General features: G+C 42.2%; 5 protein-coding genes and 1 long non-coding RNA gene across 21 annotated transcripts; 1 reads left to right on the forward strand and 5 right to left on the reverse strand.

Annotated features, from left to right (window-relative positions):
* Positions 1–6889: 6889 nt before the first annotated feature.
* LOC139542313 (F-actin-monooxygenase mical1-like) lies at positions 6890–26580 on the reverse strand. 7 transcript variants are annotated; one of them, XM_071347582.1, is made up of 27 exons: positions 26451–26580; positions 26140–26208; positions 25902–25975; positions 23554–23855; positions 22974–23181; positions 21520–21627; positions 21250–21345; positions 20855–21010; positions 20253–20353; positions 19161–19418; positions 18802–18917; positions 18345–18471; positions 17511–17598; positions 16205–16352; positions 15745–15941; positions 14404–14504; positions 13795–13857; positions 13199–13412; positions 12541–12611; positions 11636–12281; positions 11237–11449; positions 8664–8785; positions 8471–8584; positions 8076–8169; positions 7766–7859; positions 7412–7485; positions 6890–7236 (listed from the first exon to the last, which is right to left on the reverse strand). In XM_071347582.1, the coding sequence occupies exons 4-27, from the start codon at positions 23809–23811 to the stop codon at positions 7028–7030; spliced, it is 3876 nt and encodes a 1291-aa protein (XP_071203683.1). In that variant the 5' UTR covers positions 23812–23855; positions 25902–25975; positions 26140–26208; positions 26451–26580; the 3' UTR covers positions 6890–7027. The 7 variants fall into 7 exon arrangements, with proteins under 7 accessions (XP_071203683.1, XP_071203682.1, XP_071203677.1 ...); XM_071347581.1 differs by having other exon boundaries at positions 8664–8782; positions 11237–11455; XM_071347576.1 differs by having other exon boundaries at positions 11237–11455.
* A 2653-nt stretch (positions 26581–29233) lies between these two features.
* LOC139542316 (proto-oncogene tyrosine-protein kinase Src-like) lies at positions 29234–82250 on the reverse strand. Of its 3 annotated transcripts, XM_071347587.1 has the most exons (13): positions 81830–82250; positions 41895–42159; positions 41480–41579; positions 38575–38592; positions 37867–37965; positions 37594–37620; positions 37329–37432; positions 35548–35697; positions 35233–35388; positions 34451–34707; positions 34198–34351; positions 33848–33979; positions 29234–33599 (listed from the first exon to the last, which is right to left on the reverse strand). In XM_071347587.1, the coding sequence occupies exons 2-13, from the start codon at positions 42148–42150 to the stop codon at positions 33391–33393; spliced, it is 1662 nt and encodes a 553-aa protein (XP_071203688.1). In that variant the 5' UTR covers positions 42151–42159; positions 81830–82250; the 3' UTR covers positions 29234–33390. The 3 variants fall into 3 exon arrangements, with proteins under 3 accessions (XP_071203688.1, XP_071203689.1, XP_071203690.1); XM_071347588.1 differs by lacking the exon at positions 37594–37620 and having other exon boundaries at positions 81830–82248; XM_071347589.1 differs by lacking the exons at positions 37594–37620; positions 38575–38592 and having other exon boundaries at positions 81830–82248.
* Positions 82251–82812: 562 nt separating this feature from the next.
* Positions 82813–86669, forward strand: LOC139542305 (putative nuclease HARBI1). Of its 6 annotated transcripts, XM_071347568.1 has the most exons (10): positions 82813–83685; positions 83773–83949; positions 84040–84101; positions 84184–84270; positions 84358–84399; positions 84468–84641; positions 84721–84756; positions 84855–85409; positions 85691–85802; positions 85897–86669. In XM_071347568.1, exons 1-7 carry the CDS (start codon positions 83622–83624, stop codon positions 84754–84756), a joined length of 642 nt encoding a protein of 213 aa, XP_071203669.1. In that variant the 5' UTR covers positions 82813–83621; the 3' UTR covers positions 84855–85409; positions 85691–85802; positions 85897–86669. The 6 variants fall into 6 exon arrangements, with proteins under 6 accessions (XP_071203669.1, XP_071203668.1, XP_071203667.1 ...); XM_071347567.1 differs by having other exon boundaries at positions 84468–84756; XM_071347566.1 differs by having other exon boundaries at positions 84468–85409.
* Positions 86670–93677: 7008 nt separating this feature from the next.
* Positions 93678–105403, reverse strand: LOC139542317 (uncharacterized). Of its 2 annotated transcripts, none has more exons than XR_011668488.1 (6): positions 105309–105403; positions 104539–104618; positions 103437–103558; positions 103246–103335; positions 95595–95726; positions 93678–95485 (listed from the first exon to the last, which is right to left on the reverse strand). It is a non-coding gene; the product is annotated as an uncharacterized lncRNA (long non-coding RNA). The 2 variants fall into 2 exon arrangements; XR_011668489.1 differs by having other exon boundaries at positions 94975–95485; positions 105324–105385.
* Positions 105404–115052: 9649 nt separating this feature from the next.
* Positions 115053–136735, reverse strand: LOC139542320 (voltage-gated potassium channel regulatory subunit KCNG1-like). The gene is made up of 3 exons (XM_071347594.1): positions 136596–136735; positions 118274–119167; positions 115053–116949 (listed from the first exon to the last, which is right to left on the reverse strand). Exons 2-3 carry the CDS (start codon positions 119084–119086, stop codon positions 116224–116226), a joined length of 1539 nt encoding a protein of 512 aa, XP_071203695.1. The 5' UTR covers positions 119087–119167; positions 136596–136735; the 3' UTR covers positions 115053–116223.
* A 48115-nt stretch (positions 136736–184850) lies between these two features.
* LOC139542321 (nuclear factor of activated T-cells, cytoplasmic 2-like) lies at positions 184851–233727 on the reverse strand. 2 transcript variants are annotated; one of them, XM_071347597.1, is made up of 10 exons: positions 233238–233727; positions 229124–230051; positions 228769–228937; positions 223812–224014; positions 222849–223021; positions 209895–210035; positions 202529–202584; positions 202156–202288; positions 201157–201897; positions 184851–186054 (listed from the first exon to the last, which is right to left on the reverse strand). In XM_071347597.1, the coding sequence occupies exons 1-10, from the start codon at positions 233380–233382 to the stop codon at positions 185999–186001; spliced, it is 2745 nt and encodes a 914-aa protein (XP_071203698.1). In that variant the 5' UTR covers positions 233383–233727; the 3' UTR covers positions 184851–185998. The 2 variants fall into 2 exon arrangements, with proteins under 2 accessions (XP_071203698.1, XP_071203697.1); XM_071347596.1 differs by having other exon boundaries at positions 201151–201897; positions 233238–233521.
* Positions 233728–242659: the final 8932 nt, after the last annotated feature.

Below are 242659 nucleotides of genomic sequence, written 5' to 3' on the forward strand. Positions count from 1 at the left end.
GCAATCGTTTGATCTGTTGGGCCCATACGTCACCCTCCTCTGGTCATCCTGGCATCGGTCGAACAGTGCGCTGTCTTGCTGGGAAGTACTGGTGGCCCACTTTAGCTAAGGACGTGAGGGTTTATGTTTCCTCCTGCTCGGTGTGCGCCCAGTGCAAGGCACCTAGACACCTGCCCAGAGGGAAATTACAGCCTCTTCCCATTCCACAACAACCGTGGTCACACCTATCGGTGGATTTTGTGACGGATCTTCCCCCGTCATGGGGTAATACCACGATCCTGGTCGTTGTGGATCGGTTTTCTAAGTCCTGCCGTCTTCTTCCTTTGCCCGGTCTCCCTACGGCTCTACAGACTGCGGAGGCCCTGTTCACCCACGTATTCCGGCACTACGGGGTGCCTGAGGATATAGATTCTGATCCGGGTCCCCAATTCACGTCTAAAGTCTGGAGGGCGTTTATGGAACGTATGGGGGTCTCGGTCAGCCTCACATCAGGTTTTCACCCCGAGAGTAACGGGCAGGTGGAGAGAGTCAACCAGGATGTGGGTAGGTTTCTGCGGTCCTATTGCCAGGACCGGCCGGGGGAGTGGTCGGTTTTCATCCCCTGGGCGGAGATGGCCCAAAACTCCCTTCACCACTCTTCCACTAACCTATCTCCTTTCCAGTGTGTGTTAGGTTATCAGTCGGTCCTGGCACCGTGGCATCAGAGCCAGATCGAGGCTCCTGCGGTGGATGAATGGTTTCAGCACTTGGAGGCGACATGGGACGCTGCTCATGTGCGTCTACATAGGGGCCATCAGGCGGCAGAAGGCGAGTGCCGACCGCCACCGCAGTCTGTCGGACTATACTCATCACTGTGTCCTGCGCCTGACTCCACCTTTCTCCATTCACCAACACCCTCACACTGAAGGTCTCACTTGAACTATTATTATATTATAGAAACCACTTGACCTACAATTCTAGATAAAATACACCCAAACTGTTTGACCTAATAAAAAGGGCAACTCTTCAGATGCTGCAACCTGGTCTCAGAGCATTAAGTAACCATCTATCTTATGTAACCATACCAACCGTAACATATGTTAATTTGAGTGTCATGGATTTACATTTTACATGTAGTCTATGAGACCAGGCTGGATAAATGGGTACACTGGGATTGGAGAGACATGTCAATGAGGTAATCTAACTCATTTTATAATTATCTCCTATTTATAATCCAGATTCTAACCCCCGTAGCAATTAAAACAATTGAGGTTATGAGGTTATCTATAATTTAACCCTAATTGATTGCAGTGATCCTCACAGAAAACAATCAACAAAACTTCACAAGGCTTCACTTGACACGTAAAGCAATGGCCATACCTGTGTAGTAACAATGTAATTCCTCATCCACAACATTGTATTAACATGTTGTTACAAAGAACTTTGGTAAATTGCATTGTTGCAATCATCACCACAATCTGACAACAATGGTGACCCAACCAACCTATGTCAATGGTCAAGTAAGATTAGCTCAGGCCGGGCTGCAGGCAAGTCAATACCTTATAAAACTGTCCGTATTCTAGTATGAGCGAGGTGTCTTAATTAGTTACAAGAGGACAATTGACCTGAGGAGAGCGTTGTGCGATTGCGTAAATCATAGTAGTAAACATCGCAAAACATTTCAACTGAATTAAACCTCAAGTGATTTATTTTGAGCTGCTGTGTTATATGATGATGCCACAGTGCAGTATGATGATTGTGTAACATGCGTAAAGCTACAATATGTAAATGTATGGGCGACCCAACCAAATTCACATAGACGTGCATTAAAGATCTGTCATTCTCATTGAAAGCAAGTCTAAGAAGCGGTATATCTGTTGAATGTGCGCTCTTTCTATGCTTTCCATTCTTAAGTTTCGTTTTTGCGTCTATTACTTTTTTTTAATTACTTTTGTACACCAGCGTCAAACAGCTGAAAATATTTTGGGTTTTGGAAAGGTACACTACCAGAAGTATCTTATTCCATGCTCTTATTCCAAAATCATGGCCATTAATATGGAGTTGGTCCCCCCTTTGCTGCTATAACAGCCTCCACTCTTCTGGGAAGGCTTTCCACTAGATGTTGGAACAATGCTGCGGGGGCTTGCTGCGGGGGTCAGGGCTCTGTGCAGGCCAGGCAAGTTCTTCCACACCGATCTCGACAAACCGTTTTTATATGGACCTCGCTTTGTGCACAGGGGCGGCAGGTAGCCTAGTGGTTAGAGCGTTGGACTAGTAACCGAAAGGTTGCAAGATCGAATCCCCGAGCTGACAAGGTAAAAATCTGTCGTTCTGCCCCTGAATAAGGTAGTTAACTGACTTGCCTAGTTAATACAAAAATTGTCATGCTGAAACAGGAAAGGGCCTTCCCAACTTTTGCAACAAAGTTGGAAGCACAGAATCATCTAGAACGTCATTGTATGATGTAGCGTTAAGATTTCCCTTCACTGGAACTAAGGGACTTAGCACAAACCATGAAAAACAGCCCCAGACCATTATTCCTCCTCCACCAAACAGCACCCACCAAACCCAGATTCGTCCGTTGGACTGCCAGATGGTGAAGCGCGATTCATCACTCCAGAGAACACGTTTCCACTGCTCCAGAGTCCAATAGCGGCGAGCTTGACACCACTCCAGCCTACGCTTGGCATTGCGCAATGGGATCTTAGGCTTGTGTGCGCTTGCTCTGCCATGGAAACCCATTTCATGGTCCTGACGAACAGTTTGTGTGCTGACGTTGCCTTTTTGGAACTCGGTAGTAAGTGTTGCAACCGAGGACAGACGATTTTTATGCGCTTCAGTGGCTGAGCCGTTGTTGCTCCTAGACGTTTCCACTTCACATTAACTGTACTTACAGTTGACCGGGGCAGCTCTAGCAGGGCAGACATTTGACAAACTCACTTATTGTAAAGGTTGCATCCTATGACAGTGCCACGTTTAATGTAACTGAGCTCTTCAGTAAGGCAATTCTACTGCCAATCTTTGTCTATGGAGATTGCATGGCTGAGAGTTCGAAGTTATGCACCTGTCAGCAACGGGTCTGGATGAAATAGCCAAATCCAATCATTTGAAGGCGTGTCCACTTCCTTTTGTATATATAGTGTATTCCATATCCGCCGCCATTGTTGCAACCTCTATTACCAGTCTGTTCAACCTCACTTTCGTATCGTCCGAGATTCCTAAAGATTGGAAAGCTGCCGCGGTCATCCCCCTCTTCAAAGGGGGTGACACTTTAGACCCAAACTGTTGCAGACCTATATCCATTCTGCCCTGCCTTTCTAAAGTCTTCAATAGCCAAGTTAAGAAACAGATCACTGTCCATTTCGAATCCCATCGTACCTTCTCCACTGTGCAATCCGGTTTCCGAGCTGGTCACGGGTGCACCTCAGCCACGCTCAAGGTACTAAACGATATCATAACCGCCATTAATTAAAGACAGACGGCTGCACATATCACGACTCCCACCGAAGATGCTCCCCTGCCTGTTCGGGCGGTGCTCGGTGGTCGTCGTCGCCGGTCTACTAGCCGCCACCGAGCCCTTTTTCCTTTTCTGTTTGGTCTTATTAGTTGCACCTGTTCCTTATTGTGTTTCTTGTTTTTGTCTATTTAAGCATGTTAGGCCCGCCAAAGTTTGTGCAGGATTGTTATTCTGTTAGTTTGTGGATGTTCGATGGTATTTTGTTTTTCCGTTTTTTTGGGGTCCTGTGTATGGGCCGTTCAGTTTATGCTCCTTGTGTTTATTGGCGTGACCGTTTTTCCCGGGAATAAATATACATTTATTCGAACCCTCTGCTCTCTGCGCCTGACTCCAACCCACTGTTCTTTAACGACTCTGACAGCACAGTACTTCATCTACCTGGCCAAGTCTTTCGACTCTTTTAATCACCGTATTCTCATTGGCAGACTCAACAGCCTTGGTTTCTCAAATGACTGCCTCGCCTGGTTCACCAACTACTTCTCAGATAGAGTTCAGTGTCAAATCGGAGGGCCAGTTGTCCAGACCTCTGGCAGTCTCTATGGGGGTACCTATGGTACCTCTATGGGGGTACCACAGGGTTCAATTCTCGGGCGGACTCTCTTCTCTGTACATATCAACGATGTCGCTCTTGCTGCGGGTGACACCTTGATCCACCTCTACGCAGACGACACCATTCTGTACACATCTGGCCCGTCTATGGACACTGTGTTAACAAACCTCCAAACGAGCTTCAATGCCATACCACACTCCTTCCGTGGTCTCCAACTGCTCTTAAACGCTAGTAAAACTAAATGCATGCTCTTCAACCGATCGCTGCTCGCACCTGTGCATCACTACTCTGGATGGTTCTGACTTAGAATATGTGGACAACTACAAATACCTAGTTGTCTGGCTAGACTGTAAACTCTCCTTCCAGACTCATATTAAACATCTCCAATCCATCGGCTTCCTATTTCGCAACAAAGCCTCCTTCACTCACGCTGCCAAACAAAACGGACTATCCTACCGATCCTCGACTTCGGTGATGTCATTTACAAAATAGCTTCCAACACTCTACTCATCAAACTGGATGCAATCTATCACAGTGCCATCCGTTGTCACCAAAGCCCCACCACCACCAAAACCCACCACTGCAACCTGCATGCTCTGGTTGCCAGACCCACTGGCTCCCGGTCATCTATAAGTCTCTGCTAGGTAACCTCCGCCTTATCTCAGCTCACTGGTCACCATAACAACACCCACCCGTAGCCTGCGCTCCAGCAGGTATATCTTACTGGTCATCCCCAAAGCCAACACCTCTTTTGGCCGCCTTTCCTTCCAGTTCTCTGCTGCCAATGGCTGGAACGAATTGCAAAAATCGCTGAAGTAGGAGACTTATATCTCCCTCACTAACTTTAAACATCAGCTATCTGTGCAGCTAACTGATCGCTGCAGCTGTACACACCCCATCTGTAAATAGCCCATCCAATCACGTGAATCATGTGTCTATAAACTCTGTCAAACAGGGGCTGTATCACATTAGTGGAAACCAAGACTATTCTTAGGCCAGATCTGTCGGTTTTGACTAGCAGAAGCAACTTTTCGTAACAGGTTAGGAGAATGAGGTTAAGGTTAGGAAGTGGGTTAGCTAAAATTGTCCCGGTCGCAACTAACATGTAACTACAATCAGGTCTGCCCTGACCAAAGTCTTGGTTTCCACTAATGCAATGCAGCCAAACAGGGTAGGTATGCTCTCTAGTGGTAACCATTAGGAACAGCATCAAAACAACATGGGATAAGACTTACACCAAAAAAATCCAATACGTACATATGATGTACTTAAACGTCATAAAATTAGATGACAGTGCAGGGTCTTTATTTTATATTCTGCAAAGTACTGTCCCGGCAGCACAACATGAGGGCATTCAACACTGGAGGATACATAAGGCTGGGTGTGACTAACAACATTTTCCCTTGGCTATACTATTACCATATACTTAGAGATTAGCAAATGACAAATGATGGATATAGTGTAAGAAAATAGCCTGTCACTTCAGAATGCATTTCACCCATACGCTAAATGCTGCATTTAGACAGGCCGCCCAATTTTGATCTTATTCTTCACTAATTGGTCTTTTGAACAATCAGATCTGCTGTGACTGGTCAAAAGAACAATTCAAATTGAGCTGCCTGTGTATTGCAGCCTTAGTACCACACATCCAATTAGTGACCAATATATAAAAAGGTAATTTAGTGACTTCCATCAAACAACGATTCCTAGAGGAGTACACTGGTTAACCCCTGAGACTAAACATGAACTTTAAATGTAACATGCAAAACAATCCACAACATGATTCACTGAAAGTGCCCCCCCCAAAAAGTAATAACTTAATTTTTTTAAATACTAGTAAATAATAATCTAATATTTAACATCTTTAATACTATTGAATTGTTATGGACCACGCAATTCTCAAACAACAAATTTTGTTGTAATATATCTAATTTTGTCAATTTATACAGTATACAAAAGTAGAATTGTGACATTACCGTGGTGCTTAGCAGAACTTACTCATCCAGGGTTACACAAAAAAAAGGCATTTTACACAACACTGTCCAACCACAGAATATATTAACCCTGTGTTAAGAACCTGTGACAGTTCTCAACTCCTTGGCTTTGTACTGTCAGCAGTTAGTCATGTTGGTGCGAGTTCAGCTGAATGTGGGGGTCTCTATTCTGGGGCTGCTGCTGGAGCAGAACTGCCTTCACTGGAGATGGATGGCCAGGGAGGCCTGGATGCATCCAGATTGTAAGCCACATATCTAACCAGTTTCTGTGTTATACCTCTGGAGTCGGACAGTACACTGCGGCTCAACACAGAGCACAACACTTCTGGAGAAATACCTTCACCAATACATCTTTGGCTTTGCAAATGTAAGATCATGCATGTTCGTCTGTAAGCAGCAATATTCTCTTTAAATACATTTAAGTGTGTATGTATACCTGTACATATGTATTAATGTAGGCATGTACTGCCAAAATAAAGGAAACACCATCATAAGTGTCTTAATATGGCGTTGGGCCACCACGAGCCAGAACAACTTCAATGCGCCTTGGCATAGATTCTACAAGTGTCTGGAATTATTGGAGGGATGGGACACCATTCTTCCACGAGAAATTCCATAATTTGGTGTTTTGTTGATGGATAACAGTCTCAGGCACCGCTCCAGAAGTGTTCAACTGGGTTGAGATCTGGTGACAGACACACACTTTAAACCCCCTAGGCTCCTTTGAGACTCCTCTATCAAAGTCACGGAGATCTCTTCTAGCCATGGTAGCCAAAATAATGGGGAACTGGGCATTTTTATACATGACCCTAAGCATGATGGGATGTTAATTGCTTAATTAACTAAAGAACCACACACGTGTGGAAGCACCTGCTTTCAATATACTTTGCATCCCTCATTTACTCAAGTGTTTCCTTCATTTTAGCAGTTATATATATATAGATATATGTATATAAATATATATATATATGTGTGTGTGTGTCACCCTCACGCCCAGTGCACCTGTGCCCCTGCTGAGGCTGTGGAGTGTCTCTTGGCCTCTAGCAGCGAGATGGCCTGCTGCTTGTCACTCTCGATCTCCTTGAGTCGCTTCTCGTCCAGGAAGGACACCAGAGAGTTCCTCATGTCAACCACCTCCAGCATCTCCTGTAGCACACGGTCCTCTTCTCCCTGCTGCTCTGCCGTCTTCTCAGAGTCTGGGGTGGACACGGACACGATAAAAGAGGATTTTACAGACATACGTCAAACTTCGCACAGGAGCTGAACAAAAAGCCTATCCGCTCCCTCTTTGCCCCTCCCAATAAGTGAGCTTTTAACAACGCTATCAGTGAGACAAATGCAACGATCCAGTCTTTTTGTAGAGAAACATACCATCCAGCTCCATGTATTGTCTGAGCTCCATCTCCAGCATGCTCTGTTTATCCTCCAACTCCAGCTGTCGAGACCTGAGGAGCAGAGGAAACAGAAAACAGTTGAATAGAAGTGGCTGGTTTCATTCAATAGGGCCTTAGTTGCAGTTAAGGGACCCCCCCCCCCACCCACAGCTCACACTCAGCTCATGAGTCAACATGGCAAAACAAGGGTGCAGCTATGTTGAACACAATAACAACTCTGTCAGGAGTGTGAAGTCTGCTTCTCTGTCTACTTCAGCGAGGGACTCTCACCACACAAGAATACCACACTCTGTATAATGTATGGAAATGTATTGAAAAGTTCTACACTCACGCCACCATGAGGTCTGACTCCTCAGAGACCAAGGCGTTCTTCTGATGGACCAGATGGATCCACTGGTCGATCATCTCAGGGGAACCTCCACTGCCTGTGGGAGAATGAGAAGATATGGTGGGGGGAGGGCGAAAGAGACTCAAGGAGTTCCTGCTCCATATTCCTTGATCCCTAAAGTTTGCCAAATGCCAATGTTTCGCTCTACGGACCTCCATCCGAGCATCACAGGATAAGTTCAAGACAAGCGATGTTCAAAGTACTGTGTTATGGTTCGCTAGATCAAATGAAAGCGTTGGGGTGGGGGTCGCACCTTCCTCTCCTCGGAGTACCTGCTCCAACACCACACCTTTATCCTCCAGCTCTTTAAACGTCACCTCAATCTCCTCCAGGCGTCTCTGAATAGACTGGGTGGAGGGAGGGAGGGGGGGGGGGGGGTCACAAGCATACAATAAGATGAGCTTTAAAGCAGAAAACACTGGACAAGCAGCAAGACTCAATACTGGCAGGTCCAGTGTTAAGACTAACCATCCCAATGTAGAGCTGTTCTGATCTGGCATCAGCAGACTGTCCTGTTCAGACAGTGAACTGACCTGTGCAGTATTCAGTAGGGTGCACCAGAGCAAAACCTTTTGCAACAATAAATGTTCTCTCTCTAGTAAACACAATCCTGTGCTTTACTGGCAAATCTCAGTATAGTGAACCGACCTGTGCTTTGTGGAAGCGCTGCATCTCACACGTCTTGGCCCGTCGATCCAATGTCCTCATCTTCAACAGCTCCAGTTTCTCAGCCTCCACAGGGTCTGAAGGGATGGTCTGGAACTAGAGACAAGGGAGAGTGTGTGTGTGAGTGCAATGTCTATGGACTTAATATGCCAGCCAGGCAAGTCCCACTCCTTACCTTATCATCATATAAATCCAAGCCATCTGGTGCAAACATATCCAACTCATCCTCCTCCTCCTCCTCATCATCATCATCATCAGCACCATCTTCCTCAGATACACTGTGGCCATGGTGTACTTCTTTGAAGTTAAAGAAATACAATTATTAATTAATACAATTATGAAGAACATGGCTATTAACAACTGCTGTTTGCCATATAAATAAATAATTGATAGGTATAAAGATGTGGTCATACTGACACCATATAATTAGGAATCAGAATACTAAAATGGACATGAACCTTCTTATGATGGGATAAAGGTCAGCCATTTTGATCAGGGAGTTGGTTAACTACGGTTTGCCAGTGCTGTGATATGATAGTGTAAAATAATGAATTTGAATCATTTATCTGCACTGTATGTTTGTTGGCTAGCTAGCCAGACAGTTTTAGAGGAATGATTATATCATCATCATATATATATATATTTATTTTTATTTTTATTAAACTGCCAATATGCCAACATTCTATTCGAACAATGCAGTCAATCCACAGCCATATACACTGGCTCAAATCAGTTGATGATAGGACTTAGACAAGTTGTAAATGCAACAAGTACTGATATTGTATCACGTAGAATAGCCCTCGCTGCTTTCCAAGAAAACATAATTATACAGAAAATGTGTATGAAATCCATTTGAACTACAGTGAGGGAAAAAAGTATTTGATCCCCTGCTGATTTTGTACGTTTGCCCACTGACAAAGAAATGATCAGTCTATAATTTTAATGGTAGGTTTATTTGAACAGTGAGAGACAGAATATCAACAAAAAAATCCAGAAAAACGCATGTCAAAAAATGTTATGAATTGATTTGCATTTTAATGAGGGAAATAAGTATTTGACCCCTCTGCAAAACATGACTTAGTACTTGGTGGCAAAACCCTTGTTGGCAATCACAGAGGTCAGACGTTTCTTGTAGTTGGCCACCAGGTTTGCACACATCTCAGGAGGGATTTTGTCCCACTCCTCTTTGCAGATCTTCTTCAAGTCATTAAGGTTTCGAGGCTGACGTTTGGCAACTCGAACCTTCAGCTCCCTCCACAGATTTTCTATGGGATTAAGGTCTGGAGACTGGCTAGGCCACTCCAGGACCTTAATGTGCTTCTTCTTGAGCCACTCCTTTGTTGCCTTGGCCGTGTGTTTTGGGTCATTGTCATGCTGGAATACCCATCCACGACCCATTTTCAATACCCTGGCTGAGGGAAGGAGGTTTTCACCCAAGATTTGACGGTACATGGCCCCGTCCATCGTCCCTTTGATGCGGTGAAGTTGTCCTGTCCCTTTAGCAGAAAAACACCCCCAAAGCATAATGTTTCCACCTCCATGTTTGACGGTGGGGATGGTTTCTTGGGGTCATAGGCAGCATTCCTCCTCCTCCAAACACGGCAAGTTGGGTTGATGCCAAAGAACTCCATTTTGGTCTCATCTGACCACAACACGTTCACCCAGTTGTCCTCTGAATCATTCAGATGTTCATTGGCAAACTTCAGACGGGCATGTATATGTGCTTTCTTGAGCAGGGGGACCTTGCGGGCGCTGCAGGATTTCAGTCCTTCACGGCATAGTGTGTTACCAATTGTTTTCTTGATGACTATGGTCCCAGCTGCCTTGAGATCATTGACAAGATCCTCCTGTGTAGTTCTGGGCTGATTCCTCACCGTTCTCATGATCATTGCAACTCCACGAGGTGAGATCTTGCATGGAGCCCCAGGCTGAGGGAGATTGACAGTTCTTTTGTGTTTCTTCCATTTGCGAATAATCACAGAAACTGTTGTCACCTTCTCACCAAGCTGCTTGGCGATGGTCTTGTAGCCCATTCCAGCCTTGTGTAGGTCTACAATCTTGTCCCTGACATCCTTGGAGAGCTCTTTGGTCTTGGCCATGGTGGAGAGTTTGGAATCTGATTGATTGATTGCTTCTGTGGACAGGTATCTTTTATACAGGTAAGAAACTGAGATTAGGAGCACTCCCTTTAAGAGTGTGCTCCTAATCTCCGTTCGTTACCTGTATGAAAGACACCTGGGAGCCAGAAATCTTTTTGATTGAGAAGGGGTCAAATACTTATTTCCCTCATTAAAATACAAATCAATTTATAACATTTTTGACATGCATTTTTCTGGATATTTTTGTTGTTATTCTGTCTCTCACTGTTCAAATAAACCTACCATTAAAATTATAGACTGATAATTTCTTTGTCAGTGGGCAAACGTACAAAATCAGCAGGGGATCAAATACTTTTTTCCCTCACTGTATTTATATTATTATGACAATATTTTAGGATGACAGTAATTGTCCTTCACAACTTCTGATATAATCACATGCCTTACTTTATTTTCCTGCATAATTAAAATCAGGATTATGCCTCTACTGCCATTCTTTCTAATTAGACTGGTTTGGATTACTCCCTGACCAAAGTGGCTGCCATTTTCACCCCATTCTGGAACTTTGAGGGTTTATGACATAGCCCCTCTAGTAATTTAATAGGATCTCTATGGCCGAGACAGTAAATTCACACCACACTAGGGTCTTTACCTGGGTGGCTGTTGAGGACGCTGAAGCGTTGGTCCCTCCCCAGCCGAGGGGAGGACAAGTTCCAGGGGGAGAACTTGGAGCGGACCCTGGCGTGCTGACCCTGGCCCTCCGCTGGTTCCTCTTTCCTCCTGAAGCAGCGGCGGTTCCTGTGCTCCCGTATGTGTCCCCCCGCGCCAGGGCCCCCACTCCAGTAGCCCTCCTCCTCCTGGCCGTCTGCACCTCAAATCAAACTTTATTAAACCCTTCAAGCTTTCGACTGGGTCATTTTAAACATGATTTCTTTTATCATACCTCAAAAAGGTGGTATAGTTCACACTCCCATTTAAAAATCGCAACATTTTTACAGGTAAAGCAATAGAAGAGACAAAACAAAGAAAAGGTCATGAAAGAGAAAGATACCTGGGGGTTTGGGTGGGCAGGGACCCCCTGCTGTGGCTGAGGAAGAGGAGCAGGAGGAAGAACCGGGTGTCTCCGAGTCAGAGTCCAGGCTGAAGCTCAAGTTGACTAGGTGGTTCTTCTCCTCGTCGGTCAGCTGCAGCTTCCGCAGGGATGGCTTCGGCCTGGAGTCAGGGGCTGCCTTGGGGGTCCCTTTCTCTCCTGCTGCCCTGGAGGACCCCTTCTCCCCTACATGGGCTGGTGACGTGTCCCTTTTTGGGGTGAGGAGGACGGTGCGTGGTTTGGGTACAGGAGGGGAGGTCTGAGGGTTTGGGATGGCCGAGCGAGCTTGGCGAGGTTTTGGGACAGGGGTCAGAGGATCCGAGGGGGCATCCTCACCCCCCTCCTTCCCCTCTTCCTCCACCTCACAGTCCTCAAACCCTTTCTTTATGAAAATGTCTATGGGTGGATTTGGTGAGACAGGGGGCTCCTCTACAGGGTTAGGTTGTTTGCTACTGGGGTCTTCCTGACTCGGAGGATGCAGAGGCTCCATGGGTTTAGGAGGACCCGAGTCTAGATAGTACTCATCGTCCTCAGAGGGACAAGGTGAGGGGTCTTCACTGGTGATCGAATTCACACCTTTCTCCTCCTCGTGATCTCCGATGTTATCCTAGAAGGGGGAAAAAATGAAAGAAGCATTGTAGCATTAGCATTGTTGTGATTAAACATTCCTCTGTAAATGAATGGTTATGGTACACTGCCCTGTTGGAAATGAACAGGTCTTGTGACTCAACGCTAATGTACTACTTCTACCCACTAGCTGTCCTTAACTGTTCTTTACAGACAAGTTGAGCCACAAGCTGGCAACATGGTATGCAACAGAACGGTTTAATTTCCCATCTGCTCAAACTCAGAACAGAGAGACCCACCTTAACGGATGGGGATTGTTCCCTGTTCTCTATCTCTAGCTGTTCAGAGTGCAGATCACAGTAGAACTTCCCTGAGGGCACAAGAGGGAAAACAACAGCTTGCACAGACTCTGGATCTTGTACATGTTAGAGATGCTACTTGACAACCCTTTCTCCCGTTCTCCTTTTCACATGAACCACAAAACACGTAAAAGGGTATCTTTCATTCATTTTTCATATGGTGCATAAATAAATTAAACTGTGCTGTATTTATCATCCGGATGTAGGTTCCTTGCCTTGGAGGATTTAACTTACTACAGGTATGGAAGTTGTTGCACACAAACTATATTCTGTTTCTGTATTGTCTAAAGAGGGAGTAGCTTGCTGCATCTTTGTGAGCAGACAACATTTCAGAAGATAGAACACAACATGTCACTGAGAATATTTTCCATACTTGAGTACATAACGACCATGGAAGTCCTATTTGCATAGTAACATGATGTTGCGCTTGTAAAAAATTCAAAGGCTCATTAGGATCCAGCAGATATCCCACGAGACTGAGTGCCAGTCTACGCTATCAGGTCACCTCCTTGGCATTCGACAGCATGCTAAGGAATTAACATGATTAGCACAAACAGACTGGCACTCAGCAGTAGAAGAAGTTGTAATGCTCACTCACCCGTGTGCTGGCTAAAGGTATAACTGCCAAGTCTGAGGGTGGTGCCACACTGCTGGCAGGTGAAGCAGCTACGGTGGAAGAACTTGCCCTCAGTACTGATCCTTTCCAGCACATAGACCCGCTGGCCGCAGAAGTAACACTCCTCGTTGTTCATTGACGTCGGGCTTAGTTCAGGGTCAGGGGTCACCTCAGGGGCTGCGAGAGGGGCTACAGGCTGAGAGCAAAGAAATTGAGACCAACAATCATATTTGAACAGTACTTCAATAACTTAGCACAAAAACATGTGCTTATGATGTAACAATAGCAACTAGTCCTGAAGGCCAAAGAAAGAGGAACGACTCAAAATGACAAATCTGGCGTGTTCAACAATTATTACAAAGGTCTGTACCCTAGGTGTTATACCCCAGTAGTAACCAAAGAGAGGAACAACCACCAGTGATGTCAGTAGTTCAATAACATAGCACGGAAACATTGTATAGAATAGCAGTTGGAGTAGTCCTTAAGTCTGCAGATACATCCATCACACAGCAAAAGGTTAGCGCTGCATGGGAGTCTATGGTAATGAGGATAGCATTTGTATTCTAGACACTACTCACATCTTCCTCATCTCCCATCCTCATCCTTTTATCTTTTTCTTCTGTCTCGGCTGCCAGTCTCTCCTGTGTAAAAGATAAAACAGTCACATGGCCGTTTATGGTTTAAAATATGCAAATAAATAATGGATGATGTCAAAATGAACAATGCTTTAGATATTATCTTACATGCTTGAAAGGTGTCTTTGCTATTACAGTTGATTTTGGAAAAGGCCAACAAAGGTAAACATCTACTGCAAGTGTTCTGTAGTATGGTATTAGTTATAATAACGAACTAAAACAATCAAATGATGACTAAAACACATTGTTTAACTGTTGACAATGAATGTACAATGAATGAATCAAAGTATAATTACAAGAACCAAAACCAAAATGGCTGGGCATGTGAATTCAAGGTTCTTATCTAGAGAACTCTGATATTACTGTAAGTAAATAGTTAACGACAGCGGGGAGTTGCATGAAAAAGATTGACAGTCGATGTGAACTTGAGGTTAGCCTACTCTCCATTTTACCCAACAGACAAATGTTTTTAGCGCGCTATCCCTGATACTGTATTGAGTAAATAGCTGACTAGTCGCAGTGACAACATGCAGCTGATTGCCTGAGCCTTACCTTGCGTCTTTGCAGAGAGTTGTGCTTGAGCTTGTTGAGGAAGAACACAGCCTGAAAAGACAGGGTCTTGGACGGTGTCAGGAGAAGGCTCGGGGGTTCTGCTGCAGAGACACAAACGCACTCCAGCTTTAGTTTCATACTGTCCCTGTTCTGCCAGAACAACACACACGTTTCACAGGCACCAACCTAACAGCAGAGAACCTCCCTACAGCAGAGAACCTGCATTTTAAAATGTGCACATCTTCTTGTACATAAACAATGTGTTCTGGCTTTTTCTCTACCAATCTCCCGTATGTAAAAATCCTGTCAGTCATTTTTTATTACAGATCCAGCTTCTCCACACTGCTGTTGAAAATAAGGCTTTGTGGAAGATGTAATTAAATTCAACTTGTCAATCCCCCTGAGAGATCTCGTGTGTAAGCGCCCCGTGACAGACAGGACATGTCCCTCGTGCATGCGCATCTGTGTGCAAGCCAGACAGCCGATCCCCCTACAGAGAGCTACTGTATGCTACCTACGGCATCACAGCGACAAGGCAAGCGGAGCAAGTCACACCCTCTATCCAAGCCTGCTTCCAAATGCTGGATCACCACTGAAAATATCTCTGCTACACACTCTGCTAGTATTTACCAGAAATAACCCCGGCAGCAAAAACAGACCGGGAAAATCCTTCTTCCTCACAGCAGGAATATTAGATATAATTTAGATGACGCTGAGGCTAGTCCCACCCAAGCCTGATAAGCCATTTCCTCACGGGCTGCTGTGCCGTTTGCTTTGACTGCTGCCTGGCTTACCGACTGAGCGCAAGGAGCAGCACAACCCTGACAGTCAATCAGGGCTGGTTATGAGCACAGACCCAGCTACTCTAACCAGAGGAATGCTGGGTAATGCTCTTAAAGGGACAATGACAGCCCTCTCCCTCCTTATCAACACAAAACACATTTCATAGAGAAAAAACACCTGGGCCCAAGGTTGTACAAATGGGGGTTACATAAGCTATGCACTGTCTAAACAGCAGAGGTAGGGCCAGATTCAATCGCTTTCACTAATAGTAGGCTATGTGATATGGTTAATATTGAAAACTGCTGAAATTTGGTCCAGCATTTTTAGAAATGAAGCACACTAAAAACACCTTTACGTAATGAATACAACTACGCATAATGTTGAGATAACAATGCAACAGTAACATTCTACAAATATACATAATCTAGTCTCGTGATAGCAGACCTCAACAACAATTTCTTGTTCAAGATGGCTGGCGTCAAGGCTACAAGTAATCAAACAATCACGGTGCTAATTACTGTATGTAACATGTCTGACAGCCATTGCCCTGATGCTTACCTCTAGTGGGCGTCCTTTCGTTGAAGGCATCGTGGATCTGTGTGAGGTAGAGCACCATGGAGAGCTTATCTATCTGTTCCTTGGTGGCCATGTCACTGGCTGATATGATGGGAGGGATGCCCAGCTCTTCCTCCAGGAGGCTGAAGGCCAGCTGATTGTTGTGGACCGAATCAGACTCCTTCAGAGAGGACATGTCACTGTGGAGGGACAGGTAAGGGATAGTTACTATGTTGACCAGGGCCATGTTCAGTAGGGCACACCATAGAAAATGGACATTTGCTTTCTTATTGGACAGGTAGTAGCATGGAATTAGAATAATTTGAACAGGAAAAGCCTCTCAGACCAATGACATTTTACTGTAGCCTCATGGGTAGTTTTTCCTTCTGTGGTACTACTTGTGCATTTGCTAAATTTGTGGTGTATAAGTTGAATTGTCCCCTTATAAAGCCCACAGACTCACATAAGATGGGGTCTGAAGGTGTTGATGAGGGCACACAAGGCCAGGCCAGACCTCCAGGACTGGGTCAGATCCTTCACCTTCACCCTGTCGTACCCTGCCGTGTGCTGCTGGCACCACTTCAACAGCTCCTCAAAAGCTCCAACTGAATCTTGGCCATGAACACACATAGGAACACTGCATTAGGATTTAGAATGCATGCCTAATAGGCCTACACTACGCAGGAATCGCTCCTCCATTTCCTGGTTGTTAAAATTCTAATAGTTCGCCTAATTTCAGTTTAGTGACAAAACATGCAGAGAATCATTGTACCATCTAAACCACTGTGAAATATCTTTCCATAACCAAAAATATTGTATTTTCAGATGTTTGAAGCGGGTGTACAAAACTTGAAAGTAAAAGACTGCAAAAACTAAACTTAAGAACGCAATAACGCACATAGAACAGATCTACCGCTTCTTAAACTTGCTTTCAATGAGAATGACAGATCTATAACTCACATGTCTATGTGTATTTGGTCAGGTCTCCCAATAAGTTACATATTGCAGCTTTAAAACTTGTAATTCCATTACAGAATTACCCCCCAAATCTGTAACGGAATTACTGCAACTGAATGGGAAATCATAATAGTCACAAACCTGTCCTCCCTTCCACTGGCATAGTGTTATGTTCAGCTCAGAACTGTTTTCTTTGTCTTTCTGTTATCTGGTCTGGAGTGTTAAAACAGTCCGAGTCTGGACAGTGCTCTGCTATGCTGCACTGTGATTTCCAAACTTGCGAAACATGAAAATTACTACATTCAGATCCATAATTATGCATCTCTGTACAGTACAGATCAGTTACCCATGATGTAATTCCGTTACCGTAATTCCATTACCAGATGTAAATCCACTTGTAGTTCAATAACCAAAATATATATTTTTCAAACTCAAGGTGTCATGTCATAGCTGACACCCCATTCTTTCTGCAGACATCTTTGAATCTTAATTTAGAGCACATATTTAACAACGTTTTTGGAAAATGTAAATCTGTTACCAAAATGTGCATCTGCACAGTTCTTCCACTACGTTCTTTTTTGTAAATTCTCCAGTGGAAATTGTTAAAAGTAGTCCTTGTGCATAGAGTTGTATGGTTTGTAAAACATTAAGATCAAAGGTTTTTGTTTAGCATACATTTAAAGTGGAAAAAACTGAGTCAGTGTATTTCCGTTACCGTGGAATTGCCCAGCACAGTCGTGCCCAAACAAAAATGAATCATGCCCATGCTCCCATCATGCATTACTGCTTTAGTAAAGTGAAGCTAGACAAACCTTGTCGCAGGTGAGACAACCTGCCTTTCTGCTTCTTGGTTAGTTGGCCCAAATCAATATGGTCTTCAACATCATACAGATGTTGCAACTTTGGAATGCATGCAAAGAGAGAGAATCATGTTAAACAACATAGCACTTGATTTGAGTTGAATTTTATAATAGAGCCAGAACACAGTAGCCTGGTCCCAGATATGCTTGTGCTGTCTTGCCAACTCCTACGGTCATTGTCAAGCAACGGCAATAGGCGTTGGATATACAGCACAAACAGATCTAGGACCAGGCTAAGAACACAGTAAGCTTCATAAAGCTGGTACTCAAATGCAGAAGCTGGGGTTTGGTTTGATGCAGTGTAATTGATCTGGTAGTTTGTGAAAACTAAAGCCTTTCAGATCAATACTCCTCTAGTGGGGGAAATCAAAAAGCATTTCCTAGCCAGCTCAACACTTCATACACAAACAGAGCAGTTTCCTGGCAACGCATGTATACTCTAGGAAATATCAACCCAAAATGGCAGAGCAGCACTGATATAATTCACAATGTGTTAACAATGTTACTCAGCACAATATCTATTCACTTTGCTAGCACTGATACAGTGAGACAGTTATACCCTTTTCACACCATCGAACCAACCTGAACCAAACTTTACTGAGCTGGCCTGGTTACGCATCCACTATAGTTGCTGGAACCGTGTTGAAAAGAAAAGATCCAAGCCAGCACAGTGTCTTTCAGGTTGGCCCAATAGTGTGAATCAGGCATCAATGGAGCTTTGAGTCTGTGCTGACCATAGAAATAGAAGGACTATAATGTAATAGATAATATTTGTGTGTTTCTGACCTGGTTGGTCTTGATGGAGTTGAGGTTGACGTGCTGGTAGCGTGTAGTCGGGTCTATGCTAAAGGCACTGTAGTTTTTACTGATGTTCTCTGGCGTGGTCTGGGACAGGAGCTGGTAGATACTCTCCCTATTTCAGTCAGAGGGAAAGACATCTCCTAGAAACACTTATACCTCAGAAGCTCAGTGTAGAACTGAAGAAGAAGCAGCTCCAAAGGAACAGAAGATTGATGGGTTTGTTCAGGAATATTTTTTTTTAAAGCAGCTGCTTGTGAAGTAATGGATGTTCAAAGAATGTTGTGAGGAAAAACAGTTAAAGGCCTAGAGTGCTATTACCAGTTGGAGAGTTTTCTCTGTAAGGCCCGGCCAGGGTGACCCCTTCTATACAGTAACAACGAAGAGGGATGGGCACATGATTTTTGAGGTGATGTTTATGATCATATAGAAAAAGCTTTGTTACCGTTCAGCAATGACCTCCAGGTGGGGTTTTCCCTTGCCCCAGCTCCTGACCATCCACGCTGTGTCGAAGGCAGCCAGAAACCCACGGGCAATACCTGTTCCCAGAGGCCAGAATGGCTGTGGACACATACACTTTCAGAATAGTGCTGTATGACAACAGGAAATTGTATGTAGACACTGTTATGCCCTTAGGAAATGGAGTATAAAATCGTCTAAGTGATGACCGTGTATAAAGTACAATCAGTGTACCATTGTGTGTATAACTGAATGTATATACAGTATGTGAGAATATAGAAACCATGAACATGTTAGACATTTTACAACAAGATCATCATCCATCACATGTACATGACCTCTCACCTCCACCAGGCAGTCTCCGACCAGGCCCATGAGTAGTTTCTTTCCTTTCCTCTCCCTGACTAGCGAGGCGTTCTCAGCACGGTGCATACAGGTGAAGTCAAACATGGCCACGTCAGGCTGGCCAGCGTGGTTCAGGGCAAACTGCATGTTGGGCAGGCGGTGGCCTGTGGAGAAGTGGGCAGCGCCGTGGGCGTAACGCAACAAGGCGTCCTGGTCCACGTTGGCCTGGCCCAGGAGCTGATTGGCGTCGCTGAAGTCCTGGAGACAATAGGGAACATTTTTGATGTGGTCACAGAGGGGACACCATATAATTAAATAGAACAAAAATACAAAATGGGGGGTACCGATACTCAAGCAGTAGAAAATTGGAGAAGCTGATAGTCTGTACTACTGATGCAGACCAGCATAATTAAAGCACTGGGGTGGTGGTGACACACATCAGAGAGCTGTCTATCACGGACTAGAATCTAGATGCTGCTTTATGTGAAAACAATGGATATAATCCTCCCACGTAGTCTAGCCAAGCATTATATGCTCCACATAAAGAAGCAAGCCGACACTGAGTCAGCATCTTTAAACAAAGTGGAACAGTGACAAGAATTACACAAATACCAACCCTCCATAATCATGCGCAAATATATAGAATGATTACAGCTTCAGTGCAACAGAAATACTAAACAGTTACTCAGCAGAACATCTCCCATCTTGGCAACTGAACTATAACAGATGAGACAGAGGAAAGTCTCTATTTTGATAACAGGCAGAGTGGACTCTAATCACTTGAAGACAAAACAAGAAGATCTGGCTTTGTCGTTCCAGACTACTAGTGTGACAAGAGGGAGCGAGAGTGAGCAGTGTACACAGTAGCATGGCTGGGGAGACCTAGTGCTGACCCTGTGCTGCATAGACATCAATTACATTAACACAGTTTATTAGCGGCTAATCCCAAAGAGCAGGAAAAGCCCCCAGCTTGTTTGGGGAGGACAATGTTGGGATCCAGGCTTGGGCCAGTTTGTCTCAGTGTTGTGAAACGCCCTCTAGAGGCCTAGTGTGGAGCTGCTGCTGCTGGTTGTAATGATGTGGTTCCCTCACCTGTTTAATGACCCCCATCTTTAACAGGCTCTTCTTCTTGGCAGTCATGACAAAGTAGTGGGTGGCGTCTTTATAGTAGACTATGTTCTCCAGATCAATACCTGGAGGGAGGGTGGGAGAGATAGAGAGGAGAGAGAAAGAAAGAAAAGAGAGGAGATAGAGGGCGAGAGAGGGTGATGGAGATATGGAAAGGGAGAGAGAAAGTGAGAGAGCGAGAGAGGGAGATCAAGAACGAAATGAATGAATGAGAGAGAGAGAGAGAGAGAGAGAGAGAGAGAGAATGAAATGAATGAGTGAGAAACTAAGAACAAGACAATGACAGGACAAGTGAAACAGCACTAGAGCACAAGAGAAGAAGAACAGGAGGATTGCATCACAGATGATAGCATCAATTCAAATGACATTGACAAGAGGAAGAGGGACACAGATTAAAAAGACAGCACTCTCCACTGTCCACTCCTTCTCTGTCGCCATAATTGTCACCATGCCCAGATTGTGCAATATTCTTTATCACGATCCGCGGTCGCTGAAACCTTAGTGTCCAACAATAGAAGTGTTTGCACTCACTAGACCCAAACCAGGGGCATAGAATAGAATCCTACCTTTCTCTGTGAGCAGGTCCTGGAAGAACTTCTGGTTGTAGATGCGGGCCACACCACTGATCTCTGCCACTTGGGCCTCGGCTGCTGAGTGATGGTTGATGAAGTTACATGTGATGCCGATGGCCAGCTTTCCTCGCAGCTCCTTCCACCTGAAGCCTGGGGAGAAAGACATGCATATCAAGGAGAAGCACATGCAGCCTGAATTCAGGTGCATATAATTGAGTGTTTCCGTTTAATAAATCAATTGTATCTGAGCTTGAGTGTCCGGCTACATTCTTTATTTTCTAAGTGTGTCCTCACCATCAGGGATAAGGTCCTATTAAAATATGCTGGTCTAAAGTGCGTACAGTATGTGCAGCAGGATGACAGCGTGTGAGTGTGTCCTCACTCCTCACCATCAGGGACAAAGCGTCCTCCTCCTGCAGAGATGAAGACATCAAACTGGAACTTCCCAGCAGGGTGATCGTCAGGATACAGCTTGGCCATCCAGCCTGATGGAGGGAGCCATAGGGAACCACAGAGAGAGCATAGCATTAAGGTCTATTATCACACACAGGACTCTGGGCAGATTATTTCAACTGCCCTACAAGCTTTTACAGCCATGCAAATAGCTATTATTTTATTTCTCTAATACAGGGAGGGAACAGAGGGGAGTCTAGAAGTACCTGTGGCTTCTGAGGGCTCCACAAAGCCTTTGAATTCCACCCCAGTGTTAACATCCACCCCCAGGAGGAGAGACACCTTCAGTAGTATCAGCTGGAGCTGACGGATGCCTGAAGGATACAGACACATAGAAAGATGTATGATATTGTCACACAGGGAATTTAAACAATCCTCTTCAATTCAAACAGTTGACTGATGCCTGATGATACGGACACACACTACCAGTCAAAAGTTTTAGAACACCTGCTCATTCAAGGGTTTTTCTTTATTTTTACTATTTTATACATTGTAGAATAATAGTGAAGATATCACAACTATGAAATAACACATATGGAATCACGTAGTAACCAAACAAGTGTTAAACAAATTCTTCAAATAGCCACCCTTTGCCTTGATGACAGCTTTGCACACTCTTGGCATTCTCTCAACCAGCTTCACCTGGAATGCTTTTCCAACAGTCTTGAATGAGTTCCCACATATGCTGAGCACTTGTTGGATGCTTTTCCTTCACTCTGCGGTCCAACTCATCCCAAACCATCTCAATTGTGTTGAGGTCGGGTGACTGTGGAGGCCAGGTTATCTGATGCAGCACTCCATCACTCTCCTTCATGGTCAAATTACTGCAGTCTCGTCTGAACAGTTGATGTTGAGATGTGTCTGTTAATTGAATTCTGTGAAACATTTATTTGGGCTGCAATTTCTGAGGCTGGTAACTCTAATGAACTTATCCTCTGCAGCAGAGGTAACTCTGGGTCTTTCTTTCCTGTGGCGGTCCTCATGAGAGCCAGTTTCATCATAGCGCTTGATGGTTTTTGGACTGCACTTGAATAAAAAAAAGATGTATCCGTATTGACTGACCTTCATGTCTTAAAGTAATGATGGACTGTCATTTTTCTTCGCTTATTTGAGCTGTTCATGCCATAATATGGAATTGGTCTTTTACCAAATAGGGCTATCCCCTGCCTTGTCAGAACACAACTGATTGGCTCAAACGCATTAAGGAAAGAAATTCCACAAATGTACTTTTAACAAGGCACACCTGTTAATTGAAATGCATTCCAGGTGACTACCTCATGAAGCTGGTTGAGAGAATCCCAAGAGTGTGCAAAGCTGTCATCAAGGCAAAGGGTGGCTATTTGAAGATTCTCAAATATAAAATACATTTTGATTTGTTTAACACTTTTTTGGTTACTACATGATTCCATATGTTATTTAATAGTTTTGATGTCTTCACTATTATTCTACAACGTAGAAAATGGTAAAAATAAATAAAAACCCTTAAATGAGTAGGTGTTCTAAAACTTTTGACTGGTAGTGTACACAGGCACTGTATGTGAAAAAATAACAGTAATAGATTCAACTAAATAAGGTTTGATTTAGTCATGCATAAAGATATATGATTGGCATTATTACATCAGTAAATCTAGTTGATATAGTATGGCAGTGGTAGACATACTGATGTGATCCAGAGCCCCAGTGCAGAATTTGCCGTAGAACTTCTTGGCAGCCAGCCCACGCAGGTCATAGATGGTGTAAGGCCAGAGGTGCAGTACGTTATTCCGGGAAAAAGAGTCCCTCTTCTCCAGTACCACCACCTGAGCCCCCAGCAGAGCCAGCTCTATGGCTGTCCTCAGCCCGCACGGCCCTGCACCCAGCACCAGGCACTGAGGAGAGAGAGGGAGATACAGAGGTGGGTAGAGGGGGGAGAAAGAGAGAGCGAGACAGAGGGAAAGGGTGCGTGAGAGAGAAGAGGGGAGAGAGTGGGGGGGAGGAAGAGAGAAGGAATAAATATAGAGAGGAAGGAAATAGGATAAAGCTCTGCAGTTGCTGAATGCACCTTGATAGTATCAAAAGCACTGACAGTACTCTGCCACTGTAGAGACACAATGCTGATGTTGAAACCTTTAACACAACTAGAGATCCAATACTAACAGAGCACCACACAGCCACCCTCCTTGTACAAATGTATTTTACTTTAGATAACTTCTTGAGTATTCCTCTTCTTCGTTTAAATGAGAAGAAATAAATACACATACCTTGGTTTTGGCACAGACTTTGCCCTGCTGGTAATCTTGGTGTTGGGCTCGCTTGTCCAGCTTGATCCAGAGAGCTTTGGCCTTCCAGTAGTTGAGCCTCTCCTTGAGCTTGGTGTAGAATCTCTGGTAGTCCCGGGGGTCCAATTGTAGGTGGTGGCAGAGCTCTGAGAAGGTACGCTGCACCTCCTTACAGGTCTGGGTCTGGACAAACTGGTCAAAGAGGGCATGGGAGGGGTTGGTGGGGTCTTGGTTCACCATGGTAGTGGATGCTGAACCTGTGCCTCCAGATTCTTGGATGTTCACTGTGGATAAAGTAAACACCAACACCATGAGAAAACAAAAATATATAAGATATATTATTAAAGTTGTCCTCTAAATGGGCACACATTTTTAAAAATTTTAAATAAACTGCCTAAAAATAACTGAGCTCAATTACAGAAGTTATTATAATATAAAGACTAAATAACAAAGTGATGCATTTTTGCCGTTGGGCTTTGGAAATATATGGAGGTGGTCTAGAGGTCTGACTAACAGACAACAACTGGGGACAATTCCCTCTGTCTGAAAATAAAACCCTAAAATTAGATGGTTTTAAAGCCACCCGAGTCATAGTCATCCCTAACTTCCCCAACCATGTGTTCTGTGTAGGTTCGTTATCTTTATGACAGCTCCCTAAGATTGAATGCTATGATGGGTGTTTACCATTGAACTTAGTGACGCTATATTACACACAAATAAGACAGTCTACTCTTAATAAAAACACTTCCTGTATCTTTGGTCCAGTGTTTCTCTTTCAGAGGGAAGAGAGACAGAAGTGGTTGGCCACATCACACTGAACAGATGGGATAATCTTAGCTTCACACTGACCACAAATAATACAGTCGCTATCCTCTTTACTTAAACTGGTTAGATAATAATCACTTAGTCAGCATTGGCTCTGGGCGCGGTAATACTAATAGATCTGAAAAGGGCTTACTTGGATCACATAGGCAGCTAGCATCAAGATAAACCACTGTTCAAGTCACATAGCTGAGCATTACAATGACTAAAACAGACTGCTACTAGAACTCCTTCCATACACCTATACTACTACTACCACTACATGTCAGTCAAAAAAAGCAGTAAATATACATACAGATATGGACAGAAGAATCATTAAACTCCAGTTTAAATGTGCAGGCAAATGTAGACCAACCTAAAATGTTTAAAAGCAGTGACAACAACTAGGTGACAAACTCTACTCAAGCTACTGTATGTGTCAAGCATTTAGTGCATTGTGGTTGGCAAGTCATTTCCTGGAACTAATGTTTTGTTCACACATGACTTCCTGAGATGACATTTACAAATGCTGTAACTTGCTGGTTATATTCAGCATCTTCTGCTAGACACCTGAGGCAGACAGACACAAACCCTATTGGACAGATTGGGTGAGGGCTTTTTATGGCCATAGAGCTATACAAATAGATGTGTTTGTGGGAGAAATATAGGCTACTGTACAGTACAACCTAACATAACTGTATGAAGAGCTATTCATTCAATGGGCCGAGATTGTCCAGGTCTTTGTGTGGATGTTAAGAATGAGGTCATAAAACAGGCTCTAGTCTACAGTGTACATTATGCATGAGGAACCCTCACGCTCTCAGTAGCTCTCCCTCTATGTACTTGTAGCATTTCCTTGGAGTTCTCTTTGGCCCTCATATAGTTGCTCTGTAACAACTCAAATGTTATACTGGACATTGATATAACATTGCAGCTGAGAGTTGAACCTCTCCGTCACTGCATCAGGCAGAGCTAGAAATCAGACACAGCCTTGACAGTTGGAACACTTCAGCTGTCAAATCTAGCAGTATCATATCAACTCAGGCCCAACAGTCACACTGTAGCTATGCAAGGGAATCATATCTGTCAAAATACACAGGATATTGCTTCACTGGAGACAAAATGACTAAACATGTTCCTCAAAACCATATCATTAAAATCATAACTGCGCCGCTCTCCAGTCATGCATGCTCTTGAACTCAGCTTTACAGTGACGTGAAGTGGCTGCCATGGTATAAACCAGAGGCACACAACCACACTAAAATGTGGGCACAAATTTCTGCCTTGTAATGATTAATCCTTTATCAAATACAATAACAGCTTGCATGTGGGCACAAAGGTCAGGGTAAAAGTCCTTCTCTCAATAGACCTCAAGGAAACAAATAAAAGTGTGTCCAATACATGTAAGCAGGAGGCCACTTTCAGTATCAGTGGTGTGCAACTTGAATGTCCTACTATCCTACTGTCCCCAGCATCTCATCTTCTTCGGGTCATCTTATGCCAGTCGTTCATTCAAGTCTGTCACACACCTACGACTCTTTGTTCAGCTTCATTTTAGATGTGATATTTCTGGTATCCTTCTTCTTTGTTAAGCAACAGACATCTGCAAACAGAAAGTTGTCATTCATCTTCATGCGCAACATCCTGAGTATTTCATCTAAGAGAGAGACAAGAGCAACGGTATTTGTTCATAGTGTCGAAAGACAGTTGACAGCCTCAATGAAGTGTTGGCTGCTGTGGTGGAGAAAGAAAGTAGACAGTTCTTGCCTGTTCTTGACTCTTGTGATGATGTATGTGGTTAAGAATGCTGCACCCTGCAAAGCACACAACATCTGCCTGGTACAAACACACACCATTTAGAGTCTGTTTCTTTCCTGAGGTTCTACTCAAACAAGTCTTGTCATGACAAATATGGAAATGGTCAGGAGCAAAACCTTGAAGAGTGAGGAAGAACCTTTCCTTATGAAGTAGACTGCTCTGCTTGAGCAATGATCAAGTTATTGCTATACTTTCGACAGACAAGGCAGATGTTACATTTACGTGAGGAGAACAACAGTGGATAAGGGTTTTTGTCTTACCCCGTCACGTGTCGGCTGAGGACAAAGGGTCTGCCACAATGACTGGTCTGCCACAATGACTGGTCTGCAAACGCTGCGGTGTATATTATCAAGCTGCTGAATGCCTCTAACATGACAGAGCAGCCAAAAGTTGGGGCCAGGAAAGGGGCGGGACAGCAGAACAGTAGACACAGCACAAATGAGGTAGAAAGAAAGAAAGGTGAGTGAATTGGGTATGAGATGCTAACCGTATTTCCCTGAAGGTAACTAACGTGTTTTTGCTAATTTGCCAAAAAACAAAACAACTACGATACCAAGGTTGTACTTGAGAATTCTCAACTCCACGTTACAATGGAGTTGAGTGGCAATGCGTTTTGGCGAAGTGTACCTCCGACTACATGAAGTCGGTATCACATCGATACATGTAAAAATGTACATTCTTTAATGTGTACCTTGTGCCCATTTGTCTTGTGTAAAGGTGTTATTTTCTTTGGGTGCTGCAATTTGTAATTTTTGATAAAAATAGCATTTTATTCGACCTCCACCAAGGGAGGTTGATGTGTGCAATTTAGATTTTCGGGTGTAGTTACCCTTCAATTCAAGTGCTAGAACAGTGTGTTGTGAACAACATTAGCATGAGCAAAAAACAAGTGGAATTGGTGGGTCACCTTCAAAATAAAAGTCCACGCCACTCAACTCCATTGAGATGTGATGTACATATTGTGGTGTTGAAAATTCTCTGCTACCAAGGTTGATTGCTATACAACAACGGGAAATTGATAAATGAAATAACAGGAAAAAAAGGGGTTGCTGAATAATATGGTGTGTGCCAATCCTGCCCTGCAGAACGTTCTTTCTGGTTTCAATTACAAAGTAGGCCTAGTATCTGTAATATTACTGGACTTTCAGAATAAAACTTTATTGTGCCATTATCCCAACTGTTACACCGAGAAGATTGAATGACTGCTAATTTTAGCTGTCATTCAATCTTCTCTGTGTACTCTGAATGATCCCATTATACCAACTGTTACAACGCAACCCGGACAGGAAGCTCATGTCATTGACTCAACCCACTCAAGTGACGCACCCCTCCTAGGGACGGCATACCATCATCTTTGAAATGCAAGAGAAAGGCCATAATGTATTATTCCAGCCCAGGCACAATTTCGATTTTGGCCACTAGATGGCAGCAGTGTATGTGCAAAGTTTTAGACTGATCCAATGAACCATTGCATTTCTGTTCAACATTTGCCCAAATGTGCCTAATTGGTTTATTAATAACTTTAAGTTCATAACTGTGCACTCTCCTCAAACAATAGCATGGTCTTCTCTCACTGTAATAGCTACTGTAAATTGGACAGCACAGTTAGATTAACAAGAATTTAAGATTTCTGCCAATATCGGATATGTCTATGTCCTGGGAATTATTTTGTTACTTTACAACCTCATGTTAATCGCATTAGTCTAGGTTAGCTCAAACATCCCGTGGGGGACCCACCGATCCTGTAGAGGTTATTAATTTAAGGTTAGAGTTAAGCACAATGTTAGCAGTGTGGTTAGGGTTAAGGTCAGGTTTACAATCAGATTTTATGAAGAGAAATTGTAGAAAAATGTGGGTTTAGCCATAATTATGACTTTGTGGCTGTGGTAACTAATGATGACCATTAATAAAGGAGAGAGTTTCTGCATATTATGCAACAAGGACAGTGGTGTGAAGTACTTTTAAGTAAAAATACTTTAAAGTACTCAACCAGTTGTTTGTGGTATCTGTACTTTATCATTTATATTTTTGACAACTTTTACTTCACTACATTCCTAAAGAAAATAATGTACTTTTTACTCCATACTGACACCCAAAAGTACTAGTTACATTTTGAATGCTTAGCAGGACAGGAAGATGGTCCAATTCTCACACTTTTTAAGAGAACGTCCCTGGCATCTCTACTGCCTCACTAAACAGAAGTGCTTCCTTTGTAAATGATGTCTGAGTGTTTGAGTATGCCCCTGACCACCCATAAAAAAAAATTTAAGAAAGAAAATGGTGCCGTCTGGTTTGCATAACATAAGGAATTTAATTATTTATACTTTTACTTTTGAATTTTAAGTATATTTGAGCAATTACATTTACTTTTGATACTTAAGTATATTTAAAAACAAATACTTTTAGACTTTTACTCAAGTAGTATTTTACCTTTCTATTAAAAGGTATTTTTACTTTTACTCAAGTACGACAATTGGGTACTTTTTCCACCACTGAACAAGGGTATCACTTCACTTTAAGTAATATAACACAAATGTTTACTTCTTTGTTTTGTTCTCAATCATATCTTAGATCGAATGATTTGACAACCACAAACAGGCCTACAGTAGCCTATAACATGTAGCCTAGGTCTACTGCCTCATAACATACAATATGGATTTGGCATATTATTTGTTTACCAAACTATAATGTTTAAAAACACCTCTAAAAAAGACATTGGGTTAGTATCTCAAGGATATGCAATTATCTAGACCAACCCTAGCTCACAGTACCTTGAACTACAGGAGGCTTCTGGATAAAATGACATTTTGACACTGCATCTTACCTCCACCCTGTATAAACTCATTGAAAGGAAGCCATCACTTCAGAATGAAATGAAAGGTATAAAGTTCTAGTCTGTTAGGGATCATGACCTTATGTGAGGTAAAACACTATTTACTGTAAACTGATAGACATCAACTGACTCACTGCCTGGTTGCTCAACCAATGTTGTTATAGTCAATATAAGAAACATCATTTAATGCACTTTACAACATTTGCCAGATTAGTTTGCAATGTACACATTTTATTCCAACATTGTCATTTGAATTTTAAACAATATACAATAGTATTTAGACAATAGCAAAAAATATTGCCTGAAATTCTTACATTTTCCACAGAATGCAGTAAAAAAGATTATATAAAGGAATATCACAGATCCAAAAACTGCATAGGTTGAGGAGAAAAAGAGCCAAAGAACCCAATGGAGACGTCCTTGTTTTATCAATATGATCATACAATGAGGATTAGGATTAAGACGACAGACTAGTCAGTCTGCTGCTCCATATATTCACAGGACCGAAAACATAACTCAGATTAATAATCTATGCCAATGTCTGAGAATTCAATGAAAACAGTGTAGAATTTCTAGTGGTTTATGAAATCTTAGCACTCAAGAAGCTCTACAGTACCACAATACCCAGTTCATATTCTTGATGCAAGTCTTCTTGCCACAGTAACATAGAAACCATGCTGTACCACAGCACTGTACATCAGCTGTCTTCTATAAAAACACTGACCTTCAGTTCGCAAGCCAGTCTCCCCGCCTTAAGAGTAGGAAAGACTTCGACATGTTAACGTATGATTGATTAATGCAATTTTTCATAGCAGAAATAGAATCAGTGGCACCTTTAGAGGCTATATAAAAAGGTGCTCTCTTATTCTGAAATGAGGAAGATGAAACCTGAGGTGCGTTCAGTTTACTTAAACGTTTGCGGAACAGTTTGTACTGAACTACACGTTTCCCCAAAATGTTCTTGTACCTTCTTGAACAGATATTGAGGTACGTTTGCTGCGTGTGGCTTGACGCAATGAGTGACGTATTTAAAAGGGCAGTGGCCATGCTAATAGCGTTCCCCAACCCAACCCCACCACGTTTTTCAACTGGACGTTCAGTACCGTTTCCATTCAATTGAACGTTCCAGAAAGTAAAAAACGTACTGAACGCACCACAAACAAAGCTTGTTTTCAACCATGTTCCTCTGGCAGTTCCTCAGTCAGATGTAGTACCAATAAGCATGGTTTCGTAAAAAGATGGAAACAAAGTAAAAGTGGTACAAAGACAGGCGTATAAAGAAAGATGTAATACAAAAGAAAAATAAAAAAACCTGTTTCTTCACTTGTCACTGATGAGCTCCCAATATAATAGTGGGATGTACCGTAGACATGGCAACAGGCAGAATGATGCTGAAAATAAATAGACAAAACAAAAGGACCTTTAATAATATGAATAAATTAGAAACAGGATATATACAAAAATATTAGCATTGAGGATATTTATGTACAATTGCCCAATGACAGTGGATGTTCAAAATGCCAATTCAGCATCTCAGGCCACTGGGAAGCTCTGTCGTCTCATGCAGGTTGACGTTTATTGTCGTGAGTCTTGTCCTGGAGGCACAACTGAGCGATTTTGCCTTAGATAAGCCAGCTGCAAAGTCAAAATTGTCTATAATGTAAAAATTCATGAAAACACAAATTTGCTTTTTTGTCATAATTGAAGGTTAGGCATACGTGTTGACAGTGTAGTTACGGTTAAGGTTAGGTTTAAAATCAGATTTTATGATTTTGTGGCTGTGCCAGCTAGACCACTCTGCAGAGCTGTCTCCAGAACAAGGTTCATGATGAAAAATGCTAACCTGCTCCTCTCATATCTTCAGAATCATTTCTCCATCATTCAATGAAAACAAAACCACTAAATACACTATATATACACACATATGTAGACACCCCTTCAAATGAGTGGATTCAGCTATTTCAGCCACACCCGTTGCTGACGGATGTATAAAATCAAGCACAGAGCCATGCAATCTCTATAGTCAAACATTGGCAGTAGAATGGCCTTACTGAAGAGCTAAGTGACTTTCAATGTGGCACCTTTCCAACAAGTCAGTCCCCGGTTGCAACACTCACTACAGAGTTCCAAACTGCCTCTGGAAGCAACGTCAGCACAATAACTGTTCGTTGTGCGCTTCATGAAATGGGTTGATGGCCGAGCAGCTGCACACCAGCCTAAGATCACCATGCACAATGCCAAGCGTCGGCTGGAGGGGCCATTGGACTCTGGAGGAGTGGAAACGCATTCTCTGGAGTGATGAATCATGCTTCACCATCTGGCAGTCCGACAGACGAATTGGGTTAGGCGGATGCCAGGAGAACTATGCCCGAATGCATAATGCTAACTGTAAAGTTTGGTGGAGGAATAATGGTCTGGGGCTGTTTTTCATGGTTCGGGTTAGGCCCCTTAGTTCCAGTGAAGGGAAATCTTAACGCTACAGCATACAATGACATTCTAGACAATTCTGTGCTTCCAACTTTGTGGCAACAATTTGGGGGAAGGCTCTTTCCTGTTTCAGCATGACAATGCCCCCGTGCACAAAGTGAGGTCCATACTGAAATGGTTTGTCGAGATCGGTGTGTAAGCACTTGACTGGCCTGCACAGAGCCCTGACCTCAACCGCATCAAAAATCTTTGAGATGAATTGGAACGCCGACTGCGAGCCAGGCCTAATCACCCAATATCAGTGCCCGACCTCACTAATGCTCATGGCTGAATGGAAGCAAATCCCCACAGCAATTTTCCAACATCTAGTGGAAAGCCATCCCAGAAGAGTAGAGGCTGTCACAGCAGCAAGGGGGGGGACGACCAACTCCATATTGATGCCCATGATTTTGGAATGAGATGTTCGACGAGCAGATGTCCACTTACTTTTGGAAGGTAGACTCAGCGATATGACATAGATGCAGAAATTAACAGCACAGTGGATTCATTTGGCAAGGCTCAACTTCGCCTGGCTACCACGCTGTAACAGCGTGAAGCAAACCCGTGCACATGCGCAGATACTGGGTGTGACTATGTGAGTGAAGTCTTGCATCTCGCTCATCTCAATATCTGCAGTGCTGCTCGTGGCAACATCATTTCGCTGAGTCTACCTTTAACCAGCGGCTGCACTGATACCACTTCTCAAATAATAGATTGTGAAAGGTCTAATGGTTACTCCTTTCCTGAAAATAACTAAAAACCATTGCAGAACATTGACGGAGTTTTAATCTGAATGTTTGTACAACCAAAGACTTAAAATACATGCCTTAGATATTTGATGGAATATGGATGGTATTATTCCGATGCAGTAAACACACGTTTGGGAATGATTCACAAATAGTGTGTATAATTACAGGGCAACGCTTATTGAACTTTGTAGTAAGAAAGAAATAAACTTTAAACAATGAAGAGAGTAGAAAATAGTACTTTACAGCATTGGCACAAAAACATTGCAGCAGGATTCATGGTCCCCTTCCTGAGAGGAGACTGAGTGATCGTCAGTAGCCTTTTTTGTCTTCTTCTAGAAAAGCTGTGAATATAAAATGAAAAATAACAAACAATATTCTCCTCTCATCTTCTTTAAGAGTGCCTGGGGAGGGGTGTTCCATGCATAGCAATTCTAATTTGTTTCATGGAAGTGTCTGCGTAGTGAAAGTTCCGCCCACCTCGGTCAACTACAAACAACACCTCAAGCTGCCAAGAATGGCCACAATGTAGAGGGAAAATGTTCACCTGAAATAACTGTGGCCTGATAATACCAAATATTCCAGGTTTTATAACAAATTTTATCAAAAACATAAGTGATATCCGGACAACAGTACCCCTCAGAGTTGCTTCTCAAGCAGTCTGTGGGAATAGATTGGAAGACATACCATAACAAGAACCCATCCTTAAACATGGAATCTCATTGTAGAGAGGAACCAATAGGGATATGAGAACTCTGTTATTTCTTTAGCCCTCCAAAGGTGTATCTCTAAAGAGATGGATTGAATTGGTGCATACAGTTGGTTGCTGCTCATGTCCAATGATGAATGACGGGGGGGGTGGAGCTACCGCACAATGTCAATAGGAGCACATAGTAACTGACAGGTATGAATGTAGATTAACTCAAAATAAACCAGTAAATTAGTGCTGTCCTTTTCAAATCAGAAGGATATCAACATCAATCAAGTAACAAAATAACGATATCGTCACATTGAATAATTATAATATAGTCAGGAGTAGGTGTGTGGTCATTGGGAGTTCAGTTCCAGGTGCAACAGAGGTCAGTCTGGTTGTATCCAGAGCACCGTTCCCCTCTCCCCTTCCAACATGAGCCCTATAGTACCTCAGGTTCTCGACTAAAGGTTCTCCCCGGGCTGGTACTGTGGCTCAGTGGAGGTAAAGTAGTCTTCCAGGAAGCCCTGCAGGTACTCGAATGTGGGCCTCTCCTCAGCGTCCTTCCTCCAGCAGGTGAGCATGAGGTCATGGAGGGAGTCAGGGCACTCAGCAGGACAAGGCATCCTGTAACCACGCTCCACCTGGTCCAACACCTCACGATTCACCATGCCTGGGGGAGAGAGAGGAAAGGGATGGGGAGAACACAAACATCATTATACAGGGGCCGAATGACAGGAGAGATAAATGCTGCATTGACCTTCATGGTTTCAAAAGGTTAACGGCCAACAGTGTCTTAACATAGGCAGTCCTGCTTGCCAGCAGTGTGCGTCTTTGGGATGTGCTCACAGTGGTAAGCAACTCAATCACACAAGGGATCCTTTCACCAAAGCAACATCTTTGAAGATTCACAGTTGCTACCTGGATATGGTACTCTCCCCTTGGTGGCCAGTTCTGTCAGTAAGACCCCGAACGACCAGACGTCTGATTTGATGGTGAAGCGGCCATACAGTGCAGCTTCAGGAGCCGTCCACTTGATGGGGAACTTTGCTCCTGCAAGGTAGGAGACACATGTTAGACAAGACTCTGTAATTCAAGTTGTGGTGTGAAAACCTAAGAATAAAAACGATGCCAATAATGTCTGATGAGCGATGGCTTCAACGCATGACAATTTGTCTGGCGGGCCAAAACATTGAGAGGAGAGAGAGAGAGAAAAAAAAGAGGGCAGACAAAAGGAAGAGATGGTAATCAGCCCCCTCTAGTGGTCTTACCCTGCCTGGCAGTGTACTCATTGTCCTCTATGAGACGGGCCAGTCCAAAGTCAGCCACTTTACAAACCAAGTTGTCTCCCACTAGAATGTTGGCAGCCCTGAGGTCTCTGTGGACGTAGTTCATCCTCTCTACATACGCCATTCCTGAGGCAATCTGACGAGAAGACACATGTTTAGGTTTGACTAAAACAGCCAGTGTCTGTGTGTGTAATACTAGACAGTATTTACACTGACCATCTCTAAACTTGCTTACCTGTGAGGCCATGTCAACCAGCTGAGGAAGGCGGAGCATCTTGCCCATGTCTCCCTTCAGGAAGTCCAACAAGCTTCCTTGTCCCATGTACTCCGTGACAATATAGATAGGTTCTTCAGACACCACGGCATACAGCTGAACCAGTTTTTCATGTCTCAGCTTCTTCATGACCTGGGCCTCCATAAGGAATGCCTCGGGGGACATGGTACCTGTCTTCAGGGTCTTGACCGCTACCCGCGTTGTCCCGTTCCACGTGCCTACATAAAGGTTACACAGCTAGTTGTGTTGTTGTAGTAACAATTTTTATCATCAGATTCTGTTTTCAAAACTGTCAAATAGGTGCCAGCTGCCAAGGAATGTGTTGATGCAATGACAAATGCACTCTAGACATTTTAGTTCCTCTACATGGCAATGCCCTCTGCTTTGTTTGAGAGGATCAGCTGGTTTAGGGAGTAGGCTGAAGATCAGAAGGATCCCACTGATTAACTGATTCCTAAAGTAGCTGATTAAATCACAACATAGCAGAGTTTTGTTTTTTAGGATTCCCATTAGCTACTGCACATGCAGCAGCTACTCTCTCTGGGGTCCACATAAAAACATACAAATTCATGACAAAGTACAGTTATAGACAGTTACATTATTTTTAAATATATAATAATAAAAAATACAAAAATAAGAGATATATATTGGAAAGACACCAAGAGACAACAAATATACTATTTACACACTATTCATACTCTTATATACAGTTCAATTAGCTCAGTGGAGAGAGGCTGTCTTACCCATCCAGACCTCTCCGAAGCATCCCTGTCCCAGTTTGAGGTCAAGGCATAGGGAGTCCCTGGGGATCTCCCAGGCATCGCGGGCCAGGCCCTGGGTCTGTGGCTTTAGTACGGGACATACCTCCGTCAGACAGTGGCACAGTCCATCTGCATGCTCTGAGAGAACAGGGAAGAAAACACGTGAGCTCTAATATCACCTTCTGGTAGTGTTATTTGTTCATCACACATAGTCTCTTCTTAGAGGTATTTGCTGAGAAGTAATTGGTTGAGATGTTTACACTTGTACACAGTGTTGCCAATGTGTGTGTGACTCACTGTGGTAGTGTGTGACCAGCTGCTGTATGTTGTTAAACTGAGTGCGTGAGGTGATGTAGAACCCTCCACTGTCCAGCTTTCTAATCTTGTAGTGTTTCACATTCAGCCCTTTAGTGTTGTCATAGTCCAGGACTGACAGACAGTAGGCACCTAGGGAGAGGTACATTAGAGACAGGAAATCAGTAAAGAAAGCAAGATAACCTTGGACTAGAAATATTGTCTAATCCTTTATTCACATTTCCATTAGATGATGCCTTTAGCGACTCCTAGTCTTCCTGGGGCCCAAAGGAAGAGTAGTTTGAAAGAAATTGCTTTATTAGTGTAATTTTATGTTCACAAGTTCCTTTCCCTTGTGGTCCCACAAAAACAAAATACATCCAGTCTGCCACCAGAGGGAGGCACCAGCCCAGTGAGCCAACCTGACGAGTGAACTCAAAGAACCTCTGGGCAATTCCCCCTCCTTCCCTCTCTGTTTAAACTGGGTGATATGCCTCTGGTTGTCGAACGTTGCAGATAGAGATTTCACGAATAGAGCCGACATGATTCCTTATTCTATATGTTATCTAGAGGCATGTTTACATAACATACACAGTGCCCTGCTGCCCAATGACCTATTTCTGTCTTACTCACTCACCCGAGGGCTCCCCACTGCTCCCACTCAGTTCCCGGCCACGCCCCCCACCCCCTCCCTCCACCTCTATTTACCCTCTCTCTTTCTCCGCTGAGCTCGGCCCATGGGGAGCATGTGTGCGCGACACTACTGTGGCTGTGCTGTAGTGCAGCAGCTGACGATCAGAGGCATCGAACTCCGCTGTGCCCCAGGGGCGTCACATCAAATCCACAAATCAAATTTTATTTGTCACATGCTTGGTAAACAACAGGCGTAAACTAACAGTGAAACGCTTACTTACGGGCCCTTCCCAACAATGCAGAGAGAAAGAAAATAGATAAATAGTAACACGTTATAATACACAATGACTAGGTACTGGGGTACCAGTACCTAGTCGATGTGCAGGGGTACGATGTAATTGAGGTGGATACACTGAGTAAACCAAACATTAGATCCAGGCTGTATCACATCAGGCCGAGATTAGGAGTCCCATAGGGCGGCGCACAATTGGCCCAGCGTCGTCCGGGTTTGGCCGGGGTAGACCGTCATTGTAAATAAGAATTTGTTCTTAACTGACTTGCCTAGTTAAATAAAAAATTATTAGGAACACCTTCCTAATATTGAGTTGCACCCCCCTTTTTGCCCTCAGAACAGCCTCAATTTGTCGGGGCATGGACTCTACAAGGTGTCGCAAGCGTCCCACAGGGATGCTGGCCCATGTTGACTCCAATGCTTCCCACAGTTGTGTCAAGTTGGCTGAATGTCCGTTGGGTGGTGGACCATTCTTGATACACACAGGAAACTGTTGAGCGTGAAAAGCCCAACAGCGTTGCAGTTCTTGACACAAGCCGGTGCACCTGACGGGTATTTCTATACCCCCTTCAAAAGGACCTCACATTTTTTGTCTTGCACATGTACCCTCTGAATGGCACACATACAGAATCCCTGTCTCAATTCTTATTTTAGAAAATCAGAGGTTAGCTTTTTCTACATAAAAGGGTTGCGAAACAGCTATTTAAAAAGAACATGGTTACACAGCTACACGGCTTGATCCCCAGAAAAGGACAATTCCCATCGACCAGCACTTCAATGTAGTTTTAATTGTCAGTGGAGATGCTTTGGTGTAATCTGTGAGGGGTTTCCACTGGAGATGCTAGCCTCAGACACTCACCTTTGGTGGTCTCACTCTCTCTCACCAGGAACATCCCTCTCCTGTTGTCCAAACTCAAGAGGAGCCTCTCCGAGTCGCGACGTGTGATCTTGCCAAAATACCACCTAGGGAAGAGAGGGAAGAGAGCACGGGACACAGGGACCAGGTTGAGAGGAAGGGAAAAAAAGTGTGGCTGTGTGTGAGAGAGAGAGAGAGCGCGCGAGAGAACTGCCTTCTGTGCATGCCCCAATCAAAGAAGTATTGCATTCTGATTACTGCCCCTTACCTGGAAGCCATAGGCAATCTGAGATGACTGGTAGGATAAAGGTAAGAAATGGAATCATTACACAGGTTAGTTTGTGTGTTATTATCACGTGTGTCTATGCATGTCAGCTTGTGGAGTATGTATGCCTTCAAGGTGCATAGAGGGATACTGTAGTTGGAGTTTCTTTGAATTCCATCAGTTTTATTTTCAACTATTGATTAAATGAAATACATGAGAGAGAAGAAAAGGTGGGAAGGATAATAGATAAAAGAGAGAAGGGAGGGAGGGATTTACTCTTCTGCCTGGATGGAGTCGGAAGGAGCCACATAATTGCTGGGGATGTAACCACTTTCTCCAGTGGTCAGAGAGCGAGCCAGCCACCAGTCCCCTTCTCTGCGGAGACAAGAACGGAACAGTTTCACAGATGGTCTCCTTTGCAAGTCTGGTTTACATGGGGTGATTTTGATTCTACTTCATATGGTGGGATTCTTAAGACAGGACTCTGAGTGAAGAAACACTTTACACACAGTACATTCACATTGGGAGACAAATATTGAATATAGTCTCACAGAGGCTCTTCTTCACATGGAGTTTTCTATTTCGCATAGACAGGACGATGGTGAAACAGTAACACACACTCATACAGGGTCGACTCAACGGGAGGAAATGATTTACAATATCCGTAGACTACAGGGCGGTTTCGTGAACACAGATTAAAACTCCTGGACTAAGAAGATGCATCAATGAAGATTCTCCATTAAACTCCAATAAATTCTCTAGGATTAGGCTTAATCTATGTCCAGGAAATCAACCCTTCAACTACGAGGAATACTAATGGAATGGATGCACGGGGGATTCAAACACAACGTGTATTATGACACCATTAACCAAATGCTGGGAAGTTATCATGTGAACCAGCAACTATGATGTATTAGTGACATGAACACACACAGCACATTCATTCACATGAAGGACACAAAAGACAAGAGAAGCTTCACTGACCTGCTGTTCAACTTTCTCCTAAATACAATTACAAAAGGTACGGAGAAATAGTTTGGGGAGATGGAGAGAGAGAATAGATGCGAAGGGTGTGGATGGGGTTAAAAAAAAGAGACAGAAAGCATGTTAGCAAAGCAGATTTGTAGCTAGAGATACAGCATACAGAACCATTACAACAACAGTTATCCACCAGCCCCTCATCCCAACACTACAGCGGAACCTAGCTCACTTTGCAAAGACATACAGTACAACCATTAAACCCAAAGTCTGTCTAAAGATCATACTGTATGCACATGGAAACAGGGTTATTGACTGATTGCATAGAAAGAAGAGACATTAAGCAGCATACCTAAAACAGAGGACAGATAATATAATTGGTGCAGAGACCTAATATTAACATCAAGAAAGCTTCAGAACATTCTATCAAGTGCATGGTGCAGAAATAAAGCTAAGAACGGGTTGGCTCATAACATAGGAAATAGTGAAACATTATCTTGTGGTTATCATATCTCGGTGAGTTCACAGAGTTGATGTATTTGACCTGGTAACCCTAAGGGAATAGCTGTAGCAGCTTCGGGGGCAGATGCACTAATCACAATAATCCACTATAGTTCTATTGTCCTCAGCTCAGGCCTTCTAGGTCAACACTTTGTTATAGCTACAGTATTGGGGGCTCGGCTCACTAGAATAATATGGTCCACTGCACTTCTATTGATTAGAGAAAGACTCAAATTTGTAAAAGCAGCACAGACTGACATTATTAGAATGAATGGTCATTTCTGTCATTTTAACATGTACATTTAAATGAGAATTATTTCACAGACAATTATATAGCAAGACTTCAACTAAGGTAGAGACAGCAGGAAGGGGCTAGTCGCAGCAGGAAGGGGCTATTCACAAACAGGAAGGGGCTAGTCACAAACAGGAAGAGAGTAGAAACATATCAGCCTCCAAGTGTGCGCACCAGTGAGATGAACAGCTGTACTTTTGTGAATGAGCAGGAGAAAATAGGAAATCTACAACAAAAACGTGTCAGCTCACACAAAACAGATACTGGTAAAGGGAGACTGTTTCTATGGTTACGGGCTTTACAAAGAGCGGGTGACTGACACAGGGTTTGGGGGCAAAAGAGCCAGCCAGCGCAGCAAGAGACCAGACATGCAGACTACAGTGTGTGTGTGTGAGAACGCGGGGGGTATGTCTGTGTCTATCCCTGGGGATATGTCCCCATCCTCATCTTATGCTGATATGTTTATTCTACTGGGCCATTTAGTTTATGTTCGTATTCTTATCTTTTATTTCTTCTTATTGTTGCATTGTTTCGAAGGAAGCTGCAAGTAAGTATTTCGTTGGACGATGTACAGTTGAAGTCGGAAGTTTACATACACCTTAGCCAAATACATTTAAACTCAGTTTTCACTATTCCTGACATTTAATCCCAGTAGAAATTCCATGTCTTAGATTAGTTAGGATCACCACTTTATTTTGAGAATGTGAAATGTCAGAATAATAGTAGAGAGAATGATTTATTTCAGCTTTTATTTCTTTCATCACATTCCCAGTGAGTCAGACGTTTACATACACTCAATTAGTATTTGGTAGCATTGCCTTTAAATTGGGTCAAACATTTCAGGTAGCCTTCCACAAGCTTCCCACAATAAATTGGGTGAATTTTGGCCCATTCCTCCTGACAGAGGGGTGTAACTGAGTCAGGTTTGTAGGCCAGGGCTTTGTGATGGCCACTCCAATACCTTGACTTTGTTGTCCTTAAGCCATTTTGCCAAAACTTTGGAAGTATGCTGGGGTCAATGTCCATTTGGAAGACCCATTTGCAACCAAGCTTTAACTTCCTGTCTGATGTCTTGAGATGCACCAGTCCCTCATGCAGCAAAGCACCCACACAACATGGATGCTGCCACCCCGTGCTTCATGGTTGGGATGGTGTTCTTCGGCTTGCAAGTCTCCCCCTTTTTCCCCCAAACATAATGATGGTCATTATGAACAAACAGTTCTATTTTTGTTTCATCAGACCAGAGGACATTTCCCCCAAAAGTATGTGCAGTTGCAAACTGTAGTCTGGCTTTTTTATGGCGGTTTTGAAGCAGTGGCTTCTTCCTTCCTCCTTTCAGGTTATGTCGATATAGGCCTCGTTTTACTGTGGATATAGATACTTTTGTACCCATTTCCTCCAGCATCTTCGCAAGGTCCTTTGCTGTTGTTCTGGGATTGATTTGCACTTTTTGCACCAAAGTACGTTCATCTCTAGGAGACAGAACGCGTCTCCTTCCTGAGTGGTATGACGGCTGCGTGGTCCCATGGTGTTTATACTTTTGTTTGTACTATTGTTTGTACAAATGAAAGTGGTACCTTCAGGCGTTTGGAAACTGCTCCCAAGGATGAACCAGACTTGCGGAGGTCTACAATTTTTTTTCTGAGGTCTTGGCTGATTTCTTTTGATTTTCCCATGATGTCAAGCAAAGAGGTACTGAGTTTGAAGGTAGGCCTTGAAATACATCCACAGGTACACCTCCAATTGACTCAAACGATGTCAATTAGCCTATCAGAAGCTTCTAAAGCCATGACATCATTTTCTGGAATTTTCCAAGCTGTTTAAAGGCACAGTCAACTTAGTGTATGTAAACTTCTGACCCACTGGAATACAGTGAATTATAAGTGAAATAATCTGTCTGTAAAAAATTGTTGGAAAAACTACTTGTGTCATGTACAAAGTAGATGTCCTAACCGACTTGCCAAAACTATAGTTTGTGGAGTGGTTGAAAAACGAGTTTTAATGACTAAGTGTATGTAAACTTCCGACTTCAACTGTATACCGTACGTACGCCGTACATACGACTAATAAAACGTGAAACTTGAAAAACTCATCACAGTGTGTGTGGTGTTGCCTCACATGTTGTTTACTATTTGTAGCCGCTCCCCCTTCCTGAAAGACAGATCGGAGGCAGTGCGAGACTCGTAGTCATACAGCGCCACGAACGTCGTCACACCTCCTGTGGGGGAGAGAGCAGACAGACACTCATATCTCAGAGGATGGGGCCATCAAATATTAAGTGATATTGCAATACCATGTTTAAAAATACAGTACTGTGTAGCTTTTCCATAAAGGGTATCAAACATACATTGCACTGAATAAGATTTGCATGTACTACAGTAGTCAGTAGCATCAAATAAGTGGCATTCAAAACACCTCTGGCTGTTTTAGATAACACTCTTACCTTTAGTGAAATTAATCACTATAGTGATTTAATCATTTATTTATATTCCATTCTAGGTATTAGTGGGGTATCTGGGCCCTATAGTCTTACCTGCAAGTGTCCCTCTGTTAGGAGACGTGACGCTATTGGCGGACTCCACTCCCCCAAACAGTGCCAGCTCAGGGGTATTAATCAACGGCTGAGTGGACCGGCGTGTTCCGCCCACTGCTGGACTCAGATTGGGCGTGAGGGTGTGCTGGGCGGGGCTGATGTTGTAGCCGCCACCCCCTCCTCCTAAACTGATGTTACCATCAAGACTCCGTGTCCGAAGGCCTGCGTCTTTGGGCTTGCTCTTGCTTCCCCCCATGGCCTAAGCCTGTAAGACAAACAGAGAGACTTATGAGCTTTTGCACTTTAAGCAATAAAATGCTGGGAGTTTGGATTAATTAAACAGCTCAATAAGATATTGCACAGTTCAGACTTCTCCTTTCTACATGATGGTATAGTCTTAGAATAGCTACATTATCTTCCGCCAAACACCATTGTATATCTAGACACTGTATATTTATTAGGGCTGACCTCATTTAGTCGATTGTTTGGTCAATAGGCTGTTGGTCGACCAAGATTTCCTTAGTCGAGCAGTAGCAAATATATATGGCACATGAGACATGTCTGATTCACGCCTGTCTGCGTGGACTGATCCATTGCGGAGGCCGCGGGGTTGGCACACCAGTAGTACATTTACCATTCATTTCCATAATTTATTTTTATATATATATATAAATAAAATAATACCCCCTTTTCTCCCCAATTGGTAGTTACAGTCTTGTCTCATCGCTGCAACCCCCCGTACGGACTCAGGAGAGTCGAAGGTCGAGAGCCGTGCGTCCACCGAAACACAACCCAACCAAGCCGCACTGCTTCTTGACACAATGCCCACTAACCCGGAAGCCAGCCGCACCAATGTGTCGGAGGAAACACCGTACACCTGGCGACTGTGTCAGCGTGCACTGCGCCCGGCCCGCAACAGGAGTCGCAAGTGCGTGATGGGACAAGGACATCCCTGCCGGCCAAACCCTCCCCTAACCCGGACAACGCTGGGCCAATTGTGAGCCGCCCCATGGGTCTCCCAGTCATGGCCGGCTGCGATAGAGCCTGGACTTGAACCCAGAATCTCTAGTGGCGAATCTCTAGTGGCACAGCTAGCAGTGATGCAGTGCCTTAGACCACTGCCCCACTTGGGAGGCCAATTCACATAATTTGTAATCTACAATGCTTGTTTGGTTACGGTAATTTCTGTCAATGTATTCAATGTAAACTCATCAAAAAAAGAAACGCCCTCTCACTGTCAACTGCGCTTATTTTCAGCAAACTTAACATGTGTAAATATGTGTATGAACATAACAAGATTCAACAACAGACATACACTGAACAAGTTCTACAGACATGTGACTAACGGAAATTGAATAATGTGTCCCTGAACAAAGGGGGGGTCAAAATCAAAAGTAACAGTCAGTATCTGGTGTGGCCACGAGCTGCATTAAGTACTGCAGTGCATCTCCTCCTCATGGACTGCACCAGATTTGCCAGTTCTTGCTGTGAGATGTTACCCCACTCTTCCAACAAGGCACCTGCAAGTTCCCAGATATTTCTGGGGTGAATGACCCTAGCCCTCACCCTCCGATTCAACAGGTCCCAGACGTGCTCAATGGGATTGAGATCCGGGCTCTTCACTGGCCATGGCAGAAGACTGACATTCCTGTCTTGCAGGAAATCATGCACAGAACGAGCAGTATGGCTGGTGGCATTGTCATGCTGCAGGATGAACCTGCAGGAACAGTACCACATGAGGGAGGAGGATGTCTTCCCTGTAACGCACAGCATTGAGATTGCTGCAATGACAACAAGCTCAGTCCGATGATGCTGTGACACAGCGCCCCAGACCATAACGGACCCTCCACCTCGATCCCGCTACAGAGTACAGGCCTCGGTGTAACGCTCATTCCTTCGACGATAAACGCGAATCCGACCATCACCCCTGGTGAGACAAAACCGCGACTCGTTAGTGAAGAGCACTTTTTGGCAGTCCTGTCTGGTCCAGCGACGGTGGGTTTGTGGCCATAGGCGACGTTGTTGCCGGTGAGGACCTACCTTACAACAGGCCTACAAGCCCTCAGTCCAGCCTCTCTCAGCCTATTGCGGACAGTCTGAGCACTGATGGAGGGATTGTGCGTTCCAGGTGTAACTTGGGCAGTTGTTGCCAGCCTGTACCTGTCCCGCAGGTGTGATGTTCGGATGTACCGATCATCCTGTGCAGGTGTTGTTACACTTGCGAGAACGATCAGCTGTCCATCCTGTCTCTCTGTAGCGCTGTCTTAGGTGTCTCACAGTACAGACATTGCAATTTATTGCCCTGGCCTCATCTGCAGTCCTCATACCTCCTTGCAGCATGCCTAAGGCACGTTCACGCAGATGAGCAGGGACCCTGGGCATCTTTCTTTTGGTGTTTTTCAGAGTCAGTAGAGTTTTTCAGAGTCAGGCCTCTTTAGTGTCCTAAGTTTTTATAACTGACCTTAATTGCCTATCGTCTGTAAGCTGTTAGTGTCTTAATGACCGTTCCACAGGTGCATGTTCCTTAATTGTTTATGGCATGGGAAACAGCAAGCATGGGAAACAGTGTTTAAACCCTTTACAATGAAAATCTGTGAAGTTATTCCGATTTTTTGCTAATTATCTTTGAAAGACAGACAGGGTCCTGAAAAAGGGCCGTTTCTTTTTTTTTGAGTTTATTATTATTATTAATACTACAGTCTTACCATTATCATTGTAGGAGTGGACACACAACCTAGGCTACACTGGTGAGAAAAAAGGTTTATTTCATTCCATTTATGAGTTGTCAATTACTCACTGTCTTTTGTTCGGAGCGCTCCAGACTTGTCTACCTGGCCTGCGTGCAAATGTAGGCCTAAAAGTGTGCCAATTTGGGGATCTGATTCTATTTCTGATATTCTTAACTCTCCATCACTGTGGAGCTTATCAATTTTTGTTGTTGCTTCGCCTCAAACAGCAAGTGAACGAAGTCTGTTTTTACATCCATTGAGAATGACAATAGTTCCTCAACGTAGCCTATTGTAAAAACCTTTCCAGCTCTCTCGCTTTCGATTAGCACGCAGCATGACAGAGAAAACAAATGTGATGCGCTGATCCGGTGGAAACGTCATAAAAATAGGCCTACCTGATTACTTCTTATCCCTTGCACAAAATAGCCTACAGCTGTGTCTGTTTGTCTGGAGTGCACTGGTGTGGGAAACCCTGAGGACCAAGAATATTCTATACAATGCTTGCTAGCATGAGCTTCAGGCCGGACCAAGTTAATACTATAGTTTATACAATGTTTCAAGTTCCTTGTTGGCTTTATGTAGGCTATTTTTACATATTCGCAATGACATTTACATTTACATTTAAGTCATTTAGCAGACGCTCTTATCCAGAGCGACTTACAAATTGGTGCATTCACCTTATGATATCCAGTGGAACAACCACTTTACAATAGTGCATCTAACTCTTTTAAGGGGGAGGGGGGGGGGTTAGGAGGATTACTTTATCCTATCCTAGGTATTCCTTAAAGAGGTGGGGTTTCAGGTGTCTCCGGAAGGTGGTGATTGACTCCGCTGACCTGGCGTCGTGAGGGAGTTTGTTCCACCATTGGGGTGCCAGAGCAGCGAACAGTTTTGACTGGGCTGAGCGGGAACTGTACTTCCTCAGAGGTAGGGAGGCGAGCAGGCCAGAGGTGGATGAACGCAGTGCCCTTGTTTGGGTGTAGGGCCTGATCAGAGCCTGAAGGTACGGAGGTGCCGTTCCCCTCACAGCTCCGTAGGCAAGCACCATGGTCTTGTAGCGGATGCGAGCTTCAACTGGAAGCCAGTGGAGAGAGCGGAGGAGCGGGGTGACGTGAGAGAACTTGGGAAGGTTGAACACCAGACGGGCTGCGGCGTTCTGGATGAGTTGTAGGGGTTTAATGGCACAGGCAGGGAGCCCAGCCAACAGCGAGTTGCAGTAATCCAGACGGGAGATGACAAGTGCCTGGATTAGGACCTGCGCCGCTTCCTGTGTGAGGCAGGGTCGTACTCTGCGAATGTTGTAGAGCATGAACCTACAGGAACGGGTCACCGCCTTGATGTGAGTTGAGAACGACAGGGTGTTGTCCAGGATCACGCCAAGGTTCTTAGCGCTCTGGGAGGAGGACACAATGGAGTTGTCAACCGTGATGGCGAGATCATGGAACGGGCAGTCCTTCCCCGGGAGGAAGAGCAGCTCCGTCTTGCCGAGGTTCAGCTTGAGGTGGTGATCCGTCATCCACACTGATATGTCTGCCAGACATGCAGAGATGCGATTCGCCACCTGGTTATCAGAGGGGGGAAAGGAGAAGATTAATTGTGTGTCGTCTGCATAGCAATGATAGGAGAGGCCATGTGAGGATATGACAGAGCCAAGTGACTTGGTGTATAGCGAGAATAGGAGAGGGCCTAGAACAGAGCCCTGGGGGACACCAGTGGTGAGAGCACGTGGTGCGGAGACAGATTCTCGCCACGCCACCTGGTAGGAGCGACCTGTCAGGTAGGACGCAATCCAAGCGTGGGCCGCGCCGGAGATGCCCAGCTCGGAGAGGGTGGAGAGGAGGATCTGATGGTTCACAGTATCAAAGGCAGCCGATAGGTCTAGAAGGATGAGAGCAGAGGAGAGAGAGTTAGCTTTAGCAGTGCGGAGCGCCTCCGTGACACAGAGAAGAGCAGTCTCAGTTGAATGACTAGTCTTGAAACCTGACTGATTTGGATCAAGAAGGTCATTCTGAGAGAGATAGCAGGAGAGCTGGCCAAGGACGGCACGTTCAAGAGTTTTGGAGAGAAAAGAAAGAAGGGATACTGGTCTGTAGTTGTTGACATCGGAGGGATCGAGTGTAGGTTTTTTCAGAAGGGGTGCAACTCTCGCTCTCTTGAAGACGGAAGGGACGTAGCCAGCGGTCAAGGATGAGTTGATGAGCGAGGTGAGGTAAGGGAGAAGGTCTCCGGAAATGGTCTGGAGAAGAGAGGAGGGGATAGGGTCAAGCGGGCAGGTTGTTGGGCGGCCGGCCGTCACAAGACGCGAGATTTCATCTGGAGAGAGAGGGGAGAAAGAGGTCAAAGCACAGGGTAGGGCAGTGTGAGCAGAACCAGCGGTGTCGTTTGACTTAGCAAACGAGGATCGGATGTCGTCGACCTTCTTTTCAAAATGGTTGACGAAGTCATCCGCAGAGAGGGAGGAGGGGGGAGGAGGGGGAGGAGGATTCAGGAGGGAGGAGAAGGTGGCAAAGAGCTTCCTAGGGTTAGAGGCAGATGCTTGGAATTTAGAGTGGTAGAAAGTGGCTTTAGCAGCAGAGACAGAAGAGGAGAATGTAGAGAGGAGGGAGTGAAAGGATGCCAGGTCCGCAGGGAGGCGAGTTTTCCTCCATTTCCGCTCGGCTGACCGGAGCCCTGTTCTGTGAGCTCGCAGTGAGTCGTCGAGCCACGGAGCAGGAGGGGAGGACCGAGCCGGCCTGGAGGATAGGGGACATAGAGAGTCAAAGGATGCAGAAAGGGAGGAGAGGAGGGTTGAGGAGGCAGAATCAGGAGATAGGTTGGAGAAGGTTTGAGCAGAGGGAAGAGATGATAGGATGGAAGAGGAGAGAGTAGCGGGGGAGAGAGAGCGAAGGTTGGGACGGCGCGATACCATCCGAGTAGGGGCAGTGTGGGAAGTGTTAGATGAGAGCGAGAGGGAAAAGGATACAAGGTAGTGGTCGGAGACTTGGAGGGGAGTTGCAGTGAGATTAGTGGAAGAACAGCATCTAGTAAAGATGAGGTCAAGCGTATTGCCTGCCTTGTGAGTAGGGGGGGAAGGTGAGAGGGTGAGGTCAAAAGAGGAGAGGAGTGGAAAGAAGGAGGCAGAGAGGAATGAGTCAAAGGTAGACGTGGGGAGGTTAAAGTCACCCAGAACTGTGAGAGGTGAGCCATCCTCAGGAAAGGAACTTATCAGGGCGTCAAGCTCATTGATGAACTCTCCAAGGGAACCTGGAGGGCGATAAATGATAAGGATGTTAAGCTTGAAAGGGCTGGTAACTGTGACAGCATGGAATTCAAAGGAGGCGATAGACAGATGGGTCAGGGGAGAAAGAGAGAATGTCCACTTGGGAGAGATGAGGATCCCAGTGCCACCGCCCCGCTGACCAGAAGCTCTCGGGGTGTGCGAGAACACGTGGGCAGACGAGGCGAGAGCAGTAGGAGTAGCAGTGTTGTCAGTGGTAATCCATGTTTCCGTCAGTGCCAAGAAGTCGAGGGACTGGAGGGACGCATAGGCTGAGATGAACTCTGCCTTGTTGGCCGCAGATCGGCAGTTCCAGAGGCTGCCGGAGACCTGGAACTCCACGTGGGTCGTGCGCGCTGGAACCACCAGGTTAGAATGGCGGCGGCCACGCGGTGTGAAGCGTTTGTATGGTCTGTGCAGAGAGGAGAGAAGAGGGATAGACAGACACATAGTTGACAGGCTACAGAAGAGGCTACGCTAATGCAAAGGAGATTAGAATGACAAGTGGACTACACGTCTCGAATGTTCAGGAAGTTAAGCTTACGTTGCAAAAATAAAATAAAATCTTATTGACTAAAATCTTATTGACTAAAATGATATAGTACTGCTGGCGGTGAAGTAGGCTGGCTAGCAGTGGCTGCGTTGTTGACTTTGTTTGAACGTGTAGCTGGCTAGGTAACCTCGACAATTTCTCAAAAACTACACAATTATCTTGGATACAAGGACAGCAAAGACAACTATGTAGCTAGCTAACACTACGCTAATCAAGTCGTTCCGTTGTAATGTAAGTTGTAGTGTGAGTTTCTACAGTGCTGCTATTCGGTAGAAGTTGGCTAACTAGCAGTGTTAGCTAGCAGTGTTGACTAGGTAGGAGACGGCAGCGCAGCGCGGTGGACGAAAATAGCTGGCTAGTTAACCGAATAATTACTCTAACCAACTCTAAGCTACACAATTATCTTAGATACAAAGATAGCAAAGACAACTATGTAGCCAGCTAACACTACACTAATCAAGTCGTTCCGTTGTAATGTAATCGTTTCTCCAGAGCTGCTATGCTGCTATTCGGTGGCTAGCTGGCTAGCTAGCAGTGTTGACTACGTTACGTTACGGAAATAGCTGGCTAGTTAACCGAATAATTACTCTAACCAACTCTAAGCTACACAATTATCTTAGATACAAAGATAGCAAAGAGAACTGTGTAGCCAGCTAACACTACACTAATCAAGTCGTTCCGTTGTAATGTAATCGTTTCTCCAGTGCTGCTATGCTGCTATGCTGCTATTCGGTGGCTAGCTGGCTAGCTAGCAGTGTTGACTACGTTGTTACGTTCGGACGAAAATAGCTGGCTAGCGAACCTCAATAACCTCAATAACTACACAATTATCTTTGATACAAAGACGGCTATGTAGCTAGCTAAGATCAAACAAATCAAACCGTTGTACTGTAATGAAAATGAATGAAAATGGTAAAACTACCTGTGGAGCGAGGCGGAATTGCGACTGCACGCTCCAAACCGGAAACCTTATGACAATAGAGGTTTTAGATTTCTATCATTTTCATTTAGATTTTTATTAAACCACATGACATTGAGATATTTTGACTTTATTATAAATTAAATTAACTTCACTAGGGTAGGGGGCAGCATTCGGAATTTTGGATGAAAAGCGTGCCCAAATTAAACTGCCTGCTACTCAGGCCCAGAAGATAGGATATGCATATAATTAGTAGATTTGGATAGAAAACACTCTAAAGTTTCCAAAACTGTTAAAATAATGTCTGTGAGTATAACAGAACTGATATGGCAGGCAAAAACCAGAGGAAAATCCAACCAGGAAGTACTATTATTTTGAAAGGCTGTTTTTCCATTGAAAGCCTATCTGTGGCTTCCTCTACATGTGGCCAGTCTTTAGGCATTGTTTCAGGCTTTTACTTAGGGAGATAGGGAGATACAGCACTTTCAATCAGTAGCCAGTGGAAATGTCCATTCATCAGCCATGCGCCTGATCGGGAACGCGCCTTTCTTGTTTCTCCTTTCCTATTGACGAAGCTTTTGTCCGGTTGAAATATTATTTATTATTTATGACAAAAACAACCAGAGGATTGATTTTAAACATCGTTTGGCATGTTTCTACTAACTTTTATTGTACTTTTTTTGGACTTTGTCTGGACTTAGTGCAGGCGCCTTAAGCATTTGGATTACTGGATTAAACGCGTGAACAAAAAGGAGGTATTTGGTCATAAAGAGGGACATTATTGAACAAAACAAACATTTATTGTCTAACATGGAAACCTGGGAGTGCCACCAGATGAAGATCAAAGGTAAGTGATTCATTTTTATGCTATTTCTGACTTTTGTGACACTCTCCTTGGCTGGAAAATGTCTGTATGGGTTTCTGTGGCTAGGTGCTGACCTAACATAATCGCAAAGTGTGCTTTCTCCGTAAAGCCTTTTTGAAATCTGACACAGTGTTGCATTAAGGAGAAGTTTATCTTTATTCTTATGTTTAACACTTGTATCGTTTATCAATGTTTATGATGAGTATTTCTGTAATTTGATGTGGCTCTCTGCACTTTCACGGGATGTTTGTTTGAGACAATGCATTTCTGACCAATGTAAACTGAGATTTTTGGATATAAATATGAACTTTATCGAACAAAACATACATGTATTGTGTAACATGAAGTCCTATGAGTGGCATCTGATGAAGATCATCAAAGGTTAGTGATTTATTTTATCTCTATTTCTGCTTTTTGTGACTTCTCTCTTTGGCTGGAAAAATGGCTGTGTGGTTTAGGTGCTGACCTAACATAATCGCATGGTGTGCTTTCGCAGTAAAGCCTTTTTGAAATCAGACACTGTGGTTGGATTTACAAGAAGTTTCTTTAAAATGGTGGATAACACTTGTATGTTTGAGGAATTTTAATTATGGGATTTCTGTTGTTTTGAATTTGGCGCCCTGCAATTTCACTGGCTGTTGTCGAGGTGGGACGCTAGCGGAGAGGTTAAAAACTGTTCCACGAAATGTGTATATGAAAATCATAACTAGCACTCAGATCAGTAGAAATGTTAGGATAACTTGGCACTCCAAATTTAAAAAGTTTGCGACTGCTGGTGTAGCCTATTATCGGCAACTTCAGGAGCATAACAGTAGAATCTGCTAAGACCAGCAGCAGCAGGCAGCGGGTGGAGGAGGCTCAGGAACAGGTTTTTTTCTTCTAGTTAGGCTATATTTATCTCTGGCTCCCTCTTTAGTAATTTGTAGGTCTTCATTTTTAATTGCAATGCTTAAAGCGTGAGACAAGCTCAGTAGCCTAGCCTAGTAGTGTCTATAGAAGGAAAAATACAAATTTTAAAAGTTCGACCAATCGTTTGGTCCAAAGAACAGAAGACTGTCAACAATTTATTTTTTATTTTTTGTCAGGGACAACCCTAATATTTATATTCTGGACTCTGACATTGCTCGTTCTGATGTTTCTTTATTTTGCATTTTTGGTTAACGTGTGTATTGCTAGGTATTACTGCACGCACAGTGCAACATCTGCAAATCTATGTTCGTGACCAATAAACTTTGATTAAAAAAAAGTTTTTTGAACACTCACCTCGCTGATCCCAGGCTTTCCCCAGACTGCTTAAGAGGGCAGGGCCAAGGGCGGGAACCAGAGATACATGGGAAGCCATACAGTTGCTATATTCTAACCCACAGAAGTAGTGTCATGTGCAGCAATAATATATGCTTAACCAATGCTTCCCTAAGGATGGGCTTGCAGCTGCCACTCCTCAGCCACCAGACAGGAAGCCACAGCTGTAAGACCCCTCATCCCAGCTTTCACCCACACCCACAACATACCAAACAGAGGCTTCTCCACCCCAAGAGAGATGATTGAACATGAAATACAGAAAAGACAGAATGGGAAAGATCATGTTAAGAGAGCAAGATTTTTTTTTCTCTCCGCCATCATGGCTTTGTGCCACTGTATGGCCTCCAGTATTCAATGGCAGAGCACATTGCTCTCCGCCATCATGGTTTTTGCAGTGGCACTACAACACTAGTCAATGGCACAGGGCAGAGGACATAGCCTCAGTTGACTTCAGTTTACACCGAAAATGATCGTCACCGACAATACCGATCACTTATTGCGGGCATTTTGCTGACATCGTTCATAACGATAATAGCCCATACTAGAGCAATGTGAAGTTTGAAATGAAATACGTTTGCTAATATGGGTGATTGTTAAATGGGACAATGATGGCTATAACCGTCAAAACTAGGAGTAGTTTAAAGGATAATAAAAAAAAGATGTGGTGCACATTGTTCTACACGTATCTTTCTATTTATGGTTATCACATCAATTCAGGCAATTTACTGCCATATGGATTTTTACCCATGTAGCCAAGCTCTTGTTTCCACACACTGATATTAATGAGTCAGGATCAATAGACTCACTACCAGTCAGATCAAAGGGTTGGTTGTACAGTACCCAACCTAACCTCTCATTCACACCCTCCTACCACCCGGTGAATAGTGTGACCTGCTGCCGTGCTATCGCTCGAGCTCATTTGCTCCAAATTAATGCTGTGAACATGTTGCCCAAGGCGACTCAGTCCATCCGGCCATAAGGCTACAAATGGGCTCTGACACATAATTGGATAGAGTTCAATCGAGCATAAATATTGACATGTTGCTGAATCAGTCTGTATAATCACAAGACCAGCCTGTATAATCACATGTACTGTAGCAGCTTTAAACAAAACAGGTCTCTCTTTTATCTCCAGAAGAATAGCCTGGATAAAAGGTTAAATAAAAGAAAAAAGTAAACCAAGAGCTGCAATTCCACAAGAGATTTTGTCAAGAGTATAACAATGACCTATGAGGAGAGTTTACACTTTAACGTGCAATTAAGGCACTAAGATCTCTTAAAGACTCTTGCTCTTTACTCCTAAGCTCCCTGCGTTCTTAGAAAGAGGCTCCAGTTATAAACACATGATGCATCTCAGTCTAATCACAGTTTATGCATGTAATCATTACACTAAATCCAGGATCATTTAGGGACTCAATCCTCCACTACTATTATGGATGGATACACACTAACCTATGTATTTATTTGGACAGTGAAGCTAAAACTTTTAATTTGTCTCTAAACTCCAGCATTTTGGATTTGATATCAAATGTTTTCATGAGGCGACAGCACAGAACGTCACCTTATATACCCCCAAAATTGCTAACCTCCCCTGTTATTGGTAATGGTGAGAGGTTAGCACATTTTGGGGGCATGATCTTTGTGCATATGTAATATGTTGTTATTGTCTATAACTGTTCTGTACTTTATCATGAATTTGTGCATTTTATGTGGACCTCAGGAAGAGTAGCTGCTGCATGTTCAGTAGCTAATTCGGGATTCTAATAAACTAAAACTACAAAGTAACTAAACGCCAAAGTAACTAAAGTCCAAAGTAAGATCCAAAGGATTCAGCTACTTTATATCCCGTTGATCTAACGATGGAGTCAGTCATTGTGTGGTAGTGGAGTCATTCACCAGGCTGCCATGTGTCTGTCTATAATCCTGTTAAACTAAACCAAGGTAGCAAGGCTAGGGTGACAGACAGCTTCTCAGAGGCTTGCAATGTACTGATGACACGCTGGAAAAATGTATGACACACAAAGAAAAAACACCCTTCTTTCACCAGGGGGAACTTTCTGAGACCTATCCGTGCTTCTCGTCTGTCAGAGGAGAGACACGCACGCACATGCTTGGCAGGCAGCCAGGAGATTGGAGACGGAGGCCCCATAGCCTCTTGCTGCTTATCAAACAGCTGAGGAGATTCCTATGGATCCGATGTAGACTAGGACACAGCAGCAGCCTGTCTATCCTGCCAGCCTCCATCTTTCTCACTCACTCACACACACTTTTCATGAGGAGGAAAAGCTGAACCAGGGGGGCTCATTACATTTCTAGCCCAGCCGGCGTCAGGGTGTGGGAGGGGGCTGGTTGTTCGAAGGGAAGGGGGGCTGGTGGGGAGCGAGAGGGGGCAATGGGGATAGAGGAAGTCGATATGTCCCCCAAGGGTATGTCTGTACAACGGGGTAGTTTTACTGTACAGTAGCTAACAGTGTGGCCAGGTTAGAGCGCAGTCAGTGCACACACTCGAGCAGACACAAAGAGTACGGGTGGCACAGCAAGCCAGTCTTTGTGTGTCTCATCCACTGCATATTAAATATCCTCACTGTATATCAGCCTATACTCCAGAGTTTGTTCACTGTATTTAATAAAGTATATTGTCTATTCTGTATGGTGACAATGTTGACTGTCTATTCTGTCTGTACAAGTCGAATTCTGGGCATGTGTAAATGTAGGCTACTTGGCGAATAAAGTGATTCTGATTGTGGTTGAATGGTTAATATGCCTTTTCAGACACTTCCTCTACCATCTCACTGTCTCCCTCCATCAAATGACCCACCACATTTCACACAACTGGCACTTTCATGATGGAGATGTTATTTGAATATGTCTCAGCTATTTTTTTTTAGAAATACACATAACAGTTTCTTAGTGAATACGCTGAACCCATTTCATTAGTGGAAATCAATGTAATATCTAGATTTAGACTATAGCATGCAACAAGAGCTTAACATACTGTGGGGGGGGGGGGGATATCCTCCCATTAATATCCAAAAACAAAACTCCAACAAAGCTTGTTTGTCAGATCTGACCAAATCTACCCACGTCTCAGACAGCTGAATGAAGTAAATATCAGATGGGTCTCAAAGTCTCGAAGTCTGGGCTCTGGGGCATTCCACCCTATTACACTACTGCTCAAACAAAGAACTCTACTGTCAGCTCACACTCCCAGCAAGCCTTACAATCAAACACAATTTATTTGAATAGACTTGATTCACACTATAGATCCGACCTGGATCACACTGTGTTGGCTCGGCTACTGCATGGTTTGAAACAGGCAGCACTTTGCCCATGCCCAAGCTACTGCGTGTGTGTGAGAGAGAGAGAGAGAGAGAGCTATACCACCCAGATTCTGCCCTTTGTGCATGTACACTGTGTAATAAACCAGTGAGGTCCTGTCAGTGCCTCATTGACTAATAAGATTGAGGTAACTAAGCACCTGCTCCACTCACTACGATGCAGAAAAGAACCCAGTAAAATCCCTCTGGCAGCAAGGCAGGGGGTGATGAGGGATAATTATGCACAAGAAACCGGCAATGGTTTCCAAATCCTTCCAGTATCAGGGGCTTCGGCTGAATGGGGGGGGGGGTCGTCTTTTCATTTCGCTGCCGGTTGTTGTTTTTTTGTATATTCTATTGTTGTTCTCTTCATTTTTCTGTTTCTTCTGAAAGGATAATCTCTGACTAGGAAAGTGAAACAGACTATTCAAAGGCTATGGTGTCATTAATCTATTTAAGACGGTGCACATTAATCACTTCTTTGTCTGAACATTTCCTATTAATTCAATAACACATTGATAAAAAAAAAAGAAATCCCTGATGATTTCAGTTAGTGTTTTTGCTTAATTTTTGGCTCCTTACTGATAATCAAGAAGTCATAATTTAATCATGAATAGTGGTCCTTCGTGGCTCAGTTGGTAGAGCATGGCGCATTCAACGACATGGGGCTGTGGGTTTGATTTCCGCTGGGCCCACCCATATGGGGCGGCAGGTAGGCTAGTTGTTAGAGCGTTGGGCCAGTAACCAGAAGGTTGCTGGATCGAATCCACGAGCCGACATGGTAAAAATCTGTCGATCTGCCCCTGAGCAAGGCAGTTAACCCACTATTCCCCGGGCCCCGAAGACGTGGATGTCGATTATGGCAGCCCCCCGCACCTCTCTGATTCAGAGGGGTTGGGTTAAATGCGGAAGACACATTTCAGTTGAATACATTCAGTTGGACTAGGTATCTCCCTTTCCCATATCAATTTGTATGCACACACTACTTGTAAGTTGCTTTGGAGAAAATAGTCAGCAAAATGGCATATTATATTATGAAAGTAATAAAACAGCATGCAGGCTTGATTTGATTTTTTCAGGCTAAGATTGAAACCCTGTAGCCAACTATGATGATGGACTGTTGACAGTAAGCGAGAATTGCACGCTCATTCCAGTGAGACAGCTGAAAACCACACAGAGGAAATCAAAACAAAACTCATGAGAAGGAGAATCGCCACAGGGGGAAAAATAAGAGACCAAACATAATGAGCCTGAAAGTCGTCATTGTGGCCATGCTGTGGCAGTCTGACGTCAGTGGTGAGGCTTGACATTTAAGTCCCATCTTATCCACTAGCCTTCCTTCCGCAGTCCTCCCATTACATGAGTGACAGAACAACAGGTGCCAGACAGGTGGAGAGATAGTCATCATGATTATATTCCATTTGCATGAGTAAGACATCAAATATTGTTTTAATATGCTGTATGCATCTGAGCCCTGGACAGCTCGGTACAGTTTGTGTTTTTTAGGCTCAGGCCAGGAAAAACAACATTTGTACTGTAGATGTGCTCCTTCTTTCACATGGCGTGCAACTTATAGTACATCTAACCCAGGGATGGGCAACTTTGATGGAGGTGGGGGTAACCCAAAATCTGAACTCATCAGATTTTTGGTCGCAGGTCTGCATACCCAAATATGCAGTCAGAGCCGGCCCTAGCCTTTTGGGGGCCCTAAGTACAATTTATTGGGCCCACCCCCACCTTGCGAGCAAAACATTGAAGTTTAGTGTGAATTTCCTGCAATTCTACACATTTTTCTTTGGGGCGTAAAGAAAATGTTGCAGTTTTAAAGCAAGTTTGCTGCAATTGTACACCTTTAGCCATAGGTTGGAGAGAAATGTTTGTCGTTTTTTTTAATATGATATCTGAGTGAGAGATAACCCAAAAATCTATGGGGGTCATTCATTCGCTAATTAGACCATGATTACTCCAAATTTTGATAGCTGGCTAGACTAATTTACTAATCTAAAAAATGTTAGCTGACATGGGCTAATTGAGTGACTGTCAGTGACTGACAACCTGTTTATTCTACTATTATAACTCTCAGTAAGTTGAAACCCCAACTGAGTTACTCATTTTGTATTTCTTTATGCATTTCTTTTAAATGAAATCGGGCCGGCCGTTAGTGGCCAATCCATGATTTTACCGCATAGGTTCTAACAACAAATCAAGATATAGCTTGACTCTGTCCTGTTACATAACATGTCAACTGCTTCCCAGGCTACTGCTATCGTTTCAGCTGGAGACAAGTCTGAGCCACAGGTATAGTCAACTGGGGATGCGAAAGAAAGGATTCAGAGAAATACTCATATCAAAACACTGAGGTACTGTACATCAAGTATCGAATGGTCGGATCATAGGCAAAATATCTGAGGCTAAGGTTTCATGTCATTGCTCAACGATGTTCTCATTTAGGCGGAAGTTTCACATCAACTCCCTGAGGAAAAGAAGGTTGAGGGCAAGTTAGACCAGCATTGGGCCAGGGCATTGCAGCATGTGGTCCTGTGTCTGAAACAGTTACTGACCTTCAAATTCTTGCTTCCTAAATTCTTCTCAAAGTGAATTGAAGGAGAGGATCTAAGGTCCCTCCTCCAATACGCTTGGTGAGGAACTGAGGAAACAAGAATGGAGGAAGCGAGGAGTTGACTGCTACAGATGTAACTTTTTTTAGACACAGCCATGGATCATGCCCTGGATGTATTCCTTCATCTTAATGCTCTCTAAGTAATTACTTAAGGGAAAGCAGGGAAAGTGGGAGGCTTTGGCTCGGCCCTCCTTTCCTGCGTCACTGCCCACCATCTGCTTGTTCTCTCCAGATTATCAACATCAATTCTGTAATCATGTTCAGCTATGCCGTGATGACATTCCTTCTGGGGAGTCAAGACTAGCTGTAACAGAACAACATGGCTACAACAAAATTGAAAGACCGGATATACCGGTCGGACTTCTACATGCAGCGGCTCTGCCGAGCACATATCTTATCCTGCCTAGACAAATCCATCTGCCGCAGTGTGCTAAATACGAGAAGGCACCCAACAGTAAATCTCCCCTACAGACTCCAGGAAGATCTAGGACTCAGTCAGATAATTCATTAAGTAATTTAAGTCATGCTTATCTTGCTCAGACAAAGACAGGTGCTCCGGTTCATGGCTGTCTACAAAACACAGTTACAATTGAACTTGGGGTTTTGCAAGGGCCAAAACTGTAAACATCCACCCACAGTGAGAGTGAGTGAGAGGACACTGGCATTCCACAAGCAACGGCACAATTGCACTTGTACACTCCCACTTTTTTTCTTTTTCAGAGAAACGTGCGGAAAACAGCAGCACGTTTATCAGATAAAGAGAGAAAGACAGAGAGAGAGAGAGAGAGCGAGAGAGCGAGAGGGAAGTCTCCCTGGCTGTCTCGGAGCTATCAGGTTGGATGCCGGTCATGTCCTGAGAGCGACTGAAGTGAAATCACCCAGAAAATCCTTTCCATTTATGTTTTGATCTCCAGAGAGTCCTGTAAAAACACAGTCTGCATCCCACAGTCTGCATCCCAAATGGCAGCCTATTCCCTTAACAAAGTGGCCCATATGTCTCCGGTCGAAAGCAATGTACCACATAGGGGATAGGGTGCCATTTGGGAAACTCAATGTATTGTAGCCTCATTTGGACAAAAGAGTAGCAGAGGAAGGAGTTCACTTCTGGTGCAGAGTTTGCGGTAAAGTATTACGCGTTGCGGCAGTGCTACGATTTGGGACGCAGCGTTTACCCACTTTCCTTTTCCCAGCAGTCTCTTAAGAGTCTACTGTACTGCGTAGAGTCCTGAACCCGTTCACTGCTCAAGTATGTGTGTGTTTGGGGGGGGGTTAAGATTAGTTTAACTTCACCTTCGGTTTAAAACAAAACATCCTGTCAGTGTGACCATGAGTGCGAGTGACATCTCTCTCGCCCTCAAAAAAGGCTCAGAGGCTGAGGCTGGTTGGCCTTTACAACCCTGTCTCTTCAGGCAGGCCTTTCATATTTACGACTTCACAACAACAAATGAGCCACTGGTCTGGCAGGGTTCCCAGATCCATGGATTTTCCAAAGGCCTGTTATCACCCGTTCTTAATCTCACTGCAACACATATTAAATCATTTGGGAATTTAGGCTCAACTCAAAAATAATCTGGGGCATTTTGTATAAGGGATTAGTTCAGAGGACAGTTCCTGTGACGTCATGGAGGGAGGGAGTTTTCTGAAAGAACCTAAACAACAGGAGTTAAGTAAGAAAAAAAAGAAAAAAAGGTACTTCACTTACTGTAGAGCAACAAAAAAGTAGGATATTTCACTTTCTCAACCCTCCTTTTGCTTTCTTTAATCATCTCTCCTTTGCTTCATTCCTTCCTTCACTCATTCTTCATTATCTACCAGAACCACCCCACATCCAACTCCATCTCTCAAAGCACAAACTTATACCACTCCACATTCTCTATGCTCTTATAATTCATTCAAGTTACTCAACATAGGACACATCAATATTGTGCATCACAAAGTATCCTGTGACAAAATTAGAGAGTGTTACAAGAGCAGAGAGGAGCAACTTCTAGCACTATCCCTGCTCTCTGCAACCATGATTCAGAGGCATAGTCATTCCAGGACAAAACTATTCTGTGGCCAAATTGAGAGTGTGGCAAGCAAGAGCAGAGCTGAGCCGAGCTAGCAGAGCGCAGCACGCCAGTCTCTCTCCATCCCTGCTGTGAGCCTCCCACCCAGGCAAGCCTGGTCCATCTGATCTGAGCCACACACAGTAGGAGACGAGCCCCAGTCCCACAGCAGCTCTGTGTGTGAATCATCCACAGATTTAGCCCACACCGAGGTACAATCCCATGTTAGACAGCAGCACAGCACTGTTTCCCACGCAACTCTGACTTACTGAGCCGTAGGCCTACAACCATCCCAACTCAGACTTTGCTGTACCATGTCTAGTGGCTTATAAGAGGCTCTTAAGAGACACACATGGAGAATTAAAAATGGTTAGCTTACACAAGTTTGGGAAGTGGATTTACAAAATATGACTCTTTCCGTCTCTGAGGTTCAAGCTGTTGACTGATTTTGGAATTGAAAAACAAAAATTGGTTGACTGTTTTGAATCACGAGACTATCAAAAAGAGGTAACTCCTAGAGAGCCAAAAGTGATCATCATTGCTTAACTAATAAGGAGGTAGCAAACAAAAACACTACTGATGTGGACAGCTTCAGAGCAGTAGTGAAGCCACTAGGACTGTCCAACTAAAAAAAAAATTTGGTAGACCGAAAGTAGTCTGTTCTTTTGACCAATCGATTACTCAAATGTTCAAATGTGTATTTTCCCATATATAGACACACCCTATGTGTTTTAATAAAATCAACTATATACAGTATATCTATATATAGAGCTTGTCTGATGCTTTAAGCGTATGGTTTGATGCCTCAAGAGGGTTCCAGATATCTAGATAAAAAAATAAAACTTCACCTGACCCAACTATTCTCTTCCTGCTCCTGCTGGCTTTTGCAGATTCTGCCATTACTCTCCTGAAGTTGCCGGTAATAGGCTACACAAGGAGTCGACAACCTTTCTAATGTGGAATGCCAATTTATCTTACCATTTCTACTGATCTGTGTTCCAGTTATTGTTTTCATATGGAAATTTCCGTGAAACAGTTTCAATTAATTTATAATAACGTCTTCATATCTCAAAATCATTGTCATGTGATTAATCAAACTTCTATCCAGATCTAAATGAAAATGATAAACCTAAAAATGAATTTCTACTGCCATTGCCAACTATTTAAAAAATTGTCTACATTGCAGCTGCAGGGAGAAAATATGATGAAAATAAATATCCTATAAATCGCATTGGCTACACATGGCCTATCTGCAACGAACTTGAAACATTGTATCAACCATTAACTTGGGTCTGGCAGAAGCTTGCACTAGCAAATATTCTGGGCCCTCAGAGTTTCCTGAGCCAGTGAGCTTGGGACAGACACAGCTGTAGACTATTTGCACAAGGGATAAGAAGGAGTGCTTGACTTGGGCAGGAGCTCCTGTTGAGCTCCTGTTCCTCTTATAGAATATTAGCTCAAAAGTATTGTGGAGCTCCTGCACCTAAATATAAACAGTACCAGCACCAAAAATGATTACCAGAACCGATTTCAGTCCAAGTCAAGCACTGATAAGAAGCCTATTTTATGACGTTTCCACTGGATCAGAGCATGACATTTTTCCCTTTCACGCTGAATGCTTATCGAAAGGGAGAGAGCTCTAATAAAATCTAATACATTGAGGAACTATTGTAATTCTCAATGGATGTAAAAACAGACTAAATTTGCTTGCTGTTTGAAGTGAAGAAAACATTACTTTGAGAAGCTCCACGGGTCATTAGCGGTGGTGCGTTAAGCCAATAAGAAATACTATCAGATCCCTAAATGGGCACATTTATATGCCTACATTTGCATGCAGGCCAGGTAGCCTATAGTCCTACTTCTATTGACAAGAGCGCTGCAAACAAAAGACAATGACTAAATTGACATAACTCATAAGTGGAATTACATAAAAGAAAACTTGTTTCTCATAAGTGTAGCATAGGTTGTGCACTCTGCAAACAATGTGTCCACTCCGACAATGAGAACAGGAAGAATGGAATAATAATAATATTGAATGCATTAAAAGAAATGACCATAACCAAAGTAACAAACAATGTAGATTTGAAATTAGAGGAATTAACGGTAAATGTACTACATTGGATGGGGAATACATATACACTAACAATCAAACGCAAACAATTCACACAATGAAGTTATGAAACAATGAATGTGCACAAATTTGCGGGAGAGAGCGCATTCTGGAGAAAGAAGTGCATTGGGCATCTGGGCACATGGTCAATCCTATGTCTGCATTGGCCATGCAGCATTTACGGTGAAATGGCCTCAGCAGAAGTCAAGGCATTCATACTTCTTGCGCTTCAAATCAAATCAAATCAAATTCAAATCAAATTTTATTAGTCACATACACATGGTTAGCAGATGTTAATGCGAGTGTAGCGAAATGCTTGTGCTTCTAGTTCCGACAATGCAGTAATAACCAACAAGTAATCTAACCTAACAATTCCACAACTACTACCTTATACACACACAAGTGTAAAGGGATAGAGAATATGTACATAAAGATATATGAATGAGTGGTGGTACAGAACGGCATAGGCAAGATGCAGTAGATGGTATAGAGTACGGTATATACATATGAGATGAGTACTGTAGGGTATGTAAACATAAAGTGGCATAGTTTAAAGTGGCTAGTGGTACATGTATTACATAAAGATGGCAAGATGCAGTAGATGATATAGAGTACAGTATATACATATGAGATGGGTAATGTAGGGTATGTAAACATTATATTAAGTGGCATTGTTTAAAGTGGCTAGTGGTACATTTTTACATAATTTCCATCAATTCCCATTTTTAAGTGGCTGGAGTTGAGTCAGTATGTTGGCAGCGGCCGCTAAATGTTAGTGGTGGCTGTTTAACAGTCTGATGGCCTTGAGATAGAAGCTGTTTTTCAGTCTCTCGGTCCCTGCTTTGATGCACCTGTACTGACCTCGCCTTCTGGATGATAGCGGGGTGAACAGGCAGTGGCTTGGGTGGTTGTTGTCCTTGATGATCTTTATGGCCTTCCTGTGACATCGGGTGGTGTAGGTGTCCTGGAGGGCAGGTAGTTTGCCCCCGGTGATGCGTTCTGCAGACCTCACTACCCTCTGGAGAGCCTTACGGTTGTGGGCGGAGCAGTTGCCGTACCAGGCGGTGATACAGCCCGACAGGATGCTCTCGATTGTGCATCTGTAGAAGTTTGTGAGTGCTTTTGGTGACAAGCCGAATTTCTTCAGCCTCCTGAGGTTGAAGAGGCGCTGCTGCGCCTTCTTCACGACGCTGTCTGTGTGGGTGGACCAATTCAGTTTGTCCGTGATGTGTACACCGAGGAACTTAAAACTTTCCACCTTCTCCACTACTGACCCGTCGATGTGGATAGGGGGGTGCTCCCTCTGCTGTTTCCTGAAGTCCACAATCATCTCCTTTGTTTTGTTGACGTTGAGTGTGAGGTTATTTTCCTGACACCACACTCCGAGGGCCCTCACCTCCTCCCTGTAGGCCGTCTCGTCGTTGTTGGTAATCAAGCCTACCACTGTAGTGTCATCCGCAAACTTGATGATTGAGTTGGAGGCGTGCATGGCCACGCAGTCGTGGGTGAACAGGGAGTACAGGAGAGGGCTCAGAACGCACCCTTGTGGGGCCCCAGTGTTGAGGATCAGCGGGGTGGAGATGTTGTTACCTACCCTCACCACCTGGGGGCGGCCCGTCAGGAAGTCCAGGACCCAGTTGCACAGGGCGGGGTCGAGACCCAGGGTCTCGAGCTTGATGACGAGTTTGGAGGGTACTATGGTGTTAAATGCTGAGCTGTAATCGATGAACAGCATTCTCACATGGGTATTCCTCTTGTCCAGATGGGTTAGGGCAGTGTGCAGTGTGGTTGCGATTGCGTCGTCTGTGGACCTATTGGGTCGGTAAGCAAATTGGAGTGGGTCTAGGGTGTCCGGTAGGGTGGAGGTGATATGGTCCTTGACTAGTCTCTCAAAGCACTTCATGATGACGGAAGTGAGTGCTACGGGGCGGTAGTCGTTTAGCTCAGTTACCTTAGCTTTCTTGGGAACAGGAACAATGGTGGCCCTCTTGAAGCATGTGGGAACAGCAGACTGGGATAAGGATTGATTGAATATGTCCGTAAACACACCAGCCAGCTGGTCTGCGCATGCTCTGAGGACGCGGCTGGGAATGCCGTCTGGGCCTGCAGCCTTGCGAGGGTTAACACGTTTAAATGTTTTACTCACCTCGGCTGCAGTGAAGGAGAGCCCGCAGGTTTTGGTAGGGGGCCGTGTCAGTGGCACTGTATTGTCCTCAAAGCGGGCAAAAAAGTTGTTTAGCCTGTCTGGGAGCAAGACATCCTGGTCCGCGACGGGGCTGGTTTTCTTTTTGTAATCCGTGATTGACTGTAGACCCTGCCACATACCTCTTGTGTCTGAGCTGTTGAATTGCGACTCGATTTTGTCTCTGTACTGGGACTTAGCCTGTTTGATTGCCTTGCGGAGAGAATAGCTACACTGTTTGTATTCGGTCATGCTTCCGGTCACCTTGCCCTGGTTAAAAGCAGTGGTTCGCGCTTTCAGTTTCACGCGAATGCTGCCGTCAATCCACGGTTTCTGGTTTGGGAATGTTTTAATCGTTGCTGTGGGTACGACATCGTCAATGCACTTCCTAATGAACTCGCTCACCGAATCAGCATATTCGTCAATATTGTTGTTGGACGCAATGCGGAACATATTCCAATCCGCGTGATCGAAGCAGTCTTGAAGCGTGGAATCAGATTGGTCGGACCAGCGTTGAACAGACCTGAGCGCGGGAGCTTGTTGTTTTAGTTTCTGTTTGTAGGCTGGAATCAACAAAATGGAGTCGTGGTCAGCTTTTCCGAAAGGGGGGCGGGGGAGGGCCTTATATGCGTCGCGGAAATTAGTATAACAATGATCTAGGGTTTTTCCAGCCCTGGTAGCACAATCGATATGCTGATAGAATTTAGGGAGTTTTGTTTTTAGATTAGCCTTGTTAAAATCCCCAGCTACGATGAATGCAGCCTCAGGGTGTGTGGTTTCCAGTTTACAAAGAGTCAGATAAAGTTCGTTCAGGGCCATCGATGTGTCTGCTTGGGGGGGAATATATACGGCTGTGATTATGATCGAAGAGAATTCCCTTGGTAGATAATGCGGTCGACATTTGATTGTGAGGAGTTCTAGATCAGGTGAACAGAATGACTTGAGTTCCTGTGTGTTGTTATGATGATCACACCACGTCTCGTTAATCATAAGGCATACCCCCCCGCCCCTCTTCTTACCAGAAAGATGTTTGTTTCTGTCGGCGCGATGCATGAAGAAACCAGCTGGCTGCACCGACTCCGTTAGCGTCTCTTGAGTTAGCCATGTTTCCGTGAAGCAGAGCACGTTGCAATCCCTGATGTCTCTCTGGAATGCTACCCGTGCTCGGATTTCATCAACCTTATTGTCAAGAGACTGGACATTGGCGAGTAGTATGCTAGGGAGTGGAGCGCGATGTGCCCGTCTCCGAAGCCTGACCAGGAGACCGCCTCGTTTGCCCCTTTTACGGCGTCGCACAGGGTCGCCGGCTGGGATCAGATCCATTGTATTGGGTGGAAGGCAAAACACTGGATCCGTTTCGGGAAAGTCATATTCCTGGTAGGAACGATGATGAGTTGACGTTAATCGTATATTCAGTAGTTCCTCCCGACTGTATGTAATGAAACCTAAGATTACCTGGGGTACCGATGTAAGAAATAACACATAAAAAAACAAAATACTGCATATTTTCCAAGGAACGCGAAGCGAGGCGGCCATCTCGTTTCGGCGCCGGAAGTTGGGAGAGGCGCCGGAAGTTGGGAGAGGCGCCGGAAGTTGGGAGAGGAGCAGTGCAGAGCTGAAGTCAGAGAAGTGAGTTTATTACAGGATGTAACGCCCCCAGCTAGCGTCAACCAATCATGCCAATGCGGAGCTATACAGAGCCCTTGGCATTGTTTTCAAAATTGGGGAGGCACATGGCAATGCGGTACAGAGTTCGATTTGGCCTCTGCATGCCTCTGGAAGCTCCGCAATTGTGTCACACCCTCGATATGGAGCCTATGACCACATTTTCTGATCAAGCATAAATTGGCTTTTAGTCTAGGCCTCCGCAATGGATTAGTTCACTGAGATGGGCACAAATAAATAAACAAGTCTTTCTACAATGTAGAAAATAGTAAAAATGAAGAAAAACCCTTGAATGAGTAGGTGTCCAAACATTTGACTGGTATACAAGTGATTGGCTCAAACGCATTTAGGAAATAAATTCCACCAATTAACTTAACAAGGCACACCTGTTAATTGAAATGCATTCCAGGTGACTACCTCATGAAGCTGGTTGAGAGAATGCCAAGAGTGTGTAACGCTGTCAAGGCAAAGGGTGGCTACTTTGAAGAATCTAAAATATATTTTGATTTGTTTAACACTTTTTTGGTTACTACATGATTCCATCTGTGTTATTTCATAGTTTTGATGTCGTCACTATTATTCTACAATGTAGAAAATAGTAAAAATAAAAACCCTTGAATGATTAAGTGTGTTCAAACTTTTGACTGGTACTATATATGTGTGTATATATATATATATATATACACATATACATACACATATATATATATATATAACCAAACAAACAATCGACCAGTCAACTAAATTGGGGTCAGCCCTAGAAGCCATACAGATTAAGCCGTTATAAAAGCAGTTTATTCAGTTACAGTAATCTTGTGAAACAGTCTTTATACAAAAGTGTGTTTGATTTCAGGGCTCAGCATTCATGGCTGCTATCTTGGCCAAATATCTTCAGATAAATATAGAAGAGACTGAAGCAAGCAACCCAAAGCCTTAGTCACTTTCTCCTGCATTGAGAGTTAAGGATCTTAAAGAGATGGTTCATCGTTATGTAATTCAGCAGAATTTCCAATTAAAGATTAGATTTTTTTGTGCGTAACAAATATGTACCTTACCATGCTCGTTTTATAATTAAAAAATGGTATTTAAAAATGTAAAAAATTGCTTTTTAGGAAAGATCAATTTCTCAAGCAATAATTTTGCTAGGACATGTGCTACTGGGCACGAATATGGCATGTGGTTCGTATTCAAACAGGTAGTCAAACTCCAACCCAAATTCATCTTGGCAGTTCCTCTTCCAACCCTAACTCACTAGGGTTTTTCCCGTTGTAAAACGAGCTCATCTGTCTTATTGAATCAGTTTACTTATGATAAAAATGAAAGGAAACAATGATGTTACGCTGGCTACTCTCGTCATCCACTAAGGCAATGCGATGTCAGAGGCGTTGATGGAGGGGGAGAGGCTATGGGAAAATATTTACATGCTCGATTGAAGCACCCTTGATGCATCAGTAAAAAGCTTTTAAAAGAACGAGCAGAAACGTAATAGCAGCTGAAGCTTCCTGGTTCAAACTTAACCGCATGGTGCGATAAGGCGTGTCTATTTTCAGAAAGTAAATAAATACGATGCAAGGTGTCGAAGGAGAAGTGATCACGCCTCTCTATGATCACTGGCATACAGTAACAGCTGCACAACTTCATAGTAATGAGTTGCATCAGTGGTACCCTTGATGTGCTGCTGCCCCGGGTGTTTGGCATCTTGTGAGTGGTCTAAGTAGGAAAGGGAAAACTGAAAACTAGCTGCTATTGGCAGAGAGGTTTGGAACTCTTTCTTATTGATCTATTAAAGGTTGACTTTGGGTAAAAAATAACAGCTTTAAACTGTATAACTGAGAAATGCACCACCACATCAGGCAATGTAATACTTAAATACCAAACAAAATGGATGAATATGATATTTGGCTACAGAAGTGCCATTTCTTACCCATCTCTACAGCTTCCGATCAAAAACAAATCCTGTGAAATGAAATCATCACATACTGGAGGAGTTACAAGTGGCTAGCTTAGCTAACGAACGAGCTATGCCGGTTGCGGCGCGCATGACCAGAATAACACATTAGTAGTTCATCAAAGGCACATCCCATTTCTGTTTGAGAATTGAGAAAGAGGAGTTGAACCAGTTATCATGCCCAAAATCAGTCTTTTCAACCAGCTCTTACACTAAAAGGGGATTTTCATAAATGTCACAGTATTATTTCAACCTCATAGCGTGGAAACACTGTATAAACACACACACAGGAAACTTTATGTTTTTGACTGCACAGGGCTTTTAGGCATCTGAGGTTCAGCAATGAAAATAAAATGTGACTTCACTGCAGTGACCTGTGTGTGCATTCTATAGACCATAAGCAGATCCATTTTCTTTCTATGGTATAGTATATCACAAAAGTGAGTACACCCCTCACATTTTTGTAAATATCTGAGTATATCTTTTCATGTGACAACACTGAAGAAATGACACTTTGCTACAATGTAAAGTAGTGAGTGTACAGCTTGTATAACAGTGTAAATTTGCTGTCCCCTCAAAATAACTCAATACACAGCCATTAATGTCTAAACCGCTGGCAACAAAAGTGAGTACACCCCTAAGTGAAAATGTCCAAATTGGGCCCAAAGTGTCAATATTTTGTGTGGCCACCATCATTTTTCAGCACTGCCTTAACCCTCTTGGGCATGGAGTTCACCAGAGCTTCACAGGTTGCCACTGGAGTCCTCTTCCACTCCTCCATGACGACATCACGGAGCTGGTGGATGTTAGAGACCTTGCACTCCTCCACCTTCCGTTTGAGGATGCCCCACAGATGCTCAATAGGGTTTAGGTCTGGAGACATGCTTGGCCAGTCCATCACCTTTACCCTCAGCTTTTTTAGCAAGGCAGTGGTCGTCTTGGAGGTGTGTTTGGGGTCGTTATCATGTTGGAATACTGCCCTGCGGCCCAGTCTCCGAAGGGAGGGGATCATGCTCTGCTTCAGTATGTCACAGTACATGTTGGCATTCATGGTTCCCTCAATGAACTGTAGCTCCCCAGTGCCGGCAGCGCTCATGCAGCCCCAGACCATCACACTCCCACCACCATGCTTGACTGTAGGCAAGACACACTTGTCTTTGTACTCCTCACCTGGTTGCCGCCACACACGCTTGACACCATCTGAACCAAATAATTTTATCTAGGTCTCATCAGACCACAGGACATGGTTCCAGTAATCCATGTCCTTAGTCTGCTTGTCTTCAGCAAACTGTTTGCGGGCTTTCTTGTGCATCATCTTTAGAAGAGGATTCCTTCTGGGACGACAGCCATGCAGACCAATTTGATGCAGTGTACGGCGTATGGTCTGAGCACTGACAGGCTGACCCCCCACCCCTTCAACCTCTGCAGCAATGCTGGCAGCACTCATACGTCTATTTCCCAAAGACAACCTCTGGATATGACGCTGAGCACGTGCACTCAACTTCTTTGGTCGACCATGGCGAGGCCTGTTCTGAGTGGAACCTGTCCAGTTAAACCGCTGTATGGTCTTGGCCACCGTGCTGCTGCTCAGTTTCAGGGTCTTGGCAATCTTCTTATAGCCCAGGCCATCTTTATGTAGAGCAACAATTCTTTTTTTCAGATCCTCAGAGAGTTCTTTGCCATGAGGTGCCATGTTGAACTTCCAGTGACCAGTCAGTATGAGGGAGTGTGAGAGCGATGACACCAAATTTAACACACCTGCTCCCCATTCACACCTGAGACCTTGTAACACTAACGAGTCACATGACACCGGGGAGGGAAAATGGCTAATTGGGCCCAATTTGGACATTTTCACTTAGGGGTGTACTCACTTTTGTTGCCAGCGGTTTAGACATTAATGGCTGTGTGTTGAGTTATTTTGAGGGGACAGCAAATTTACACTGTTATACAAGCTGTACACTCACTACTTTACATTGTAGCAAAGTGTCATTTCTTCAGTGTTGTCACATGAAAAGATATACTCAAATATTTACAAAAATGTGAGGGGTGTACTCACTTTTGTGATATACTGTATATGGTATATTTACACTAAGAATAGAATGGCTGATTTAGTGTTGAATTGTTTCAAATCTGCTCAGCCATAGCTTCACTTTGGAATCCTGGAAGCCTTACCAGAAGTATGTATAATGTTTGGGTTCCCTATATTGTTCTGCCATTGCCCCCAAACAATCACATATCCTCCCCATCTCTTTCCCTTCATCTGAATATGGTTATTATGTGCACAGAGACTGATGATCTGTGATCATGTGTTTGAGGGACAAGAAGAGTGAGTGAGAGTGAGGCAGAAGAAAAACATAATTCTAAGGGTTTAGCTTTTCCCAATTCTTACTCACTCCTTTGCTGTCTCTTTCTCCTATCCTTTCAAGAGATTTCCAAAGGAAAATGTATAATTCAAAAGGCACTCGCACATCTGAGCTATTTTTTTTGCAGGTGCATGGAAACAGTTGAATAAAATGGGAAAGAAACCTGCACACTGCTCTTTAATAAGCTTTACGTACCAGCCTCACCGCCTTCCGTCAGAGCTTTTGTGAGTAAAAAAAAATTTGCACCCTTATGTAGACATAGCCCCACCCACATCTGTTCATGCATCGAATGGGGTTGGAGTCGAGGGAAAAACAAATAAGTGCTACCAAATACAACAACGTGCATTTCATAAATATTCACATAAAGTGTGTACATAAAACATATTAAACACATCTGTAAAATCACAATGAGGACATCGACCTACCAAGCAAGTTTTCATAAATCATTGGGTACAGCGCAAGAAAAACGTCAGATTAATCTGAAATGGGGACATAATTCATATTCACATTTACAACATAACATGCATAGGCATTTCATCATTAAGATCTCTAGGAAAACAAAAAACTCTCAAAAGCTATGACGAAGGCCGTGAGGCCGATACGTACAGCTAATTAAAGAGCAGTGTTACTATTAAGAGTAGTGTGCAGGTTTCTTATTTTTTCTCAAAGGAAAATTGATAAAATAAACAAATTTCATCCGCAGCCTATTACGGCACATGACAAGGAAAAACATCCTCTTTGCCTGCTTCCCAAATATTACTGAACTAGTCAACTACAAGTAGTTGAAAAACACACCGATCCGTATAGAAATGTATTACAAAATATAGCCAATGTATTTTCTTCCCTACGGTTTTGCTTGTTCACATTATAAACACTGTCAGAACAGATTACCAAAACTATGCAACATAAATGACAAGGGCAGAAATATAGGATAATAAAGGAGAGAACTAGCAAACATGTTACAAAGCCTACAGAACGCACTGAGATTCTATGAAGTATAACCCTTCAATGATGTTTCTAGCACTTTTCAATCTTATTTCAAAAGGAGGGAACATCAGAGCAGCTGCGCTAACATCTGACCAGCTAGCATCCACAGAGACCCGAGAGCGCTGCATCATTCAGTAACTCAGGGCTTTGACCATTTAACTTCTGATCTAGGCAGCAGTGCCTAGTACTGTTACCATTAAGAAAAATCCATGTAGTTCTGAAATCTGAAGCCCCATCAGGGAAACATATACACTACAAGACCAAAAGTATGTGGACATCTGCTCGTCGAACATCTCATCAAAAAGGTTTATGGGCATTAATATGGAGTTGGTCGCCATTTTGCTGCTATAACAGCCTCCACTCTTCTGGGAAGGCTTTCCACTAGATGCCATAACATTGCTGCGGGGACTTGCTTCCACTCAGCCACAAGAGCACAAGTGAGATCGGGCACTGTTGGGCTATTAGGCCTGGCTCGCAGTCAGCGTTCCAATTCCTCCCAAAGGTGTTCGATGGGGTTGAGGTCAGGGCTCTGTACAGGCCAGTCTAGTTCTTCCACAAAGATCGACAAACCATTTCAGTATGGACCTCACTTTGTGCACAGGGGCATTGTCATGCTGAAACAGGAAAGGGCCTTACCAAACTGTTGCCACAAAGTTGGAAGCATAGAATTGTCTAGAATGTCATTGTATGCTGTAGCGTTAAGATTTCCATTCACTGGAACTAAGGGGCCTAGCCCGAACCATGAAAAACAGCCCCAGACCATTATTCCTCCTCCACCAAACTTTCCAGTTGGCACTATGCATTCGAGCAGGTAGCGTTCTCCTGGCATCCGCCAAACCCAGATTTGTCCGTCAGCCTGCCAGATGGTGAAGCATGATTCATCACTCCAGAGAACGCGTCTCCACTTATCCGGAGTCCAATAGTGGTGAGCTTTACACCACTCCAGCTGACACTTGGCTTTGCGCATGGTGAACTTAGGCTTGTGGGCGGCTGCTCGGTCATGGAAACACATTTCACGAAGCTCCCAATGAACAGTTCTTGTGCTGACGTTGCTTCCAGAGGCAGTTTGGAAGTCAGTAGTGAGTGTTGCAACAGAGGAAAGACATTTACACTTAACAATAACAACACTTACAGTTGACCGGTGCAGCTCTAGCAGGGCAGAAATTTGGCAAACTGACTTGTTGGAAAGGTGGCATCCTATGATGGTGCCACGTTGAAAGTCACTGAGCTCCAAGGCCATTCTACTGCCAATGTTTGTCTATAGAGATAGCATGGCTGTGTGCTTGATTTTATACACCTGTCAGCAACTGGTATGGCTGAAATAGCAGAATCCACTAATTTGAAGTGGTGTCCACATACCTTTGTATATATAGTCTATAATAGATTGGAGAAATCCATCAGGAAAAGTGAATAAAATGTGAAATGGCAGTTCACAGCAACTCTAAACACATGTGTGCATACACATAGGTCCAAATATTAGAGTCTCCATTACAGGTATGAGCCATCAACAGGAATGAGGAATGAGACAACCAGGTTTGTGTGTGTGTAGTGGGTCGGTTTGTTGGGCGGGCTGTGTGTCTACGTACAGTCTGTGCATTCAGGTTTGTTACAACAGTGAGAGAGAGTGAGGCAGCCCCAGTCATGGTTGTGGAATGTAGATTGGAGGATAATGCAGGTCCTATCTCCTCTCCCACTAACACACCCCACATGAGGAATGCTCTGGGAACAGGTAGAGACACCGTACACCCAGGATGTGGATAGATGTTCATGATGCCACAGGCCATAGAAACGTTTTACAATAACTTAGAGTAGGACAAAGGTTACGGGAGTGTTTCCATTCTTAAAAACAATAAGCAGAATTAATAGAAGACTGATCGTTGTTCTCGTCAACAACACAGACTTCTTCAGACTAGTGGATGTTTGGATTTAGAACTGTGGTCCTTTGTAGCTCAGTTGGTAAAGCATGGTGTTTGTAACACCAGGGTAGTGGGTTCGATTCACGGGACCACCCATACGTAAAATGTATGCACATATGACTAAGTCTTGTTGGATAAAAGAGTCTGCTAAATGGCATATATTATAGAACCGTCTGAATCGGTGTTTGGTTCGTAATTAGCATGGAAATAATTAAAGCTTTGATTATATTTTCCTCTTGAGGCTTCAGACAAGAGCACTTCCTCAATGAGACAATAACTATCCTGCAGAACAGAACAGTCAAAAAACATAAATTATCTTTCTACAAAAGTAGAAACATTCACTATAGCTTTTCCCTTTACTGTTGGAATTGTGATTGAATCAACGCAATATTAGCCACTTTCAACGCAACATACCAGAAACAAAACAAACTATGCAAGACTTAGTGGGCAAAACTAACTATGCAGTAGATTTTGTTGTAGGCATAATGCTACACAGACCGGTGAGGCATAACCAATCAGAGCTGCAATAGGCCTATACCATTGCCATATATGGATCTGTGCCATTCACTTTGAACTTGACTGTGTTTACAGCATGAGCGGTCGTGAGTAGATGCGCTTGTTTTGAGATCAAAGCGAGAGCTGCATGTAGCCACGTGTGCTCATATCCGTTGATAGTTAGTTAATTATTAGCCCAGTTATAGATAACTTGTAGTCAGCAATGGGGGAGTGGTTGCTTCCTACAAGAGCACAAAACGTGTACATTTCTAGACATCTTTGAAAAGCGAGTCGGGTAATGAGCTTTTTTTTTGGGCAGAGTTGTATTTTAAATGGGCTTGAATAGGCTAAGTAGCCAATAGGCAGACGGTAGCATAATTTATTTGATTCTCTGTAATAATGGTATGGAATAATAATGCATTTTATTTTTTAAAGTGGTTTCTTGCATCAAACATTTTCAGTCACCTCCTTGTCTGAAGGACAGGTGGATAAACAGGTTAATGTCAAGCCCTGCATGTTCTTTTCAAAAGTCTCATGGAATGTAGGCCTACATTGAACACCACACATTGGCTGCTACTGTAGGCTGAAGGATAGAACAGCTACTTCCATAATAAAATGTTATGGGATACATTTTGTAATTTTTTTATGGTAGACCACTCCGGTAGGCTGACATTATGAACAAATAGCCACAGTAGCCTTCTTGACCTCGTCTGAAACTGTAACTTAAAGCGGGTTCAGCCTCAGTGTTTACAGTAAACGTAGGCTGGAAGTTGCACAGAATTTTCACAACGTTCACGTTTGCGCTCAGCAGACCTGAAATTTGCTCAGTGCCGAAAATAAATTAGAGGGAACATTGGTCATAAACTAAGCATATTTAGAACTTTTATTATTCAAAAACATAAAATGCCGTCAAAACTAGTTGTTGTCTGGTTTATTACTTAACTATGTCAACCGTGGTGGTTGGCGAGCTAGGCTAGTTATCTGGCTAGGCTAAAATAACTGACTTTAGCTGGCTGGCTTGCTGGCCAAGATAACAGCATATACCAGTAACATTATTTGATAACTGGTGATATATTTCCAAAACTTTGGTTTACTTTAATGTAGCTGTAAGCTAGGTGTTGATAGAAACTGTCTGACTCACGCAGTGCTAATGTAGCGTTAGCAGGCTGGTAGGGCAAAAATTAGCAGGCTAGTTGGCTAGCAATCTTGCAAACTGATTTGTAACCATAAATTCATAAATTATTTGCTTGTAAGTTGGCAGAAAATTCAATTGAAACCAGTAGTCATGAGAGCAAACAATTTGAAGTTATACATTTTAAGGTATTTCTGTTGGAGTTGACAATATAGGGAATAGGCTGCTTGCCGCGTCCTTCATATTACGTCACACCCCGCATATGTTTTTTTTCCCGGCATGACTTCGGCATTCTGATCAATTTTATGTAATAATTTGAATAGAAAAGTGAAGTGTAACTTTGCATTGGGACGTTTGATGCGCATTCTAATGCAAATCCATATGTTACAAGTGGCTATATTTATGCTACCTACCCTTTAAGGAAGTCCAGAGTTTTTGCTGTCCTGAGTTAGAATACCTCTTGATAAGCTGCAGACCATACTATTTACCAGTTTTCGTAGCTGTCTATTTACCACCACAAATTGATACTGACACTAAGACCACACTCGACGAGCTGTATAGGGCCATAAGCAAACAAGAAAATGCACAACCAGAAGCTGCGCTTCTCGTGGCCGGTGATTTTAATGCAGGGAAACTGAAATCAGTTATACCTCATTTTACCAGCATGCCAAACTTGTTCAACTAGAGGCGTCAAAATTCTAGATCACCTTTACTCCACACAGAAAAGCATACAAGGCTCTCCCTCGCCCTCCCTTTGGCAAATCTGACCATAAAACGCTATCCTCCTGATTCCTGCTTACAAGCAAAAACTCAAAAAGGAAGTACCAGTAAAGAGCTCAATAGGGAAGCGGTCCGATGAAGTAGATGCTAAGCTACAGGACTGCTTTGCTAGCACAGACTGGAATATGTTCCAGGATTCATCCGATAACATTGAGGAGTTTACCACATCAGTCACTGGCTTCATTAATAAGTGCATTAACGACATCATCACAGTGACCGTACGTACATATCCCAACCAGAAGCCATGGATTACAGGCAACAGCCGCACTGAGCTATAGGATAGAGCTGCCGCTTTCAAGGAGCGGGACACTAATCTGGACGCTTATAAGAAATCCCACTATGACCTCCGTTGAGCCATCAAACAGGCAAAGCATCAATACAGGACTAAGATCGAATCCTACTCTGGCGCTTGTTGGATGTCGCAGGGCTTGCAAACTATCACAGATTAGAATGAGAAACCCAGCCGCGTCCTGCCCAGTGACGCGAGCCAACCAGACAAGCTAAATGCATTTACGCTCACTTCGAGGCAAGCAACACTGAACCATGCATGAGAGCACCAGCTGTTCCAGATGACTGTGTGACCTCACTCTCCGGCTAAGTGAGTAAGGCTGAGAGCCAGACGGATTACCAGAACGCGTACTAAGAGCACGCGCTGACCAGCTGGCAAGTGTTTTCACTGACATTTTCAACCTCTCCCTGACCCAGTCTGTAATAACTACATGTTTCAAGTAGACCACCATAGTCACTGTGCCCAACAATGCCAAGGTAACCTGTCTAAATTACTATTGCCCGTAGCATCACATCTGTAGCCATGAAATGCTGTAAAAGGTTGGTAATGGCTCACAACAACACCATCATCCCATACACCCTGGGCTCACTCCAATTTGCATGCCACCCCAACAAATCCACAGATCACGCAATCTCTATTGCATTCCACACTGCCCTCTCCCACCTGGACAAAAGGAACACCTATGTGAGATTGCTGTTCATCGACTACAGTTCAGTGTTCATTGCCATAATGCCCTCCAAGCTCATCACAAAGCTTAGGACCCTGGGACTAATTGTTAAAAGTAGTCCTTGTGCGAGTTGTATGGTTTCTTAAACTTAAAAAAAATCTGTTTAAGTGAAAATTCCGTTACCGTGGAATTGCGCATGATCATCAAAACATAACATTTCCATGACTGATTTTAGGTTGAGGGCCCCATCAATGGAGCGATATCCTCCATTGCTTTTATATCAGCCTTTGTTCACCACAGAGCCTGATTTCAATATTCAAATTAACACTGCCATTCAGGGGTGAGGACCAGGGGCAACTTCCTTCGGGTAGGGGACAGCAGGGCCATGTTCATTAGGCACTAAATAGAAGAAAACAGACTGCAACATGGAGGGACTACCTGGACTTATCCAATAAGAAACGCTTAGCTTTTCATTGCATAATGTTTTGCTACAGTGTGCACTAATAAATCCACCAGCTGTATAGCTTCCAGTCCCCAGGGCGTGGCTGCTGCTGCTCAGCTCAGACGACTGATGAGGAGGAAGAGGACCCCAGGGAGCAGCTCTCGCACTCACACAGATAAGCATCAGGGCACTCAGGGGCAACTAAGGCCACCACTCAGGAAAACTGCTCGTCTGTCCATGTGAGGACTGAGGAGTGGAACAGGTTTTCAGTTATAGATAAAGGCTGCTTTTCAAGCATGACTGATTCCATTCCCACTCACAGATAATTCCCCTATCTGTTTCTCCTTGACCTGCTCTGGCTTAGTAGTGGTTGTTGTCAACAAATAGCCCTCACAGGAATCACAGTGATGCAGGTGTGGTCTGTCTTTTGTTACAATAGACACTAAAGTGACACAGTGAATCCAGAAAGGAGAATTGTGTGTTTCCATTCCCCTGTAAATGAGAGGATCTGAGATTGTGTTGTTATCTACCTACATCCTCTTGTGCTCATATTGAAATGTACAGACAAAAAAAAAAGGTTCCGTGTTGTCTTTTCAGTCACTTTACAAGGGTAAAGGACAGCAAGTCCAACTTGAGAGGCAAATTTTGTCAATACAACATTTACATAAAATCCATTCCAATATAGTGATTTTCAGGCAGGGCAGAGGAACAAAGACCAAGGCTGGTCCAGCATCTCAAAATTGTATTTATCAACCAGGTGAGTCCCATTTTCAAGGGAGCCCTGGAAAAGAGGAAGCCGCAAGCAGTCATACAACTTGACTTAATGGCCCCGCTGTGACTGCTTTAAGACACGGAGACAGAGAGACACCTCTGAATGCAAAGGAGCCATTTCCTGTCAAGACAAGTGGGGGGAGTGAGAAGAAAATACACACAAGACATTTTGACTGATAACCCTCCCGTCCGCACTCCCTTGCAACAGTGGAGGGATTGAGATGAGAAGTACGGCCCCTGTCACCCTGTTCACAGAGCAGGCTAGGCCAGAACAGGAAGTGACTAGCCTCAGTAGCCTGAAACCCTGGGAGGGCTGAGAGGACACAGTCCCTCCTCTGTTCTATTCCGCTCAATGAACCACAATCAGATATTCAATTCAAATGTCTCCAGCCACAGGAACAGCCACAGGGTCTCAGATAGCTGCATGCAGAGAGGGCTGGGTGAGTGACTGCTATCTGTGCAACCCCTTTCCATTCTTATTATCATATACAGTGGTTGCTAAGCCAAACACTTTAACAACATTGATTTAACAAATGGTTTGACTTTTGCATATTGTGCACCCTTACGTAAATCTACTTATGTAACTCAGGTGACATCGTGCAGGGTGTTCACTGCTCAGTTGACTGTAACCTGTAACTTGGTAATACACTCCAGGTCACAAGTTTGGTTCCCTTTACATACACGTTCACAAACACACTTTTACATGAAGCTTTGTCAGTACATTGCAATAAGGCTTAGACACCCCCACCCAGCTCTGTGAAGATGGCCAGGGCTCACTTGGCCAGGGATCACCTGAAAAACAGATGTCAATCTCAATGTGTCTGCCCTGTTTAAATAAGGATAGGCCTACATAAAAGGAAAAATAAGTTGTCCTCTTCCACCATTTATGGAAATACTACCCCAAACAAAGTCTGCTTAAACAGAGAACAGGTGGTATTTCCATTCCCCTCTTAAAACGGCTGCCCTTGAACATCGCTGGGCACTAATTAGCACCAAAACTGGGCCAGATAGAGCAACAGAAGTTTGGTGTCTGTCTGAGTGTGCGTCTGCCACATGAAAAATTCAATGAGTTCAGAGGCTGTCACAGTCACAGTGCTCGCGCCAGCTAGCCAAAGTACCAATACAACTGCACTGAGCAGTGTGACTGTGAATCATACATCCGAAGGCCAAAACTTAGGGGGATTGTTGGCATCAGATATCAGGGAACGTTGTGCTGTTCTACTTGGACCAACAAAACAGCACGTGTCTATACTTCTGTATGGGTTATTCTTTTCATCATCCCACCATTTGTTCATCATTTCTATCCATTTCCTCGGGCCCAAAAACCAGACCCCTACTCATAATATTATCGCTAATTAAGTAGTTAGAAGTTTCCTCAAATTAATCCTCCTCTGACCTGAAGTGACCTGGAGCAACTCACCTGAAATGATCTTCACTAGAAAACTAACTAGACTGTTCTGTTTTCATTCTATTTGCCCAGTTTGCTTCCTACAGCCCAATTAGGTTAACACGCCAATTCAAGACAATAATATAGGGTCAAAACTGTACATACTAGACGGCCTCAGGTGAGATTCATGGTAATGGAGTCACTCCTCAAGTAGTTCTACAAGGCCTGTCGAAATGCCCTTTCCATTTTACTTTTTCATTATGAGCACAAAGACATTTTATGAAAGGAAGTCACAACTTGTTTCAGAGGCAGATCATTCTCAAGGCTTGGACGCCTGGCTTCGGAAACAAGCAAGTCATTGACTACCGCCAGACCCAGTGTAGTGTACTGCCCTGTCAGACAGAGTGATTCAGTATATAGGGGGAACAAAGGGGCCAATCCACCAATTGACAGGAATTTCTGCTTCAAGAGCCACTTTGCAGTGATCTCATCGGAACCAACATAAAGCTCCAAAGCTTTCACTGGATGACATTCTTTCATAGGATTCCAAGGGGCATTAAGTTCTGTCTGTGAGGCCTTTCCTTCGACAATGGCCCCCAAATCAGCCAGGGAAGATTCAGTTAGTCACGAGTGTTTCACCACCATGCCTGACTGGCCAGCTGAAAAGACATGTAGAGAGTGAGGATGGCTCCCAAGGAAGAAGCAAAATCATATTGAGATATCCCATTGTTTTATTACAAAAGAAGCACATTTAAATGAAATCTTCTGGAGGAAAATAAAGGGTGACTAAAAAGATTGCAGTGCTCTTCTCGTCATATTGTATGCTTTGGGGCATTACAACGGTAGAACTAAATATCCATGGAGCGTAAATCTGCGTGTCAGATTTTGGGAGACAGATTAACTGATTTTTGGAAGGGATATAGCCTATACAGAGATGTTAACAGCTTCAGAATGCTCTGCCAAACAACATAATTCCTCAATAATAGAGAAAGAGATATAGGCTTACTGTTCATGCTCTCTACATTCATTCTCATCCTCACAGAACACACAACTGAATGGTTCATAGTTCATATTCAATTTAGGATGTGTTTTCAATTCATCTAATAATCGATGAACAGTTGACCATTTTCTGACGAATTCAATAGAATGAAATTCCTTGGCAAATTTGTGATTCTAAATTCTGGGTGAATTTCTGGATTTCAGATTAGATTTTTGCCTTTGTTCACACAATATCTTGCCTTCAGGCAGATCAAAAAGGTACAAGACAACACACTCAGCAGGGTGTAAATAAAGTGAATGTATACTGAGTAATGTATGTGTGCATGCTTAAGGACTATGACAACTCTGTGTTGGGTACATTCAATTGCAATGAGGCACAGGCAAACCCATTACTTCATCAAGTGTAGACCACTCCCTACATCTCAACACTGAAACCTAGAGTTTAATGTCATTATTCTTTATAGCCATACTCAACTGGGGAAAACATAATTCATTCCGTATGTTCAAAAACAGGAATTAGACATGCTAGAATACCGCTTCATTAAGAGTCAATATTTGTCTAAGTCATCTTTTTAATTATTTCACCTTTATTTAACTAGGTAGGCCAGTTGAGAACAAGTTCTAATTTTCAACTGCGACCTGGCCAAGATAAAGCAAAGCAGTGCGACAAACAACACAGAGTTACACATGGGATAAACAAACGTACAGTCAATAACACAATAGAAAAGTCTATATACAGTGCGTGCAAATGAAGTAAGCTTAGGGAGGTAAGGCAATAAATAGGCCATAGTGGCGAAATAAATACAATATAGCAATTAAACACTGGAGTGATGGATGTGCAGAAGATGAATGTGCAAGTAGAGATACTGGGGTGCAAAGGCGCAAAAAATAAATAACATGGGAATGAGGTAGTTGGGTGGGCTATTTACAGATGGGCTATGTATAGGTGCAATGATCTGTAAGCTGCTCTGACAGCTGATGCTTAAAGTTAGTGAGGGAGATAAGACTTCAGCTTCAGTGATTTTTGCAATTCGTTCCAGTCCTGGAAGGAAAGGCGGACAAAGGAGGAGTTGGCTTTGCGAGGACCAGTGATGACCAGTGAAATATACCCGCTGGAGAGCGTGCTACGGGTGGGTGCTGCTATGGTGACCAGTGAGCTGAGATAAGGTGGGGCTTTACCTAGCAAAGACTTATAGATGACCTGGAGCCAGTGGGTTTGGTGACAAATATGAAGCGAGGGCCAGCCATCTTGAGTGGGATAACACTAATCCTGAGCATATGACACAGCCCATGTTTAGTAAATAGGACATAGGCACCGGCAGAGACCGGTCTATACACCGAGTATACATGACATAGACTGACTAAGTGAATCCAGGTGAAAGCTATGATCCCTTATTGATGTCACTTTTTAAATCCACTTCAAATCAGTGTAGATGAAGGGGAGGAGATGGTTAAAGGATTGTTAAGCCATTTGAGACATGAATTGCTTATGTGTGCCATTCAGAGGGTGAATGGGCAAGACAAAAGATTTAAGTGCCTTTGAACAGGGTATGGTAGTAGGTTCCAGGCGCACCGGTTTGTGTTAAGAATTGCAACGCTGCTGAGTTTTTCACACTCAAGAGTTTCCCATGTGTATGAAGAATGGTCCAGCACCCAAAGGACATTCAGCCAACTTTACAACTGTGGGAAGCATTGGAGTCAACATGGGCCAGCATCCCTGTGGAACGCTTGACACATTGTAGAGTCCATGCCCCGACCAATTGAGGCTGTTCCGAGGAAGGTATTCCTAATGGTTGGTATAGTCAGTGTATATCAACACCTTATAACATATCATCCCCCTCACACACTAGTGTATTGTTGATTGACTTACATATTGGCATACAAATGTAGCTACTCGAAAAATACGATGTGATGGTCAATGGAGTTTGTGTCCCAATCCTAGTACTAGCTACTGAATATCTATGTAAATTGGTAAGCACACAATTAACATACTTGCATTCAAATAATTTATTGGATTAAAAGCCCCTCAGCACCCTGATCCAGCGAGCTATTTCATATCAACTGTAGCCTATCAGAAGAATTGTTGAGATCAGAATGCATTTCAATACATATTGCCGGACCGGATACATTTGTGATACATTGTTTCTGTTCAATCAATGGTTTCATCGTATACCAAAATAACAAGTCACTTACCCTAACGCGTACCAACCAGTGTATTGCCGTTGCTCGTTTATTTACCAGATGGACAATAGTTCATCAAATGTAACGACAGAATACACAGATCCGTCATCGAAGTAAACCCAAAAATGATAACAGATTACAGACGACGTTCACGGCAGAGAATCTATGGTTGAACTAATGAGGTTTCCCATCCATTCAACCAGAGGGGCGGGCTAGGTCATGACGGGGAATGCCCGATAATTACTGTACGTAGGCAGTCAGAACTAGTCTGATTGCAGCAATAATTGTAATCCCAATAATTATGAAAGGGAGTAGGCTTTCAAGCAGGTTGACAATTGCCTAAGAAATTACTAGATTTTGCGATGCGTTCAGTGCTGCGCGTAGTAAATCACACACACACAAGCAGAGAGAATTCAGGACCAAAACATAGAGGGTGGGATAGGAGGGGGTAAGGGGAGGGATTTGGAGTATAGGACAGCTGACTATGGAGACCTAATAGACCGTTTTTGCATAATTAGCTTAAGGCTCATTTGAATTGTTCCGCATTTGAGCACCGCCCGCAAAAAGGGGGGAGTCCACACACATGCTCTATTTTGGAAGTATCCACAATTTTGCCATTGGCTGTGATTGGGATAAGGCGGGTCATGTTCACAATTAGATATGCATTTATTATACATAATCATGCATTATAATTTGACAGGTAATTTGTCTATTTCTCACTGCAGGTCATTAAAAATCAAAGGACCTACTTTGGGCACAGTCCTTGAGTCTAAATGTTTAGGTTAATGAAAATATGCTATCATTTTAGGGCAATAGGCTAAATATAGAAAAACAATATATGGGAGAGTGGCGTAAATTGAGCCATTTTTAACATTCAGCATCACGGGGTCAAGGGAAATATATTATTCTTTATTACAAACATATGTACATATATTTCAGGATGTTGTGTATCCCTGGAAATAATCAAATCAAATCAAAACAAGCAAGTATAGTGTAGTAGAGAATCATTGTACCATCTAAACCGCTGTGAAATATATTTTCAGCTGTTTGATGCTGGTGTACAAAACCGAAAGTAAAAGACGCAAAAACTAAACTTAAGCACGGGAAGCATAGAACAGGGGCCTGTTGCACAAAAGTAGAATTAAGACATCCGGGATAAATGACTCAGCTGAGCTCAATGAAGCCAAAACATGTGCGTCCAGGCTTAATTGGTTGCACAAAGACCAAGCCAGGATGAGCAGACACGGATTCATTAAGCCAGGTGAAACCAATCCTGGATAGGTGCGCGCTCACGGCTCACTCAAATAGACCCCGCCACAGATCACAGATTAACTGATTTACCATGGCAACTAGAGCCGCGTACTTTTCCCCGTCGGAAGCACAAATCCTCATGGAGGCATACGAGGAGGTAAAAGATATAATTAAGAAGAAAGGCAACACCGCCACAGTGATAAAGCAAAGAGAAAAAGCGTGGCAAAGTATTGCAGACCGCCTGAATGCGTAAGTAGTGCACAATTACACACTCACCGCTCCGCTGAAACATCACAATTACAATTCAAATATTTAATTCACATCTCCAAAAATGCAGTTGTACTGTAATTATGAAACGGTTAAATTTTTAATTGAAATGCACTGCAGATATGAGTGAAATTGTGTAAAGTAACTCCATCACACTGTATAAAGCTATGATACATTTTTTGATATTTTTACTGAAAACAAGACAAAAATACCAAGTAATTTTTTGCAGTGTGACTCCATTAAATGTGTGTGTGGTTGTGTGTGTGTGTGTGTGTGTAGATTAAACATGAACGGGCCAAAACGGACATGGCAGCAGGTCAAAATCAAATACAAGAACATTCTGCAGAATGGTATGGTCCCTGACTAATATTTAACAAAGCACAAGCATATATTGTACCCAGAAGGTGCCTGCTCACACATTGTCTGTACTGTTTTAGCAGTGAAAAAGAATACCCACAGACAAGGCACGGGTGGTGGGTCACCAAAGGCTGACCTTACCCCAGCAGAGGACATGGCCTTGGAGCTAAATAAAGGCAGGCCCGTCTTAGAGGGGATCCCTGGGGGGAAAGAGACGAGCATAGGTTCCTCCCAAGATGCCACCCGCTTCATTCAAGGTATGTCCTTCCATCTCTACATGGGATACAACCACATTCATATTGAATCAATTTGGACTGTCTGACTTTGGTTTACCTATTGCCTTGCAGTGTCTGGCAGCACTGTGTTCCTGTTAGTGCCACCAGCACAAGCACCAGACGATGCTGATCCAGTGAGTACTCCATCAAAGGCATACTGTAGGCCTGGCATGTCTTGTCTACTAGCTTCAATATGAATCCGATTAAATGTGATAGGGTGAAGGCCCCAGTGCAGCAGCAACAGCACATGATGGAGACGATGATGAGGAGGAGACCATCTCTCTGGATTCCAGAAGGCATGAGGTATCATGTTAAGACTGTGAAAGTACTATTTACTCTACAATGGTGAGGAGTCCTCATCAAAATCAAAAAATCTAATTTCTTTTACAGGACCCAGATGCTATACAGTGGGAAAACCAGCCTGGCAACATAGTGCGTATTAATAAAAGGACACCACATCCTGCCAAATTCCAGCTGCGCTAATTGTATTGTGTTCACAGAGCTCACAAGCTATCAGAAAGTTGTATGGCAACCACCTCCGGCGCCAAATAGAACTGGCAGACATAGACATTCAGTACAAGAAGAAAAAGATGGAAAATCTTGCACTGGAGTCCGAAATAAAAAAGAGGACAATTAGGAAACTGGACCTTGAAATAAAAAAACTTGAGAGGGAGGTGAGATATGCCTTCAATGTACACTGTATGCTAACTGTAACACAAATGTATTAATCATTATTTTTCTTTCCTCCCCCAGCTCCAAGAAGATGACACAGCTCAAAATAAAAATTAGGTATATTCTCGTAAAGTCAAGTGAGCCATGACATATGAGCTCTTATTGTGAGCACACAGGACGGTGGCATCTTTCTAAGGTTTTTTTAATTTTCCCAGCAATCAGTACAACCAAGTCATCGTTATAAGGCATCGCCCTCTTTTGCCCACCCCCCCAGCACCAGGTGTGGCCACTAGCCTATATGAAGGCCCAAAATTGTGTGTTCCTTTCTGCTCTGACAATGGCATGCCCATTCGTGCGAGATGTGGTGGATGAAGAAGCACTTGTGCTGAGGAGAGCCTTCAGGCGAGAAAGGGTCTTCAGGGACCGGTTGGACCCACTGGCCTTCCCTGATGACCATCTATATGAAAGATACAGGTTTTCTGCAGATGGCATCAGGTATCTATGCAGACTACTGGGTCCCAGGATTAAGCACCGCACTGCACGGAGCCATGCACTGAGTGTGGAGCAAATGGTTTGTGTGGCCTTGCGCTTTTTTGCTAGTGGAGCCTTCCTGTACTCAGTGGGGGATGCAGAACAGCTGAACAAGGCCACAATTTGCCGCACAATAAGGAGTGTGTGTCTGGCTATCAAAGCATTAGCAGATGTCTTCATCTCCTTCCCTGGCCACAGAAGACTCTGTGACATCAAAGAGGAGTTCTATAGGATTGCAGGTAAGAGGATCTACAAATTACAGGACAACTGTTAACACATAGTAGGATACTCATTACTTTGTGTGACAGGTTTCCCCAATGTCATTGGTGCAGTGGACTGCACACACATAAGGATAAAAGCCCCCTCAGGTGCCCATGAGGCCGATTTTGTGAATAGGAAATCCTTTCACAGCATTAATGTTCAGGTGAACATAACTTTTTGATATTGTCCATTGACGAACACTCTGCATTGCCAGTGATGTGCATTGATTGGTGTAATATTCCTCATCTTATGATTTCAGATGGTCTGCAATGCTGACTGTGTGATCAGCAATGTTGTGGCAAAATGGCCTGGCTCAGTCCATGACTCCAGAATCTTTCGGGCCTCTGAAATCTATCAGTGCCTATCACAAGGTAAGCCACACAACCCCTATTTATAACCATCATGGCTGTGTCAAGAATATCACTGTGTTTATGAGGTAGTAATGATGAGATTTTGTGTTGACAGGTGAATTCTCTGGTGTGTTGCTGGGAGACAGGGGGTATGGCTGCCAGCCTTTTCTCCTGACACCTTTCACAGACCCCCAGGAAGCACAGCAGGCCTACAACCATGCCCATGCCAGGACCAGGGCCAGAGTTGAAATGACCTTTGGCCTCCTGAAGGCACGCTTTCACTGCCTTCACAAATTAAGGGTCAGCCCTGTTAGGGCATGTGATATTACTGTGGCTTGTGCTGTCCTCCACAATGTGGCCTGCCTGAGGAAGGAGAGGGCCCCCAGAGTGCCACCAGCCATGGACTGGGACAATCCGGCAATCTTCCCTGATGACGACAGTGGTCGGCTGCTGAGGGACCAATATGTGTTGAATTATTTTAGTTAGTATGTGTGCTTTCAATTTTGGTTAAATATGTCCTGCGGTGGCAGAGGAATTTGTTTTTTTTTGGGTTCGTTTTTTGACGAATTTGGCCTCTTATGATGTTTGTGCGGTATACTGTGTGTAATACAAGGCTGCAGGGAGGCTACTGCATCCATTCATTTGTCTGTTCAGTTGATGTGTATGGATTTGTCCTGCATTTATTTTAGTGTGCAGACATGCAGGGTGTGTTATATACAGACCTTTGAATGTGTATGTATCATTTTGTATAATATGCTTGGATTCTGTGCTTTCCATCTTGTAGAGTCACTGTGACTTCAGTTTCGAAAGGAGCTGATGGTTTACCTGCTTTGTTTTGTCCTTATTCAATAAAGGAACATAATGTTACACATTGTGTTTTTATATTCATATGGAATGTGTATTTGTTTATATGACAGAGTACTAGGGCCACACTGAAGAAAAAGGATAAAGTCATAAATTTATGAGGCTGGGTCTTTCTGCAGAAAAGCTACATATTGTTTTTACAGTTTTGATACTTATGACAATGTGATACTTAATATTCTGGCACATCAGCATGTCTTTGTTTATGAAACCATACTGAAGTACAATTTCACGAAATGCCCCACATCTGTCATTTTAACAACTGTCCTCCTTTAAAACAACTGGTTACAATATTATGACTTGTGTTTTTTTCCCCTCTGTGGCCCTAATATTCTATCATTTTATATATAGCCTTATAGTCTATGGGAAACTGTAAATTATCTAATGATAGCAACATCATCTAAAAATCATTTTTTATCCAAAATCATTGAAATTAATGATCACAAACGTTTAAATAATAACAGTGGGTCTAGTTATATGTGATAACAATGTATAGTGAGCAGTGAAATAACTATTGGTTTCCATTTGTGGTGACTGCTGACTGACATTAGGGATGAGATTAAATAGATCCTGGAATTTAGCCTGGTCTGGAGCAGGCTAGCTCCACAGAATAAATCTCCATGGTAATTTATACCATAACATATCCTCCTGCCCCCTATCCATCTTTAGTGCAACCGGATTACGGATCAATTGAGCCAGGATCACCAAGATATCCTGGCTTAATCCCTTATCCTAGTTTTGTGCAACAGGCCCCAGATCTATCGCTTCTTAGACTTGTTACCAATGACAATGAAATATCTATAACAAAAATGTCTGAATTTGGTCGGGTCGCCCAAAAAGGTACATAATGCAGCTTTAAGAGGCCTCTAAGACGACTGCAAATTTCTGTACAGAATATTGCCACTACCTTTTTAAATCAATGTCTATCTTTATATCACATTACTTTTTTGTAATGTAATCACTAAACATCTTTTAACACAGGCGTCACACCTAACAAACACTTAGTACTTTTTAAAAACACTTAACATAGGACATGTTCTTACCTCAAATCCCAGCGATAATGCATTGCATTACACCTGGGAAGAAAACGCTTCAATTTCAACTTGCTATTGGCAGAACCATTGGCTCAACTTACAAAGGCAAAATTGACTATATTAGCCCACACAACTACAAGGATGCACTTTCATACTAGATTTAGTACCTCACGTTGATGCGTAAAGAGACCCAAACTGATGTATAGAACAATCTTAAAATAATCTTCTTTGATTTAGATACAATAATAAAACCTCTTTCACAATAATTTCATTTGACTTGGTGCAAAACAAATTTGGGGACCTAACTTGCTTACCACTTGTTCAATGTGGTTTCTTCCTTCACAGAATCCATGAAATGATGACCTCTTCCTAAATGTAAATGCAACATGTAAAGTGTTGGACCCATGTTAATGAGCTGAAATAAAAAGATCCCAGAAATGTTCCATATGCACAAAAAACGTATTTCTCAAAAATATTGTGCACAAATTTGTTTACATCCCCGTTAGTGAGCTTTTCTCCTTTAACAAGACAATCCATCCACCCGACAGGTGGCATATGAAGAAGCTGATTAAACAGCATGATCATTACACAGGTGCACCTTGTGCTGGGGACAATAAAAGGCCACCCTAAAATGTGAAGTTTTGTCACACAACACAATGCCACAGATGTCTCAAGTTTGAAAGTGTGCAATTGCATGCAGGAACGTCCACCAGAGCTGTTGTCGGAGAATTTAATGTACATTTCTGTAGCATAAGCCGCCTCCAACTTCGTTTTAGAGAATTTGGCAGTATTGTCCAACTGGCCTCACAACCACAGACCATGTGTAACCATGCCAGCCAAGGACCTCCACATCCGGCTTCTTCACCTGCAGGATCGACTGAGACCAGCCACCCGGACAGCTGATGAAACTGTGGGTTTGCACAACGGAAGAATTTCTGCACAAACTGTCAGAAACAGTCCCAGGGAATCCCATCTGTATTGGTACGGACAATGAACACAATTGTATTTTATCAATGGCAATTTGAATGCACAGAGATATCGTGATGAGATCCTGATGCCCATTATCGTGCCATTCAACCGCTGCCATCACCTCATGTTTCAGCATGATATTGCACATTCCCATGTCTCAAGGATCTGTACACAATTCCTGGAAGCTGAAAATGACCCAGTTCTGCCATGGCTTGCATACTCAGACATGTGACCCATTGCGCATGTCCACCAATTTTGCACAGCCATTGAGGAGTGGGACAACATTCCAAAGGCCACAATCAACGGTCTGATCAACTCTATGCAAGTGAGGCAAATGGTGGTCACACCAGGTACTGACTGGTTTTCTGATCAATGCCCCTACCTTTTTCAGGTATCTGTATTCCAAATCAAGTGACATCTTTAGATTAGGGCCTAATATATTTATTTCAATTGACTGATTTCCTTATATCAACTGTAACTCAATCTTTGAAATTGCATGTCGCATTTATATTTGAGTTTAGTATAGTTACTTTGCTAGTCTAAAGCAGTACTATTTGCCAGTCTAAAGCAATTATTACAACTGTTCTTCTTCGGTATTATGGCAGTACGCAAACAAATTTTACAGGTGCATGCCGCCACCTACTGTATTGGCTGTGTATCAGCCTACTATTCTCCAGTATGAATTCATTACAATTTATGAAAAGAAATTGCCCTACCAACTAACCCTGCACCCATTAAAACCTCACCACTATTCCACTACCTTGACCCGATCTGATGCTACTCCAGGCCAGCAGGCTGGGAGGACAGGATACTATAGTTCAAAACATCTTGTAACTCATCTGCTGTAAAATCTAAAACACCCAAGTACTTCTCTGCAGCTGCCACCACAACATCTATCCTCTGTGATTTACATTCCATTCCTGCAGTACAATTCCTGCGGTACAACTGACAACCATGGACATGAATGCCCCCCCCAATTTTTTTTTTACTAAAGCACATGTTATTCCTATCACTTTTGTCCTCGGCCTACTCACAGGGATCCTCTTAGAATCAATGAACCTGGACCCATCTTCCTCTACTACTTACTTCACTGCCTCAGCATACGACACCTTCTGCACTACTCTGATCCTGGTAAGCCGAACCTGCCTTTCTCTCACTGGACACCTCTGATCTCCAGCACCATGGGTAGCCCTACAGTTTACACACACAACGTTTTCCACCGATACTACACATTCCTTTGTCTCATGTCCTCCCACACATTTCTCACATCTAGGAGTCTCCCAGATTTACCTCCAAAAATCTCACTCCCACTGGGCCATCTGTCTTACAAATGTTTGTGTATGAGATCTGTCTTGTAGCATGTGGAGGGGTGTGGCCACCAAGCATGCAGGTGACCATGGTCTGCTCATTAAGAAGGGACACGCCATTACTAATTGGGGGAAAATAGTTTCTTCACTAGTCCAGCTCTTTAAAACTATTCTATATATTTCTGTCTCGTACAGGTTATAGTATCTAAACTGTCATTGTGGAGTTGTTTACCTTGCTAAGTGTTTATTGGCTTAGTTTGACAAAGTGAATTAAATTACAAGTGCTTCCTGTTTCCTAGTCTCTGCCAGGTTATAAATGCTCAACATACAAATCGACGGGACCACAGTGGAGAAGGTGAGAAGCTTCAAGTTCCTCGGCATACACATCACTGACAATCTGAAATGGTCCACAAACACAGCCTCTTCTACCTCAGGAGGCTGAAGAAATGTGTCTTGGCCCCTAAGACTCTCACAAACTTTTACAGATGCACCATTAAGAGCATCCTGTCGAGCTGTATCACCATCTGGTACGGAAACTGCACCGCCCGCAACCGCAGGGCTCTCCAGATTGTGGTGTGGTCTGCCCAACACATCACTGGGGGCACACTGCCTGCCCTCCAAGACACCTACAGAACCCAATGTCACAGGAAGGCCAAAAGAGACTGAAAAACAGCTTCTATCTCAAGGCCTTCAGACTGTTTAAATATCTATCACTAGCCGGCCTCCACCCAATACCCTCCCCTGAACTTAGTCACTGTCACTAGCCGGCTACCACCCGGTTACTCAAATCAAAATCAAACTTTATTTGTCACATGCATCCGAATACACATCCGAATACAACATGTATAGACCTTACAGTGAAATGCTTACTTACAAGCCCTTAACCAACAGTGCAGTTCAAGAAAGAGTTAAGAAAATATTTACCAAATAAACTAAAGTTTTTTTTTTTTAAGTAACACAATAAAATAACAATAAAGAGGCCATATACAGGGGGTCAATGTGCGGGGGTACAGGTTAGTCGAGGTAATTTGTACATGTAGGTAGGAGTGAAGTGACTATGCATAGATAATAAACAGTGCAGCAGCAGTGTAAAAACCAAATTGGGGGGGCGGGGGGGTCAATGTAAATAGTCCGGTGGCCATTTGATTAATTGTTCAGCAGTCCAATGGCTTGGGGGTAGAAGTTGTTAAGGAGTCTTTTGGTTCTAGACTTGGCGCCCCGGTACCGCTTGCCATGCGATAGCAGAGAAAACAGTCTATGACTTGGGTGACTGGGGTCTTTGACAATTTTTGGGGCTTTCCTCTGACACCGCCTAGTATAAAGGTCATTAATAGCAGTAAGCTTGGCTCCAGTGATGTCCTAGGCTGTACACACCACCCTCTGTAGCGCCTTATGGTCAGACGCTTAGCAGTTGCCATACCAGCCGGGGATACAACCGGTCAGGATGCTCTTGATGGTGCAGCTGTATAACTGTTTGAGGATTTGGGGACCCATGGCAATCTTTTCAGTTTCCTGAGGGGGAAAAGGTGTTGTCATGCCCTCTTCATGACTGTCTGGTGTGTTTGGACCATGATAGTTCGTTGTGATGTGGACACCAAAGGAACTTGAAACTCTCGACCCGCTTCACTACAGCCCCTTCAATGTTAATGGAGGCCTGTTCGGCCAGCCTTTTCCTGTAGTCCACGATAAGCTCCTTTTGTCTTGCTCACATTGAGGGAGAGGTTGTTGTCCTGGCACCACATTGCCAGGTCTCTGACCTCCTCCCTATAGGCTGTCTCATTGTTGTCAGTGATCAGGTCTACCACTGCCTACCCTTACCACCTGGGGGCGGCCCGTCAGGAAGTCCAGGATCCAGTTGCAGAGGGAGGTGTTTAGTCCCAGGGTCCTTAGTTTAGTGATGAGCTTTGTGGGCACTATGGTGTTGAACGCTGAACTGTAGTCAATGAACAGCATTCTCACATAGGTGTTCCTTTTGTCCAGGTGGGAAAGGGCAGTGTGGAGTGTGATTGAGATTGTGTCATCTGTGGATCTGTTGGGGCAGTATGCGAATTGGAGTGGGTCATGACCAGCCTTTCAATCACTTCATGGCTACAGAGTGCTATGGGTCGGTAGTCATTTAGGCAGGTTACCTCCATGTTCTTGGCCACAGGGACTATGGTGGTCAGCTTGAAACATGTTGGTATTACAGACTCAGACAGGGAGAAGTTGAAAATGTCAGTGAAGACACTTTCCAGTTGGTCAGCGCATGCTCTGAGTACACGTCTTGGTAATTCGTCTTGCCATGCGGCCTTGTGAATGTTGACCTCTTTAAAGGTCTTACTCACATCGGTTGCGGAGAGCGTGATCACACAGTAGTACGGAACAGCTGATGCTCTCATGCATGTTTCAGTGTTACTTGCCTCGAAGCGAGCATAGAAGTAATTTAGCTCATCTGGTAGGCTCGTGTCACTGGGCAGCTCTCGGTTGTGCTTCCCTTTGTAGTCTGTAATAGTTTGCAAGCCCTGCCACATCTAACGAGCATCGGAGCCGTGTAGTACGATTTGATCTTAGTCCTGTATTGAGGCTTTGCCTGTTTGGTGGTTTGTCGGAGGGCATAGCGGGATTTCTTATAAGCTTCCGGGTTAGAATCCTGCTCCTTGAAAGCGGCAGCTCTACCTTTTAGCTCAGTGCGGATGTTGCCTGTAATCCATGGTTTCTGGTTGGGGTATGTACGTAGTCACTGTGGGTACGACGTCATCGATGCACTTATTAATGAAGCCAGTGACTGATGTGGTGTACTCCTCAATGCCATCGGAAGAATTAGGAAAATATTCCAGTCTGTGCTAGCAAAACAGTCCTGTAGCTTAACATCTGCTTCATCTGACCACTTTTTTATTGACGAATCACTGGTGCTCCTGCGTTAATTTTAGCTTGTAAGCAGGAATCAGGAGGATAGAATTATGGTCAGATTTGCGAAATGGAGGGCAAGGGAGAGCTTTGTACGCGTCTCTGTGTGTGTAGTAAAGGTGGTCTAGAGTTTTTTTCCCTCTCTGGTTGCACATTTAACATGCTGGTAGAAATGAGGTAAAAACAGATTTAAGTTTCCCTGCATTAAAGTCCCCGGCCACTAGGAGCGCCGCCTCTGGATGAGCGTTTTCCTCTTTACTTATGGCCGTATACAGCTCATTGAGTGTAGACTTAGTGCCAGAATCGGTTTATGGCGGTAAATAGACAGCTACGAAGAATATAGATGAAAACTCTCTAGGTAGATAGCGTGGTCTACAGCTTATCATGAGATACTCTACCTCAAAACCATCTTAGTTAGACGTAAAATTGCGTGACTAAGATCTTCTCTACAAAAATGTAAAAAAAAAAAAGATTTCTTGTGTTATTTTATACAGACTATCCACTATATTGACCAGATACTGTAGTGGCTGCTCTAACATCAATTAAAATAAATGGTCTGTGTTCGAGAGGATCAAAACCGCAATGTATAACGGTTAAATTGTGACTGACTGATTTACCAATAATTAGTTGTTATTTATGATGCAAGGAGGTTTGTAGATCAGTCAGTCACCTGCAGTCGTTTTGATGCTCTCAAACACTACCAATGGGTGCGTTTGAGTTGTGAAAGCTACCGACTGTAGACAAAAGTCGAGGATTGAAGTGGGGGGGAGGTGCATCTTCGATGGCCACAAGTTGGACACTGATTTTCCAACAGCAATGCTCAGATCAACATCCCAGTGTTGTCATTGTTTATCAAAGGTTTTATTTATAATGTCGAAATAACATGGCTCCAATACCCATATCACACGCTCACAAACGGAAATCATGTGTGTTCATTGTACAGAGCCTCAAATATCACATTCATTTGTATATAGGTTATCCACTGTATACAGGAAGTTGGTTCCTGTTTCAGTCATGTCTTTGGTCCCATTCACGTGGATCAAATAAACACCCAATTGATTGGTTTACAATAGTGCCTCCCACAATGCAGGCAAGGCTGCAGGAGGAAGTTGGTGAAGAGCAGCTGCAGAAACTTGCAGTCAACTTCATTACCTTTGATCACATGATTTCTGTAAAGTTCATCCAGTCGACATGTAGGAGCAAGTCAGACAATTTCTATGCACATAACGCAACACGTTTTGAAAGACGGTGACCAACGATACGCTCGAACGTGTCCCATGTCTTCAAAAATGGAAGGCAGTTGGAGAAGGTAAGATCAGGTGGGAAAATTCTAGCCAATGAGAGAACGGATATGCATGTGAACAACAGGTGCAACGGTTTCCACTAGTTACCATAGCCACAAAGTCAAAACTGTATCCTAAAAATGTATGGGGGAAAAAAGTGCTTTTTGGTCTTAATTTAAGGTTAGGGTTAGGCATAAGGTTAGTAGTGTGGTTAAGGTTAGAGTTAGGTTTAAAATCACATTTTAAGAAGATAGATTGTATAAATAGGTGGGATTATATGACTTTGTGTTTGTGGTAACTAGTGACGACCAGGCACCACGTTATTGCCAGACTTGTATAGCCGTAACAAACAGTTTTGTGACCTTATTTGACCTTTTCTGCTGCTTTTGGGACATGGTTCGATCCCCCCTTGGGGCACTACTTGTTGACTAATTAAAACACTTAAACAATCACAATACAGTAACTATTGGTCACTCTTCTGTATTATTATTCTAATATGTATTAATTATATAATTGTGTCCATTATTAATGATACTTTTTATGATAAACCTTTTTTAGTGCACTTGAGAGTTAGAGGCCTAGATATCTTACAATGTATTTATATATTTACAGACTGCGTGTGTGTGTGAGAGAGAGGAGAGAGAGAGAGTGTGTGCAGGTTGTGGTTTTTTTCTTCCTTGTCAGCCACCCATCTCTGCTTTTCTGCTTCAGAAAAAGCTGAGGTCTGGAACTCCCTCCAGGTCATCTCTCTCTCCATTCCTTGGCCTTGGTTGCCTGATGACTCACCCTGAATTTAAATCGCTACATACATTCATTGTGGAGAACAAACATCAGTTTGGCCAGAGCAATGTGATGGGTAGCCAGGGGCCTTAGTTTATTGTCCTGCAAAAGTGTTTTTAATGTACTATCTGCCTGCCACTCCTGGCAACCTTGTATATACTGTATGTGAGGGAGAGAGAGAGAGTGTGAGAGCGAGTAATGTTTTTCAACTCAGAAAAAGCACACAGAATTTCCTCAAACTGTACACATTAAGCAATACTCTTTTACAATATTATCAATCACACTTTGATTTGATAGCTATTTAGATTAATTATGTAGATGTTGATAATGGATATGTAGGAGTAGATATCTCCGATCCTAAAATAAAATGGAGAATACATAAAATAAACAAGTAATTACAAATGATTTACATTGGGGATAATGTGTGTGTGTGTGTGTGTGTGTGTGACAGCGAGAGAGTGTGTGTGCATGTTGTGTTTTATTTTTCCTTGTCACTCACCCATCTCTGCTTTGTCAGTCTTGATAGGCCCAGTGTATGCACGTCTGGGAGAGGCTGTCGGGCAGTGGTGGAGTGCATGGTAGATCTGAAAGAGAGATGCACAAAGTGGCAGTAAGTATATAGCTCAACAACATGTTTGTGTGTGTACATCTGTTGGTGTGAGTGAATGTGTATGATAATGTAAGCTGAATTACCTGATTCCATCTGAGAATCCTTAAAAGTTTCTCCCTTCACGGCCAGTGTAGTAGGACCTGGTGCAGCCAGTAAAATAAATACCACAGCAGGGGACTGCTGTGAATGCAGCTGAACTGCTAAGGGTGGCAGATCTGAAAGAGAGAGGCACAATGTTTTAGATTCAATCAGATACCGAATACTTTTTTTTAACCTTTATTTAATAAGGCAAGTCAGTTAAGAACACATTCTTATTTACAATGACAGCCTAGGAACAGTGGGCTAACTTCCTTGTTCAGTGGCTGAATGACAGATTTTTACCTTGTCAGCTCAGGGATTCGATCTGGCAACCTTTTGGTTACTGGCCCAACACTCTAACCACTAGACTACCTGCTGCAGATAGCCGACTCCCACATAGCTGTTGTTTTGGTGGTGTCTGAGGTTTAACTGCGGTGGAGTTGTAAAATCGGTAACCAGCTGCTCTTGATCATTGTCACAAAGCCACACTCATCCTACTCGTGATACAAGTTCCGAACGAGAAAGTGTAGGCTATATAAACTCAGCAAAAAAAGAAATGTCCCTTTTTCAGGATCCTGTCTTTCAAAGATAATTCGTAAAAATCTGAATAACTTCACAGATCTTCATTGTAAAGGGTTTAAACACTGTTTCCCATACTTGTTCAATGAACCATAAACAATTAATGAACATGCAACTGTGGAACGGTCACAAAGACACTAACAGCTTACAGACGGTAGGCAATTACGGTCACAGTTATGAAAAGTTAGGACACTAAAGAGGCCTTTCTACTGACTCTGAAAAACACCAAAAGAAAGATGCCCAGCGTCCCTGCTCATGTAGGTGAACGTGCCTTAGGCATGTTGCAAGGAGGCATGAGGACTGCAGATGTGGCCAGGGCAATAAATTGCAATGTCCGTACTGTGAGACGCCTAAGACAGCGCTACAGAGAGACAGGACGGACAGCTGATTGTCCTCGCAGTGGCAGACCACATGTAACAACACCTGCACAGGCTCGGTACATCCGAACATCACACTTGCGGGACAGGTACAGGATGGCAATAACAACTGCCCGAGTTACACCAGGAACGCACAATCCCTCCATCAGACTGTCCGCAATAGGCTGAGAGAGGCTGGACTGAGGGCTTGTAGGCCTGTTGTAAGGCAGGTCCCCATCAGACATCACCGGCAACAACGTCGCCTATGGGCACAAATCCACTGTGGCTGGACCAGATAGGACTGGCAAAAAGTGCTCTTCACTGACAAGTCACGGTTTTGACTTACATGGGGTGATGGTCGGATTCGCGTTTATCGTCGAAGGAATGAGCGTTACACCGATGCCTGTACTCTGGAGCGGGATTGATTTGGAGGTGGAGGATCTGTCATGGTCTGGGGCGGTGTGTCACAGCATCATCAGACTGAGCTTGTTGTCATTGCAGGCAATCTCAATGCTGTGCGTTACAGGGAAGACATCCTCCTCCCTCATGTGGTACCGTTCCTGCAGGCTCATCCTGACATGACCCTCCAGCATGACAATGCCACCAGCCATTCTGCTCGTACTGTGTGATTTCCTGTAAGAAAGGAATGTCAGTGTTCTGCCATGGCCAGCGAAGAGCCCGGATCTCAATCCCATTGAGCACATCTGGGACCTGATGGATCAGAGGGTGAGGGCTAGTGCCATTCCCCCCAGAAATGTCCGGAACTTGCAGGTGCCTTGGTGGAAGAGTGGGGTAACATCTCACAGCAAGAACTGGCAAATCTGGTGCAGTCCATGAGGAGGAGATGCACTGCAATTCTTAATGCAGCTGGTGGCCACACCAGATACTGACTGTTACTTTTGAACCCCCCTTTTGTTCAGGGACACATTATTCCATTTATGTTAGTCACATGTCTGGTGAACTTGTTCAGCTTATGTCTCAGTTGTTGAATCTTGTTATGTTCATACAAATATTTACACATGTTAAGTTTGCTGAAAATAAATGCAATTGACAGTGAGAGGACGTTTTACAAATAATGATGACACTGCCAATGACACCACCAAAACAAACGCTATGCGGATGTCGGCTAAAGCGTATGTGATTGAATAGAGCCCCAAGTGAGGGAGAGTAGGGATGTGTGTATTAGAGGTCGACCGATTAATCGGAATGGCCGATTTAATTAGGGCCGATTTCAAATTTTCATAACAATCGGAAATCGGTATTTTTGGACACCGATTTGGCCGTTTTTTTTATTTTATATTTTTTTTACACCTTTATTTAATCTTTATTTAACAAGGCAAGTCAGTTAAGACCACATTCTTATTTTCAATGACGGCCTAGGAACGGTGGGTTAACTGCCTCGTTCAGGAGCAGAACGACAGATTTTTACCTTGTCAGCTCGGGGGATTCAATCTTGCAACCTTACAGTTAACTAGTCCAACGCTCTAACCACCTGATTACATTGCACTCCACGAGGAGCCTGCCTGTTACGCAAATGCAGTAGAAGCCAAGGTAAGTTTCTAGCTAGCATTAAACTTATCTTAGAAAAAACAATCAATCAATCAATCATAATCACTTGTTATAACTACAGATGGTTGATGATATTACTAGTTTATCTAGAGTGTCCTGCGTTGCATATCGATGCGGTGCGTATCGTTGCTCCAATGGGTACCTAACCATAAACATCAATGCCTTTCTTAAAATCAATACACAGAAGTATATATTTTTAAACCTGCATATTTAGCTGAAAGAAATCCAGGTTAGCAGGCAATATTAACCAGGTGAAATTGTGTCACTTATCTTGCATTCATCGCACGCAGAGTCAGTGTATATGCAACAGTTTGGGCCGCCTAATTTGCCAGAATTTTACGTAACTATGACATAACATTGAAGGTTGTGTAATGTAACAGGAATATTTAGACTTATGGATCCCACCCGTTAGATAAAATACGGAACGGTTCCGTATTTCACTGAAAGAATAAATGTCTTGTTTTCGAGATGATAGTTTCCGGATTCGACCATATTAATGACCTAAGGCTTGTATTTCTGTGTGTTATTATGTTATAACTAAGTCTATGATTTGATAGAGCAGTCTGACTGAGCGGTGGTAGGAAGCAGCAGGCTCGTAAGCATTCATTCAAACAGCACTTTCCTGCGTTTTGCCAGAAGCTCTTCGCTGTGCTTCAAGCCTATCAACTCCCGAGATTAGGCTGGTGTAACCGATGTGAAATGGCTAGCTAGTTAGCGGGGTGCGCGCTAATAGCGTTTCAAATGTCACTCGCTCTGAGACTTGGAGTAGTTATTCCCCTTGCTCTGCATGGGTAATGCTGATTCGAGGTTGGCTGTTGTCGTTGTGTTCCTGGTTTGAGCCCAGGTAGGAGCGAGGAGAGGGATGGAAGCGATACTGTTACACTGGCAATACTAAAGTGCCTATAAGAACATCCAATAGTCAAAGGTTAATGAAATTCAAATGGTATAGAGAGAAATAGTCCTATAATTCCTATAATAACTACAACCTAAAACTTCTTACCTGGTAATGTTGAAGACTCATGTTAAAAGGAACCACCAGCTTTCATATGTTCTCATGTTCTGAGCAAGTTTCATCATGTTTCATTATTTATTTAAAGCTAAATTGATTTTATTGATGTATTATATTAAGTTAAAATAAGTGTTCATTCAGTATTGTTTTAATTGTCATTATTACAAATAAAATAAAACAATCGGCCGATTAATCGATATCGGCTTTTTTGGGTCCTCCAATAATCGGTATCGGCTTTGAAAAATCATAATCGGTCAACCTCTAGTGTGTATACATGTACAGTACTAGTCAAAATCTTGGAAACACCTACTCATTCAAGGGTTTTTCTTATTTTTACTATTTTCTACATTGTAGAATAATAGTGAAGACATCAAAACTATGAAATAACACATATGGAAGTAACCAAAAAACTTAAACAAATCAAAATATATTTTAGATTTTAGATTCTTCAAAGTAGCCACCCTATGCCTTGACGCCCTTTGTCCTCGTCTTGTTGTGTCCTGTGTATATAATATATATTTCCGTCTTTTCTTCGCATATCTTTTTATTTATTTTTTCTAAAAACTCAACTTCAAAACACTTTCCTGCAACCCGCCTCACCATTAAAAAAAAAGTATTATTCACCTCTAATCTGAAATCCACAACAGAAGCTAGCCAGAAGTTAGCCAGTTCACTGGCTAACGTTAGTATTCAGCTAACCACGGTTGGCGGTCATCAGCTATCCTTTAGCTCGAAAAGCTATCGCCAGTTTTGTACAACACGAATCAGACCAGAGCATACCGGACCTATTTTCTCTCCATATCCCCGGATTTCTACCGCAAGCTCTGGACATTTACACCTGGATCTTGCAGCTAGCTTGCTGCTATCCGAGTGACTATTGGCTAACGTTGGTACTGGAGCAAACATAAATTATTCCGGAGCTAGCTAGCTGAAGAGTTCCATCAGCCACTCCTGGGCTACAATCACCTATCCGGACCCGTTTTACTGCCGATGCGGAGCCCCACCGGGCCTTCACGACTGACTACTGATGCCCGGCTAGCTGTCTGAATCGCCGTGACCCCAACCAACCTCACTACTCACTGGACCCTTATGATCACTCTGCTAAGCATGCCTCTCCTTAATGTCAATATGCTTTGTCCATTGCTGTTCTGGTTAGTGTTTATTGGCTTATTTCACTGTAGAGCCTCTAGCCCTGCTCATTATACCTTATCCAACTGTTCAATTCCACCACCCACACATGCAATGACATCACCTGGTTTCAATTATGTTTCTAGAGACAATATCTCTCATCATCACTCAATGCCTAGGTTTACCTACACTGTATTCACATCCTACCATACCTTTGTCTGTACATTATACCTTGAAGCTATTTTATCGCCCCCAGAAACCTCCTTTTACTCTCTGTTCCGGACGTCCTAGACGACCAATTCTCATAGCTTTTAGCCGTACCCTTATCCTACTCCTACTCCTTCTCTGTTCCTCTGGTGATGTAGAGGTGAATCCAGGCCCTGCAGTGCCTAGCTCCACTCCTATTCCCCAGGCGCTCTCTTTTGATGACTTCTGTAACCGTAATAGCCTTGGTTTCATGCATGTTAACATTAGAAGCCTCCTCCCTAAGTTTGTTTTATTCACTGCTTTAGCACACTCTGCCAACCCGGATGTCCTAGCCGTGTCTGAATCCTGGCTTAGGAAGACCATCAAAGACCCACTGGCTCCAGGTCATCTACAAGACCCTGCTAGGTAAAGTCCCCCCTTATCTCAGCTCGCTGGTCACCATAGCAGCACCTGTAGCACGCGCTCCAGCAGGTATATCTCTCTGGTCACCCCCAAAGCCAACTCCTCCTTCCAGTTCTCTGCTGCCAATGACTGGAATGAACTACAAACATCTCTGAAACTGTAAACACTTATCTCCCTCACTAGCTTTAAGCACCAGCTGTCAGAGCAGCTCACAGATTACTGCACCTGTACATAGCCCATCTATAATTTAGCCCAAACAACTACCTCTTCCCCTACTGTATTTATTTATGTATTTATTTTGCTCCTTTGCACCCCATTATTTCTATTTCTACTTTGCACATTCTTCCACTGCAAATCTACCATTCCAGTGTTTTACTTGCTATATTGTATTTATATTATATTTACTTCGCCACCATGGCCTTTTTTTGCCTTTACATCCCTTATCTCAACTCATTTGCTCACATTGTATATAGACTTATTTTTCTACTGTATTATTGACTGTATGTTTGTTTTACTCCATGTGTAACTGTGTGTTGTTGAGTGTGTCGAACTGCTTTGCTTTATCTTGGCCAGGTCGCAATTGTAAATAAGAATTTGTTCTCAACTTGCCTAACTGGTTAAATAAAGGTGAAATAAATAAATAAAATAACAGCTTTCCACACTCTTGGCATTCTCTCAACCAGCTTCATGAGGAATGATTTTCCAACAGTCTTGAAGGAGTTCCCACATATGCTGAGCACTTGTTGGCTGCTTTTCCTTCACTCTGTGGTCTAACTCATCCAAAACCATCTCAAATGGGTTGAGGTCAGGTGATTGTGGAGGCCAGGTCATCTGATGCAGCAATCCATCACTCCTTCTTGGTCAATTTGTCACACCTTGATCTGTTTTACCTGTCTTTGTGCTTGTCTCCACCCCCCTCCAGGTGTCGTCCATCTTCCCCATTATCACCAGTGCATTTATACCTGTATCCTCTGTTTGTCTATTGCCAGTTCGTCTTGTCTCGTCAAGCCTACCAGCGTGTTTTTTCCATGCTCCTGGTTTTCCTAGTCTCTGTTTTCTAGCCCTCCCGGTTCCGACCTTTTCTGCCTGCCCTGACACTGAGACCTCCTGCCTACCCTGACCTCGAGCCTGTCTGTCACCCTGAACCTTTCGGACTCTGACCGGGTTAATGAAATTCTGCCTGTCCTCAACCTGCCTCTTGTATTTTAATAAATATCAGAGACTCGAGCCATCTGCCTCCTGTCTCTTCATCTGTGTCATTATACAAATAGCCCTTACACAGCCTGGAGGAGTGTTTGGTCATTGTCCTGTTATAAAACAAATTATAGTCCCACTAAGCGCAAATCAGATGGGATGGCGTATCCCTGCAGAATGCTGTGGTAGCCATGCTGGTTAAGTGTGCCTTGAATTCTAAATAAATCGCCAACAGTGTCACCAGAAAAGCCCCCCCACACCATCACACCTGCTTCACGTTGGGAACCACACACACTCATCCGTTCACCTACTCTGCATCTCACAAAGACACGGCGGTTGTTACCAGAAATCTCCAATTTGGACTCTCCAAAGGACAGAAATCTCCAAAGGACAGATTTCCACCGGTCTAATGTCCATTGCTTGTGTTTCTTGGCCCAAGATAGTCTCTTCTTCTTATTGGTGTCCTTTAGTAGTGGTTTCTTTGCAGCATTCTGACAATCAAGGTCTGATTCATGCAGTCTCCTCTGAACAGTTGATGTTGAGATGTGTCTGTTACTTGAACTCTGAAGCATTTATTTGGGCTGCAATTTCTGAGGCTGGTAACTCTAAAAAACGTATCCTCTGCAGCAGAGGTAACTCTTGGTCTTCCTTTCCTGTGTTGTTCCTCATGAGAGCCAGTTTCATCATAGCGCTTGATGGTTTTCGTGGCTGCGTATTGACTGACCTTCATGTCTTAAAGTAATGATGGACCGTCGTTTCTCTTTGCTTATTTGAGCTGTTCTTGCCATAATATGGACTTGGTCTTTTACCAAATAGGGCTATCTTCTGTATACCACCCCTACCTTGTCACAACACAACTGATTGGCTCAAACTTAAGAAGAATCGAAATTCTACAAATTAACTTTTAACAAGGCACACCTGTTAATTTGAATGCATTCCAGGTGACTACCTCGTGAAGCTGGTTGAGAGAATACCAAGAGTGTGCAAAGCTGTAATCAAGGCAAACAGTGGCTACTTTGAAGAATCTAAAATAAAAATATAATTTGATTTGTTTAACACTTTTTTGGTTACTACATGATTCCATATGTGTTATTTCATAATTTTGATGTCTTCACTATTATTCTAAAATGTAGAAAATAGTAAAAATAAAGAAAAACCCTTGAATGAGTAGGTGTGTCCAAACTTTTGACTGGTACTGTATGTGATATTTACCTGTATCACCTGTCGCGGCAAGTGTAGCAGGTGCAGGAGCAGAAGACTGCAGCTATGAGGGCTGTGGTTGAGCTAATAGGGGTGTCAGATCTAAAAGAGAGCGGCACAATTTTCTTAAGTGAAAATAATTATACAACAAACAGAGAGTGATTAAGTGAGTGAGTGTTTATACGTGTGTGTGTGATAATTACCTGGACCACATCACACAGCTTCAAGTCTACAAGCCTCTAGAAGTTCCAGGGTGCCACTTCAGGCCTGGAACAGCTTGGTGGAAACACAGTTACCTGTCACCCACTGAGCCTAGTTGGCAGATCTGAAAGATAGGCACAATATTATGTTAATGACAAAGCCTTGACTACACACTAACCTAAATTAAGTGTGTGTGTTTGTGTGTGTATAGGGCAACCACGCAGCAGACTTAATTTTCCCAACTGCTCAGTGTACTTGCACTCGCAAACTGTGATGTGTGTGTTCTGTGTTATTGTGACTCAGAAGTGTGTCAACCTGACCACATCCTTGTAGTAGGACATTCAGTGATTAGCTTTGGAAAAAATTACTATCAACATTGTACAGTAAAATATCAAATATTCAGATCTGGATTGACAAGTTGGCTAAATCATGTGAAGTTACAAAACCTCTCGGTCTACACTTAAATTAAATAAAGGATTTAGGACCATGCCTCAGGACTTCCTGGCCTGATGACTCCTGTCCCTGTCCCCAGTCCACCTGGTCGTGCTACTGATCCGGTTTCTGATGTTTCTGTCTGCGGCTATGGAACCTTGAACTTCCCAGGGCTCACTGGAAGTGCTACCTTGTCCCAGACCTGCTGTTTGATCCTGTCTCTCTCTACCGGACCTACTGTCTCAATCTCTAAATGCTCAGCTATGAAGAGCCAACTGGCATTTAATCCTGAGTTGCTGAACTATTGCACCCTCTATAACCATTGTGATTATTATTTGACCCTGCTGGTCATCTATGAATGTTTAAATGTCTTAAAGAACGATCTGGCCTAAATAGCTGTACTCTTTTATAATATCCACCAGCACAGCCAGAAGAAGACTGGCCACCTCTCGGCGCCTGGCACCTCTCCAGGTTTCTTCATATGTTCCTGCCTTTCTAGGGAGTTTTTCCTAGCCACTGTGCTTCTACATCTGCATTGCTTGCTCTTTGGGGTTTTAGGCTGGGTATCTGTATAAGCACTTTGTGACAACTGCTGATGTAAAATAACTTTGAGTGCTTGTATATGCTTCTATTCATGTCAGTAACTCTAAATATGACATTGAGTTATCTTACATTTCTTCAATAGGAAGTTAAGCCAACACTTTTCCTTGTCTTTCCTGCTGGGGACAGGGGGCTTCAGGTTTTGGAAAGACCTAAAGAATTGTAATATCAACAATAATTAGTGGACACATTTATGAATGAAATTCAAGGTGTTTATCTCATCTGATTGAGAATTGCTGATGATATACTTTACATGTCCATTTTCTTTTGAAAAACTACCACTGAACCACACAATTCTATCTAGTGAGAGTAAACACCACCGTTAACTTATTTCACCAGGTCAAAAATAACAAAAAAAAATCAAGGAAGACCTAGAAAAGAGGGCAGAGCTCTCAAGTAAAAGGCATATCTATAGCAGCAGCTATGGTATGGATAAAGACAATGTGACACCACCACATCTGCATGAATGTGTGATCTCTCTATAATATCATCTACATTAAGCTATTAGCTTAACTAGTTAACTTAGCTCCAAAGAGACAACCAATGACATCAACAGTCAAATGTCTATCTAGTTAGCAATGGTTGCATGTAAAACCACTTTAGAGATGATTACAAAGGTTTGAAAGCAAAGTTGACTTATTGGCCTGCTGCTCTTCGGAACTAGAGGCATCCACATACCTAGCGTTGTTAGCATTAGTTAGCTAGCAGTGCTAGCGTGTTAGCTATCAAACTATCTATCCAGCAAGAATGTCAAAGTCAAAAACAAAATAAAATATGTTAAGCCATGCTGATTTAGTAAGGTAAATCCAATTGGACGGAAGTAATTAACAGGCTGAACATACATTTCTGTGACTCACTAGCTAACTTTAGCTTGCTAGTTGTCCCAGCGCGCGGATTCTTTGGCTAAACAGCCCTAAACCATTTCTCATGCATTGTCAATGGGGTTTCTAAAACAACCCGGGTGTACTGTAATTCTAGCCACTGGTTGGTTTTGTGGCACTAGTCTGATTTCCCATAGGGAACACTGAAAACAGGACGATGTGCATATTTCTTAGCCCAGTAGCAGTCACTGAGACAACTGGCCTCTGATATAACGTTATTTTTTTTGAGTTACTGGGAGGTCACTTTTCCTATTTATATCAGTACACTTCTAACAACCTAATCATTACGAAACTTCTATTCGATCAATAAGCCACACCTAGCAAATAAACCATTACCTTTTTTGTTAACCAGATTCGACACTCTTATTGACCTCCATCATAGCACTACATGACCAAAAGTGTGTGGACATCTGCTTGTCGAACATCTCATTACAAAATCATAGGCATTAATACAGAGTTGGTCCCCCCTTTGCTGCTATAACAGCCTCTACTCTTCTGGGAAGGTGTTCCACTAGATGTTGGAACATTGCTGCGGGGACCTGCTTCCATTCAGCCACAAGAGCTTTAGTGTGGTCGGACAATGATGTTGGGCGGTTAGGCCTGGTCCACAGTCGGCGTTCCAATTTAATAAAATATGATTTGATTTATGGGAGATTTAGATGGCGTTCCAAGATTAAGACTCATAGTAGACCGGGGCAGCTCTAGCAGGGCAGAAATTTGACAAACTGACTTGTTAGAAAGGTAGCATTCAATGATGGTGCCATGTTGAAAGTCACTAAGCTCTTCAGTAAAGACATTCTACTGCCAATGTTTGTTTATGGAGATTGCATGGCGGTGTGCTCGAGTTTATACGTCTGTCCAGGGGCGCAACTTTGGTTTTAGAAGTAGGGGGGACATCATTCATTTATTTATTTTTATCTATTCGGATAAACACTCCAAACAGCCTACCCAACCACTCGGAGGCGTCCGCATGGTCCTAAAGCACACCGGTGCCTCGTTTTGTATCACATTTCAATGATAAAACTGGGGAGGACAAAAATGCAATTTCAGAATGTGGAGGGGACATGTCCCCCACGTCACCAGTGAAAGTTTTGCCCCTGCATCTGTCAGCAATGGGTGTGGCTGAAATAGCCAAATCCACTTATTTGAAGGGGTGTCCACAAACTTTTGTATATATATTATATGTGAGTGGAGCTGGAACTGGAGCACAGCGATCCCAATTTGACTGGAGCGTGGAGCGAGATTCCCAAAGGCTGGAGCCTTGGCCTTCTCGCCCACTCCAATTTAGCTCCAGTAGCGCTTACTTCACGAGCTCAGGGCATGCCCTGGCCCAGCATGCATTTGTAGTCTACTTGTGAGCTGCTATAGCCCCTTGCTTTTGCTACTGTAATGGAGTTCGCTATATATTCTCACAAAGAAACTGATAAAACACACAGGTGCAAAATCAAGGTGACTTACAAAGATGATGACCAAGAGCAAGAGAGGGAGTGTGGTGTTGTAGTGTCTACAACCAAAAAATTATCATGGAATCTGAAAAGACAAGTATCCCAAAAGCATGATAGTTTTCTTATTACATCCACATTGTAAATGAAAGGAATGAGGTGGTTAGATAACTAAGTGTGTCATTGTAGCAAATCATTTAGAAAGTAAAAATCAGATCTCTTAAACGTTTCATTCATTTTTGTTCTGTTATCTATACAATAGGCCATCAGTTATTTAGGCCCAATAGACCTGGCATATTTCCATGTTCAAAAAGCTTTCCGTTTTGATTGGGTTATTTTGCCTAAAAACCTTTAGGCCTCCCTATAAAAATAAAAGCAACTCTGCATCTCTGCCCAACCTGTCAAGAATGGCCAAAAGGATGTTAAGCATCCCCAGTGGCTCTGCAAGTGTGGAGAGGATATTCTCCGCTCCTGGCCTGGTCTCCAGGCAACATTGCATGAGCCTGAAGCCACAGACTGGCCAAACTTGTGCTTCTATAAATAAATTCATCGGCACTAATAAGTCATTTTTAGTATCATTTGTATTTAATTCTAAGTACGTCACAGCCTATATGTGACATTTATAGTGGTGTAAAGTACGTAAGTAAAATACTTAAAAGTACTACTTAAGTCGTTTTTGGGGGTGTCTGTACTTTACTTTACTATTTATAGTTTAAACAACTTCTAATTTTAGTTCACTACATTCCTAAAGAGGTATGAGGTAGGTTTGTTCCCGTTTGGTGGGTGTTGCAAGGTGTGGTCTTGTCTCAATATGAGTGTGACCATCTGAAATCGCAAAACTGGTGCAGCACATAATGGTAACTGCCCTCTGGCCCATCATAATCACAACTTTTTTCAGCTGGTCATTAAAATCCTACCCAACTCTATAAAATAAAAAAATAAGAAAAAATTGAATCACCTGTAATAGCGTGAAAGTGGTATGACTAAAAAGAGTGGGTCGAATGTTAAATTGTGTGCATTCTATGTAAGTCTATTATCGACACTATCAGATATCATGTTCTCTCTTGCCCTTTAATGGCCTTTAGCGGTATAACATTCTGATCAATCCTATAGCTGAAAGCCAAATATGCCTGTTTTTATTCTTATTTTACGTCTGGAAGGGTCAAATCTGGGAGTGATTGCCTGTTGAAGGGTTTATTTTAAAGATCTGGCCCAGGACACTGTAGCTAAGTAGTGAGAATATAGGTGGTAATCACATAGTTGACAGCATATCATCTTAAATGCATATTTGTATATTATTTACAGTATGGATAGACTTTGACAGATTCCCTGTGGCTCAAATCTTGATCAATACAGCTTGTTCACTTCAAGTGCATTATTTAACAACATGTCAATAAAAGATCATGCACAGGCTTCAGGAAATGCATGACTTATTTATTTTAAAAAGCATAGTTTATAAGCGATAAACTACAAAACAGTACAGCAGTCATTTATTGAAGTCTACAAGGGCCATTGTTTGTCTATCATTGAGTAATACTGGGCACGCGAGTGGTAAGCAGAAAGTAGCCAACTGTAGACGGAAGTCGAAGAGTCAAGTCGGGGCAGGTACATATGTACCGACAGCAAATCATAAAACTTCTGATGTTTCTAGGAAACGCGGCAATAGAGTACCACAGAATGAGTCATAATACCCATCAAACAAGGAAATGGTTCCAAATGTTTTTCCGCCATTCATTTTTCCCATAGGGGATTTTAGAAACATTTAAACTAAGGGCTGTGTTTCGTGTAGGCTTACCCTGGCGTGACGTTTTGATAACTGTGTAAATCTCTCTAGGACAAGGTGACTTTTATCAATATTTTCGCTTGTATTTACCCACCCAAAATGAAATTATAATTAGCTGCTAATGTGGCTATCATAACTACAAATGCCATGATGATCTGGACGAGACTGCCAAACCGAGGCAAAGGTAAGAATCTCTGGATTAACCATCTAAGGCAATCAAACAGGCAAAACGTCAGAGACAAAGTGGAGTCACAATTCAACGGCTCAGACACGAGACGTATGTGGCAGGGTCTACAGACAATCACGGACTACAGAAGGAAAACGAGCCTTGCTTCCGGACAAGCTAAACACCTTCTTTGTCGACTTTGAGGATAATACAGTGCCATCGACGCGGCCCGCTACCAAGGACTGTGGGCTCTCCTTCTCTGTGGCCAACGCGAGTAAGACATTTAAGCGTGTTAATCCTCGCAAGGCTGCCGGCACAGACGGCATCCCTAGCTGCGTCCTCAGAGCATGTGCAGACCAGCTGGCTGGTGTGTTTACGGACATATTCAATCTCTCCCTATCCCAGTCTGCTGTCCCCACATGCTTCAAGATGGCCACCATTGTTCCTGTACCCAAGAAAGCAAAGTACCCTCCAAGCTCATCATTAAGCTTGAGGTCCTGGGTCTGAACCCCACCCTGTGCAACTGGGTCCTGGACTTCCTGACAGGCCGCCCCCAGGTGGTGAAGGTAGGAAACAACACCTCCACTTCACTGATCCTCAACACTGGGGTCCCACAAAGGTGTGTGTTCGGCCCCCTCCTGTATTCCCTGTTCACCCATGACTTTGTGGCCAAGCACGCCTTCAACTCAATCATCAAGTTTGCAGACGACACAACAGTAGTAGGCTTGATTACCAACAATGACGAGACAGCCTACAGGGAGGAGGTGAGGGCTCTGGGAGTGTGGTGCCAGGAAAATAACTTCTCACTCCACATCAACAAAACAAAGGAGATGATCATGGACTTCAGGAAACAGCAGAGGGAGCACCCACCTATCCACATCGACGGGACAGCAGTGGAGACGGTGGAAATGTTCAAGTTCCTCGGCGTACACATCACTGACAAACTGAAATGGTCCACCCACACAGACAGTGTGGAGAAGAAGGCGCAACAGCGCCTCTTCAACCTCAGGAGGCTGAAGAAATTTGGCTTGGCACCTAAAACCCTCCCAAACTTTTACAGATGCACAATTGAGAGCATCCTGTTGGGCTGTATCTCCGCCTGGTACGGCAACTGCACCGCCTTCAACTGCAGGGCTCTCCAGAGGGTGCGGTTTGCCCAACACATCACTGGGGGCAAACTACCTACCATCCAGGACACCTACAGCACCCGATGTCACAGGAAGGCCAAAAAGATCATCAAGGACAACAACCACCCAAGCCATTGCCTGTTCACGCCGTTATCATCCAGAAGGCGAGGTCAGTACTGGTGCATCAACGCTGGGACCGAAAGACAGCTTCTATCTCAAGGCCAGCAGACTGTTAAACAGCCATCACTAGCACATTAGAGGCTGCTGCCTGTATACATAGACTTAAATAAATGGACCACTAGTCACTTGATAAATGTTTACATATTTTGCATTACTCATCTCATACGTACACTACTGGTCAAAAGTTTTAGAACACCTACTCATTCAAGGGTTTTTATTTATTTGTACTATTTTCTACATTGTAGAATAAGAGTTGTAACGTGTACGCAAATAATCGGGAATCAAGTACAGGGAGTGAATTTAATAAATAAACGAACCATGGAACAAAACAATAAACACGAGTAGTGTGCAGACATAACACAGGAACAGAATCAATAACGCCTGGGGAAAGAACCAAAGGGAGTGACAGATATAGGGGAGGTAATCAGGAAGGTGATGGAGTCCAGGTGAGTCTCATGAGGCGCAGGTGCGCATAACAATGGTGGCAGGTGTGCATAATAATGAGTAAACTGGCGACACCGAGCGCCAGAGAGGGGGAGCGGGAGTAGACCGCAGGACGCCAACCAGAGGGACGGTCCCAAGGACCAGGAGCGGGCCGGTCGCTTCTGCTGAGGCGCGGGAACCTGTAGAGCCAGCTGAGGCACGGGAACCTGAAGAGCCAAATGAGGCGCGGGAACCTGTAGAGCCAAATGAGGGGCGGGAACCTGTAGAGCCAAATGAGGCGCGGAAACCTGTAGAGCCAAATGAGGCACGGGAACCTGTAGAGCCAGCTGAGGCGCGGGAACCTGTAGAGCCAGCTGAGGCACGGGAACCTGTAGAGCCAAATGAGGCGCGGGAACCTGTAGAGTCAAATGGCCTGCTGGAGGTCATTTTGCAGGGCTCTGGCAGTGCTCCTCCTTGCACAAAGGCGGAGGTAGCGGTCCTGCTGCTGGGTTGTTGCCCTCCTACGGCCTCCTCCACGTCTCCTGATGTACTGGCCTGTCTCCTGGTAGCGCCTCCATGCTCTGGACACTACGCTGACAGACACAGCAAACCTTCTTGCCACAGCTCGCATTGATGTGCCATCCTGGATGAGCTGCACTACCTGAGCCACTTGTGTGGGTTGTAGACTCCGTCTCATGCTACCACTAGAGTGAAAGCACCGCCAGCATTCAAAAGTGACCAAAACATCAGCCAGGAAGCATAGGAACTGAGAAGTGGTCTGTGGTCACCACCTGCAGAACCACTCCTTTATTGGGGGTGTCTTGCTAATTGCCTATAATTTCCACCTTTTGTCTATTCCATTTGCACAACAGCATGTGAAATTTATGCTTCCTAAGTGGACAGTTTGATTTCACAGAAGTGTGATTGACTTGGAGTTACATTGTGTTGTTTAAGTGTTCCCTTTATTTTTTTGAGCAGTGTATTTTCATTTGTTTAACACTTTTTTGGTTACTACATGATTCCATATGTGTTATTTCATAGTTTGATGTCTTCGCTATTATTCTACAATGCAGAAAACAGTAAACATAAAGAAAAACCCTTGAATGAGTACGTGTTCTAAAACTTTTGACCGGTAGTTTATATACTGTATTCTGTTCTATTCTACTCTATCTTAGTCTATGCCGCTCTGACATTGCTTGACCATATATTTATATATTCTCAATTCCATTCCTTTACTTAGATTTGTGTGTATTGGGTATATGTTGTAAAAATGTTAGATATTACTTGTTAGATATTACTGCACTGTCGGAGCTAGAAACACAAGCATTTCGCTACACCCACAATGACATCTGCTAAACAAATGTATGTGACCAATTCAATATGATTTGATTGAGAATGTTAGCTAAATTTAGCAATGAATAAATTGGCTACATTTCTTGAAATGAACAATTCTGTGAACTGTCTCGTGCATGTTTTAAATGGACACAATACCTGTTAGCATAGGTGTCAGCTAGAAATGACGTGCAGGAGCTTGCAGGGATTTGTAGTCTTGCATGATGTTTACTTTGATGCTAATTAGCATTTTCAAATCTGAGAGTAAATAGAGTCTAATATATTGATAAAAGTCACCTTGTCAGAGAGAGATTTGCATGGTTATCAAAATGTCACGCCAGGGTAAGCCTACAAAAAACACAGCCCTTATTTTAAGTGTTTCTAAAATTCCCATTGGGAAAAATGAATGGTGGAAAAATTATTGGAACCATTTCCCTGTTTGACCGCTAGGTTTTATGGGTATTATTACACCTCCACAGTGGGGCTCTATAGGAAGTTTTCCATTGACCCAGGCTTATTCCATAATGGAAACGCAGATAGGCCAACAGCAAACATTTTCTAAAGATCAACAACATTTTTATATGCTTCACAGGTGGATTTGTCTTTTGTCTGACTTTCTTTATTGCGACAAATTATGATGGAAACAGTGTTTAAAAAAAATTGAAGAATCATTTTGAAGGCACTTGATGTCACCCACAAAACTATAAAGCTCCACTCCACCCACATTTACTTCTAAATGCCTACTGCTTGCAAAATCCTTTTTTTTCAACTATAAAATGTATGTTTCTTTGCAGGACAAGGATTGTCCTGACTTTCAAGAACACCCGAATTGCTTCGCCTTGCTTTTCTAGTTTCACCATCCAATTATTTCAGATCTACATGAGTGCAAGTTCCACCCTGGCATGGACTGTGGCGATAGGTTGGCACAGGATAATTATTAGACTGGCAAATATTAGTAAATTATTGCATTCTATACATGCAGGCTTTCTTGGGCTACTTGACACATGACACAGGCTGGAAGGCTGTGGCCAATTTATTAATGTGCAATTTGCCAAAATGGCTAATGGAAACACTTCAACCACCACATTTTTATTCGACACTGACCATAGGTTTTTGCAAAGAAAAAAATTCTTAGGTGTGACGTCATTATGTCCAGCTGCTTTTATCGACACAAGATAGTTAGCCTAAATGGAAACTCACCCTAGCAGGCAATTGTCACATCTATTTTCTATGCGAGCACTTTCTAAATGTCGACAAGAAAATCACTGGACACCTTAATGGAAACATAGCTAATTGCAGGTATGGCATTCGCCTTTGTTATTGCCGATGAAGTGGATGCTATCGAAATTCGACTTCTCCTACCCGAAGCTGAACATGATCCACATGGTCCAAGGAATTAATATGCTGATGACGAAATTAGATACCAGCCCAAGCTCTTTCTAACATTCACAGGAATTGTTTTGTATTTTTGTGATGGGTTTCTCAAAATACAACCAGATACTGAGTGCATAGGCTACTAGAATGAGAACATATAGGTGTTTTTGCAGCATATGAGATATGTGTTGTTTGCAATTTCTTCATGGCCTTGCACCTTCCTCATTATTTGTGCTTGTGCAACATGGAGTTGTAACAGATGTGATTGAACCAAGTCAAATATTATTACTGTATGGTAATTGATTGAATGGCAGCATCGCTACAGCCTGGAGTGTATTTCTTTAATTCTCAACCTTTATGTTGCTTTTGTCAGTCAGCATGTAAAGAACAGAATTTGATTCAAGCGCATGAAGGACAAAACACTCACTGTACAGAAAAGGATTAGACTATACATGTACATCAGTTCACGTACTGGGTAAACAATATGAACAGGATTAGACTATACATGCACATCAGTTCACGTACTGGGTAAACAATATGAACAGGATTAGACTATACATGTACATCAGTTCACGTACTGGGTAAACAATATGAACAGGATTAGACTATACATGTACATCAGTTCACGTACTGGGTAAACAATATGAACAGGATTAGACTATACATGCACATCAGTTCACGTACTGGGTAAACAATATGAACAGGATTAGACTATACATGCACATCAGTTCACGTACTGGGTAAACAATATGAACAGGATTAGACTATACATGCACATCAGTTCACGTACTGGGTAAACAATATGAACAGGATTAGACTATACATGTACATCAGTTCACATAAATTACTTGCCAAACAATATGCCAAGCAGTCAAACGCAGTTGGTATTGACCCCACGACTGGCGTCTGGGATACTTGCTCATTAAGGGCTGGTTTTCCTGGACACAGATTAAGCCTCTAAAGTTGCCAGTGTAGAAATCCCCTAAAATAATGTGCAGCTTATAATATGTATTCAATTTTATTCACACTTAATAGACAATCAACACATTTGCATTTGTTTGGTGACAACAATATTACAGATTAAACAAATAAATTGTAGGATATAACATGGGACACAACATTACAGTATCATCTAGCATCACAAGTAGGATATTTCATTTATTTATGTTAGAAATTTGGATCACATGTAGGCCTATGTAATTAGATTGTTCGGATGTAAAGATAAAGGTGTATTTAAGCTCTAAATAGTCATCCACCCAAAACAGTAAACATGCATTGATAATAACCAATGATAGGTGGCAACATCAAAATAATTGAAGAGGCTCATCTCTTTGGATCCGAATTCAGGTTTCAGTTGCTGAGGAGCAACTGAAGAAATGTTCAGTTGACTGCAGTCGAAGTTCATGACCTTTGATCATATGATTGTTGTAAAGGTCATGTAGCCGATGTAGTCGGACAATTTTTATACCCATAATGCAACACACTTTGAAAGTTGGTGACCAACGTTGGTCACTGTCTTGACAAAAGTGAACGCGCCCGTCTTCCTATAGATCCTCCCACCTGCCTCCTCTGCCAAACCGGTACCAAAAGAACCCAAAAGATCCCCAAACAACCCCAAACAGGTACTCAAATGATCAGTTCATGTTCACGTTTCTGATGTTTCAGGTGTTACGCCATGTTCACATGCTAGTCAGAACTAGGACATTTCCGACTTGCTAACTGATTGTAGTTATAGACAATCAGCAAGTCAGATATTTCAGAGTTTACTAGTTATGTGAACGTGGCGTAACACCTGAAACATCAGAAACGTGAACCTGAATTGATCATTTGAGTACCTGTTTGGGGTTGTTTGGGGATCTTTTGGGTTCTTTTGGTACTGGGTTGGCAGAGGAGGCAGGTGGGAGGATCTATAGGAGGACAGGTTCATTGTAATGGCTGGAATGGAATAATGGAACGGTATCAAACACATCAAATATATAGAAACCACATGTTTGACTCCGTTCCATTTATTCCATGACAGCTATTACAATGAGCCTGTCCTCCTATAGCTCCTGACACCAGCCTCCACTGCTGTTTGGGGTTCTTTTGGGTACCTGATTCGTTTTTTTGGGGATTCTTCTGCGTACTATTGGGTTCTTTTGGGTACTTTTGGGTACTTGTTGGTACTTTTGGGTTGTTTGGGGTGATTAGTAGGACCCAATAGACGTATAATTGTTTGGGAAATAGCAGTTATTTAGTTAGTGAAATTACAAATGAGTCCAAGCCATCACGAGGCAGATCAGCTTCAGTTCAGTTGTAAATATTTAGCAACCAACAGCATTATTTAGAAATACATTTTTAAGACACGGAGCACACAACAACTACGGACATATACATGTTTCTTCAATGTTTCATACATAAAATTGCATATGCAACCCCTAACATTGCTGAGCACCAATACACCTCCATTACATCTAACTCTTAAGAAATATGGTTATGGACTGGACTCACTCTTCACAATTGAGACACAAAAATGAATAAGAAATCGATCACATATTACATATAGCTTATACTGTAGGTTATTTTTGATTTATGCATTTATGGAATATAATGTACTGTTATACAGCAAAATGTCAATGATCTAATACGATTCATTCCAATCTTCTTTCTGTTATTGTGCAGATCTTCTGGTTTCTGGGAACATTTCTGGCCTCTATTACCTCATAATGGCAGACAGAGATGACATCGTCCAGAGAAGAATAATAAACTAAAACATTTTTAGCAGAGCAGGGTTAAGGTCCTCTTAACCCTTATTTGTTTCTCTCTCAGATTTCTCTCCGTAGTCTCTGTGCTTTGTGTCCTTGATTTTTTTCTCTCATCATCCACAGTCATCTGGGTCGCTGTTCACAGATGAAGTTGACAAGTCATAACGCCTCTTTTGTTTTATTCTCTCTGTGCTTCGTGTTCTTTAATTCTCCCTCCTCCACCTACTGCTCCTCCTGCTGCTCCTCCTTCTCCTCCTCTTCAGTCATCCCGGCCCCTGGTCTCAGAGGAGCCACAGCTGGGGTAGTCACTCCAGCGACATGTTACTTCCCAGCCCACCCATCCTCCTGCGTAACAGGAAGTGTGTCCGTCTTTGCAGTAGCCTCTGCTGCTCCTGCTTCAGTTCCACGTAGGACCGGGAGAACGTATGGAAGATGGAGGTGACTGGGAATGCCATGAGAAGAATCCCGCTCAGGATACTGCTTAGCGCCACCACCTGACCCGGAATGCTCCTCGGAACCATGTCCCCGTAGCCCACTGTTGTCATGGTAATGACAGCCCACCAGTAGGTGGCGGGGATACTGCTGAACTCGTGGGTGGCGGCCATCTCGTTCTCGATGAGGTAGAGCAGCGGGGAGAAGAGAGCAATGGCCACACAGAGGAAGAGGAGGAGCAACCCAAACTCCCGTGTGCAGCGCCGCGCCGTCAGCCCCAGAGTCTGCAGGCCCAAGGAGTGGCGGGCCAGCCGCATCACATATAGGATCCTCAGTGCGCGGAGGATCCGGAGCACAAGACCCACCTTGTCCAGGTAACTACTTCCCGAGCCCACCTTCTTCTCCCCCTGGTAGCTGTCCACTACCAGGGTGATGTAGTAGGGCAGGATTGCCACCACGTCTATGAGGTTCAGAGGGCGTCTCAGGAAGGCTAGTTTGTCTCGGTCCTGGATGAAGCGCAGGGTGAACTCTAGGGAGAACCAGCCCACACACACCGTCTCCACAATGAAGATGTTGTAGCACATCTGGGAGCACTTGCCCTAAGAGACACGAGATATTGGTTATCACCTGTATATAAACATCTAGCATATACAGCAGTGTTCTATACACCAAGCCACAAGGTGTATAGGCTTTTGTTCTGAACTCATTCTTGACTTTTTGTTGTTGCAAGAGTAGGTTGACACCAGAGGGAGCTATGGTGCTGCCTAAAATCTAAGGTACGTTATTGAGGTATGCCAAATTCTATTCCTCAAATGTCAAATCGTAGACTGCAGGGCGTTGAACACAGACTCCATTCATTACAGCCCAAATATTTTCTGTTCACAGCTTGTTACCAATATTTTTTATGTTCTCTGTTCTCTGCTCAGACGGTTCTGCACAGAGTGAGGTGCTGTGAAAGTACGTGTTGCTTTACTCAGCTACAAAACCTATGTACTGAAACAAAAACCAAAACTAATTTCTGAATTTAGTTAACATGAAATAATGCTCTCCAAGGCCGAAGGTTATGTATTATTAGGAAGGTTGTTTTGTAGATATTCAATTGTTAACCGATTCAAAGCACATACGGTATGATATAAAGTGGCCTTTGAGTTGATTCTATTTCAGAAGAACGCATGCACTATTATCACGAAACACTCCCACAGAGTAGGAAACGACTTATACCAGTGTATCATTTCCACACAGAGTGTACAATAAGCTTGTTCTCAGACAGAACAGCGTTTAGATCGCAAAATTCTCCTCTTCAATTGATTCAAACAGTCTAACAATATAATCTATCAGGGATGGAATTTTGGAATGCAGTGCTCAGGTATCAGCCTTTGGAGCACCATCTAATGTCCATCACCTCTGGGGTAATGAATTACCTTCTGGGTTAAAAAATATGTTCCATTATGGTTACAACCAGATAACTGAGGCTAAAAATGAATGAATTGCTTTTGCTCCAACTGGAAGTACTCTCCTAGAACTCACAGTGAAACCAGAGAAGTGCAGTGGTGTGTGTGTGTGTGTGTGTGTGTGTGTGTCACTCCAATTTTCTTTTTATCTGGCTACCGAGGCCAAAAAAAGAGGAATTACTGCAGTGATTCAAGTCCGCCATGTTAATGAGAATGTATATTAAATTCGAACAAGACTTTTCCAAATGTTTCAGATGTGTTTTCTTTGCAAATTATAGCCCACGCACGTAATCCATTATTACTTTAACTTGACAAATGCTCTTTGTGCTTTACATTACAGCTCTGATATTCAAAATGTTTTTTTTTACAATTTCAAAATGCAGGTTTTGTTATCAAGTGTCTGGGAAGTGTACAGAGTGTATAACCTGTTGCCCTGTACTGAGGCCTCCTGGTCCTCAAAATGTCCACCTACTTGCTCCTCCTCCTCTCTCATGGCCGGCATGGTACTGATGGACAGGTTGACAGCCGTGATGGTGACAAACAAGACCGACAGACAGGCAAAGATCTTTCCTGGCAAGCCCGAGTGGGGCCTCTCCACCATGTCCCTCAGCTTGTTCATACAATGTCCCATCCGGGTCTCCGTAGCCAGGGCGGTGGAACCCCTACGGTGCCCGCTGTCCGTGTCCATCATCAGCTCCTCCTCCTCGTCCTCCTGGGCAGCCCGCTCCAACTCGTCACACTCATCCACCCTCTGGATGAGGCGGCGACGGCAGCACCACTCCAGGTTCTCTTCAGGGACCCCCCAGTAGTGCAGCTCCTCCCTGAAGGAGAGGGCACACATCTCCCTGAGGGACCGCAGCTTCCCAGCCCGCAGGAAGGTCAGGATGGTGCGGAAGGCACAGGGCGAGCGGTCGAAGAAGAACTCATTTCGAGCGATGTCGTAATCATCGCAGACGCACATGATCTCGTCGAAGCTGCTGCAGAGGCGCAGCTGGCCCAGTCGGGACAGGGGGAAGTCCTCCAAGGTGGTCCAGGGTAGTTGATAACGCAGCCCACCCACGTTGATGATGACGTGGAGTTTATGGGTAGTGAAGAGCGAGGTAGCATTGGTGAGGAGGTGGTCTGAGTCCTCGGGAAGTAATTGGGCCCGTTTGTAGTAGGCCCCCTTGAGGGCCTCCTGCTCTGACAGGGGCGGGGGTTGAGGGAGGAGGAGGAGGGAGGCATCAGAGGCACAGCTCAGAGCGCTGTAGTCGTAGTCCGAGCCATCACCTGCCAGCAGCGTCATCTTTACCTATACAGGAACAACCCCTCTACCTCCATCGCTGGTCACATCCCTGTGGTCGACCTCTCACTGGCACATGCTTACCTTTAGAAGGAGAGGAAAGGACAAACACAAAATTCTATGTATCATTATTTTATAATCTCATATGCAAAGGATACAGGTACTGGGTAGGCCTACATATACTACAAAGGAACGTTCGTAGATTGTTCTTTGTTGGCTTGCGGGTTCCAGGACCAGGTTGAACTCTTTCCTGATTAAGATATTTGTGTTCTTTGAGGAAAGTTCTTGTTGTTGACAATATGGTTCTTTGGAACGTCAAAAGATTCCTGGCCTTTTTATTAAGCATTAAAGCCACCAACTGAACATATTAGACATTAAGTATTTAAAAATACTTTTCCTAGAAATTATGTTTTAAAATGTAGGATGTCATACACATCAAACTCCAAGTCCTCCTCCACCCCAACCCCAGCAAAAATATTGGTAAAAGCACTCGAGTTGAAGTCAGACACCGGTGACTCCAGAGTTTTTCCAAACGTTACATCTTTTCATTTAACTGAATTACCGACATAACTTTGGTAGGGTAGCTTGGTAGTTAGCTACAAAATACCATCTCTGCTTTGACTTTTCTGGCTGGTAGCAAATAAGAATTAGCTGGGAAGATAGCTAGTTGCTCGTCCTATGTCCACACAACTCGGTGGACATTTCTCTTTAGTAACTTTATTAACTGTGCTAACTTGTTTTTAGTAGCATTGGTATTCTTGGCATATTTGTTTAATGACTACCCACAATTATTGTTGATGTCAGTCAGTCATTCACAATATCTTGATTAAGATCGAAGATAATGTTGGTTAATGTAATAATGGTAGCTAGCTAGCTAGTTTTCTATGTACTGTTCATATGGGGGAATGTACTAGAGGAAGAGGCAAAGCATCTTTGTTGCTAGTTAGGATTTTTTATTGACTTTATGTATCCTGCAATTTAACTTATAAGTTCATTCAAATAAGTGGTCTGTTCATGTCACAGATGTAGTTGGCCTAAATCCTTTGACTTTTAAATAGGATAACATATTTTACTATGTAATCAGGACAGTCGTGAAGAGGGCACGACAAAGCCTATTCCCCCTCAGGAAACTAAACATATTTGGCATGGGTCCTGAGATCCTCAAAAGGTTCTACAGCTGCAACATCGAGAGCATCCTGACTGGTTGCATCACTGCCTGGTACGGCAATTGCTCGGCCTCTGACCGCAAGGCACTACAGAGTGCATACGGCCCAGTACATCACTGGGGCTAAGCTGCCTGTCATCCAGGACCTCTACACCAGGCGGTGTCAGAGGAAGGCCCTAAAAATTGTCAAAGACCCCAGCCACCCCAGTCATAGTGTCACGATCTTTCAAGATCGAACCCAGAAGCAGACCAGGACAAGGAGCGTAGGAAGAAGGTGAGTATTTATTTACAGTGAAATGTGAAAAGGTAGATATATCCAGATGGCGTAACGGGCAGCGGTGGTGAGTAGATGAGAGGAAATAGGTGAATCCAATGTAGTAGCAGAATCCTCTGTCAACCAGGCGGGAATGGAGTGAATGATCCAGGTGAGTAACTGAAGACAAAACAAACGGAGGTAAGTTCAAGGCAAGCAATACGTAAATGAAAACAACAAAACAAATTCTATCCAACTGGAGTCTGGTACTCAGGCACAACATACTATTCATGGCTAACGATCCGGCAGGGAATGGAAGTCAGGTCAGAGCTTTTGAAGGGTAGAGATGATGATCAGGACAGGTGTGCAGATTACTGACGGGAAACAGGTGCGGGTGAAACCAATCTCCCAATGAGCTAATTCGCCCGGCAACCAGACAGGGTGCGTTCCAGGACACCTGAAACACACTCCAGGACAGACACACAGGCAAACCCAGACTCAGGAAGCGGGATTCGTGACAGTACCCCCCCTCCGACGAACGCCACCGGGCGGACTACCTGGAGCGCCAGGATGGAGGCGGTAGAAGTCACGAATCAGGTCGTCATCCAGAATCTGTCGCCGAGGAATCCAACTCCTCTCCTCTGGACCATATCCTTCCCAGTCCACTAGAAACTGGTACCCTCGACCCCGCCGTCTGGAGTCCATGATGCGGCGCACCGTGTAGACAGGACCACCTCCGATCATCCGAGGAGGAGGAGGACGAGGAGGAGGAGGCAACAGAGGACTGAGGTGAACCGGCTTGAGACAGGAGACATGAAAAGTGGGATGCACTCTAAGTGTTGCAGGCAACTTGAGTCGAACCACCACAGGATTTATGATTCTCTCCACTACAAACGGACCAATGAACTTAGGTGACAACTTCCTTGACTCCGTCCGTAGAGGAAGATCCCGTGTAGCCAACCAAACCTTATCTCCAACCGTATAAGCTGGGGCAGGAATACGGCGACGGTTCGCCTGTATCTGATACCGGTCAGAAACTCTAAGGAGAGCCTTCCTGGCCCGATGCCAGGTCCGGTGGCAACGACGAATATGGGTCTGGACAGAAGGAACCGAGAGATCCCTCTCCTGAGAAGGAAACAAAGGAGGTTGGTATCCGTAAAGGCATTGGAAGGGGGACATCCCAGTGGCAGATGAAGGAAGGGTATTATGGGCATACTCAACCCAGGGTAATTGAGATGACCAAGAGGTGGGATCAGAGGAGACAAGACAACGCAGCGTGGACTCCATCTTCTGGTTGGCTCTCTCCGCTTGACCATTAGATTGTGGGTGAAATCCAGAAGTGAGACTGACTGTAGCTCCAATGGCCAAACAGAAGGATTTCCAGACAGCAGAGGTAAACTGAGGACCACGGTCAGACACAATGTCACTGGGCAATCCGTGAACCCTGAAAACCTCCCTGACCAGGATCTCGGACGTCTCCGTAGCCGATGGAAGCTTGGAGAGAGGAACAAAATGAGCAAACTTGCTGAATCTGTCCACAATGGTCAGAATGACCGTGTTCCCAACAGAAGGGGGCAATCCCGTGACAAAATCCAGGGCCAGATGCGACCAAGGTCGCCGAGGAATAGGTAGGGGATGAAGAAGCCCAGAGCTGGGCCGATTGGTACTCTTGTTCTGGGCACAAACAGGACATGCGGCAACAAACCTCCGGGTATCTTCTCCCATGGCAGGCCACCAAAAACGTCTGCGCAGTAGTGCCATAGTCCGAGCAACGCCAGGGTGACAAGCTATCTTGCTGGCGTGGGACCACTGAAGGACAGCAGAACGGACCGACTCGGGTACGAACAACCGACCGGGTGGACCGTTACCGGGGCCGGGCTGCGTCCGAAGGGCCGCCATCACATCCTCCTCTATCCTCCATGTAACGGCTCCCACGACAACATTCTGGGGAAGAATCGTCTCAGTCTTGACCCCACTCTCCTCCGTCTTAGAGAACATCCGGGACAGGGCGTCCGCCTTCCCGTTCTTAGACCCAGGTCGGAATGTCAGGGAAAAATTGAAACGTCCAAAAAACAAGGCCCACCTAGCCTGACGGGCGTTGAGACGTTTAGCCGATTGTACGTAAGCCAGATTCTTGTGGTCAGTCCAGACCACAAACGGTTGCTCCGCTCCCTCCAACCAGTGCCGCCACTCCTCCAAGGCAAACTTCACAGCGAGAAGCTCCCGGTTACCCACATCGTAGTTTCTTTCAGCTGGAGAAAGACGACCAGAGTAGAAAGCGCAGGGATGGAGTTTACCGTCAGTGGAGCTACGCTGGGACAGGATGGCGCCCACACCCACATCAGAAGCATCCACTTCCACAACGAACTGACGGGAAGTGTCAGGTTGAGAGAGAATCGGGGCGTTGGTGAATCGGCTCTTCAAGTCCAGAAATGCTCGGTCTGCCTCAGGAGTCCAACAGAACTTTCTGGTGCAAGACGTCAGGGCAGTTAAAGGTGCAGCCACCCGGCTGTAGTCACGGATAAACCTCCGATAAAAATTCGCAAACCCCAGGAATCTCTGGAGCTGCAATCTTGTACCGGGCTGGACCCAATCCCGAACCGCCCGAACCTTCTCTTGGTCCATCTTGATCTCTCCCCTGGATATGATGTACCCGAGGAAGGACGTAGTATGGGCGTGAAAATCACACTTCTCCGCCTTCACGAACAGACGGTTCTCCAATAACCGCTGCAGGACCTGCTTGACATGCAGAACGTGGCTAGAAAGCTCCTTTGAGAAGATGAGGATATCATCCAGGTAAACGAACACAAAAATCCCAATCATATCTCTCAAAACGTCATTCACCATACTTTGGAACACCGCCGGAGCATTGGTCAGTCCAAACGGCATCACCTGGTACTCAAAATGTCCCATCGGAGTATTGAACCCAGTCAACCACTCGTCCCCCTCCTTGATCCGAACCAAATGATAAGCATTACGTAAATCAAGCTTCGTAAAAACCGTAGCACCCTGTAAGGAATCGAAAGCCGAGCTCATCAAGGGCAGGGGATACTTGTTCTTAACCGTAATCTCATTCAAACCCCGATAATCAATACACGGTCGAAGAGAACCATCCTTCTTGCTCACAAAAAAAAATCCTGCTCCCAAAGGTGATGACGATGGCCGAATGAGACCTGTAGCTAGAGACTCCTTGATGTAGGTCTCCAAGGCCTCACGTTCCGGTCGAGAGATACTGTATAACCGTCCCTTGGGAAAGGCAGATCCAGGAAACAGATTAATCGCACAATCATAAGGTCGGTGGGGAGGAAGAGACAGAGCCTTCTGTTTACTGAATACCTCACCCAACTCGTGATATGTTTCTGGAACCAGGGACAAATCAGGAGGAGCAGAGTCACTGACCTGACTGGAAACAGCAGGAGAACAGGCAGTCCTAAGGCAGTTAGCATGACACTCAATGCTCCAACTAGTTACCTTCCCTGTCACCCAATCAAACGAGGGATTGTGTTCCTTCAGCCAGGGGTAACCAAGAACCAGAGGAACATGGGGCGAGGACAAAATGAAGAAAAAGATAAACTCTGAATGATTTCCCGACACCAACATCTTAACCGGTTCAGTCCTCATAGTGATCCGTGCCAGACTACTGCCGTTCAGAGTGGTTGCTTCAATGGCTTCCGGCAATTGCTCCTTGGAAAGCCCCAGCAGTTCCACCAAGTCGGCATCCATAAAGTTGCCATCGGCACCTGAATCGATAAAAGCGTTCAGGTCAAAACTCTGATCCTTATTCATAAGGGTCGCAGGAAAACGGGGTCTGACAAGATCCTTGAGAGATTGAAACTGGCTCGCTAAAATTCCTCCCAAATTTAGCGAGCCGGGCAGTTTAACGGGCGCTGTGGACAAGCGGAGTTGTAATGTCCCGATCTACCACAGTAGAAAGAGCTATTGGTCTCACGTCTACTTTGGCGCTCCTCCTTAGTTAGCCCGTGTCGCCCCACTTGCATTGGTTCAGAATCTGGTGGCAAGACTCCTCCACTAATCCCTTGTGGAGAATAACGATCAATACGTCCTGGTTCACCTCCTGAACCGAATGGTAACCGAGTTACAGATTGATTGGATAGACCCCCCTGCTTCTCCCTCCTTCTCTCTCGGACTCTATTATCAACCCGAATAGATAAAGCGACCAAGCTGTCTAAGTCACTAGGCTCTGGATAAGAAATCAGCTCATCCTTAAGTTCATCTGACAACCCCTTGTAAAAAACCGCTTGTAGTGACTCCTCATTCCAACCACTCTCCACAGCCAATGTCCTGAACTCAATCATAAAATCTGCCACACTGCGATCTCCTTGGCGAAGAGAGAACAAACGTTTAGCTGCGTCCTTACCTCGGACTGGATGATCAAAAAGCTTCCTCATCTCTCCCGTGAACTCCTGATATGAAGCCGTGCAGGTTCCCTGTCGTTCCCAAACGGCTGAAGCCCATTCCAGAGCTCTTCCACGCAACAGTTCAATAACAAAGGCTATCCTAGCCTTGTCAGTGGCGTAAGAATGGGGCTGTAGATCAAACACTAACCCACACTGCATAAGAAACGAACGGCATCTTCCCAAATCCCCTTCATATTTATCAGGCGTCGGTACCTTGGGTTCACGAAATGGAACCGCTTCAGACACGGCAGGTGAGATGGGTGAAACCGGTAGTGAATGAATCACCTGCAAACTGAGCTGATCCTGGACTTGTGTCAAGCTAGCAGAAAAATTCTGGATCGAACTCGCTATCTCCTGTAGCGCCGTATTGTGTTGTCCCAATTTCTTCTCCTGCAGGGTAATGGCATGGCAAACGGAGTCCAGGTCCGCTGGGTTCATTACTGGCCGGATCGTTCTGTCACGATCTTTCAAGATCGAACCCAGAAGCAGACCAGGACAAGGAGCGTAGGAAGAAGGTGAGTATTTATTTACAGTGAAATGTGAAAAGGTAGATATATCCAGATGGCGTAACGGGCAGCGGTGGTGAGTAGATGAGAGGAAATAGGTGAATCCAATGTAGTAGCAGAATCCTCTGTCAACCAGGCGGGAATGGAGTGAATGATCCAGGTGAGTAACTGAAGACAAAACAAACGGAGGTAAGTTCAAGGCAAGCAATACGTAAATGAAAACAACAAAACAAATTCTATCCAACTGGAGTCTGGTACTCAGGCACAACATACTATTCATGGCTAACGATCCGGCAGGGAATGGAAGTCAGGTCAGAGCTTTTGAAGGGTAGAGATGATGATCAGGACAGGTGTGCAGATTACTGACGGGAAACAGGTGCGGGTGAAACCAATCTCCCAATGAGCTAATTCGCCCGGCAACCAGACAGGGTGCGTTCCAGGACACCTGAAACACACTCCAGGACAGACACACAGGCAAACCCAGACTCAGGAAGCGGGATTCGTGACACATAGACTGTTCTCTCTACTACCGCATGGCAAGCGGTACCGGAGTGCCAAGTCTAGGACAAAAAGGCTTCTCAACAGTTTTTAACCCAAGCCATAAGACTCCTGAACAGGTAATCAAATGGCTACCCGGACCATTTGCGTTGTGTGACCCCCCCCCCAACCCCTCTTTTACGCTGCTGCTACTCTCTGTTTATCATATATGCATAAGCACTTTAACTTTACATTCATGTACATACTACCTCAATTGGGCCGGCCAACCAGTGCTCCCGCACATTGGCTAACCGGGCTATCTGCATTGTGTCCCGCCACCCACCACCCGCCAACCCCTCTTTTACGCTTCTGCTACTCTCTGTTCATCATATATGCATAGTCACTTTAACCATATCTACATGTACATACTACCTCAATCAGCCTGACTAACCGGTGTCTGTATGTAGCCTCGCTACTTTTGTAGCCTGTCTTTCTACTGTTGTTTTATTTCTTTACTTACCTATTGATCACCTAATACCTTTTTTGCACTATTGGTTAGAGCCTGTAAGTAAGCATTTCACTGTAAGTTCTACACCTGTTGTATTCGGCGCACGTGACAAATAAACTTTGATTTGATGTGACCATAATGTACAGTTAACACATAACAGATGTGGAATCAACATGTGCGAGGTCATATGAAAAAATAAAAACATTAATAAATCATTGATTCCCTGTCTTTTCTCACTGTGTGTCACTAATAGGCAAAAGCCTCAACAAAATAAACCCTGTTACATGTATTGGTTGATTTTAGATGCTTGAAACGGTTGCTGATTGTGATTGATTTCCTCTGTAATGCACTTAAAAGCTCTGTCTAATGGATAGGCAACATATGATTTCACTGTGATGTTGATGCTCGATGGACAACACCTGAAATGATCTGGGGTCTGGTCGTCTTGTGGATGTAATTGTAGTGGATGTCACACATGCTGTTGGTTCTTTGCAGCCGTAGGGCAACCGTGTATCACGTAGAGGAGTCATGTAACTATGATAAACACTGGGGTGAGATGATAAATGTACTTGGAACGAAAACACTGGTGAGAACTTGGCAAGACTAATTCATAGCCCAAGGTGATATAGTTACATTTACAGTACATGGGAATCAAGATCTTATAGCAAACTTCTATTTCAGGACCACTGCATAATGACACTGCATACACAGTGTCCCCCTGCTTGTACATCATATGGCTGACCCCTATACCTTTAAGGCAGCTAAGCAGAGGCAACCCCAACCCCAGTACCCGGTTCAGTCACAACAAACTGATCATTATCGTCTAATGATGCAACACTAAACCCACACCGTTGGTCCCTGTTACATAAAGATACTGTGCACACATATTTGAACACGTTTACTCATCTAGATGAATTGATATAAACATAGCCAACCATTTCCTGTCAGAAAACATCTGCTATCCATTGCGTAACAGTTGCAGTGTAGTTTTTCCAGTGCTGCTTTGATTTTGTCAGACTATATGGTAGCTATAGCACTTAGGGATGGATTGATTGCATGTGATACTTAACACTTTTTACAATACAATCACCTCTTAGTTATACAGCCTCACTCTCTGCAACTATAAAGAATAGCCTTTTGTAACACTACAATTTCCATCTTGCTGTGTGTGAAATGACTACCAATCCCACAATACAACACACGTTTTAGTTGTAAATAAAAAAAACATATGACAAAACGTATAAAAATGTATGTATCGCAGTGCGTCACGGTCAGTGGGTGGTTATTAGGCGTTTGCACTGTCAGTGCCTCAGGCCAATGATTACTTCTCTGTTTCCCACCTGTCACATTAGAGTGAACCACCCCAAGCGAAGCCAAAGATGATGTAGTACATTGACATTCACCTATTCCTCTCATTTAGCCTGCTTGGTTTCCCATGGGAGCAATCTGTGTTTGGTTTGCCACTGGTTGTTTCTAAAGAACAGAGGGCCCCATCTTAAATAGAAGGGGAAAAGTATCTTAATAATACTAATGATAATCCATTTAATATGTATAGTGCTTTTCATTACAGTGTTATCTCAAAGCTCTACATAGGCAAAACTATAAATAATGATAATAAAATACAATATACAGTACATGTGTCACCGTGAGAGACATGGGCATAGATGTGGCTGAAGGATGCCCAGTTCAGCACCATATACAGAGCCAGCCACCTCAGCACAGGAGACAGGTGTGCTCACTTCAGCACCGTGGGCAGCGGCAGTGGCTGCAGCATAATGGACAGCAGCACTGTGGAAAGCTGCACTGCCTTCGGCCCCAGGCCAGCCGAAGACAGTGCCACAGCTTTGCTCACCCAACACACCTGTGCAGGATTACTAATCAGCACACCTGCAAGGCATTCCCTAATCAACTGACTGGCACAAGAGTGCAGGCTGGACCTCACTCAAGTGAAGCAGTTAGGAAGACAGCCAGAGCGTGCCTACTCTCCAATTTTGTGGACTAAAACGCCAGAGACACTTAAAAGCTTAGCAAGTAAAATCTGTAAAACTTAAAGCTAAAGTAAAAGCGTCTGAAACTTGAACTCTTTTGTTGTGTGTTTACTAATTGCCACTTGTGTAGTTGGGCACACCCCACTCTTCCTGACAATAAACATTCTCCATTTTGAATCAAGGCAGGAAGTGGCAATAATATGTCCTAAAAGGACTTTCCAGATGAGGACTGTAGAAATGTGTTTTAAGGCTGTTTTAAAAGTTCTGATTGATGGAGCATCTCTCAGAAGGCTCGGTCCCCCATAGTACGGAGACGTGTCTTGGGCAATTGAAGCAGTAGGGAGTTGCTGAGAGTGCGAGGTCGCTCATTGATAGAAATGAGGTCACTGATGTAGGTGGGTCTCAATCCATTCAAGGCTTTAAGGCACTAGGAGGATTATTTTAAAGTCAATCGTGTAGTTGACCGGAAGCCAGTGGAGTTCAGCAAGGATGGGGTTGTTGATTAATCGCTCTGGATAAGAGGGTCTGATAGATGACTCAAATGGAAATGGAAAGTAGATATGTGGATATGTACGAGATGGGGTGAGGCGAAACATTTGTCACAACGAACAGCAGCTTGAATCTGCTCAACCACTTGAACAAACTATACAGGCTACTTTTGTGATGGCCAATGACACTGCAGTTATTCTCAACAGCATTCTGTATCTTGATGGAGTACTCAAAACATATCACCAGTAGTGTGATAAATAGACCATTTTAGTTTCAACAAACGGTGTCCTATCTGCTTATAAAATCCTAAATATCCAGTAAAATGAAATGGCCATTAAATTGGCTAATTTATTGATGCTCCAAGGATATTATACTGATAGATACCAATCTGTAAGAAACATTATTGTGAAACATTATTAAAATCCTCTCCACTTCTTTGCCCAAAGACAGTAAAAAGAACATTCCACTCTAAATTGCAGAACAATTATGTCTTCTTCATGCTCCAAAGATAAAATTCTCAAATAAATGATCTTAAATTCCTCTCCTCTTCTTTGCCCAAAGACATGGATGGCAAAGACCGGATAGATAAAACCCTTCAATCGCTCTGGCGCCGCTTGTTTTCTCTCTGGGGCCAGTAGTAACAGGTGGTCCTTTGGCCTGTTTCCAGTCACAGGAGCGCCCGTGAAGTAGTTGTGTTTTAGAACTCTACTGTGCCTTTTAACACCTCCTTGAGGGAGAGCTGTATCTCCCAGAAATCTCTGAGGAAGAGATGAAACAACACGGAGCCAAAGAAATGTTTCTCTCTCCACCAGATCGCCTAAGGTCTGGCCCTCTGTCGATGGGCCTCTCCGTGCCGGTGCTATGCCGCGCTATCTATTGCAGCTTTGCCAAAGGGCATGTTCTCTCCAGATTGCTTGTGAGTCACTGGCCTGGGCTGTGATTCTTTCTATCTGCAGAGCTCACGCGTCTCCAACTGTGCTTCGAGAAACTGACACAAAAAAGCACTAGCAGATTATACAGGACACTTCAAGGGTCTGGGAAAGGCTTTATTACTGAAATTTTAGAGTTGTCCGTGGCTTCGAAATGTAACACAAATACAGCAGATTTCCTACAGCGCCTTGAGAATCTGACTCAAACTGCATTGGAAATGTAGTGAGCAACTCACTTCAAGTGTCTGAGAAAGGCTATAAGTTGATCAGAGGTGATCCTTATTTGGTGATATTTTCTCAATTCTGGCACACTTTAAATCAACATTAAAGTTTATGTTAGCTTTTAGAGGTCATTGGTTTGGTCATGAGTAAAATATGTTTTGGTTTCAGATAAGTCTGTGTAAAAACAAGTACATTATAGTAATTATACAATGCTTAAATTCATCTTATTGAGTTCTTTTTGATCTCTACACTTATATGTTAAGTTTAGATCCAATGTCCACATTTTGCTAATCTCTCATAAATCAAATATTTACAATTCAATACAGAATCAAGGTCTGTGAAATTCAAAACTCAGGTTGAATTTGAATATGCAAATCATATACAGTACCAGTCAAAAGTTTGGACACACCTACTCATTCAAGGGTTTTTCTTTATTTTTACTATTTTCTACATTGTAGAATAATAGTGAAGACATCAAAACTATGAAATAACACATATGGAATCATGTAGTAACCAAAAAAAGTGTTAAACAAATAATTTGAGATTCTATTTGAGATTCTTCAAAGTAGCCAGCCTTTGCCTTGATGACAGCTTTGCACACTCTTGGCATTCTCTCAACCAGTTTCATGAAGTAGTCACCTGAAATGCATTACAATTAACAGGTGTGCCCTGTTAAATGTTAATTTGTGGAATTTCTTTCCTTCATATTGCTTTTGAGACAATCAGTTGTGTGTTGTCAAGGTAGGGTTGGTATACAGAAGATAGCCCTATTTGGCAAAAGACCAAGTCCATATTATGGCAAGAACAGCTCAAATAAGCAAAGAGAAATGACAGTCCATCATTACTTTAAGACATGAAGGTCAGTCAATGCGTAAAATTTCAAGAATTTTGAACGTTTCTTCAAGTGCAGTAGCAAAAACCATCAAGTGCTACAATGAAACGGGCTCTCATGAGGACCGCTACAGAAAAGGAAGACCCAGAGTTACCTCTGCTGCAGAGGATAAGTTAACTAGAGTTACCAGCCTCAGAAATTGCAGAGGAGACTGTGTGAATCAGGCCTTTGTGGTCGAATTGCTGCAAAGAAACCACTACTAAAGGACACCAATAATAAGAAGAGACTTGCTTGGGCCAAGAAACTTGAGCAATGGATATTAGACCGGTGGAAATCTGTCCTTTGATTGGATGAGTCCAAATTGGAGATGTTGGGTTCCAACCGCTGTGTCTTTATGAGATGAAGAGTATGTGAACGGATGATCTCTGCATGTGTGGTTCCCACTGTGAAGCATGGAGGAGGAGGTGTGATGGTGTGGGTGCTTTGCTGGTGACACTGTCAGTGATTTATTTAGAATTCAAGGCACATTTAACCAGCATGGCTACCACAGCATTCTGATGCAATACGCCATCCCATCTGGTTTGCATTTGGTGGGAATATAATTTCTTGTTCAACAGGACAATAACCCAACACACCTCCAGGCTGTGTAAGGGCTATTTGACCAAGAACGAGAGTGATCGAGTTCTGCATCAGATGACCTGGCCTCCATAATCATAAACCTCCGAACTCAACCCAATTGAGATGGTTTGGGATGAGTTGGACCACAGAGTGAAGGAAAAGCATCCAACAAGTGCTCAGCATATGTGGGAACTCCTTCAAGACTTTTGGGAAAACATTCCAGGTGAAGCTGGTTGAGAGAATGCCGAGAGTGTGCAAAGCTGTCATCAATGCAAAGGGGGACTACTTTGAAGAATCTAAAATATATTTTGATTTGTTTAACACTTTGTTTAATGTTGGTTACTACATGATTCCATATGTGTTATTTCATAGTTTTGATGTCTTCACTATTATTATACAATGTAGAAAATGTAAAAATAAAGAAAACCCTTGAATGAGTAGGTGTGTTCAAACTTTTGAGTGGTACTGTATCTTTCTTTAGTAATACGGTTCGTTACTTTTTATTCGTTTTGTATTCTCTGTCATTATTTAATAATCCTGTCTATGTGGTGTGAGTAGAGTGGTAAATATTTTTCACCTTCTACTACAGACGTGTCTTACTTTGCCAAAATTGATCAAAACAAGTCTGTCTGGAGGACTGGGTCCCTATTTTTCTAATGGCTTGTGTGCTCTCCTCTCCTGGGAGGACTATCCTTCTCATCAACCCGTAACAGTGTCTACGTACTGTAGACCTAAAACCATTTGTTTTTGACCCCGATCTCAAATGTGTGGTGCAAGTAGGCTATTCAAGATGACAACAGTATACAGCCTGAACTGGAGTCTTACATTCTCCTCTAATGACCATTCAGACCACATAATGACCATCTGAACAACATTGTTTTCCTTTAGAAACCCATCTAACTTAATGAACTCGAAGTGCGTAGTGTTGAAATTGACTTTTGACCACAGAAATACTGAGCCAATACTCTGTCTCTGTCTCTGTCTCTCTTGCTCGCTCTCTCCCTCTCTGTTTTCAAATCTATTTTTTATGCAGGCAAGATTCAATGCCTGGAGCAAACCTTACATCGTAAGACCTATGCTAACAGAAACTCCGGCAGGAATTGCGGAATAGAAAAAAAGGCCCTTTTCTGATGTAAGTGGGTGGATTTAATAAATACTGACTACATTTGAACAAGAAATATCTCAAGGGATGTAATTGCCATGCTAGCCCTCACCATGGTCCACAATATCCAAATGTGATTTACTTTAATCCACACCATACTTTAATACTTTTACTTTATATCTTTCATATAACCAACAGTTGGTTTCATACAGTATATCGTATATTTTACATACTGTACTTCAGATTTGCATACTTGGATTATGAAATGATAATGAAAACATTCTTAATCTTTCCTGTTGCTCTTACTTTAAAAGAAAATCCTTTATGCCATCTTTCTAATTTATGTGTGTAGTGGGGAACCTTTCAACGCCAACCTATGGAGATGTCCTATCTTGCAGTTGCAGTTGTCTTTCCTTCGGTAGATTCTTTCCACACTCAGCAAATGTCAGGCCGCTAATGGGAATTATCGAACTTTGACCATTTTCTCCATTAATCTTAGTGTTCCGTCCTTGTCCTTCTTCGTGCCCTCAGGACTACCCAGACAGAAGCTGAGAAGACACTGCCAATTCCTCCTTTTCTGCCTGGCTGCTCCATATTATGCCTCAGCTTTGCACACATATTATCACTCCTCCTCATCCCCTCAACGCCGCCACACCGTGACTGACAATAATTAGGGTAGCACCCAAACGCTCACTCTCAACCCTACACCTTCCACCCTCCACCTTAACGTAACCTCCATATTCTTCTTTCTGAAGTGTCTTGACTCTCTACGGCACTGGTTTGGAATAGAGAGTAGTTTTTCCCTGTCATATTTAAGTGATCATTAGGCTACAGAACTGGAAACATAATTGGCCAGTGGACAACACTTGGGGAATTCTGCGCACAATCTACTGTATCTTTCTGCCCAAGGAACTTAGATGTTCTTGTAAATTGTAGAGAGTACCTCTCAATCTTCATAATTTAGATTAATTGTGCCCGTAAAAGGACATTTGTAAAGCAAAATGTAGTTTCTATCTAGCTTTATGAGGTAAGTATTCTTATCTTGTTCTCATGGGTTTGGTTCTTATGCATATGGTTTCTTTCTTGTCCATCCACATTTTCTGTGGTCTCTTTGTTTGATATCACACTCTCTGAGTTGGAAAGTAAACTCACAGATGGAACAGAACACAACTTTAGATTGCGTAATGATTATGCAAAATCTCAGCTGTGAGACTGTGTGCATTACATTACCACACATTAGTATCCTGTTATAGTACTGTCCATACCTGTCTCGGACGGTGCAAGGTATGCACGTTTAATTAAGGTTCAATTGACCCTAATCCTGCTCTTCGCTGATACAAGAGTCCCAGTAGGGATGTGCACAGGCAGAAGGTCTGATGTCTGATGTTCATGAAGAGAGCTGCCTGTCATGTCTGTCCTGTCACTGCAGGGACAGAGTGTTAGAAGGGATTGCTCTGAGTGGCTACTAGACCAAACCAGACCCCACTACAGGCCTCATTTGGATGGTCTGGCAGGGAGGACATTGAACGACAGATAAAAGAGAGATGGAGGGATGAGAGATGGATCGTTTTGCACAAAAAATTAGAAAAAACAACATCCAGTCTTTCTGGAAACCATTATTAGATTTGTGTCAGCCTGAACAGAGAGGAGAAACTACTTTAGTTGATGGGATGGATTAACAGATCTGGGCTCTAGGAAATTACAACAGGGGACAAAGTTGTTTTGTGTGGAGTTGAGTGAAGACTGGTACTTTCACCAGTGGTACTGGTAGCCAATGGGATAGATTTGATAGAATGGTTAGTGACTCAAAAAGATGGACAGTAGGTTCCTCTGTAAATTATAATCTGCTGTCAGCAAGGATTTGTACTGTAACATGTTATTGTAGAAAAGGAGATAGTAAATGTCTAATGCTGTTTAAATGCACATCATTTTTATTGTAAGCTTCTGTCTGCTTACTGTTCAGCCAGTGTTGGTTTGCCCAAATTACTCAGACCCAAAATATATAAATCATTCTAGACGGGAGATTTGTACTGTACATCAATTGCTATTGAATATTTAATGCTGTAACTAGCCAACGTTTTAAGGCACTCAACTCAAGTTATGTGAAAATGGGGGAAGAGTGAAGTGTTTTGCTCTCCAATCACACACCACCTATCCCAGCCTAACTTGTGTCGACAGTTAGCCCTGACCAGAGAGCAGAAAGGGCTCTGTAGACTATTTTCCTCAGGTGCATTGAGAATGTAAGTTTTTTAATGCCGTTAAAATGGCGACTCTGCAGTCTGATCTAATGATATGTAAGGACATGTCGCTCAGGTCCTCCACTTTTAAAGACATCTGGGAATAAGCAGATTATATTTACTCTGGCACTGGCCCAGTCTGGGTGGAATGGGGGAGCATGACTGCTATAGATGTAAATACAAGAAAGTCTTTAGTTAATTTCATTAAAATCAGAATGACCTTGCAGAGTGGGTGAAATAGATCTATAGATTACACAACATACATCATAAAGGGGTCTAAAGAAAGAACTTGCATTCTGTGCACGATTACATTTGAGGAAAATCATGGTCAGATTATTGGTAGTATCACAATTGATTAATGACCCTCTTACATATGTGATCTAACAACAGTAGCGCTAGTAAATCAACACAGCTCATATTGCTTCACTTCTTATGTCTGGTATTGCTCATAATTTGCCATTAATCAATTTCCAGTAGTGGCTTTCAGAGATGTAATCAAGGTTTTGAGCATTGCTTCCTTCATGTTGCCGGTTGCAACTAAATATAGAATATCTGTGTAGGGGTTTACAGTGTAGAGCAGAAACATGTTAGGTACTGTATGTAGAGTGTGAAAATGCCAAAAGCAGCCAAAAGTCTCTTAGCTCCTTATGCATAGACTCGACATTCATGTAGTCAGACTGATATAGCTATCAATGTCTGTCTAACTTGTGTCTCCAAGCCCTGAATAGATTAGTGTAGCGGGTCTCTACACTTACAACCAAATATGGGGAACTGTGGGCAAGGAGTATGATAAAACATTGTTATGCAGTTTTTGACTCCAGAAACGTATATTATGTTGAGTAACCTATCTGTCAGTCAATAGTATTCACTCTCTAATGTGTAATACGTCTGTCAGACTGTGAAATTACTAGGTACCAATCATGCTGGAACCATTGTGTCTTGTGAAGCATAAATTCAGCTTAAATTCTGTCTTTTTGGCCATTTTGAATAGCATTTTCTGTATGTTGCTCGGATGCTACAGCTACGGAATTTCAACAAAATCTGGCAAATATATATATTTTTTAAGTGACTTACCATATACCATATGTAATATATTGGCCACTCTGTTACCATGTAGTGATCTACGGTATGCTAATCATAGTCATCTGTCAGAGACATGGAGATGGAGTGATAACATTAGAATAAATGAACAGATGGAACCATTGGATACAATCAGAGTGCACAGTAGCTCAAATGTTTATGGCCCTGGAAGAATAGTATATAATTCATATTTAATTCAAAACCTGAGGGGAAATGTAAACTTGCAGTACATACGTAGCTACTGTACATGTGAAAATATCAATGTGTGCAAGAGTATCCTTATAAAAACGTAACAATTCTGTCATCTTAATGTGATGCATGGTTGACTCATTTTTCCAACTAACTGTTGGTGAACATAACAACATGCTCGTTAGATAAACATGATCATAATCATGGCAACTGTGGGGGTGATTAGTACATTAACAATTCTAATATTACATCACTCAATGGTTTATCATGTGTTACACTGAAAATTACAACAAATTACAGTCCCTAAAATGTTGATAGGGTGGTCAGCATCAACAGATACACACTTACCACGTCTTGGTGGATACTGATAGCACTTAGTTGATACCGCCATGCATTTACTGTTACATGAGCTGTCAAAAGGGATTGACATACTGTACAGTATGTGTATTAACATCCCCTGAGATGAGGTAAATAAGAACAAATATGATGAAATACTCACTGTGGTTGCGTATCATTTCTTCCCACAGCTGTGAGTTTCAGTTTATACAAAGTGATCAGAAATGCAAGAAAACCTGAAGTCCTAACTGTTGCTGTCGCTTCTGCATCGAACACCAACTCTGCTCTCTCTGCGCACAGGCACAAGGCTTATAGAGTACTAGCAGGCTATTTGATGATCATGAGCAACAGGCTATAGGCTCCCCCTTCCTCTCTACATCAACAGCTAGTCTCGCAGCTCTGACATCACAGGTGGGATGTGCCATTCTGCCATTATTCTGAGAGCTTTTCACAGAAATCCACAGCAACCAGCATCTAGCTGGTGAGCATAGCGGAGGGTTCCACCTTTGAAACAGGAATAATCCCTCTTATTTGACCGTAGACTCATGTGGACGGTTTATATTAATACAGCTTGGGGTGGCAGGTAGCCTAGTGGTGAGAGCGTTGGACTAGCAACCGCAAGGTTGCAAGATTGAATCCCTGAGCTGACAAGATAGAAATCTTTTGTTCTGCCCCTGAATAAGGCAGTTAACCCACTGTTCCTAGGCTGTCATTGAAAATAAGAATTTGTTCTTAACTGACTTGCCTAGTTATATAAAGATTTAAATATATATATATATATATTTGTCCCCTGAAGTTACCCTCCTGAGGTTCACATAGTGTGGTTCCTCACATTTTGAATTAGTGGTTGGTGTAGGTACAGTCTACCATTATCAACAGTGTTAAAAAAGTGTTATTTTTTCACTGTCAGATACCCTCTTCCTCCATCCTATTCTTTATGTCCATTTCAAAATGGTATAAATATATTCACTCAAAATGTTACAGATATAGCCTACTATCTTAATTTGACCAGTTTCTCAGCAGGAAAATAATCCTGCAGCAACAGGAAATGTGAATTATTATGTGGATTATAATTGTTCAAATTGCTCAAACCCTAATTGCTCAAACCATACACCCCAACCTGAGCACTCCGTTCTGGCGCCTCTGGTCTCTTGGCCCTCCCACCCAGCTCCTGCTCAGCCCAGTCCAAGCTCTTCTCTGTCCTTGCCAATGGTGGAACCATCTTCCCCCTGAAGCTAGGACAGCAGAGTCCCTGCCCATCTTCAAAAAGCACCTGAAACCCTACCTTTTCAAAGAGTATCTTAAATAATACCCCTCCTCACCTCAACCGACCGCCCCCAACACAATTGCACTTGGACCCCCCCCCCCCCCCCCCCCCTCTAGCTCTGACTTTGCCGATAGCTCCTTTATTGAGGAAAAGTGTACCTACTATGCCTGTGATGTAGTTGTCCCACCTAACTATTTTAAGATGAATGCACTAACTGTAAGCCGCTGGTGTGCTGGAAAATTCTCTGCGACAACAGATCAGATTAAGATAACTTTTTCCACATTTTGTAGTGTTACAGCCTGAATTCAAAATGGATTGAATATATTTTTTTTCTTCCACATCTACACACAATATACCCATAATGACAAAGTGAAAACATGTTTTTTGAAATGTATTGAGAATTAAATAAAGACATATCTAATTTACATGTCTAAGAACAGCCCTTAGCCGTGGTATACTGGCCATACACCACAATCACCTGAAGTGCCATATTTCTATTATAAACTGGTTAGCCAACGTAATTAGAACGTTAAAAATAAATGTTTAGTCATACCCCTGGCATAAGGTCTGATATACCACGGCTTTCAGCCAATCAGCATTAAGGGCTCAAACAATAATGGCCATTTAGAACTTAACATGAATTTGGAACTTAGAGTATTATATAGAGTACCAGTCAAAAGTTTGGACACACCTACTCATTCAATGTTTTTTAGTTTTTTTTACTATTTTCTACATTGTAAAATAATAATGAAGACCTCAAAATTATGAAATAGCACATATGGAATCATGTAGTAACCAAAAAAGTGTTAAACAAATCAAAATATATTTTATACTTTAGAATCTTCAAAGTAGCCACCTTTGCCTTGATGACAGCTTTGCACACAATTGGCATTCTCTCAACCAGCTTCACCTGGAATGCTTTTCCAACAGTCTTGAATGAGTTCGCACATATGTTGAGCACTTGTTGGATGCTTTTCCTTCACTCTGCGGTCCAACTCATCCCAAACTATCTCAACTGGGATGAGGTCAGGTTATTGTGGAGGCCAGGTCTACTGCTGCAGCACTCGATCACTCTCCTTCTTGGTCAAATAGCCCTTACACAATCTGGAGGTGTGTTGGGTCATTGTCCTGTTGAACAACAAAAGATCCCACTAAGCGCAAACTAGATGCATATTGCTGCAGAAGGCTCTGGTAGCCATGCTGGTTAAGTGTGCCTTGAATTCTAAATAAATCACAGACAGTGTCACCAGCAAAGCACCCCCACACCATCACACCTCCTGCTCCATGCTTCATGGTGGGAACCACACATGCGTATATTATCCGTTCACCTGCTATGCGTCTCACAAAGACACTGGTTGGAACCAGAAATCTCCAATTTGGACTCATCAGACCAAAGGACAGATTTCCACCAGTCTAATGACCATTGCTCAAGTTTCTTGGCCCAAGCAAGTCTCTTCTTATTATTGGTGTCCTTAAGTAGTGGTTTCTTTGCAGTAATTCTACCATGAAGGCCTGATTCACGCAGTCTCCTCTGAACAGTTGATGTTGAGATGTGTCTGTTACTTGAACTCTGTGAAGCATTTATTTGGGCTGCAATTTCTTAGGCTGGTAACTCTAATGAACTTATCCTCTGCAGCAGAGGTAACTCTGGGTCTTCCTTTCCTGTGGCGGTCCTCATGAGAGCCAGTTTCATCATTGCGCTTGATGGTTTTTGCGACTTGAAGAAACTTTGAAAATTCTTGAAATGTTCCGGGTTGACTGACCGTCATGTCTTAAAGTAATGATGGACTGTCATAATATGGACTTGGTCTTTTACCAAATAGGGCTATCTTCTGTATACCAACCCTACCTTGTCACAACACAACTGATTGGCTCAAACGCTTTAAGAAGGAAAGAAATTCCACACCTGTTAATTTAATTGCATTTCAGGTGATTACCTCATGAAGCTGGTTGAGAGAATGTCAAGAGTGTGCAAAGCTGTCATGAAGGAAAATGGTGGCTACTTTGAAGAATCTCAAATAGAAAATATATTTAGATTTGTTTAACACTTTTTTGGTTACTACATGATTTCACATGCGTTATTTCATAGTTTTGATGTCTTCACTATTATTCTACAATGTGGAAAATAGTCAAAATAAATAAAAACCTTGGAATGAGTAGGTGTGTCCAAACTTTTCACTGGTAATGTAGGTAGAGAACATTCAACAGAACAAGACTGTGTCAATAACACAATTTGGACAAAAATGCAGATAAAAACTCATAGTTCCAAATGTTTATACTTTTTTGGGCCTATTCCAATTTATTTTCTCTGCTCTGCTTGGCAGAAGCTTTGGTGTTTGGTTAATTGAATAATTCCAAACAGAACTGAGAAAGTGGCGATGTTGCCAATAGCGGTGCGTGGGTAACATCACTGGGGAAGCCCGGGGAAAAAAGCCATATTATAAGCTATGTGTTGTGATAATTGCGTTGTTTGCTCTATAACATGTTAGTTCATATGCCTTGCGACTGTGATATGTAGGCCTAAGGCCAAGACAAAACCGGAGAGCAACCTCTGTCCGGTGAAGTCCACAAAGCATATTGCATGTAACAAGCAGTTACATGACCTACAGCACGGTCAAGCAAGTTAAAAGTTTGCAACATTTTTGGACTACTCAACAGCTATTGATTTAGAAGCACAGAGAGTTACCGCAAGTCGCAAAGAAAACAGGACCTACCTCCACTATTCCAGGACCATTTCAACATCATCAAATCCCCTATGCTTGCAGCGACAACTAAAAGATACCAACAACTATTTAGTCCAATCAACGTAAGATAAATATGATGTGGCTGTCCATGGTTCTGATTTGTGCGTATGTGTGTGTGTGTGTGGGTGTATGTGTGCATTCATGTAAGTAGAAAAAACATAATGACTCACCCTACTCATAGAAATGCCAATGTCATCCTCCTCTCTTTCATGTTGATGAAACGGTCTATGACTCATACTGTACACTCTTTTAGTTTTTGTTGTCCTAGGCTACCTGGCTAACATCCTTTCATGGGTAATGATGAGCCAGCTAGTTAACATTAGCCTACTACATCTAGCTACATATTAACCTCCCATCCTCACAGGCCAGTGGCACGATGTATGAATTTATGGTTGGATCAGAATCACCCTTATAATCATTGGCCAGTACAGACAATTAAAAAGTCCAAATCCCTATCTCCATCTATGGCTAATTTATGAAAGGGACAATTTTAGCTAGCCACCGGAGGACAACGACACAACGAGATGCATTCAAGTTTTTTCTGTCAATGACGTTTTGCTTTTGATTTGATGTGATTGGTGCGAAGCCAAATCCAAACTAGCTTCCCTTGACATGTTTCCTTAGGGCGCAAGGCCCATTCACAGTTCAGCACACTCAGTTTAGCTCAACGGTAATTTGCTATTATTTTATACTTTTATTATCAAGCGAGGCTAAATGCTCACTGGCTTCCCCTGCATTCAATGCCACGGGCAGAAACAATGCCATACTCTTTTTGACCAGACGGCATCAGGTAGATACTGTAGGCTACACATACAGAGACAGAGGGGTACTGTTTTGCTCGCTTGGATGCTTTCTCTGGGGACATACATTCAGCCTCTTGCGAACTAAATAAAAATGAGAAAAGTTTTCCTTTTTCCTCGGTACGTTTTTGGGGAAGCCTGGCTTCCCTTGGCATCCATGAATACAGGTCACTGGATGTTGCATGCAACTTAGAAAAAGGGAGATCGTGTGTGTTGTAAGCTTTTGAGCATTTTATACAAATGTAATATCTTCATTTGATCACCCTGTTGCAGGAGAACTTTCCTGCAATGCAGGACATTTTATTTATTTGATTGAGGTTTAAAAAGGCTTCTGAAGTTTGTAATTTCCATTTTGAAATGTCAGAGTTGATTTCTCCTTACGGAAATCTATCAACCCCTACAAAAATGTCCATTAATTGTAATCCACATAATAATTCACATTTCCTATTGCTGCTGGATTATTTTCCTTCTGTGTACAAACTGGCTCAAATTAAGATCCTACATCTGTACCCAGTAGTGCTGGAAATACATTTTCCACAAAGGGATAATAATAAATAAATTAACACCACCAGTACACTGTATTGTGTGAAGTGAATATCACATCAACTGAACTGTTCATCAACTGAACATTCTGAGATACGAAGGGGATACAGTACTTATGAGATAGGCACTTATGGTATTCTACTCTGACTCCATTGATAAAAAGCTGATCAACTCATTTTGATGCAAGACATACCTCCCACTGGGCACAAACTGGTTGAATCAACTTTGTTTGAACTTAACTTGTCAACGTATTGTGACGTGGAATCTACTTGGATTGGATTCACATCTCTGACTAAAGCTAAAATAAAAAAGTTAAAGAAGAGGATTAAGCCAGTGGCTCAGATGGAACTATCTAAGCTTTAGATATCCTTAAATGTTGATATTTGGTTGAGTTGTCAACCAAACACAATTCAATATTACTTTTGTAATACAGTAAATAGCCTAAAGTTGAGGCGATCTTATAAACTAATGTAAATGTGTTAATTCAACCTTAATTAAAAGGAGTAACATCCATGGCCACGTTGAGGTTAGCTTACTGTAACTATCAATGTCTTCTTTTGTAAGCATAGAAAGTGTGCATGTTCAAGATAGCATGCAAAGGTCGCAGGTCTGTGGATATCTTCACAATTGCTGTAGTAATCTGTGGAGAATCTCGAACAGCATTGATCACTTCCACTTTGTACTTTTTAATGTAATCTCAACTGCAATCCAGGTCATTTGGTTGTGTTATTAGATGAAGCACAGTGATAACACATTAAGTTGTTGTAAAATACAAAATATCTGACATTGCATTCCCATTTGATCTTTGTTGTGTTTTTAAATGGTTGAAAGTGCAGTGAAAATACATTTAAATAACAAATAAACCAAAAATCAGACATTGTTTCTCCATTGGAATTGGGCTGTGCTTAGATCGTTGAAAGCTTAGCGGTAACACTTTGGGAATTCAATGTTCAAATTCTGCCTATCTTTTTGAGTGGGTGAAAAAAGGTTGAAGTCTCATTGATCAAACTCTCAACTAAATATTACCCAAATTTCCACGTTGAAATGAGGTGGTGTGCCCAGTGGGCTGTCTCTTGGTAGATAAATACTATTGGTATTCTGGAGCCAAAATCCACAGTTGCATCTCCCTCAGGCAACCGACACATGTTGAAAGTGGTAATGTTTATACTTCACTTGGAGAGCCAGAGTCTCTGTCTTGTGTTTCTGATCAACTCACACTACGTGACTTTTGGGGTTGGTTACCCAGTGAATACATTTAATGCCTATTTATTAAGAATATTTGTTTATCATCTTGTTTATATATCTTTATATATCATGACTGAATACTGCACACAAAGAGGAAGTGGCTAGAAATGTCTCTCACGTATTAGGTATTACAGACTGTTTATTTAAGCTACTGAATAATCTGGCTACTAGTAGTTATCAACAAGAGACATGATTAGATCTTTCAATTTGTTTTCCTTCGACAGCAAATTGTCATTTGGTATTTGGACTACAGTACATAAGATAAATAAAGTTAATATTCAGTTAAGAGTAATTAACACAATGCTTAGCATATGTATATGTTTTCAATTTATGCAATACACATGATTTCCAGTGTTCTATTTGAGACACTCATTTGTGTACTGGTTGATGGTCACTAGACGTGATACTGAATGTTATGCATTGTTCTCATATCTGTTGATAGTGACTTGACGCCAGACTGGAGGTACAAGAACTGAGGACACTGACTGTTATTATATTCTGTGACACTGTGGGATTCTGTAGCAGCCATCAGCTGGTGACTTCCTACGGGCGTCTCGGCAGGTGTTTTCAGAACATTGGTGCTGTGAGATTAAAATACAAGGGCCTGCATAGGAGAAGGTGAGTTAGGCATTTTGTTTGCTTCTGTTCTGGAGGGGTTTTCCCTGCATTCTTGTAATAAACCGGATTGATTTTGATCGACTATCTGCGACTGTGCTTCTCATTTATTCACCTGAAAATCCCTATTACATCCTATTACACATTCCACATTTCATGAGTCCAAGGCTCAGAGACAAAAGCAAAACTTTGAGTTTATCCCTTCTTAAATGAATCCACACTACACTAGTTCATATGCAGAGTTGATTCGGTCCTTACTTTTCAGTCGTTGATGTGTGAAGGGACGATCCCTAAGAGTTTCAGGACTATAATACAAGGACCATCAAGGAAATTCTTGAAGAAAACGAAGGTCTTTAGCTTTATGATGAGATCGACTCAGTCTGTCTTTGGTGGTTGAACTGACTGTGGTTTCACATGAGCAGACACACACACACACGCACGCACGCACGCACGCACGCACGCACGCACGCACGCACGCACGCACGCACGCACGCACGCACGCACGCACGCACGCACACACACACACACACACACACACACACACACACACACACACACACACACACACACACACACACACACACACACACACACACACACACACACACACACACACACACACTGTCTCATCTCTGGGTGATGGGATGTTGCATTGATCTGACAGAAGGCAACGTTTGACACACCCACTTACCCACATGCACTTGTGCTTCCTAAAACCTGACTAACCAATACTAATCACCCCAGATCTCCCCCAGACGCAACGCTACAAACATAATCTCAGTTTTATGCAGTAGACTACACTGGAGAGGAATTGAAGTTCTCCTTGAGATGATCATAGCTTGCTTCATTGAATCGTTTGTCATCCACCCCATTTTAACTGATTGTCTTTTGTGAAAGGATAACACTCAAATTGCCTATTGACGTTTTATTGTAGCAGGGTTCATTCCATCATTGTTGTCGCTCAAAGAAGAGATGGACAGCATTGATAACTGCCACTCAGCTTCCTACAGTAGGGTTGGATTACCTTACTATATTGTTATCATTAGGATGTAGATCTACCATACAGCAGCAGCATCACACAGTGTGGAAGTATAGTTGAAGTTGGAAATTTACATACACCTTAGCCAAATACATTTAAACTCAGTTTTTCACAATTCCTGACATTTAATCCGAATAGAAATTCCCTGTCTTAGGTCAGTTAGGATCACCACTTTATTTTAAGAATGTGAAATGTCAGAATAATAGTAGAGAGAATTATTTATTTCAGCTTTTATTTCTTTCATCACATTCCCAGTGGGTCAGAAGTTTACATACACTCAATTAGTATTTGGTAGCATTGCCTTTAAATTGCTTAACTTTTTTGGGATAGGGGCAGAATTTTCACTTTTAGATGAATAGCGTGCCCAGAGTGAACTGCCTCCTACTCAGTCCCAGATGCTAATATATAAATATTATTATTAGTATTGGATAGAAAACACTCTGAAGTTTCTAAAACTGTTTGAATGATGTCTGTGAGTATAACAAAACTCATATGGCAGGCAAAAACCCGAGAAAAAATCCAAACAGGAAGTGGGAAATCTGAGGTTTGTAGTTTTTGAACTCACCCCTATCGAATACACAGTGGGATATGGGCTATTTTGCACTTCCTAGGGCTTCCACTAGATGTCAACCATCTTTAGAACGTTGTTTCAGGCTTCTCGTGTGAAGGGGGTCCGGATGGGAGCTGTTTGACTAAGGGGTCTGCCAGCAGCATCGTTCTCGGTCAGGCGCGTTCACATGAGAGGTAGCGCTCGTTCCATTGCTTTTCTACAGACAATGGAATTCTCCGGTTGGAACATTATAGAACATTTATGATAAAAACATCCTAAAGATTGATTCTATACTTAGTTTGACAAGTTTCTTCGACCTGTAATATAACTTTTTGAACGTTTCGTCCGACTGGACCAAATCGCGCTTTTGGATTTGTTTACCAAACTCCCTAACAAAAGAAGCTATTGGACATAAATGGACATAAAAATGGACATTATCAAACAAAACAAGCATTTATTGTGGAACTGCAATTCCTGGGAGTGCATTCTGATGAAGATCATCAAAGGTAAGTGAATATTTACAATGCTATTTATGAATAATGTTGACTACCCAACATGGCGGATATTTCTCTGGCTGGTTTGGGCTCTGAGCGCCGTTCTCAGATTATGCTTTTTCCGTAAAGTTTTTTTGAAATCTGACACAGCGGTTGCATTAAGGAGAAGTGTATCTGAAGTTCCATGCATAACACTTGAAGTTTCATCAACATTTATAATGAGTATTTCTGTGAATTCATGTGGCTCTCTGCAAAATCATAGCATGTTTTTGAACTACTGAACATAACACACCAATGTAAAATGAGATTGGATATAAATATGCACTTTATCGAAGAAAACATACATTTATTGTGTAACATGAAGTCCTATGAGTGTCATCTGATGAAGATCATCAAAGGTTAGTGATTAATTTTATCTCTATTTGTCCTTTTTGTGACTCCTCTCTTTGGCGGGAAAAATGGCTGGGTTTTTCTGTGACTTGGTGGTGACCTAACATAATCGTTTGTGGAGCTTTCGCTGTAAAGCATTTTTGAAATCAGACACTGTGGCTGGATTAACGAGAATTGTATCTTTAAAATTATGCCTAATACTTGTATGTTTGAGAAATTTGATTTATGACATTTCTGTTGATTTGTATTTGGCGCCCTGCAATTTCATTGGCTGTTGGCGCTAGCGGAACCCCAGTCCTAGACAGGTTAACTTGGGTCAAACGTTTCAGGTAGCCTTCCACAAGCTTCCCACAATAAGTTGGGTGAATTTTGGCCCATTCCTCCTGACAGAGCTGGTGTAACAGAGTCAGGTTTGTAGGCCTCCTTGCTCGCACACTCTTTTTCAGTTCTGCCCACACATTTTCTATAGGGTTGAGGTCAGACCTTTGTGATGGCACTCCAATACCTTGACTTTGTTGTCCTTAAGCCATTTTGCCACAACTTTGGAAGTATGCTTGGGGTCATTGTCCATTTGGAAGACCCATTTGCAACCAAGCTTTAACTTCCTGACTGATGTCTTGAGATATTGCTTCAATATATCCACATAATTGTCCAGCCTCATGATGCCATCTATTTTGTGAAGTGCACCAGTCTCTCCTGCAGCAAAGCACCCCACAACATGATGCTGCCACCCCCGTGCTTCACGGTTGCAATGGTGTTCTTCGGCTTGAAGGACTCCACTTTTTCCTCAAAAGATAACGATGGTCATTATGGCCAAACAGTTCTATTTTTGTTTCATCAGACCAGAGGACATTTCTCCAAAAAGTACAACCTTTGTCCCATATGCAGTTGCAAACCGTAGTCTGGCTTTTTTATGCCGGTTTTGGAGCAGTGGCTTCTTCCTTGCTGAGCGGTCATTCAGGTTATGTCGATATAGGACTCGTTTTCCTGTGGATATGGATACTTTTGTACCTGTTTCCTCCAGCATCTTCACAAGGTCCTTTGCTGTTGTTCTGGGATGGATTTTAACTTTTCGCACCAAAGTACGTTCATCTCTAGGAGACAGAAAACGTGTCCAATTGACTTAAATTATGTCAATTAGCTTATCAGAAGCTTCTAAAGCCATGACATCATTTTCCTGGAATTTTCCAAGCTGTTTAAAGGCACAGTCAACTTAGTGTATGTAAACTTCTGACCCACTGGAATTGTGATACAGTGATTTATAAGTGAAATAATCTGTCTGTAAACAATTGTTGGAAAATGACTTGTGTCATGCACTAAGTAGATGTCCTAACCGACTTGCCAAAACTATAGTTTGTTAACAAGAAATTTGTGGAGTGGTTGAAAAAATGAGTTTTAATGATTCCAACCTAAATGTATGTAAACTTCTGACTTCAACTGTATGTGGGATGGGCTGTGACTGTCTATTTCTGACAGTTCTAAGGTCTCAAATTCAGGTCTGAATAACAGCTTGATTGTACCGTACATTCTCTTTGTTTACCAGTGGATAACAGCCGCACAACATTATTGCATTTAAAAAATAATAATAATTAGTTAGCAGTCATTTTGGACACATGCAGCTACTCCACTCGAAAAAAGTATTAATTCAAACAACTCTACTCTGCAGTGTTTGGTATTCAACTCACTTCCCATAACATCCTCCTCTGTAGGGCCATCATTGTGGAAAAATTCATCACATAACACAAATGTAATAAGAGTATGAACTCAAACACAGTGTTTGGTATTCAACACACTTCCCCTCCCACCTCATGAAATGTTAAGCCATTCACTTGGTAGCTCTAAAAGCAGCATCTATTGCATTCATTTGTACTAGAAACAACTTTCTGGCAGAAACACTAGCTAACCCATTTGTACTTGTGAGAACCATTTTGCTAAAGGGTAAGTCTCCCAAAGTATAAGAAACAGTCGCTTACAGATCAGATCACCCTCTTGGAGCGATGGCCACTATGAATTAAAAAGAGACTTGGTAAGTGTTCAAGCAGTTACAGTAACAGCATGAAAGCTTTTTATGAATCAGTCAAAATCAAATGTTCGTAGTTAGTGTATTTGACCATGGCATGGGAATAACATTTTGTTCATATCACTTACCGTGAACAATGATTTAAATTCTGTAAGTGGTGTACTGGATGTGTGCATGCATTGGCTATATTATTAAATTTTTACAATTGTAACGTCTGCTCCCAACTCACACCCTCAAACACGTAGATCCCCTGAACCCAGCTCACTTTCCAGCTCACACTCTCAAAGACCAAGATCCCCTGAACGCAGGTCACTCTTGTTGATATTGGGATATGGAGAAGGGTGAGCCGGTCAAGGATCGATTCAGACTAGGTGGTAAATTGTATGACAAGCGGCAGTTTATTCAGAGTAAAGATATCTGGTACAAGCGTGCACGGACTCGTTCTGTCTGGCTCATAGGGAACCGTCGGAACAGAGCCCCGAAAACATAGTGCAAATGTATTTTATACAGGTAATAAAGTAGGTTGAGTCTGGCTGGTCTGGTCTTCTGGTTGGTCCTGATGAGTTGGGCGAGGTCCCCTTCAGGCTAGTATCACTGTCCCATTGGCTCTGAGTAGAGTTCTTTGTCTTCAGAAATGTTCAGCTAAAACAGGAGTTTAGGTGTGTGCGTAGATGTTCCTATTTTGACATATCTGTGTGTCTCTGTGAAATGTTCAGCTAAAACAGGAGATTTTGTGTGTGCGTAGACGTTCCTGTTTTATCAGTTTTTATGAAAGGTTTGCCTCAGCCCTCTGTCCTTGGGTGTGTGTGTGTCTCAGTATCTCGTGAAATGCAGACCCAAGCACCCTTTTGATCAAGGCCTTTCCTGCCTTATCAGTGTTTATGAAAGGTCTGTGCCAGCCCTCTGTCCTTGGGTGTGTGTGGGTCTCAGTATCTGCTTATGAGTTTGTGAGAAACCCTGTTTTGAAAGAAGTTAGTTATAACAACGTAATAGCAATATGCTTGTGTTATTTTAAATGGTATTTATTACACTCTCCAGATCCCAATCACCTGAATTCTAATCACCTGTTCACACACCTGTATGTAATTATCACTAACTATTTAGTTCTGTTCTTTGCACCCCATCACTGTGAGGTATTGTTTGTTTTGTGACACGTCTTTCGGAGCGCTGTTTTTCCTGTGTATGATAGTTTTTGCCTACCTCACTAACGACGCCTTTTGCCTATTCCCTGCCTGTACTTTAGCCTATCGGATTTCCTGTTATCTACCTATTGCCTGATCTCCCGGACTACGTTACTATCCTTTTCCCTGCCTGTACTGTTGCACTTTTGGACCCCCTGTGTATGAGCTTCTGCCTGTTCCTGGACCCAGCTACCTGCCTCCTCCTGTGGTCCTTTGTAATAAACACCTGCTGCAACCTGCTCTTGAAACCAGCTCTCTGTCTCCCCTCGTTACAACAATAACAACAATAACAAAATATCCTGGAAATCAAATTCCACTTGTCTTTATTCCTCAATGTTTATGCATGTTGACAATGAATTTGATGAATCAAACTATTCAGTACACTAAAGTAAATGTATATTGACACATGTATTACATATAGGGCTAATTCTAATACAAAGAGATGAATATTAAAGAGCAAGAATGCTTTGAACATGTTTTTCTACATAATTCAATTGGAAATGCAATAAGCAGGGATTTTCTTTCTAACATACAGAACAAAAAAACGACTTACGAAAGTCTGTTTCAAGCTTTTTCTCGACTGAAATACAAAACAATCAATTCATTACAAGTTGGTTGTTTTGAGGCCTCTACTTGAGATTTATTGGCACTTTGACTCGCTACCATTTGCCCTCCTTTTTATTGCAATTTTAATGACAAAATTAGGAACCAGTGGTAAACTCAATTCCCCTCCAAACCAACAGGGCTGGAGCAGAATCTCATTTGAGCAGCGTAGAGATAGTGAAATGTCTGAGAACCATATGTCTGACCATGCTGGAGTAATATAACCTGCTCTACGCACAAAAACAACAGCATACAAAATGTCCCAAAGCATTTAAATCTAACTATATGATTTTTTAACCACATTTTTTAAGATTTGAAGGTGTGTCCTCTCCACTCTCCCAAATCCCACCCCAACCAATGGTCTGAAGTATGAGCATTAGCCAGGGGCAGAGCAGAGGTATAAAGTTAACCCTTTTCGAGTGTTCATCTCCGTAAGCAGTTCTAGATATAATGAGTCAGAATTTTACTGTAACGATGGAGGTTTGAGCAATAAACTGAGATGTGTGCAATGGAGGGTTCTCTATACATCAATATATGAATAATGGATCAATACATCTCAAATTATAACTCAACTCCTGTAGTGTGGATAAATAATCTTTCTCTCTCCAGTTTGAGTTATCTAGCCATTGTGAATATGCATTATGCATGTCGGAAAACACATCCTGCCTCAGCCTGGCCACACTCAAATTCTGAGACACAACAAACACATCAGAGTTTAAATATATGTGGAAAATACCTAGACCTCTCTGTCCAGCATCAGTTTCACAATAAACTGGAGAAACCTAGATTTGTTATTGTGGCTGTTATCAGAACTAGGGAGGTACATCTGTGTACTGTAGCCTTCCTATTTTTTCATCCAACAGCAGCCATTTTGTTTATGCTGTCAGGAGCAATACTAACACTAAAGTAATACTAATGGTAAAATAAACATCAATAAAACACTCATCTCTATCTGTCAACTACAGTAGCTGAGGTTGTTTTGTATTTCTGGCCAGGTGATCACAGATCTGTGAATAAGGAGACAATGAATTTGACCGCTCCACTCTGCTGTTGCAGACTTTTTGTTGTTGCTGCTTTTTAAAAAACTTTTATGGTCCCTTCAGGGGGAAATCTATAAAGGTGTTAACACAAGTTTAGTTGCAACAGAGAGTCAAGACAATGGCACACATAAATACTATAGGTACTCCAAGACAAAGCAATAAGTGCACATTCGCAGGATGTGTAATGTAGGCCATTCGTGTCTTACTTGTCTAATCGGTACGTTCATTGGATCAGCAAATCCTTTTATTGATAGATTCTTTGTCATCTGGGATGTTTTTGTAGAAGAATGTACAGTAGACCTATTCATTTTTAACAGTATAATTTCCAGCACGGCTGAGCAGGCTTGATAACAGATATCAAGAGCCAGAGACTAAGCTTGAATTAATAATCATGTCACTGGAAGGGAGAGAAAAACTCAATTGCTTCATCAATAGTTTTTTATGTGGTCTACATGTAACTTTGGACAAGAAAGCAAATGACTCAAATGCAATTTCCCAGTGATATAAAGCAAAGCCGGATCATCATATGATGCAAAACGTATCATGCTGTTACACTTTCTCTGTTTTGAACGTTCTATATCTTGAAAACTTGATTGCCGATGTGCAAAACATTTTGGGACTATATTAACAGTGACCTAATGAAACAAATACCAAAATATAGTTTTTTAGGTGTAATTTCATTTAACATTTGCAGAAGTCCTTGTAAACCATTTGTTGACCTAGCTACAGTAGCAATATCAACTGGTAGACTACCTTCCGATAATTACCAAGGCATATCTCACTCTAAGCTCTGCCGTAGAGCAGATTATTTGTGTCGTCTTTCTGGTTTCAGATGTTGGTGTCTGACTGGGATTTGTTGGTGTCCTAGCCTTAAGGAATGTCAAGTCCATTGAGCTTAGGCCCTTATTTTTCACCTAAAATACAGAAGATGTCGTTTATTTTACACATACTTAGTCCAAAGAGATGGAATTTGCCCATCTGTGCCACTTTCCTAAACAAAACAAACAAGAGGTTCACAACACTCCTGCTAGCATTGTTTACATTTCCGTGGGAAGGAATACTCTGTTGGCTTGCTGCTGTCAGCCTCAGGGGAAAGTGGAGGCAGCAGTACGATCTATTCACGCTGAAGTCAGATGACAGGTTGATTGTGCTTCTGTCCCATTACCCGCCATTATCTACCATCGGAGGTTGGAATCTAATAGAAACAACATGGGGGAACTGGAAACATAATTGTAACCGGTCATAACCAGACACACTGACTGATGTTGGCAAGAACTCCTACAGTACATGCCTCTCAGATCCTTATTGTACTGTCTGTGTGATGAATTTGTATTTGATTTTGGGAAATGTTATGAGTTTACGTAGTATGTGAAGACTGGAACGGTCACATGTAACCGCACAGCTAAATATCCCTAACGTGTGCACTTTAAATGGACAATTCATCATTACTACTCTATTTCACTATATATGTCCATTAATATGCTATTAACATATATTATATGTCATAACATTTTTGAATTTCCTCACTATATGCAAATACGTGTGTTTCTGTATCTCACCAGTAGAAACGGGCCAGCTACATTGCCTGGTTGTAGACAAACCACAATATCCAGAATTCATAGCGATTTCAGGACGTTCAATTGTGAGAATTATCAAAATGTCTGTTTGTAGCCACTTTCAGTCAGAGGTTATCAAAATGGAACTGAAGTCTCAACTAATTGGGTTGCTAAGGCATCTAATGTTGAAAAGTGATGCTATTCTATATATATTTTCCCCTTCACTTCAAAGAGGGAGCTTTGCGATCAGCCAACATCATGCAGCTGAAAATAAGTTAAGCTGAGTTAACTTAGCTAGCTAACGAACTACATTTGTTTATCTAAACCAATGCAGAGCATATCAATGTAATTGGGCAGCTGCTATCTGGAGATGGGATTTGTAACTTTGCGAGCTAACGTTAGCTTCATTAGGTTGCATTAGCTAACCGTTAGCAAGCTAACTAACTACTGTGGAGGCTAACATGACTCTTCTATTTAGAGTCCGATCTCATCAACATCTGCAGAGGCATCAACATCAAGCTTAGCACCATGAACTAGTGTAGTTCACCTTCTAGAATCTAACTAAAATGTACTAAATCTTTTCATGACAACATGATGAACAAATAAATATACTGGAGCTAGGCATGAACATGGTCTGTGTGTTTTTGTCATAGTGCAACATGTAAAGTGTTGGTCCCAGAAATGTTCTATATGCACAAAAAGCCTATTTCTCTCAAATATTCTGCACAAATTTGTTTACATCCCTGTTAGTGAGCATTTCTCCTTTGCCAAGATAATCCAGCCACCTGACAGGTGTGGGATTTTAAGAAGCTGATTAAACAGCATGATCATTACACAGGTACACCTTGTGCGGGGGACAATAAATGCCACTCTAAATTGTATATTTTTGTCAGACAGCAGAATGCCACAGATGTCTCAAGTTTTGAGGGAATATACAATTGGCATGCTGACTGCAGTAATGTCCACCACAGCTGTTGCCATTTCTCTACCATAAGCTGCCTCCAACGTAATGTTTGAGAATTTGGCAGTATGTCCAACCAGCCTCACAACCGCAGACCACGTGTAACCACGCCAGCCCAGAACCTCCACATCGGGCTTCTTCACCTGCGGGATCGTCTGAGACCAGCCACCCGGACAGCTGATGAAACTTTGGGTTTGCACAACTGAAGAATTTCTGCTCAAACGGTCAGAAACCGTCTCAGGGAAGCTCATCTGCATGCTCATCGTCCTCACCCGGATATTAATCTCACTCGTAACTGACTTCAGTGGGCAAATGCTCACCTTCGATAGCCAATGGCATGCTGGAGAAGTGTGCTCTTCACAGATGAATTCCGGTTTCAACTTTACCGGACAGATGGCAGACAGCGTATATGGCGTCATCTGAGCAAGCGGTTTGCTGATGTCAACGTTGTGAACAGAGTGCCCCATGGTGGGGTTATGGTATGGGCAGGCATAAGCTGTGGAAAACAAATACAATTGCATTTTATCAATGGCAATTTGAATGCACAGAGATACCGTGACGAGATCCTGAGGCCCATTGTCATGTCATTCATCCGCCACCATCCCCTCATGTTTCTGCATGATAATGCCTGTCCCCATGTTGCAAGGATCTGTACACAAGCTGAAAATGCCCCAGTTCTTCCATGGCCTGCATACTCATCAGACATGTCACCCTATGAGCATGTTTGGGATGCTCTGGATTGACGTCTATGACAGCTTATTCCAGTTCCCACCAATATCCAGCAACTTCGCACAGCCATTGAAAAGGAGTGGGACAACATTCCACAGTCCACAGCCAACAGCCTGATCAACTCTATGTGAAGGAGATGTGTCACGTTGCATTAGGCAAATGGTGGTCACAGCAGATACTGACTGTTTTTTTCTGATCAACACCTACCAACCGCTTTGTCAGATTTCGAAAAGGCTTTAAGGCAATAGCATACCATGCGATTATCTGAGGACAGCGACCCACATCAAAATACTTTTTCAACCAGCACCGGCTTCACAAAAATCACAAACAGCGATAAAATAAATCACTTACCTTTGAAGATCTTCCTCTGTTTGCAATCCCAAGGGTCCCAGCTACACCATGAATGTTTGTTTTGTTCAATAAAGTTCTTCTTTATATCCAAAAAAAGTCTGATTAGTTGGCGCCATTGATTTCAGTAATCCACTCCTTCAACATGCATACAAAGGAATCCAAAAATCTACCGGTCAACTTCGTCCAAACAAGTCAAACAATGTTTCTAAACAATCCTCAGGTACCCTAATATGTAAATAAACAATAATATTTCAGACGGAAAGAACGGTGTTCAATAGAAAACAGATGCATATCTGTATTCCCAGTCATGTGAAATCCATTGATTAGGGCCTGATGCATTTATTTCAATTGACGGATTTCCTTAAATTTTAATTCAGTAAAATCCTTGAAATGTATATTTTTGTTCAGTCTTTGTTTGAGCGTGTACTGATGGGGGCAAAGCAGTAAAATGTTGGCTAATTACTGACTACCGTGTGTCCTACAGACCGATCTTGCTGCTGATGACAATGTCCTTGTCACCAGCTTTAGTAGTACAGAGCCTGTAGACCCATTAGATTAATGATTTCAGCTCAAACTCAACATCATCTGACTTTGAAACAAGCCAGTATAACCAACAATATTTTTAAAAGCACAATACCCCCTTGAGAAAACAAAATCATCAATACACTGTCTAGAAGACGAGTGCCCCTCAAACTTTTCACACCTTTGCAGTCGGTTGTTTGGCATGGAGGAGAGGGGCTGTTAGTGTACTCTTCTAGCCTATTCACTCTATTGTTGGCAGTGCTTGTCTAGTCAACAGCACAACTGTAGGTGCTCATACACAACCAAACATGACTAGACTTTCTACAAGTCAAGCACCCCCTCAAACCTTTCACTTCTTTGCTAAAAGCCAATCGCAATTCCCCATTATTGATTCAGAGTGTAACAAAACACATACCAGTCTACTGTACCTTTTTTTTGGTTACACATGGTTTATTGTATGGTTACACATCCTCAAGATCAGTCTTCAGGTCTTTCCAGGAGACTTGCGTTACAAACAAATCTTCTGTAAGAGGTCGAAGCAGTGGATGGTGAAGAAAGTGTACGAGAGGTTTGTCCACCTGGCTGTGGAGTGCAGAAGGGATCAGACCACAGCCCCTCAAACCCAACATCACTGCCAACATTGCCACAGTGACAAAGCTTGCTACATCAGCTGCCATTATCCAACACAAGAAGAGGTTCACCAGCTGAAGAACATTCTGGAAACTGCGTGAAACATTCAACAAACACAACATCCATATTCAGTTACACCCGCAATAACATCTGCTTAATATGGGTACCGTATGTGACCAATAAAATGTGATTTGATGTTGTAGTATAATGTAGAATGCTTAGTATGCTCACAACTGCATTGTGGTATAGATATTGCTAGCTGTTGTACATATGTATGTTTATAAAAGTGTTTTATATATTTATTTTTTTACACGTGACTAAAGTGTTCAACTTCTTGATCAATTCATTGTGATATTCATGAAATGTAATTAGATAAACTAGCTTCAGACTTACTGGTAAAACAAATGATGAGGAGTTGGGAGTTGGTGTATCATTTAGAGTAATTTGTTGGCAAGTGAACATGCTTTAATAAAACAGTACATTAGTTTCTACAACTAAATTGGAGTCCACCTGTGCTAAATTAAATTTATTGGACATGATTTGGAAAGGCACACACCTGTCTATATAAGGTCCCACAGTTGACACTGCATGTCAGAGCAAAAACCAAGCCATGAGGTCGAAGGAATTGTCCATAGAGCTCCGAGACAGGATTGTGTCGAGGCACAGATCTGGGGAAGGGTACCAAAAGATTTCTGCAGCATTTAAGGTCCTCAAGAACACAGTGGCCTCCATCATTTTTAAATTTGAAGAAGTTTGAGCGCTCAGAGCGCTCAGGACCTCAGACTGGGGCAAAAGTTCACCTTCCACCTGGAGAACGACCCTAAGCACACAGCGAAGACAATGCAGGAGTGACATTTGGAGAGGGCTCTGAATGTCCTTGAGTGGCCCAGCCAGAGCCCGGACATGAACCTGATCTAACATCTCTGGAGAGACCTGTGCAGCGACGCTCCCTATCTAACCTGACAGAGCTTGAGAGGATCGGCAGAAAATAATGGGAGAAACTCCCCAAATACAGGTGCGCCAAGCTTGTAGCATCATACCCAAGAAGACTCTAGGCTGTAATTGCTTCAACAAAGTACTGAGTAAAGGGTCTGATTACTTATGTAAATGTGATATTTAAATTTTTGTATTTTTTATAAATCTGCAAAATGTTCTAAAATCCTGTTGTTGCTGTAAGGTGCTGTATTTATTTTCTTTGTCAACTTTGTGTTCTGTTTCGTTGTCTTCTTGAACGTAGCCCTGTTTCTTTGTGTTATTGAACGTAGCCCTGTCTTTCATTTTTATTCATTGTTTTCACCTGTGTTAGTTACTCACCTGGTCTCATCAGCTCCTTATTTAGTTCAGTTCATTCTGTTTGTGCCTTTGTGAGGTATTGTTCGTTTAGACTCTACTAAGCCTTTCCTAGCTCGTTTGTGAGAACCAGTTATAGCCTTCAGTCCTAGTTTTGATTCACCTGCCTGTTTGCCTGCCACTATTCCTGTGACCACGATTCCTTCCTTCTGTGAAGGCGAAATAAACACCTGCCGCTCTCTGCGCGTGAATCGTCACCTTTTTCCTCCCTGAGTATTCATTATAGTTGCTTTGTCATTATGGGGTATTGTGTGTAGATTGATGAGGGGAAAAAAACAATTGAATCAATTTCAGAATAAGGCAGTAACGTACCAAAGTGGGGAGAAAAAGTCAAGGGGTCTGAATACTTTCCGAATGCACTGTATATACAGTTAAAAACAAATATACTACTAATGCTTATAGTAAATCCTACAGTAGTACAAAGGGAATACTTGCAAATGGTATGTTTGACTGGTGCAGCTAGGTGTTCAGAGTCACTTTTATATAAGGAGTTTGTTGTTACGTGACCTTTTACATTTCCTCTTGAGAGTCATCAATTTCTTTGTATCCAAGCTGTTTTGTCTGTGAGAGAAAGACCAAAACGCTACACATTCATGGCAATCATTGTGTACTGTCTGTATTCCTATTGTAGCAGCATGGTGTAAAATATGAGTAAACTCAGACACACGCTAACTAGCTAGCTACAACATTCAGGTATAGTTACTATAGCTATAAGACTAATATGAGTGATCAAGATAAACAGCACAGCTAGCTAGCTATCTAAACTTGGCTAGCTTGGCTTGTAGTGGTTCTAGCAAGCTCCTTTATGGCTGAATGGATCACTAAATTGTACTGTACTGAACATCACTGTCTCGGTTAAAAGAAAGCTTATATTGCTAGCTAGCTACCGACAGCAAAACAAGTTATTCGTTTGTCATTTACCCTCCTGAGTCCTGGTCCAGCTGGTCTAGGCTGCCACCACTGCTTGCTGGTCTCGCAATTATTTTTCTCTTCAGTCCAGCTCAAATAAATAAGGACTGTATGTTCCTATGTAAAAGAACATGAAAAGTTTTTACTTCGTCCAGCTCTTATTGGATGGACGTATCATCTGAAGCAACATGCCTTTGACAGCAGAAGAAAGTGTTGAATTAGAAGAGTGAATTTCTTTGTGCTCTCATTGCTTTGCTATAGTACCGTATCATCACAGGACCTTATTGAAGAAAACTGTATATGGTGGAACTGTCTTGTCAGTCAACGGATTAGCATTAGACCTAGAGTCAATCAGATTGAGCGTTAACCATCATTGGCGAGGCCAGCAACATAGCAGATGTTTCGACGGATATGGAGGTGTAACTGTAGTATGAGCTGACATAGGCTATCGGTGAGTGGCTGCTCTTGTGTGCCACAAACCAATCGCTTCCTTATTATCCCTACCACGTTATGAGTTCAAAACGGCGCTAGAAAGTGTAAGCTCTATCAATGTTAGAAAATACATGTCAAAATGGATTTGTTTATCTATTTTCAGGACATAACATTAATTTCCAAATGTATGGGTATAGCTTAGAGTTAAGGGATAGTAAACAACATTTGCTGATCACAGAAACAACAGCATGTCTGTTACGCAAGGGGTTTGTCAGTTGGTTTTCACACTGGCCTTTTCACCCTGAGAGGAGATTTTTTTCAATGGGGCGACCCAACCTTGCTATGGACCAGGATATCCCCTTTTATGAACAGAACATTATCAGAGAATGGTCCCACAGATCTACAATTGACAACTATGGCACACACTCAAAATGCTTTTTATGTACAATTTGGTGATCATCTATCTGTCCGACATATTCATTTCAGTGTATCAGTGAGAGGCTGCAGAACTGGGCTAAGTATCCCCATTAGCCTCACTGTAGAATAGAGTGACTATAACAGATTCACTTCTTCCCAAGTGGATCAAATGGCCTTTAATTGATAAATTAACAATGCATACAGTTTGCAGTAATAGTATATTCTGTTATTCTTTGAGGCCAGGACGAGTACAATAGCTATGTATCTTGCATCCCTTAGCAAGTGATGTTCATGAAAAGCTTCATATTTTTCTCTGATAAAATCATCATGCAACAGTACCTATAGGTTGAATCTCCTGGATGAAAATCCATCAAATATAATGATGGGAGAGAATACTGCACTGGAATTCATTTCTGAACACATATGGTAAAAAAGATGACAGTGGAAAAAGGTTCAGAGACAGTAATCGAAAGAAGAATTGACCTTCAATTTCCATCATTTAAAAGGGTCATCTATTCCCTCCGTGTAATTTTCATCTTAATCAACATGCCAGTCAGTGGAATAACACGTGAAAATCCTGTCAGAATTTTTTTCTTTCACATAGTATGTGTAATCCCATAAGTAGCCTATTTGGATAAGAAACTCATGAAGTGGGTAAGTCTCAATGTAAATTCACTTTCAACAAACTGTATTTCTTGCACATGACCAAAATCTAATAAATTAAACATAGAATAGTTCATAAAAAGAGTTCACTTCATTGATCTGCTTGAGTGCAATTTCTTCTGCACGTATCCTATAATGCTGTGACTGTGAGGGTAAGCCTACTAATTTATATTCAGAGAGCAAAATGATGTGTTAAAAACAATTAGCGACGCAGAGTTTAATAGATCACAGATTGAGGGAGCATAAGCTTCCTGGATCGCTCTCTGTCGACCAGTAACTAACGATTGAAATGCATTCCTCATCAATCACGTGGAAGACACTGGATCAGATTAGATTTGATCTATATACCTTTAATCGTTATGTTAATACAGTACTTGAAGTGTCAGTATTTTACTCAGCTAAATGCAGTCCATCTTTTTCAAAATTATTCCATTATTTGATACAGAAGTTGTATTGCAAAGTTGAAAATGTATAATGTATATGAGTTATATTCATTATAATCAGATATGATCTATAAAGTAGCGAGTGGTATGCTGACACTTCACTGTGTGACTGGGACACATTTGGCTTGGCATATACCTGACAAGTTTGTGCTTAATTTTCACATCCCTACCAGAATGAGTGTGATAATTGAGTTATGACATGAGGGAACTGAGCTGTTGAAGGGGAGGTTTTAATGTTCAGCACTGTGTTGATAATTGTGTTGTTGCCATGGACAAGTGTCTTGTGTATTCCTCTCCGGAGACCATATTACAGTGTGACTCTGTTAGACTCTGTTTCTCTTAACATGCTAATATTAGCCCACTGGTACAATGTGTCTGCATCCCAAAATGGCACCTTATTCCTTATATAGTGCCCTACTTTTGACCCAGATCCATACGGCTCTTAGTCGCCCTAGGAAGACGGGTTGCCTCCCACATTAACAATGTTCTGACATTGCTCTAGGTCAGGGATTTCCAAGACTTTAGGGCGATTCCACGCCAGCGGGAGTGCACAATATTTTGGGATTGTTCTGGCAATTCTCACATGGGAACTTGCTCTAACATATGACGTATGTTTAGATTCTGAAATACAAATGTTCACATTCATATATTCAACACATAAAAATATGAATATCTCAAAATGTACTTTTTATTTTTGTAATTTTAAGACACATTGTTTGGAACAATATACTCTACAAGAACATCAAATTTAGAGAGTGGGCTCTCTGCTAATTTTGAGGTTATGATACATTTTAGGAGTACCACCAATACAGTGAATGGTAAATAGAGTCCAAGGGAACTCCCTCTGCTGGTGATTTGCTTAATGTGAGGGAGGGATGTGATTGGTTAATGACCTATAATGTAAATGTTTATTTAAAATGGGTCATCATTAAACGTACCAGAGCACCACTCTGGAAATTTTCCGTGTTTGAAGAATATATTGTTATAAAATGTTGTCTAAAATAAGCAAAATCAAAAAGGTTAGTTTTGAGATATTCAAATTAAAGGGGAACTGCACCTGCTGAATTGGCCTCGTTTTTGGCGGCCATGACTGAAGCCAGACATGAGTTGGCTTGGGGATGTGGTTTGATGTGGGTGATTCTTGCCACCACCAAAACACACTCATCTGTCAGAACCTTGCTCGCAGCTGTTTCCCCCCACTCAATCACAACAAACAAACCTCCAGAATGTTGAGTTCAATAACTACAGGCAAATGTATGTGGAGATGCCGGAGGAAGCTTTGAAAAGGTCAGTAGCCTACAAATTAATATGAGAAGAATGCAATTTCTGAATTTCTGTAGATATATTCTAAACTAAGTGTTTTGATAACTTTCAAATGTAGTATAAACTACATTATATATAAACAGTATAAACAGGTCAATGTAGAATAAACTACCCTTTACATAATTCCATAGAAGCTGTGTTCTGCTAATATAACAATGTGCACCTTTCCCCTTTCATTGTCATTCCCAGCTGATACAGATACTTTTCATATCGGCATTTTGTCTGGTGGCAATGGGGCTACCTTAGGAACATACCTTCCTGTGTGGTGTCCCATATACCTGGTGCAGAATACACAGGGTTTCTCCCTCCCCATATTGACTGATACCATTCAATTCAATAATAAAAAAGACAATACAAGTAAAAGTTGTCTAGTAAAAATGTTACGCCGAGTGCCAGGTCTCTCTCCATTCAGAGACATCAGTGTCAAACCCGTCGCTCAGTCTGGACTTCATCACAATCCTTTCCATGTGCTGGCTCCATACATGTTTCTGTGAACACATACACACATAGTCCAAGTTATATTACCAATTGCAGTTAGGATAAGTGATATCTGACACACAAACATATACTATGTTGAAGTTTGAAGTCAGACTAAATCTACCTAATTCTGTTCTCCCCATTGACGAACATTGGTGAGCAGACAAGAGGTCAGGCTGGAGGTGAGGTCTGTGCCAGAGCCCCATTGATGGGCATGGCAGTGTAGATCAGCTCCTGGCCTCTCATCAAAGACAGTGGTCACACACACACACAAACACACACACAAGCACGCACGCACGCACGCACGCACGCACGCACGCACGCACGCACGCACGCACGCACGCACGCACGCACACACACACACACACACACACACACACACACACACACACACACACACACACACACACACACACACACACACACACACACACACACAGAGAGAGAGAGAGAGCACTGATTACATTATCAATGGTTGTTATGATTTGCCTGGTAGAACCAACCTTATCGTTGCTTTCACATTTTTATAAGCGAAGTGGGCTGAGGGGCAATTTGCGCGTGGAGCTTTGGAAAAGGGGGCATGATTTTGTTTCTGACACTTGAATAAATGTTTCTGACTCATATCGATGCCACATAGGCCGTTTTCAAAGGGATTAGTTGTTTTCATATTTTTTATTTGGAATAAATGAATGTAAAACCTTTTTTCAGAACCTATAAAAAATACTTCATATTTGAGAGCACACTATAAGGAGTATAATGACACCAAGATTTTGTCTGTATCAAGTACAGTTCCTGGATCGTAGGGTCTTACAGGAGGCATGTAAAGGGCCTAAAATGGCCACTTTTATTATGACTTTCCAAAAAAAATGAAGTGATACAAACGTAAAAACATGTTAAACAAACAGTACTTCTTCCCAATGAAATTGTCCTTTCCAGACAGTTCCAAGCCTCATCACCTCATCGCCTCATCCTAGCGGAAATCGCCTACTGTCTTCTCTTTCTCCATCTGTGTGGGAATTGAGGATGTCTCTCTCCATCAAAGCAAAAATGATGGTGATGTATTGTCCTGGAGGGAAGGTCAGTGACCGGAGCACACGAGAAAACTAACTCAAGATGCTCCTATTAGAGATTCAAAAATGACCGTTCAAAGGCGTAGCTCCAGGTTAACGGCTGAAGTAAATGTACTTGACATTCTTTAATGTCTCATGGTCCTGTTGGTGTGAGCAGCATACGCATCTTGGATTCGGTCTGTTTATAATTTAATTCCCATATATCCATTGTTGATGTTTACAATAAAAGTTCAATTAAAAGTCCACATAGACTGCATGACAATTGTGTGAATAATTCATATTTTTGACTGGCAACGTTTTTGTCCGGCAACTCTGTCAGAAGCATTTAGCAATCTATTCATTCATAGTAACATAGTAATAACATATGTACAACATCTACAAATTCTTTCCTCAGAGCAATGCAGTGATGTGACCTTTGCAGCAACATTAACCAGCCTAATACACAACCTGTTATACTAACGAGGAATGCAGATCTATTACAATACACAGTCACTCTTCCAGATCTCCATTTCAATTCCCATGCACACCCGAAACAAACAGAATGCACATCCAAATCTTATTCAAAGAAAACAAAAGGCAGCCAGATTTGCAATTCAAATGTAATTTCATTGCGGTTGCCAGTGTTGTTGTTGATAGGGGACGGCATAGTGTTTCAGTTGGAGTACCTTTTTAATTGGGCATCTGGCTTTCAGAATAATTGAAACAAGCAGTACTGATGTGATGATGTGATGAAGAAATACTGCTACCAACTAAAAGTATTCTACCTCAGAACAAATGTCATATGTGAAGATGTATGCTATCCATTTAGGCTGGATATAATCATATTAGACAATTGTATAGATTATTTAAACACTTTTTTACAGGTTTTTGATAACCCTAAATGGTTGACATAAAAAAAACTCATATGAAAAAAACAGATGTGGTTTCAGACACGTGTGAAACCTTTTTCTTTCATTTTATTTTAACATGAGTCAGACACGTGTTTTTTTGGACATGTTTTATGTTTCACAGTTGACATGTTTTCCCCTCATGAATAAAAAAAAATCCCCACATGTAAAAAAACAAATCCACAGATTTATTTCTACCACTTCCAGCTACATCTGGTATCCCATCCAGGGACTGACCAGGACTGTTCCCACTTAGCTTCAGACTGGAAACAAGGCAGCGAAGTAAAATGGCCTGGGTAACATAATCAAAGATATGGAAAATTCAACACATTATCACAGTTTATTGTGAAATAGACACAAATTACTTATTCGAAATTCATCACAGGCACATGAAAAAGTCCATGTATGTTATACGATTTTCATCATAACGCATTTTGTGTGTATTAAACCATTTTCTTTCTTCATAATGCATTTGTGTAAATTACACAAATTCCAATTTGTGTGGCTAACTTTAGCTTGGCTAGATAGGTGGCTAACGTTAGCTAGGCTAGCTATGTGGCTAACATTGGCTGTGTATTGTTGTGAAATGTTAGATACTACTGCACTGTTGGAGCTAGGAATACAAGCATTTCGCTACACCCGCAATAACATCTCCTAAATATGTGTATGTGACCAGTGGTTGTTTACATTTACTTTGTTTAAAAACAAGCGTATATTTTGGGTTCGGATGAGGTACAACAGTTAAACTAAGCTCATGAGGCATTTATATGTTATATTCGTCATATCATTAATTTATAAGTCCAAAAATGTATGTAGCAACAAAGGATTTCCCCTGTAACAGGCAGTGACCTTCATACAGTAGAACCATGTCCCCATTTGAACGTGATACGTTAACCTGCCCCGCCCCCACCCAAAAAATGGGGTGGGGGCAGAAAATCATTCCCTTGTCCTGCATTTGGGCTTTTTAGATGTGGTCACTAATTCTACGGGTGGAAACATTGCTACTGCAAAATGTAAAAGTAGACTCAGCAAAAAGACATTGCAATGAGCAGCAATGCAGATATTGAGATGAGCAAGATGCAAGACTTCTCTCTCACACAGTCACACACAATATCTGCACACGTGCATGGGTTCACTTCACACTGTTACAGCATGGTAGCCACGGGACCAAAACAGTGGAGAAGTTGAGCCTTGCGCTCCAACGCTCTTAGTTGTTGTGGAAATGTACCCACTAAGTATGCTGTTGACTTTCTGCATCTACTGTACATCATATCGCTGAGTCTACCTCTCATGTGTGTGCACTTCCACATGTAAAACTGCCTATCCGATTTTCACATGTGAACGTTTTTAACATGTGAAACAGCAATTCAGATGTGAGGTGAAAACATGTTATTTTCCTCATGTAAAAAGATTGTGTTAACATGTGAACTCTAAATGTAATACATGTGAAAACATGGTTTAATTTAAGCTCAAAATGTTAAAATTAAATCAATCCACCCCTAATTAGAGAACCCTTTTTTTCTAACAAAAGAGATATAAATATATACTTTTTTAGTTTGAAGCAGTTTCTATGGATACCGTATTGTTGCTATGTGACAGAGTTGAGACATGAAGTGGGGAGACTGTGTTTTCCATGTATGGTGTACATCTTGTATCTTTACAGTAGAGTAGGTTTCATGTTTTCAATCAATTGACAATTTTTGGGGGATTTCAATCAGAATCATGTGAATTTCAAGAACACTGTTTTTTAAACATGGTATAAAATTTGCTGAATTTGCCATGCAAAAGCTACATGGAGGTTTTGATACAAAACTATCATTCACCATCACTGGGAAGTCAATTCATTTAACCATGTACTGATATAGGCTAATAGATAGTGTGACGATAGGTACAAATCTACTATATATGCTGTGAACCACAACTAAAGACTTTAGAGCCCCACAGTGGAGGTGTCATAATACCCCAAAACCTAACGGTCAACAGGGAAATGGTTCCGATCATTTTCCCATTATTCATGTTTCCCATAGGGGATTTTAGAAACACTTAAAATAAGGGCTGTGTTTCATGTAGGCTAACCCTGGCTTGACGTTTTGATAACCATGTAATCTTTCTCGGACAAGGTGACTTATTAATAAATTCGGCTCTATTTACTCTCAGATTTGAAAATGCTTATTAGCATCAAAGTATACTCCTGCACTACATCTCTAGCTGACACCTTTGCTAACAGAATTGTAAATTAAAAGACATTTTGCCAATGTATGAATTACTACATTTAGCTAAAATTAGATAATTAATCCAAAGATTCTTACCTTTACCTCAATTCAGCAGTCTTGTCCAGATCATAGTGGCATTTGTAGTTCTTTATGATAGCCGCATTAGCAGCTTATTAGCATTTAATTTGTTGGGGGTAAATACAGCCGAATATATTTATAATAATTTATAAATATATTTATAACTATAATAATAGTAAACTTGTCTGAGAGATTGTTATCAAAACGTCACGCCGGGGTAAGCCTACACAAAAAACAGCCCTTATTTTAAGTGTTTCTATGAATTGTGGAAAAACGATTGGAACCATTTCCCTGTTCGACCGCTGGGTTTTATGGGTATTATGACTCATTCTGTGGTACTCTATTTAAACATTACATACAATTATAGTAAGTTATTTGTCATGAAGTAAGTAACATTAGCTACGATGAAAGTAATTTTTCACTTAAAAAATCTGAGACAAATCTATGTAGACCAAAGTACTTGAATATATGAAATTGTTACAATGAACCATTGGTTCAGTTAGAGTATATATCTAATATTTTCTGACAATGGAGCTGGCATGTGTAAAACTCAGCAGTCATGTTGATTTCTATTATGCAAAATGCATGTCCCTCCCCAAAGCAATCTGTGCAAGTTTCTGACCATGGAACATAATACAATCTTTGCTCCAAAATTATGTAGTAAATGTTTATTGTGTTGAGGCTCAGTTCGTTTAGCTTCATTGACCTGCATGTTATGGTTCAAGGGACCATGGACCAGGAAAATGGTAACATAGCAATCTTTTAATCTATTTATGATACAGTGTAACATCTTACATTTATTTGATTATCTGGGTAATGTAGGCGATAACGATCTCCAACAGAGAGTGAATCATTGGAGATTTGACGATTTTCTATGGTTGATGGAATAACAGAAGTCATGGCCATCATTAAAACTTGATATACTGTATATCTCATGATGAGGAAGGTTCTTCACACCATGCACATTCACACACTATCAGTAACAGCCACAGTCTCTCACAGTGCAAATTGAATTTTTGGGGGATGGAAGATGAAACCAAACAGGAGGCCTTTGGTGTGGCTCCTTTCAACTCGGCACAAGTATGTTTTTATTTTTAATAAAGTCAGAATCAGAGAAAATATAGATTCTCAATGCAGTGCCAACTTGGCATTAGTCGTGGTTCATGTAAATGAGTAAAGCCCATTGAGTCAAAATGGCAAGAATGTACAAACCAAAGAGAGCAAATGTGAAAATGCATGCAATAGTATCTGCTTTTTCACCGCAGGTGTTGCACTCAACTCTTGAGGGGAAAACATCTTGATTATTCAGTTTTCTAGCTGACCTTTGGAATTGTTTTAAGATGGTCATACTATAGATCATTTATCTATTTTATTTTGAATTTTAGGACCCCTTGAAGGAATAAAAAAATGAATATCAAAAAATAATTTTATTAAATATTTATTTGGGCCTTTACTACTAAAGCCCATAGAAACGCATTGAATAACACATTCATAAATGGCAAAAAGGACAGTCAAAAAAATAAATCACACGAAACCAGGTTCTGTCTGTCCTAAATCTAGGAGATATTTATTTTTAATTCAGGAAATATATATATATATATATATAAAGATATACAGTATACAGTACCAGTCATATGTTTGGACACACCTTGTCACGCCCTGACCGTAGATTGCTTTGTATGTTTCTATTTTTAGTTTGGTCAGGGTGTGATGTGGGTGGGTATTCTATGTCTGGGTATTCTATGTTGTAGGTCTAGGTTTTCTGTTTCTGTGTGTTTGGCCTGGTGTGGTTCCCAATCAGAGGCAGCTGTCTATCGTTGTCTCCGATTGGGAGCCATATTTAGGTAGCCTGTTTTCCCACTGTTGTTTGTGGGTGGTTGTTTCCTGTTTAGTGTTTTGTTTCACCTTTCAGGACTGTTCGTTTGTCGTTGTTGTTGTTTGTCAAGCGTTTTCGTATTTTATTAAAAAATATGACCACTTACCACGCTGCACCTTGGTGCTCCAGACGACAATCGTTACACACCTACAGTACTCATTCAAGGGTTTTTCTGTATTATTACTATTTTCTACATTGTAGAATAATGGTGGCTACTTTTAGGGAATCTAGAATCTAAAATCTAAAATATATTTTCATTTGTTTAACCCTTTTTTGGTTACTACATGATTACATATGTGTTATTTCATAGTTTTGATGTCTTCACTATTGTTCTACAATGTAGAAAATAGTAAAAATAAAGAGTAACCCTTGAATGAGTAGCGGTGTCCAAAGTTTTGACTGGTACTGTATATATATATATTTTTTTTTACACATATTTAGGGCTAGACACAAAACTACCTTCACACTTCCATTTGCTTTTTAAACCGGTACTAGTTACCTCGTAGAGAAAAACGGAGAACACGATCGTGTTCGTGGTAATCTTCCCTTTCCACAGTGGGGTCCCATTAGTTTGTAGCCCACCATTCGGACGCTACCAAACAGCAGTTGGCACATCGACGGTACCAACTTCAGACAAGTCTCCTGACACTTGTGGTGGTTGTCGAGCAAAAAGGAGTCTCCTCTTTCCATAGAGCTGTGGTCATAATAGTTTATAGGTCAAAGATCTGTCTTCTTTTGTGAGAAGACCAATTTTTGGGATGTCTCATAGTCTAACAAACAACGCTCTAGCTCTGTCACCTTTCATCGCAGATGCGGAAGTGCAACACTGGCAGATGCGGTGGATTCAGACGCTTCCAATGCAACAAAAAAAATTCTAGCTTAAAATGATGGATTTTGATGGGGATTTTTTTGTTTTGTAATTTAGATTGATGCACCAGTGTGTCAATCTACTCTAGGGGGTTAAAGCTAATTACATTTAAGCAATTCTATACATTTAGCCTTGGCTTATTACGTGTTCATATGATATCTGGGGGTGGGCCTAACCTCTAGAGGCTTGTGGGACGCTAGTGACCTTAACCATAACTTCCAATTCACATTCCGGTTCAACCCTAACCTCAACTCTAACCCTAATCCTAAACCTAAACCCAACCATAACCCTAGCTTCATGTCCACATCCTGGTTCAACTCTAACTCTTGTATTCCTTTACAGCTGTGGACTATATTATACAGTTTAGAATGTGTAATGTAGAGCATAGAAACTTTATAAGCTTTTCTGCAGGTTGATTAATTAAATGAAACAGGCAAGGAATACACAGAGCATTGCACCCCCAACAGTAGGAAAACCAAAGGAAATGGAAATGTTGTCTACGTAGGAGTAAATGGGGTTCTCTCACTAATTGGACAGCCAATAACACATTTGTCAACACATTTAATTTAGTTCAGAATCAGTCAAGTGAAAAATGACAAATAGTCAAACCATCCACTATCAACCACTAATGAATCTTCCTTTTTGGTGTTCAGCTAACAGCATCTGGGTATTCATATAAATTGTATATTTTAATAATGCATGGAGTTCAATATACTACATTGCATGGTGATTTCACAGAAAGGAGAAGAAGATTAAGTATGTGGGTGGTAGACAATGGCCATCATTACCGGTTAGCTGGGAAGCACGTGGCTGGAATAGAAGATACAGTCAGTCTCTGTTGTTGTCACCTTCATTTCCTGGACAGAATGACTTCTCCCTCCCACAGGCCTGAGTGCATCTGAAATCTGAGAGCCTATCAGGATGTGGCAGAGTTTATATCATGTAATACTGGGCACTTTGGGCTGTCACAGGTGTAGGATCTTAATTTGATCACCCAGTTGCAGGAGACATTTCCTGCAATGCAATTTGAGGTTCAAAAAGGCTTCTGAAGTTTGTAATTACCAATTAGAAATTTCAAACTTAATTTTCCATTATGACAAATGTATCAACCCCTACAAAAATGTATATTAATTATAATGCACATAATAATTCACATTTCCTGTTGATGCAGGATTATTTTCTTGCTTTAAGAATCTGGCTCAAATTAAGATCCTACATCTGTATTCATGCCGACACCACTTTCCTTATTACAGTGTATGCCAGAATTACTGTACACTACTTGGAGGAGGATGACAAAACTTATTGGCAAACAGACACATTTATTCACCACACTTCCGTTTCCCCTGCACCGCCACTATGGCATCTGGTAATCAATTAAAAAATATTTTTAAAAAGCAACAAACTCAAGTAGCCACAGATATTTGGCGTGGGTCCTCAGCGCCAAGTCTAGGTCCAAGAGGCTTCTAAACAGCTTCTACCCCCAAGCCATGAGACTCCTGAACATCTAAACAAATGGCTACCCAGACTATTTGCATTGCCCCCCCCCACCCCCATTTTACGCCGCTGGTACTCTCTGTTATTATCTATGCATAGTCACTTTAATAACTCTACCTACATGTACATATTACCTGAATTACCTCAACTAACTGGTGCCCCCGCACATAGACTCTGTACCGGTACCTCCTGTATATAGTCTCGCTATTGTTATTTACTGCTGCTCTTTAACTACTTTTATTTCTTATTCTTATTTGTATTTTTTAAACTGCGTTGTTGGTTAGGGGCTTGTAAGTAAGTATTTCACTGTAAGGTCTACACCTGTTGTATTCAGCGCATGTGACTAATAAAATTTGATTTGATTTGATACCAATCATTAGCTAGCAGCCAGCAGAGGAATAATACACCAGGCTTTTGTTTGCACTGTGTAGTAAAAGCTAGCTGTGCTTTCTCTTCCTTTCTTGCTTTCTCATCCCTCTCTTCCTCTCTTCATTTCCGTTAGAAACCATATAGGTCATCTTCTCTGGTTAAAAGCCAACAGTCACAACTCATCCCTGACCACTGACTGTGTCTCCTCTGACTTCAAAATGTCCAGATTCGCTCCATTCTTCAAGAAACCAACACTTGACTCATCTGACGTCAAAAACGATAGACCTGTACCCCTTCTTTCTTTCTTTCCAAAACAATTCAAATCAAATCAAATCAAATCAAATGTATTTATATAGCCCTTCGTACATCAGCTGATATCTCAAAGTGCTGTACAGAAACCCAGCCTAAAACCCCAAACAGCAAGCAATGCAGGTGTAGAAGCACGGTGGCTAGGAAAAACTCCCTAGAAAGGCCTAAACCTAGGAAGAAACCTAGAGAGGAACCAGGCTATGAGGGGTGGCCAGTCCTCTTCTGGCTGTGCCGGGTGGAGATTATAACAGAACATGGCCAAGATGTTCAAATGTTCATAAATGACCAGCATGGTCAAATAATAATAATCACAGTAGTTGTCGAGGGTGCAGCAAATCAGCACCTCAGGAGTAAATGTCAGTTGGCTTTTCATAGCCGATCATTAAGAGTATCTCTACCGCTCCAGAAGTCTCTAGAGAATTGAAAACAGCAGGTCTGGGACAGGTAGCACGTCCGGTGAACAGGTCAGGGTTCCATAGCCGCAGGCAGAACAGTTGAAACTGGAGCAGCAGCACAGCCAGGTGGACTGGGGACAACAAGGAGTCATCATGCCAGGTAGTCCCAAGGTATGGTCCTAGGGCTCAGGTCCTCCGAGAGAGAGAAAGAAAGAGAGAATTAGAGAGAGCATACTTAAATTCACACAGGACACCGGATAAGACAGGAGAAGTACTCCAGATATAACAAACTGACCCTAGCCCCCCGACACATAAACTACTGCAGCATAAATACTGGAGGCTGAGACAGGAGGGGTCAGGAGACACTGTGGCCCCATCCAATGATACCCCCGGACAGGGCCAAACAGGAAGGATATAACCCCACCCACTTTACCAAAGCACAGCCCCCACACCAATTGAGCATGCTGTCTCTGATCAACTATCTCGTTATCTCTCTCAGAACGATCTTCTTGACCCTAACCAGTCAGGCTTCAAGACGGGTCACTCAACTGAGACTGCACTTCTCTGTGTCACGGAGGCTCTCCGCACTGCCAAAGCTGGCTCTCTCTCCTTTGTTCTCATCCTCCTAGATCTATCCGTTGCATTCAACACCGTGAACCATCAGGACTGCATCCTCTTGGACTGCATCCTACCTGGCAGGCCGCTCCTACCAAGTGACGTGGAGATCTGCTCCTTCCACAGTGTCACCCTCCCACAGTGAAAACATTATTTGTGTCATCCCACTGGGCACAGACGTCAGTTCACCCCCCCCCTGTATTTAATTCTGGATAAGAGCGTCTGCTAAATTACTAAAATGTAAATGTTGTGTTTTCAGTGGACCCTATTACAAATTCCAAAAGGACTGAGGAGCTAGAGAGCTGACGTGCAACAGTGTGTTTTACTGCAGAGCATCATGTCCACAACAAACAGTGGAACCCAAGGAGTGTTAGACTGATACTCAAGCAGTATAGCATGAATAGTACTGATCTTAGTTGAGGGACCTATGGTACTGGGAGAATCATGTTATTATAGTTTATAGGGCTATATATTGCACCAGTGAGCTAAAAGGTCATCCCTTAAACTCACAATAGGCCAAAAGACTCATTATCTCAAGGCAGAGCCGTGCTGTGAGACATTGTACAGGAGAATCCATCTCTGGTGTATGATGTAGCTGGCAAAATGATGATACCTTTGTCATGAACAAAATGCTCAGTTTATTCTCATTGGCAATGGGTCTCAATCTGCTGGTCTTAAACTGCTGGAAATATTGTATTGTACATACAACTACATAGTCATATGCTGTAGGGAAAGGACCCTTGAAAACTGTAGCTTCTGAGAACTGCTAAGCATAACACAACATTGAAATTCAATTGTTATAGCAGCATTTCCCACACTAAACAAGACAGAAAGTTCCAGTCTAACTGTGCTCCTAAGCCATTCAAGTGGCATAAAAGTAGACTGCAGCAGCACTATAAGCATTATGTAAAACATGGATGGAACTCTTAACTACAACAGGAGCAGGGGACTACAATATATAGATGACCTATCTCCAATTGAAGCTAGGTGGGCGGGGAATGAGACTGAATGGTAATAATAATGAACCATTCTAACAGCATACATACCTGGTACAGCCGTAAACTGTGGCCATACTGTAGATAGACAAATGGAATAGCACATGGGACAAATTGTGTGGCATTGTGCATTGTAATTAGGCCTAGGCTACTTTTCCCATGTGTTAATTTCTGTATGTGGAGATTGCACATACAGTACAGTACTCTGAAGGATTGTTGTGTTTGAATAGGCCTACATATTTTGACTGACAGATTATACAGTGGAATTGTATGTTCTCATACAATCTTCATCATTTCTGTTGTCAAAATGTTCACGCTAATTGCATTTTGCAAATTGCCGAATTCAATTCAGACCGATAGAAGTGCTGGCATATGCAATCAAAGACAAAAAAAAGACAAGAGAATATTACACTGAGACATGACACAAATAATGTCACCTGGCAATCCTTTTACTATGCTTATTCCATAGAAGTGAATGGCTTCTGTGCTAATAGCCATATTGCACAAGTTCACATTACCCTCAACTGAGCATGTTCCGAATATGGTTCCTTTTTGCTCCTCCTTGTATTCTACACTAGTAGTCGCTGTAACACAAGGTACAATCACGCCACACTACTCACTTTGGAATTGCATTTGACTAGTCTGTCAGTGAAAAACAAAAATGTACTCTCACTTTTTATCTAGATTTATGGACAGTTTCAGAGGCTATTTGTAGAAAAGTCATAATCTGCATTTGAAGGTTCCATTGAAGCAATATTCTACATGATGAATGTTAGAAGTCTTCTTAACCCTCAAGCTACCAACGTATTTTACATACAGTACCAGTCAAAAGTTTGTACACACCGACTCATTCAAGGGTTTTTCTTTATTTTTACTCTTTTCTACATTGTAGAATAATAGTGAAGACACCAAAACTGTGAAATAGCACATATGGAATCATGTAGTAACCAAAAAAGTGTTAAACATTCTTGGAAGTTGCCACCCTTTGCCTTGATGACAGCTTTGCACTCTATTGACATATGTGTTATTTGAATGAGTAGGTGTGTCCGTACTGTACATTGATGACCAACTATTGGAAAAAGCAACAATCAGAGCGAAATATCAACTTATTTCTTATCAAAACATCATTAGACATGTAATTAATGGTATCTGGAAAAAAATACCAAAATAGAAAATGTTCATTTTATTTTATATAATGTGCATTGTTTTCTCCAATGTACAGTAAACATTAGTATTAAAAGCTCATTTACTATCATTTGATTATAGTATCATTTAGTTTTCAGAATTTTGAAGAAATTAAAAATGTTGTCATATTTATGTGGTAAAAACAACTGCCATTTAAAGGGGCAGTACACCAGAATTTGAAATATACTTAATTTCCTTGACAAAAAGGGATTCAATTCACTTCAAAAAGTGAAACTGAGTTTTCTTTATTTACTTTCCCACAGCCAGCATTAGCACCACTGTTAGTGAAACAATGGGAGTGGTAAGGTAGGGGCTATCCCACTGGACTAAAACTGGTTAAATCAACGTTGTTTCCACATCATTTCAACCCCAAAAATCTATTTGATGATGTTGAATCAATGTGGAAAACTGATTGGATTTTCAAAAAGTAATCAACGTAAGGGTATTTAGTATTTTTTCACCCGACTTCTAACCTAAATCCAATGGAATGGTGACATTTTTTGTTGATTTCACGTTGAATTTACGTAAATTGACAACTCAACCAAATGTAAATCCAAACTAGATGTTGAACTGACGTCTGTGCTCAGTGCGAGGACAGCATGCTTAAAAAAGCATACCCAAATCCTTTAAGTTACAGTATATAACATTTTCAGTAGAATTGTTCTTTATAATACACAACAATACAGCACCATGTGTACATTCAGAGGATAGCTGATTTATGTACTACAGTTTTACCAAGTATTCATACCAATGACAGACTTTTATGAGCTGTTTTGACTGCAACTTAGCATATACAGTGTGTTCCGAATTTATTGACACCCTTGATAAAAATGTGCAAAAATGACTGTACAAAAGAAATATTTCAATACTGAGCTATTTTGAATGCTACATGAAATGGGGAAATTATAATTTTTTATACTAATACAATTTCTCAGAGAAAGAGATCTTGTTTAAGAAGTAATATTTTTTCCACAATTATTGACACCTCTGTTTACAATACCTTTCAATACCCTACCTTGCAGGAATAACAGCACTAAGTATATTTCTAAAATGAGTTGGAGAACACATTGGGAGGGGTCTTAAAGATCATTTCTCCATACATACTCATTCCAGATCCTTGATATCCTTAATCTGTGCTTATGGACTGCCCTCTTCAATTTAAACCACAGGTTTTCAAGGGGTTTCAAGTCCGTAGACTGAGATGGTCATTGCAAAATGTTGTAGATTTTGATGTGTGTTTGGGGTTATTGTCTTGCTGGAAGATCCACTTGCGGCCAAGTTTCAGTCTTTGGGTTATAAGCTATTATGACCCCATTCCTGAATGATGGAACATGGTCGTGCCTTCTGTTCCCCCCTCTATGATGCTCACAGGACACGCAGGACACATTAGTAGGGAGTTTTCAGGAAGCTAACACAAGTCTTTAAGTCTCCCGCAAGGTTACTCATCAAAAGAGTGTGGACCTCGGGCTTCCTGAGTGGTGCAGTGGTCTAAGGCCACTAGGGGTCCTAGGTCGAGGCCAGACTCTGTCGCTGCGACCGGGAGACCAATTGGGCGGCACACAATTGGCCCAGCGTCATCTGGGTTAGGGGAGGGTTTGGCTGGCAGGGACGTTCCTGTCCCATGTTCCTGCACTAGTGACTCCTGTGGTGCAATGCACGCTGACATGGTCGCTAAGTGGGCAGTGTGGCTTGGCTGGGTTGGGTTTTGGAGGACGCACGGCTCTCGACCTTCGCCTCTCCTGAGTCCATACAGGAGTTGCAGCGATGGGACAAGACTGTAACTACCAATTAGATACCACAAAAAAGGGGTAAAAAAAGTGTGGACGTCAGTTACATTTCAGCCTCTTTTGACCTCATACTCTTACACAGACAATGTAATTTTTCAGGTCTCTACATTGTCTGGCGCATAGCAGACCTGGGTAAGAACCCCATGAGTCAAACTAACACGTCTTCAGGTCTCAGGCAAGGTTGCTCATCACATGCATGGATCACCAAACCACCTATGTTGCACTCTCATTAAATGGGGTGCACAGATCCTTCTGCTTCTGTTTGCCACAGAAAGTGTTGTTGTTGTGCAGTAGGCCTCAGAAGGGAACACCCATGTTCCAGAGTCCAAGCTTTCAGGAATGGGGTAATAATAGCTTGTAGCCCAAATGGTTCAAACGCCAGAGCCAAATTCATAGGAAGAAAATCAATTAAATATGCCACACTGGCTTCAGAAACTGCCAGAAAACTATTTAAGAAAGAGAGCGTTTGATTCTGTCTGTACTTTTCTACCGTTCCTTATTCGAAAAGTACCAGGATGTTGTCTCTGGTTTTGAATGTGAATTTAGAGAACTGAATCTGAGAAGTTGAATATATGTGAACTTTAGTGAACTTGAAATGATAGTTTGTAAACTTGATACACAGACAATGAATCCAATATCTACCATATTGAAATAAAATATATATAGATATTGAATTTGAATATTAAAACTGAATTCAGTATTAATTCAAATGTATGATTTCAATGATTACATTTGTGTATTACAAATTCAATAATATTGAATTTAAATTCAATATCTTAATACAATTTATTTTTTTATTATTCAAATTCAGCTTCTATTGGCACTGAAATCGCTCTATACTATAACACTAAACAATTATTTAGATTGAAGAGGTTAATTGACAGTCATGAAAAATTTGAAGAATTGAATAAACCACCTTTGGACGATAATAAAAAATATGCCTCTGGCCTCAAAATGACCCCAGTCGGTAGCTTGAGAGTTAATAACGTTTTTTTAATTAAACACGATTTGACATCCCATTGGTAAACTCTCATGGGACGTTCATTGATGGGCTGCCATGTAGACCTGACAGCAGACAATCCCCTATTAAAATGTAAGAAAAAAAATGCATGAGATTTTGACATAAAAATGTAGGCGAATGTATAAGGGATAATTTATGTATTTCTACATAAGCCTATGTCAATTAAATCAGATGTGGAGGCTAACTTACTTCTCCACAGTTTAATGTTGTATTTGTACACATCTTACGCCTGTTACCTATGCTCGTAAGCCCTGCAGGAAACTGATTAACATCTATGAGTGAGAACACCATGCAGGTCTTTGAGAAGTGTGTCTGCTACTGGACAATTCCAACATTATTCAACACCAACAGGCCATCACTGTTGGTCAAGGGCCCTGACATTTTTATAGACGGATATTCTGGCCTCTGAGTAGTAACATACCTGACCAGTTGCAAGCTCCGATAAGCACAGAAAAGGTACAATTGATGGCCATTGACAATCGTATAAATGTCTGTTTCACATTAGTTATCTTAATTACTTAAATTTAAACTAGATTTACTGTACACCCCAAAAAATTAAGGTTCTTAAATGGTTGTTTCTTAGCTCTTAAGGTTACTTGGAAAACTCATACCCGATAAAGAACCTTTGAGTTTACTGTGGGGTTCGTGGTGTGGCGTTTATGGTTCTTCAGAATACTAAAAGGTTCTTGAAATGTATGGAAGCCTCCAGATGTGTCCCTTTCATAGCACACAGCAAATCGGCCAGTGTTAACTAGTGTTGATTCTTCAGTTTAACATTTCTAGTGTTGATTCAAGAGTTAAATTAACACTGTAAAGAGTGGTGTAAATGAACCCAAGTGTTGGAGTTAATATTCAGAGTTGAACCAAAACCATGCCCATTATTATCAGATTTCCTAGCATGCTCTATTGCAGGTAGATTTTTAAATTGTTTCAATATGGGGTGGCAGGTAGCCTAGTGGTTTGAGCGTTGGGCTAGTAACAGAAGTTGCTAGATCGAGTCCCCGAGCTGACAAGGTAAAATATATGTAATTCTGTCCCTGAACAAGGCAGTTAACCCACTGTTCCTAAGCCGTCATTATAAATAATAATTTTTTCTTAACTGATTTGCCTGGTTAAATATAAATATCTATTTTTTGCATGTACATTGATTTATTAATTCATCTTATGCTACTCTAATATTACATACATTTTTCTAAACTATTCCAATCTGTTACTTGGACTTATGGCACCCGTTACTGAAATGGTTGTTCGAGTTTAGATGTTTAATGTAGTCTCATAACTTAGTCTTCTCAACCCTAGCAGTCACTCTGAATGCAGGTTGCAGGTCAATAAAAATTCTAAATGTTAGATATCCCAACTCTGGCTAGATTCCAATAGGAATTACACATCACCTTGCAAGCCAGCATAATGTGACTTACAGGGCTGATGAAACTATGAGTTTCAGGCCACTGTATTAGAGTAAAACTAGGCCCTCCACAGGACTGGAAAGGAATGAATGTAACAACCATGTCTCTGTCACAAGTAAACACAGACACGGGTGGTACTGGTAACTCTAAAATTAACTTGAAAGGCACCCTGGAAAATATGCAAATAAGGCTTGAAACACTACAGCAGGGCTATTCAATTACGCTCCTGGAGGGCAGAAACCTTTCTGGTTTGGGATTTTTGTAAGGTTCTTCAAAGAACCATCCCATTTTTGGTTCTTCAGAGAACCTTAAATGGTTCCCCTATGGCATCATGCTCAAGAACCTTCTTTGGTTCCAATCAGGGACAGATTTTTCTATTTGATTTGAACTGAAAGGGACATTGATAATGGTTGTGTATTATCAATTTGGCATAACTAAGGCTAACTCAATACAGTCTACTGAGTCTAGTAATGACATCAGAGTGTAATGAATGAAATTCCATTCGCATTAAGGCTCGTTTTTTTGTTCTGGGTCAATCTCACACAGTCAATCAGTACTACAGCAGTCTGACCTCATTAATACCTCATTTGGAGAGAAAGGGCACATGAGTCATGGGCCACAGCATATCTCTAAGAGTGGGGTGAAAAACGCTAATCTAGCGTTCCATCTAGCCCACGTGCTGTGTTTTTTCACCCATGCTATGAGGTCATAGGCAGAGACTTCCTGAACACAGGGTTCATTCACAGAGTCCTCCAGTACTCCAGTCACCAGAATTAGGCTCCAAACATGCTGTCTCCTGGCAACAAGGCTTACAGGGCTATAGTCAACTCCCTTGTTGTTATTTGTTTGAAGGAGGGGTGGGGTTGTGGGGTTGTAAGTGGGAGTGTGTATGTGTGTGTGTGTGGTGTCACTGAGTATGTATGTAATAGATGAAGCCGTGGTAAAAATGAACATGAGGAGAGTATAACAGAAACAGTCACCCCATTGATGTGCCAGGCAGGGGGAGAAGTATGGGGTTATGTAGCATGAGTCAGTGACAGTTAGGTTCTCCCTCACAAAAAACACAAACAGTCTAAAGACAGAAATCAGTGACAGTATTACCTTGCCAACAACCAATGGAGTAAGCAAAAATAAGGAAAATCAATCAACTTTAGGATAAGGAAAACTTGGAAGTACTAAAACGTACATGTCAAATTAACTGCAGAAAAGTCTTACACAAAATGACAACAGTAGTTTTATTGATATTTTAAAAATACAACTTTTGCTTCTGGAAAAATAGATATGAAAATTACAGGGTTTTAAGGAACATACATACATCAGATATAGAACAGAAAATGTAAACTATTGATTATTAAGCAAAATTAAGACTATGGCAGAAATGATTGCCTGCACTTAAGATGCAGAGATTTGTTAAAAACTGTGTAAAACATCTGAAACATAAATATAACCTGTTTCTCAAATGCAAACTTAATTTCAACATCACTTATATTAATATAGGCAGAGTATAATACCACATTAAGACAGCTATACAGTGGCTTGCGAAAGTATTCACCCCCTTGGTATTTCTCCTATTTTGTTTCCTTACAACCTGGAATTAAAATAGATTTTTGGGGGTTTGAATCATTTGATTTACACAACATGCCTACCACTGTGAAGATGCAAAATATTTTTTCTTGTGAAACAAACAAGAAATAAGACAAAAACACAGAAAACTTGAGCGTGCATAACTATTCACCCCCCCCCCCCCCCCAAAGTCAATACTTTGTAGAGCCACCTTTGCAGCAATTACAGCTGCAAGACTCTTGGGGTATGTCTATGGGATTTTTGCCCATTCTTCAAGGCAAAACTGCTTCAGCTCCTTCAAGTCGGATGGGTTCCATTGGTGTACAACAATCTTTAAGTCATACCACAGATTCTCAATTGGATTGAAGTCTGGGCTTTGGCCATTCCAAGACATTTAAATGTTTCCCCTTAAACCACTCAAGTGTTGCTTTAGCAGTATGCTTAGGGTCATTGTCCTGCTGGAAGGTGAACTTCCGTCCCAGTCTCAAATCTCTGGAAGACTGAAACAGATTTCCCTGTATTTAGCGCCATCCATCATTCCTTAAATTCTGACCAGTTTCCCAGTCCCTGCCGATGAAAAACATCCCCACAGCATGATGCTGCCACCACGCTTCACTCTGGGGATGGTTATCTCAGGGTGATGAGAGGTGTTGGGTTTGCGCCAGACATAGCGTTTTCCTTGATAGCCAAAAAGCTCAATTTTAGTCTCATCTGACCAGAGTATCTTCTTCCATATTTTTGGGGAGTCTCCCACGTGCCTTTTGGCGAACACCAAACATGTTTGCTTATTTTTTTTCTTCTGGCCACTCTTCCGTAAAGCCCAGCTCTGTGGAGTGTACGGCTTAAAGTGGTCCTATGGACAGATACTCCAATCTCCTCCGTGGAGCTTTGCAGCTCCTTCAGGGTTATCTTTGGTCTCTTTGTTGCCTCTCTGATTAATGACCTCCTTGCCTGGTCCGTGAGTTTTGGTGGGCGGTCCTCTCTTGGCAGGTTTGTTGTGGTGCCATATTCTTTCCATTTTTTAATAATGGATTTAATGGTGCTCTGTGGCATGTTCAAAGTTTCAGATATTTTTTTATAACCCAACCCTGATCTGTACTTCTGCACAACTTTGTCCCTGACCTGTTTGGAGAGCTCCTTGGTCTTCATGGTACTGCTTGCTTGGTGGTGCCCCTTGCTTTGTGGTGTTGCAGACTCTGGGGCTTTTCAGAACAGGTGTATATATACTGAGATCATGTGACAGATCATGTGACACTTAGATTGCACACAATTGGACTTTATTTAACTAATTATGTGACTTGTGAAGGTAGTTGGTTGCACCAGATCTTATTTAGGGGCGTCATAGAAAAGGGGGGAATACATATGCACGCACCACTCGTCCGGTAAGAATGTTTTAGAAATTTTTAAAACAAGTTATTTTTTCATTTCCCTTCACCAATTTGGACTATTTTGTGTATGTCTATTACACGAAATCCAAATAAACATCCATTTAAATTACAGGTTGTAATGCAACAAAATAGGAAAAACACAGAGGAGGATGAATACTTTTGCAAGGCACTGTATATGGCTTTTTGTATATTACTAAGACACTGGATTAACAAAACAAAAGAAAAGAAAAAGCAAGAAAACAACTGATGCAGTTCATAAAACATATTTTCTACCATACTCTATAACTTTGAAATTAAAAAACAGGCTTAACAGAAGCATTTATACAGTTGTAAGCAATTAACTATTTACAGATAAAGGGGAAAACTATTTCGTAAAGTATACATTCAGGATATTTCAAACATACTGTATGCTGTACATTGAGAGAATGGCTCGTACAGGCAGATTCAGTCTCTGGATCATTAACTTTTAAATCTCAGCACAAACAGTAATGGCATGAATTACTGGACACTGTTCAGGTTTACACTTTTTAAACTATATATAATCTAAGTAAAGCATCTTTTCTTTGGAATCTTCTTAAAAATGTTAACATATTGTATTGGATACGTAACAAAAGTCCCTTTCTGCACCAATGTAAGCTATCCCCTTTACACAATATAAAAGCACTTTAAGAGCACTTGGGAAAATGCTAGTATATACAGTCAGGTCCATAATTATTGGCAACCTTGATGAAGATGAGCAAAAAAGACTGTATAAAATAAATCATATAAATATTGAACTATATTGTATGCCAAAAAAATGGGAAATTATATTATTTTATACTAATACGATTTCTCAGAGAAATATATTTGATTAAATATTAAATAAAATGTGCAATAAGATTGGAGTCAAAATGATTGGCACCTCTGTTTTCAATACTCTAGCACCCTCCCCTTGTGAAGATAAACAACACTGAGCCTTTTTCTCAAACAAATGATGAGATTGGAGAACACGTTTGGAGGGATCTTAGACCATTCATCAATACAGAATATATATTTAATCTGGACTGGCCTCTTCAATTAAAACCATAGGTTTTCAATTGGGTTCATGTCCGTAGATTTTGTGGTCAATTAACCATTTCTTTGTGGATTTTGATAGTGCTTGGCATTAAAGTCTTGGTGGAGTTTCAGCCTCCAATCAGAGGCAACCAGTTTTTTTGGGGCTAAAATGTCCTGGTACTTGGTAAAGTTCATGATGCTGTTGAATTTAACAAGGTCCCTATGACCAGTGGAAGCAAAACAGCCCTATAACATCAAAGATCCACCACCTGATTTTACAGTAGATATGAGGTACTTTTCTGCATATGTTTGTTTTTCAACGCCAAACCCACCACTGGTGTCCGTGTCCAAAGAGCTCTATTTCCTGTCTTCTGACCATAGCATCAGTTCCAATCCAAGTGCCAATGCCGTTTATCAAACTTCCGTCCAGACTTTAACCCCATTGAAAATCTGTGGTTTGAATTGAAGAGGGCAGTCCATAAGAGCAAACAAAGCATATCAAGGATCTGAAAAAATTATATATGGAGGAATGGTCTAAGATCCCTCCCAACATGTTCTCCAATCTCTTAAAAACATTTTTGAAAAAGACTCTGTCATTATCCTCCCAAGGGGAGTGTGCTAGAGTATTGAAAACAGGAGTGCCAAAATTTTGACCCGTCTTTTTATTATTTTTTTTATTATTACTTGTTAAACAAAATCTCTTTCTCTGAGCAATTGTCTTATTATAAAATAATATAATTTCCAAATTTTGTTTGCATACAATATAGCTCAGTATTTGTATTATTTATTTTATAATGTCTTTTTGGTCAGCTTTATCAACAAGGTCAATAATTATGGACTGTACATGCAGGAAATCCTATTGCTTTCATGTTTGATTGTACATCAAAATACATGTATAATGAAAATGACACTGAACAAAGAAATCACAGCTCATCTTGGAAATGTGGGATTATCTTGGAAATGTAAGGCACAGTATGTACAGTACAGGTATGAATACTTGGGATGTTATTGTATATGCAGACAATAATAAGCACTACATATATTGTATATTGCTTGATTGTCATTGCGGGAAGAAAAAATAATTACACAAAAAACTATAGAAACAGAAATAGGTAGGCTATAATATCTGTTTTACACATATTATGTGCATTTTTCTCTCTGTATGAACTAAAAATGCCAAAGATTTTGATAAATGTTACAATCAAATAGGCAACTAATAAGTTGGGCACTCATGAGGCTGTATCACAACCATCCGTGACTGGGAGTCCCACATGGCGGCGCACAATTGGCCCAGAGTCGTCCGGCTTTGGCCAGTGTAGGCCGTCATTGTAAATAAGAATTTGTTTTAACTGACTTGCCCAGTTAAATAAAAGTTAAATAAAATAAAAAATAAAAAATGAGCACGCATACAGTGCTTTCAGAAAGTATTCACACCCCTTTTCCACATTTTTTTGTGTTAAAGCCCAAATTTAAAATGTATTAAATTTACATTTTGTGTCACTGGCCAACACACAATAACCCATTATGTCAAAGTGGAATTATGTTTTTAGATATTTTTTTTTACAAATTAATAAAATATGAAAAGCTGAAATGTCTTGAGTCAATAAGTATTAAACCCCTTTGTATTGGCAAGCCTAAATACATTCAAAAGTTAAAATATGCTTAACAAGTCACATAATAAGTTGCATGGACTCACTCTGTGTGCAATAAAATTGTTTAACATGATTTTTGAATGGCTACCTCACACACACATCTGTAAGGTCCCTCAGTCAAGCTGTTTTTTCAAACACAGATTCAACTACAAAGACCTGGGAGGTTTTCCAATGCCTCGCAAAGGGCAGCTATTGGTAGAGGGGTAAACATTTGAAAAGCAGACATTACATAACCCTTTGAGAATGGTGAAGTTATTAATTACACTTTGGATGGTGTATCAATACACCCAGTCACTACAAAGATACAGGAGTCCTTCCTAACTCAGTTGCCCGGAGAGGAAGGAAACCACTCAGGGATTTCACCATGAGGCCAATGGTGACTTTAAAACAGCTGTGAAAACTGAGAAATCAACGACATTGTAGTTACTCCACAATACTAACCTAATTGACAGAGTGAAAAGAAGGAAGTCTGTGCAGAATAAAAAATATTCCAAAACATGCATCCTGTTTGCAACACGGCACTACAGTAATACTGTAACAAATGTGGCAAAGCAATTCACTTTATGTCATGAATACAAAGTGTTATGTTTGGTGCAAATCCAATGCAACACATTACTGAGCACTATTCTCCATATTTTCAAGCATAGTGGTGGCTGCATTATGTTATAGGTATGCTTGTAATCGTTAAGGACTGGGGAGTTTTTCAGGATAAAAAATTAAGGGAATGGAGCTAAGCACAGGCAAAATCCTAGAAAAAAACCTGGTTCAGACTGCTTTCCACCAGATACTGGGAGATGAATTCACCTTTCAGCAGGCAAATGTTGCACAATCCAGGTGTGAAAGACTTACCTAGAAAGATTCACAGCTGTAATCGCTGCCAAATGGTGCCTCTACAAAGTATTGACTCGGAGGTGTGAATACTTGTCAATCAAATATTTCTGCATTTAATTTTCAATACATTTGCAAACATTTCTAATAACATGTTTTCACTTTGTCATTATGGGGTATTGTGTGTAGATGGGCGAGATTTTTTTTGAATCCATTTTGAATTCCGGCTGTAACGTAACAGCATATTGTGGAATAAGTCAAGGGTTATGAATTCTTTCTGAAGCCACTGAAAGACTAGAACAATACGCCATTACATTTCCACACTAATTCTTTCCTGTGTAAGGATTCACATGTAACTATTTGAATATAAGCCTTTTGAGGCTAATTCAATATTCAATCATTCATAGAGAAATGTACAATACTTTTTCTCTAAGCAGTTCAAAATAATAACCTGTATTGAAAACACTGGCCCAGATAAGGCCTCTTTGGCAAATCAACTGCTTATACATTAAGTTCATCACATGACTCAAACATAATGACGAAAAAAAACATTAAACATTGAAATAAAGACAACACACCATGTAAGAATACATATACACAACGATTCCCCTACTAAACAGTGCATATAACTTTGAAAAGCAAGAATATGGGGAAATGAACATTCTATCAAATATTTTTGGGGTTATTAGGATGGCAGTGTGCGTCTCCTTTAGAGTAGAAAGATGAGATGATCAAAGTAAGCTCAAGAAGAATTTTGGTCATTACATTTCATAACACAATACACATATCACAGTGCAATGCTGACATGTTGGCATATTTTATGCATGGTGTCATTAGTAGAAGTGTCAACAAGATGGGTTAGAGGGTGAAAGTTCCTTGAAAGGTTTGCATAAGGTTTTAACACCGAGTATTGCCACAACTACTGCCATGATTGTGACTTGCTTATGAATTTTCACCCTCTATTCTACAATATACAAAAAAACAAGGCACAATCTAGTTTACGATGACCCTAAAAATTAAGACTTTTTGGTAGAACGTTCTTTGGCATTGGGTAAAAGGCACTGAATTTTTAGCTGAGAAACAGTTATTTGAAGGAAAAGGACTGAACAGCCAAAATGCTGGTAGCTGATAGTTGATAGTTGTTATGGAGATGGACAGTTGGGCACACAGGGAAGAAGAAGAAGTTCCCGTGGCGACGCAGAGCGAGCTGCAGCTGTCCACTTCCTGTTTGCTGTCGTCTATGTCTGACCTCTGGCCTGCACTCCGGTCAGATCCTTCCTTATGATCTCGTTTACTACAGGGAGGAGAAGAGAAACAAGTACTGGGCGTTAGTTAGTCGGAGCATAAAATGTGTTTGATGTAATACTGTACTGTCATCTGTTCTTCCCAGGCAGCATTTCGCAGCTCCAGAGAGGGCAATTTTCACTTCTGGCCTTTTCATATTTTCCTTTCTCTTACAACAAATGCTCATAAAAAGGTACATTACATCGTAGAAAATGGCATAACATCTTGACAAAAACATACTGATCCGACAGTAAAACATCAAGGGACACAACACCAAGAACCGCTGATTACTCTGTGTCCAGGTTGGCTGTAGTAGCGATAACAGAAGATGCCGCAACAGTTCATGAGCTGCATTGGCACAGAGTGTCCACTAGGAGGAGGGCCTCAGTTTTCGATTCTACCGCTCTTTCAATTCCCCATTACTTCCTGTTGTTCTGCTGACAGCCAGGTGACACACAGCATGGGGGGAATAAATGGAAACTTTCACAGCTTCAGCGTTCTAAAAATAGACTCAGTCAAGGTGTGTAGAGTTCTTACACACACACCATGCCGTGTGTAAGGTGGGGGAAACACATTGTGATGTGATGAAACCTGTCTAAAGTTCATGTCTAAGAGCTCTGTGATGAGGTTAAATAAAGATGTATTAAAAACAGATCACCATCATTAAAGGCCCAGTGCAGTAAAAAATGTGATTTAACACAATTTGGAATTATACTGTGCAATTGTGAAAATAATGATAATGCCCTTTTAGTGTAGGAGCTGTTTGAAAAGACCACCTGAAATTTCAACCTGTTTTGGTTTGATGGAGTTTTGTCACTAGGTGGTAAATGACTTAATTGACCAATAAGTAGGAGTTACAAACCTCTCTGCCAATAACAGCTACTGTAGTTTTCAGTTTTCCCCTCCCCACACAGACCACTCCCAGACAATTCTAGAACAATTCTTGCTCGAGAAATCGCTCTTTGCTAAGAAGCTATTTTTGTATATTTTTGACCATTTTAATTGAAAACACAGTAAGGTACTTAATTGTTACCCATAAATTATCTGATATTAAGATAAAAACGTCTGCGTTGGACTTAAGTAATTCAGATATATTACCATTTGAAAAAGTCTACAAACAATGATTGTAAGCTTTCTCATTTAGCTTTAGATGATCAGTTTGTATGGGGACCATTACAACATATTTATAGGCCTATCGTGAAATATAAAAAATTATACCTATACTGCAAGTTGTCAAACTGAATACTGTATTGTATTCATAAACCACAGCCAGATGGTTAAATGAAAATGAAGAGTGATTGTATGACTTCATGAAACCTATAAGATTGCTACTGTAGCCGTAGCTTACACTACAACAGTATGTAATCACACTTTGATTCACATTGACAATAGGGAAAACCTGTAGTAAGCTCAGAGGAATGTCCAGTATGGTGAGCATGTAGTGTGTCCAGATAGCCCACATCCTCTGTACTGCAGTCTATCTGTCTTTATCAGTAACTAACAACTCCAACAGCTCTGGAAGCACACTGTGTATACTGGCACTATCACATAAGAGCCTGGCGCCATGGCTTCTTGTTGTGACTTAGGGAACATTTTAAGGCATGCCCAAAATGGAGGAATAATAGTGTGAAATTGGTTGACAGTGACGTCAATTGAGCCAAAATGCCTTTAATTCTAGTACATCTGTGATTTTAAAAGCTAACCACATTCATGTTTATGCGTGGTATACTATAACAACATGTTTTGAACATTCACAGGGAGGTTGGGTCTCAGTTAATACAGTAGTGTCACTGATATGAAGCATCCTAAAATATATGAAAATATGCTCAATCTTTTTTAAGAGGAAACCTTTTCACTTAAAAGGGATAAATGGGGTAAGTTAGTAAGCAATACCACTCAGGGTTTAGGGGAACTCAATATCCAACAGGCTTATAGGAGGCCTTTTTAAAGCATTGACCTATATAGTGGGACAAGGGTGCTGCCATTAAACAGCAAGTTAAGCGAAAACAGACACCGTCAACCAACCCACACAGACACACTCATCCCTGGCTGAGCAGTGGTGTGTACCAATGTAACTCCCTCAGACACACAACAGCCCTTACATGCTGACCACACCTCTCGCGTTGTGGTAATACTATGAAAGTTAGATGCCAATCGCCATATAAAGTCCAAAGAAGAAAAAGCCTGGAAGGATGAGAGATGACTAGAAACGATTCGGTTGACCGTTTTACGTGTGGATTAATTGTCGGAGTAGAGGACCTTGTGCATTTCAGGTAAAACAACTCAACATTTATATCCCAGGACAAATTAGCTAGCAAATGCAAGCTAGATAAATAGGACAAATTAGCTAGCAACTGCAAGCTAGCTAGCTAATTTGCCATAAATGTTTAATGCTTTTCGACCTGTCCACAAATTAATATAATTGGTTCAGAGTTTGTTTTAATATTTCAACCTGCGTGTTGTGAACGTGTTTGGTGTGGGGGGACAAAATCAATTTGCGCACGCGCGGGTCCGGTCTGGGCATGGTGTTACCCTAACTAATACTCAGTGAAACTGGTTGCAAAGTATGTACTAATACTGGAACCCTGTTTGTGTAGTTACAATTGAGATAAAACAGGTACAGTTAAGATAAAACATGATTCTGTAGTTTTCAATAACCTTTTCTTGTTATTGCAAGTCACTGAGTTATCTATCAGATATGCATTTTTTGCCTGACAAACAATTCAGAAGCTGATCAAAAACAGCCTGCCAGCAGAGCAAACTGTAGGCCCACTTCTATCATTAAGAGTAGCTGCTAGACTATCCTCCTCCCAGTCCTCTCGTTTCCTTCGGTCTCTGATCATCTGAAAGAGAAAATAAATAAATCATGGCTGTTTACAGCAGCTCAACACTAAGCACACTTTATGGAGCAGAGCAGAGCAGAGCTGAATCTGAAACAGGGAGGGCAAACCAACTAGAGCGGCCAAACCGGCCCGGTTGCTCCAGCTCTCTCTGCTCAACGTCCATGTTTATTTTATCCTCTAGTGGAATTCCCTTTGACACCTAATGCCTTAAAGAAACTTTCAACTACTCAACGGTGCCACAGGATTCTCCTGAGTATAAAAAAAGAGGGCTTAGAGAGGCGAGTGGTGCTCCAGAGCAAGGCAGGCTGGGAAGTTATACAGTAGAGAGCTTTAACTGAGCCTCATGAAGGGTTGGCACGGCCTGGCCATTTGAGGCTGGCCCAGGGAACACTCAGACTTGACCATACAATAGATGAGTGTCTGGCTTTAGAGTCCTGCACCAATAAACATGTTTGTTTACCAACCAGGGGTGGGAGAGAGACACACACACAGTACAGTAGCTGACTCAGTCACTTCACACTGCCTCCTATGAGGTGGTGGTGGAGTGTGAGTGAGTGAGTGAGTGAGTGAGTAAGTGAGTGAGTAAGTGAGTGAGTGAGTGAGTGAGTAAACTTCTCAGAATACAGTACTCTTTAACCCAGTTTAGTTTTTTAACTCTGGTTCTCTGTGTGACCATGGGCATGTTGCTATTGTTGTCGTTGATCTGCTCGCTCATAAGTGGGACGTAAGGGACCTGAAACTAATCTGGGCTCGGCATGCTGTTATTGTGTGCTTTATCTCTGAATAGTAGCTGTCTCTCCTTTCACCTGCTGGACTATTTTCACCTGTGCCACTGCCTCTGGGGTTAATTCCAGTCAGTTTCACTACAACTGTAGCATAAGTGGGCATGGAAAGATGCAGATACAAGAGTGTATCGTGACTCACTTTCTAAGTTGTAGACAGCACCTTCACAGTACAAGACAGTGTAAGCCTATATATGAGCAAAGACACTAGCTTCTAGAAGAGGCCTTTAGAGTACAGTATGTGAAGCCCATTCCATGTTTTAGTTTTACTCAGTTAAATACATTGCTTTCTTCTATTGCCCTTTATCTCGGTCACACCACAGAGAGCAGCACTACCAAGATGACACAGTTCTATAATCGAAACCACAGAATCATGACGCTCCAGAGTTAAAACCTTTTCGAAATGAGCAAGGTGTGAAAGACATCTGAGTGACTAATTTGAGAATCTTATTTCTCTGAAAACATCTTTGTGAAGTTCAAATAAATTAATGTTTATGGCATAAACCACACCTTGACATCTAAGTAGTGAAAGACAATGGGACTTTCTGCATTCCCCATCTTCCTGTGCTTTGTTTGAAGAGAGGGTTTTAAGGTGGAGCGGGGGTGCGTAACTACAAGTGGCACTGGGGGGGTGGATTCACACCCTACAACTGAAGGCTGTGTTTAAACTGCTCTCTCAAACTGCACCTATAGCCAACACACTATCACAGATTATCGTGAAATACAGTAGACACAAATGACTTATTAAAAATTCTTGACAGGCACACACAAAAAAATTGTGTCCACCACACAATTTTCTAAATATTATGTTTTTGTGTCGACCACATGATTTTCTGCTTCATAACGCATTTGTGATTTTCTTCATAACGAATTAAAAATATTTGGTGGCTAAAGTTAGCTAGGTTAGCGAAGGGGCTAACCTTACCTAGGCTAGGGGTTAAGGGTTAGGAATTAAGGTTAGGGGTTAAGGTTAGAGTTAGGCGTTAAGGTTAAGGTTAGGGTTAGGTAAAATGTTAGCTAAGTAGTTAAAAAGTAGAAATAAGATAAACCTGAGATATACATTCATCCACCTGGCAAATCTCATCTTGACCATCCAGAATACAACACACACGTTTTCTACTGCCAAGGAGGCTCAAGACTTCTGCGATAAGCACACAAAATGTCCAACACACAATGGGAAGAGCTGACAGATCTAGGCTTTTGGCTGACACAATATTCAGGTATGCTATCCACGCACAATCGTGCAGCCTAGCCTATGGCTGTGGTGCTGCCCTCAGCATAAGTCAATGATGAGAAACCCCTCTCAATTGGGTAAAAGGAACACTATTATTATTTCTGAACATTGGACTTCGTTATTATTAGATTGCCTATGTTCCAGGACATTTCGACATTGATGACTCCGCGCCAATTAATGAAAAATGTACAATATATTGAAGAGCCATACAGACTGGGATTGCTTCCTTACGGGGCTACAGCACATTACACCCCTATGGGCTAAACTGTTCAAGATAGATTGTCAGTCCCATATGGGCTTCCACACAATTCCTTTTTGCTTGTGTTTTATTCTTCCTCCTATGTTTAAGGTCATTTAGAGTATATTGCTAATAATAGTGAGGATGTGACTGTTTAGGCTTGTATTTCAGTTGCAATATTTCGATTAAAAAAAAATCTGCAAACTTAAATGTAAAGGTCTGAAGGGGTTAATTATTAGTTACTTTATGTTTTACTTTAATTATGTTTCGCAACACCTTAAGACCCCCCAACATATATGCTGTTTAAGACATGTTATAGATAAGGGGAGGGAAGGGGGGAATGGTTCACTGGGTGGGTTTCCCTGTGGGTCCTGCTTTTTGTTTCACATCCATGGGCTTTTTAACACTAAAGATAATAATTACAACATTAATACTACTTTTTTTAACAATGGCAACGCTAGCTATTCTCTCTTGAAATTTGAAAGGCCTAAACTCACATATTAAACGTTCCAGCTGTCTTGATATCCTAAGAAGAAACCATATTGATATAGCAATGTTCAAAAGAAACACACCTGCTCCAAAAGGACACACAGAAAAGAGAACCATTTGTGACTCGTTTCACGAAACTAGGCATATGTCCCGTGTCACTTCTTCACAGGAGAGGCATTTGAACATTTTTATTTATTTTTAAAATGTGTTTTTTTTTGTCTGAAATGCCTTCTGGAACATGTGAACTTTCATGTGCCCTAATAACAAATGTGTATGTCATGTGCAAATATGAATAAAATTGTAAAATTACGAGCCTAGTTGGTTTAGCCACAGAAAAAGTCAGGAACCTTCCCGCTAGCCATGAATGGCTGAGATAATGGATGGGCTGGACATGCCGAGAGATGAGTTCGGATTGGTCTGCCATATAGCACTTCTGTCTATAACATGAGCTGCTTAGTATGTGTAGGTAATCCTTTCTAAAGCGGCTTTTTTGAAAGCTATCACAAAGAACTGCAAAAGTGTTGATAAGGCTCTCCACTGTCTGGATGACTGCATTTTGAAATCAATGGAATGCGGTGGAAGAAGAATATGATAGCTAAGGAGATGGAGAAAATTCTGGCATTTGTTGGCAAATGCGGAGGGAGTCGAAAAGAGAACACAGAAGGCTGTTGTATAAGCTGTTTAATAAAAATCTCTGGATTACATCTTCAAACTAAGGGCAACCATGGCATCCGTGACAGAGAGGGAGAAGCGTTCATCCATGTATACACGGGTAAGAGAGTCTAGCCAGCTACATTTTTCAGATATTATACATTTCTAATTTAGTCAGTCATTTTCATTGCAAGTTAAAGCTTACTGTTAGCTAGCTAGCTAACGTTATTTGGCTGGCTGACTCGCTAGCTAACGCCTTTTTTATGATCTGTGAAGTAATATTATTTTCTATCTCAGAGCCATTTGCATATTTTTGTTATAATGTTAGCTAGCTAGCTAGTTGGTTAGCTTCAGCAACCTGTAGATTCATGCAGGGTAGTAATGTTACACTATGATTTGGGATTATGGTTCATGGAGTCTTAACATGTCTTAAGAAAAGACTCCAATATGCAAGTAACCATTTCACTGTACCGTTTACACCTTCGGTATCCTGTGCATGTGACAAATAAACTTTGATTTTATTTGATATAGTGTGTGTTTACCAGACACAGTAATGTGAAGAACAACATGACCTGGACCAAATTAGTCAAAGTCAAATTAGGATATAACATAAGGCCAACGAGACAGGTTCTAAAATTCTCCTATAGAATAGCCTGCTTTTATTTCGACACTCACACTCACAACCGTAAACTATTTTCTGTAATTAGCTCGCCATTGACTTGTAAATAATAACATTGTTGTGAGTTTCTTTTCCTGTAATCATGAATACAAATTAGGTCAAGTTTAGACGCTGTCAGCTACAATTGAAGTCGGAAGATTACATACACTTATGTTGGAGTCATTAAACTCGTTTTTCAACCACTCCACAAATTTCTTGTTAACAAACTATAGTTTTGGCAAGTCGGTTAGGACATCTACTTTGTGCATGACACAAGTAATTTTTCCAACAATTGTTTACAGGCAGATTATTTCACTTATAATTCACTGCATCACAATTCCAGCAGTTCAGAAGTTTACATACACTAAGTTTACTGTGCCTTTAAACTGCTTGGAAAATTCCAGAAAATGATGCCATGGCTTTAGAAGCTTCTGATAGGCTAATTGACATCATTTGAGTCAATTGGAGGTGTACCTGTGGATGTATTTCAAGGCCTACCTTCAAACTCACTGCCTCTTTGCTTGACATCATGGGTAAATCAAAATAAATTAGCCAAGACCTCAGAAAAATAATTGTAGACCTCCACAAGTCTGGTTCAGCCTTGGGAGCAATTTCCAAACGCCTGATGGTACCACGTTGATCTGTACAAACAATAGTACACAAGTATAAACACCATGGAACCACGCAGCCGTCATACCGCTCAGGAAGGAGAATTGTTCTGTCTCCTAGAGATGAACGTACTTTGGTGCGAAAAGTGCAAATCAATCCCAGAACAACAGCAACTGCTCCAAAACCGCCATAAAAAAGCCAGACTGCGGGTTGCAACTACACATGGGGACAAAGATCGTACTTTTTGTTTCATCCTCTGGTCTGATGAAACAAAAATAGAACTGTTTGGCCGTAATGACCACCATTATGTTTGGAGGAAAAAGGGGGAAAGCTTGCAAGCCGAAGAACACCATCACAACCGTGAAGCACGGGGGTGGATGCATCATGTTGTGGGGGTGCTTTGCTGCAGGAGGGACTGGTGCACTTCACAAAATAGATGGTATCATGAGGCAGGACAATTATATGGATATATTGAAGCAACATCTCAAGACATCAGTCAGGAAGTTGAAGCTTGGTCGCAAATGGGTCTTCCAAATGGACAATGACCCCAAGCATACTTCCAAAGTTGTGGCAAAATGGCTTAAGGATAACAAAGTCAAGGTATTGGAGTGGCCATCACAAAGCCCTGACCTCAATCCTATAGACAATTTGTGGGCAGAACTGAAAAAGCGTGTGCGAGCAAGGAGGCCTACAAACCTGACTCAGTTACACCAGCTCTGTCAGGAGGATTGGGCCAAAATTCACCCAACTTATTGTGGGAAGCTTGTGGAAGGCTACCCGAAACGTTTGACCCAAGTTAAACAATTTAAAGGCAATGCTACCAAATACTAATTGAGTGTATGTAAAATTCTGACCCACTGGGAAGGTAATGAAAAAAATAAAAGCTGAAATAAATCATTCTCTCTACACTATTATTCTGACATTTCACATTGTTAAAATAAAGTGGTGATCCTAACTGACCTAAGACAGGGAATTTTTACTAGGATTAAATGTCAGGAATTGTGAAAAACTGAGTTTAAATGCATTTGGCTAAGGTGTATGTAAACCTCCGACTTCAACTGTATATGATATGTTCATTATTAGCTAGAATATTACAAGCTAGAAACAAACCAAACCAGTCTGACGTTTTTGTGTTTATACTTTTTCATAACGACAATGACAAGTTTGATGTCGGACGACAATAGAATGTGCATGATGTCACTGCGACAACTGTAAACAGACATGTCAATAGACATAGTATAAATCAGCCGTAAGTCTTGGTTGTACACTACCGTAGTCACTGTTTAGCCCATGGCCTCACATGTGAATCCGTAAAGAGATGAGTGGGGATAAGGCTTAAGAGGGTGTGAACGATGCAGAATGGGTGTAGGCAGAGAAGAGCTCTCCAGTAGGTGTACCAAAATATTCTAGGGTCATTTTCTGGAGAAAAAAAAAGTTGATCAACTTTCAAAGCAGAATTTCTTTCCCATTGTAACTCAACTGTAATGTTTGATATACCATTTTCTAGCTCCGAGTCTCTACTTTTATCCAAAGTAAAAAAAACACTGCTACATAAGACTGAATCGAGCCGGTACATATGTACAAACTGGCTGCTTTTTCATCAACCCCAAACAACACTAAAGGTGTAATCATAACGATACATAATAAATTAAACATTTCAAAAAGTCCAAGAAGGCAGAATCCCTTTCCTGAAATGTATCCATAATGGAAAGAAAATTGCCTCTATTAATGTGTATGCTACAAATTCATATGATCCTACGTTTTTTGATTCTCTGAACAGCATATAGTGGTTGAAATACCACACTCAAAACAACAGTTTACGCAGACTTTTTCAAATCCATTGTATTTTCCACATAGATTCCACATCCCAATACAAAGACAAATTACGTTGAAACAATGTTGATTTAACCAGTTTGTATGTTTAATGAGATTTTTAGGGATATTGTTCTAGTAGCTACCAGAATAAAAGTCCAGAACAGAGGGAAGACATTAGAGAGAGAGAGATATTGGTAGGGAGCTCTCAGATCAACACCTTGTAATAGGGAGGAGCAAACACAGTCCACCCAGTATGACTCTCCCAGATACTCTGTGTTAAATCAGAAACAGTAAACGCTGTTGCTGTTTACTGAGGGAAACCCTGTTAGGCCATCTAAAACAAAATTCCACTCGTCCACTGCTGGACCCATTTCTCAGTTTCATTTTTTCCATCTGAACTCAGCCCTTTCCTTTTTCCTGCTGCTGTTGCCTCCCGACTCCCACCCTAAGCGCTATCTTATGGAGATCAGACCGGATTTTCTGGAGGAGAGCAGCTGCAAATAGGATTTTCTTGTGCCAGATTGGCAGAATCTTGGGCCAGGGATGGAAAAAAGCAAATCCTCTAGTGTGTTCCCCACAGAATTGAGGGGTGTGGGGCCAAAGGAAACCCCAGCCAAGTATAACAAACAAAGAGGCTTTCCCGGGCTCTCTGAAACAGCCCATTCCACTGTTTGACAATGGTTACCATGGAACTTGTTTTTCAGATTCATAACAGTGTCAACACATCCAGGCGGTCAGTCAGGAGAGCTGGCTGCTTAATTTTTTCCTTTTTTTCTGTTGTTTTATAAAAAAAATTGAAAGAAAGAGAAAAAAGAGAAGTCTCATTTCCTGGTCTGTAGTGATGCCAGAGAAATCCCTCTCTCTCTCTATTTCTTACTGGGTTGTGCTGAACTGAACAACATGGTGATCCTTCAAACCACAGATCACCAGGGTTACAACACTTCCACATGGTCTAGGACATGACCTGTCACTGACGAGGACTAGCTACCTCCCCAACCAAAGAGAGGTTTAAAGGCACAACATCATTATCAGGTCTGGTGATCACACTGCAACAACATGTAGTTTGGATGTGGTCTGTTTTTCTGATCTCACAGGGGGATAATGGGGCTGACATGGGTAAGTATAAATATATGATTCATAATCCATGTTATTTCCACATTGAGTGGAAAACTAAGTTGAACATATGTAACTACATCTCCTGGCCTGGCAACTGGGAAGGATTGTTGTTAAAGTGCACATGTGATTAGGGAATAATTTATGTTTGTCCATCATTTGAACAGGATTGATCAGTTACGTGAACCAATCTATCGTTTTGGTTTAAACTATTTTTTAAAGAAACACTGACATCTAATAGTCAAATCATAATGTAAATGCAGGTCAGCTGCTTCTAATATTTTTGGCCATTTTCTGTTGTTTTGTGGTAGAAAACTGAGCTCGTCAAGCATAACATGTCAACCCTGCTACCCATAGATAGATACAGTACCAGTAAAAAGTTTGGACACACCTACTCATTCAAGGGTTTTTCTTATTTTTACTATTTTCTACATTGTAGAAAAATTGTGAAGACATCAAAACTATGAAATCACACATATGAAATCATGTAGTAACCAAAAAAGCGTTAAACAAATCTAAATATATTTTATATTCTTCAAAGTAGCCACCCTTGACGACAGCTTTGCACACTCTTGGCATTCTCTCAACCAGCTTCACCTGGAATACTTTTCCAACAGTCTAGGAGTTCCCACATTTGCTGAGCACTTGTTGGCTGCTTTTCCTTCACTCATGCACAACTCATCCCAAACCATCTCTATTGGGTTGAGGTCAGGTGATTGTGGAGGCCAGGTCATCTGATGCAGCACTCCATCACTCTCCTTCTTGGTCAAATAGCCCTTACACAGGCTGGGGGTGTGTTGTGTCATTGTACTGATGAAAAACAAATTATAGTCCCACTAAGCACAAACCAGATGGGATGGCATATCGCTGCAGAATGCTGTGGTAGCCATGCTGGTTAAGTGTGCCTTGAATTCTAAATAAATCACAGACAGTGTCACCAGCAAAGCACCCCCCTAACATCACACCTCCTCCTCCATGCTTCACAGTGGGAACCACACATGCGGAGATCATCAGTTCATCTGCTATGCGTCTTACAAAGACACGGCGGTTGGAACCCAAAATCTCAAATTTGGACTCATCAGACCAAAGGACAGATTTCCACCAGTCTAATGTCCATTGTTCGTGTTTCTTGGCACAATCAAGTCTCTTCTTATTATTGGTGTCCTTCAGTAGTGGTTTCTTTGCAGCAATTTGACCATGAAGGTCTGATTCACGCCGTCTCCTCTGAACAGTTGATGGTGAGATGTATCTGTTACTTATCTGTAATGTATCTGTAACTCTGTGAAGCATTTATTTGGGCTGCAATTTCTGAGGCAGGTAACTCTAATGAACTTATCCTCTGCAGCAGAGGTAACTCTGGGTCTTCCTTTCATGTGGTGGTCCACATGAGAGCCAGTTTCATCATAGCACTTGATGGTTTTTGCGACTGCACTTGAAGAACCTTTGAAAGTTCTTGAAATGTTCCGGATTAACTGACCTTCATTTCTTAAAGTAATGATGCACTGTCATTTCTCTTTACTTATTTGAGCTGTTCTTGCCATAATATGGACATGGTCTTTTACCAAATAGGGCTATCTTCTGAATACCACCCGTACCTTGTCACAACACAATTGATTGGCTCAAACACATTAAGAAATAAATAAATTCCACAAATTCACATTTAACAAGGCACAACTGTTAATTGAAATGCATTCCAGGTGACTACCTCATGAAGCTGGTTGAGGGAATGACAAGTGTGCAAAGCTGTCATCAAGGCAAAGGGTGGCTACTTTGAAGAATCTTTGTTTAACAATTTTTTGGTTACTACATGATTCCATATGTGACTCGTTTCAGGAAACTAGGCGTATGTCGCGGGTCACTACTTCACAGGAGAGCCATTTTAATGTAAACTTTTTAAAATCAAAATGTGTTTAGGCAGAAATGCCTTCTGGAACATGTGAACTTTCATGTATCTTAATAACAGACGTGTATGCCATCTGTAAATACGAATAAAATTGTTAAATTACGAGCCTATTTGGTTTAGCCACAGAAAAAGTGGGCAACCTTCCCGCTAGCCATGATTGGCTGGGCTAATGAGTGGGATGGACATGCCGAGAGATGAGTTCGGATTGGTCTGCCATATAGCATGCTTCTGTCTATTTGAGCTGGTCAGTATGTGTAGGTAATCCTGTCTGACGTGGCGTAAAACAAAATGTATTATGTAGTACGTGTAATAAGTGTTGCTCTCCACTTTCTTGAGGACCGCGTTTTGAAATCATTGGAATTAGAGTATGATAGCTAAGGAGAAGGAGAAAACACCTGTCTCCGGATTACATCTTCAATCTAAGGGCAACCATGGCATCCATGAAAGGGAGAAGCATGCATATATGATGTATACGGGTAGACGTTTCTAATTTTGACAGAAAGTCGTTTTCATTTCAAGTTAAAGTGTACTGTTAGCTAACGTCAGCTGGCTGGGTCGCTAGCTAACGTTACATGTATGATCTTATTATTTGTATCTAAGAGCCATTTGCTTTGCTAGTTATAGCCTAATGTTAGCTAGCTAACATTGAACCTGGTTGGTTAGCTACCTGCAGATTCATGCAGGGTAGTAACGTCATGAGTTGGGATTATGGTTCATTGTTTACCTAGCTGGCTAGCTACATGTCTTAACAAAAGACTCCACTATGCAAGTAACCATTTCAATAGAATGTCACTGCAACAACTGTTGATAGACGTAGCTGGTAAATTCGCACTGGCTATCTACTCCGATTTCAGAGCACTCTCGTCTGAGTATGCCAGAGTGCAAAATAACTGACAAATTTACGAACGCTCAACACCCGTTGAATATGGCCGGTGTCGGTAAATGTTGGAAAAAAGCGTAAATTGTTGCCAGCAGCACAGTTACACTCACCAACATTCTGGTTATACATAAAAACATCCAGCTCTGCTTGGGTGAGTAAAATGGTCAGTGAGCTGTTCTCTCATTTGTGTTTGGAAGTAGCAAGCAATGTAGCTAATGTTAGCCAGTTAGCTTGGGTGCTTGACTGTTGTTGTTATGATAGAATGCTCAGATCAACCCTTAAAGAGATGGTTGGGGCTAAAGCTTAAGAGGGTGTGAACAATGCTGAACGGGTGTAGACAAAGAAGCGCTCTCCAGTAGGTACCAAAACATTCAAAGGCTATTTTCTCTAAAGTGAAGTTACAAGTTTATCAACTTTCAAATCAGAATTACTTTCCCATTGTTCCTCAAATGCAGTGTATTATATACCATTTTGTAGCTCTGTGTATCTGCTTTTATCCAATGTAAAAGATACCATTTCAAATATTGCTACATAAGACCGAATCAAGGCAGTCGGTCACATATGTGTTATTTCATAGTTTTGATGTCTTCACTATTATTCTACAACGTAGAAACTAGTAAAAAATTAAGAAAAACCCTGGAATGAGTAGGTGTGTCCAATCTTTTGATTGGTACTGTAGACTAGAAATGTTTTAACAATTTTTTTTGTGTGAACCTCCCTGTTGCACACAACAAGCTTCCATTCAACCCTGTTACAGTCAACCCTGTTTCTGGCCCATTCTATAGTCTTTTTATAAAAAAAAAATGTACGCTACAGAGGTTTTGTATCATTTCAGCCAGTAGTTTTAAAAGTAGAGGTCACGAGCCAAAGCGCGTCTCAGAAAAATGTGCACAATTGTGTACAACGTCATCCACTTCATATCATATGGTACAGCCTGCAAAATAAATATATACACTACAGTTCAAAAGTTTGGGGTCACTTAGAAATGTCCTTGTTTTTGAAAGAAAAGCACATTTTGTCCATTAACAAAACATCAAATTGATCAGAAATACAGTGTGGACATTGTTAATGTTGTAAATGACTATTGTAGCTGGAAACGGCAGATTTGTTATGGAATATCTACATAGGCGCACAGAGACCCATTATCAGCAACCATCACTCCTGTGTTCCAATGGCACGTTGTATTAGCTTATCCAAGTTTGGCTAATTGATTGATTATTAGAAAACCTTTTTGCAAATATGCTAGCACAGCTGAAAACTGTTGTTCTGATTAAAGAAGCAATAAAACTGTCCTTCTTTAGACTACTTCTATCTGGAGCATCAGCATTTGTGGGTTCGATTACAGGCTCAAAATGGCCAGAAACAAAGACCTTTCTTATGAATCTCATCAGTCTATTCTTGTTCTGAGAAATAAAGGCTATTCCATGCGAGAAATTGCTAAGAAACTGAAGATCACGTACAACGCTGTGTACTACTCCCATCACAGAACAGCACAGACTGGCTCTAACCAGAATAGAAAGAGGAGTGGGAGGCGCCGGTGCACAACTGAGCAAGAGAACAAGTACATTAGAGTGTCTAGTTTGAGAAACAGACACCTCACAAGTCCTCAACTGGCAGCTTCATTAAATAGTACCCGCAAAATACCAGTCTCAACGTTAACAGTGAAGAGGCGACTCTGGGATGCTGGCCTTCTAGGCAGAGTTCCAAAGAAAAAGCCATCTCTCAGACTGGTCAATAAAAAGAAAAGATTAAGATGGGGAAAAGAACACAGACCCTGGACAGAGGAACTTTGCAGAGAAGGCAAATAACAAAATCGCATGGATGTTACACCACCATGCATCATTCAAGAGCATTAATTATATTGATGTATAAAAGCCTGGCACTAACTTACACTCACCGTCATCAAGGTACATTTGATCCAGGTTCTCCTCCTTGACTGTGACCCGTCCTCCAGGGAGGCTGGCTCTCTGCTCCTCTCCAGGGGGGCATCTCTGGGCCTCCATCCCACCAGGGGAAGACCTGCCCTTGGGCACCGCCTTGGGCACATAGGGCTGCTGCTGGATCACTGTGGTGGGGTAATGTTGGGGGGAGTGGGCCGAGATAGGGGAGTGAGCTTGGGCTCCAGACTGCTGAGGGTAGCCATCACAGTAGATGATGTGCTGATGGTTGTCAGGCTGGAGAGGTGGAGGGTCGCTTCCCCGGAGCAGGTGTTGGTTGTTGGGGGAGAACTGGATGATGGAGGGGTGCTGGCCCTGGCCCCCTCCATGCTGCTGGGCCCCCAGCGGGGACGACTGGGCTGGGGAGCCCGTGTGGACCAGGACGGAACGGTGTGTGTCGGGCATCACCCGCATCCCCCCAGTTTGCTGGTAGAGCCCCCCGGGACTGCCGCTCAGACTCTTGCCCCCACGGGAGTACACAATGGCTGGGCTCTGCTGCTGGAAGCAGGTGTCTGGGACGGGGGTGGGGAGCCCGGAGCGGACCTGCTGGCAGGAGGCCATGCTGGAGACCAGGCCGTTGTCTGGTTGGATGATCCCACGGGACCCAGGGCTGTGGTGGTAGTAGGACTGGGGGGACACACCCATAATCTGGGTCATGGAGAAAGGATAGTCATCCACAGGCTCTGTTTTAATGGACGGGACTGTGGGAGAGACGGAAGACAACAGAGATATGAGTGGGGGTTAAGTCATACTGCTTAAAGTAACTATAATCTACTACACCAATCATATATCTTAGTGACATATTAATGACATGGAATAACATGTGACTTGATATCATTCCTACATAATTGTATTACTCTTTCACAGAAGCACCCCAAAATAAGCACACAGTTCTCTCAGACCATCACAGTCACATGATGGGTATTGCCTCCTTATTGCTGATGCTTACGGTTCCATACCTGCCAGTGGAGTGAATGTGAAGTGCTGAGGCTGGCTGCGCTTCCTCTTTCCGTTGATGACATAGAAGTTCACTTTGGCGGAATGGCAGATGGACAGGTCGCGATAGGAGGGGATCTCAACAAACAGCAGACTCTGTAAAATGACAATTTTCATTTCATATTAATCTGTCACATTATTATTATAAATTGTATTCAGAGTATAACCACTGTAGATGTGAAAACAATGAAATTGGTGACAAAGTATGACATTATTATTTTAAAAATGTTATTTAAAAAAGCGAACAAACAATCCACACATTATAATCAGTGGCTTGTTTTGACCACTTTTTCAGACATCGAGAAGTGGGCCATCTGTGAAAGTACTGATACTTACAGGCTGACATTTATCTTTGTCTACAGTTGCCTCTATCTCCCAAATCTGCTGTCCATCTGCAGAGACAGAAGGGAAGGGTTGTTTCAGGTCATATACATATTTCAGGGTGAATTACAACACCCTGTTGGACATAGCAAAAACAGGAACACAGTACAGGGAGAGGTTATCTACAACCAGAAAATGTGTGCAATTGCTACTCTGCTTTTGATTAATTGCAAACATGCTAAGTTGAAAACCAATTAAAATGAATTCTAACCAGCAAAAATGTATATCTCAGATGTTTCCGTGTGTTTATAGTGAATTCATGAGCTCTATTGTCTCTTTGGCAGGTTAAGCCAGCGTGGGAGAGGATTCTCCGCTTTGACTCAGAACACAATGCCTGGTTTCAACCTTCACATCACTGTCTGCCTGCCACTAACTCATAGGCCATATGATTAACACGCAAGAGGAGTTATATACTCTATGTGACACAAAGATTCTCCTATCTACTCTCACCACTTCCTCTTTCACCACTCTGCTCACCTACAGCCAGAGACAGCTACAGATTTATCATGAAGTAAAACCATTACCTGAACCTATATTTCCCAGAATATATTGTAAGAAATCATACATAAAATCACATATTTACTCTGTGTCAAGCAATATTGGAATTATTTTAGAGGTTAAGAAAAGTCTATTCTAAAAAGGCACACTGCCGGAGAGCTTTGGTCCAATGGTTGATGGTTGACGCACTGGTGATCAAAAATAGGCCAAACCTGTCTGGGTATGAAGGGATTCTTAACTGTGAAGTTGTTCATGTTCTTAACTCCATCCTTTCAAAACAGACATGTGAAAAGATTCTGGGGAGGAGCATGCACATCTCCAATAGGTCCTCTCCATTGTTCCTCTTTACTGCATTTAACAATAACATTCAAGTAAAACTTTTGGGTGGTGAGTTGATTCAATTCCAAGTCTGGAAGGTTTAAACCATCCTCAGACTTAGGGACATGTAAAACGTTCCTATTTATTCTATGCGTTTTATTTGCCCATATAAAGTCTTATGGCCAAGTATACTTTTTAAAAGAATGTATTTGGTGGGGTAATTGGTATTACCAAATAAATACTTTGTTACGCATGCCATTCTAAAGAGTTTTATTCAGGTTTCTGGGAAGATTGCTCCATTTAATCATCTTTATATATTTGTTGTCACTTATTAAGCATCCTAAGTATTTCATATTTTTTGTGGTCCACTTAAAGGATTGCTGTAGATCATGAGTTATTATTTTTCCTATTGCCATTATTTCATTTTTTTCACGTTCATTTTATATCCTAATATTTGAGTATTCTGAAAATATTTTTAACAAGTCATTTTCAAAATGACTTTCAAAATTAGTCATTGTGTTTACCGATACTGATACCTGTTATGTTTGGGTCCTTTACAAACAGGAGGAGGGAGAAAGGACATCCCTGTCTCGTGCCCCTTTCTAAAGCAATTTCAGCAGATGATGTATTATTATTTATTTATTTTTGCTTTAGGATATTTATATAATATTTTTTATGAAATGTATTATTTCAGTTGGAAAGTTGAATGCTTCCAAAGATTGTAATAGAAAAGGCCATACAAGACGGTCTAAAGCCTTTTAGGCATCAACAGCCATAAGTGAAAAATCTACATCTTGTTTTTTTGCGTATTGTATTATAGGGAATACATTTTAATAAACCCTGTTTGTATCAAGTCTGGTAAGACTTTTGCCATTCTGTTACTTATGAGTTTTGTTATTGTGTAATTGTCTAAATGTATTATTAAACATATGGGTCTTGTAATCTACAGGGGACTCCACAGATTTTCCTGGTTTTAATACAACTGAAATAACTCTTTGATACATGGAACTCGGAAGCACTTAATTGAGTGACGTGTGTTGTCATTTGAGTAAATAGGGGTGCTACTTTTTCCCAGAATGTCAAATACAATTCTATGGGAAAGCCATCCATACCTGGAGATTTTCTCTGCGCAAATGTTTTACCAATGTTTAATATTTCATTTGGGGGATTTCTATTTTTTGTGATTATTTTTTGTCTGCTGATAGTTGCTTCAGGGTTATTGAGTCTAAGAAGGTTATTTAATTCAGATTTCTATCGATTTTCTGTCACGGCCGTCGTCTAGGTGGAAATGACAGGACCAAGGTGCAGCGTGGTGAACATACATTTTCTTGTATTTAGAAAGTCGCCAACAAAACAAGAAACAAAGAAACGACCGTGAAGCTTACGAGAGCTATAGTGCCACTAACAAAGTCAACTACCCACAATAACATAAGGGAAAAAGGCTACCTAAGTATGATTCACAATCAGAGACAACAATAGACAGCTGTCCCTGATTGAGAACCAAAACATAGAAACAGAAAAACCTAGAAATAAAGAAACTAGAATGCCCACCCTAGTCACACCCTGGCCTAACCAAAACAGAGAATAAAACGGCGGCGGCTCTGGTGCAGGACGTAGACCCCCCTCCGCCTCTGGTTCCCCCCACTTGGCGGCGCCTCTGGTGCGGGGACCCTCGCCGCCGACCCCGGACTGGGGACCCTCGTTGCGGGCCCCGGACTGGGGACCCTCGCTGCGGGCCCCGGACTGGGGACCCTCGCTGCGGGCCCCGGACTGGCCTGTGGCGCAGGCATAGGACTCACCAGGCTGGGGAGACCTACTGGAGGCCTGGTCCTTGGAGGAGGCACAGGATGAACCGGGCTGTGGGGGAGCACTGGAGATCTGGTGCGTATCTCTGGCACCACTCTTCCAGGCTGAATGCCCACTTTAGCCCGGCACGTACGGAGCCTGGAACCGGGCTGTCACAAAGCACAGGAGACACAGTGCGCAGAGCCGGCGCAAGACTCACCGGGCTGTGGAGGCGCCCTGGAGGTCTGGAGCGTAGAGCTGGCACAAGACGTACAGGGCTGGGGAGGCGCACAGGAGGCCTGGTGCGTGGGGCTGGCACAGTCTTCACCAGACGGCTAGCACGCACCTCAGGACAAGTATGGAGAGCTGACTCAGGTGACATTAACCTGAGGACATGCTCCGTAGGGCAAATGTCATGCCTCCTGCACCAACACAGCAGCTCTCTCCTAACTCTCTCCTCCAATCTCTCCATCAACTCCTTAACTGTCTCTGCTTCCAACCTCGGCTCCGCCGACCGTCTCATGTGTCCCCCCCCCCCAAAAAAAACATTGGGGGCTGCCTCTCCTGGCCACGCTGCTTGGTCCTTTGGTGGTGGGTAGTTCTGTCACGGCCGTCGTCTAGGTGGAAATGACCGGACCAAGGTGCAGCGTGGTGAGCGTACATTTTCTTTTATTTAGAATGTCGCCAACAAAACAAGAATCAAAGAAACAACCGTGAAGCTTACGAGGGCTATAGTGCCACTAACAAAGTCAACTATCCACAATAACAAAAGGGAAAAAGGCTACCTAAGTATGATTCCCAATCAGAGACAACGATAGACAGCTGTCCCTGATTGAGAACCATACCCGGCCAAAACATAGAAACAGAAAAACCTAGAAATAAAGAAACGAGAATGCCCACCCTAGTCACACCCTGGCCTAACCATAACAGATAATAAAAGCCTCTCTATGGCCAGGGCGGGACTATCAAGTTTTCAAGATACGTAACTTTCAAAATACAGAAAGCATCCCCGTATGATAAATGTAGCATTATATGATGCAAAACGCAGAATCATATGATGCAAAATGCATCATACAGGGATGATTTCTGTGTTTTGAAAGTTACATATCTTTTGAGACTGTGTTAACAATGGAATAATGAAACAAATACCAAAATATGGGAAAGTTCAGAGATGTTATTTTCTTCTTTACCTTGTAAAGATTTTTTATGGCCCTTTCCCAAGATAGAAAAATAAATCATGAACTCAGATTGAATTTTTGCAGAGTATAAGATTATAATTCCGGGTCTTGAAGATGCGCTGTAGGGCATTACTTGATACCTCAAGATTAGGTCTTGCTCAATAACGTAACATTAATGTGTTGAACATTTTTGATGTGCTGGGTAAATCCCAACACAGGTATTGTTGCTGCTATCTGCATTTAGCTGTATCATTTAATGTTATTACATCATATTGCAGTCATTTACAGTTAACTGGAAAAAGAGTATAGATCAACAACTCAGGTGTTAGAAATTACGCTGCTGATGACTTCTTGTCATTGATGATCATAAACTTTCAAAAGCAAGATAACAAACTGACAAAATGTCAACCGAAACACACAAATAACCCCTTTTTTTTTTTTGTTATCAACATTTTAGACATTTCAACTAGATTTGCTCTCTATTAAAATTAAACAGCTTAAGCATTTTCTCAAAAGGAAAGAAGTCCAGTATTTAGCAGCCGGATATCTGTTTAATGCTATGTGGGAAACCTTTATGTCAGACTGCAAATTAAACGCATATGTCTGAAATGAGTCAGAAGGAGAAAGGGGGATTCCATACATCTTGCCAAGTTTTCTTTATTTTATTTTTCTTTTGTTTTATGATCAACTCGCTCCGTTTCAGTACAGAGTAACGACAGGTGATGACTGTTGCTTTCTTGGCGTTTTACATTTGTTTGCGTTTTGTTCCAAAACTACTCTACGGGATACCCCTTGTCCTTTCTTTTTTCTCTGGTAATTAGGAATGGAGGCAGCCAGAAAGAGTTGAAGAGGCCCAGCTTGGCTTGACTGTGGGAATCCTCGGTAACACTTTATGTTAAGGGTCCATAATAAACCATTTATAAGACATTTACAAACCGTTTGCTCACCATTTATTAATCATTACACCCTCATTTTTGTGAGAATTGACACTAGTCACTCAAAACATTTATAGTATAAATAGCACTCACTTTAGATTAGGGACTGCAAAAATACTTTACGAATGATTAGTAAAAGGTTCATGAGTAACAATTTATTAATGCCTTATAAATGGTTTATTCCGGACCTTCAAATAATGTCTTATGGAACCCTCTCCTCCCCTCGTGGAGCCACGTCCATGAGATGGAGCCAGAGGAGCCACAGCTGTGTGTGTGTGTGTGTGTGTGTGTGTGTGTGTGTGTGTGTGTGTGTGTGTGTGTGTGTGTGTGTGCACGTGTGCACGTGCATGCATGCGCGTGTCTCCTAGAGCCAGAGAAGGCCAGAGCCAGTTGTGTCCCATTCAAAGGGATTTCACAGTCTTACTGTTCCAGAACTCTGGGTCACATAGAGAACCTCTCCAAAACAATGGCAATCCCTCTTCTACGTAGATCTACTTTTTTATGTCCGTCTCCAATACTAGCCATTAGTGCAGTGTGTCATAACCCGACAGCAGGAAAGCCTTTATGAAGAAAAAAAACCTGGACAGACAAGGTCCAAGTTCTAGCTGAAGCAGCCCCCTAGAGAGCCCACGTATCATAGCTCCCCACACTCAGCCCCCGGAAAGCCCATGTCTCAAAGCTCCCCATACTCAGCCCTCAGACAGGCCATGGATGTAATGAGTCACAACCATTATGCTAACAGACTAGTAACAGATAAAGCATCTAAACACTAGGTTACTCTTCTGCCGTCCCATGCAGTCCAGAGACTTCTGCGGGCTATTAACAACAACAACTAAAGGACCATAAATAAAAACCTAGATCTGATTTATGGAAGGTTATAAACAAAGCCTGGATGGCCTAGCTATATATAACATAAACATAACATAACAGCTAACCAGGAATAAATAGTTACATTAGAATAGTCCCTAGGTTGTGCATCTGGCTTTATAAGAGCTGGTGTTATGGTTAGTGTTTGGGTGACGAATGCCAAGGTAAACCAAGTAGCTGCCGTAAGTGCTGTAGATGGATCAATGAGGACCACTCTTCTCTCTGGACTCAGTATTGAGGATATTGAGGTGCAATGAGGTGACCAAAATTATATATCCCTCACTACACAGACAGTCTGTATTTAGGAGTTGCGACAGAGAGCAGGACAACAAAGACTGTACTGAAAACTGTGACTGACAACTATAACAAAGTACATCTCCTCAGCATACAATCCTGTAAGCTGTCAATGAAGCAGATTAACAATCTTCACAATATACTAATACTTTAGTAGGCTTGTTAAATAATTGTGTGAAGTTCAAAAATAAACCTACAATAAAACCTATCTTGCTGTGATAAGCTTCTTATCCTAAAAGGGTTGGCACTGTTTAGTATCAGAAGGAATTGGAATGTTATGCAAATACCTGAGCGGTGGGTGAGAAGGAAAGGTCAGGATTCAAATGACAGATAGAAAGTATGGTGGCCTTTGTCACTATTACTCAATCACAATGATTAATACAGCAATATCTGAGACTATCTTGTAATGGTGATTCTGCCATTCCAATGTACAAGTTAAATAATTGTGTCACAAGGCCTAAGTATGACTGGATAGAGCAGACCAATAAGAATGCAGTAGTACACACACTAGTAAAAAAAAAATTCCCCCTAACGTACTGAGGTATTTGAAGCTCGTCTACAGTTTTGTGTAGGGAAAGGGAATACGTAGTCAGTTGCACAACTGAACGCATTCAACCGAAATGTGTCTTCCGCATTTAACCCAACCCCTCTGAATCAGAGATGTACGGGGGGGCTGCCTTAATCGACGCCCACGTCATCGGCGCCCAGGGAGCAGTTGTTGTTGGGGGTTAACTGCCTTGCTCACCTTGCCGGCTCGGGGATTTGAACCAGCGATCTTTCGGTTACTGGCCTAACGCTCTTAACCGCTAGGTCATATTCCGCTAGGTCCTATTCCTTAACAGAGGTCCTATTCCACGCACAACAAAAGAAACAGCATAATGATAACATAACGCATGGATAACAGGCGAGGAAGGAGAGGGCACAGGAGAGTGAGGCTGCTGTCTTATCTGATGGATCATGCAAATTATTCATAGCTAAAACGCAACATGGTGGTGCTGTGGCACTAGTGAGCGAAATTTGTGGAGGCATGATCAACCAGAGTAATAATAATAATATAGGGCTGTAAAGTAAATTTCCTCTAAATCGGCATGGGTAATAACTGTCTACATCTGATTATCATGGCTGGTTTATGAGGGTAAATACTTGCAAAAAGGTAAAAAGTGAATAAATACCCATATATTCCTATGTAAAGTTTTCCACATTCCCACAGTTTTCCAATGGAAAATTCCCAAAACGTTTTCAATGCTACTGGCACGTATTGTATGAGTGTTTTTTTTCTCAACAGAATCTAACAACGGTCAGAAGAATACCGGCAAACATTTCACTCTAGTAAAATAAACGTAACATTTTTAATAGATGAGGTGGGACATTATATAGAATATGGTCCATGCCACCATCATCCACTTCCACCCCCAGAGGTGTTGACTCATATTGAGTAATACTCACCATGGGTTTTCTCCATAAAGATGACCTTGGAGTCGGAGCTGAAGTTCTGTCCCGTCAGAATCATCTGCTGACCTCCCAGGACAGAGCAGCTGTCCATGTCTTGTTTATCCACCATGGGCAACTCATGGGCAGAACGCTGGGCTGTGAGATGGAAGAGAGAACATGACGTTACACACTGTGGTACTGACAGGTCGTGTTGGCGTAGTGGGTAGAGGACTGGCTGTAGGACAGGAGACAGAGCATGGCATTATTATGACATAATGTTACGCACTCTGTGGTAGGTCATTTTGGGGTAGTCTGTTTGATCTCTGGTTGATGTTTGCTTTGAAGTCACAAGGTAATTGTTGACTGATTACAATGAGACTAGTACCGGCTAATTAAAAAAAAAACATATTTCCTCATTGTGCACTTTAAATATTTGTCTGAATATTTGATTTGTGTAGACATTAATATGGGGCAATTACTTGGTACATATGAAGAGATTTTGTTTGAATTTGAGGTTGTAGTGTCAATTGCGGCTACACGCTACAGACCTGGACAAACAGAGCACATCATGGAAGTGGGACTCTGTCCAGTGGAAACATATGACAGCGTGTGGTAGCCTACAGTACAGAAAGGGGTTGAGGGAGGAGGGGGAAGGAACATGAAGGGTGGACCTCTCCAACACCATCATCATTACGCAATGGAGCGTATGTTGGAGTATGTTCAACAAACCCTGTGACCTGTCCATGATGTAGACACTGATTGGCTGCTGTACTGTATTCTCTCCCGGTACTGTAGATTTCCAGCACTGATAGCTTAATCAAGCAGTGGCACTGAAGTTGCAGCCACAGAGACAGTGGCAGCCATAGAAATATAATTTGCTAGAATGGGAAAAGCTCCACAGACCATGGCAATTCAACTGGAACACCTATGGGTGCACTCAATATGGCCACCAGTTCACCCATTACAGACCCAGTGACTTGAAAGGCAATTTCCGTTCTAGTAATTCTATTTCTATGGAGGCAGCCATGTTTAGGGAACCAATACCCGACTACAGCAAATCAAGGCTTGACTCTCTGCTCTTATCTTTTAGTGACTGACCTTATTATTGGGGATCAACTGTCAGCAATGCCAGCATAAGGGGTTACATGAAGGCTAAATTAATCACTTGGGGAATGGACGGCAGTTGCCTTCCTTTTAGCCGGATCAGGTTTACTACTAGAGAGTGTGTGGCAATTAAATCTAAAAACATTTTGTACACATGATGAGATTGAGACCAAATGAATGGAAGTTACTTCCTCAAGTTTATCATCACATCCTGCCTGAAAGACTGAAAACCTATCTCCAGTGAGGCGTGTGAAGTGTAGACAAACAGTTGTGACCTTCGGACAGCCTACTATACTGTGAGTCAACACAGAGGATAATACCTGGAAGCTAGTCTCTTCAAACACACACACCACTGACAGTTTAGTTTGCTTATTGGCCATTTTAACAGATGTGTTGGGGGTGTTCTAGTACGACTGTGCAAACCATTTTTTACTTGACTGGTTTTCAGTGATGCCAGGTTTGCCGAGGAGCATGACTGCATATTTTACTTTCGCTCATCAGACAACAATGTTCTGACACTCCGGAGTGAGATTGCATCCGATTGTTGGACAGCACCCACTACATCATTTTGCATAGCACAGTGACGTGCAATCAGGGTAGGCAGTGCTTACCCTATGATAATCTAATTTAGAAAACACCTCAAATAATATTCCAAGTTGGAATAATGTAAGGCTCTGTTTGGAGGGTTCGAAGAGAGGAACGCCAACCATAATGAAAGTTTAGACCAGACAGAGGCAGCATACCTCTAGAAGACATGACAGGCAACCACCATATCCCTTACTGCTAACTGTCGGGCAGGCGAACAGTGAGTACAGGACTGTCCACTTGTCTGAAACGTCATTACCAATTAATACTTTTTACCCAGACTTTTACACATCTTGGACATTTACTTTGTCGACGTAATGGGAATGACATTTTGTGTCAGTGTGAAAGTGGAACCAAGGGATGCGTCTCCCACATGTCTGTTGGCCTGCTGTGTACATGCAGAATAGTGTAAATGACATGGGGTTCTGCTGTGACTTCTACATCGCTGTCACTGCGGGTTGTACTGTTGAATCATGAGAATATACAGCATTCCTTTCAATGCATTTGATTTATCAAGCTAGAATTTCATTTTGACAAGACACATTTTCAGTCATTTCGATTGTTGATATGGAAATTTCGTTAGAACCTTCCCAGCAAACCGGGAACATTCCCAGAATATTATGTAGATTCCTATTAAGTTCTAGTTAGGGTTTTATCTAACAAAGGACATGTTTTAAGTCAAATATCCTTGGAATGTTCTCCTAACGTTCACTAAAATGTTGTGCACAACATCTGTAACAACCACCACAGAACATTCCCCAAATGTTCTCATTAGGTTCCAGGTAATGTAATAACACAATGTTCGGGTAATGTTCTTAGAACATACTGGCACAACTAAATGTTCTGCTAATGTTGATGGATATGTTATTCAAAACACCCATAACAACTAGCAGGGAATATTCCTACAATGGTCTCATGAAGATATTCTGTAAGGTTATGACATGATGATCCATCATTTTTCTAAAAACATACTTCTGTGATAATGCATAATAATGTTCTGCTAATATTGATGTGTAAGGTAACATTATTATATGAAATCGCCAAACGTTTAAACAAACGGCATTTCAATCTTCTTACATCATTATATTTTATTAGGGTATTGTCCTAACATAGCTATAGCTATTTTAAAGAATGGTAATTAAGTACTTTTGAATGTACAAACTGCCATCTTCAAGCCTTGTAGGCTACTTGGTCTGCTGCGCCAACAGGATCCTAATGTTTCTAGTAGATTTCCCTTTGTACTAAAATCCTTAGATTATGATCCAAACTATGGCTATATGTCTTGGTAGATTTTTATTTGAGTCTTTTAGCAGACATTGTTATCCTGAGCGACTTACAGGAGCAAAACAGGGTTGGTGTACTCGATGAGCTCAAGGGTACATCAACCTATTTTTCACCTAGTCGGCTTGGAGATTCAAACCAGCAACCTTTTGATTAACTGCTAGGCTACCTGCCGCCCTGTACATACACATGCACATCTAAACTCAGCAAAAAAAGAAAACTTCCCTTTTTCAGGACCCTGTCTTTCAAAGAATATTTGTAAAAATCCAAATAACTTCACAGATCTTCATTGTAAAGGGTTTAAACACGGTTTCCAATGCTTGTTCAATGAACAATAAACAATTAATGAACATGCACCTGTGGAACGGTCGTTAAGACACTAACAGCTTATAGACGTTATGAAAACTTAGGACACTAGAGGCCTTTCTACTGACACCAAAAGAAAGATGCCCAGGGTCCCTGCTCATCTGCGTGAACGTGCCTTAGGCATGTTGCAAGGAGGTATGAGGACTGCAGATGTGGCCAGGGCAATACATTGCAATGTCCGTACTGTGAGATGCCTAAGACAGCGCTACAGGGAGACAGGACGGACAGCTGATCGTCCTCGCAGTGGCAGACCACGTGTAACAACACCTGCAAAGGATCGGTACATCCAAACATCACACCTGCGTGAGTTACACCAGGAACGCACAATTCCTCCATCAGTGCTCAGACTGTCCGCAATAGGCTGAGAGAGGCTGGACTGAGGGCTTGTAGGCCTGTTGTAAGGAAGGTCCTCACCAGACATCACCGGGAACAACGTTGCCTATGGGCACAAACCCACCGTTGCTGGATCAGACAGGACTGGCAAAAAGTGCTCTTCACTGACGAGTCGAAGATTTGTCTCACCAGGGGTGATGGTCGGATTTGCGTTTATCGTCGAAGGAATGAGTGTTACACCGAGGCCTGCACTCTGGAGCGGGTTCGATTTGGAGGTGGAGGGTCCGTCATGGTCTGGGGCGGTGTGTCACAGCATCATCGGACTGAGCTTGTTGTCATTGCAGGCGATCTCAACGCTTTGCGTTACAGGGAAGACATCCTCCTCCCTCATGTGGTACCCTTCCTGCAGGCTCATCCTGACATGACCCTCCAGCATGACAATGCCACCAGCCATACTGCTCGTTCTGTGCATGATTTCCTGCAAGACAGGAATGTCAGTGTTCTGCCATGGCCAACGAAGAGCCCGGATCTCAATCCCATTGAGCACGTCTGGAACATGTTGGATCGGAGGGTGATGGCTAGGGCCATTCCCCCCAGAAATGTCCAGGAATTTTCAGGTGCCTTGGTGGAAGAGTGGGGTAACATCTTACAGCAAGAACTGGCAAATCTGGTGCAGTCCATGAGGAGGAGATGCACTGCAGTACTTAATGCAGCTGGTGGACACACCAAAATAGCACATTATTCAAACAGGTTGTCGGATGGAACCCTTTAGCCTAGTGTATTTACTTCAAACAAAGTCGCCATAAAATCAAAGCACATGCAAAATTGACACTGCCAGACTGTACACAGAGTACTGAATGCAGTTCAGAGTTCTCATCAGAACTGAAAATTCGATCCTGGTTCGACCCAAGCCTGGTGAGCTGAAGCCTGAGCCCAGGCCTAGTCTGATATCACAGAAATGAAATGAGCTCGAACCTCAAAAAAAGCAAAATTTCTAGAAAACAGTAGGCAATATTGATTTAAACTGCTGTTGAGAACAACGCGGTGGGGGAAGTCGGCAGCGGAGTGAGGAGACGAGGAAACAGCGTTTAGGCCTAGATATTCAAAACATTTCCTCTTTTTATCTCCACGCTATTCATGAGTTGATCTGTTATCTGTATAGTCATCAACTCGATTTTGCCAAATCTGAGATATTCTGTCATTTGACAGTTATCTAGCAAGCTTAGCAACTTTGGTCATTTGACTTTTGTTTGACTGCTGTTACAAAGGTTGGATGATTCGACAACACTTCAGCCTACACAGGGTGAGCTCTGTGTGTCCTGAGCGCGCTCTGTGTCGAGATGAAATGCGCTGAATTAATTGAGAAACATAACACTCTGAATTGATGAACGACCTGTTTCGCATTTCACAACAATGTCATTGGCGATCAAAGTTACTCTATCGTTACTAAATATCAGTTTCACTTGCTGTGAAATTTTTACATAGTGCAGTCAAGCCGGCAATGTGGTGCAGCGACAATCTTATTTTGGGAGAAACCTGGCATAGTGACCATATCTTGGTTTTAAATGCTTTAAATGGGAACTTCTGATTGAAACTTGGTAGATTTTGGGGAAAATAGTCATCCCTACTGGTAATGTTCTTGTAATGTGAGGCAAATGTTTTATATAAACATTGTATAATCATCAGCACAACTGGACAGTGTTTGTGTTTGAAAAAAATTGTGTTTGTGAACATTTTCCGCCACCAAACGAATGTTCTGGTAACTTTGTATCCAAGATGGCGTAGCAGTCGGACGTGTGTTAGTCTTGTCCCATGTAAAAATGGAGTTCATCGTTTTTTTTCACTTTCTACCTATGACCTAAATATACTTTCCTGCAACCCGCCTCACCCAATGTGGTACGGATCTGCTATTTTTGTACGAGAATAACTGGAACCTCCATCAGAAGCTAGCCAGCTAACTAGCTACTAGCTAGTAGTCACTGTTAGCCACAGCTAGCGGTCTTCACCTTAAGCCCGGACACCAGCCAGCTTTAGCTCGGTCAATACCTGTCAGTCTGCGCAGTCCAATATCAACCCAGAGCATATCGGACTGCTTTTTTCCACCACATCTCCGGATTCCTGCCGCAAGCTCTGGGCCATTACACCGAATCATCGCAGCTAGCTAGCTACAACCGAGTGGCTACTGCTGGCTAACGCCTCTGTCCCAAAGCAAGCACCGGTTAGCCTTGAGCTAGCCTCGAGCTAGAACCATCTCCCGGCTAGCCGAAGAGGTATACCCGCTAATTCGTGAACTACAATACCTCTTTTGCCAATTGGCCTGGACCCTTTATTGCCGACACGGAGCCCCGCCAATCCATCACGACTGGTCTGCCGACGTAATCGTCCGATGTGGTTTCAAGAGGCTTTTCCGTTGCGATGTTGCCTTAGACCCATCTGCTAGCCACGGCCCGCTAGCTTTCTGAACGCTGTGCCTCCGCTCGCCTAGCATAGTAGCGACTACCGAACGGCTCCCGGACTCACCTATTGCTGCTCATTGGACCCTATGATCACTCGGCTACACATGCCTCTCTCTTATGTCAATATGTCTTGTCTTCTGCTGTTTCGGTTAGTTATTGTTTTATTTCACTGTAGAGCCCTTAGTCCTGCTCAACATGCCTTAGATTGCTCTTTTGTCAAACACCCCACACATGGGGAGACCTCACCTGGCTTAGCTGGTGTCTCCAGAGATGCAAGCTCTCTCATCGTCACTCAATGCATAGGTTTACCCCCACTGTACTCACATCCTACCATACCCTTGTCTGTACATTATCCCCTGAATCTATTCTACCATGCCCAGAAATCTGCCCCTTTTATTCTCTGTTCCCAACACACTAGACGAACAGTTCTTATAGCCTTCAGCCATACCATTATCCCACTCCTCCTCTGTTCCTCTGGTGATGTAGAGGTTAATCCAGGCCCTGTAGCCCCCAGATTCACACCTATTCCCCAGGCGCTCTCATTTGTTGACTTCTGTAACCATAAAAGCCTTGGTTTCATGCACGTTAACATCAGAAGCCTCCTCCCTAAGTGTGTTTTATTCACTGCTTTAGCACACTCCGCCAACCCTGATGTCCTAGCCGTGTCTGAATCCTGGTTTAGGAAGGCCACCAAAAATTCTGAAATTTTCATCCCCAACTACAACATTTTCCATCAAGATAGAACTGCCAAAGGGGGCGGAGTTGCAATCTACTGCAGAGATAGCCTGCAGAGTTCTGTCATACTATCCAGGTCTGTGCACAAACAGTTCAAGCTTCTCCTTTTAAAAATCCACCTTTCCAGAAATAAGTCTCTCACTGTTGCTGCTTGTTATGGACCACCCTCAGCCCCAGCTGTGCCCTGGACACCATATGTGAATTGATTGCCCCCCATCTATCTTCAGAGTTCATACTGTTAGGTGACCTAAACTGGGATATGTTTAGCACCCCAGCCATCCTACAATCTAAGCTAGATGCCCTCAATCTCACACAAACTATCAAGGAACCTACCAGGTACAACCCTAAATCCGTAAACATGGGCACCCTTATAGGTATCATCCTGACCAACTTGCCCACTAAATACACCTCTTCTGTCTTCAACCAGGATCTCAGTTATCACTGTCTCATTGCCTGCATCCGCAATGGGCCTGCGATTCAAACGACCACCCCTCATCACTGTCAAACACTCCCTAAAACACTTCAGCGAGCAGGCCTTTCTAATCGACCTGGCCCTGGGTATCATGGAAGGATATTGACCTCATCCCGTTCAGTAGAGGATGCGCCTGGTTGTTCTTTAAAAGTGTTTTCCTCACCATCTTAAACAAGCATGCCCCATTAAAAAAATGTAGAACTAAGAACAGATATAGCCCTTGGCAGACCTGACTGCCCTTGACCAGCACAAAAACATCCTGTGGCATACTGCAATAGCATCGAATAGCCCCTGCGATATGCAACTTTTCAGGGAAGCCCTGTAGCACTAATTCCAAAAGGTTTTGGGACACCATAAAGTCCATGGAGAATAAGAGCACCTCCTACCAGCTGCTCACTGCACTGAGGCTAGGAAACACTGTCACCACCGATAAATCTACAATACTTGCGAATTTCAATAAGCATTTTTCTACGGCTAGCCATGCTTTCCACCTGGCTAAGCCTACCCCGGCTGCAGCAACTTGCCCAAGCCCCCCCTGCTTCTCCTTCACCCAAATCCAGATAGCTGATGTTCTGAAAGAGCTGCAAAATCTTGATCCCTACAAATCAGCTGGGCTAGACAATCTGGACCCTGTTTTTCTAAAATGATCTGCCAAAATTGTTGCAACCCCTATTACCAGCCTGTTCAACCTCTCGTTCGTACCGTCTGAGATCCCTAAAGATTGGAAAGCTGCCGCGGTCCTCCCCCTCTTCTGTAACAAACTGTTACAGACCTATATCCAGCCGGACATGCCTTTCTAAAGTCTTCGAAAGCCAAGTTAACAAACAGATCACCAAACATTTCGAATCCCACCATACCTTCTCCACTATACAATCTGGTTTCCGAGCTGGTCATGGATGCACCTTAGCCACGCTCAAGGTTCTAAATGATATCATAACCGCCATAGATAAAAGACAGTACTGTGCAGCCGTTTTCATCAACCTGGCCAACGCTTTCGACTCCGTCAATCACCGCATTCTTATCGGCAGACTCAATAGCCTTGGTTTCTCAAATGACTGCCTCGCCTGGTTCACCAACTACTCAGATAGAGTTCAGTGTGTCAAATCGAAGGGCCTGTTGTTCGGACCTCTGGCAGTCTCTATGGGTGTGCCACAGGGTTAAATTCTTGGGGCGACTCTTTTTTCTGTATATATCAATGATATCGCTCTTGCTGCTGGTGATTCTCTGATCCACCTCTACGCAGACGACACCATTCTGTATACATCTGGCCCTTCCTTGGACACTGTGTTAACAAACCTCAAAACGAGCTTCAACGCCATACAACACTCCTTCCGTGGTCTCCAACTCCTCTTAAATGCTAGTAAAACTAAAGGCATGCTCTTCAACCGATTGCTGCCCGCACCTGCCCGCCCGCCTAGCATCACTACTCTGGACGGTTCTGATTTAGAATATGTGGACAACTACAAATACCTAGGTGTCTTGTTAGACTGTAAACTCTCCTTCCAGACTCACATTTTAAGCATCTCCAATCCAAAATTAAATCTAGAATTGGCGTCCTATTTCGCAACAAAGCCTCCTTCACTCATGCTGCCAAACATACCCTCGTAAAACTGACTATCCTACCGATCCTTGACTTTGGTGATGTCATTTACAAAATAGCCTCCCACGCTCTACTCAGCAAATTGGATGTAGTCGATCACGGTGCCATCTGTTTTGTCACCAAAGCCCCATATACTACCCACCACCGCGACCTGTATGCTCTCATTGGCTGGCCCTCGCTACATATTCGTCTCCAAACCCACTGGCTCCAGGTCATCTATAAGTCTTTGCTAGGTAAAGCCCCACCTTATCTCAGCTCACTGGTCACCATAGCAACACCCACCCGTAGCATGCGCTCCAGCAGGTATATCTCACTGGTCATCCCCAAAGCCAACACCTCCTTTGGCCGCCTTTCCTTCCAGTTCTCTGCTGCCAATGACTCGAACGAATGGCAAAAATTACTGAAGCTGGAGACCTATATCTCCCTCACGAACTTTAAGCATGTCACACCCTGACCTTAGAGATCCTTTTCATGTCTCTATTTTGGTTTGGCATGAGTTGGGGTGGGCATTCTATGTTTTGTTCTATGTTGTCCTTTTCTATGTGTTTGGCCTGGTATGGTTCCCAATCAGAGGCAGCTGTCAATCGTTGTCTCTGATTGAGAACCATACTTAGGTACCCTGTTCCCACCTGTGTTATGCGGTGGGTAGTTGTTTTCTGTTTGTGTGTATACCTGACAGAACTGTTTTGTTCTCGTTCTTCCTCGTTGTTATTTTGTTTAGTGTTCAGTTTCAATTAAATTATAACATGAACACTTACCACGCTGCGTTTTGGTCACCTTCTTTCCCAGGACGATCGGTACAAAGCATCAGCTGTCAGAGTAGCTTACCGATCACTGTACCTGTACACAGCCCATCTGTAAATAGCACACCCAACTACCTCATCCCCATACTGTTATTATTATTTTTTTGCTCTTTTGCACCCCAGTACCTCTACTTGCACATCTATCACTCCAGTGCTAATGCTAAATTGTAATTATTTCTCCACTTTGGCCTATTTATTGCCTTACCTCCCTAACCTTACTACATCTGTACACACTGTACATAGATCTTTCTATTGTGTTATTGACTGTACGTTTGTTTATCCCATGTGTAACTCTGTGTTGTTGTTTTTGTCGCACTGCTTTGCTTTATCTTGGCCGCCAGGTCGCAGTTGTAAATGAGAACTTGTTCTCAACTGGCCTCCTTGGTAAAAAAAATTCATTCACAGAACCAATGTTAGTTTGCTGGGTTATTTATTATATACAGTGCATCCGGGAAAGTATTCAGACCCCTTGACTTTTTCCACATTTTGTTATGTTACAGCCTTATTCTATTTTCTCATTAATCTCCACACAATACCATATAATGACATAACAAAAACAGGTTTTATAGATTTTTGTAAATGTATAAAAAATACAAATCTGAAATACCTAACTTACATAAGTATTCAGACCATTTGCTATGAGACTCGAAATTGAGTTCAGGCCCATCCTGTTTCCATTGAACATCCTTGGGATGTTTCTACAACTTGATTGGAGTCCACCTGGGGTAAATTCAATTGATTGGACATGATTTCAAAAAGGCACACACCTGTCTGTATAAGGTCCCACAGTTGACAGTGCATGTCAGTGCAAAAACCAAGACATGAGGACGAAGGAATTGTCTGTAGAGCCCCGAGACAGGATTGTGTCGAGGCACAGATCCGGGGAAGGCTTGAAGATCCCCCAAGAATACAGTGGCCTACATCATCCTTAAATGGAAGAACTTTGTAACCACCAAGACTCTTCCTAGAGCTAGCCGCCCGGCCAAATTGAGTAATCGGGGGAGAAGGGCCTTGGTCAGGGATGTGACCATGAACCCTGATGGTCATTCTGACAGAGCCCCAGAGTTCCTATGTGGAGATGGTAGAACCTTCCAGACGGACAGCCATCTCTGCAGCACTCCACCAATCAGGCCTTTATAGTAGAGAGCTTCCAAACGGAAGCCACTCCTCAGTAAAAGGAACATGACAGCCTGCTTGGAGTTTGCCAAAGGGCATCTAAAGGACTCTCAGACCATGAGAAACAAGATTCTCTGGTCTGATGAAACCAAGATTGAACTCTTTGGCCTGAATGCCAAGCATCACGTCTGGAGGAAACCAGGCACCACTCATCACCTGGCCAATACCATCCTTACGGTGAAGCATGGTGGTGGGAGCATCATGCTTTGGGGATGTTTTTCAGCAGCAGGGACTGGGAGACTTGTCAGGATTGAGGGAAAGATGAACAGAGATAAGTACAGAGGGATCCTTGATGAAAACCCGCTCCAGAGCACTCAGGACGTCAGACTAGGGAGAAGGTTCACCTTCCAACAGGACAACAACCCCAAGCACACAACCAAAACAATGCAGGAGTGGCTTCGGGACAAGTCTCTGAATGTCCTTGAGTGGTTCAGCCAGAGCCCGGACATGAACCCAATCGAACATCTCTGGAGAGACCTGAAAATAGCTGTGCAGCAATGCTCCCCATCCAACCTGACAGAGCTTGAGAGGATCTGCAGGGAAGAATGGGCGAAACTTCCCAAATACATGTGTGACAAGCTTGTAGCATCATACCCAAGAAGACTTGAGGCTGTAATCACTGCCAAAGGTGCTTCAATAACATACTGAGTAAAGGGTCTGAATACTTATGTAAATGTGATATTTTCAGTTATTTTGTAATAAAAATGTCTAAAAACCTGTTTTTGCTTTGTCATTATGGGGTCTAGTGTGCAGATTCATGAGGGGGAAAAATATTTATAAAAAAAAAAAAAAAAAGAATGTAACGTAACAAAATGTGAAAAAGTCAAGGGGTCTGAATACTTTCCGAATGCACTGTACGTGTGTGTAATTATGTTTCACATCATAAAATGATTATGTGTGTGTGTTTTTACACACCGTGCATTGGAATAATTGTAAATCCATTGTGAAAAGCTATGAAATTAGTAAATGTGTCCATATATTGGTATTTTAGTGCCACCTTTTAGTCGTAACTCTGGATGCTACATTGGTATATGGCTGAGCTGAGTTGAGCCGTGTGTTATTTTGTCAGATATTAAATATCCTGCCATTGGAGGCTATCGCTTGGCTACATTGGTATTTACATTTGATGACATTTTTTTGTCAATTTCGGTTAATAGCCTATGTCACTCTGGTTGTTGAAGCTATCTGTTGTATGGTGAACTTGGACTTCATTGTTTATTTGCGAGTAAATCTGGCTTTGATAGCCAGTGCCTACAAAGCCACCAACCTCTACGTCACTGGCATAGCATACACTGGTACACGGACTTCATGTTCCCTGGACATGTTAGCCTACACGTAAGTAATGTTTTGCTTTTAACTAGGATTCAGACACACACACAAGCACACACGCTCGCATAAACACACACAAACACACATACAACAAACACACACCTTCTAAAAGAGTTGAGGTTTGAGAGCTGCCAGCTTAATTATAGGCTGGCAGCTCTTTGTATGTCCGTGTGCCTGAACTATCAGCTCTACTCTGAGTTTTAGCCATGTTTATTCATTCTATGTGTTACCTCTGGTTAACATTAGTGCAATGAAAACAGGGAAGAGGAAACATACATGGAAAAGTACTGCATTGTGTAACATCAAAATACAGTATAACCACATGTTAAACCTAAACCACATTATAAATCAGGTACTTTGGGTCCTGGATGCTGATTGCCTGAAACAGCATTTCAGTCATGTGTATATCAGACAATATATTACAGGTATGATGCTAAAAAACTTGTTTACTGATCTATTTAGGTTGGTATCCAGTTTATAATAGCAATAAGGCACCACGTGGGTTTGTGGTATGGCCAATATACCACACCCCCCCAGGCCTTATTGAATTAATTACAGCACATCTATAGAAGGCTATAGAAGGGAAAGACCACAGTCTGTGATTCTATGTTTATCACGCTAAAGAGCACAGGTAATATGTCTGCCTTTGAAAATAGGTATTCTGGCCTCAATGGGACCTGGTTAAATACATTTTAAATAAATAACTATTATAGTGTTGAATGTACTTACAGCACTCAATAGGATGGGAGGCGGTTTGCAGTGAGATGTGTTGCCCATTAGGTTGGGGTATATGCACACGGAACACTAGACGCACACGAGTGTTCTTTCGTCCGATGTCTGTCTCGCCCTTCCTCAGCTCAATATCAGCATTCCTGAGCTTCAGGATCCCAGCACAGTCGATTCTGTGAGATAGGAGGATTAACTACTGTAAACCCTGTACAGATACCCATGAGTTGCATTATGATCACATCTGATATGGTTAATGAGATCAGACCTGGGTTCAATTAGTATGAGTTTTATTTCAAAAACTTGATTGAGCATGCCTGGCACAGCCTCCCAAGTGACACAGTGGTCTAAGGCACTACAACGCAGTGCTAGCTGTGCAACTAGAGTCCAGGCTCTGTCGCAGCCGGCCGCGACCGGGAGACCCATGGTGCGGCGCACAATTGACCCAGCATCGTCCGGGTTATGGGAGGGTTTGGCCGGCAGGGATGTCCTTGTCCCATCGTGCACTAGCGATGGCAGTCTCCGGTGGCAGACTGGGAGCAGTGCACGCTTACAAAGTGTGAGCCAGGTGTACGGTGTTTCCTCCGAAACATTGGTGCTGCTGGCTTCCGGGTTAAGAGGGCATTGTGTCAAAAAGCAGTGCGGCTTGGTTGTGTTTCGGAGGACGCACAGCTCTCGACCTTCGCCTCTTCTGAGTCCGTACGGGAGTTGCGGCGATGAGACAAGACTTTAACTACCAATTGGATACCACGAAATTGGGGAGAAAAAAAGAGCATGCCTGGAACCAATGGAATATTCCCATCAGTTAAAATTCTTCCTGCTTATCTGGTGGCATTGGAGACAGGCTCAGTAAACAGGCTTAACGAGTTTGAAAGAAAACAAATACCGTTTGAACCAAAGTCTGCAAAGGACACTGCTTTGTATGGGTGGTGTTTGGCATAAAATCACTACTCTAACTTCTCTCACATTGCTTTCATGTCGTTCTTGGGCTCCAGAGGGATCTCCAGGACTTTGGTGGAGTTGATGATCTTCTCGTAGCTGGTGGTGGTAACCGTCTTGCCCGTGATGCGGTGAACCTGGTAGAAAGCGTGGGGCTTCAGGATCCTCTCGTCTGCGGTCCCGATGAAGATCTGCAGGCCCAGTGGCTCCTTTCCCCTGTAGCCATGCAACTGGAAGAAACTCTAATAAATATTTTTTTTTACATGAAGTCAAGATGTTCACACTTTTCATAATGTGTAATTTTTCAAGTTCCTATTCTGCCTGTTCTGCCTCCCCCCCCCCTTATAATATATGCCCACCCATTGGTAGGTAACCAGTGTTTAATTGCATAGTTGAATTTATATAATGATTGGTATTTCTCATTATTTTGCCTATATGGTCATTCAATTTAATTTCAGCAAGCTATGACACCCACCATCTCAGATTGTCCTGAAAGGGTTTCTGTAGTTAAAAAATAAATAACATAAGCATTCCTGCAACATTATTTTGTTGAAAGACAATTTGCATCCAAATTGCCCATTTGAATTTATAGGATTCAAATACTATTCAATAAATATAACACGCAACATCCGATTTGAACCAAACCTCTTCTTAACAGTGATTAAGACCTGAGGAATCCAAATAAATGGTCAAGTCACCCACGGACCCCCCTGCCCCTAAACACACTAAGCCCAGTCAAATGTCCAGTATCAGTTCCTTATGTTTTTGGCAAGTAGTACGAAGCCGTGGCTTGGAGTATTGTTTATTCATACTATGTAATGTATTCTCAGTGAATTTGTGGATTTTTCCCCCCCTGTTCAGAGAAATTAGCCATTGAAATAGCTCGCATATTTCCCGATAAATGAGTACAAATGCCAGATTTTGTCCAATAGATGATGATGTTCCTTCTACTGCCACAACATTTTATCAAATGTTGCTGGTTTCTTGTGTTTACTAAATGGGTCACAACATTTATGTTGCAACTTTGAGTAGAAAACCAATAGCTTTTGCTCATGATGAAAATAAATGGTGTGGTCATCCTCACAATTTATACCAGACCTCCATGAAAGCAATTCAGTTGTTCCTTCTCTTAGACTTAATCTGTGTCCAGGAAACCTGTGTGTGTGGTTTATTCCCATCCCAAAAAGTCTGGATTCTTGTTGAACAAGCAACAAGATTATTTTTGAACAAGCAACAAGATTCTTGTTGAACAAGCAAACGATAAGGCTACAGCAGTGCTAAGGGTATTCAATGTTAAAATTCCCAAACATACACTGTATGGTGTTTTGCAATGGTAATGGAATTGGGTTGGATTTAATGGGAAAAAACAATAACAAAAGACTGCCATGCAATGGTTTATAATTGTGTTATTTTAATAGGAATGTCACAACAGTCACCAGCCCATTTCTCCATAAAATGTTTGGGATTGTAGGAAAAGTCTTAATTTGAGAATTCCAACATAGGGATAGCCCTCTCAGAGAGCTGCTATTTGTTGGACTATTCAAGGAGAGTTGGATGAGGCATTCGTTGCTAAGAGAAGGACACATTTAATTGCTTTCATGGAGGACCGTGCTTCTACACCTGCATTGCTTGCTGTTTGGGGTTTTAGGCTGGGTTTCTGTACAGCACTTCGAGATATTAGCTGATGTACGAAGGGCTATATAAAATAAACTTGATTGATTGATTGACTGGCTTGACTTGTGAGAACACAATTCATTTTCATCTTGAGTAAAAGCTATTGGTTTTCTACAAACCATTGTTGTGATCCATTTAATAAACACAAGAGATCAGCAAAAGGGATAATAGGGTCGTAGTAGCAGGAATAGCAGCAAAATCTGGAACTTTCACACTAATTTATGGGGGGAAATGCAAGCTACTTCAATGGCTAATTTCTCTGAACAGGGGAAAAATCCCCACCAAATTCATTGAGAATAGATAACATAGTATGATTAAACTGTACTCCAAGCCGCAGCTTCATACCACTTGGTGTGGGATTTGGGGGGTCCATGGGCGGCTTTTGACCATTTATTTGGATTGCTCAATCATTGTTAAGAAGAGGTTTGGTCAAAATTGGATGTTGGGTACTATATTTATTAAAATATTATATGAATCCTATACATTTAAATTTACAATTTGGGGGCAATCAATTAGAGTTCAAATCATTTTTCACCAAAATAATGTTGCAGGCATGCTCATATTATTTGTTTCTAACTACAGAAACCAAAACCATTTCAGAACAATCTGAGATGGTGGGTGTCGAAATCCTCTTTCTTGTGCTTTTTGAGGGTGAATGACTCTATAATTACGTCTTATTTGACAGTTTTCTGCTAACAGTTTTGGCTGAACATAAAGCTAACCCCCTGGTAGGTTACCTTAGCCTGGTGTAGCCTGGTGGGGTCACATGTGGCTCAGTTGGTAGAGTTTGGCGCTAATGCCAGGGTTGTTGGTTCGATTACCATGTGGGACCAGTACAAAAAATATATGAAAATGTATGCACTCACTACTCTAAGTTGTTCTGGATAAGTGTCTGCTAAATTACTTAGATGTTGGCTCAGCAGAAACACTCACTGCTGGAAACATTAGTATCCTCAACCTTGAATATCAGCTAGCAGCTGTTTGTTCTAAAGTAGCTGTCTTTGGAATTCAAAGGAGCTCCATAGGAATCACTATCATTCATTGGCATGCTTATTAGAATATGACTGCCTTAGTTTAGCCACATGTGCCACGGATACTTTCAAGACAAAAGAAAGACTAGGTCTACATGAATTCCAGTACTTCTACAGTGGAATGGTTTGGAGAATTAGAGGTGGCCACATAGTAAATACATGTTTATAACATGATGTAAAACTCCTAATCACAAATATTTATCAAAATCATTGCATACAATTGCAAAGTAGCTGTAGGCCTAGTTGTAGCCAATATTCAGATAAATAATCTAAATATGCTTGCAACCTTGTCAGACGTCTACACTTTACATAGTTCTCTTAACTCACCACTAAAACCCCCTGTCTGTCTCGCTCTCTCTCTCTCTCGCACACACACAACATTTTCAAGCTCATGACTTTTCAGACAGATAATTTTAGTTGCAAGTTCACGCATTGTGGTTTTTGCATGCTTCCTTCCGAGGTAGTCTCTGGTCTCTCCACTAATCTCTGTGTGTGTGTGTGAGTGGGTGTGTGTGTATGTGTATTTTACGATAGGTGAGAAGAGTATAGTGAGGGGGCAGAGTTTGGCTGAAAGAGGCATGGCAGAGATCACATCTCATCTAATTTCCTTGTTGCTCAGACAGACAGACAGACAGACAGACAGACAGACAGACAGACAGACAGACAGACAGACAGACAGCAGAGAAACAGGCATGGGGGGACTGACTGAGAGAAAGAGGCAGATCCTAGGAAGCTGAGTAGCCTACAGCATATTGTCCTCTTTAAAATCAAGTGAGAATTACAATATTCACATTCACTGTTGTAGAACAGAGCTTTTTCACTGGTGAAACTCCTTACAACTGTTCAATGTAGGCAAAAACTATAGTGACATGAGTGGTCTTGAACACAGGTAGTTGAGTCTGACACAATGAGTAAAATAGAGGAATTCTATCTGAGAACAGGCCATCTGAGAAGCTGGTTGCTATGGTTGCAGTGAGTGAGTCAGAGCGAGTGGGACTAGGAAAATTAAAGTGGAGGGAGTTCAGAGTCTGGGACTGAGAGGGAGTAGTTTGGCCGCGCCTAGCCAGCCACGTGATCGGACGACACCAGGCACAGCTCACTGACCTCAAAGAGAGCCAGAAAATGGAAAGTGAGAAATGCTTAATTTCCACCCGGCCAGGTTCTGACAATCAACAACAACAAGTAAGCTTTCAAGAGGTTGCCTTGGAAACATTAGAATGCGAACTGAAAGTTCTATTTCCTACTTGTTTCCTAAATATATGGACGACGTGGAAATGCCTTCTATTATGTTCAGCTTAGAATAAACATGTAAAAAATAAAGTGATACTAGCTCTATACAGCAAAACTTAACATTTCTTTATTTTTTCATATGAGTATGCCTGAACTAAAGTTCACCACTCCTGTCTCCAGGGTACACTGGGGTAATGTGACCTGTGTGTAAATGGGCCCAAAAAAAACTGCTTGTGGTTAAAACATTGGGCTGTGAGTGGCAAAGCAGCAGTGTATTTCTTGCAAGAAGACAAGTGTTCTCATGACACTTGATTTGAAACAATTAACACAAAAGCTATTGCTCAGAGTAAATGAAGACAATCATCTGCAAGGGGTTTACTGTAATATTGGCTGGAATTCAAGTCTGGGAGTTGACTTGACGAAACAGTAGCTGACATGCGTAAGATATCAGTGCACATTATAACTCATTTAAGTGAGTGTGGCAGGCTGCTAGGAAGAAGAGAAAGAGATAGACAGAGAAAGGGGAAGATAGAGAAAGGGAGATATATAGAGAGAAAGGGAGAGATAGAGAAAGGATGAGGTAAATAACATATACGGTAGAACGTACACAGTAACACACAGTAGTAATTTTCCTAAGCCAGGCCCTGGAACAGTAGTAGCATAGCTGTGTACTGACTAGAAAATACAATTACACACAACAGGCCTTCCTATTAGGACCCACCACCGAGCCCACCTAGAACCATAAAGGGTTCTTCACCTGTAGGAGAACTCTTTTGGTTCCAGGAAATGTATTATCCTTTTTGGTTCAAGGTAGATTCCTTTCACCAAAGGGTTCTTAAAAAGGTTATTTGAGGGTTCTTCATTGGGTGAAAAGATTCTACCAAGAACCAAAAAAGACTTCCATAAATCAACTTATTTTCTAACAGTGATACAGAGCCATTCCACTGGGGACACACTGATTAAATCAACGTTGTTTGCATGTCATTTGAAATGAAATTACAATGAAATTACGTTGAATTGAAGTCTGTGCCCAGTGGGATGCAGCGTACCTGGACAACAGGATGACCACCAGTGGGGGCTTTGACCGCGCCCCTGCTCCCCTCTGTCTCATAGTGGGCTCGGTGGTGGGGCTTGGGCTGCACGTCAACGTGGAGCTTGTACTGCTCTGTACGGCTGGGGACAGGCCATTCCAGAGGGGGCAGAGAAGACACTGGGATGCTAAAGGAAATAAGAGATGGGGAAAAAGTATTAATTTGTCTTGTGCAACGATTAGGCTAGCTAAATTGTGGTTCCTAATGGGCTATGAAAGCTTGGTCATACAAACATACAAATTAACAACTAAATCAGATTCATAATAAAACTGCACGATGCACCTATACAGTACAGGCTTCCTACACCATTCACCTGCAGAGGTTGGGGACCATCTGCTTGGTCCAGATGGGAGGGATCACAAAGAAGGATTCGGCCCCAGTTTTATTCTTAACATCCTGCTCACAGGACACCAGGTAGTTGACCTCCCTGTGGTTCTCTGGGTAGAAGGCATACGCCTGGTTGGCCGTCTTCACTATCTTGGTGGGGACCAGACCAGGCTGGACAGTGCCGTAGCCGTTCATGGCCTCAGCCAGACTGTTGGAGGTCCCATAGTGGGCCCCTGCGTTCTGTTGGGGATGCTCCTCGTGGCCCCTATGGGGGGAGAGACTGCGGGAATAGATCCCGGTGATCAGGTTGGGGTTCCTGTACATGTCGTAGGTACGTTTGCCCTGTGGGGAAGCGGAGCGGGATCCTGGCCTGAGGGATGGGGAGGGCGAGCGGGGGCCGAGGCAGCCCTCCTCGGTGCGGGGGGAGGTGCCCGGGGAGGTGCGGGGGGAGCCGGTGTGGATGTTCTGGAAGCGGGGGCAGAGGTCCCCGGCCCCGGTCTGGCCACTACTAGGGGACACGCAGGGAGAGGCCCAGGGGGAGTAGCTCTCCGAGTGCCAGCTGGTGGAGGAGTTGCTGGAGGCTGGGCTCAAGCACTGGGGCTCGCGGTAGGCCAGGCTTTCGTGGCCCGGGACGGTCAGGGTGGGACGGGGGCTGATGTTCAGAGTGTGGTTCTGCAGGGAATCTCGTCCATCGCTGTAGTGCTCACGTGACGGTGTGATCTCGATCCTGGGGCTCAGGGCAATGCCCCCAAGCCTGGAGTGGTCCAGGTAGTTTTTGGCTTCCAGGTGCTCATAGCCAGAGAGGCTCTCTGGGTTGTGCTCACTACACTTAATGCTGTAGTGGGAAGCCTCCTCCTGGATGTAGGCCAGACCAGATGGAGGGCTGACTCTCTGTGAGGAGAGATTTGGCTCATCTACAGAAGGAGATAGGAAACAAGGAAGAGAAATCATTAGGAAAACACATGAAAGTACAACAAAATATATTATTTAGAAAAGGGATTGCCCATAGTCTGTAAAATAATTTCTCACTAAAGATATTCACTTTCCCCTGAAATCTCATATCTTACGAAACGTACATGTTTTCAATACACATGTTGAGTGCCACATTGAATTGAAATTCTGTGTTTATTGAATTAATCAAATAACCATTTCAAATAACCATATTGTTAATAATTTTTATTCAATCCCTTTGATCAGTTTGATTAACAATCATATAAAACAAAAGGCTTAGATTTGGAAAGTATTCACAAATCACATCAAAAGGGTCCTCCTTTTGTAACCATTAACCCATTATGTAAATAAAACAAAATGTCATGATGTTTTGTGGTTGGAAAGTGTGTTCAAACAAGCTCTACCAATGCACTGTAATCAACTTAACCAATTGCTTTATTTTTTGAGTTGAGTGAACTTCAGAAGGACAAGAATTTGAGCTAATGTGTTAAAGTTTGTTTAGTCAAAAAACTGCTCGAAGTGAGCTGAATTTGAACAAACTTGTTGAGTAAAATTAGAACTTCATGTTTGATCAAAACCACTCAAAACCACAACCATCATTATCATTATCATAGCATGCTGGGAAATATGAGACACCTGAGACACCTGAAACCCCACCTCTTTAAGGAATACCTAGGATAGGATAAAGTAATCCTTCTAACCCCCCCCCCCCCCCTTAAAAGAGTTAGATGCACTATTGTAAAGTGGTTGTTCCACTGGATATCATAAGGTGAATGCACCAATTTGTAAGTCACTCTGGATAAGAGCGTCTGCTAAATGACTTAAATGTAAATGTAATGCTCTATTGCAGGTTGATTTTCAGAAATGTTTGTTTCAATACCTGTGTTTTTGCATGTACATTGATTGGTTGATTAATCTTATGCTACACAAACATAAATAACATACATTTTTCTAAACCAATCCAATCTGTTAATGGTTTGACCTATTGCACCCGTTGCTGAGATAGCCGTTCCAGTTAATATGATTTATGTAGCCTCAAACTGATCATTCCTACCCGGCTGGTCATTCTCAATGCCTGTTGTGAGTGATTGATAGTTCCAAACACATGGTGGCTATGTAATTGGGGAGGATGGGTTCAAAGTAATGGCTTGAATGGAATGTTATCAAACCCACTGGGCAGAAACAATGTTGTTTCCATGTCATTTCAACCAAAAGATTATTTGTGATGTTGAATCAACATTGATAACTGATACCACTCCATTTATTCCATTCCAGCTATTATTGTGAGCTGTCCTCACCTCACCAGGCACCTGTGGGACGAATGGTTGGATATCCTCACTCTGGTTGATTCCAGTAAAAAATATACATCACTTTGCAAGCCAGCATAATGTGATGTGGCCTGTAAAGTAGTGATGGGAAGTTTGGCTCTTTTTATTGACTCTGATCTTTTCAACTCGTTTAGTCAAAATAACATTTAGTTCATTGGATTCAGTAATTCCCAGATCACGCAGGACCCACTACCGGTGGGTCCTGAGTAATTCTACAAGCCTCTCGCTCACCATAATTGTCTTATTGGAGCTGTCATTCGTGGCTGAGACTGTGTGCTTCAAACGATGTACATTTGTGATTGCTACTCACTGGGCACACCACGTAATTTCAACGTGGAGAATTGGGTCATATTTGGTTGATCAATGAGATTCCAACCTCAAAAAGACAGTCAAAAGTTTGTTGAATTCCCAATGAGATATCACTATGCATTCAACCATCTAAAAGCACAACCAAATTCCAATGGAAAATCAATGTCTGATTTTTGGTTTAGTTGTTACCTAAATGTGATATCACTGTGCTTTCAATCATTTTTTTAATGGGAATACAATGTCAGATATTTTGTTTATTTTACAACAACTTAATGTGTTATCACTGTGCTTCATCTACTAGCACAACCAAATTACCTGGATTGATTATTTCAGTACATGGTGCAAGTTGTCAATGCCATTTTAGATTCTGCTCAGATTGTTCTATCAATTGTGAAGATCTCCACAGACCTGCGACATTTCCATGCTATCTTTAACATGCACACTTTCTATTATTACATAAGACATGTATTGTTACAGTAACCTCAAAATGTGTCCAGGGATGTGTTACTAATTTTAAAGATGAATAAATACTGTAAGATCGCCTTAACTTTAGGCCATTTACTGTATTACAAAAGTAATATTGAATTGTGTTTGGTTGACAACGCAACCAAATATCAACATTTAAAGAAGATGTATCTATTTCTTGGATAGTTCCATCTGAGCCACTGGCTTAATCCTATTCTTTAACTTTTATTTTAGGTTGAGATGGAGATCTGAATCCAAATGTATCATTAGTTGAATCATGAATCTAGAGTCAGTAAAAGGATTAGTTTAAAAAAACGAATAGTTCGAACTGCACATCAGTACTGTAAACCAGTAGGGAAACTTGAACCAGGAGTTTCAGACCACTGTGCTAGGATGTATCTAGGCCCTCAATGAAAGGCCATATGCAATGTATTGTCATAGAGTTTAATTGTAAAGATAACATATTCACTTTGACACTCACTTGGTGAAGGCTAAAGGCCTGAAAACCATTGTCTCTGTTGCTGACAAATACATTCATGAGTGGTAAGTACAATTCACTCAAAAGGCAAGGCACACTGGGAAATATGCAAATAATGTTTTTTTTAAATCTGAAGTTGAATTGTATGGTCACTCAACCTAAAATTCTAAATAGAATGACCATACAATTCAACTTGAGAATGTATGTTGGTTCAGCTATATGCCCAAATGTTGAGCCAACTCACAATCCTGTTGCAGCTGGTTGCCTTACAAATGAATCAACATCTTATTTTACAGTGCGATTATACAATGTATACAAACATGCATAAGAAATACAGGATCAATCGTATCAATTTTGTCAACGTTTTTATTTATGTTTAGTAATGACTACTAGAACTAGAAAAATAACATTGCCAAAATTACTTCCTGTATATTTGTTTTCAATGACGCCAATGAATTAAACGTTTTTGAGAGCTGAACATAGTGTAAGAAGTAATTTGTCGTTAAAGTACTATAACGCATATAAAAGTTGAAAAGAGCGTGGGAGACTTGACAAACCATTGGACAAACCTTGATCTTCCACGGGAAAGTTGTCGCAAGGTGGTTCGTATTCAAACAGGTAGTCAAACTCCAACTCATCTTGGCAGTTCACTTGACTCAGTTCCTCTTCCAACCCTAACTCACTAGGGTCTTTTCCGTCGTAAAACGAGTTCATCTGTCTTATTTACTCAGTTTAGTTATGAGAAAAACGAAAGGAAATATAGATCGTTTGTAGAATCAATGATGTTACGCTGGCTGTTGTCTTTATCCACTAAGGCCATGCAATGTCAGAGGCGTTGGAGGTGGAGAGACTATTTACTTGCTCGATTGACGCGATGATGCGACCCTGATGCATCAGTAAAACGCTTTGAAAAGAACGATCAGAATCTTAATAGTAGCTAAAGCTTCCTGTTTCAAACTTAACCGCATGGTGAGACAAGGCGTGTCTATTTCACAAAGTAAATAAATACGATGCAAGGTGTCAAAAACGGAGTGATCACGCCTCTCTATGATCACTGACAGAACAGTTGCAGGTGCACAACTTCATAGTGACGAGTTGCATCAGTGGTACAGTTGAAGTGCTGCTGCCCCCGGGTGTTTGGCACCAAGCAATTACGCATGACATATATAGGCTAGGTATCTTACTGTAAAGATATTGTGTCCAAGTAGGCTATAGTATACTGTAGGCTACTATTGTGCACAATATCTTTACAGTTTGAATTAAAAGTGACAGTAATTGCAGCATTTTCACCCACTCATGCTGTATCAATGAGTCAATACATAAAATGAATTATGAATTACTTTTTTTCTGTATTTTTGGGGGGGGGGGGGGGGGGTTTACTGGTATGGTCTATGTTCTAATGAATACATTAATTAATTACTTTTAAACTTTTATACTACACTACACTGAACAAAAATATAAACGCAACATGCAACAATTTCAAATATTTTACAGAGTTACAGTTCATATAAGGAAATCAGTCAATTCAAATAAATTCATTAGGCCCTAATCATGGATTTCACATGACTGTGAATACAGATATGCATCTGTTGGTCACAGATATCTTTAAAAAAGTTAGGGCATGGATCAGAAAACCAGTCAGTATCTGGTGTGACCACCATTTGCCTCATGCAGCACGACACATCTCCTTCGCATAGAGTAGATCAGGCTGTTGATTGTGGCCTGTGGAATGTTGTCCCATTCCTCTTCAATGGCTTTGTGAAGTTGCTGGATATTGGCAGGAACTGGAAAACACACGTTGATCCAGAGCATCCCAAACATGCTCAATGGGTTACATGTCTGGTGAGTATGCAGGCCATGGAAGAACTGGGACTTTTTCAGCTTCCAGGAATTGTGTACAGCTCCTTGCAACATGGGGCCATGCATTATCATGCTGAAACATGAGGTGATGGCGGCGGATGAATGGCACAACAATGTGCCTCAGGATCTCCTCACGGCGCCTCTGTTTATTCAAATTGCCATTGATAAAATGCAATTGTGTTCGTTGTCAGTAGCTTATGCCTGCCCATACCATAACCCCACCGCCACCATGGGGCACCTTGTTCACAACGTTCACATCAGCAAACCGCTCGGGCACAGGTTGCCATACACGCTTACAAGGACAAGGGGAACTGAAATTGTATTTTATTTGATCCTTGATTAGCACATCGATTCTTCTCTGAGATGCTTTATGAATATGGGCCCTGATATACATTGAATTGAGAGAGCTAGCCTGCTGGTCCCAGGTCAGTTTGTGCTTTGGCATGACAATGGACATATGAGATTGTAAAACAGCACAGACAGATCTAGCTAGGATCAGGCTAGAGAAAAATTGACAGATTACCATAATTTAAACCTTAATCTGTGCTCCTTCGTGTCTAAACAAGTGGAACAAGTTTAAGACCATGTGTAGTTATTACATTTGTAAACCCTACTGTATCAGCTATAACAACCATTGTAAAGTTATAGCGTTATAATAACATCTTGTTATAACCCCATACCACAATAGGTACATTGTGAAAGTTTAGGCCTACAGCAAAAGTAGGACATATGTCTGGGAGGGGTCCTAATTGTTCCTAACAGGAATACCTGAACAAGAGTACCATGCTAAAATGAGGTGCACCCTAACAATGCCTTGATAGCAGAAATGTGTCAAAAGTTTTTTTTTAACGAGCCTACACATTTTTATAATTTATGACATTAATGGCCCGATTCAATCAGATCTGCTTCAGCCGAAATCTGTTTAGCTGATTTTTTGACGGTGTGGGAGGAGGAATTGCGTAGAGCTGTCAAATCCACAAACTGCTCCGGAATTATACTGCCATGTCTGCACGGAGTAGCATTGAGATAAATCCCATGCAGCCTTGTTTACAAGTTCGAACACTGAGATGTGATGTGAGATGTAAATCTACACATCATTTTATTTAATTATTTCCCATTTGATCGTCATTATTTCTATATAGCCTACACTTTCTCGTCGTGAACTTCTAACGCGAGTGGGATGGGTATGGCTTCGAGACAGCTATTACACGAGCAGCTGCTCACCGATTTGACAGCTCCGTCCAAAGCAGTTCCACCTCTCGACACCGCCAAAACATCAGCTACGCAGGTTTAATCAAGTCCTTAACCCTCCCAAACCAAACTGTTCAATAGCCATACACATCTTGCCTTGGTAACTCCCCAGGACGCACTGAGCGCGTGCACATGTCAGTCACAATTTATAATGCTAATGTTTTATCATGTCCGATCCCATAGGCTTTACGTAACGGATAACAATGCCTATTATAAATCTTATATTGTTAGTATGCATTTTGATACCTTACTGCTCATTATAGATTACAGTCATGAATGTTTTATTTTAATAGTTATACATGTAAATGTAATCTACTACAACCCGAAGGCTAATTTTCATGTGACTACAATGACGTAAAGTCTACCACTACAGTAGCGTAGCCTACCTTACATAGCGCTAGCGTTCCCCTCGCCGCTGTCCGGGGCATGTAGGCAAATAGCGGAATCCCCATGGTATAAACTGATCAACTCATGTGCATCAGTTAGATACCCAAACCACTAACTGACTGTCCAGATATTCCACACACGATATACAACTACACAGTCAATATACCATATTTTGTGGATTATACAATGTAAAATTATATATCAACACATGTCTAGGACTAGGCTACTCGAAAATCAATAGGGTTGATAAATTACCAGATTATCACAATTCAGCACGCGGCATCCATACCTTGATCCATCGACCTCATGGTGTGGTACTGTGCCAGTCTCCAAGATTCTCTAAACATTTGAAAATAAAGTTAAAAATATATATAAAAATAAAAAACTATTCTCCTATCATAGCAGTAGAAACCCACTTGCATAAAACAAAGGCAATATAAAAATGAAATATTAGACTTCCAATACTCCTTTATAAATTCAAAAACATGGAGCTAAAATAGACTCCAGCAAGCTATGGTAATGGTTTGAACTTCTTTTCCTTGCTCTAAGGATTACTTGAGTATCAAGAGCGGCTTCCTTCCCCGCTCTGGGTGTTTATAATGGTCCAATGCTGTAAAATAACGGGATTCCCTCAGTGTTTCCTCCTGTTTATGAGCTTTGCCATGGAAACCTGGAGCGGCTCCATCTCGGAGACTCAGGGCTTTCCTGCAAAGCCCACACTCAGGAATCCATGACGTCTCCGGCTCCTGCGCCAAGGCATTTCTGTGGCTTCTCGCAGACAGTGGCACACAAGAACTTCATTGTAGGGATGTGAAAAAACGACTGCAGGACAGGGGCTAAAAAAATTAAAACAGTATGCCTATGTATACTATATACAGTAGTACATAACTTTTTTAGGCTACAAAGTTTTAATGTTTGCTGGTCACGTTACTGTGCCTTAACTGAGTTTTAAAAATCAGCAGTAGTTCTAGGTAGAGGTCTTCGCAGGTCAAAATAGTTGGACCTAGACCCGAACAGACTCGAGGGCAATCAGACCCGGACCCGAACGACCCTACAACCAGAGCTAGACCCGATCTAGATCAGACCTGATTGGACCCAGTGACATTTTTTTAAATTATCAGCCAAGTTGTTCTTCTGGTTAACGAATAGGTCTTTATATATTGTCTAAGCCTTCTATAAGTCAATAAATTCCCTGTATTTGTAACGCTCGTTGGTGGAAGGAAGAGTGGACCAAAGTGCAGCGTGGAAAGTGTTCATGATCTTTATTTATCAAGAAACACTCAAACAAAAATAACAAATCGAAAGGGAACAGTTCCGGCAGGCACAGACACTAACAGAAAATAACTACCCACAAATTAAAGAGGGAAAAAGGACTGCCTAAGTATGATTCCCAATTAGAGACAACGATAGACAGCTGCCTCTGATTGGGAACCACACTCGGCCAAAAACATAGAAATAGAAAACATAGAAATAAAGAAACTAGAATGCCCACCCTAGTCACACCCTGTCCTAACCAAAATAGAAAATAAAAACCTCTCTATGTCCAGGGCGTGACAGTATTAGCATAAAATAAATATTCCAAATTCTAAGCAGTGCTGTGGTCGGGTCCACTCGGGTCTATCAGCTGTAGTTACATAGACCCCATTGCCATAGGAAGTAGCAGTGTAGAGGGTGCTGCAGCACCCCCTGAAAAATCAGAATAAAACAATTATAATTAAAATTTGAAAAATTTGTGCACTGGGCCTTTACTAGTCCTGTATTAGCAGACCGATTTAGCCATCTGTAGCGCCCCATCTTCCCGCCCCTATCATAGACCCGAGAGCTGATGACAATCAAACAGAAACCGACACAGACCAGAGGGGAAAGTTTGAATTTTGGACCTGGTCCCAGATCGGGTCTCGGGTATTCAGGTTCGGTCGGACCCGTGAAGACCTCTAGTCCGAGGCTTCCCAAAAACTGGATGAATCAACGTTGTTTCCACGTCATTTCAACCAAATGAATCAATGTGATGAAGTTGAATCAACGTGGAAAACTGATTGGATTTGCAAAAACGTAATCAACATCAGGGTATTTTGTCTTTTTTTCCACCCAACTTAAATCCAATGACATGGTGAAATGTTTTGTTGATTTCACATTAGTTGACAACTCAACCAAATGTAAATCCAAACAAGACATTAAACTGACGTCTGTGCCCAGTGGGTTATGCCTTCAATTCAGTCTGGTTGAATGGACTGCTTGCCCTGTTGAACATGCTATGTTTTCTATTGGACACTTGCTGTTAATAAGTTGTATAAGTTGTAGTCTTGCATCTTGACATTACAAATGAGGCAATATAAGGCAAAAGAAGTATGAAATCATAGACAGCTAAATTGACTTCAGCAAAAATTTCCATTGCAAATAAATGTGGCATAAGTTCCCAATGGAAAGTATCTTACAAAAACCGGAATATTATTTATAACAGCTATATAAAGAGAAAGATTGAACTTTTACAAAACATAGACAATTCACAGGCACTTGACAAATTTATTACATACATTTCCCCTATGATAGCATATTTCATTTAAGAACAAGGCCCTATACTGGCTTCTATGCCAATGGTCAACAATGGCATGTCATTGTTTGGATTGGATGGGATTTTGGCAACACAGTCAGCTCCAGGGGCATTGTCCTTTTATGGACTTTTATTCTGTACATTTGCTACTGTAAGTCTATTCACACTCAATACACAGTTACACACACTGCCAATGAATCACATAATAAAGGTCTAACTGATGCATTTATCTTGGAAAGGTCTGTTTAAGTCATGGAGACCAGGTAACTCAAACCAATAAATGTTTCAACCTAATTCAGCGCATTAACAAGTTCACTGTGGTGCCCAGTGGAGGAAGCTGAGGAATGGGACATACAGAGAAGCCAAGGTAAGCTTAGTGGACATAAGTTACAACAACATGCAGGTCTGTATCAGCCCTTACTCTCTTGCACACGTCTGTAGCTTGATTCCTAGGCTACATGATACAAAGATAGCTGACTAGATGTAATAGTACCTTGTAACAGGATGCACCCAGAGTATATGGAACTTGTGGATGGATTACCATTCACTCATATGGTTCATATATAGGCTAATGTAGTAGTGTATAGCTCTGGGAGGACTCACTTGCCACCATGTTCCTGTACATGAACTCCACCAGTATATTTATGGTCTCTCGGGCACACTTTCAATTGCCAAATGTAACTCCTTTTCCACACTCTATAATGACCTATGGAGGCATTCAGAAAGCTTTTAAAGTTCTTGTTCCGTTAAAGTGGGACTTCCAAGTATCTTTACACCCAATGGTGGTATGCGTTGTACATTGTCGAAAATTAAGCTACTGATTCAGTGCTGACATCAGTGACGTGAGCAGCAGAGCTATCCATAGGAAAATCTGTGTACTATAAGGGGCATAATCAGGGATCTGGTTCGAGTTTTGACATGGGTTTAGATGGGTGACTGAAAGGATTTGGGTGGTAGACCCAGACTATCGGGTGAACTAAGTGCCTGCAGTCAGTGACTGTGCTGTAAACCACACAATTCAGAGCATACATTTTGGGAGTAGCCTAACTCTTCGACCATCCGAGTTAAATCCCTTGTCTACCAGATGTAAATTCCTCCACTGTTACGTGACTCTTATGTAACTCAAGTTATGAATGAGTAAATTAATAAGGCATACGTTTGAGAAGGGAAAACTGACTAAGCCTGTCCAGACGGCCGATTTTGCACTTCCGTTTTTTGCCATTAGAACCCACTTTTTCCAAGTTCATGCAGGATTTTCCATCACTGTAAACCAGCTAATTTAGGGAGCGTTGTCTGGGTTATAGCATTACCCCATTTAGTTTTCCTAGTGCAACATGTGTGTTTCAGTTTTTAAACTAGTGGAGCAGTGGAACTTTGAGATGGCACATTATAATCATGTCTCATGGAAAGCTTTCAAAGGAAATTCAGACGGCTAAAGGGATGTGTAGACATTTGAGTCCATTTTAGTTTCTCCCTAAGAAATCCATAATGAAATTGTCTTATTAAAGGTAGACTCAGCAATATGACTTCATCATCGACAAGACTTCTTGCTTACGGACATCAACAACAACAAAATTCCAATCTTCCAAGACTGCCAGCACCCCTTCCCCTCCAATATTGGCAGATTAGAATTGTGTTATTGATTTCTGTAAGCAGCGAGTCGCCCCAAATATGATGATGTCATATTGCTGAGTCTACCTTTAACGTGTTAGTTATAGAATTAGGAATTAGAATACTAATAATTACTAGTAATTTAATAATATCTCTATGGTGGTACTGCTGTCTTGTCTTGAGCTTCATTATTTACATAGTTGTAGTGTGTAGCACATTACAATTTACACTATATAGATGTTGTACTAACCAGTAGAGAAGGCTCTTGTCAAATATCCACATTCCTAATTCATTTAGATTTCTGTTTGGACTTCCTGTTCCCTGTTTCAGCCAGTGTTTAGAACTTCATTCCTTAAACATTCTAAAGTTCTATAAAAAAACATTCCAAGTTATTCATGTTGCTGCTTTGACAGAACACTAGGTAATGGAACTGAATTAAAATGCTTGGATAGTAGAACCGGGCAGTATATTATGTCATGTGTAATAAGGAATCCTGTTTTTGTTCTGCCACAGCTTGTCAACTCTGGAAAACATTTCCTTTCTTCTTTTTCCAACTCAATGAACTAATACATTCCGTATCAGTATGGAAACTACATGTCCACATCAGATGAAACAATCCACTTATGTAATAGGAGTTTGATCGATACTCTGTTTGTTTAACACATTTCTCTGCTTTAGTCCACTGGAAAATAAAGTTACATAGCCCATGGATTTTTCCCCTCTTGATCACAGGCAGCGTTATGAAATCCCATGAAACAATATCCCCCCAGAAGACACTATTCACTGTCGTAGTACCAAGTTTCCAATCCTAACTCATACTGTAACTCTGACATCCTTCTATCACCCATTCATTAGAAATGCAGAGGGATGCAGAGGGATGACATGTTTCTCTGTTTGTTTCCACGGTAGCCAGGTGTGGAGTTCTTTGGATCAATGGTGAGACTTCTTTATTCAGTGGTACTTGATCGAGAATAAGCAGCCAGAAACCAACCATTCAGTCACCTCTGTGCTGTGCCCTGTGCCACTCAGGCCCACGGGAGACACCTGGGACCTGGAACTGTCTATCCACCCAGCACCTGAATAACAATAACCTCTGACCCTTATAAGAATAGCTGCATCTCCTACTTGTAGTACAGTACTACTTCTACAAAGATGGTGGATAAATGAAGATAGTTCCCTCAGGCTCTTCCATAGACACCAATGCGACAGCAGTCTGCTAAGTTCATTGACTTCCATTGAAACAGGTGTTATAGAAGATTACAATAGGAGGGAAAATACAACAGCCCATCCTTCGTAGTAGTAGTAGGTGCTTAGACCAATCAAAGCATTCCAGTCCTCCCAGGCTATAAATAGCTGTTGAGAATTGTGTGTGCATGCTCAGCACACTTTCCTATGGTGTGTCATCACCAAAATCATTTGTTTACACTAGGCGAAATAGAACATGTAGTAGATTGAAGTGCATTGACTGGTTTGTCAGAATCTGCCACTTTTGATTTATCCCCACAGTACTGCAAATAGGGTTTGACATATTTCAAACGAGCTTGGTCGTCCTTCTAATAATTTTTTTTATTTATTAAAATTCTTATTATACAACTAGCTTCACATCATTGTTTACATGTATTGACCTAAGCCAAAGGAGTTCCTTAGCTTAATATAGTAATTAAAAAGACATTGAAATACAACTGACCCTAACAAACTGTCTTTCTCTGTAGATGACTCCCTGATACCAGGAGTCATATTGGGGACTCGCTATCTCTCCTCTTTTGAATAAATTGTAGCTTTGGCAATGCTCCAACGAGGGGCTCTGTTGAATGCTTGAAGCTCAGATGAAATAGTTCTAGGGAGCATTGCTATTGATTCTGAGGTGGAATTTCAGTTTTCATGTGGATGGTTAACTTAAATTGTTTTTTAAAAATGGCATAACCTACGCATGTGGGCCATGGAACAAGAAAAAGTCGGACGGAGGAGCAGGATTTTATTATGAACATACAGTAGTGTGGGGCTTGAATCCACGTTTTACTGGTTGGACTGAGGCTTGGTTCCAACAAACAATTTATTGAAATCTTGGGAGCTTCAATACATTTTAGCTTGTGCATGTTCTAACTTGGTGTGAGATTCAAGTAATATTTGCTAAGATAGATTTTTCGTAAAAAAGATCAACTGAAAAATGTATTTTATACTAACTGTACTTTATCAGATTTAATAAATCCCATATAACTCATCATGATACAATCCCTTTCTGACATTAGATGGTCAAAGAGACAGGGCATAGACTCACCCTTCCACACTGAAGGCTACAGGATGTGATTGTCAGAAAGTGTGGCTGACTGT

The sequence above is a fragment of the Salvelinus alpinus genome, chromosome 17 (assembly GCF_045679555.1).
Source record: "Salvelinus alpinus chromosome 17, SLU_Salpinus.1, whole genome shotgun sequence".
Taxonomy (NCBI): domain Eukaryota; kingdom Metazoa; phylum Chordata; class Actinopteri; order Salmoniformes; family Salmonidae; genus Salvelinus; species Salvelinus alpinus.

Excerpts from the sequence above, each read along its gene's own strand:
- LOC139542321 (XM_071347596.1), bottom strand. The coding sequence starts at position 233,382 with ATGAACTCGTTTTACGACGGAAAAGACCCTAGTGAGTTAGGGTTGGAA. Across the intron at positions 223,022-223,811 it reads AAGAACGACATGAAAGCAAT|AATCGACTGTGCTGGGATCC; the intron begins GTGAGAGAAGTT and ends CCTATCTCACAG. Across the intron at positions 210,036-222,848 it reads CTCCCATCCTATTGAGTGCT|CCCAGCGTTCTGCCCATGAG; the intron begins GTAAGTACATTC and ends TCCATCTCACAG.
- LOC139542313 (XM_071347576.1), bottom strand. The coding sequence starts at position 23,811 with ATGGTGAACCAAGACCCCACCAACCCCTCCCATGCCCTCTTTGACCAG. Across the intron at positions 13,858-14,403 it reads ACTCTCTGCAAAGACGCAAG|GAGAGACTGGCAGCCGAGAC; the intron begins GTAAGGCTCAGG and ends TCTTTTACACAG. Across the intron at positions 7,237-7,411 it reads ACAATACATGGAGCTGGATG|ACTCTGAGAAGACGGCAGAG; the intron begins GTATGTTTCTCT and ends TGTCCACCCCAG.
- LOC139542305 (XM_071347563.1), top strand. The coding sequence starts at position 84,938 with ATGAAGGCCCAAAATTGTGTGTTCCTTTCTGCTCTGACAATGGCATGC. Across the intron at positions 85,595-85,690 it reads TTCACAGCATTAATGTTCAG|ATGGTCTGCAATGCTGACTG; the intron begins GTGAACATAACT and ends TTATGATTTCAG. Across the intron at positions 85,803-85,896 it reads CTATCAGTGCCTATCACAAG|GTGAATTCTCTGGTGTGTTG; the intron begins GTAAGCCACACA and ends TTGTGTTGACAG.
- LOC139542320 (XM_071347594.1), bottom strand. The coding sequence starts at position 119,086 with ATGACGCTGCTGGCAGGTGATGGCTCGGACTACGACTACAGCGCTCTG. Across the intron at positions 116,950-118,273 it reads TGAGAGAGGAGGAGGAGCAA|GGCAAGTGCTCCCAGATGTG; the intron begins GTAGGTGGACAT and ends CGTGTCTCTTAG.
- LOC139542316 (XM_071347587.1), bottom strand. The coding sequence starts at position 42,150 with ATGGGGGGAAGCAAGAGCAAGCCCAAAGACGCAGGCCTTCGGACACGG. Across the intron at positions 35,389-35,547 it reads GCTGGTCACACACTACCACA|AGCATGCAGATGGACTGTGC; the intron begins GTGAGTCACACA and ends CTGTTCTCTCAG. Across the intron at positions 34,352-34,450 it reads TGGTTGACATGGCCTCACAG|ATTGCCTCAGGAATGGCGTA; the intron begins GTAAGCAAGTTT and ends TCTTCTCGTCAG.